This window comes from Pholcus phalangioides, unplaced genomic scaffold, assembly GCF_987345545.1.
Source record: "Pholcus phalangioides strain wild (caught in Gottingen) unplaced genomic scaffold, Ppha-v1.0 ptg000040l_1, whole genome shotgun sequence".
Taxonomy (NCBI): Eukaryota; Metazoa; Arthropoda; class Arachnida; order Araneae; family Pholcidae; genus Pholcus; species Pholcus phalangioides.
Genome location: NW_028301626.1, coordinates 5374329 through 5630250, shown reverse-complemented (window position 1 = coordinate 5630250; position 255922 = coordinate 5374329). Strand labels below are relative to the sequence as shown.

The 255922-nt window shown below is 37.2% G+C and overlaps 2 protein-coding genes, 2 long non-coding RNA genes, 1 other non-coding gene and 1 pseudogene across 7 annotated transcripts; 4 read left to right on the top strand and 2 right to left on the bottom strand.

Annotated features, from left to right (window-relative positions):
• Positions 1–44813: 44813 nt before the first annotated feature.
• LOC149065315 (uncharacterized) lies at positions 44814–242093 on the top strand. The gene is made up of 5 exons (XM_089254189.1): positions 44814–45085; positions 45719–45800; positions 239934–240022; positions 241420–241512; positions 241657–242093. Exons 1-5 carry the CDS (start codon positions 44942–44944, stop codon positions 241774–241776), a joined length of 528 nt encoding a protein of 175 aa, XP_089110315.1. The 5' UTR covers positions 44814–44941; the 3' UTR covers positions 241777–242093.
• Positions 48678–49512, top strand: LOC149065320 (proteasome subunit beta type-1 pseudogene; annotated as a pseudogene).
• Positions 159263–182079, top strand: LOC149065319 (uncharacterized). Of its 3 annotated transcripts, XM_089254175.1 has the most exons (12): positions 159263–159402; positions 160540–160588; positions 162715–162786; positions 163236–163343; positions 166478–166508; positions 177558–177583; positions 177701–177760; positions 178066–178134; positions 179109–179139; positions 179258–179303; positions 179656–179724; positions 180902–182079. In XM_089254175.1, exons 4-12 carry the CDS (start codon positions 163324–163326, stop codon positions 180937–180939), a joined length of 390 nt encoding a protein of 129 aa, XP_089110301.1. In that variant the 5' UTR covers positions 159263–159402; positions 160540–160588; positions 162715–162786; positions 163236–163323; the 3' UTR covers positions 180940–182079. The 3 variants fall into 3 exon arrangements, with proteins under 3 accessions (XP_089110301.1, XP_089110303.1, XP_089110302.1); XM_089254177.1 differs by lacking the exon at positions 179258–179303; XM_089254176.1 differs by lacking the exons at positions 166478–166508; positions 177558–177583.
• TRNAK-CUU (transfer RNA lysine (anticodon CUU)) lies at positions 184412–184484 on the bottom strand. The gene has a single exon. It is a non-coding gene; the product is annotated as a tRNA-Lys (tRNA).
• On the bottom strand, positions 189725–201845 carry LOC149065316 (uncharacterized). Its single transcript, XR_016195645.1, has 3 exons — positions 201710–201845; positions 193776–194043; positions 189725–190147 (listed from the first exon to the last, which is right to left on the bottom strand). It is a non-coding gene; the product is annotated as an uncharacterized LOC149065316 (long non-coding RNA).
• Positions 195278–197642, top strand: LOC149065317 (uncharacterized). The gene is made up of 2 exons (XR_016195646.1): positions 195278–195490; positions 197444–197642. It is a non-coding gene; the product is annotated as an uncharacterized LOC149065317 (long non-coding RNA).
• Positions 242094–255922: the final 13829 nt, after the last annotated feature.

Sequence of the window (255922 nt, the reverse complement as noted above, 5' to 3'; positions counted from 1 at the left end):
ACCCCCTTCCAGTAAATGCAAAGTAACCAAAAAATGCATACTGAACTCTGAGGGTGAGTATTGGGGGGAAATGATAAATGATCGAGTTGCACTGTTTGTTGTATGAGACGACAGTGAGTTTCGAATCATTCTGAATTTTTTTGACATTCGTTAAACGTTCACCGATAGATAAGAGTTTTTCCTATTGGAAGAAAATTCCATTACAATTCTCCCAATATATTCATCATTTATAACTATAGCATGTTGAATTGCACTGTAGAAAATTCACAAAGATTTTTGACAATATATATCATCAGGTATGTCAGACCGTAATGGTTCCATCTTTAATATCATAAAACTAATAATATTTTGTTCTTTAAATTATGCCATTGGAGAATCTAAGACGTTTCATTTTTCGTAATGCCGTGACATGTATTGTTAGAGAAACACTATGGATGTGATGTTCAGAATCCACAATATTTTTAAGCATTTTGGCAGTAGATCTGAGTTTCTTAAGTGTCTTAGAAGAAATCATTATAAACTGCAACTAGGGAGGAGCAGCTGGGCCTGGCACTTCGGTCGCCGGAACATAGGAAGCTAAACCGCACCCTTTAACATTTCAATCAACCAAAATGCGTGACTTACCCGTCTGACCAAACAACGAGAATGGAGCAGTTGGGTCTGGGCCACTGTCGCTAGACCAGACAGGGTAGGTATTTCACCCTTTAGCCTCGCCTCCAACAAAGGAGGCACCAGAATCCGTGTTTGACACAGCTGACCAAATAACTAGGTGAGAGTAGGCAGGATATGGTGCCCCGGGCGGCAGACAGACCAGAGGAGAAATGCATAATTTTTTAACCAATTTAACCTCTCCTTCAACAGCATATGCGTCGTTGCCCAGCTAACCGAGCATTAGGCTGTTGCTCTGTGTTTCTATACAAGTACGAGAAATCACGCATATTACCATCAAACGAAAAAACGTCTAACCAAATTTAGAAATTTTGTGGGGATTAAAATTTCTATCAGATTGATCTTGAACCTCGTGAAAATGCTTTGAGACAACCAAATTCATTTTGGGAAAATATTTTCTACCAAAATGTCCTACACTAGGGGACTAAATGACGCCCTAATACATCCACCAGCAATGTATATATATTCTTAATTTACGAAGAACGTTACACGTGCCTCGAATTTCGAATTCTCGGGACATATCAATTTCAAAACTGTCATTTTAGCCACATGTCTCCTCTAAAAGTTGCATTGCTGTCTTAGAGTTATGTTCAGGTCACTTTTGGCATCAAATTATTAGAAAGACTAAGATGAAATCATACACGTGACCCCCACAGTTACCTCGAATGTAACATAACATACCGTATTTATGAGAAACCCATCAACGTATGGTCATGCGGAGAAGAAAAACAAACTTTGTGTCTGAAAACACGATCAAAAAAAATATGAAACATTCAAAATGACTAAGAAAAACTCAGAAAATAAAATAAAACTCCACAAAAAATGACATTACGATGACACAGACACTGTGACCCCAAGGGACTGAAAGTCCTTCCAGTGGGTCAATATAAATGAAATTAAAGATTTCATTGGGTTATGCAACAGCGTTGTTGCAGTACTAATTGACGAATATTTTATAAAACCACATATTTAGATACATTTTAGATATTTTTTAACTGAACAAAGAAAACATACGTATGTATAATATGTTTATATATGTAAATATAAAACTATTGAATATTAACATGTATACACAGAATTCCCTTACAATAATACATTCACATTCATTTTCAAGTTGATTACAGGAATGGTTATATTTTTGAAGTTTTCATAATGAATCATTTAAATTGTATTGTTTTATGACCTACTAGCTGTTACCCGCGGCTTCGCTTGCTTGGATTTGGTAATCTGAAAATTACTCGGCGATGATTCTCCCCCCCCCCCATATAATATTTGAACCCCTTCATACCCCACTCCCCCTTGGGGCATGAATTTTCAGAAATCCCGTCTTAGTAGGTATCTACTTTATAAATTATAGTACTGACTAAATTTCATATTTATGAATTCAGCTATTTCGGTTCAGTGATGATTGCTCCATTATAACCTTTGAAAAATCCATTCTCAGCGAGTCCCTACATTACAATACAAAAATTTAGCCAGACCATGGACAAAAATTTGACCAGATTTCATATTTAAAGCTTCAGCGGTTTCTGCTCGGCGTGATCACCCCGTATGACCCCACCCCTTTATGACCATTTAAGGGTCGAATTAAAAAAAAAAATCCTTTTATTTAGTCTTTACATCATGAAATAAAACCACTGACCAAATTTCATGAATCATAACTTTCAACCCCTCCTATGACCACCACCCCCCACAAGGGTCGAATTACGAAAAACCTCTTCTTAGTTAGTCTGTACATCATGATATAAAGCTTCTAATAAGTTTCATGAATATTAGCTGCTGTGGTTTCGGCTCGCCGTGATATATTTTTCGCCTTTGAACACTCTTATGACCCCTCCCCTAAGGGATCGAATTTCGAAAAACCCTTTCTAAGTTAGTCTTTAGGTCATTAAAGACCTCTTATAACAAGCCAGATATTTTGAAAAGCTGATTTTTCAATGAAAAACTTTTCCCTGTAGTCCCCCCCCCCTACTTTGCATACACTGAAAATTGAAAAAGCCTACTTCATTGAAAAAGATATGACATTTCAAATAGGTTTAGTAATTTCTGATGTGCCTGTTCAAGGGGTTAATAGCCGATGACATACGGTAAATAATCAATAACATCATTTCTTTAATGAAAATTTCGTAACTAAAATCTTCTTGAGCCAGTCTTATTCATTTAAAGACGGAGATTTTCCGCTTAATTAGTCCTTTAGCTGCGGTAATATAAATGCTTCTCACACTGCGGGAGCATAAAAACAAATTCTCCCTTTTTTAATTTTTATTTTACGAGATGACAATGAAACTCACACATTGAAAATTCAAATACAATCGGAAAGAGGGGTAATGCAAACGCAAAATCTGGGTTTGAATCCAAAATCACGTACACGCATGTGATTGGAGCCAGAAACTTTACCACTACTCAGTATCATGTACTTCCGCCCATATGGTACGAGCAAACCTTTCAGAAAATTGAAAAAAAAAACTAAAAAACAACAACAACTAAAATGCCTATACAATGTACACGCGATTTGAAGATGTGAATCTAAAAAATATCATTTTTAATCATAATTTTATGCTTATCATCTTTTATGGTGATGGAAGCGCTTGAAGAGTGTCAATATTCCGGCCAGGATGGAACGGGGATGGTGCGGGACCCAACCCGCAAGGGTAAAAGGCTTATATCCCGGGAGGGACAGAGCCTGGGTCGTGTCTGGTCTGTCGGATGGAAATATTAATACAAAATAGAAAAATATTATGAAACAATCTAATTTTACAGTAAAATCAGTGTAATTGTAAAAAATATGATTTACAGTAGAACTTCGGTTAACGAACTTAATCAGTTCCACCACCGTGCTCGTTATTCGAATCAAACTCTCCTATAGGAAATAATGAAAACTCGGATAATTCGTTCCACAATTATTCACGAAGTCATTATTTATTTGGCTCACAAAGTTGTAACAAAGGCATACCCTTCGAAGACGATGATAAAGTCGAGGACCACGCCAAGTCATTTCGATTAAGAGTTCTCCCGCCACTTTGACCCACTGCAGCACTTCAAAGGAATGCTGCCTCAATGTTGTGTGCGTCTATAGCCAGTCACGATGAAAATAAGCACGTAAAATCATGAGACACACACAATTGGTTTATATTATTGCATGTATTGCCAATCTGTGCACAGAAGAGAAAGATCATTGAACTTAAAATGCGAATTAGAGAGAGTGTTGCTGAGAAACACGAAATTGTAGCGTTCAATTTAGAAACGTCGCTGACGGGAGAGCCCGTGACGGGATCAGATCCCGACTTTTTCCCGTAATGATGTACTGGACAGAGGTGCCGAGACAAACAAAAATTTTTGAGGTACCTAGGGTTTTAGGAGGTCGCGTGTGTATGGATTAATGTAACTACATGCCAGTGAGGAGAACCCATTATAAGGATCGTTGAATTATTGAGGGAGCGGGAAGGTATCTGGATGCTTCAGCCTCCACGTTTAGGTTCTCGTGGCGCACACCAAAACAGTTGTAGGGACCCAATGACAATAGTGGAAAATTTTAAAATCGTCACAATCAGCCTGAGTTTGAAACTAATTTCACAAACCCGCGTATATGAAATTCAAGGCGTGTCCATTGAACGAACTACGTTTCCGTACTGAAAACTCTCTCTGTTTCTGGATTACGTCATTTCAAAGCTACGCAGTCGTTTCTGAAACTCTCTGTATATTTCGCCTCGAAAAGAAAAATTTCCAACAATCGCCGTCAGTACAAAAAATTGCCGTAGAATAAATTCCTTTGAAGTGAATTGACATTGAATTGAATTCATGAATTTATTTCAGTTTCTTTCATTTTCAGATAAACTCACGTATTGGCTTGATGTCAAAATCCTCTTTTATTAATGTGTATTTAAAGAAAACAACTTCTATTAAAGAGAAATTTTACGCACTCCCTGGAGACTTGCCATTCTATAATTTCAAAATAGCGATGATTTTCTTTCTTTTCATTTCATATTTTTGCTCGTCCACGTTTTTAGACACACTTCCAGGAATTTTCAAGGGACCAATAGAAAACACTGTTACGATAACGGGAAATGAAAATACGGGAGGAGAAGGAAAAAGGGAATAAAAGAAGATATTTTCTTCTCCTTTTTCCCAGTTTCCATCTTTTTATCCTCTCAAAAGTTACAAAATAGCATATTCGAAATTCCGGGAGCGCACAATTCCCATTACTTTTTCAACGTGCAAACTTGATTTTCATTTAATAGCAACACTTACACCAAAGTTTTCCTTAACCTTCGAGGAAATTCTTTTTCAATACACGCAGATGCATATAGCCATTTATTAATTGATTATTTAAAAAGAACATTTTTCTTTTATGGATCGAAATTGTTATTATGTGGGCTAGGACTTTTACGCTCTAAAAATTTCTATAAAATATGCATTTATGCTCTTTAAAAACTGTAAATATACCCTACAAAACGAGAAACATGTCCTAAAAAGTTTTTCATTCCTATCCCAAATAACATTAGTTTTAGCAAAATAATATGACAATCATGCAGTTTAAACTACAGGGTGGACAAAAAGTCCGCGTAGAAACTTAAAAAATTCATAAAAGCCGGAAAAATAACCGAAATAGAGAACTGCTTGCAAGGTTAGCATCGCTAGGTCACGGGAATTGTTTTAATACAGGGGGAAAAAAATCTTCATAAACAACCGATAGGTGGCACTGACGTACCCAAGTCAAAGAAAGGATACGCAAATAATGAACAGAATGCCACCAAATCGTTTACTACAGCAGTGTATGTGTCCCACATCACCACCACCACAGGGTATAACACATGGCAGGCGAGTCACAAATCCAGCAATGGCAGGGTGTAGCAGGTCTGAATGTACACGACACTTCTCGGCGGATCGTATCTTTCAGTTCCGACGGACTAGATGGACCGAATCGATACATAACCAGAAGTCTGCCGGTGTCAAATCTAGAGACCGAGGAGGCCATGGGAACCTACAACGCATGCTAATGATTTTGTCTTCCCCGAACGTCTGTAGCAAGAGTGCCTTTACCGTAGTGCTAGTGTGACTAGTGGCTCCTTCTTGCATAAACGTGACGGTAGAAAGCTCATGTCTTTCACGTAAACATGGCACGACCTTCTCGCGCAGAAGCGTTAAATAACGCTGCGCATTCACCGTAGTCGTTCTCCACTCATTTACTGGGCACCGTTTCAAAGAAGAAAGGTCCTATGATAAACGAGCCGGTGAACCCACACCACACTGTCACTTTTAGGGGAATGCGATGGTTTCTGCGTGTACTCACGGGGATTAGACGTCACCCAGATGCGACAGCTATGGGTATTAACGTCACCATGAAACGAAAAATGAGCTTCATCTGTCCACAAGATGTTAAAGACCCAGGTGGGTTTCTGTTCGATTTTGGAGAAAGTCCACCTCGTAAATGCTTCCCTCTGTACGGTATCTGCTGGTAAAAGTTCATGGCACGACTGCAATCTATATAGGTACAGATCAAGGAATCTATGAAAAATATTGCGTACCGAGGATGGTGGTATGCCCAAGCGTCTTGCAGCTTCACGAGTAGGATTGAACAATGGAAGTTTTAAGTGATGGACGTGTTTGCAAGATGCTCTGATTGAATTGCTGATTTCGGCGCGGCACCACATGGTACAGCGAGGACGTTAGCGACGCCTAATATATCTTTGTTCGAGCTATACGTGGATGTCAAGATTAAGATTGTATGACGTGTGGAAGCTGAATTATCATCGCTCTCTAGATCGCGAAATGTCCAATGTGACATGGTGGCCTTCTTCAAGTTGGCCCATTGTGAACTTTTTCGATTGTGCTTAGGCAATTACCGATTGGACTATAATTACTGTGATTTTTATAGTGATCGTCGCTCCACATTTTTTATATATATATTTTTTGTGTATAATTATATTTACGCAAATTGCGTTGATTAATCTTATATCTGTGTGAAATTCTGCCATCATTCGAATTTCGATTTATTTGGTGCTAATCAGGGACTTCCTCGTCTTTGGAGCCATATTATTATTAATCAAAAAGCCTCATCTTATTCTTCGCGTTCTAATTAATGGATTTCAAGGCTCGAGCTAGGAAACATCGAGTATTACTTACAGTCTCTTCACAAAAGTGCCTCAGCCTCGGAACAATTAACCAAGAATAAGATATCATTGTATTGGCTTGATACGTAAGAGCCTATTGAAATATTGTTAATTATTGAATCGATTTTCTTAAATCAATGTCAACTCCGATCATATATTCAGAAATTTGCTGCAAGGGACCAGCGGAGTCAAATTAGTCATTTCAATATACAGTGCTGGACTAAAGTATTCGTGAAATGTGTGGTACCAGTGATGCGTTTTAGAAAACTGCGTAAAATGATGCAAGGCAAAACGATTAGGACAGCAGACAAAATATCAATTTATGATCACACCTCTAGCTGCCGAGTTAATGCAATCGACCTATCCCGGCCACTAGAAGACACCAGGGACTTCTCCAAGCCATCAACACCAGCAAATCTATGCAGCATACGATACTGGCCGGAGATTCAAGAAACGATTTGATCCTCTCAATAATGCTTTATTCTGCTCCGTTGCGCATCCTACAGCAAAACATGGATAGATCTAAAGAGTGTACTGTGCACTTAATAACATATACGGTGAAAATTAACGTCGATTTACTAGTAGTACAGGAACCATGGAAATATAAAGACAAAATACGTGGTTTCGCTTACCACGCTCCCCGAAGCAGACAATGTACCTCTTATATATTGACACTAGGGTTGAATAGGATACGCAATCAATCTTCCAGAGCATGATGTGCAGTCAGCCTGATTGTAGAGACGAATCAGAAAAAAGACTTCGTATCTTGCAGATTAACACTGACCGCTCCAAGGAGTGCACACTGCATTTGGCAAAGATCGCAATAAATCATTCAGTGGACGTAATAGCTCTTCAGGAGCCATGGATAAATAGAGGTGCACTGTGCGGTCTTCCACGGAACTGGCAGACGTGGCAGTCACTCGATTGTAAGAGCGTGATCCTGGTTCCGGCGAGTTCAATTCGACCTGCAACCTATCATCTGGGCCGACATCTGGTGGCAGTGCAGATCAGTCTACCGGATCATGAAATTATTGTAGCAGGCGTCTACATATCTCCTTATGAGGACGTCGAAGGGGCTATAGATGAGATGGATGAGCTTTGTCAATCAGCGGGCGGCATCAATATCGTCTTCTGCGCTGATGTGAATTGCCATTCCTCGCTTTGGGGATATAAGGATACGAATCCCAGAGGCCGTAGACTACAGGATTTTCTTTCGGGCAGAAACTTGTTCCTGTTTAACCCGCGGAAATCAAAACCAACATATGTTGCTGACTCTGAACGCGCGAAGGGATGGCCTGATCTCACGTTTACCACTTCGGAAGGAATCCTCTCCAGTACTGATTGGCCCATCGGAGATGAAGATTCTCACAGCTGTCACAAATACATACACTTGCTACTCCGTGCCGCACCAATACGCCAGACAACCTCTTACTTTCGTACTTCATCAAGAAGACTGGCCAAAATTCGATGCGTCTCAGGACCCATCTTTCAGAATCTCCGAGACCAGTTGCACATGACTACCACCGAGGAGGAGGTTGATGAATGTGTCGATGCAGCCATGCAGGAGATACATCATCGATGCACGGAAGTGCTAGGATATGTACAAAAAAGAACTAAACAACTCCCCAATTGGTGGACTGATGAACTTGCAGCTCGAAGAAGACAGGTACGTGCACTGGAACGGAAGTTTATAACAGCCAAAGGGGAACTCAAAATCACGGCAGGACTTGCATTCAGGAAGAACCGCGCTCAATACATTAAAATGGTCAGGAGGACCAGAAACAAATGCTGGACCAAGTTCTGTGAAGACGAAAGCAGACCATACGGAATTGCTTATAAGTCCTTCTTCAAGGCAAAGCAACTGCCTACACAGGTTATGATGACCAGTAAACCCCACATAGGAGCTACGGTGCTGGAAACTGCGTTGGCAACAGCTGTCGGCTATCTTTCCAGATCCCACTGATGAAATTGGGCTGACTCCACTCCGGCCGCTTATTCAAGGAACGGACTTGCCGGTCTCTGTTCAGGAAGTCCGACACATTATTAAAAAGCTGAACAATAAAAAAGCACCTGGCTTAGATAACATCAGTATCCCGTTATTGAGGGCGCTTTTTGAGGCACATGACAAAACTGTGACGTGCATCTTCAACAGGCTACTGGAGCTATCAATTTTCCCTGGACATTTTAAAAGAGGCAAGATTCTCCTGTTTCTGAAAAAGGACAGGGACCCAGCGCTGCTGCAGTCATATCGACCTATCTGTCTTTTATCCACTTTGGGTAAAGTTTTCGAGAAGATTATCGTCCAACGTATTACATACTATCTCGAGCAACAGCAATGGGTCCGTCCGTTACAATTTGGATTTAGAGCAGGAGGATCTGCGGAGAAGGCAGTGGCCACACTTCTTAATGAAGTTAGACGTAGACAGCCGTCTGACAGCCCTTCGGTGGACATCAGAGGAGCCTTTGATTCAGTTAGAAACGAAATCATAATCAATAGAATGCGACGACTTCCGATACCGGGAAACCTCGTACGAATGGTTGAAAGCATGTTGCGGGATCGCTATGTCACAATTGTTACAGACGCCGGTCCGGCTACAACGTGCCCGAGTGGCGCAGTGGTAAAGATGCTCGTCTTCCACTATGAAGGTTACCGTCAAGGTCCATGGGTTCAAATCCGGGCATAGAACATTAGAAGCAAGTTCTTTGCCTAGGGCGACCACCGATGGATGGAGCCTTCATTTCCCACCCAACTCCACTGGTTGGAAATTGCCGTATGGCGACATATGACCGGAGTTGGTGTGCGGTGTAGTAGGTCCGGCTACAAAGCGGCAGCTATCCGGATGCCCACAGGGTTTCTGCAGCGGACCTCTGTTGTGGTCCATAGTTCTAGATTCGCTACTGAAAACTGACTGGGGCCCCGAAGTTTATATGCAGGCGTTTGCAGATGACCTTGTTTTTATCATAGCGGCGAAGAAATACAAGGACATCGGACCGCTGGCGAACGCAACATTCAACAGACTCACCAATTGGCTTCATTCTAATCATCTCCAGTTGGAAGTGAACAAGACAAAGCTACTGTGGCCTCATCCGAAGGTTACGCGTCCCTGCATCGAGATCGACGGCATCAGGCTCAAGCCGTCTCCGTCTATACGGTATCTAGGGATACATATTGACAACAATCTCAGCTTCATCACATATATAACTAAGCAGGTCAACAGGACGCAAGAGACGTTACAATTGATGCGCAGGCTCGCTGGACCCACATGGGGTCTACGTCGACAATTTCGCAATATACTGTATAGAACTGTCGCACAGAGGCAGCTCTCATATGGATGTGCTGTGTGGTGTAGAAATCCAACGCAGCAGATGCGAAATACATTGGATGTGGCGCAGAGACCGTTACTCTTATATATAACGGGGGCATACGTTACCACGGCTAACGACATGCTATACGTTGCTACGGGGAACCCACCGCTCAGCTTATTCATGGAGTATGAAGCACGTCGGACAGCAGTTCTGCATCTTGGGGAGGACATCCAGATCAATGATCACCCGATCAGTTCAACCCAATATGAGCAGAAGCACATGGAGTGGCTACATCATCCAAGTGTTGACATCGCGCCTCTACAGGTTACGTGGTTCAACTCTACCGGTTCCTCGAAGGGATCTTTGGTCACCGACGAGACAGTACGGATATTCACTGACGGCTCTCGGATCGGGGAGGTAACGGCATGTGCATACGTAGTCCTCGATTCATTGGATGTAGTTAAAGAGACTTGGAGTAGTCGTCTGACGCAGGGCGCAAGTGTATTCCAAGCGGAGGCGTATGCAATCTTGAATGCGGTCATCTGGGTCTCGCAACAAAGCTCCCCGGTGGTCATACATTCAGATAGCGCTTCTTGTCTTCAAGCTATCTGCGATCCCCGCTCAACACATCAGGATATTCGTAGGATTCGACAGCTACTTTGCTCCCATCATTCGATCCGTATAATATGGGTTAAAGCTCACACAGGAATTACAGGTAATGAGATGGCTGATCGTCTGGCCAAGGATGCCACTAGTTCGACCACAAAGGAACAACATTTACTGCCACGCAGCCAGGTCAAATACCAATTAAAGAGTGAGCTGTTGAGAAAGTGGCAAGCACAGTGGGATCATAACGTCCCGAAAGACGCATACAGAATCTAACGGCATGTTCACTGGCATCCTTTCATTTGGTCGCGCGAAAAGATTATTATGGTTACAGAGCATGGTCCGTTACCAGTATATTTAGAACGTTTTAAAAAGTCAAACAATGACAAGTGTCGTTGTGGTCAAGTCGGGACATTACAGCATTATCTGTGTTCCTGCCCGCACACTAAACAGTTCCATTTCGGCCACATTCCGGATAATGGAAAGCTTTGCTGGAAGCGACGCGTACTTCAGAGCCCCATCAGTTTCGACCGACTTCGCCAGCTGATCCAATTCCTGGACAAAAATCTTCATCATATCCATACCAAATGGGTTGGCACGAAGCGTAAACGAGGTGCTGATGACGACTATGTACCAGCTAGGTCCTTTCGCCCGGATCCTACTAGAATATACGATCTGCGACCTCGTCGCTGAAACTCATCTACTGAGAGCCAAGCGACGTTGCGCCTATCGACATTTTGTACTGACGAATGTCTAATCAAATTGTAAATTGAGATTATATTCCAGAGACAATCAATCTTAATTAGTCTTGGCGATACTACGATTTCAAATCAACTCTTTACTATAAGATGAGCGTGATCTGGTGGTTATACCTTTCGGAGTTCTTTAATTTCTTCCTCCGTATATTATGATACATCCATTGACGAACATTGATTATAAGTGAATTTATATGTGCAATCTATATGTAATATTTTATTCATTATTCTGAAGATATTTAATAAAATTTCCAGACACACCCATCCTCCAGGAACGCTTCGATATCTCAATGAGATGGGAAGCGGGGTGTGTCTGGTTTTCAAAGGGCAAAGCTTCACGAGCACTACTGGTCCCTGCAGCTGATTCGGACGCTAACGCTTCCATTTCGGCTGCAACACGCAGCGGACGTGCCTTCTTTAAACGTAGTCGTCCAGCTCTTACACGATCCTTCAGCATTCCAGTTTCCTCAAACCACTGAACAAGCTTAATGGGACCTGTCGCTGTTAAAGACCTCCCATTCTTCTGAACTCAAAATTTACGCTAGGCAATGGTCGCTGATTTCTGTGGTTCAAGTAAAACGACTTCACCAACAAATCTTTATCCTTGGCATTCATCATCCTTGTTCACATACACGGTTTACAACGGTGAACTGGGTGTGAATTACGAGCGCGAGTTCTTATAACCGTCTCATTTGCGTAGTTCCACCGAAGTCGCTCGCACCAGCGCCACCTACCCCCTGTTTTTTTTTAGTTATTTTTTTTTCCTGCCTACTTTTATAATTGTGTACCTGGAAAATTCTAGAGCATTCTGATACAGATTCCCCACTGGACTGTGTGATTGTTCTATTTAAGGATTCAATAATCATCATGCACGTGTATGCAAAATCTTTATCGCCATTTTGTTTTGTAGTTAATAAGTTTTATGACCAGTGGTCAGCAACTCAATGACAATCTTCATTCTGTCGATACAGAGATCATTTTTCCACTTTTATTTTATTTTTTTAATTCTTGCAATAGAAAGCTAACAGACCGTAAATTACAGCATTTAATATGTACTTTCATAACACGATATAAAGAATTGGAGGTCGGTTAAAATCACGTTTAAATCTACAGGGGTGGACAAAATAATATTAAGACTTGTGAAATGAGACAAAATCTTTATTAATAGGCTGTTGGCTCTCCTTTTTCATTAATTACAGCTTGTATCCGTCTTGGGATGGACAAATACAAGTCATGCACAACAGTCACAGGGATACGTAGCCACTCCTCCTGCAGAAAGGCCACTAATTCAGAGCGTGTCTTTGGAGCTGGAAACCTACTGTAAATTTTGGTCTGCAAAATACCCCACAAAGGTTCAGTTATATTAAGATAAGGGGACCGAGCGGGCCACACGAGGTGTTGCAGTTCATCATGGTGTTCATCAAGCCAGACAATTCCAGCAGTGTGAGCGGACGAATTATCTTCTTGGAACACAGGTCGCGAATCAGGGAACAAATATTGCACCATTGGATGGAGATGGTCGGCCAGAATACTGGCATAAACAGATGCATTAACCCGCCCATCCAGGACAACAAGTGTGCCGAGACCACGGTGAGACATCGCGCCTCACAGCATCACTGATCCCCCTCCATGCTTAACAGTAGGAAGGAGACAATCAACGTCATAGGCTTGTGCTGGCGTTCTCCAAACTTAAACACGTCCGTTAGTCTGGAATAATGTGAACGACGATTCGTCTATGTTCGTGACACCATGCTTGTCGTTTCAAGGCATTGCGTGTTGTAACCAATGATTTTGGAATAGTCGCTCTACCTTGTATGTTTGCTGCATGCAGTTTACGGCGGATAGATTTTTTCGATACACCTTCCTGTAGATGTGTGTTCATCTCAGATGTTATCTGGGATGCTGTTGTCATGTGCTTTCTGGCCACACACAATCCGCTTCAAAACCCATGAAAATCAGTGTAATTTTGTTGCTGCCATCTATATAATCGGGAATGAATCATCCTGTGAACGGTTCAACGTTATCTAAAGTTATTACTTTGACTGAAAAATTATTCAGGACATTTAATATTAAATTTTATTTGCATTTAAAAAAACACAACCTCCCTCAAGATGTTTGATAACACACACTTCATAAATTGCGTGAAATCATGTCCTCACTCTATGCTTACTGTTTGAGTTGTTAAAGCTACACCCATGAATATACAGGGTGGGCAAAAAGTCCGTAGAAACTTTAAAAATCCATAAATACCGGAGAAGTAACCGAAATAAAAAACGGTTTGCAGGGTTAGCGTCGCTATTCTCAATTTCACAAAAACCAACAAATAAATCACTTTGAGAGAGAGAGTTTCTTGAATTCATTACTAGAATTTCCTTTAGAATTTATCATAACGCCCTGTCCATATACTAAACTGGTCGCCGTAAAAACACCCTGAAGGGCATCCCAAAAAAAAGCCTCTTGTCAACTTCGTTATTCTTGGTGAATTTTAATATGTTCCCACAATGTGTTCTTCACATGCAACCACTTCATTAGAAACCTGAGCCTCCCCGAGTCAGAACTTCGGTAGTCCGGAGAAAAGTCCTTTCGATTCTCCACACTCCTGTGTTGTCCAAGCGTACGATCAAAACAAACCTCTCCTGGATTCAGTCTGTCGGTAGCCAGCCACGCCGGAGTCTCTAGCACCAGGAAGAATCCGAACGTCGTTGATTTCGCTTCCAGCCACCACCGCTATTCCCTTGAAACAGCGTTTGTGGCGATGAGTAGCAATCTTCATTGTTGACTTTGCAGCGTGACACAAGTTGATGCTTTACCTGGGTCTTGTCCATTTGATTCCATCAAATTTATCTCCGTTAATTCTCTAATAAAACGCGACTTTTCCCACGTAAAAACCACTTTGCAGGAGCGCTCCGCAGGAGGCTTATCATTAAGGGAAACCACGTGCTATTTTCACGAATCTTTTAGCGACCGTAAAGCCGGGTTTTCCTAGGAGTGGAACTTTTACGCTGCGTGCGCAGTAGAAACCTGCTCCTAGGAAAACCGGGCTTAACTTACGAACTCACTCACCGTAACTTCCTATGCATTCAACTTACATTCCTGGAACGCGGACATGTCACGCGTCACTTAATAATCACTAGAAAATATTTAAAAATTTATTTTATTTACTGTGGAGTATTACAAACACACATGCCGACGGTTCCAGTGACTGGAGTGCTGTTGATTTGATCAATCCTTGATGATAAAAAACTTCAAATGATTTGTAAGTTTTACAAAATATGGCACCATCTTTGTGCAATACTTGTATTTTCGTTTTCATTGAGGGAAAGCTGAAATATAGGGCGAATTTATTCCATTGCATTTTAAATGAGAAATTGTTGAAAGATCCAACTTTGGATACCAAGCTCGAATTAGCTGCTTGGTCCCTCTTTCAAAGTGATAGTCCCTTGCTTTCTTGGCAACACAAAAAGACGATAACCATGTTTCCATAGTGTGCGATTCGTTGGGTAAGAACATGGATGCAGGATGTCACTAACAATTCCTTTTGCATTGATTTATACCAAAAAAAGTTTTGGATGCTTTTAGAGATGAATAACGCGAACTCTCTCATTCTCAGAAATTCCCAGTATGGAGCATGTTATCAAGGAAATTAGAACCGTTTAGTGATGAGCGATTAATACTGGTTTTTAATGAGGGATACACTGATGATGCACTTCACAATAGAAAAAGCAGTGTCATTCAAATTTGAAAAATCAAAAGCACACCAAACTTTTCAAATACAGTAAAACGTCTTTTTTGCGGTCACCGGCGGGAAAAAAGAATTTATCCGTAAAAGAGAGGTGACCATTAATCAGGGGTTTGGTATCCCTTATTTATTATACAAAGATAAATTATTATTCGGTCGTAAAAGAGGAGTGACCGCATCGGAGCGGTGTCCGTTAAGAGGGCTTTTACTGTATATTGTTAACTTGAATGAGAGCTTTTGCATTTACATTAATAGGAAAACATTAAACATTTGCAATCTTTCTGGTGTCTTTTTGTTTTTTTAACCAGTCGATATCATGTCGACTATTGTCCCTTCATAGGACGATTCCATAGTTTCCTAACCTTTTTTGTCCCATCGCCCCCCCCCCCCTACAACAGAAATGTCTTTCTCCCATCGCCCCCAATGAAATCTAACCCATAGGACCCTATGTTATACCCGTAGCTCCTATAGCCCCCCTGTAACATTCCATCGCCCCCCAGGGAGCGTTAACACCCACGTTGGGAATCACTGGACTATGCAATGGAAACGAACTACAAGTTCATGAAAATAAAAAATAAGGTAAGCAGACATCCGAATACATACCCTACTGGCCAAAAACTCGGGGGCAATATGGAATTCGAACAATTGAGCCAATACGTTGCTCAGACAAGTGCGACGCCACAGCAGGATCATAGCGGAGCCCCAGATGCCCCCAGTGAAAGCGTTTCAAAACTTATAGACGCAAAAGATTGATTCCATTGGCTCAATCTTAAATAAAATCGAATTTAGACATTTAAAATTTAATTTTAATTATTTAAAATTTAATTTTAATTATTTAAAATTTAATTTTAATTATTTAAAATTTAATTTTAATTATTTAAAATTTAATTCTGAAATTTTAAATTTAATTTTAGATAATATTGATCTTGTTGACCCCCTATCATTCTTAAACCTTCCACTTCCTCAAACTCAACCCCACTTGATTTAAACAACCGCTTAAACCCCAATACACCATCCACCCCATAGAGTTCTAACGAGTTCGGCGTCACGCGGAATCGTAATTGAACCCGCTGTAAATTCCATGTGTGGCAGATTTGCTCACTAAAAATTTCTGGCGATAATCGGGGTTATCTCAGACGGGGCGGGGACTTTTTATCGGGACTGTAACGTTTATATGATAATAAGCGTCTATAAAAGAATGTTACACACAAAGAAAATTGAAATTTTCGATTACACAAGCAACAAAATAATAGTTTAATAAACAAATATCAAATTACATGCTTTTATTCGGTTACGTTGTTCTTATTGACAGAATAATTTTGTCAAGGCACAGATCCATGAAGACAGCAAAAGTAATCATCACAGTCTTCCTAAGCACACTACAACTGCTTTTCTATCAATTGAAATGGTATTCATTAACAATCAGCTATTAAAAACAATCAATTATATGCACAGTGATGCAAGTCTAGTACAGGGATCTAATATGGGAGTGAAGAGTAACAAAAGAAAAAAAGGAAAAGAAAAAACTTAAATGTTCTGGATGCATTTTATTTTTTTCAAATCGAGCACAACTCAGGTCTATTGCCATAGGCAATTTACTACCTAGTGAGTTGTGCCGGAAGTATAAGTGCGCGTACCTAACAGTCTGAGTTCGTATCTAGTATTGTGTATGATTTTTCAGTGCTGCCATCTATATCTCAGAAGTGAAGTGAGTGATGTGTAGTGACTGAATATTTGTACTGTTTGTAGGACTGTTGCTCTCTGTGGCGAGACTTTTTAACACGGAGATCGGCTCGCATTTGCGCCTCGAAGTTGGGAACCACAGAAAACCAACTTCAGCCGACCACTCGACCACCACAGCGGCTCTGGATGCACTATGCGTTATAACAGCACAGCCAATTAGGAGCTGGCACTGTGACGTCACAAAGCTTGCGTTCGCGTGTGAAGTATACTCTCGTGTGGCCAGGGAAACGGCGTCATGGGGTGTAGGGAAAGGTAATAAACTGTCTTCCTCCGACATAGACCGTCCAAATCAACCTCACCCAACTTTAATTTCATACACGGCGGAATCTCTATTCGCATCACAACCACCACGACAACCCATCTGCTTCTTGGAATTTCATCACAGAATCAATTATTCTACGGAATGGGTTTTGAGGAGAAAGAAAGCGTTTCACTTTCTGCGATGCTTTCTTATGCAAGGGGAGTGAACTAAATTCATCCCCTTGATGCCAGTCGATTAAATTCAATCGAGCTGACGGTTTCTTCAACCTCTTTTTCCCCCATCGCGAAGCTTTATTAAAACTCTATGAAACGAAGATGTGTGTGTGTTCCCCCACTCCGCTCTCCTTAACATATCATTATAAATTATACATATATTATTATATGTATCTTCTTCAAAACTAACCTTTCATTATGTAAGGGAAAAACCTGTACCATTTTTATTAAGCTCCTCAATTGTTCGGAGTGTTTCGTACACCCTCAAATGCGCATTTATACCGGCCAAGTTCGAACATAAGCGGCGACGTTCGAACTTGGAGAGTATACATTACCAAATTCCACAAAGGAATTCACGGCTAAGTAGCAGTAATATAGTAAGTCTACACCACCACATATGTTAACTCTCGAATCATAATTTGTCTCGCAGATATGTACGTATATCTTTTCCGCTCCACCATCGAATTAATAGAGCCGCTGTCACAAAAAAATATGTAAGGCTACGAAGATGGTACGAGAAGCACCAGACGACGTGGGTATGCGCTACGGTTCCGATTCACGATCAAGACTGTAGTGCCCTTATGAATCCGCCAATCATACATACGAGGGGTTCAATAGTTCAAGAACCGAAACTCGTTCACGGTGCGTGTCATAACGATCAACACCGCTCCGTGCGACACTCGCAAGGATAAAATGAAAGGACGAACAAACACTCTGTAATCATTAAAATTGAAATAACGCTTATATAGTTTTCGTTTCCCTCTTATTCCAGAACCATTGTTGCGAAACCAGCATCCATCTGTTGGTCCCTTCTGTACATTGTTGCGAAACCAGCATCCATCTGTTGGTCCCCTCTGTAGATTGTTGTAAAACTACGATCTGTTGGTTCCCTCTGTACATTGTTCCGAAAGCGTTCCTTCAGGACATGTGCTCTTTTACAAATACATGCATAGGCACATGCACATAAGCGCGCACGCATTTTTCAAAATTCAGGCTCATATTTTGTATGGAGGATGTTTTTAGGCGTTAGATGTTGCATAAACTCGCGAGCATCATAATTGGACATGTCTCTTAGATGTTGGTAACACGACCTTTCTTGTTTTTCGAAGTAGTTTCCAGATAGTTTCTTGATGTGGGAATACACGGACGACACCTTCAAACATTTTTGCAGATCGAACTGAAAATGCAATTTTTGTTCTTCATTCATGAATTCAAGGTATAAACCTATCCAAAGACTACTACGTCACGAACACCAACTCTGGTCATATCGCAATATTGCAATTCACTGTCAGTGACGAGTTCTATTCGAAATGAAAGCACCATCTATCGGTTGTCGCCTCAAATACCTTAGGGAAAATACCTTGTTGCGTACATTAAAGTTTCACAGTTACAAGATTTATAGAAATAACTGGGGGGGGGGGGGGGCAAACAATATATCTTGCTTATTTCGTCCCACTTCATCAACATGCTATGGAAAGGGACGTGTGAAAGCAACAGCTTACTGAAGAAGAGAATTTTACAATAATAAAGCAACCAAAAACAAATGAGATTCATCAAGTACATCCAGAAAAATTCCCCATGGGGGTCCCCAGATTCAACAGATTCAATTCGCTGAATTTTAGTGGGGGCCCCAGACTGGATGTATCTCGGGCTACCGATGTGTTGCAAATTTTACAATGTTAAACAACAAAACTCAATGAGATAAATCCAAGGACCCCCAATTAGAACCTGTCAACATTTCCATGGGGGCCCTGACCTGGAAGCTTGTCGGACACAACCCTGTGAGGGGACACGAAAATTTTCATTTTTATCAATTTTACAACGGATGAAATCCAGTGCCCCACATTCAGTAGTGGGGACAAAATACGCAGATTTTTAGAGGGGATCCAGAAGACTGGATTTTTCTGTCTTCCGCTGTTGCAAATTCTACTATGTTAAACACCAACAAAAAAATGAAATTCATGCAGGGTCCCAAAATGAAACCTGTAAACATGGGGCCCCCGACTTGGAAGCTTGACGGTCATCGCCCGCTGCGAGTGCCATGAAAAATTTTCATTTGTATTCGTTTCACCAACGAATAAAATCCAGGGCCCCCAACCAATTACCCGGGACACCAATTCGCATAGTTTTAGTGGGGCCCCAGACTGGCTTTATCTCGGGCTTCCGCTGTTGCAAATTCTACAACAGAAAAGAATGAGATTCATCCAGGGCCCCCAAAATGAAACCTGTAAACATGGGGCCCCGGACTTAGAAGCTTGTCGGTCATCCACCGCTGCCAGTGCCATGAGAAATTTTCATTTGCTTTCGTTTTACCAACAAATAAAATCCAGGGCCCCCAACCAATTACCCGGGACACCAATTCGCATAGTTTTAGTGGAGCCCCAGACGGGATTTATCTCGGACTTCCGCTATCGCAAATTTTTCAACTTTAAAGCAACAAGAAAACAATGAGATCCATATCAAGGGCCCCTGGAAATGAAAACTTTTAACTTCCCTATGAAGGTATACGTGTAATCCTCCACCCGGGTACCCCGACCCTGTGTGTTGGGAGCCCTGATGTTATGTGTATATTATACATATACATACCTCTCGGCATGACCCCACACAAGTTCAGGGCTGACAGGGGCCGGAACGATTCTTATTACTTTTTGATTTTTCAGCAGGCGAGCCCCCAAGCAGGCTTGGGGGCTCGCCAACTAAATTCCAGCCTAGGGGGCCTGCTGTAGGATGTGGGAGCCTCGCGGTACATGCACATAACATGGTCCCAATGGGTCAAATGGGTCCCGATATATGCTAGAGTTAAATGAATACTTGACCCAAAAACGTAACCGACTTCCGTCACTCATTTCCGTAACATAAAATCGTCACTAATTTCGGTTGCTTAGAAACAGGCCCTTTTAGAGTTTGTGATTTTATATTATAGAGTAGATAAAGGGAAAAAAATCAATTTTTTTTTGTATTCCCAAATTTCTGAAAGAAATTATTTCTAATTAACTTCTGGGAAGCTTTTCAGAACCAATGAGAGATGAAATTGCAGTTTCGATAAGAAATACTTTCGTAATTATTGGAAGAAACAACTTTAGAATTCATTAAAAAATAAATATTTTATTATAGAAATAAATTTCAGAATTAGTATAAATTTATATTTAACGGTTGAAGGCCATTGCTCAAACGAAAAATAACATTCCAGACATTATTTGCGCCCGATCTTCTCATGCATATTCATTTTTTTCCTTCATAATTTTCGTTATCTATAATAATTATTTTTCGTTTTCGAACAATAGCATATAGGCGTTCTTGTAATTCCTAGTTTTCACAAAAATTGTTCCCGAATTATTTTCTTTTATCAACTCAAGAATTTATCGTTTTCAATATTTTCTACTAATTTCTAAAATTATTTCTTTCAGTTATTCTGAACTTTCATCAATTGTGGAATTTTTCTTTTATAAATTCAATAATTAATACAAGATAAACAGAAGACTGGATGTTGTGAAGATATTTATTATTTCAGATGTTAATTTTTTAAGGAAGGAAAAAACTCATCTCTGCCTCTACCGGGAGTCGAAGTCTCTGCCTCTATCGAGGGACCCGGGTTCGACTCCCGGTAGAGGCAGAGATGAGTTTTTTCCTTCCTTAAAAAATTAACATCTGAAATAATAAATATCTTCACAACATCCAGTCTTCTGTTTATCTTGTATTAACAAGTGGAGAGCGACATTCATGTCATATATATAGCCCTCTGGTGGCTCGTCGTCCATGAGCTATTAGCTGATCGGTTCACCGTCCATTGCACGGTTCCGTTCGGCACATATACGCTCTAGCGAAGGAAAATCTCTATCTCCTCTGTAGCTTAGTGGTCAGAGCACTCGTCCGGCAATCGAGGGACCCGGGTTCGACTCCCGGTAGAGGCAGAGATGAGTTTTTTCCTTCCTTAAAAAATTAACATCTGAAATAATAAATATCTTCCCAACATCCAGTCTTCTGTTTATCTTGTGTTAACAAGTGGAGAGCGACATTCATGTCATACAATAATTAATAGTTTTATACCACTCTCTGAAAATGATAGGTGGCCCCCGGGCCATGCGTTGAAGACACCTGCCCAAAACAACATGGTCTTACATTAGCCATGACGATCGCATAAGATTGCCGTAATTGATGAAAGAACCATCTGTTTCTTATAACAGGATATCTGAAATAATGTATCTTTGATATAAATTAACTTAAAATTAATCAAAAATTTGATAAATCGAAGTGTGGTTTATGGCAAAATGATAATGATCGAGAATTTGATGTTAAAAAAATATGAGAAATAGTTTGAAATTTGAAGAATAAGAAAGCGCTGTTTCATCTTTATGTTTGGTGAACACCAAAGACGTGAAAATACAAATCCCACATGTAATTGTATCGCGGCACCTTGTAATCGATATTATAAAATACTGAAATTGAGTGTCGTTTAGATCAGTATTCTTCAACCACTGGTCCGCAAAAATAGTTCACCCACTTCATGTCGCCTCAACATAACTTTGAATTTAATGAAGGAATTTCCTACGTCTTTCTAGATGATGATGATAGTTCCGCACGCCGTTGAAGCTCGCCTATGCAATAAATATGCATATGAAGTTATTAAAATATATTTATTCATTTTTTCACAGTTGTAAAGATTCAAACAAATATCCCTCATATGAAACTGTGGCAGTCTTCTTCAAAGCATATACAACATATTGTGCCACTTCATTTTTGAGCATAAAACTTTCGAATTATCATTGGATGTCCGAATATGTCCTCCTCCCAATCAGATCATTGCGCACCGCTCCGTCTCTCTCAATGAAGAGATTTTAGCAGGAGGTCGAAGAAGACCTGGGCTATGCCGGAAGCTACGTATGTATGAGTTGCGAACCTTCCGCGAAGTCAGTTTCCGTGTTACTTGCAGTGCTACCATCTGCCATCAATTTTTCCTAACTATGATTGCACCCAAGTACGAAGTTATGTACGAAGTTATAATTTTAATTGGACCCATATATATATGAAAATATTACTGATGAATAGAAAAACGGATGAATAATTGTATCAAGTCTGCCTGTGGACCGCCTATGCCATCGTTGCGGACCACAGGTCGAGAAACGCTGCAGAAGAGAAATACTACGGCTACTAAACCCCTCACGCATCTCGCCCAAATTCCTCTGCTCTAACGAATAGTTAGTTCTTTCTAGCATATGCTGGAAATGTGCGTGTATATTTGTTGTGAATCTAACGTGAAGTTTGTTACTGTGTAATGCTTGTTATGTTTGTGGTGATTGAGCAGTTTTTGTAGCCACATTTTGAGAGACTATTAACATTAGACGGCTGGATCTCTTCTTTTTTGTGACAATACACTCTCAAACCGCGGGCCAAATATGGCCTTCTCCGACTCATTTGGTGCGGGTACGATCTCGATTCTGATTTTCCGACAATAAACTGAGCGCGAAACATTTACAAATCCCTTGAGTGCGCGACAACATAGTTCCAGATCACCCAAGCGCTCCGCGGCATATCTAGAGATCACTAAAGTTACCCGTGGCACAGTTCCAGATCACTCAAGTGTCTTACAGCATGTTTACGGATCACGTAAGTGATATTGTGTGTGGCACATTTAAGGATCACGCAAGTGCTCCACGGCACATAACTGAATACCATGGTATGGTTTGAGATCGCTCAAGTGACTCGCAGCACATTTACTGATCACGTAAGTCGAGTTATGCCGTACGTTGAAAAATGAGCTTCATTGCTGTAAATTTCCGGAGTACCGCGTTTTCCTGCGCGTAGTCCGCAGATGCCATTTTCACTAATTTGATTAAAATATCATTGTATAGTCCACAGTTGCGTATAAATTCACAAATTTTATTCATCAATAATGAAATCTTAAGGAATAAAAGAGGTTTTTCTCACATTTTTGAAGAAAATATTGCAGAATTTCTTCTTCCTCTTCACATCTATACGCGACATAACTATAAACCCTTGAAAAATTCGTTTTTGCAAATTAATTTGGAAAATATTTATTTATATTCCACCCCCTCAGTTTTTTTCCGAGGGTGTGGAATAAAAAACTCAGATGTGTATATAGTCAACACTCAGAAATGCCAATTTTTGCTGCTTTTTTTTTGCATATTATACGCAGGAAAATACGGTGACACTTGTCCTGGATCAGAGTCATAATGGATAGCGCTGTTGTTGTGGGTGAAAGATGAACATTTTTAGTCCCATGTCATTGCTCAAATTAAGGTATCCGACTACCTTTCTTGTCACTTTTCTTTTAAATGGTACTGGAGTGACCTTTAATAACATTTTTTGATAGAAAGTGTCTCGAAATGGTGAAAACAGTGACAAATTTTGGTCTATCTATTATATTTTCTATGAAAAAGTCGTTTTTATGTCAAATTTTAGGCAAAAATCATGTGATATTCGAAGCACGATTGCGAAAAATATTGTTAATGAAATACTTTGTGATTTTCACAGTGCATTTAGGTAGTAATGTTACAGGTTATGAACCAAAATTCAGGGATTGCATGATAAGCTCATAAGTTACACCAAAATATGTTTATGTACGTGTGAATTTCTTGAAATTTCATCCTACATTTTGTCTATAAAACACTATAATTCAAACAATATATGTGATAGACCTTAAATTTTGGTTCATAACCTCAACAGTGTATAGCAAAGTATAACATTAAAATTTTGTAAGGATGCAATGAATCAATTTTTACAAATCATGTCACAAACTCAAGTAAAATGGAAAAATGTATAAAAAAACAACTTCTAAATTTCTTAAATCATCAAAAATTTTTTGCCACCAACCAATACGGATTCCAAAAGAAAAAAAATACAGAAATGGCTATAATTGATTTATGTAATCGTTTAAACAATGGATATAACTTAATCAAATACTCAATAACCGTATTCCTAGATCTTAAACGAGCCTTTGATTACGTTGACCTTAATATCCTAACTAACAAACTTTACTCAGCTGGCATACGTGGCAATATATTGAAATGGTTTGAATCATATTATTACAATAGAAAACAAGCAGTTAAAATAAATGAAAAAATTAGTACATTCTTGGAAGTAAAAAAAGGCGTACCTCTGGGACCTGTACTGTTCCTCATATATATAAACGAATTTTGTAAACTAGAACTAAATGGAAACTTAATATATTTTGCCGATGATACAGTACTGTATGAGGAAGAGATGGAAATGGAAAATTTATTAAAATAAGTAGAAGAAGACCTTTTCAAAATAAATAGTTGGCTAAGTAAAAACAGAATAGATAGATATAACAGCAGATAAATATTCAAAAAACTAAATATTTTTGCTTAAAGACAAAAAACATAAATAATTTTAATAATATACATATAAAAATTCATAGCCATTCCCCTAGTCATAGCATATCATACTGTAACTGCCAAGAAATAAAAAGAGTTTTCGACTACAATTATCTGGGCATAATAATACAGGACGATCTAAAATGGAATTTGCATTGAGGAAAAATAACTAAAAGAATTCGAACTTTTGCAACGGTATTGTATAGACTTAAAAATGCAATAATGAAAATTTTTTTAAAGATATATTTTACGCATGGATATATTCAATTGTAACGTATGGAATCTGTGCCTGGGGAGGTGCATAATATACTAACATAAATAAATTAGATAATATATATAATAAAATCAGATTCACAATAAAAACTAATCCCACTAACCAAAACAAAACTGAGTGCCATGCATTATCCATAAGACAGAACTATATATACGGAATAATAAAATTTGTTATAGCAAATGAAGAATGGTTAATAAAGAATCGAAACAGATCTTCAAGTAGATTAAGTATGGAATATCAAGTGCCAAAAACAAATAAAACTCTATTCAAAAAAAGTTTTAGTTACACTGCTCCAAAGGTATTAAATAAATACCAAACTGCTAATTATACTAATAAAAGATTGAATTATAATATTTTTGATTTTGCAAAGAGCATTGTGTTTGAAACACTAATACAATAGAAATATTTACTAATACAAAAAAAAAAATATATATACTTTTTTTTCTAACTTTTACAACACACGTGTTTAATTTTTGTGCATATCTATCATAAATATCTATATTTTCAACAATTTTCATGAACACTAACCGAAATTTGAAGAGATAATAATATGAACAAGATGTATTTTTTGTTTAAATTTTAAATATTTTCAACATATTTTTGTGATGTTATAAAAATCCAATCATGTGCGTGCACACGATCATAAATTATTAATGTTTTTTGTTTTGTTTATGGTAATAGAACAATAAGGTTGCCGAACAATAAGATAACCGAAGGTTGCTTGAAAAATGCAAATATAGTATTACAAATTATTCGACCTTCTGGAAGGACAAGTAGTCCCTTGAGGGTCACAGAGTGGGTGTATATGTATGTCCATTTGTCCATTTTTGTTTATTTATTATGTATTTTGTTTTGTCATCTGTCTTTCTTATGTATTTTGTAACGTGTTCTGTTTTGTGCAATTAAAAAAAAAAAAAATGTCAAAAATAACATTCTTCGTAAAACACGTTTAAAGTCTTTATTCGCGTATTACTTGTATGTAAGAACGCAACACTAAAGTGGATGTAACTTTGATTCTAAGTGTCATATAAACAAAACAAGGCCTGTTTTGGAATCAAAACAAATAGGGCTTTTATAAAAAATAAAAAAAATGAAAATCTATATTTTCTTCCAAAATGACGTTTTCAACGTAGTCGGATACCTTAAGATGACCGAGAATTATCAAAATTGGTGTGGTTTTGGGAGGGGTGATGAATATCACAAGAGGCCACGCATGGGCCGGCATGCAGTAAAACTTGAGGGATAAGTTGGCTTGATAACTTTTTGAATGTTGGGGGAATCTGGTCCGCTTTCGGCATACTGGAAAAATCCAAGTTAAAATGGATGACAGAATGCATTCAGCCGATTCAATTGATTTTTTGAATAAATGTCTTACTTTTTATAAAACACTCATTTATAAAAATCAGTTTTCTTCAAATAATTATTTTTTTTCTCGCTCTTCCTCCAAAATTAATTCAATCTTTGCATTACCATCCCGTACAACACAAAATGGCGAAAGGTTTTTCTCGTTTTTAACGCACGAATGAATGAATGAACGCCAGAGGCTCTGCCACCGGACTTATCCCGTTGCCGAGATCTTGTCCAGTCCAGCTTCGTGGCAGAGTCTGGGACAAAGTGAGTACTTCTAACAGTCTGAGTATGTAGCTAGTGTTGTTTGATATTTCAGTGCTGCCATCTGTACTTCAAATTGTGAGTGAAGTGTAATGATTCAATATTTGTAACGTTGTAGGCCTGTTGCTCTCTGTGGCGAGACTTTTAACGGGGAGACAGGCTCGCATTCGCGCCTTGAAGTTGGAAACCACAGAAAACCAACTTCAGCCGACCACCACTGTGGCGCCGGTGGGGTGTTTTTAACGCACCGAGTAAGATGTCATTAAGAATATTTCATATTTTTATAGTGTTAGCAATTTCAAAAAAAAAAGTCTCAATTTTTAAATTGTAAATAAATTTATTTGGTATATTTTGATGCCGCAGTTTGAATAGTCTGAAGGCTTAAATCAGCGGCTCCCGACCGGTGCTCCGTGTACCCTCAGGGATCCACGGTCACTCGACACAATACATGAAACCAGTAAGTTTGACGATTAAAAAGAAGGAGACCTACGGTGACACCACAGAAATTATTTACTAAAAAAGGTCCCACGAGCCAATAAAGGTTGAGAACCGCTGCCTTAAATAAAACATTGGGGGTCCTCAAATCATTCAAAATTGGATATATTTTCAATTTTAGAAATAAATTGGGTTGGATAATAAATAATTTACGAAAATTAACCCTTTCCGCTATTTTATAAATTTCACTGATCGGTATTAAAACTGGCACCGTGGGAATAACTAAACCCTCTGTAAACGGTCTCATTTCTTCCAAAGGACTTTGTGTAAGATTTTTGCAGGTGATAGATATAGGGCCTTCCTTTTCCCCAACTCCGAGAACAATGAAAATAAGACGAATGTCGTCAAAGCAGAATAGCGATGCACTACAACACGTAATGCATAACAATACAGCTCAATACGCAATAAAGCATTATACATCGCAATCAGCACCACAATACGCCATAACCACTGAAACACAATAAGCAAGCGATACACTATAATCAGCGATGCACACCTATTTGCAGTACACCACAATAAGCAATACAACCCAATACGCACTGCGCCACAATACGCAATAAGCATTGCATTGCAATGAGAAATACAGTACGCGATACACTATAATGCATAACAATTAGTAACGCACCACAATAAGCAATACAGCATGCGATGCCCCACAATACATATAACTATATGCAATACAATACAATACGCGATGCATCACATAAGCAAAGCACCATAATAAGCAATGCATTAGAATAAGCAATACACTTTATTACACAAGTGTTATTCTGCTTTGCTTGATGCGATACATCGCGTTTGCGTATTGTGGTGGATTGCATATTATACTGTATTGCTTATTGTGCACTGCAAATGGTGGTGCATTACTGATTGTAATGCATTGCTTATTGTAGTGCATCGCGTGATGTATTGCTTATTTTAATGAGTGCTTATTGCATATTGGGGTGTATTGCTTATTGCGGCGTACTGCAAATAGTGGTGCATTCCATATTGTAGTGCATCGCGTGCTGTATTTCTTATTGCAACGCAGTGCTTATTACGTATTGTGGTGCATTGCGTATTATTGTGTTTTGTTCAATGCGATACATCGCGTGCTGTGGTACATTGCATATTGTGCTGTATTGCTTATTGTAATGCAGTGCTTACGGTGTATTGTGGTACATATTATGGTACTTTGCCTATTGCGATGCATCGCGTATTGCGCTGTATTGCGGATTGTGGTGCATTCCTTATCATGGTACACTACTTATTTAGCAGTATTGCTGATGTTGGTGCATTGCATATAGTGGTGCATTGCCGATGGTGGTACATTGCGTTTTGTGCTGTATTGTGGTGCACTGCATATAGTGGTGGATTGAGTATTGTGCTTTATTGCCGATAGTGGTGCTTTGCATGTTGTAATACACCGTATATCGTGAATCACTGCTTAAGTTGATGTATTGCTGATATGGTGGTGCATTACTTATTGTGCTGTATCGCTTATCGTGGTGTATCACGTATGTATTGCGGTGCATTGAGTATTCTGTTGTATTTATGATGGCAGTACATTGCTTATAGAAATCAGAATGGGAAACTGGCAATGAATAACTATTTCGCAAGCATTTACAGTGCCTGAGGAATATTTCGCTTTAGAATTGAAGAAGATGTGACAAGTAGTTAGCTCCATTGGAGGAGAGGAGTTGGGGGGGGGGGGTTTGGACGCCTACCCCCCTAGTAATATATCAAGTCATGTATGTACAATGGGGTGAACCATGCTAAGCAGGGCGCAATTGTTCAATGATTCGGGTTCTTCGTTGACGGCATAAATCAAACAGTCTCTGTACCAAATATTACCTATTTCGTAACAAAAAAACCTGTCATGTTAAAACAAAAGTCCATTTACGATTCAGAATTCGTAAAATAAGAATAGGAATCCTTCTATTTCTCATACTCGAGAAATTAACAAACCAATTGCTCAATTTTAGAAACAAAAGGGATATGTTACAATAGTACATCCCAGCAATAATACGCTTTATAAAAATATCGTATATAAAAATTCACATAATGCAATTATTAAGGTCCTCATTTAACTCTAATGTTTTTTACCGAGCGTTCTAAACGGTTAAATTTATTAATATTCTAACAATTTCTCCAGGGAGCTTTTCATTACTTCTATGCAGAATTCGAATGATTCTTTATTTCTCAATAGGGATAATATGTCTAAGTGCATTTTCTCTCGAGGAATTGCCCTACTTCTCTCCTCTCTCCAATAGCAACACTCATATATATAATGTCTTCTTCTTGCTTCACGTTCGCCACAAAATATGCAAGAATTGTCTTTGTGATGGTACCGCCCTTGGTAATAACCAAGGGCGCCATGTTTAGTGAAAATCTGGTTCAAATAGAAAGTCCCCTTAATCCTTCTAGTCGTGACTTTCGGGAACAAGGCGTATGTTACTCTTCCGTTTGTCGAGCTGTCCCAAATCCTTCGTAAAACTCTGATGCTTTTCTGTTTCAATAATGTTTTTATTTGAAGCAATGAGTAGTGCACTGGAACGTCTACTTGAGTTTTTGTGGTAGCTCTCTTTGCCATTTTGTCCACCTGTTCGTTTCTTATATTGCCTACGTGGGCCTTAACCCAATGAAGCTTCAATTGAATCTCATTTGTGGATTCTCTAATTTCTTTTACCATCTGGTCCTTGTATTTGGATGAACTTAGTGCTTGAAGAGCCGACATGCAATTACTATACAAGTCCAGTTCCAAAATGTTCATTGTTTTCGCTCTGTTGATGGCATACATTATTGTAGTCAGTTCTGCCATATAAACTGTGGCGTTGTCACTTAATTTTAGTTCTTCGCTGTGTAATCTTTAATGGAAATTATTTCCATTAAAGATTACATATGCTGATCCTATGCCAGCATCCGTCTTTGATGCATCGGTGTATATATGCACCACTTTTTTCCATCAGTTTCTTTCTTGTCGCAGGATAGTGCCTTTCTCTCCCAAGGGTTAGGGAAGTCCTCTATCTCTCTGTATAGATTATCCGCTTCAATCTGTAATTGTCCAATGGTAATATTTCTTCTCAGTACTTTCAGATCGAATATTTTCTTCTGGATGTTCGCTTTCAAGTACAGAGGAATACACCCCGATAATACTTGGATTGCGTGATTAGATACCGACTTGTAACATTTCATCACGATTTTAAGGGCCACTCTAGTTGAATCTGTTCTAGTTGATATTTAATATATTGTAGTTGGTTATTATACCATATTTCTGATCCTATTTTTATCTAACATCAGCACCAACATCAGCAATACTGCAAAATAAGTAGTGTACCATGATAAGGAATGCACCACAATACGCAATACAGCGCAATACGCGATGCATCGCAATAGGCAAAGTACCATAATATGTACCACAATACACCGTAAGCACTGCATTACAATAAGCAATACAGCACAATATGCAATGTACCACAGTACGCAATGTATCGCATTGAACAAAACACAATAACACGCAATGCACCACAATACGCAATAAGCACTGCGTTGCAATAAGAAATACAGCACGCGATGCACTACAATCTGATCCTACTTTTGCTCTGTGCATCCAAGATACTCTTTCACAATGGAGTCACAATCACGATGGAGTCAGTCCCCAAGTTGCCCTTGTTATTCTGCTAAGTTTTTGCATGAAATTGAAGATTACATATTGACCTCATTTAGATGGCCAGTAAAGCATGCATGCTGGCATTAAGCCTAATTCCTAAATATTTAATATTTTTCGAGTGTGGAATTGAGTGTCCATTAATTCTGATCGGTGGATATCGATCTACTTCCTTGCCATGTTTAAAGATCATATATTGGCATTTGTGGTAACTCAGCGTTAAACCATATTTCTCCGTCCAAGAGTTGACTTGTTCCAGAATGTTGGAAGAGTAATATTCAAGATTAGTATAGTTGGTTGACTGCAGTGTGATGACAATATCATCTGCAAAAGCTTGGATATTTTCTCGCTGGTGTAGAGGAATTTCCAATGGCTCATTTATTATGAGCTATTGGGGACAAGGCATGTCATTAATATATAGTAGAAACAGTTGTGGCCCCAACACACTGCCCTGAAGCATGAATTTGTTTGATAGAAGAAAGTTCATTTTGGATTTTTACTCGAAAAGTTCGTCCTAGCAGGTAGTGATAGAAAAATATGACCATGTGTGGTGACATGTATATGTCAATAAGCTTTGAAAGTAATGTGGCACAATCACAACGATCGAAAGCTTTAGCTATGTCTAAAAATGATGCAGCCACAAAGTCAAAGTTATTAAAAGCATCGTTTATAAACTCAAAGACTCTAACTAGCTGAGCCACAGAAGCGAGCTCTGGTCTAAACCGATGTTGTAAGGGTCTGAGCAACATGGCGAGTTTTTACTGAAATGGACGACTTTAGTAACATCAAAGCTTCGCACGGAGGCTTTCTGCTATGGAAAGTATTAGCGATATTGCAGTAATATGTCCGAAAACCATAATTGGTGAGACAGGGTTCCAATGAGTAGTTATAACCCACAATAATTAATATTATTACTATTTAGTGCTTGTTATGTTAATTAATAATGAAAATATATTTCCACGCATAAAAATAAGTCACAGTTCGAAAGCAAATAATAATATGAGAAGAATTACAAAAATTTTCATTAAAAAATACGAAAAAAATCTTTTTTTCGTTTATAGAATCCAAAATTGATGATTCTATTTAAAAACTTACAGTAAATGTTTTATACTGAAGAGGGCAGCACGTTCTTATCGACAGAAACAGTTTTTTACGCAGTATTAAATTCACATTATCGAAGTAGGATTTGAAGGATCAAGCGCGCCCCTTTCAAAAAATTTTAGGGATATTTTAGGGATTCGTAGATTTCTATAATGTAACACGAGAGCTTCCCACCTACGATTACTATCGTATTAATAACACCATTCAACAGTGATTTTGTTCTAAAAGACATTTCAGTGATTTTAGGATATATTAGAGCTGTTGATTACGATGTGATGGTGGGAAGTATCACGGCACTAACGTTCTGGTGCATGTTTTGATTCACCACTCTTAATTTTAAAATGAAATTCACTTTTTGAAAGAAAACATCAATTACGTTGTGGTGAAAAGTTACTGAGTACTATTTAAATTGACAGTACCCCAAGAAAGAAAACTTTTGGCCTGGTGATCATATTAGTTGGGAGTACAATTTTGAGCTGTTACCGCGCCCGCAACAACCCTTTGTGTGTCGGTGAGTAATTCTCCTGAATGAATATGCACTAGTGGTTCTCAACCTTTTTTTTCCCATGGCCCCCTTTCAACCATTTCTCATTCCCGTGGCCCCCTTGCGACCATGATTAATTTCCTGCCCCCGTTTTCCCCTTGAAAAACAATTATTCAAATATTGTTTGAAGTATAAATGTATGTTTGAATTTAATTAATTTTTAATTTATGAAAATAACGAAGAAACAAAATAAACATAATACAACACATTAATAAAAATACATAATAAATTGTTTTCAATCAATGTAAACTTTGCGCTTGAAGACGGCATAATGTTATCAGGTTGCTATACACATATGGTGACCATACGTCCCGTATTTCTCGGGACAGTCCCGGTATTTTCTGTTTTTTTGGCTGTCCCGACTTTTTAGCAAATGTGTCCCGGTTTTTCCCGTATTTTGCACGAAGCCTACTTGAATTTTTTATTCCTTATTGAAGTCAAAGATTGAAATTATTTTCAACGTATAAATTATATTATGATAACTACAACTATAAATGAGTATATGAATCCCCAAATTTGTCTTAGTGAAAATTTTTTTTCGTGGAATTCATTTTAATCCACTGCAATTAGCAGTAATGCTGCATTTCCCGGCATTGTGATTTCTCCGTTATTTCAACAATATTTGGCGACTTTGTTCGGTTTTGGCGTCATTTTTGGCAATAATTGGCGATGTCCTGTATTTTCCCGTATTTAGAATCCCAATGTCCCGTATTTCTGTCGAGGAAATATGGTCAGCCTATATACACAGGATGAAGTTTGATTTATTTAAAAAATTAGTTTTTCTTTGGTAAGTTTGAATTTGAGAAAATCAGAATTTCAAACTAATTATGTATTATAAATAATCATATTTTGAATAAGAAAATTATTGGTTTATTGATTATAATTTCGATACGGTGAGATTTATATTCATCGTGAAAATCTGATGTCTCGTTGGATGACAAGCTATCTCCAAATGGCTTTTTGGTTCGTAACGTGGCTTCTGTCTCGCGGGCAAACGAAGCACCGTGTGTGAGTTTTCGGCTTACACAATATTTCACATAACAGACACTACTACATGTAATGTACAGGGTGCATAGGTAACAAGACGTATGGTATTTCACTGGCAAACCGCGTTCACCCTACAGGAATATTTTCAATTAGAAAAATTATCCAAATAACGTATAGTACTCAGACATACCATTCATGTTGCGAGGGGGTTGTGAAGTTATTAAAATAAAAATGTTAACTTTTTATACGTACACCCGTGTACTCAAAAACCCAATTAGAAAGTTGTTGTCCGGTCTCTCCGGATACCAACAAAATCGTTTTATCTGCATTTAACGTTGTTTTTTTGGTTGTCTTCAAATAAATGTTACTGTCAATAAAGTGGCACTGTATATATAAATACGTCCATCTCCAAACCTTATAATTATTGATAACACAAGCTTATGACTAAGACTGATTTTTATTACCTAAAGAAGAAACTTAGCACGTCTTCAAACTGGGTTTAGTGAGACTTTAAGTGTATTTGGAATATTGGAAACTACTGATTTCCGTAAGTGTTCAGGAGAAGTAGCGAGGTTGATGATTCCGGGATTCGAATCGTTGCTAATAACTTATTAGCAACGATGTTTTATCTTTAGGCCATAAAAATCAGAGCCCTACTTATGAGAAATTGAATGAACACACACACACACACAAAAAATCATTGTGCTTGTTTTCGTGAAACTCTTAAAATTTTTGATAATTCAAGTGCAAAATTTCATCTTTCAACTATTCATCAGATCCTTAGCTTGGTGTTGAAAAATCCTGCCAACCAATCAAAAATCAATCAAATCTTTATATTAACGACAGTTCCCTTTAACTTGAACACTCAGTACGGACAGTTCGTTTTCTTATAAGTCATCCGTTGACGGGCGAATCTGCTTGGCCACCAGACACTTGAAAGGCTAATGTCCTCTGTACTTGCTGGGACGACGGTCCGTGCACGTACTTTGCAAAGTCGGAGCACCACCAAAAATTCTCCAGTTTCTGCTACCACTCGGGGTAGTGTGGTCATGGACGAAGTAGCAGCATCCTTGGACTGGACTGCAAGAAACTGCTGCTGGGCTTCATCTTTCTGGCATGACGGCTGACCTCTCTTCCTCGTTTACTACCACTCGGGACAGCATGGACCTAGACCGCTGACCTGGAAACGAGTCTGACATGACGGTAAACCTTCCTTCCTGGATCAGTTGGGAGCAACTGATATGACGAGGCGATTCTTCATACTTTTTCATACTTCTTCATTTTTTATAGCTGTTTTTCCTGAACTTACATCTTCAAGTAATCCTTCCTACGTTACGACTTTTGGCAGTTCTAAATTAAATGGGGTTTGGGTGACTTGGGACTATAAGTTTCGGGGATCTTCAAGTTCCGTGGGGGGGGGGGGGACTTTTATTCGCTAGGGTCCTGCACTTTACCGTGCAACTGATCCCGATGAACTGCACGCCTCCAAAGTTTTTCTGTGTTAATATGAAAATTGATTGATGGGAGGGGCTTGAGAAAGCGCACCCTCTAATTCGTCACGGAAATTGCGTCATCTAAACTTTTATCCAATTGTATCACAACCAAAACTAAAAAACATGAAACCAAAAAAAAAACACCACGGGGTCGATCTGAATAAAACGAAAGGGCTAAAACAAAGATTTTAACGACAACAATAATTTTCAATATAAGATTTCCGGATTAAATGCATAAATATTCATCAAAATCAAAAAAAAAATTAACATCATTGTGTGGGGGAAAAAAATTAGCTTTCCAACGATATGCGACATTATATATATACAGTCAAACCTCGTTAATGAGTCACTCTTGGGAGAGCAAAAATATGACTTGATAAGCGGAGTGACTCGTTAAACGGAGTAAGCCATAGCTGTGCCAATTCCTGCCTAACGATAATTGGGACTTCCAAACAGTGATCCGGTAAGCGGAGTGGCGTGTTAACCGGGTGACGCACTAACGAGGTTTGACTGTATATTCTTGTTTCGTGACATGCCGAAAAATTTAAATCTAGACAAAGGAAAATTCTTAAAAAAATTCAAATTCAACACTTTCTCGATGACAGAGAATAATTTCAATCATATAACATTATTTCAAAGTTTCTCTCCCTCACAATATTTTACAACACAAGTTTCTTCTTTTATTTAAGCATTGGAAACAGTGGAGAGAAAAAGGGGAAAAAATTAAATTTTAAAATTGAAAGACACACGGTCTCAAAATTATTTAACTCTTGATTAACAAAAATATTTGCTTCCCTAAATTTTTTATTTTCTTAAAAACAGACTCAGAATATGCTGAAGGCGAAAAATCGGCTTTTCAAGAATAAAAAATTCAACATGAAGGGACCGTTCAAGTATTACGTCATCATCGATTGGGGGGGGGGATTCCGATTTGCTGACTTTTGATGACAAGGGGGGAGGGGGGGGGTTTGGATAATGCTTACGTCATCAACCACCCTTTATGAAAATGAGTTAGGATTCAGAGGGGCAGAGCTGATGACGAAATTTTGCTGACAAGGGAAGGGGGGAGGGGGTCAGCGTTTTGCTGACTTTTACTGACAAGGGGGGGGGGGTCAAAAATAGCTGAAAACTTGCTCACGTAATACTTGAACGGTCCCTTACGAACAGTGAGAGAGAAAGAAAAGAAATCTTATCTTCCTTTTACACGTACCGAAAGCGTTCGCGCGGGAACAAGGAAACTGACTCATCAATATGGCGATATCTCCGATTATCTGTGAATCATTAGGTGTCTCTCTCTCACAAAGGAAAGAATATATTATTCAAAAGAACACACATTTTCTCGTCCAATTTAACTCGGAATTTCCCAAAATTTTACAGGAAGAAGAATCAGAAAAATGCAAGGAATTTGTTGTTGAGCTCAAAAGAAAAGCAAAGCATTCAATATTTAGGATTTTCCGACAAACACATAAAGTGTGATGCATAAAGAGTGTGTGTCCACTCTACACAAGCGATCTGTGGTTCAGATCTTGGACGTTTTAGAATATCGGACGGAATGATAACACGAGAAAAAAAAAATATAGACAATAACAAGACTCATCTCTGCCTTCCACAATAAAATAAAGACAGAAGCTCTATAATTATTCACACGACAAACACAATTAAATCTACGTTTAGCAAATTTCACTTATTAGACATGACTCTTCTAGGTTAAAAATATGTCAATCTTATTTGTCAAAGGAGGGGGGGGGGGGAAGTGTCTCACGACTTTTCCCACCTTGACACCGAATCCGGTGTTTGTTTTGTCAGATTGACTCCAATTTTTGAGATGAAGCGAAAATTAAATTTAATGGTTATAATAAGCAGCATAAACATCACATTGAAACTGTGTTTTATAAATAAATACAATAAATCATTGGCAAAGACATTTCAGTGATTTTAGAGTAATTTTTTTTGGGGGGTGGGGCTCTAGTTCTGAATTCGGAAGTTGCTTTGCCGAGTTGGCTCTAGTTTTTGAGGTAATGCACTCTCAACAATGTGATTTGTATGATGCTTATGTATTACGATTGAAATATAATTTTTACTTTGTCTCAAAAACTAAAGAAAATCTGACAAAAACCAATGCTAGATTCGGAATCGCCACCCCAAAATGAATTTTTGAGGCTGGAGTGCTGTAATTCCAGTCAGTCTTTCGTTTAAAACATTTTGGAGATTAGTGCCTTATTAGTATCATAGTTCATTTGTTTTGGAATAATGAATCTAGCTCAGCAACATCATGTCCAAACGAAGTTCATGCGCTTGTTCAACGCTATAAAAGTAAAATTGTGGTTCACTAATGGATGCGGGTAAAAAAGTAGGAAAATAAAGACCCGTTGAATCTCTTAAAAATGATGAAAACCAATCTAAGGAAGCAACAGAAGTAGTTATGAATTACAGCAGCTACGGACATGTTAGAAAGAAAAATCGACTGTTGAAGTTCAAACATTACATTGTTTATCCTGCAAATGAACCTTGAGATTTCGCACAATATTCAAGAGCATCCACAAGAAACAAATGGAAATTGTAAGTTTGCAAATGGACTCACTTATGTTTTATATAAACACTTGGGGTGCGACAACGACGAAGTTGGCACGGTAAGTGATACCAGATAACATTCAATACATTTATTTATAATTATTAAGCGTTTTTGTCCCTTAGATTAAGTAAGGGACTTTTTTCACTATTAATGTAATTTATACAAAAATTGCCACGTTTTTAAGACAAATAAATTCAATTGGTCGAATGGTCGACGCGTTTCGGCTCTTCAATGGAGAGCCGTCATCAGGACCTCGTGGTCAGAACTCACACGAATGAAGAGTGATGTTTACGTCTGGTCGTCCGAAGAGTTCGCCTTTGTATTTGCTGCGTCCGAGTGGTCTTTGGATGCGAATTGGGGAGCCATCTGTTGTAAAGTGTTGAAAGTTTTTTCACGACTGAGGTTAATAAAGCCTGTCCAAGCTGACGAAATAAGTGGTGTGTTTCTTCCATCATTAACGAGGAAATTCTGGCATGTTCTGATGAAGTATCCCTCGAGAAAATTCAATTCCGAATTGTGTGTTGCTTTTTTAAAAACAAATGCTTTGTCAAAATCAAAATGATGTGAATGTTGCCAATAGTGTTGGGCAATAGCCGAATTATCCGTCCGTCCCTTCTCAACATGCTTTCGGTGTTCGAGAACTCGAATATTTAGATTTCTTCTAGTTTGGCCAATATATCCATTTTCACAATTCTTGCATGGGATGAAGTAGATACCAGATTCTTTGGAGGGTGAGATAGGATCTTTCAGATGGGAAAAGGTGAGTATATTTGTTGGCTGGAATATTGTATGGAAGTCAAATTTCTTGAAGATAGAAGAGATCATGAAACTTGAAGAAACGAATGGAAGAACAACGGTATTAGAAAACTGTTTTGAGTCAGCTGGAAGCAGGTTCGTGGTGCATGTCTGGGTCATTTTTCTGAGGACCTTGTCGATGATAAAAGGTGAAAAACCCCGATTAGAAGCGATGTCACGAAGGATATTGAGTTCATTCTGGAGGGAGGCTGAATCACTGCAAAGTTTTAGTGCTCGATGAACAAAAGAAGAAAATGCAGAAAGTTTCTGATTGGGAGGATGAAAGGATTTTGCATGAGGTGGCATGGAGATAGCGAATGGCTTACGGTACACAGATGTATGAAATTTAGTGTCTGTCTTTTTAATGAGCACGTCGAGAAAAGGCAGTATATTATTTTTTTCCATTTCATAGGTGAATTCAATATGTGGGTCAATAGAATTCATAAAATTGAATAACTCAGTGACATTAACATCAGTCTCATCAACTAAAGTGAATGTGTCATCAACATACCTGATCCAAAGTTTGAAGTGGTGGGTTTCCAAAAGTTTTGTTTCGAAAAAATCCATATATATGTCACAGAGGATGGGCGAGAGTGGGTTGCCCATGGCAAGACCTTCTGTTTGGCGGTAGAACTTTCCAAACACTGAAAAATAATTGTGCGATACACAAAGTTGGGTGAGTTGACATATTTCTTCGATTTCAATCGAGGAGAAGTGGAATTCTTGCAGACGTTGTTTCAGGAAAGAAATTGCACCGCTGATGGGAATGTTAGTAAACATGGATTTGACGGCTCTCCATTGAAGAGCCGAAACGCGTCGACCATTCGACCAATTGAATTTATTTGTCTTAAAAACGTGGCAATTTTTGTATAAATTAAAACCAGGCAAAGTTACTCATTTTTTGTGATATTAATGTAATTATTAAGAGTTCAGCTCTTCATAGTTACGTAGTTTACTTACGGTTTCAACGCTGCTCTTGATGTTAACCAAGTACTCTACTGTATATTTATTTGTTAACATCTCATAAATAATTTCATTCTACGCGCAAATCGGAAGTGATGTATACATGTTACAGCCAAAGCCTTGAATCGGGTAGTTCGCGAACTCGCAATGTCCGAATTTCGGCCTTTCGTCTTGCTTTAGCTGACCACTATATATCGATCTTTACATATATCCCTATACCTACTGATCCCTAAGATATTGGTACTCCGATTCCTTTGATCGTTTGGGATGCGGCCAGATTTTTGCCTGCCCCGACTAATTTATATACTTGTCCCGTTTTTTCTAAAAAAAAATTGTATTTCAAGATGTAATTGTGACTAAACTCGTGAATGATGATAATATTTCATAGCTTATAAACCCTATCACGATAGTTATGGCTACATTTAAATTAGCAGCGACTTCCAGCACTCCTTCATTCGCTAAGCATTTGTAATTTTTCAGCAATCATAGAAACTATTGTTAATTTTGCTGACTTATGGCAACGTTTTTGGTGGAAATCGACGCTGTCCCGTCAGTGCACGCGAGCTCCAGGGAAAGATTGAGAGATTCGTTGCATCTGTAGTCTGGGGCGTTCAAGCGAAAGGACGTGGGTTCGCTTCCCCGCTGGGGCAGTTGTATTTTCCCTCTTTCCAAAAATATATCTTAGCATCAGCCAGCTGTAAAAAGTCTTAGTTAGTTTAATTTTGCCCGCAGTGTCTGAAAGGTTGAAAACCTCTGCTATATAGTTATTAAATAAAATAAATAAATTAACTTTTTATTTTGGTCCCTGTCCAAAAATCACCAAGTTCTTGCCCCCTTTTCTCCAGAGTCCCGCCCCCCACTCCTAAAAAACTAGTAGGTAATACTGGGTAACCGGTTTGAGTATTCTCCGGCACGTCCACGGTCTCACGATCAATGAGCTTATGTCGCAACAGCGACAGAGCCTGGGCGTGCTCGGTTTGTTCAGTTCCATGTAGGTATGGTAAGGCTATGACAAAAAAAAAAAGATCGCTGGTCAGTATGAGTTGCCATAAAAACATATTATTCGAACACCACACCCATCGTGTCAGTAGTGGTTAGGGTTCGTGGTTTTCTTCGTCATTGTCCTTCATGGTGTATTTTTTCTCATTTGTCATCGTCTCTAGAGAGAGAATTTTGAGTTATGGCTTTTCAGTATAAACGCGAAAAATTACTATCATCGAATCTCTTTAAATATCATGTGACCAAGGGTGAGAACAGGTTCTGGATCGCAAATTAGGCCAGCTGGAAAGACTGTTGTAGGATAAGATGCTCTTTTTTCCCATCCCTTTTAATGAGATAAAATTTGAAGGAAAATAAAAACTACTGCCGGTGAATGAGAGCGACAATTATAACGCGATAATCCAGATAGGACTTCAAGTACCTTAATTGTTACGATGGATGACAGGTGTCTGCAAAACTGGGCGGTATTGCAGACCCAGTCTTTGAATGGTGGGAGAACGTCTCCGCGCTTAGTCAGGTAGTGGCAGAGTATGGAGACCCGTCTTTAAATAACCTCAACCAGTATAAATGAATTTAGGAAATGAAACGCAGCCGTTGATAAGGCGATAAGGGAATTCTATAATAAGTCGAAAAGTCGATTAGATCTCTGGTATTTATTGATAAACATCACGAAAAGTGTTGTATACAAAAGCACTTACGCCTAAATAACTGTTGGTGAAAGGAATTCGATTAATCATCTTCTACCAGGTAACGAAATTAAAAAGTAAGCATATTCTATTCTTACGACGGAATTCGTATTTAATCAGAGGTCACATTCACATGCAGTTTTGACCGTGAATACGTCTTTTGAATCATCTGACGGTTCATTCGCAAAAAGGTTCCGTGACGCGATTCTTGAAACGTACCCAAAGTACCCAATGTAAATTAAAAGCAATGAAATCGCGTCAGATGCACATTGCAAAGGTGCATTGAATTATATGGCTGTGATTTCAATATATTTTCCCATCTGGGCACCAGGCCATGATTTGTAGCAATAATTTTTTCCGCTATAACTCGAGCAGTTCAGGGGCGTGGTAACCCAGGTCGATAAGATACCCACCTAAATTACTAAAGGTGGTGTTGCGAATTCTTGTCAGAAACTTTCCCGACGAAGGGGTACAACAGAAACGGCGACATGACCACAGAAAAAGATTGCTATCGCAGGGAGTCCCATGCCGAGGGGTTAGAGAACCAGCCTCTCGGTGATTATAAAATACTGCCGTTCGCGATCGGTAATAAATTTTAGTTCCCGGTCTAATTAGCATCGTGTGCTGGAAATCACCGTTGTGTGTAAAAAACGATTGTGCATTTCACAACGAAAATGAACGACATTAGTATCGTTTGTTAGCTATTCCAAAGACAAAGCCGATGATAACTGCATAATATTTCATTTTGTCAGTACTTGCCGCACCATCCAATGCACAAAAAGCATATTCACGTCGAAACTTGCGGCCGTGTCTATGACACAGCCTACCCCAATTTTATTATTCAAAAAATATTTTTAGGTACACGATCTACCCCGTCTACGTATTTCAATATGTAATTGATACCTCGGCTCATGAATTCTTCGGGTAGCGAATATGTTTCTCGTGATTTTTTGGCCTCGGATAACGAATGTGAATTCAGCGAACGAACTACGGAACGCTTTAGTAAAAAATGAATGCACGGGCTTAGGCGCGTCGTGAGCTGAATTCTAGTGCCGATCACATCATCATCAGAATTACTGTTACTCGAACCCGAAAAAGTCATGTCGACCTCGGAATCTTCTTCCAGACTCATTTTTTTAAAAAACTGAATGACAGTGTACCCACGCGTTATACCTGTGCCTAAAAAATGCCGAACAATCACAGAAACAGAAAGATTCATGCATTTATTCTATTTTCGGTCAAATTTTTTAGATGCTTTATATATTATCTTTTCATTTATTTTTATTTTTTTTTATGCTTGTAATTTTTCTAATAAAACTAGGAATTACCATATCGCCTATGGAGCTAATTTTGTTTTTTTGATACATCAATTTATCAATGACAAAATAAGTACAAATTTTCATAGAATGTAAATATTCAACTTAGGGATGAATGCTGAGAGTTGCCCAAGGGTACTGCAGGGGTTCCCGTTGGCTCCTTGGCAGAAATTTTGTGGTGACGATCGATCTAAAATTGTAGATTTGTATAGAGAACATACACACACACACAGAAAATCAATTTTAGATATATAGATTACACGGTGCCGATAGAATTACGTGTGATTTGTATCTTCACGTCGTTAGTGTTAACCAAATATAGAAATAAAACAGCGCTATCTATTTGTTGAATTTCAAATTATTTCTCTTTTTTTAAGATGAAATTCATGAATAATATATAAAATTTTATACATAAAATTTTTAATAAAAATTAATAATTTTGTGCTGACTTTATTTTTGTTTTTTTGTAAATTAATTTATATAAAAGGTAAATTGCTTAATATATTTTATCAAATATTCAATATAAGGGTTTGCTTACTTCTTTCACAAAATTAAGACCGTGTTGATTACAACTGGTTGCAGATGCCTTCTGCGTATGGTCAGAGAACCACCTGAGCTTTTTCAGAAAGTGGTAGAAAATTCCACAATTGACGAATGTTCAGAATTATTGAAAGAAATAATTTTTTGAGAGTGGTAGAAAATATTGAAAACGATAAATTCATTAAATAAATAATTCGGGAACAATTTGTGTGTGTGTGCTGAAAACTATATATAAGAATTAATGGAGGAAATAATTCCAGTATCGATTAATTTCAGAATTATAATTTTTGAAACAAACAATTTTTCAGAATTTTTATTAGAACTTTTCTCAGAATATAGTTATTTAAAAAAAAAAAGAAGCTTGAATCAATGAGAGAAAAAATTTCGCAATAAATAAAATTATACTATTTACTGAAAGTATAAAATCAATAATTATTGGAAGAAATGATATTTCAAGTACCGCTTCTCTCTCTCTATTAAGATGACACTAAATTATATGAGTTGGTGGCCCGCTGGCTTCGTGGAAAGTTCCAGTTTGGCCCGCCTTATCTGAAACATTGAAGACCACTGGCTAAAGGCAAGATGCTCAATCTACAGGAGAGTGCTGGCCACTTAAATGATCGTAAATCTGCCGCAGATCACTCAAATACAAATACAAATACAAATACAACGCCACAACAGGCAAAATGCAAATGATCTAGGATAGTACTGCGGGCCACCAAGTGATCTAGAACAGCACCGCAGGTCACTTGAGTGATTTGAGGTGTCAGTTCTGGAAGCATTCACACTGAAAATAGGGAGGTACGATACAACTAAATTATGACAATTAAAATACTTGCAGTTTTCAACGTTGAAATTTCCTGAGTGATTCAACTGAGGAGGGAGAAGGGGGGTATACAGCTGACATCTGAGCATTCAAATGATCCGAACCCACAAGAAGCTTCATGAAGGGGCTACCCCTCCCCCCAAATATCAATATGCAACATATTCGTATGTACTTTCAGTCTTGGAATTCTACGGATAAAGAGTCTAACGAAATTATAACTTGCGAAATTTCTTTCATTGGCTAATTATAGGTAAAATAAATTCAAATTTATACAGAAAATGTAATAACACAAATATAATAGCATAAGCGCCAATAGCAGGCGTTTACATCATTTTCAGAAATTTTAAGATTTTCAATATATTGACCTTCATACTTAGGGTAACCCCCTTATTTATTTATTTATTTATTTATTCAATATTGGTTGGCCGAGGCCTATACAAGGGAATGCCGTGATGAAGTTCGACAGAGATGATTGATATGACAAAGAAAATCGGAAATTGTTCATTTGTTCGAGAAAAGAAACTAAATTTGTGAAACAATCTGTGGATGCAAAGATGGGTTTCAATATTTGTGAATGGTTAATTCTTTTTGAAAAGTATGAAGCCGGAGTTAGAAGGTTCGAGGTGTCGATATGAAAATGACCGTGGAGAATTTTAAAAAGGAAGGATAACCGAGAGATATATCTACGATTTAAAAGCGGTTGCATATTGAGTTGGCGCTTGAGCTCAGTGACGGAGGCAGAGGATGACCAACAGTTAAGAATGAAGCGGGCGGATTTATTTTGAATAGATTCTAATTTGTCGATATTGGAGAGAGTATAGGAATCACAGATTTCACAGGCATATGAGAGTAGAGGAAGGATGTAGGTCTGGAAGCAGAGATGTCTGAGGTGACGGGGGTGGAGTTTTTGAGGTTCCGACGAAGAAAAAACAGTTTTTGAAGACACTTATGAAAGAGGTAATCGACATGGAGATTCCAACGGAGGTCGGCAGAAATGATTATACCCAGATATTTATAACTAGAAATTTCGGTGATCAAGGAGTTATCTATAGTGTAAGAAGAAACGAGGGGAAGTCTTTTGCGAGTAATTCTTTTAAAAACTGTTTTTGAAGAATTAATGGGTAATTGCCTCCGTCGTTCTAGTCACTTTACGTTTTACATTTTCTATATTTCCCATGTATATAGGTCATAAAAGAGCTGTTCAATGCAACCGCAAGGAAGTTTGAGTTGCTGAAATCAAGCTTCAGTGATTCCGGTAAGCTGTGATAGTGGATTTGTAAACTGCTATCCGTCAACATATCGTTTGAAATAGTCCTTTGATTCTCGTTGACATTGGATGGGCAAATTGATTCTCTTGATACTAAAGGAACGGCTTTTTTATCATTCTGTCATAGGTAAGGATTCCCAGGATGACCCGAGGCAAAATCCAAAGAGGATCAGGATTGACGGTCCGTTTCCTTCCGTCAATCTGAGAGCTGAGGTTAGTTTCATTTATTTTTTCTAATATTTTTTTCCTTGTTCATGATCAGTTTTTTAATTCGATTCTCGTATGAATCCACCTTTTTGCGCGCAGCTCGGCCAACACCATCCACAGCTCGTGACGTCAGTGAAGAAGATCATCTCACCATTGGACATACTACAATAAAGGGTAAAGATGGAGCATGCGTAAGCCTGCTATATCGAATGGCTATAGGTGAAATGACCTTCACCGACGTCACGAGCCTTGCGCGGAGGCCTTCTGCTAGAGATGGTGTAGGCATTACCTCAAAAAATAAGAGAAAACGTTGAATGTTCCTTTACATCTACAATATTTTTTTTGTCTGTGTGTATCATTTGTTTGGTTTGTTTGGAATGAACTTTAATTTACACTCGACAATGATTTCGTCTCAACCGTTCGACCTTAAGAAATGTACGATATGTTTTTTTTTTCTTTTTTCACATTTGTCTATCGGAACTGCCGACTACGCCATTTTTTCTCTTTTATGTGTTGATTTATTTGTTTGAACGATTGGCATCACTGATTGATTGTCGATATTATTATCCTGACTTATTTGTTTTTACTTTAAATACTCTTTCATCCATTTGTCTAATCTAATCTATCTATTTTTCACAGTGTCTGTACGTCGTAGTCGACACAAACGTCTTTCATCACTCAGTTCCAGAATACAGAAATCTGGTCAAACTTGCAATCCAGAGTGAGTATTTATAAGTTTACCAGGGAGGGAAAAAATCCAATCTTTATAGTTTGACCACGGAAAGAGATAGATTCTGACCTTCATCATGAAAAGGGAGTATTCATTCTTCAGTGGGGAGAAATGAGAGAAAAGGAACTCCAGCAGCTACTCCGGAGGAGATGTTTGTTAGCATATCAACATCTTATGTGTATATTCATTGTCTCCCCTTTTCTTCTATGTGAATGTATCAAGCATAATGTGCTTGTATAGTTTCATATGTATGTATTTATAAAATATGCTAGCGGGATCCAAAAGTTCGAGAACTTTTATTAAACGTTCCCGGGAATGATTTTTAACCTAAAAAATTACCTTGAAAAATATCGAATGGCCACTTACTGCAATCTTCACTGTACTACACTGCCTGGCGCAAAAATAAATAAACAAATTGTAACCTATTTTATTGCGCCTAGTGTGGAAGTTTCAGGAGGAAAAGCTGTGAAGTGAGGTTTTTTTTTGTTGTTCAGGACCAAAGCCAGCAGTAAAATGTAGTCTGCTGAGTAATTTATCATGTTTTGGCCATATTTACCCTTCAAAGAAGAAAATATCCACTGACGCGTAACTTGGCCATTAAGCATGCTAAATTACTCAGTAGATCCTAGTAGAGAACAGCAGAAACACCCTCGTATCATAATAGTTCCTTCTGAGGCCTGCACAGTAGGTGCGACAAAATAGGTTACGACTCTTTTTTTCGAGTCATACAGTGTGTATTTCCTTTAGAATGACTGTACACTTCCGCGCGTACATTATTAGGAAGCCACCTGATGGGAACTCCTTCAATGTCTCCTGCAATGCAGCTGATCTGATGCAATCATCTGATGGCACAAGCCCCATCCATGCTAATTTGATCAGCGAAACGAGAAAAACCATGAAGTGTCATTTAGAGGCTTGAGTATCATAACGTGACACCGTTTATGGAGTAATGGATTCCGTAAATGCGGTGAATTTATTCAGGAGAAAAGTAAACAAAAAGCGCTATCTATTACGTGACATATTACGTCGTTTGCGGGAATCTATTTGTCATGGAATGGCCCATGATTTTACAAAATATTCAAGGGCCTACATATTCATAATGGTACATCGATATGTTAATTTAATTAATATGGTACTTAATTAATCTATGATAAACTTGTTCACACAACGATTAAACAAAATTAACAGGGGCGTCGTTTCGTGAAATCAGATGAGACATAGGCAGCCTCGCAAAAAAACTTTGCGGGCATTGGCTAAAAAGATGGCTTCCGGCAATGTCACCAGAATTCACACGGGTGAGAAATATGTCTCGTTGAAAAGAAAATTATTTTGGATGTAGCTATGCAATGCCAATTGAAATTATTCGAAATGAAGAAGCCAAACATTTTGAATCATACTCCGTGAATCATTCAATTTATCTCATTTTTCGACCTTTCTGATTTGAGTTTTGTACAATGTACAGAAAAAGTGCTCAAATAGAACTTATGAATATCGTCGAGGACATGAGGAAGAATCCTGAGTGTTTTGTGCGACAGTCCGGACAACAGGGCAGAAAATTGGTTCTTTAAATTAATCCTCAACTGTTATCATATCTTTTCCGTTAGTGTTATTCAACATGTGTTAAATACAGGGCGATCAGCGAATAAGCCCTTATTTCAAAATTAAATATCTCTACAACAAAGATCAATAGAATTATGCGGTAAACGGTACGTTTATTAGCAAAACTGTAAGAATGTTGTACAGAAATTTCGAAAATTTAGTTTTTTTTCAATTTTTTAAAATTTAAAAAAACAAAACAAAACTGGAGATTTTGGGGTTCCGAAAATCCTCATTTGTGTGAAGAGAAACCACTGCATTCGCCTAAAGTTACTGCATGGGCTGCGCCATGTGTGCTGACAAATTGTTCCAAAATTGTAACGTAACGTTCAGTAGTAATCGTTTCTCGCACGAAGAAGGGGCCGATAATGCCTCTGGCGCATACCGCAGCCCATGCACTAACTTTAGGCGAATGCAGTGGTTTCTCTTCACACAAATGAGGATTTTCGGAACCCCAAAATCTCCAGTTTTGTTTGTTTTTTTTAAATTTTGAAAAATTAAAAAAAAAACAAAATTTTCGAAATTTCTGTACAACATTCTTACAGTTTTGCTAATAAACGTACCGTTTACCGCATGATTCTATTGATCTTTGTTGTAGAGATATTTAATTTTGAAATAAGGGCTTATTCGCTGATCACCTTGTATATAAAACGTGTATTTATTTAGTAAATTTAATGGTAACGCACTTTTTTCTTCCAATTTGCAGAACGAGGATGCCATCAGCGATTACTGCCGATGTCCACGATGTGATGCCGACCTGAATGTGGCGCATTTTTGCGAGTCACTGCAAAAGGACGGTACGTGGATTTACACACGTTATCCTTTTTATTGCTAGTTCCATTACACAACCTTTCTTTTCGCGATTTGCGCTACTGATTATTTTCAGATTTTTTTTGTGTGTCACTAATTATTCAATTTGCATTCTAACTTAAATATCACGTTCGTTTTCACAGTCGGCCTGAGGAAAGTCGTATTGGCGACAAGTGATAACCCGTTTAACGCAATAGCAGACGCCTTATACATCCGAACAATGACAATACGAAATTTTTGGAACAAGATAACAACCATCCCCCTCAATAGACTAAATGGTTTGCATTTTTTTAACATCAGTTCCTTTTGTTTTTCGAGCATGTATATATCCATTTTGTTTTTTTCTTTATCATAATAATGCTGATCTCCGCGAAAATAAGACAGTTTATCGGAGGAATCTTACAGCAACTTTCGTTAATATCCGTTAATATTTGGCACTTTTTAGTTGGTCAAGGCATTAACATGTCTCTGCACGAACTCATGAGTCGGCCTAAGCAAGTTCCAAGGTTCAATCCATACGAGGATAATCATGGAACCGTGGTATCCATTGCTGGATCTGATTTTGTCGTTATTGCCTGAGATAGACGACTCTGTTGCGGATATAATATCTATTCCAGGGACCAGCCGAAATTGTTCGGCTATCAGACAAGACTGTTTTGGGCTGCATAGGCTATTGGTGCGATGCCCTGACATTTAGTAGAATTTTAAAAGCGGGAATTAAGATGTACCAGCATGAACACAACAAAGTTATGAGTACTACTGCTGTGGCTCAGCTGGTGTCATGCATGTTGTGTTACAAGAGGTTTTTCCCTTATAATATCGGTCCTATGATTGCTGGTGGTGATGAAAATGGAGAAGGATATACAAGATTCATTGAGAGACTGGTTATTTGTGGAGATGAAGATTACAAGGAAGAAAAGTCATCACTGCCCCCACGGGTACTCGAATCCCGGTCTCTCGTTTGCCGCTCAATGAATCTTGTATTGACAAGTGGAGAGGACATTTCTAATTGGAGAAGGATATGTTTATAGTTATGGCTGTGTTGGTAATATGTCCAAAGCATCTGGATCTTCATGCTCAATGATTCAACTTTTGTTGGACAACCAGATTAGGGGTAAGAATATGAGTGGGTCAGAAAATCTTGCACCAATAACTCAAGAACGTGCAATCGCTGTTATCAGGGTTGTTTTCACCGCATCAGCTGAGAGAGACATTCACGCTGGAGACGGAGTTCAAATGTTATGTCATCACGAAGAAAGGAATGGAGGAAATATCTCTTCCACTTCATGAAGATTAAGCAAGTGTCTTAAAAAACCAACATTATGATGCTAATGAGGTTTTCGCTGTGATGTGATGTTCATTTTCACAAATACTTTCGTCAGTGTAATTTGGGTATTTTGCTAAATGATCCTTTTTTTCCCTCTCAAAAGATTTTCTTTCTTTTTAATGAACGATTAATGCTAAACCCTTCATTTTTTTCCTTCGATATCAGATCTCAAGAAATACCAGACGAGATTTTTCGGCGGATTTACCTATCATAATTACGTGCTTGGACCAAGAAACACAGTTGGACAACAGTTCTTATCATAATCCCTCAGGAAAAGCTTTTTGTATTACAGGATAGAATATTCAGATTAAATAAAATTATTTTATGAAGCAATCAGATGTTGTTATCATTGTGTTATCTGTTGCATTTTCGGAGACTCAAAATACAGCGATACCTCGGTTTTCGTCGAATGAATGAATGAACGCCAGAACTTTGCCACTGGACTTATCCCGTTGCCGAGATCTCTTCCAGCCCAGCTTCGTGGCAGAGTCTTGAACACTTTATTTTGTGTCAAAAAAAACATACAAACTTTTTTACAACATATTTTCCCCGGACAATTGAGTATTGCTGTCGCGATTAACAAATTTTGTGGTGATTACAGACGAGATGGGATTAGCAGGTGGAGAAGTTTCGGGGTTTAGTTGAGATGAATGTACACATATTAGGATGGAGGTATGTTTTAAAAGCAATTGAGTGCCCCTCCATGCCATTTCATCTGTTATCTTACACTTGCCATATTATATACACAGGATACAAAAAGAAAAAGAAATGAGAATCTTATTGTGAAGTAATATATATATCCATCGGGGAGAGCGAGTCAAGTCTCGCTTAACACCTTATTGGTGAGCAAATGGGTTTGATAAGTTGCGACTAGAAGCCAGCATCAGTTTTATTGGGTTGAGTTCACTCGCTCCGGTGGATTTAATGAAAATATACAAAATAGAAGTATTGTGTGGGGGAATATATACAATTAGGGAGCACCCGTGGCATCTCGCTTATCACCTTATTCGGTGAGCAACATGAATACGACAATATGAGTACGCACGTGTGTTGTGGACATTAAATGCATGAAGAACTTGAATAGAGGAAAGAGAAATACACACATATATATAACTGCCAGGTCGAGTCGTCTCGCCCTAAACCTATTTTGGTGAGCAATGTGGACTTGGTTTAAATGGGGGATTGTCTGGGGAGAGCCTTAGCTAAGGATCAGCTTCGGTCTTGGTGTTTTGGTTGACTCGATCTAGCTGGTTATATTTATATTTAAAAAAAATAAATGAATATATATATATATAATATAAACTACATGTAATGGTTATTATGAAACCATTCGTGTCGTCCCGCTTAGCACCCTAGCTAGAATAGCGGCATGAAGGACACTTGTGGTTATCACATTTACATCATTGTAACGGGAATGTCATAAAAATTCTTGTTCGGGTCCCGTTAGTACATGCTATGTCATGTATTAGTAGTGGCAGTCTCATGTGGATATGATTTCTGTTTTTTCTCCCACTTATTTTTGTAAAACATTTAAAACATTATTTTATAAATCTGGTGGACAGATTTCTTGTTTTTCGTTGGCGTGTATAAATCTGACAAGGCTTGTAATCCTTGCTGCTGTGTTTTTGTTTTTGATTATTTGAGTGAACAATTGTTTTCTATTGTTTTCGGAATATCTGCACACGTGTAGATATTCAGTAAATTTGCACTCTGTTGCATAGTGAACAGGAGTACCCACCATACCGCAGGCACATTTGTCTGTTCGGCGGCGTTTCCGTTCGTGTAGATATATAGGGAATGGGCCGTGTCCTGTTATGAAGATAGTCACCTCCCTATTCCAGTTTAGTGTGTTGTACGTGACTCGAGGGACAATTTCGTGCACTTTCCTAGCTGTTGTTCCTTGGTCCCAAATTTGCTGCCATTTCTGGAGGGTTGCTTGTTTAAGTTGTCGCTTCAGGAGCGTTAGTGGGAAAGGGTTATCAAGTTTATTGTCACAGTTGATTGCAGCTTTGGCTAGAGAGTCCGCTATCTCGTTTCCAAGATTACCTACATGGGCCTTGGTCCAACCTAGGAAAATTTTTGGGTTATTTAATAGACGCCTCGGTCGATAATCCGTTCAAAATAATCGGTGAAATCAATCCAAAACTAGAGAAAATCGAGGCAATCAATTATTTATCTCCATATGAATCAATGTAAATCTATCAATTCGTTTCAGACTACAAAATAATACAAAAAACACATTTTTCTATTATTAGATAATATTCTCTGTATTATTAGTAAATAGGGAATAAATACAGTGTTAAATATTAAAAAGTAATACAAAAAAATGAATATGAGAAGGACTAATGTAGAGAATAAATGAAAATTTAACATGGAATTTACATTTTTGTAACTTTCTGAAGACTCGTCTAGGCGTATAGAAGACGACGAGGGGGGGAAGGTGCAGATATTGTTGTTTGGAAGAAAGAATCCTTCTCCATAAGGACCTTGGGTATCAAGACAGTAGGCCTAGGGTAGCTTCCTGGGGTTCACATGCGAGTTCACTTGAATTTTGTACAAAATTTTCGGCTTCAGACTTTGTTATGTTGAATTGTCAAAATTCATCATAACATTAGATTAACATTAAAATAGTTTTAATTTTAAAAAAAACAAAAGGTTATTCTATTGAATAGATTGGCTTCGTAGGAATTTGGATTTTAAATTTGTGAAACGTAAATATTGCATAATTAAGCACATGCTTATATACTTTTAATTGTAATACATCATATGATATAATAATGACAGTAGTTGGAAAGCCAATCTATTCTTTAGAAAGTATAGGCCTGAGATACAGTATTTCACAGGGTACTGCTGTCTAGAGGCCCCAGATGAGAGGCAGTGATCGAGTTACAAAGGGTTGTAAGAGAGTGAAGGAGATGGTCATCGAGCCATATAAGGTAATGTTTGTTTTTCAGGGGGTTGTGATTAAGGGTTCTTGGCGAGCAAAATTCTCCGAAGGTCTTGGCGTCCACTTAAGATTTCCCCTTTTTCTGTTGTAACTCAATAACCCCACTCTGTCTTCTCCGCCAACTTTAAATTAAAACGCCGAATAATTTACTTCAGCACCTGTACCCAGTACATTTAATATAGTTTTGTCTCGCCAAGGGGCCTTTTTAGCATTCCCTCTGGGAAAATTCGGTCTCTTGATTTTTTTACGCTGCTGGCGTGTTAGAGGTTTCCGGCTCGCTTGTATTTGGAATGTGAGTCGATGATGTAGACTTTTGATATTTTTCATTCTGTGAGCGAGTTGTATTTTTGCTCGCTGGTGATTTGAATTTGATTTTTGTAAGTTCCTTAAAAATGTTCACGCTACCGGCAATGTAGTTTACGCAACCCCTGCGATTTTGAGTGCATCAAGTGCGCCTACCACTATATGAAAGGATTAAATAACTCAAATGTGTTGGTTGTACAATAAGAAATGAAACTGTACGGAAGGAGGGTCCGTGGATCAACGGCCTAATCCTCCGCTAATTACTAAACTGACAGTGGAAATGACGGGAACGGCTTCAGCTTCCAAGAGGCCTATGGTAGCCCAGTTACAGCTACTGCTTCTGCAAAGTGCTCCTACCAAGAGCACCTAGCCGCCAACGACCATCAATGTACGTGTAAGGTACAAAATTATTCTCCAACTTCTGTCTTCTTATGTGTATTCATCTCGCCGAGGTTCAGCTGGGGTCCCCATCAATTTACACTGAATTCGTTTCTTTCTGCGAGTCGTCATCTTCGGACATTCGAACATGCAATAGACTTGGATTTTTGGGCAGAAACAATAATATGTAAGCCTTTCATTTCAACCTTGCAACAATTTTTTTGTTTTGGAAAATTTAAATTTTCATTCGGTAGCTACCTATATATTGTCTCATTAATATCTTTAACTGTTAAAATCAAATATTTTTCAACTTAAAACTTTGATTATTTTTTCAATGAAATTATTACTCCCTCGTCCTATGGAAGGTTAACCTGGTCTTGGTCCTGTAATTTTTTTATTCGAATTTAGGTGAGGGAATTGCAGTTTAAAATCGAAATTACAAATAAATTAAAAATGAGGAAAAGGACCAAGACAACTTTTCCAAACTCGCACCTGCGCCGTGCCTAGTAACACTGTGCATGCCAGTGCATCTTTCGAATTTTTCGAACCACACTCTGCTGGCCTTAAAATAAGTAAGTGCACTAGCACTCGTACGAGGCATTTTCTTAATGAGATCGGCATGCAATAGTTTAGCCTTTTCACATACGATGGCTTCCGAAACACAATTGCCATCTAACAGTTTTTGATTGATCCGACCTAATAATAACTGTTCGACATCTTCAATTGCTTGCGATCTATATTTCGTTAGCGCATTCAAACTTTTCGCTATACGTGAACCTCCTTTATTTCTTCTTTTTTCGCCATAATGGGACCTGTCGTGGATGGCAACATCTCATACATGCCTCCGATTACAGCAATATTAATGCCACTCTCGTATTTTTCACTGATTTCCTTCTTCAACTCGATCGCGTCCTCGACATTCTTCTTTGAAGGGCAGCTGGCTCTGGAAAGTTTGGTTGAAAAAAATCGGTTTCATGGAATTGTTTGGCTAAATGCACAAGGTGATGCTCACACAACGAGAAACAACGCCATACTGAGCAGGATAACGAGAACAAGTGGGCACATCGACGAAATCCGAGGCAACCGACGAAAACCGAGACAAATTTTTCGCGGAAAAAATCGACAAGAACCGGAACCGACGATAACCGAAATCAACGAAAATCGAGGTATTACTATAGCAATGGTAGCATTTACCAGGCAGTTTACGAGCATCTTGGTTTACGAACGACAAAGAATGATTCGACTTACGGACTAGTAGAAATGTCCATAATAGAGGAATAGCAGGTCTGCACATAGAGTGTTCGGGAAAAAAATCCCCTTATAACCCCTTACGAACATGCACAGTGATGAGATTGGAGTTCGCTAAAAACATTTTACAGTCAACACTCGATTAACGAACTTAACTCGTTCTTTACATTACAATTACATTACCGAGCAATTGAAATTTTTCGAAATAATTTTTTCCCATAGGAATCAATGTAAAATGAATTAATCGTTCGTGGTTTCGAAAATATGTGTCATCTATAATATCAGTGTCGAAGCCCTCAAAATCTCCGCCTGCAACACTATGTGTCCACAAAATGTATTCTAAGCCAAATTCATGGTTCTGTAAGACACTTACTGTCAAGGTTTTTAAATAAGAACTATGCGATCTTAAGATGATAGAAAAATTTTTCCAGAAGTAATACTGACTGTTATTTTTATGTCAGATATTATGGCGAAACATCTTTGAAAAAAAGAGGGATTTAATGCAATTAAATCATTCCTTAAAAAGAATATTTTTAAGAGAGCAATGCGCCTGCTCAATGCACATTGCAATAAAACTCATAATAATTGCGTTTTCACTATTCTGTTGTTTGTTATTTACTATGGATATATCAGTTCTAAAATTCTTTCACAGTCAAAATGATAACTTGAGAAATCTCAAACTTTCAAAAGAACGCGTTAATTTCAAAAATGGATGGCAGCAACCACAAAACCTTATGTTTTAATGGGAAGACTAAACACTGTGTTTTACTAAGTTATATTGACATCTGTAGAAGCATGGGTGGCAACTCGGTCGCACGGGGTGCTGTTATAGAGAGGTGACAAGTCAGATAAAGATAAAAGAAGATGTTTCAGCAATTTAAACAGAAAATGCGAATAATTTTATAAAATGGGGGAAAATATTTACAGAATTACCGAAAGGTATTAGTTTGAAATTAATGAAAGCAATATTTTCAGAAATAATGAAAGAAATTATTTCAGGATACATTGAAGATAATAATTTCAAAGTTAACAGAGAATCACTTAAAATAAATGCAGAGTAATTAAAAGAAATAATTAATCCGGGGCACGTTAGTAGCGGAAGAAATTATCTCAGAGCTAATCAATAACTAGAAATAACGCTAAATGATATAATTTCAGAATAATCGAAGGTTCATTCGTTTTGGGACCCTGCATAACTTCGAAGTTCCGTTAGTCCTTCTGTTAAGATGTCATTGTGACATTGCAAATCTGGAGTCCATCTTATAATTCTAAATATCTCACAAATGAGTTTGGTGGCCCGTGGGCTTCGTAGGAAGTTTCAATTTCACATGCGATGTCTGAAACGTTAAAGGCCTTTGCCCTATGGGCTAGACAGACTGCAGCCAAGGGCCCGAGAACTATTATTTTATAGGCTGCAGACAGAACTGTTATTTTTTTGAGAAATCGATCAAAGATCATATCCATAAATTGCTACGTATGGATAGTAATTATGGATTATTAAATATCCATATATTAAACAAAGAAAAAAAACAGTGACAATTGGTCATTCACAAAGGATAGCTGAAGTTTGAAATATAACGGGCCCTATAACCTTCAATAGCCCAGGGCCCTATCAAACTTTACAGCTGACCTAAACCTGAGCTAAATGTAAAAATGTGTTTCTTTTTTCACTTTGACGGACACAAGATAGTTATTTCATGAAATGACTGGTTAAAGTATAGAATACAAGAGAGTTTCGCTCTGTATTTGACTCGATCAGTTTATTTCATGAAATAACTAGGTATTCTATAGAATAACCGATTTTATATAATTTAACACTGAAATCCTCTAAAGATGTCTTTGTTGAATGCTGGCGACAATCTTGACCCACCAGCTGAATGGACAATTTATGCAGACAAGTCCGAGATATCTGAGGCTATTGTTGGAATTCCGCAATGGAGCGTGACATCCTGGGGGTGTTATTACACTGCAGACGGAGAGCCCATCTGAATAGCAATGTGACCAATCTGCCATCTTTGGGAAAAATCATTGCGCTAGCAGTATCGCTATAGAATAGACAGTCGTTGTGTTCATTACCTTCCATTTCTATAACTATATTCTCGACATCACTTGGAGAGGCAAACCTGATTTCTATTGAAACTTTGGCGACGAGTCCGCTCTCCCTTATAGATGTCTTATCTAAATCCATGTCTCGCTGCCATATGACCTACTAAACCAGACATGAACCTCTTCCATATTCCTCTGCGGAACGTCTAACGAATTGGTACATATTGGAATGTATGTGTTGTATAGTGAACCTTCCGTGAATTTTAGCAGCCATTTAGTTATTCTGCCATAGGACATGATTCCACGCATATGAATCATTACGTAGCAGTGCGCAGAGCTTAGGTTGTCGTTCGGTTTCAATCCTGCTGACTCGTATAGAATGGCCATAAATATTTGATGATTTTCTCGTAAACCCCCATACAGCGCTTATGAGACCGGGACATGCTTGGAAAACGTTCGTTACTTCCTGTGACCCTGTTCGAATCCTTTCACGAATATTTTTCACGTTAAGGGATCCTGACCATCTATTATTTTATTATAGGCATGGGTCGAGGTTGACGAGCCTTTTTATCCAGCAAAGTTGATGACACTCCAATGAGTATTTGTTTGCGGCTGATATTCATCTTCATATGGTTGTTTATTTGATTTTTTATTCCCCATTTACCTGCGAATGTTTTGTTAATTTTTCCTCACGACCTGTGCGAGTAACAACGTAAAATAATGAAAACAGTTTCAATAAAGGGTTTTTGCTTTTGCAAATCTTGTGGGCATAAGCCTATTTTTGTTAATAAAATTATTTAATTTTACAAAACTAGACATGCATCTCAAATGTGTGATTACAAATAATACCATATACAATATCTACTCTTTTCACATGTTCATGCTCTTCTTCTTCACATCGAATACAAATACAACGCCACAACAGGCAAAATGTCCAACGAGGTGGCTGATAAAAAGATGCCCATAAAAATATGGATGTCATATGTTTCAAAAATACAGCAACCCAGTTAAAAACTAAAATTGTAAACAATATATACACATGATAAAATATTATACAATGCCCATAATGAATACTTATGGTTGTCTAATTCTAAGTATGGATCGAGCTTCTCGATTTATCCCAACATGTTTATCGTATTTGTTTTTAAACGTGTCAATTGTGATACAATTTACTACCTCCGGGGGTAAGCTATTCCATTTATTAACAACCCTATCAGAGAAAAATTCCCGGACACACCATAACCTTGCATTGTCCCTCACCAATCGATACTGGTGTCCCCTTGTAAAAGCAGTCGATTGGCGGTGTACTAAAAGTTCATGGTCCATCCTATCCATCCCATTGAAAATTTTGAACACTTCGATCATATCTCCTCGACACCTGCGTTCATCCAATGTAAACATATTCAAAAAATGAAGTCTCTCTTCACAACTCAAGCCCCGTGTGCCAATAAGGACACGCGTAGCTCTTCTCTGCACCCCTTCAATCAAGTCTATGTCCCTCTGCAGGTATTTCAATAACAAATAGCTGTTTTTATTTTTAGTACAGAAAACTCATCATACTTTATTTGTCCTCTTATTGCCTTTAACTTTAGCGACATCTCTTGCAGAAATTCAGCATCAACATTATTGAGTATTTTTTTCCAACTGAGTTCTCTGATTTATTATTTATTGTCTGAGCCACGAGGAAATGACATTGTTCTTGAAATAATTGATTTTTACATATCAACGGTTACATCCAAAAAATTCTTGAATTTTATAGAAAGTAATCAAAAATAAAATTTGAGTTCATTTTAACATTTATATAAAACGACTGAATTATATAACTCTCTTTTAAATGTAGAAATTGTTTTGTACAACAGATTTCTTCCTGTCCAACCGACCACGCCCCCCCCCCCACCACCACCACCACCACCACCACCTTCTATAGTAGAAAGCCTCCGCGCGAAGCTTTGACGTATGCGAAATGTTTACCTTTTTCTGCAGTATATCCAGCCAGCGACGTCATGAGCTTCGCTCGGAGGCTTTCTGTTATAGAAGGTGTTGACACCGCCCAGGCTCTGTCGAACTTACCCAATTTTAGCCTTTGCCAATTTGGTTGCAGTTGATCCGGCTGATAACGTTTCCACTCACAACGTTTTCCCGCATAGTACGATTTAATTTTCGTGATCCCACCTCTAACTAATTTTTATTAATATTTCTCGTTTAAAGCGAAATCCCGCTTACAACTTTTTTTCACGACGGTCTTGTTTTGCAAAACGTTATAAGCGAGACCCACTGTATTCAACAACTAAATGTACACAAATAGAATTTTATACGCACGTTTATACAAAATATTATAGCTCATGAACAATACAAAAATAGGTAAACAACTGTGTATATGTGCCTATTGATCTATGTTGGTATCTAGTGCCGCGTGTAAAATTTGTGTTGGCATCCATAGTCCAAATTGTGGGGAAGTGTAACGTGTTACATCTGATAATATCCGTACTATCCGTACTAAACTACGGATGTACTATCCGTACTAAACATTTTTATTGTGCGCTACTGTTTATTGCAACGACTTGCTTTATCACGATAAATCCTTTTATAACGGTATTTTTGAAGAGATTTTCAAACCATTAGAGCGATATTTTACTCACATCGTTCGAAATTGGTGCGTGAGCTCCTCCTTACAAGTTTTGTGGTGAATGAAGTGTGAGTGGCATTTCATCTCATCAAATTAAGCATAAGAGAAGCCATGACAGGTGTGCAAGAGGGCCATGGCAGTTGTAAATTAAGTTTAGAGATGCGTAGAAATAAAACTTTTAATTGAAATACGTTGGTAAAAAGTGTAACTATTTTTGAATCAAGATGAACCGCAAATTGAACCAAGACGATCTTAACGGATGGGAACATCCGGGCCTATCGAAAAGACGTACATAATGTTAATCCTTTTATAAAGCAGGTTAAAGAGTTCAAAACATATTTATAATTTATTTCGTAGGAAGTAAAGACGAAAAATATAAATAAAATTTATTGCTTAGAGACAAAAAAGGTGTTTTTGTTTTGATTGGAATCCTTTCATGGGTAATAACGATGGTTCGAGGTGAATTGGCGTAGGTGGTCCGTGTGGCAACATCAAAATCAAGATTTTGTTCTTGGACAGACTGGAATCAAATTTTTACCCCTATGGCCAGCCGGAAGGATTACAAACGGGCTAGTAAAGCGTAGGAAGGCGTATTTAATTCAAGTTAGTAAAAGGTGTGTGTTGTGCATGGGAAAGTTAAATTTTAGGTAAAATCAGGATGAATATATTTCATCCTTGAACTGCTCCCATCGGTTCTAGATGATGATCTCAGTTGCTTGCTCAGTCATACAGAGATTATTTGTATTGCTTTCACTTCCGTTTCCAGCAATTCATTCCAATGAAACTAATACAGTATCTGTGTAATTTTTTATTCCCATGGGTCTAAAAATTTTGTTCTATTAATTCCGTTTGCTTGATTTAATGGTATTCGATAAACTTGATTTTTTCTATCGCCTTGGTATCCTCGCCTCATTATCAAATAATTTTTCTCCAGAGATTGCACATCAAAATATGCCAATGATACTCTCCATGTGTTTTTCAAAATGAACAAATTATTTCAACATTTGATCTTTGTTTCAGTTGATGTGCGATTGAATTAATTTTGATTACAATTTATTAAATTCGTCGTTACATCTAGTGGAAAAGAAATCAATGTTGTGTACCGGGAATTCCTAGTTAACATTTTGGAACAATACCTTTTAACTTCTGAAATCGAAGATGTCATCATACGCTCAATACTTCGACCCAACGGCACATTCAAATTGAACTTCAGATCCATGCTGTGGATACTAAGAAACCCGGTGAATTTGTATACTGTAACGGTTCACTAACAGCTACATATGACAAATTCAGCATTAAGTCAGATTTTCTCAATTTGCCAAAGATGACAACATGAGACATCAATCAACTCATATTTACATACGGTCTAACGAAGTGAAAATTTTCTAGTTGTGCGGAAATTTGTGAGAAAACAATGTTCTTATATGTTTGCTTGAATGCATACCTCCTTCATTTAAAAGAAATTTGCAATTTAATTTTCAATCTTAATGAAGAAAATAATTTAAAAAAAATTACATAATATGCCCAATTTTTGTTATGTTCTTATTACTTGCAGAATAGCAGTTCAAACAGGTGATGTTGAAATGGTGTGTGTGATGCTTTAACTATTGTTGCCATATTAGTGGAAATTAGCGCTTTTTAAAAATTTCATTTCTGAAATTGAGATATGATCCTGAATTTCCAAAAATTATTAGAATTCTTCTTGATTCTGGGATGAAGTTTGTCATAGAATTTTCTGCTCTGGAATAAATTATTTCATACATTTATTGATCTGAAATGAAACTATACCAGAATTACCCGGGCTACTTTACGGCACACCACCTTCGGTCATATCTCGCCGTACAATAATTTTCAACTACTGGAGTTTTGAGTGGGAAATGAAGACGCCAACTATCGGTGGTCACCCCAGGTTCGGTATTTAAAGAACTTGTTTCTCATGTTCTTGCCCGAATTCGAACCCGTTGACTTTGACGATAACCTTCATAGTGGAAGGCGAGCATCTTACCACTGCACCACTCGGGCGCCGAAACCCGGGCTGGTAACTCTTGATGTTCAAAAACGTGAAAATATGTGCAGTAAATGTTTCCTTGTACAGTGAAGTATATACTTAAGACGAGATTTCTAATCAATTTTGGGAAAATTCGTTTTTCTTTCAAAATACAAACACAAAGGTGGCAGCAGGCAAACTGTCCAACAAAGTGACTAAAATAATATGCCCATAAAAAATATGGATACCTAAATACAGCAAACACAATATATATAGGGGCATATATTACCAAAAATAATAGTAATTAATAATAATCATATAATATATATATATAATAATGCAGTGCTCATAGAAAAAGAATATGGTTCTTTTATGTAAGTATGGATAGCTTCTCGATTTATCCCACCATGTCTATCGTATTTGAAATTCCATTTGCTTCATACCAAAGTTTCGCTATAACTGGGTACAGCATGATGGAATCCGACTTTTCACAGTATAATGTTCTTAATCACGAGTTGGGCACCTTTTTGCAGCGAATATATATTCATATTTACTTACTCTTCTGAAGAGCGCCTCTATATAGTGGGCGCTGGAGACGAAATTCGCAGCCTTTACTTCGGCACCTTTCCGCCTAACAAGTGAAGCGACTCAGAAACTTACGGCCTTGTTCCCAACTGGATGAAATGCGGCAAAAATTACTTTTCTCATCGAATCACTGCATCCAATAGATTGATAGCTTGGAATTTCATTAACATTTTCTTTCTAAATTTTCTGCAATCATTTCCCATCTCCACACCTGATTCGGCGCACCTTCTATAACAGCACCCTTCATAACCGGGTCTCGTCATCCTGATAGTGCTGCCTCTTCCTTTGTAGACGAGTCAGTGTGAAAATCGGAGTGTTGATGTAGTTACTTCCATCTATTGTGAAAAAGTGAACGCATCACGTAAAAGTCGTGAACTATTTAGTTCACATTTTGACTGAAAAATGATCCAGAACCTAAAATGTTTATTTTTGATCACAAATGAAAAAAAAGTAATCAAAGCACAGATTCACTGCAATTAGTGAAGAAGACTAACTGATTTGAAACAAAAGTAATCATTTATTTAAAAAACAAATTGGTAGTAAATGTAACTAAATTTTTTTTAAATCTAAATACATTTCTTCAGAGTTCGCAACGGAGTACAGGCATCCCAATGAACGGATCGCATTCTGAAATCAAATGAATTTTTCACTATAACGATTCACACTGAATATTATTCTGGGAAGGGGATTGTGAAACGAGAAATAATGAAAGAAATATCCTGTCTATGGAATTTCCAATCAATTGTTAAATTATGGTATGTGATGTGTGGCTCTCTGACATTTTTGTTGAAGAGCATCTAAATCAAAGAAAGATAAATGCGCATGTTTTGTTCTGCACAAATCTATAAAAATATATCTCTGAACACCTAAAATTTTTCAGCAACGCCCGCAAAAAAACACCGACTAGGAATCAAGTTATTCTAGAAAAATAACGTATGCTACTTACGCAGCCGTATTTTGTACTGAAATGACACTAAGAAATGTACTTTCTAAAACACGGTATAATGGAGTTTAATGTATGTACACTCGAATATATTTTACATATTATATATATATTATATATATGCAAGTACATTGTACCATACAGAGTTCAGTCAAGATTTTTTTTCTCAAAATGTTGTAATCAGAACAGAATAGACCGAGCACAACCAGGTTCTATCGCTTAAGAAATTTTAGCTCATTGCCTCGGATGGCGTGGTCGTGCCGGAGAAAATTCTGAAAGACAAGCATAAATATTGGGTGGCCCGTTTCGTAGGGTGCAATAAGGTATACATTCGTTAGATGCTGTTGCAGTAAGGCAAGTGCTGGTTTCAAGTTCAAAAATCAGTGGGACAAAATGGTTTTCTCGTTTTAGACAGAACATTTTACTTGGTTAGTGGGCTCCCCATGAGGCATGCAGACCCCTCCCCCCCCCCCCACGAGTTGTTCATTCATTCATGCAGCAGCCATCTATGTAATTCCCAATGTACGGACTAGGATGTTTTAGATTTCCCTAGCCAGAACTGCATTCATACTATATTACTATAGTCTTAGGTCAGGTTTTTTACTCCCAGATTACGTAGTCGGGAACGCGGGTAAGTTAATATTAATCACAACAGTACTGACGGGGAATTACCCACCTCTGACTTGGATGGCTTCTCGATTGGCACTAAATCACCGGGCAAATTAAAATGTGTGTTAATAAATGCCAGGAGCTTGGGTAATAAGAAAGATTTTTTAGAAACTATGATAGTTGTGGAGGGCTTGGATCTTATAGCCATTACAGAATCTTGGGCAAACGATGGGGATGAATCTTTCTTACACATCTCAGGATACGATACTTTTTTGAGAAATAGATCTGATAGGAAAGGGGGTGGAGTGTTGATATACGTGAAATCCTGTTTGAAGGCTAGAGAGTGTAACGTGCAGAGAAGTGATATTGAAACCATATGGGTTGAACTTGAGAGCAAAAGACGTCATAAGCTTATTGTAGGGGTTTGTTACAATCCACCGAATAGGGATCAAAACTACATTGCCAAAATGCATGATGAAATTTCCTACATGTGTAAGCGAAAGAGGGTTCTCATACTAGGGGATTTCAATTACCCATCTATTGATTGGGAGAACCTTTCATCTTGAAATCAGAATGAAAGAGACTTTCTTAAGTTGGCGCTCGAAAATTTTTTGTATCAGCATGTATCAGAAGCCACTAGGGGTACTGCTATTTTGGATTTAGTTCTTACTAGTTCTGAGGATCTAGTTGAACATGTTTCGGTGGGGGAAGAGTTTTCTTCCAGTGATCATCATATCGTCAGATTTCACTGTAAATTTTCCTCGGGTAAGGCTGATAACAAAAGACTGGTTCCTTGTTTTCGGAGAACTAACTTTGATGTTTTGAGAAGAAGGTTAGCGGAAGTTTTCAAAGACCAGTTCTAATCAGTTGGGGTGGTAAGTCAATGGGAAGAATTTAGTACGAAGCTGTCCTCTGTTTTGCACGACGCCATACCCTTTGTTCGAAAAAAGCCCCTCTACGGTTCACGGATAGCGTGCGGAACCTTTATCTTGAAAAGAAAAGAGCATTCAGAGAGTATAAAAGTGGACGAGGTGACCTATCATTGTTTACTGATAAAAGAAGACTGTTGAAGAAAGCGATAAGGGATAGTAAAAAGGAAGTTGAATCTAGGTTGGCAGATAACATTGGCTCTGATCCAAGATCATTTTTTCGATACGTCAATAATGGATGTAAGGGGACAGTTGGCCCCCTCTCGATAGGAGGCTCTAGGGTAGAGAGCAATGTAGGCATGTGTAGCGCTTTCAATGACTTTTTCGGGTCGGTTTTTAATGGAGATAATGATATTCGATATACGGGTGTTGCGTGGGGTAATAAAACCCTCAACGATATTCAAGTAGAAGACGTGGAGGTCCTAAATCTTCTAAGAAATGTATGTGCAAGCAAAGCACCAGGACCAGATGATATCTATCCCAGGGTTCTCAGGGAATGTGCTAATGAATTGTTGGGGCCAGTCACACAGATATACAGAAGGAGTGTTGCTGAGGGTATCGTCCCAAGAGATTGGAAACTGTTGTTCCGATATTTAAGAAGAGTAGTAGAGAAGTGGTGTCAAATTATCGTCCAGTGAGTTTGACGAGCTCCCTCTCGAAAATTTTGGAAATTATCATCGAAAGGCAGTTTCTGAAATGGATAGACGAGAATAATGTATTGTCGGATAATCAGCATGGGTTCAGGAAGGGGAAGTCATGTGTAACTAACCTCTTTTGCTTCTATGATTACGTGACTAAGGCTTTGGGTATGAGCAAAAATGTCGACGTTGTTTACCTTGATTTCCAGAAGGCATTCGATCGGGTCCAACATGGCAAACTCTTGAAGCGTTAACACGAGTTTGGAATAGGGGGCAACTTGCTGAATTGGATAGAATCGTGGTTAAGAGATAGGTCGCAACGAGTTATAGTGAACGGGGAATTCTCTATTTGGACAGACGTCACAAGTGGAGTTCCTCAAGGAAGTGTCCTTGGCCCCATACTTTTTTCACTTTTTATCGATAAACTCGATCAGGGTATTGATGGGATTACTAGCAAATTCGCAGATGATGTGAAGCTAATGGGGGTAATCGGGAATGAAAGCGATAGGGAGTTGCTCCAGACCAACTTAAACAGGATTGCAGCATGGGCAAATAAATGGAGCATGACGTTTAGTGTTGATAAGTGCATGGTCGCTCATTTTGGTTCGAACAACCCACGCTTCTCTTACGAGTTGAATGGTGTCTCTATCCCGGATGCAAATAGGGTCACTGATTTGGGAATTTTCATTCACGAGTGGCTTAGGTTTTCTGAACATTGTTCAGCAGTGGTCAAAAAAGAAGCAAATACAATGCTCGGTTTCATTTTCAAAAAAAAGGTCTCTTCGCGTTCTCCTAAAGTCATTCTTCCGCTTTTTCAAGGCTTAGTTCGTTCGGGACTGGAGTATGCTGTAAGGTTTTGGAGACCATGCCTACAGAGGGACATAGACTTGGTTGAAGGGGTGCAGAGAAGAGCTACGCGTGTCCTTATTGGCACACAGGGCTTGAGTTATGAAGAGAGACTTCATTTTTTGAATATGTTAACAGTGGATGAACGCAGGTGTCGAGGAGATATGATCGAAGTGTTCAAAATTTTCAATGGGATGGATAGGATGGACCATGAACTTTTAGTTCACCTCCAATCGACTGCTTTTAGAAGGGGACACCGGTATCGATTGGTGAGGGACAATGCAAGGTTATGGTGTCGCAGGGAATTTTTCTCTAATAGGGTTGTTAATAAATGGAATAGCTTACCCCCGGAGGTAGTAAATTGTAACACAATTGACACATTTAAAAAGGAATACGATAAACATGTTGGGGTAAATCGAGAAGCTCGATTCATTCTTAGAATAAGACAACCATAAGTATTCTTTATGGGCATTGTATAATATTTTATCATGTGTATATATTGTTTATAATATTTCTAATTACATTTTTAATTGGGTTGCTGTATTTTTGAAATATATGATATCCATATTTTTATGGGCATCTTTTTATCAGCCACCTCGTTGGCCATTTTGTCTGTTGTGGCGTTGCATTTGTATTTGTATTATATGTGATTTATAAATATTACTGAGTTTTTGGAAATTTTGATTGAAAACCGTACTAAATCTGTATCACATGTTATTGCACGTATTGTATTTTATCACCAATGCAGATCATTCTAATTATCATGTCAATGTATATTACTTAGCTAAACTCTCTTTTGAGTCTATCTTATGGAATCCCTCATTCATGTCACTGCCACTGCGGGAAACATCGCTATAATCAATACAACCAGTTCCTCAGTGAATCGCTGAGTGGGAGGGACGCCCCGGCAAGCGGCCGAGTGGGAGCCCACCTGTGATTATGACCAATTTCCCTGCGATGGTAGAATTCATCATGTTAATATAGGACAGAACAAGAGGATGAAGAAAAAAAGATTTTTTATTTTTTGTTAGATTTTTGTTTACTGCAAAACACTGTGGGTGCTGAAGCAGCAGCAGCAGCACCACCCCCTCGGTTCTGGTGACACACCAAAACATATGCATCTGGATACCCTTCATCCCTTAGGGAAAAGGGACACAAGCAGAAATGTGCGAGAGCGGGGTGGCGGAGGGGAGCACTACAGTAGAATGTTTGCTGTATCGGCGCCTAAAGGCTCTATCAATTGTGATGGCAGGAGAGGAAACGGGCAGTTTTTCCTTCAATTTTTTTTTTTCGTATTCGATATTTACGGGGAAAAAAAAATCAGAAATCTATATAGGAGGTTTTTATTCCTGAATCAATTCTGTGGGTGCTCTGCCCCGTTCTACAAGAGAGTGTGGGTGCTCGAGCACCCACAGCACCCATGGCTACGACGCCACTGCATGATTGTTTGTTTATTTTATATTTACTCATGATTGCTCTTCGTTTGGAGTCTCTGATGACGAAATATAGCATTTTTCTTCTTGAGTATCTAAACTTTCCAGTAGATGGCAGCAGCTGTTGAAAAATATGTAATTTATTTTATAGGTGAGAAATGCAGATTGAAATTAAATTTTTTTTTTTGGTAGATGTTGTTAATCATTTACGTTTTCCGCATATTGATTTGATTAGAAAATCTTTGTGTTTAACCAAGAAAACTCCAAGATTCATTGATTCTATCTCCCCGTTGTGGAAGTGAGCATCAGTTTGTCTAAAATATTTCGTCGATCGATTCCATACTGAGGTAACAATCTCTTTTCCCCGTCCTATCTTGTAATGTATCCGTCCCCGAATACTAAAGCCTCACAGGCTATAATGCAGCCTAATAATTGTCCATAATAGCAATTACGTTAGCCTCAACGTTAACGATGACGAAGCCGAATGAGTAGCGAAAAGCGTCTTCGAAGACTCCAACCAAATTTACTTTAGGAACCCTTACATTATCACCTTTAAGACAATACATGGTGTCAAAGTGTGAAGTGCAACAGCAGAGGTGTTAGTCATTTTTACCTTGTCTTTTGGTTCGTCCATCACCAGACCAAAAATTAACTGTGCTGCGTGTACCCACGGAGCTCCACGGTCACTCGACAAAATGAAATAAACCAGTAAGTTTGATGATTAAAAAAAGAGACCTACGGTGCTCCACCACAGAAATTAACCAAAGGTTGAGAACCGCTGCCTTAAATAAAACATTGGGGTCCGTCCCCAAATCATTCAAGATTGAATAAAGTTTTATTTTATTTTGTTATTAAACATCCATTGCAGTGTTTCCCACTTTTACAAAATTCACGTTAAGTTTACAACACGTACACGCACACTCAAACGTGTACCAATTCGTTATAAATTTGGCTGAGGAATGTGGACGAGGTACGCGTGCGGTATAGTAGTAGTGGTGGTGGTGTTTCACCATCAGAAGACAGAAGATGTAACAAGTGAAAAGACCCTTCCCCCAAAAAAATATTGGGCCCAGGCCACCGTCTGTTTTCAGCATATTTGTTGTCGAAGACATTTATTTGTTCGCATGTCGGTTTATTGCTATTCTCCGCTACGGTCAATTAAAGAAGACTGTCTAATCCGACTTTATAACGCAGAATAAAACTCGCCCTTGTACCACCTTCGAGATTGGAACTTCGTGGAAAACAACCAGTTCGAATTGTTTTCCAGAAATGATGCCTAGACAAAAGAATATGCCAATAAAAGTAAATGATGCGCGTAAAGGGGAGTTTCCTTGTAGGTTTTTTTCCCGATTGCACTGCAATGATGTATAATCGAAAAAAATATATTCATAAAAGGGTATTGCGAATTTTCGAATATCTTTTTTCCTAGTAAACATTTTTCATCGTATTCGTATGTTTGAAAAAATTTTGGAAAAATTCTTGCGATTATTATATATATATATATATATACAGAGTCGAATCCCGTTTTAACGAATACCGTTATAGCGAAAATCTCGTTAAAACGAACACTTTTCTAATCCCCCAGATAAGTTTACATAGGAACTATGCAAATACCTGGAATTCCTTTATAACGAAATTTCGCTATAACGAAGCGATTTCTCCGGTCTCCTGGAGTTCGTTATAACGGGATTCGACTGTATATATACATGTATATATATATATTTATACAGTCGAATCCCGTATGTATATATATATATATATTATACATATATATTATTATTGTTGTTTTGTCATTTTTCACTAGGCCCGATAAATTCACCCGTCACTGTATACTTTAAGTCCTCGAAAATGCATCAGATAACGCAATGAAAACAACAGCCCAATAGCTTCATAAAACAATTTTATTTTATTTGAATGATTTATCCCAAAATTTCAATATTTTTTAAAGAGTGATTGTGATCCGTGCATTTATCCAGTTGTTCCTTGGTTCAAGAACGTAGTTGTGATAGCTGAATCCACACTGAAAATTATTGTCTGATGTTTCGCGAGATCTGATATCGAAGAAACAAATGAAGGGTTTAGCATTTATCGTTCGTTAAAAAACGACAATCTTTTGAGAGGGGAAGAAAAGGATCATATTATAATAAAAGAAAAAAAGAATGAATGACGGTCGAAAAACAAAAGGAACTGATGTTAAAAAATGCAAACCATCCATGCTATTGAGCGGGATGGCTCTTATTTTATTCCAAAAATTTCGTATTGTCATTGTTCGGATGTATAAGGTGTCGGCTATTGCGTTGAACGGGTTGTCGCTGGTCTCCAGTACGACTTTCCTCAGGCCGACTGTGAAAACGAACGTGATATTTCAAGTTAGAATGCAAATTAAATAATTAGTGACACACAAAGAAAATCTGAAAATAATCAGTAGCGCAAATCACGAAAAGAAAGGTTGTGTAATAGAACTAGCAATAAAAAGGATAAATGTGTGTAAATGTGTTCTCCACGTACCGTCGTTTTGCAGTGCCCCGCAGAAATGCACCACTTTCAGGTCGGCATCGCATTGAGGACATCGGCAGTAATCGTTTACAGCGTCCTCGTTCTGCAAATCGGAAGAAGAAAGTGCGTTACCATTAAATTTACTAAATACACATGTTTTATATATTTAACACGTGTTGAATAGCGAAGGGAATTCTCTATCTCCTCTGTAGCTTAGTGGTCAGAGCACTCGTCCGGCAATCGAGGGACCCGGGTTCGACTCCCGGTAGAGGCAGAGATGATTTTTTTCCTTCTTTAAAAAATTAACATCTCAAATAATAAATATCTTCACAACATCCAGTCTTCTGTATATCTTGTACTAACGGAAAAGGTATGATAACACAGTTGAGGAGTAATTTAATGAACAAATTTTCTCACTACCTGCCCGGACTGTCACACAAAACGTTCGGGATTCTTCCTCCTGTCTTCGACAAAGTTCGCAAGTGCTATTTGTGCGTTATCATTTATTAATCACAACGATCCTGATGCTAATTAAAACTGTAATTAATTAACTAATTAAGCATTGATATTCGTAAAAATTTATAAAATTGCAAATTTTCTAATTTTGAAAGCAGGAGTTCCTGATCTGGAATGGATTATTTCATTCATTTATTGCTCTGAAATGAAATTACACCAGAATAGCCCGGGATACTTTCCGGCACACCACCTGCGGTCATATCTCGCCATACGGCAATTTCAAACCATTGGAGTTGGGGGGGAGATGACAGTGCCATCTATCGGTGGTCACCCAGGTTCGGTATTTAAAGAACTTATTTGTCATGGTCTTGCCCGAATTCGAACCCGTGGACCTTGACGGTAACCTTCATAGAGAAAGACGAGTATCTGACCACTGCACCACTCGGGCGCCGGAACCCGGGCTGGTAACTATTAATGTTCGAAAAAAGAGAAAAAAATGGCAGTAAATGTTTTCTTGTACAGTGAAGTATTAACTGAAGACGAGGTTCCTGACGGATTTATGAAAATGGACAAATTCGTTTTTTTAATACCAATACAACACCACAACAGGCAAAATGCCCATAACCAATATGGATGTCATATATTTCAAAAATACGGCAACCCAATTAAAAATGCAACTAACAAAAATTATAAACAATATATACACATGATAAAATATTATACAATGCCCATAAAGAATACTTATGGTTGTCTTCTAAGTATGGATAGCTTCTCGATTTACCCCAACACGTCTATCGTAATACATGTGTATATCGTAATACATAAATATAACATGTCTAATACAAATCCAAACGCGAAGGTGACAACAGGCAAATTGCCCAACGAAGTGACTGAAATAATATGCCCATGAAAATATGGATGCCAGATGTAACCAAAATACAGCAAATCCAATATAAAAGCATATATTACCAAAAAAATTATAATAATCGATAAATACTGTGTATAATGCACTGCTCGTAGAAAAAGAATATGGTTGACTTATGTGAGTGTGTGATATAATGTTCTATAATGTTCTATAATGTCTTATAATGTTATATAATCTTCTTAATCACGAGTTGGACACCTTTTTGCAGCGAATATATATTCATATTTACTTACTCTTCTGTAGAACTCTATATAGTGGTGGCTGTAGACGAAATTCTCAGCCGTGAAAGTCAAAGGACTTCTACAATACAACGATGTTACACTACTCCAATCAAAGCATTCCAGATACAGACGTTCGGGGAAGACAAAATCATTAGCAGGCATTGCAGGTTCCCATGGCCCCCAGATTTGACACCGGCAGAATTTTGGTTAGGGGCCATTCAAGTATTACGTAAGCAGATTTTTAGACATTTTTGACACTTCCCCCCCCCCCCTTTGTCAGCGAAATTTCGTCAGCAGTTTAGAATATTTCATATTTTCAAAAAGGGTGGTTGATGACGTAAGCAACCTTCAAACCCCCCTCCCTCCCTTGTCATCAAAAGTCAGCAAATCCGAAACCCCTTCCCCCCGGTACTGACGTTATACCCGAATGACCCCTTATGGGAATATTTGAAATCCCGGGTGTAACGATCCTGTTCCATCCAATCTGTCGGAACTGGAAGATCCGATCCACCGAGAGGTGTAATGTATACATCCGGACCTGCTGCACTCTGCTGTTGTGGATTTGTGACTCGCCTGCAATGAGTTACCCCGTGTGGTGGTGCTCATGTGGAACACATACTGCTGTAATAAAAGATTTGCAAGACTCGTTATTTCTCTTTCCCCCCCCCCATCTGATTTGTGCACGTCAGCGCCATCTATCGGTGATTTTTTTATTTTCCCCCCGTCTTAAAACAATTCCCGTGACCAAGCGATGCTGATCCTGCGAACCATTTTTTATTTCGGTTATTTTTCCGGTTTTTATGAATTTTTAAAGTTTCTACGGGATTTTTGCCCACTCGGTACAAGAAAATATTTCTCTTCCTAAAAAGCCACAACACACGGCAAGTGTTTTTGTGTCATAGTCAGGGAAATAAAAGCAATGGTCAGAGTAAATTTTCTTGTTGGGGGAACGAAACAATTATCTGCTCGCAATCGGGGGAAATCTTAAAATACGTGGGAAGGACTCGCAATTTCAAAAGTGTCTGTTGTACTGCTGAAAGGGTTACAATTCAACATTTTATTAAAGCTTTTTGTTTGGAGCAGTCTTTAATTTTTATGTAAAGCAATAATATATGTAAAATATTAACTCAAATATATGTCAGCGTGAAAAAGACATTAAAACTTGCATGAAATAAAACTTTTCTGTGAGATATCTAGTACGGTACACAGGAAGTTTTGTTGCTGATTGATTCTTTCTGTGTCACACATAAAAAGTATATCCAATGGATTAGTGGTTTAGTACAAACTTATGCTGATAGATGACACTGTTTCTTTTCCGATGACCATGATTCAGGTGAACGGATAATTTGTTTGGAATTTGGATACCTAAGAATTGTTAACTTTGTGTATGTTGCTTTGGAACCTCTGCTCTTCAACCTGGGGAAAATAATTTTGTGTCGTTGATATAGAAGGGCCCCGATTGTACATTTCTTTTGTCTCGGAAATTCGAATTCTGAGGTATAGCTTGTGTATGCTGGCGAAAAAGTTATGGTTTATAACCGGGTTTGTGATGACAATTGCCTCGGGATAGAGTCATAATGAATCGCTGTTGATGTGTGAGTGGGTAAAAGATAGGCGGTTTTTCTACCATTTCATCGCTCAAATTAAAATAATCGTGAATTTTCAGAATCTTGTGTGATTTTGGGAAGGGGTGAGGATTGTCACGGAAGTTTGTGTGCTCTGAAACGGGCCAGCACCGGCCCACAATGTGGGGTTGTTAAAATGCAGAAGAAAAACAGAGTTGCTGCAATTATTTTACTGTGAAAGTGAAGAAGATGAAGACATTGGTATTTTTTATTTTTATTTTTATCTTTTTTTTATACAAATACAAATACAACGCCACAACAGGCAAAATGCCCAACGAGGTGGCTGATAACAGACAGACAGAATTTAATTTTTCTCGTCGCTGCCCAGCCCAAAGGGGCTGCCTGGCGACTTACAGACTGCTCTTGCTAGCTATGAAGAGGGTTATAGACAAGTTTGTGCGTGTTTGTGTAGATGTGAAGTGCTTGTAAGTTAATAGAGAGAGAAAAAAAACAAAAACACATACAGTCCGATAAATGCTACCATCAGAATAGTAAAATACACAAAGATCAGCCAAACTTCACCAAAATGCCACTCTATGCAATAGAGCAGTTGATCAGTAAAATCAATAGTAGTAAAAAAAAAAATATATATATATATATATACACATACATATACACACATACACACACATATATATACACATACGTATTATGCGATAAATGTATATTATAATGGACACAAAAATGAAATTACTTATGTACAATTCACCAAAACGCTACATAATGCACTAATGAGAAAATAATAATAAAAAATAAATCTAACATACAAAAGAAGTCATAGAAAAACAAGTGTGTTAGCCGAAATTATACAAATTGATGCAGTGCAAGATCAGTCATGTACATCAAACCACAATGCCACTCTATGCAATAGAGTTGATCGATTATTTCGATAGCAAGTTAAAAGTACAAAAATATTATGATAGATCGACAAAGATTATACAGCTCAGTAGTTCAGACCCTAACGCACCGACCATGGCACGTGCAGCACGTTTTGAGGCCTAAGAAATTTTAGTGTTTCACGTGGGTTGTAATCGACCAGCTCTCTCAGATGCTCGCATTCTGAGTTCCTCATCCTTTCAAAGTGATCCTCTGAGATTTGTTGGATGTAGCTGAGGATGGTTGGAATCTTCAGGTCTTTTCTAATGTCAGCCCCTCTGATGTACTTTGGGGCACGCACAAGAGTTCTCAGTATGTTATTCTGTTGACTTTGCAGACACTGCATGTTGGTTTTTGAAACATGAGCCCATACTGGGGCGGCGTAGGTCATGATAGGTCTAATGATTGATTTAAACAATATGACTTTGTTTTTAAGAGTTAGTCTTGCACTTGGAAATGTAATGCGTGACATCATTCCCATGGTTTGGGTAGCCTTAGTTCTTACGTGATTTATTTGCGGAACGAAGGATAATGATTGGTTTAGAATACATCCCAAATATTTCACTTCCTTCACAGGTCTTATGGCTTCTCTGCCCAGGTAGATTGGTGCTCTAGTGAATTTGGTTCTTCTTGTTAACCAGATGAACTGACACTTGGCATGATTAAGCTCGACAGCATTATCCTCACATCAGTCTTCAACCTCCTCTAGAGTCTCCTGAAGATTTTCTCTGCATTTATCAGATTTTCTGTTGTTGGTGATAATAATTGCATCATCCGCAAAGAGTCCCAGTATGCCCATTTGGGGGGCAGGGAAGTCATTGATGTAGATGGAGAATAGCTGAGGTCCAAGAACTGTAGGTGGCTGATAAAAAGATGCCCATAAAAATATGGATGTCATATATTTCCAAAATACAGCAACCGATACGATATATATATATAATACGACATATATGTACAAATACGAAATATATAATACGATATATTATATATTTAACAGAATCCGGTTTGCTTTTTCTCTTGGAGTATTTGATATGTCGAATCTTGTCAACCCTTATTATTATTTGTTGTGTTTGAATTCACTATAGTTCTTACCATTCTAAGCAGTGTTGGAACATTTGTAATTTTATTTCTTGTTGAAACCTTTTCTTCTTCACTACAAGTAAGTTGTTCAGATGATTCTTTTGATGAATTCTCCTCACTTGCTTCAACCATTGGCAGAGGTGATTGTGCAGCTCTACTATCTTCTTTTTTTGCAATCTCTTCCCTTTGTTTCTGCTTAGTTCTTTTTTTAATTTTCTTCGTTTTTTCATTATCCTTGCTTGTTCGTGATTGTGTACACAGCGATGATCTTAATTCAGTAGCATTTTTTATTCCTTCGGCGCTGTATTGCTGCACTTCTTATTTTTCCTTTTCCACGTTTTCTTTCTCATTTTGAAAATAATTTTTTGTTGCTATCTCTGCCCAAAATCGTCCAAGTCTTATCTCCACGTCTTCATCGTGTTCTTCACTTTTAGAAATTTTGTTACCTTTGACTTGATCTTGTATTCGGTCTTTTTCTTCCACCTCTGCCCAGACGCCCCAGTTTTTCTTTTTTCCGTGTCTTCTCCTTCATCTTCAGAATTTTCTGATGAATCTGTGTCATAGAAGAATCTGAAACGGCCAAGTCGTAGCTGTTCATTACAAAGTGTCTGTGTTCTTTTTGTCTTAAAATTATTCAAGTTTAGAGTATTCGGGGAGATGGTTGGTGAACACTCTATGGACTCCATCATCTGTATTCTCAGTCGAAGTCTTGTGCTCCTTCTTATCTCTGCACTCGGTGGGGTCTTGTTATTTGTTTTCTCAACTATAAATTTTGTATCCTGAAAGTTTGACCTCTCTGTTGTTCTATTTGAAGTGTCTTTATTGGTGTTTATTTTGCCCTTTCTTTTTTGCTTTCTTTCCCTTCCTTTTCCATTTTACATTTGAAGCTTTTGTCATTGCATTATGCATTACCACACTATCATTACACGTTTCCTCGTCGTTTTCCTCCCTTGGCTATCGTCTTCATCACTATCCTTTTCGTTCAATATTGGATTCGATTTTTCTTATTTTGCTATTCTTCTTACACTTTTTAGTCTTTGATATATTTTCACTAACTACCAGGTCACTGTCTGTCTCAACGGAGTGTTCATTTTGTGGTTCCACGTCGTCAATTCCCTTGTCATACATCCTCTCATTCTTTGAGCGATGTAACATTTTTACTGAAGTTCAAGTTAAATTCGTCTTATTTTTGGGGATAAAAAATTCACTAATCGGAACACAGGTAGTTATAACCCCTCTTTTTAATGTTGAGAACAATCTGCAGCCTTTTCCACAAAAATTTTTGAAATCCGTTATTTAGTTCCAGAGATACGTTACTACCTTCTCCCTGTGGCAACACTAAACCCGCCAAAACTTGAAGTTCTTGTGGAAAATCTCACACACAAAAATATTTAATCAATACGTAGCTGTGAACCCGAAGTAAGCGGTGGACAACCAGGAAAAATAACTTCTTTGGAATTCACTCACCAGGATCTCAATTCGCCGTTCCCGCTGACCATCCATACACTTAGCATTAGCAGCGCCACGTGCTGCCATACTTACAAATCTTCTAGTGGCCATAACTTGTGAACCACCCGCTCAATTCACACGTTGTTACGTCCTATGTGTTCAGCTTGCACTCAGAAGTACGCGGACGTACCGCACAACGCCTATCAATCACTGGAACATATAAAAAAAAATCTATTTACTACGGAGTAACACCGACGTATATGTTGATAGTTCCAGGCCGAAGCATACGAAAGGCGTCTTAATATCATCCGAACAAACAAAGGAAAAATAAGAATTGGAGATCATAAAGAGATTAGCAAATATAGAGGTCAGATTTCTGCTAAATAAATGTGTGTATAGATATGAAGTATTCTATTTAAGTGACATCTCTCGATGTTTCATAGGTAGTATTAGCTGAAATTTAGAATTTAGGGCGTTTTCGAACGATTCGGCCATAATATAAGGATAAGAAAAGACTACAATTTTTGGAGTGAAAATCACGCGAAGTGATGGATAAAACGTTTTGAGGCAATATGGGGATAGCTTGGTACCTGCTGGTAATTATTTTCCGCAAAGTTAAGTTGTAATTAAATAGGGCTGCAACTCTATCCAAGTTTATATGAACACTAAAAGAATACGGTATGCCTTGGCAGTGAGATTTGGTTAAAGGCCGATTTAAGGAGTTCTAATTGGAATTTTCTATTGGTGTTAATTTTGATAGATTGCTTACATCGTGTTGATTTATTTGAGACCAAATTTTCATCTTTCAGATTTATACTTCAGGAGTTATTTGAAGTTGAGTGATTTTCAGATTTTTAAGTAATAAAGATTGTCAAAGCTTTTATAATGGCTAATATCTAGATTGAGATTGAGTGGTATATTAGTGAATTCCAGGCTGAGACGTAAGAAGTTCAACATAATTAAGATTGGAAAAGCAGTAATAAGATTAAAATTACTTTTTTTTTTAACGGCTGGTACCCATGATTTAGGCATACTTTATGATATAGGAGGATTTTAAGCAGAAATTTAGTTTAAAATTTAGACTTTTAATTGTGTTTGGCTCTGGCGACGCAAACACGCTACATGACACAGCTAATTGAGAAGTATAGTTATATATTTAAATTTAACCCTTATCCCACCCGTAAGGAAACTCACTATTATTACAGTTTATAAAAGATGAAAACCGGTAATCTCTCAGAACTTTTTGGTAATGTGAACAAGCACCGTTCCCAATTAGTTTGGATTATTGTGGTTTAAGCTTATTTCTATATGGTCTATATAAGTATTGAGTCTACTTACGTGCCTGCTTGATTATATTCTATAGATTTCTTGAAATTAAAACGTCTTTGAATTCACAGCAAATCAACAAACGAGAATCATCATCTTATCAAATGATCTGCTCTGTAAAATATTGTCCTACTCCTTCGAAATCTCAACACTGGATATGTTTTGTATCCTGAAGGGCTACCTGATAAACAAGTATTGATTGAAACGCTGCGACTGGGTGAGGAAAAGTTTTTATACTACGTTATTTTTAAATTATTATATCAATCAGTACATATCAATAAATCCCAATTAGAGGACTGACATAAATTCATGCATGAGCTTGATTCCTCCTTTCCCCCTTCAGAATAGAAAGTATTCAAATTAAGCAACAGCAACCGGGGCTGTAGCCAAAAAACATCGAGTTTTTTTATAACTACCCACTAGGCAATCTTCCGTTTGGTAATCCGCTATAACCCTGGTCTGAGAAATGCTCCTTTAATGAGCCTACTGTAAATATTGGCGTATACAAAGAAAGAGGGTTGGGGTTAATCCCCTTCCATGCTTCAACCTAGATTACCATGTATATTCGCAAATTAAGAAATCACATACTAAAGAACCTACTGCACCCATTCTTCAACTTTTTTCGTACATGGTAAAATATATATTTATGCGCTGTATTCCCCCATTTCAGCCTGGAATTCCATAAAACTTGGGGAACAGCAGATTTTTGAATATTGAACTCAATTCCTGGTCTGCAGAGGAAAGTGAGGTTCTGTGAGGATCACAGAATGTATCAAAAAATACGGAACATTTGCTGCATAAAATCAGAAATGAACCTAATAGATAAACATGTTTTGTCCAGAAATTCTTGTGGCATAGTTTTAGGGCACTTAAGCGACCCCAGAGCGGTTCTACATCACTCAAGTTAACCGCGGCACATTCTCAGATTATTTAAGTGATCCGCGGCATATAATTACGGATAAATGGAGTGATGCGTGGAACAGTTCCAGACCACTTAAGCGGCCCGGACACACTTCCTGATCACTTGGATTCGTGAAACATTAAGAGATCACTAAAGTGGCTCTGCAGGGGACTTGTCAATAGGAAGAATGTTAGTTCAGGTGCCCAATAACTATCGAAAGGTTTTTTCCCGTTTTTGGCACACCGAGTAAGATGCCATTAAGAATATTTCATATTACTATAAAGAATGGTTGATGACGTAAGCATCGTAAACGTAATGACGTAATGCATGTCATAAGGAATGAAACAACGTGTCCCTGGTGTATTAGCTAATACACTTGCCCTGCATGCAAAAGGTTCGATTCCTGGAGGAGACAAATAGCCTACCTTTTATAATATTTTTTTCCCGATTTATTTTCACTCCTAGAGAGCTATTTGGTATTGAACAAGAACTTTTACTTCAAACAAGTTGATCAAATAAATAAAAGACTGCATTTTTTTCTGATGTAAATTAATTTAGAGATTATTTATACTATTTTATTACGGAAAACTCTATTGCGGTGTTATTTTTTCTAAAACAGCTATTTTCATAGAAAAGAAAATGTATATTTTCAAAGAATTCAGACAAACTCCTTAATGGGATTCTTCATTTCGACACAAGTCTCAATCAATTTAAACACAATGAACAATAATCGATTACTTAAAAATGTAAACCATTGATACTACGCATAAAAATCCGCATAATCCTGCGAAAGAAGAAACGCAAAACAACTGTTGGTTTCTTTTCGTTTGGATGCAAGCGAGTGAAAATATCGTGGGAAAACCTTGGGAATATTATCTAATTGTTTGTTCGTAATTTGCAACATCTACTGAGAGGAAATGATTTAGTAATGAATATTGAAGAAATCGACCTATTTTGAAACTATAAAAAGAGACTCCGTTTCTATTGCAAAAGACTCCTACGCTCCCTTCACTTCTAGCTAACACGCATATTTTTCCGATAACTGCTTGCCATGGGAGCCACGATTTTGATTTTATTGGTGTTGGTCGTTAATGGGTATTTCTACCGTCGTGAGTAACATTTATAAAAGATTTGTTTTGCATTTATATGTAGAATTATCGTTTTTTTTTTTTCTTCTGCGTATAACCAGCGGATGTAAATTCCGCTATTGCAAGAGAGAGAGAGAGAAAAAAAAATGTAATTTTATGATCTCCGTATGCAAATTTCGTTCACCACTAATGAAATCTTGAGAAATACAAAGTGTTGGTCACTTTCTTTGTAGGGAAAAGAAAAGTCGACGTTTCTATGAGAAATGCCCAATTTTTCAACGAAGCTTATTCGAAATTGTTGTATTTACTTAAAATGGGGAATAAAGATCACTTTTTCAGAACATATTAGTCAGACTAAAAAAAAGGGGGAAATAATTTGGGGACCGGCAAATGTAAATAGTGCAAACAGAAGAAAGAGATTGAGAACCAAAAATAAATAAATAAATAAAAAGTAAATCAGAGAAACAATTTGCGGACGGACAAAAGAGTAAATAACAATTATAAATAATACAATAATGTAATTAATTCCTTACAAAGAGTAAGGAAAACAATTTCCGAAGTCGGTTAATAATAAATAGAAATAATTCGCACAGAAATAATACAAAAACTATAGAAACAGTTCGCAGAACAACTGACGGCGTAGACGGAAATAGAACCGATTGAGAGAAAAAAACGGTACAATATCTAATAAATCTGAAATTATGAAGCGTTTTTACGAATTGCTCAAATTGTTCCTGGAATCGGCGGGGAATTCCTACGGACTGGCACCGGTTAGGCCGGGATTGCACTATGAAAGTTCTTTTACAAAACTTGAAAAAACCAATAACCTGTAAGCCTATTGGTTACATTCGCTCAAATGTAACTGATACACTTATTGGTTGAATTTTTTAAGTTTTATAAAAGGACTTTCATCAAACTTTCATAGTGTAATCCTTGCCTTAAGCACACAGGTTCAAATCATGATTCGGCTTTTTTTTAAAAGCAAATTTCAAGAATTTTAGATGCTTAATTTTTGAACTGTTGGCAACACATCATTCATCATAACAACCTAATTTCTTTTTGTAATCTAGTTTTTGTTCCATCTGTTGAACATCAGTTGCACTAAATCAGGGCCACCCTCGTCACACACGGAGCTATGGGTGAAAATAATTTCGGGCTATGTAGCCCCGATTTAATATATTTAATATATTTTGTGTGGGAATCGGCATCCAAAGATTCATGAATATACCAGGAATGATGAAAAATATGTCCTCACCGATGAAAATCCAGAATTAATCAGAGAAAACAATCCCATAATTGATGCGAAGAAAAATTCCAGAACTGATGAAACTCAGGAATTAACGAGAAAAAGAAAAGCCCCCAGAGATAAAAATACCAGAATTAATGAGAGACAGTCTCAAAAATGAGGAAAATTCAAAATTGATGAGATAAAATATTTCCAGAATTGATCAGAGAATGAATCCCGGAATCGCTGAAACCGGAATAAATGAGAGAAAAAATTCCAAAATTGAAAAATATATATATTGAATTATTTGTATTCCCCCTTTTTTTTCATTTCTACTACCGTCAGTGCAGGTCCCACAAACCAAGGGGCCTGGTGTGACGTGCGAACGAACACCCCCCGAGGGCAGCTCTGCACTAAATGCTACGGAGTGATATTTTAGAACCTCTCACCTAATATTTACATTTCGTTATTTACGTTTATCTGTCGTGAGAAAGGAATGTTGCAGGTTTGAATGGAAGCTGTTATTTCATTGTTATTTAATGTAATAAATGTTTTTGTGGGGCAAAAAAGAAACTACAAGACCAATAAAAATTGATTTCGGAAATTATTTTACACAGACCATGAAAATTAAGAACGATCCATTTTATAAATAGTTATATTAATTATATTAGCGTTGAATATTTTAAGTGTTAAAATAATTTTTTGCATCGATTATGTACCTCGCTATAACGACACTCGATACAATGTTGAATCCGGTATGATCCGGTTGAATCCAATGTTGCACAACGTTATTTTTTCAAGTCAAATTTAGATTCAATATGTCTAAATTTTTCTGATCCATTCTTTTTCTCAGCCACCTCGTTGGACATTTTGCCTGTTGTGGCGTTGTATTTGTATTTGTAAATGTCTTTATTCACATAGTCATTTTCTGATCATGTTAAACTGACGCTCCTCGAAATAAAGATAATCCCTACGCAGCGATATTTTTTCTTGGTCCGTAGAGTGTTGCTATTTGGAGGTTTCACTGTAGTTCAATGGAAACGGTTTACTTGACCCTTTCCGACCCACCTTGTGCCACAAATGTGTGGGTTGCTTTTCCTCGATGTCGATTTTTTTTCTTTTGACCTCAAGGAGTTAAGTCCTGCAAATGCTGAGTTAGAAATATGGTTAATGTGAACTTTGAGGGTTTTTGTCAGAGATCAGCACTTAAAGTAGAAATTTCAGGGGAGCTTATAAGATGACTTTTAAGAGAAAGTGCCTACGGGAAAAAATTGATTTATTACATAAATTTTAGGAAAATATGTTATATTGTGGAAAAAATTGTGCGTGAAGATGAATAAACTCTGCATCAAATTATTTTTTTTACAAAAAAATTGAGAAGCAAAGATTTCTGCTGAAATTTATGTTTTTAGTGTATTTTTTGTGTGAGTATCGAAAATGCAAAAAACATTTTGAAGAATTCAAAAAATGAAGGCTCGATTCTCAAAGGGTTATAGAAAAATGATTAGTTTCAATTTAAAAATTATTGAAAACATTTTTTTCATGAATGTTTTTTGTAATAAAATGACATGATGTTTGTATTCCTTCAAATCCATAGCACGGGTGGCTGCCGAAGAAGATGAGCCAAGTTGTTCTGAAAATGAAGATTTCTCCTACTGTGGTCAAAAGCGGGATTGCGAAGAAGCCTGTGACTATGTACCAACAGCATTTGTATGTTCGCTATTAAAGTGCGAACTTGGCACCTGCCAGTGCAAGACAGGATACGTCAGAAAAACACGTCAAGATAGCACATGCGTACCAAGTGAATCTTGCCCCCGATCAGATTGAAAATGTAAAATAGAATTCTAATGAGATGAATTCTAGAAGTTGTTGTTTCTTTAACAATTACATATATAAAAAGATACCAAAGTATATCAGCGTCAACTTATTTTTTTTATATACGACGAGCAGGGCCACAATCGGGAGGGGGGGGGAGGAATTCAGTTGCCCTGTGTCTGAAAACTGTTATAGAAATTTAAGTTTTCTCGGTTGTACAATATTTATTAACATACATCATTTACCCTTACAGTTGCATTGACGAGATACATCGTCCAACTTGAAGCCATTCGTTCTGGCCATCCCGAGAGAGACATATATTGAGACCTTTCTCAGTTCGGCAATCACGAGCCCAGCCTGTACGGAGAGCTTTGCCTGAAAACATGTTTCGCTTTTCCCCGGCCTGTCAATGAATTGCCAGTGGAAGTTGGATAACAGAACTGAGAGACGGTTCCCCCCCCCCGCCCCCCTTCTTTTTGGAGTAGCACAGGAATATGCGTACAGACTAAATGATAACAAATACAGTATTTAGCTTCCTTGCTATTTTATTAATCTTGATTTCGGTGGTGGGGTGGAGCATTTATCTCTGTGCAAGATCGAAAGAAATATTGTTCTTGAAAACAGGTGGCAATTTCAAGAAGGTTTAGTGACTCCCGCTGTGGCAGTTGTAATATGGGATCACACACTCGGGTAAATTTTACAAACCGCCTAAAGCTTTAAATGCTCTCTGACATACACGTGATCATACAGTATCTACCACTTCCAAAACAGTCAAATGCGGTCACTATTATTCACAACCAATCACTAACAATAATTCTGTGCTCAGATGGCAAAATGTTGTGTCACTTTTCCTAAAACATAGATTTGCTCGCATTCCGGAGTCTCGTTCGTAAAAGTTTTGGAAGGGGCCGAAATTTCGTCTTTCTCTTTCAGTTCATGAGGAAACGACGAAGGCAAATTGCAATAAGTCAAAAAATAAATCCACGGTATCGCATTTTGGAAAAAATACTATTCACAAATTTTTCATCGTGAAATTTTGAAAATGTGACATTTAACATTTTGATATCTGAGCACAGAATTGCCAATAATGAAATTCAATGGCTGACAAAAAAATCAGTGATAATAAACGGCAATAAATTATTTTACTCTCGTCTTATCTCGGCGATCCATCTTGCGTGAGGACGCTTTCTCGGACATTTAACACCACGCGGTACCAACCCAGAATACTTGTAGTTAGTCCATCTGTTGTCATGTCTTCTTGCAATATGTCCAGCCCATTTCCATTTTAGACGGTTAATCCTTTCCATGATGTCATATACCTTTGTGTGGTTCCTTATCCAAGTAATTCGTTTTCTGTCTCCCCTTGTGATGCCTAGCATACACCTTTCCATGCTCCTTTGTGTTGTCTGTAGCCTTTGTATCGTATTACTTGTGAGTGTCCATGTTTCAGCTCTATACGTCAGTGCTGGTAGCACACAATGGTCAAACACTTTTCTTTTCAGGCATAATGGCATGTGACTCTTCAGAATTACACAGTTTTTGCCAAAAGTGCTCCATCCAATCCGGATTCTTCTGTTTATTTCATTAATGATTTCGTTGTCAATGGTAATTTCTTGTCCTAGGCATACATAACTTCCTACTTCTATCTCTGTGTTGTTGAGCGAGATTGTCCTCTTCAACGCCGAGTAGTTGAACAAAACTTTTGAATTTTGCCGATTCATTTTCAAACCCACCTGAATACTTGCTTCGCAAGCTCTTGTATCATTCATTTCTTCTAGTTCGTCTGGATTACTGCTGATAATAGCAATGTCGTCTGAAAACGCAAATAGTTGAGAAATTCTCCATTTATTTTTAATTCCTCCCTCATCCCAATTAATTTTAATTCCTCTTGATATATATATATATATATATATATATTTTCATACAATTTCAGCCCGGTACAATAAAACATAACTTTACTATTTATATAATATTCAATGACTAATACCTTAACTGAGCAACCTAAAATTATGAGGAGTGAAAGCGGATTCTCCGTCAAGCATATACTTTATTTAAACGCCAATAAACATCGACATCAAAAACACATGCAACATTTCTCTCTTTCTCCCACATATATTCTTCAATGTAGTACAAAGTTACTCTTCTTCGCTGTAAAGGGATTTTTAGTGAACTTCAATCTCATTACTGTGTGTGCTTGTAAGGGGTGGTATAAGGAATATTTTTTCCAAACACACTATGTAGACCTGCTATTCATTTATAATGGTCATTTCTACTAGTTCGTAAGCCGAATCATTCTTGTTGGTCACAAACAAAGACGTTCGTACTGAGGGTTGAGACTGTATTTTAAAAGGAGTGAACGGTAGTTTGAGATTAAAACTCATGCAAAGACTATATAAAATATCAAATGTTTATACCCTTTAAAATGAAATCCTATTTAGCGAAATCCAATCTCATCAATGTGTGCTCGTAAGGGGGTGATCAGAAGATGCCTTTTTTTCGGACACTTTGTATGCGGACATCTTCTTCTATTACGCCCATTCTTAATTTTCTCCGAAGACATTCATTTGTTCGCATGTCGGCTTATTGCTATTCTCTGCTACGATCAATTAGAGAAAACGGGTCTAATCCCACTTCATAACGCAGAATAAACTCGCTATTATAGAGATTATTACCTTGTCTCACCCTCAAGAAATAGAACTTCGCGAAAAACAACCACAACCAGGTCGAATTGTTCCAGAAGCTCCCAGAAACTATGCCGAGGCGAACGGAATAAAGCAAATGATGCGCGTAAAGGTGAGTAGCCTTGTAGGGTTTTTTTTCCAATTGCACTACAATCATAATCGAAAAAATATATTCATAAAAAGGTATTGCGAATTTTCGGATATCTTTTCACGTAAAAAATTTTCATTGTTTTCGTATCTCTGGAAAATGGAAAAATTCTTGCGATCATTATAATTTTTTTGTCATTTTCCACTTGGCCCGATAAATTCACCTATCACTGTATTCTTCAAAAATACAACATATAACACAATGAAAAGAACAGATAAATAGCTTCATAAAAAATGTGATTTTATTGGAATGTTTTATCCCGAAATGTAAATATTTTTTCCAGAGTAATTGGGATGTGTATACTTATCCAGTTGTGTTCTTTGGTCCAAGAACGTAGTTAGCGTAGTTGAATCCACTAAAAATTCTTGCCTGATATTCTGTGAGATCTGATATCGAAGAACCAAATGAAGGGCTTAGCATTAATTGTTCATTAAAAAAAAGACAATCTTTTGAGATCATATTATAAAATATGAAGTAAATAAAAGAATGAATGACGCTCGAAATACCAAAGGAACGGATGTTAGAATGAAAGAAGCATAAACGAGGAAAAAATGTTAACCATTCAGTTTGCTGAGCGGAATGTTTCCGATTCTATCCCAAAGAGTTCCTGTTTTCATTGTTCGTATGTATGAGGCTTAGGCTATTGCATTGAAGGGGTTGTTTGTCTGGTTGCCAATACGACTTTCTTCAAACTGACTGTGAAAACGAACGTGATACTCGAAGTTAGAATGTAAATTCAATAATTAGTGACACACAAAGAAAATTTGAAAATAATCGGGAGCACAAATCAGGAAAGGTTCTGTAACGCAACTAGAAATAAAAAGGATAAATGTATGTAAATCTCTGTTCTCCAAGTACCGTCATTTTGTACTACCTCAATGAATGAATGAACGCCAGAACTTTGCCACTGGACTTATCCCGTTGCCGAGATCTCTTCCAGCCCAGCTTCGTGGCAGAGTCTGGAACACTTTATTTTGTGTCAAAAAAAAGAAAAAGAAAAAAAAACATACAAACTTTTTTACAACATATTTTCCCCGGACAATTGTCACGATGAACAAATTTTGTGGTGATTACAGACGAGATGGGATTAGGAGTTGGAGAAGTTTCGGGGTTTAGTTAAGATGAATGTACACATATTAGGCTGGAGGTATGTCTTAAAAGCGATTGAGCCCCCACCCCCCCCCCCCCATGCCATCTCATCTGTTATCTCACACTTGCCATATTATATACACAGGATACAAAAAGAAAGAGAAATGAGAATCTTATTGTGAAATAATATATATATATCCATCGGAGCGAGTCATCACGCTTAATACCTCATTGGTGAGCAAATGGGTTTCATAACTTGCGTACTAGAAGCCAGCATCAGTTTTATTGGGTTCCAGTGCTCACTCGCTCCGGTGGATTTAATGAAAATATACAAAATAGAATTATTGTGTGGGGGGAATATATACAATTAGGGGGATCACTCGTGGCAGGTGCGTAGCCAGAAATTTCGTTCGGGGGGGGGGACCACTTTCATTTCGGGGGAGGACCAAAGTGACAGAACAATGGATTTGGCCATCTTTTTCCCTTTTTTCGGTCATTTTCTCACATTTCGGGGAGGGGACCAGACCCCCCAAGTCCCCCTCCCTCGCTACGCCCTTGACTCGCCTTTGACTACATGGACAGCATCAACAATCAACTAATAGCTCGTGAATTCGTACGATACCTTTCAACATATATATACGCTCCAAGGTTGAAACATCCTATCTGCTTCCGTAGCTTAGAGGGTAGAGCACTCGTCCGGCAAGCGAAAGACCGGGGTTCGAGTCCCCGTGGGGGCAGTGATGAATTTTCTTCCTTGTAATCTTCATCTCCACAAATAACCAGTCTCTCAATGAATCGTGTATCAGTGGGCTTGCCCGCTATACAAGAGGTCCCGAGTTCAGCTACTGGTGGGGAGAACGAAGCGCTTTCCCAAGTTCACCTCGGCGTAACATCCAGATAGTCGATTTATTTCATGTATCTTTGGGCGAACAAAAAATGCATCCATCTCTAATTCGATTCACGTTAGTATGAGGTGGTATAGCGTGACCACGGAAAGATGAAGAGAAAGGGGAGGGGGGCTGTGGGGAGAGAAAACAAAAATGCTGGAGATCCATTTCTTCCCACTGAAGAATGATTACTCCCTTTTCATGATGAAGGTCGAACAAGGTCAGATGCTATCTTTCCGTGGTCACCCTATGAAGATTGGATTTTTTCCCCCTCCCTAGTAAACTTGTAAATACTCACTCTGAATGGCAAGTTTCACCAGATTTCTGTAACTGATTGGTGAAAAACGTTGGTGCCCACTACGACGTAGACACTGTGAAAAATAGATATTAAATTCACACTCACCAGTGATGCCAATCGTTCAAATAAATCCACACATAAAAGAGATAGTCGGGAGTTTGGATAGACAAATGTGAGAAAAGAAAGAAAAACATATCGTACATTTCTTAAGGTCAAGCGGTTGAGGCGAAATCATAGTCGAATTAAAGTTCATTTCAATCAAATGATACCCACAGAGAAAAAAAAATATTTTGAATTTTCCCGACATTTAACTGGAAATTTGATCTAAGCTGCATTATATCTGACAACCAAATTATGAAAAATCAGAATTGATATTTCCTGCTTATGTGCGAAATCAAAAATCATTTAACTTAAAATATTCGTATCTCATCGGTATTGAGTTTTTAAATTCTTTGATGTGTGTTTCATGTTTAGCGTCAACATTTTTGTAAGTTTCGTAAATCTTGGTTGAAAGCTTTCCATGTTAAACCCCCTTTCAGACCCGAGTATGCATTTTTTTTGGAATTTTCCAAATTTATTTCCATTTTTTGCGTACCAAAAAATGAAATAATGCATTAAAAATATAAATGTCAGCAAAACTTTCTTTTGCATTTTTTTTTAAATTTTCAAAGGCTTTTTTTTTTATTAAATACTTGTGATTAACTTCGTTCAAAATTTGTTTCAACCATGACGATGCAGGATATATTCATCTTCACATTCCTTTTTTTCAGAACAGTAGTGCTAAAGTTTATGTAATGCATCACACTTTTCCCAGAGGCACTTCTCCATGAAGCTATCCCAAAAACCCCCTGGAAGTTTAACTCTAAGTCTAGGAAAGCCTTTAAAGTTCATATTCACCATATTTCCAACTGAAAACTTACACATTTCGGGGCTTATCTCCATGAGGTCGTAAGAAAAAATCCTACAGCGATGACAAACCAGCCACGCATTTGGGACACCAGGGTTTAAAAAGGTTAAGCAAAAAACATGCGTTGAAAAATTGGAATTTTTGCCAAGAACCGATGAAAAACATTCAATTTTTTGTCAGTCCCTTAAAAACACTCGCGACTGAATCAGCATTGGGAAATGCGAGTTCAAGAATTATGTCCATATGTCAGAAATTTCAGAATAATTCGTCCGGCAATTTACTAGAAATTGGAAAAATGTGATTCATGGCTATTCAGGATGTTCCAAATTGTTTTTATAATACTGTCAAAGGTTTTGAAATGTCTTGCAGTTACATGAAATATCAATATTTGTTTAAACGGTTGTACACATTAAAAAAAATGAAGATATTAACTTTTTATACAGTTTCTCATGCGCTGAAACTTCCAGTTATTGAAATGTTGGTCACACTCTGTAAAGTCATCGGCCAAAAAATATGATTATAAATGCAATATTTATAGAGATATTGAATATATGAAATCACTATATGATTCGGCAACTTATCACTGTGTTGTCAAGTTTTCACTGGATCAAAATGTTTCCATTTTTAAGCAAATATGTAGATTTGACTCAACTATTTCAGATTGTTACGAACTATCGACAATAGATGGTGCGATTCGTTCGATGGCTCCCAGAAATATCGAAATCGGTTGATACCGGTTTCGGTTTGGCGGAAATGACTGTGATTGGTGGAGAACTGGCAGGGCGTGTAGAGAAAAATCTAGAAAGTCCCGCCCCTCCACGCAGTCCGTATGGTGGCGCCGTCGACTAGGAAACTGTAAAATAGAATTTTGTGGAATGTTCCTTTTCTCGAAGTTTCTCCGGGGTTATAAATAGTGCGGCGCTCACAATATGGCAGGCTAGACAGGCTCAGAGAGGCTCAAAGGAGACTCGAATAAGAGAGAGACTGGATGAAAAGTCAGTCGTGTTTAAACGTTGAGAGAAAGTTGTTAGCTCCCTGATTAGCTTCTAAATACGTGTAAATTGCTGTTCCGTAAATAAATCTGTGTTTGTCCGTCGAACCGTTTCTTGTTTTGCAATCCCGAAGTCTTGTGGAAAATTATCCGGAACATTATGTTTACAGTAAATAGCAATTGCATTTTTTGAAAATCACAGAATTTTCACAATTTTTAATTGAGTTTACGATTTGCAATTTGGGAAACACAAATGTCAATGATTGGCTTGCAAATGCTGAAAAACTTCAAATTCAAGCATCAACTTCGTTAAGATTACATTACAAAAATACGCAATTTATTGTACCTGACTTTTCGAAGCTGCATTTAGGTTTCGCTAATTGGAAGTTTTGGCACTACGGTCTTCATAAAAATTTAATTTCTCTATTTATTTAATTTATACGACCCCTTGGAAAATTCAACACATTTCTGGTGACCACACGTGATTTGAAATTTTTTTGTGTTCAAAAGTGCGTTTCTCCGTTGCAGGGATATGCTGTGCAAACAATTAGTGACAGCCTGTACAGAATCTACTCACTACTACTTTGCAAATTTAGAAACTGGAAGAGAGACAGAAAATATAAGCATACCTTCCTTTTTCTGGACAAACCGCCATTCGCTCCTGCAATTTGAAGAAGAAAACAAAAATGTGCTCAATTAGTAAACACAACACGTTTGCGTACATATCACATTACTTATAAATACAAAATAAAAAGGCCACAACAGATAAAATGCCCAACGAGGGGATTGAAAATAGATAAAAATTACGGTTGCCTCTCATCTAAGTATAAATAGCTTCCCGATTTTTACACTAATATTTTATTGTATTTCTCTTTCTAAACGTGTCAATCGTGTTGGCCCGTGCATTCATTTTTAACTAAAGCGTTCCATAGTTCGTTCGCTGAATCCGTATTCGTTATCCGAGGCCAAAAAATCACAAGAGAAATATTCTTTAGCCGAAGAATTCGTGAGCAGAGGTATCAATTACATATTGAAATGCGTAGACGGGGTATATTTTGTGCCTAAAAATATTCAGTTTCGACGTGAATATGTTTTTTGTGCGTTGAATGGCGCGGCAGGTACTGGAATAATGAAATTATGTCGTGATCATCGGCTTTGTGTTTGGAACAGCTATCGAACGATACCAATGTCGTTCATTTTCGTTGTGAGCTGCACAATCGTTTTTTACACACCACGGTGATTTCCCGCACACGATGTCAATTAGACCGGGGACTAAAATTTATTACCGATCGCGAACGGCATAATTTTATACTCACCGAGAGGCTGGTGCTCTAACCCCTCGGCATGGGATTCCCTGCAATAGCAATCTTTTTCTTGGTCACTTCGCCGTTTCTATTGTACCACCCCTGCGTCAGGAAAGTTTCTGACAAGAACGAACCGGATATCAAACTCGCAACACCACCTTTAGTTCTTTAGGCGGGTATCTTATCGATCCGTGAACTGCTCGAGATACAGCGGTAAAAAATATTGCTACAAATCATGGCAGCGGACCTGGTGCCCAGACGGGAAAATATATTGAAATCACAGCCATATCATTCAATGCACCTTCGCAATGTGCATCTGACGTTATCATTGCTTTTAATTTACATTGGGTACTTCTTGAAATATGAACGTTTGAAGAATAACGTCACGCAACTTTTTGAGAATGAACCGTCAGATGATTCATAGACGTATTCACGTCAAAACTGCATGAATATGACCACCGATTATTTCGAATTACGAATGATTATTACACTGATTATTACGAATTTCGTCGTAAGAATAGAACGATTACTCTTTTACCTGGTAGAAGATGAATAATCGAACTCCCCTTTCACCAAAACTTATTTGGACGTGGGAGCTCTTGTCAGGGGCGTAGCCAGAAATTTCGTTCGGGGGGGGGGACCAAAGTGACAGAACAATGGATTTGGCCATCTTTTTCCCTTTTTTCGGTCATTTTCTCACATTTCGGGGGGGGACCAGACCCCCAAGTACCCCCCCCCCCCCTGGCTACGCCCTTGGCTCTTGTATATAATTCTTTTCTTGATGTTTATCAATAAATACCGGAGATCTAATCGACTTTTCGACTTATTATAGAATTCACTTATCACCTTATCAACGGCTGCGTTTCATTTCCTAAATTCATTTGTACTGATTGAGATTATTTAAAGACGGATCTCTATGCACGGTCACTCTATTTTTGAGCGTGGAAGGTTCTCGCAACATTCAATAATTGGGTCTGCGATACGGCCCAGTTTCGTGGACCCCCTGTCATCCATCATAACAATTAAGGTACTTGAAGTCCTATCTGGATTATCGCGTTATAATTGTCGCTCTCATTCACCGGCAGTAGTTTTTTCCCCTTCAAATGTTATCTTATTAAAAGGGATGGGAAAAAAGAGCATCTCTTATCCTACAACAGTCTTGATCTCAGGACCGTGGACGTGCCGGAGAATACTCAAACCAGTTAACCAGTTTTACCAACCACTTTTTTTAGGGTGGGGGACTTTGGAGAAACAGGGGCAAGAACTTTCTAATTGCGTTTTTTTGGACAGGGACCAAAATAAAAAGTTAATTCATTTTATTTTAACAACTATAGCAGGGGTTTGCAACCTTTCAGACACTGCGCGCAAAATTAAATTTACGAACTTTTTTAACAGGTGGCTAATGCAAAGATATGCTTTTGGAAAGAGAAAATTTAACTGCCCCTGCGGGTGGAATCGAACTCCCGCCCTTTCACTTTCCTGGTGAACGCACTAGACTAGACTACAGGGGAAACGAATGTCTCGATCTTTCTCCGTGTGCACTGAACGGGACCGTACACGGACGGTCGGACCTAACTCGTGTCAGAGCTCACAATTGATGGCAATGCCAGCAGATGGCGATTCTACTTTGGGAAAAATTAAAGTTTCCACGAATCCCGTGGGTCACCAAGTCATTCAGTAGTATCTCCGGTTAATCAACAGGGTTCTCCAAATTTATTAAACACTTTTATATTTACTCTGAATATAATTCTTTCATAAAATTTGAATTAACGTCCTCGCAGTTAGTCAGCTAATTAATTAATTAGATTACTCTTTTTGGTAAATTATTTCTATTATTAAATCTGAAATTTTTCCCGATAATTCTGAAATTATTTTTTCATTAATTTTGAAATCATTTTTTCATTAATTTTGAAATCATTTTTTCATTAATTTTGAAATCATTCTTTCATTAATTTTGAAATTATTTCGTGACAAAATTCTTAATTTTTTTTCATGAATTATTACTCTTACTTGTTGATAGACTTGAAACCGAATATGGAAGAACAATTACGACTGAGCTGAGACCAGTTTTTGGTCCAGGATGATACATAATACCCTTACCAACCCAGATAAATTCATTTCGTGTCGAGCAGCTAAAGTGGTCACATCATGGAAGGGGGTCTTGTCATAGACTTTGAAGGTTTCCAATGTGGTTCGAGAGGATTTATAGTTAAGGAACTGGCTTACTTTTCGTTAGTCGGCAGTAGTTACGAGACCTATACTTTCCAGCCACCTTATGACTAATCCGAACTGAGCGGTAAAGAAAGAGGGTCAGCTGTATGGGTAATAGCTAAGCTGCATCCTATTTCTTGGAGAGACTGCGACATACTTTATGACAAACTTGCCGGTATTCTTTCATTGTTATTTGATTTGTATTCTGTTATTTACTGCAAAGGTCACGATAAGTGCAAGTTCATAAATCGGATGATAGGGGAGTATTGTTACGATTGCCATTCCAATGAGGTCGACTGGCGAATGGGAATGTGCGCTTTCGGAGATTGTTTATTCTCACACGTGGTTCAACATAACCGAAAAAATAACCTGTTAGGATTCGATTTGGGTGATGGCAAACTACATGGAAGAAACGTTCCAGTAGGATATTACGAGACAGTTCCTGATCTCTTGAACGGTATGAAGATACCGGCTTTAAGAAACAAAATATTGTTCAATTACAATGAAAACACCAGGAAAGTGAAAATAACTCTAAAAGATGGAGCAAAACATCTGCTAGAAACTGGCATCGCGGAGCTACTGAGATTTGTACCATTGCTGATCGAAGAAACTACCGAAAGTCCTTACGTTGCTGACACAAATGTGTTTTTCCCAGCTTTGTACGTCTATTCAGATATCGTACAGCCTCAGGTTGTGGGAGATGTGCAAGCTACACTACTGAGAGTCGTTCGCGTGAAAGGAAAACATAACGAAGTTATAAGCTCACATTATGATAGACTTCACTATCTCCCTATAACTCGAAAATAATTACAGGCTATATTATTTCAAGATAGTTCGGGAAATCACATACCTTTCAGTAGAGGGAAATCGATTCTTCACTTCCGCATGAGACAACTCATAAAAACACTGGTCTTATCTAGTTCGTAAATGACAATAGGTCGATACGAAAAATGAATGTTCCATACCATTGTTGCACTAAACAGTTTGAAGATTATTATTTCCAACAAACCGACCAAGGCCTGCCGTATAATTCGGGCGTTTTAATGCAGAGAGGATAGTGACTACTACTACTAAACCAGACATGCACCTCGTCCATATTCCTCTGCGGAACTTCTAACGAATTGGTACATGTTGGAATGTGTGTGTACGTATAGTGAACCTTCCGTGAAGTTCGTTTTTGTGAAATGCTTGCTATGTATAGTGCTGCCATCTGCAATCAGTTTTTTAACTATGAGTTTTTCTCAACACATAGTGAATGAAGTGTAATGAATGAATAATTATACCCTTGTGTGGTCCTATTGCTCTCTGCGGCGAGATTTTTTAACAGCTCGCATTCGCGCCTCGAAGTTGGGAACCGCAGAAAACCAACTTCAGCCTTGGTCCATATATGGAGTAAGACATAAAAAGAAACGTAAGAAGGTAAAACACATCATTTTAGCCAAACGACCCAATGTGAACACCCACGATATTTTCGATCTGTGATTGCTTTTGTCTTGAAGGATTTTCCTCAATTGGCAAAATCTGAACTCAATCTTTTCACTCTAGTTGGAAATTTCAAACGTCTCCGATGGGGGCCCACTGGAATTTAACATTGGCGGAAGTGGTGACGAAGTATCTGGATCTCTCTCAAACGTTAATCCATGTCAGAGTTAAGGTCGTGAAAGGCGATGGAACTTTTCTGGATAAAGAGAGTAAAGTCGCCCTTGTGAACCTATTCTTGCAATCCATGTTTTCCCAAGTTGATGTTTCCCTGAATGACCGTTTGAATTCATCTTCCAATAACACGTACCCCTACCTTGCTATGATAGAAACTCCTGAAACGAAAGCAAAACCAGCCAACTGACTACAGAACTCTTTTATAAAGACATTGCCGGAGAAATAAGTGATGTGGACCCAAAGTCAGAGGATCCTAACGAAAGTCTAATATAGCGAGCAACATTCATCGAAGAAAGTAAGACCGTCGACATGATTGGCTCTATTCACGGAGACATTTTGTCAAAACAGCGACTTTTACTGAATCTTGTCCAAGAATAAAAATGATACGGAGCAAGTCAGAATTCTGTCTGCTTTTACCAGACAAAGGTGCAAACTTCAAAGTTGTTCTCCGTGACGCATGTTTATACATAAGACACATCAAAGTGTCTCCGGGTGTGCTTGTAGAACATGCGAAACTCTGAGCCATACTCGCTACATCAGGGTAGCATGTCGTCGGTTCAAGACAGTGTCATCGTTGGACAATTACCCAAGAGAGTGGTAGTCGCTTTAGTAGATAACGACGCTTTTTCGGGATCGTACATCAAATCGAGTTTGAACATTACGATCTTAACCTCATAGCCGCGTATACTGAAAGACAGCCAGTACCTTTCAAGCCTCTATAGCCCCAGTATGATCAAGGCGGGCCTTTGAATGGCGTGGTGGTAAGATCCTCGTCTACCACCGTGAAGGTTGTTGTCACGGTCTTGGGTTCAAACTCGAGGGAGAATATCGATAAGATATTTTCCCTAGCGAAACTTGAGGTGACCTCCAATCGACAGCGTCTTCATTTCCAACCCATCTCATTAATGGCAGTAAATTTAAATATAGCGATATGGCCAGAGTTGGTGTTTGGTGAAGTACTAGTATGATTAAGGCTTATATGTCAGAGCGTATCATAGTTTGTTTTTAGGTACTGAAAAAGCATGTCAAGACAGGGGTATAGACATCTCTCGAAGTGAGTTCCCATTGGGTACGCTATCAAGGCTTTTGCGCTGAACACCGATCTCTGCCAAGGGGGTAATTTCAATCTGATTAGACACGGTAACCTACGACTGGAAACAAAGTTTAAAGCTCCGCTTGTCCAACCAGTTTCTGTCATTGTCTACCTGGAGTTCGACAACGTCGTAGAAATAAATTGGGCACGAAACATTCTCCATGATTTCAGCAGTTAAATGTGTACTCGTCTCAAATAAAAACTATTTTAGAGCGAAAAACGCCACATTTCATCAGTGTGTTTCCATGTGACCTGTGCATATTCAAACTTATCCGGCGCCTTTAGTTTTGAACGCAGATAAGCATACAGAACCTGGTTCTCACTGGATGGCAATCAAAATTCTAGATAAGAATACCTTGGAATTTTTCAATTCATACGGACAGAAACCAGAGACCTATGGGAAAAGAAATTGCATCATTTACAAGAAGATATAAAAACATTTTTTGGAACTGGACTCCGCTACAATTACGTACCTCCAATAAATGTGGACATTATGCTGTGTTCTTCGTTATACAGAGAAGTAGAAATGTAAGTTTAGAAAGTATTGTTAAGACACTAAACAGTTTAAATGATTTTGCTGTTTAATCAATATGTGAAAAAACATTTTGCTGTACGAATGTTTTCAAAAAGTAATAAAGAGATTTCGCCGATACATATTGTATGGTCTTTTATTTCTTTTTTTCGTTTGAAATTTTTTTTTATTGAAATGTTATGCGAATACCTCACGCGTAGTAAGAATGAGACAGATTACAAGCTCATTCAGTTCAAATACTTATACGTATCAAGATATCGATATATTGTCTACAACAGAGAGTAACTCCCGCTCTAAGGAGTATATTTTTTCGATATTTTTCTTTGTTTCTGCTACTGGAGAAGGAACTTCATATACTTCATATAGTTCCGAAACGCGTATAGCCGTGGTTCTTTTGCAATTTTGGGTTCAACTACGTCGGCCGTTCAATTGTATTATCTAACCCGAAAGGTAATTCATTTCTAAGCTGTATGTTGTTGAAGTTAACTTCAAGAAAAAAGTAACCAACAAGTAAAATCCTAAATGCTTTCGTCAAATTTTATAAAATATCCACATTATTCAAGAAAAAAAATTGAGTGTCTAAATTGAATAGAAAATTTTTAAATGTTCCGTAAAGGCAGGAGATTTTTCCCATAGGAAAGCATGGGAAGCCAAGATCGTGAAACAAACCTCCTTAACGAAGAGTTCGTAATTCAGTCATATGTTTAAAAAAAATAAATTTTCATTGCTTTTTTTTTTTTTTTTGCGTTATTTCTACTGTCATTGTGGTTCTCTTGACACTCCGTGTTGGTCATATTGCCCTAACTCTACTCACAGCCCTCACAGCTTTGGTATACACAGAAATCAGGTTATGGACAAAGTCATCCGGCATAATAGGGGCACTTTACCCACATTGACTTTATTTTTTTCATAGAAACGAGGGGATGACCCATCAAAACAAACGCATCTACAAATCATGAACCAAACATAAAATAAATTACTTTCGAATTTCGACCAATGGGTTGAATGACAAATTTTAATTAAAACTTTTAAACTAAGCAAAGTCACCACAGTTGACGGTAGTGAAAGCGAAAAAAATGTATTTTTCCTTGATTTAAATAAAGTTTGTCTATATATCTGCAAAATTTCAAATATCTCAATGGGGAAAATGGCGATCACGACATAAATACTGTACTTTGGGGTCTACATACTCTCAGAGCACACACTCCGGCACATACTAATTCGTTAGAAATTATGTAGAGGAATGTGTACGAGGTGCATGTACGGTGTATGCAGTAGCAATAGTGGTATAACGCACTCCAGAGCTCTCTGAATTGGGGAACTTATTTCCCGCTAACCCCGTATTTTAAAGAATGGCTTCGAAAATTATTTCATCAAATCGAGAATAAAATACAAAAAACCTCGTGTCAATTGGTTTATTTGTTTTTTCATAATGAAAGAAAGAAATAATGAACAATATAGTGTAAACATGAACAATGCAAGAGCACTCTGAACGCGATTTTCTCAGATTGCAGTTTTTGAGCTCATTTGACCGACCAATGTTTGATCTTTGCTTGACTTCGTTCTTTGGACAGCAAGTTCAGGAAACCCCATTCATTCACCTCGTTCATATTCCTCTCAAGAACTTCGAACGAAATGGTTCGTTAGAAGCTCCTGAGAGGAATATGAACGAGGTGAATGTATGGTTTAGTAGTAAGTCTGAGTGTGTTGATTTTCAGTACTGCGATCTATAACCTCAAAAAAAATGTGTTTTGTGTCATAACAATGAACAACAAGCTGTGTTGAGATGTGACCATAAATAACAATAGCTACATCGGTAATAATGATTCATTGTTGTAACTAATGTATTGTCGGACTCTACAACAATTGCCAGAATTTATTATAAATTGCAGGAAGAGATGTACCTGCAGTACATATCAACCATTCGCATTTGGCTGCTTGAGTAACTTGGTGCTGTTGGTTATAGTGTAGTCAGATCTCCTTCTGGCGGCGGATAGGCTTCCAAGGACGTCTTGCAACGGTAATGGGTGTTCTATTAAGCACCATCTAGCGGTAACAACGGTTGGGAAAGAGGAAGCCTAGGATTTATAGCGTCGAACCAGGCTGGAAAATGATGTCGCTCTTGGAACACGAGCATGCTCTTGCATGACAGCGAGTTCTAAGGATGTCATATTCCAGTTATAGCTCAAAGAGCTTCAGGATCACGTGATTTTTGGGGATGATTGCCACATCGTTAAAAAAAAAACAACAGTATCATTTGAAAAAAAATCACGTGGAAATTCCCGGCAGTGGAGTTCACTAAACGGGACCTTTGGTTTTCTGGTTTGAATGTTCTTTAACGAGTTCTAGAAAATGGGTTTGATATTGATGTGGCAAAATATCGAAACCAATGTGGTTGCTTTGCAAGCTTGTTGGAGCAGCCATACTGGTTTGGATACACTGTGATGAATTCATGAAAAATTTTATTTGATAATACAATAATCGAGAAAAACAAACTACGATTTTAAATATCTTTCAGTACATTCACAAAAATTGAACGCGAAGAAATAATTCTTTGATAGTTTTTCTTACCAGCTGAAATAAAATACAGATTTCTGCAAATCAAGCTTTAAGAAATATTCCCACCCACCCCCACCTCTTCCTCCGTCTGGCAAAACATAATTCGCCTTAAGGGGGTTTCCCAGAGGAAGCATTTATTTTCTTCGAAAGGAAAAGAAAAAAGAAAAATTTTACTTTACGTCATACACCATGGAGCAGCACCATTAACATCTCGCGAGCAAATATCCATAATAGACCCAAGAGATCTATATATGATCTGTCCAGGGTCAAACCACAAATAATTTTATCGATTGGCAAACGTAAATATACATTGTTATAAATATACATAAATAATACAAGTTGATCAAACAGTAGGCCGCAGTACGAGGTATGGTTATTATTTTCACCAGTAATGTTTCATTTCACAAAATAAAATACAGTTAAACACATGGCAGATATTGGTGTTTCTTTAGATTGAGCTAACAGGATTTGAGTTAACAATGTAGTCTACAAGCAATTTTTTGAAGCGGTTTATGTTTCTTTCGAATTTTATATCATTACTTAATGTGTTATAAGATCTTGGTGCTAAATATAAAAATTGCTTCTGAATAAGTGTTTTTTTAGGTTTTATGACCTCATATAGATATCCATATTGTCTTGTTTGTATAGGAGTGTGTCGCAATGTGAACCATGTTTGGTTTTTTTGTAGAAACAGTAAAACTCGATATAAATAAAGTTTATGTGCATCAAATCTATAATCAGAACTGTAATCAATATTTGATGAATAAGAATATTGACTAGATATTACATTGATGGTTTTTCTTAGATTATTTTTTATTAGTTCCAAATTAGATCTGTAGTCACCGCCCCAGATACATATACCGTATTGTAAAATAGGGAAAACCCATGCAAAATAAAGCGTATGGAAAAATTCACTTGAAATTATGTTTTTAGATGGTAAAATCTTATATTGGTATATTTTAGTTTATTACTGATTGTAATAGTGTGAGATTTCTATTTAACGTTATTCCCAGATATTTCATTTCATCAACCTCAGAAATCGTGGGGCATACACAACGATGAAAAGGACAGCCTGATTTGTGACACTGCAATTTCAATTGTTCTATATTATCATTATAAAGTTGATATACGTAGTTTTATTAAGATTCAGGACTAGTTTATTACTATTCAGCCAAATATTTATTTTACACAGATCTGCTTCTGCATGGTTTTTCAGAATATCATAATTTTCTGCTGCTATGGTTATGGCTGTGTCATCAGCATAGCTAATTAAATGTCCATTTAGTTGAAGATACGTTAAATAATTAACAAAAATTAAAAACAATATGAGCCCAAGAACTGATTCTTGAGGAACACCCGTGTTAATATATTAATAACCGCTAATCCCATTCCCAATTTTCACAGCTTGCATTCTATTTACAAGATAACTTTCTAGCCAATTATACATAGCGCCTCTCAAACCAGCACGATAAATTTTATTCAGAAGAATTTTATGATCAACGCTATCGAAAGCTTTCTTTGAATCTAAGAATATGGTCAGTGTTTTATTATCTTCATTTATATTTTTATGGATATTTTCCATTAGTTCTAAAATTGCCATTTCCGTATTTTTATCTCGTAGAAAACCAAACTGAGAGTCCGAAAAATACCAATTTGTATTTAAGAAATCCATTATTTTCATTTTAATCACACTTTCAACAACTTTAGACATTATGGGAAGAATTGAAATCGGGCGATAATTATTTAATTCATTTTTGTTTCCATTTTTATAAACAGGGATAATAAGAGCTTTTTTTAGTTTCTCAAAAAAAAACACCTTCTGTAAGAGATCTATTGATAAGATATGTAATAAAACGAGCATGATATTTGCGAACAATTTTGAGCATTTTGGAGGAGATACCGTCATATCCAAACTGCTTTGTTGTATTTTTATCCAAATATTATTCGTTTTACTGTAGATTCTTCAACGGGAATTATAGCCATAGAATTTTGTCAGTTAGGTATATATTGCTGTTCAGGAGGTATCTCAGTATTATGGTAATTACAAACATTTATAAAGAAAAAGGTTAAAATCATCTACAAGGCTATGAGTATCATTATTTGTTGTAATAACAAAATTCTTGGTTTTTATATTTTATAGTATTTACGACTGATCGAAATTCATTTAAAAATTCAAAGACAATAAAATCAAAAGATCGATATAAAAGAATTACACAAACATCAAAATGATCATGATATAAATATAATGCTTCTGCAGTAATCATATTAATTTGTAATTTTCGAAATGCACTCAAATGGTCCTTTATGAATGCTATAACACCTCCCGATCTATTTCGGGAACGACATTGGTAAAAGCTATAGTAACCGGGGATATTATAAAGGTCTATTTCATTATTTTTTACCCAAATTTCTGATAATAATGTCAGGTCAAACGAAAGGGCCAATCTATTTAAATATACTAATAATTGATCGAAATTTTCTCGCATACTTCTTATGTTTAAATGAAATATGTTCAGATTACCTGAAAGTTCCATGAATTGCGATATCGCAGAGAGAGAGGAAATATCTATTTGTATATCGTCTTGAAAATCCAGCATTTTCTCTAGGTAAGTATTTTGTCCAAGTCCAGTGGCGTCTTAAGGCATGGGCTCACCCGGGCACGGCCCAGGGGCCTCACAAAAATGAGATCTTGTTCAGATTTTCGAGAATTTGCCTAATAGGGCATCAGAAAAATCATTTGGCCCGGGGTCCATGATGCTCTTAAGACGGCCCTGTCCAAGTCATCTAAACAACGAATGCGATGAGCATTTTCACCCTCCTCTTTACGAAGCAATATTTTACCGTTCTTGATCCAGGCAAATTTGAAATTTAGAAGAGTTGATCCACTTTGCCCAAGAATATTTAGAAGACACCAACGAATAAGGCAAATACACAAAAAATAATAAAAGTCCTAATGCTTTTCAACACCAATGGGTGCCGTCTTCAGAGGAAAAATTTAACCACTAGTTTCGCTGACCGAGTTTCCCATTTGGGTTGAATACCAAATCCTCGGTTGCTCAGCGGAAGAAGTACGTCTGTTCACTTCAAACGTCGTGGTCAGAATGACACACAAGGAGACCCATAAAAGCAAGATTAAATGAACACGCTCGCTGTGTTAAGAATCAGGAATGTGAAAAATCGACCATCGCCGCCCACTGTTGGCAAGAAGGCCATAAATTCAAATTTCAAGAAGCGAGAGTTTTTCACAAAGTCAAGTCCACAGTTGATCTAGATTTCTACGAAGGCACATATATTCGGGCCTTCAAAAATATACTAGTGAACGATAATAAATCTACACCCCCGATCGCAACACCATGGCTTAGATTCATTTCGAGCGGGAATTACAAGAAAATTCGAATGGACCAATCGGATAGCACTATTCCGCAAATGTCCAATCAGGACGCTGCATTAGTATCTCACGCAGGCTCACAGCTTCATTCTGACCACGACGTTTGAAGTGAACAGACGTACTTCTTCCGCTGAGCAACCGAGGATTTGGTATTCAACCCAAATGGGAAACTCGGTCAGCGAAACTAGTGGTTAAATTTTTCCTCTGAAGACGGCACCCATTGGTGTTGAAAAGCATTAGGACTTTTATTATTTTTTGTGTATTTGCCTTATTCGTTGGTGTCTTCTAAAAATTTGAAATTGTTCGTTTTTTTAAACTGACGAATTTTTTAAACTAGTTTAACTAGTTTAAGAACTAGTTGAATTTTGAATTAATTGTAAGTTACTCCTGAAACATTTCTGATTGCTCAAGTTTTTTATTCCTAGTTTGGCGAGTTATCGCTACTTAGTAACGACCTATCGCTGTTTCAGAGAAAGATTTGTAAGTTATTTTATTATGCGTTTTAAGCAAATGACATGCTTGAATCATAAATAGTTTATAAATTTTGAGATTTTTAATTAACAAAACAAGTCTAATTCAAATTAATTGGACGTCAGCCCCGGAATCTTGCTTGATCACTCTAGTGAGCTTTTCTGATTTGGCGACTTATCGCTTGTACATTGAGAGTATTCCGTGAAATTAAAAATAAATGTAATATATAGTAATAAACTTTTTCAATTTATTTTCATTTCTGTCCCTATTATTTTGTTACAATAAGCAACAAAATTATGTGTTTGTTGGTAATCGTTAATTAGTGTTACAGTATTGGGCAAATTTAAGGGACCATTTATCAAGATATTTCAAGGGGCTCTAAGGGACACAAAAACATTCTTTCCGAGAAATTTTGAGTTACCACCCTTCAAAATCCATTTAAGTTAACAGCAATAGGTTAATATAGAATATAATGAGTATTTTCTTTCAATATTTGAATTTTTTTTCCTCTTTAATTTTGTTAGGATTGTGGGGGGGGGGGGGGGGCACTGGTTCTCCAGCACTCTCATATGCTTCTGAATGCTATACAATAATATTTTTTACCCATTGACCTCTGGTTAATTGGCGACCGTATGAAAATTCGAATGCCTCACGAACAATTTTCATTTAACCTGGTTGAGAATATAACAACTGAATTTTCGATGGTAATTTTTATTATTTACGTCCATCTGGAATTATAACGTTGAATTTTGATCCCCATAGCAAGAAATACAATGTGCACATTGCAACCTTTTCCCCTTCCCGAACAGGCAGACATGAGTGAGTGTTATTCATTGTCATACGCAACGGTTAGTAGTATACGCGGCGGTATACCGCGCTTTTTTGGCACGCTCCAACTCCGGGGACCCTCCTCCCTATATATAGTCTTCTATATATATCAAAAATCCTTTCAGAAATATGCGTATTTAAAGTAAGAAACGGCGATTTAGAGTTTTTCAATATCTTCAACATATGTCAATAAAATAATATAGATGAAACAGCGCCATCGATCTCGTATAGATGGCGCTGTTTCATACGAATACGTAGGTCAAAAAACCATACGAATTACATGAACAGTCCCGTAAGAAAAACCTTCGGTTCAACGCGGACCAGGTTACGTTTACTGCTCGAATAAAGACCGAACATTTGGCAGATCCATCAACCCTGATAATAGTAGCAGTGGATTTTTTTGCGAGCCTTATTATCGCAGCTGATAGACGAAACAACACGTGGTCTACATTCAGATGACAGAATTCGGTAAATATTTATTAAAGTATTCAGAATAATTTAAGGAATTATTTTTTATTTGAATAGTTGATTTTACTTTTGAAAAATTGATTATTTTTGATTTGAATATATTTTTTTTTCCAGAATTATAATGCTTTCCGATAATTTTGAAAAGCCTATATCAACAGGTCTTGTTCCTAAGGCCTCGCTCACGATAGAATCATTTCTGGCAGTTATAATGAAAGTGTTGCAAAGTAAGAATTCCATCCCACTAAACGATCCTTCCCTGAGATTTGACGTCATCACTGTGCGGTTACCGCGAGGAGGTGGAATTCCAAGAAGAAAGATCACTAACATCACAACAGATAGATTAGCAAAGAAATCAGTCATATGTATTCCTGAAGACGGGTTGTGCTGCGCACACGCGATCATCGTAGGAAACGCCATAGTTGAGAAACATCCTAAACTTTCTAGCATAAAAGACGCAAGAAGAAGCATACAGAAAAATATGGCCCTGGACCTGTATCAAAAAGCCGACGTTCTTATAGATCCCTGTGGGTTTGATGCAATCGAAAAGTTTGCCACAGTTCTAGACGTTCAGATAATTGTCAAGTCCTTGGAGGAATTTTATAAGGTATTGGTTTTAACTATCGAATGACTATAATTTTTTTTACTTATGTTTAAGCCAAAACTACGTAAAGCGAATATACCGATACTATTATATATTTTTACAGGTTGTATTCAAGATAGCCAGGAAGGACAAAAAAATATTTTTGTTGCTGCACAATGGACATTATGATCTGATTACATCTCCCAAGGGTTTTCACGGCTCCAAATACTACTGTTCAGATTGTGACAAAGCTTACGATCACGTGCAGTTTCATAAGTGTGCTACGAGATGTAACACCTGCTTCGACGAGTCTTGCCTCACCACTCACGCTCAACACTGCAAAGACTGCCATAGAATTTGTAGATCAGATGGTTGTTTTGCTAGGCATAAGAACCTTGGGGGTAAGAATGCCAGTTACTGTCAGCAATTTTATGAATGTCAATCTTGCAAAAAATTTCTCGTAGAAAAAGAGCGACCCCGTGGTGATCACGTCTGTGGGGAAAAATATTGCAATAATTGTCAAGTTTTCCATCTCGATGAAAGTCATCTGTGCTCACTGAAGCAAAAGAATCCAAAGTCTCCATCGAAAAAACTCATCTTCTTCGATTTTGAAACAGACCAATCGTCCGGCGAACATATTATCAACTTTGCTATGGCACAATATTCAGATGGAACGGAGTTCGTTTTTCGTGGCTACAACGCCATCGTTGATTTCTGCATCTGGCTCTTTTGCAAGGAACATAAGGGCTTTACAGCCATCGCACACAACATGAAGGGGTTCGATGGTCAATTTTTGCTCAAGTAAGTTTTTTTGTCAAACCTCTAATTTTTAGACATATCATTCTCATATATGTATACACACACACACTATACATATATTTAATTCAATGTTTATATACATGCATGCATTTTATGTGGTTTTTTTAATGTTACATTTTTTTTACATGCTTTTTTTTATAGATATCTATTGGAGCAAGGAGTCAAGCCATCTGTTGTACCTTGCGGCTCCAAGATCATGGCTTTGCGTCTGGACAGTCTAAATATTCGAATTATGGACAGTCTCAACTTTCTCCCCATGGCCTTATCCAAATTTCCAAAGACTTTAGGTTTTGAAGAGTTGAAAAAAGTGTTCTTCCCCCCCATCTCTTCAACCGACCAGAAAAATCAGGACTATGATGACGCGCTTCCAGACAAAAGGTTCTATAATCCTGAAGGTTACGCTGTCGACATCAAAGCAAAATTTGATGTCTGGTATGAAAAGAGAAAATGTGAAAAATTCGTCTTCCGAGACGAAATGTACGAAAGTTTTTTTTGTGCTGTATATGATTTATTTCTTTATCGTTTTAAAAGCTATAATGAATATTTTTATTTTTCTAATTTCTTTTTAGGTCGGACGTTGATATTCTTCGACGATGTTGTTTGAAGTTTCGAGATGAGTTTTTGGAATTAACGGGTGTTGACCCCTTCCAATATCTGACCATTGCCTCGGCCTGTATGGCGACCTATAGGTCTAAATACATTGATGAGGGGTCAATTGGAATGGTGCCTGTATCAGGCTATGTCAACCAAACGAACAGCAGCAGACTAGGCGTTGAATGGTTATCATATCTCAATCACAAAAATGACATGAAAATAAATCATTCAAGAAACGGAACAGGAGAAAAACGAATTCTCGGACTCAGCGTGGACGGATTCTGTGTCGAAACAAACACTATATTTTTGTTTCATGGTAAGCGACATTTAAGTTACTTTTTGTTTTACTACATTTCTTAGTTTATTTTCTGAACTATTTTCACTAATTATTGTTTTTTATATCTTTTAAGGTTGCTATTGGCATGGGTGTCCTCAATGTTTCGAGAAAGACATGATGAATCCTACCACACAAAATTATATGTGGGAATTCCACAAAAAGACCATAGAGAAAAAAAAAAGTTACGACAAGGGGGTTTCAATCTTGAAATTATATGGGAGCACGATTTCAGTGCCCAGAAAAAAACGGACACAGATTTGAAAAATTTCTTGACGGACTTCAACTTTGTTGGTAGGCTAGAACCCAGAGACGCATTCTATGGTGGAAGGACCAATGCTACCAAGATCGTCTATCAAGGCACTGCAAAATATATTGACTTCACGTCTTTGTACCCATGGGTCAATAAGTACTGCAAGTAAGTACTTTAACTTTTTTTTTTTATAAATAAATTTTAATGTATTGATTAAAAAAAAAAAGATTATCGATGATTTTTTTTTCCATTCCAGATATCCGGTCGGACATCCACGGATTGTCACAGAAGGTTTCGATGACCTATCATCATATTTCGGTATAGTAAAGTGCAAGGTTTTAGCCCCAGAGGTTTATACCTACCCGTTCTCCCTAAGAGGTAAGTAGAGCGTGTTTTTCCCCTCTAAATTATTATTTGAGTGTTTTTTCTAAATATTTACTCATTTATTAAAAAATGTTTTTTTTATAGGTCTAATGGAAAACTGACTTTTCCCCTATGTCATTCGTGTGTTGAAACATTATCTAAAGAATGTCAGCACAATGATGAAGAGAGGAGTCTCACAGGTACATGGGTTTCTGAAGAGATCAACGTAGCCGGTCAATTTGTCGCACTCAACTTGTCACGCTCAACTCGTCACGCCTCAATTTGTCGCACTCAACTTGTCGCGCCTCAATTTGTCGCGGTACAAATTCGTCGCGGTACAAGTTTGTCGCAGTGTCAATTCGTCGTGACGTCAATTTATATATTACAGCGCAGAATCAATTCATCGAACCGTCGATTCTTCACTGCACATGTTCCACGCGAGCTTGTATGTAGGTTTTTGTCTTACACGTGAAATAAAAACATGAACAAAAGTGTACACGCAGTTAACTGAAAATAATTAATTTTTGTCAATGCAGAAAGGTCATCGAAATTAAAATTACAATATCAATTACATTTAAAAATTTAACTGCATATAAAAGTTTAATTATATTTGAAAATTCGGTTATAAAAATTTGAAATGTTAAATAATTGATTTTTGCTGTGATAAAATTTCAATATCATGAAAAATTTCGACTTGTATGATATTCCCCAAATTACAGTGAGCCTATCTTTAACGATTAATTTTAATTTCGAGTGTCATGTACACGAAGTTACATACAATGGGCTAATTGAAAGTCTGATTTCATTCTTTTCACTCGAGAGTTGTTACTTTAGAGTTGAAAAAAAAAATATCAAAAATCGATTGACATTTGCAGTGGTGTCAGAGACAGAGATGCTGTTGGTGCCCAGGGTACTTTATGGAATGGGTATGAGCACCCAGAGAAATGATTCAGAAACCGAAATTTCCTACTTCAAGATCAAGACAAGAACCCACAAGTTTCAAACACTTCTGGCATCCTTGGCCAGTCAAAGGTGCTGACATGAAGGAAACATTGAAGGGGGGGGGGCTGAAAACCGCCATTCATTCCGTTTATAAGGGACTCAAACCCGTACTCAGGGACTCAAATCCCGACAAAAAGTGGGAAATGCGGCTTATACGGTGGAAATTAAAATTTAAAAATTTATTTGATCTCAATTTTTTATTTGGGTGAGCTCTTCAACATCCCTCACTGCGAGAAATGGAAATCCAGAGATATATGGTAAAAATTAAATTTTAAAAATTTAATGACTTCAATGAATACTTTCCTTCATTTGTTAAAAATTAAAATAGATGGGCAGAGGGAACATTTCCAATAAATGAGGAAAAAAAAATTAGTTCCATTTTTTACGCCTAAAGCACCTACCCTATTTATAAGATCACAACAAACATATGAATTTTAAAGCGATTCAAATTTGTCACGATGAAATGAGTCCGCGACAAATTTGTACTGCGACGAAATGAGCCTGCGACAAATTTGTACCGCGACGAAATAAGCCTGCGACAAATTTGTACCGCGACGAAATGAGCCTGCGACAAGTTTGTACCGCGACGAAATGAGCCTGCGACAAGTTTGTACCGCGACGAAATGAGTCTGCGCCAAATTTGTACCGCGACGAGTTTGTATCACGACGAATTGACGCTGCGACAAATTGAATGCGACGAATTGTCCCGCGACGAATTGACCTAGACCCAGAGATCAAGAAGGCCATTGAAAAAGGCTACATTGTGAAGATACACGAGGTAATTGTTTTATTCATCACTTTTTTTTGTAGTTTTTAACGTTAATCCATATAATGTGATATTGTTTTCAACCCGTAAATTGTTTTTTCCAGGTTTACCATTTTGAGCAATCGCGGGAGGGTCTATTCGCCCCCTACATCAATGCTTTCCTCAAGATCAAACAGGAATCCTCTGGTTGAATGACTAACTGTGTGACAAACGAGGAGAAAACCGCATACATTAACCAGTATAAGCAAGTCGAGGACATAGAACTAGATCCCAAAATCATCCAGGTTAATCCAGGTCGACGCCAGGTGGCGAAATTATGTCTAAATAGGTAACTTTATCATACATGGTTTGATAAAAATCATGATATTTTTCTCTTTTTTTTTCATGATCATATAGAATCACTGGTAAACTAACGGTTTTTTTCTTAGCTTCTGGGGTCGCTGGGGAATGCAAGAAAACAAGACCCAATTGACGTATGTTACCAAAACATCCGATTTTTATAAGTTGATGAATGATACTGCGATAGAGGTAAATATGTTTTTTAGATTATTCTTCATAGTTTTATAAAACATTCAGAGTTATAATTTTAACTAGTTAAAAAATTCAAATACTCATTCATTAAACCAAAAACTTTTGCAGGTTAAGGACCTGTATCTACCAACCGAAAACATAGCAGCTGTTCATTCTCTTTCATCTGAGACGACTTCCTACCTAATGAAATGTGTATGGAGATGGATATCTGGTGTCCTGAGTGGACTTTAGTGCTGCTATCTATTTTTCAAGCTATGAGTGAAGATTAATACAAATACAAATACAACGCCACAACAGGCAAATTGCCCAACGAGGTGGCTGACTTAAGAACATCATGGATCCCCGAGCCATTTTTTGGAGGCCCTACCTACTACTGCTACACCACACATGGAACCCCCCCCCCCCAACGAACCCCTAACGAATCGGTACATGCGGGAATGTGCGTGTACATGTAGTGCAACCTGACGTAAAGTTTTGTTTCTGTGTAATGCTTGTTATGTGTAGTGCTACCATCTGCCCCCAGTTTTTCTAACTATGAGTGAAGTGTTATGGCTGAATGATTTACCGTTGTAGGACTGTTGCTCTCTGTGGCGAGACTTTTTAACGGGGAGATCGGCTCGCATTTGCGCCTTGAAGTTGGGAACCACAGAAAACCAACTTCAGCCGACCACCACTGTGGGGTTCGAACCCGGATCCTCGCATCACGAGTCCGGCAATGAATATTTTTCGGTCTATTTTTCGGAATATTTTTATGAATATATATTATACGGTCATTGAATATTTTTATCGTTTTATGGTTGTTCCTCTCTGTTGGTGAGACTGTTGAACGGGGAGATTGGCTCGCATTCACGCCTGGAAACAGGGAACCTTGGAGATAGAAATGGGCTTCGTCTGTCCAGAAGACGAAGCCCATTCCCAAATATGCGGGTTTTTTTTTTAATTTATCTATTGTCTTCCTCCGCTGCAGCGCAGGAAGACAATAGATAAATTATAAAAAAACCTTCCTTTGCGTATATATTTAATCAGAAATCAATATTCAATCTCCACAATGGCAAAATGCATCAAAAATAAGATTTGTTAATTTGCCAATCGGTGTCACTTTCCAATTTAAAAACAAAAAAGAATTTCAAGAGTAAAAAATTTTTCTCCTTGTCTAAGTATCTTGCCGCCATCTGGTAGTCAAAATAACAAAATACGTTGTTAACATCTGATATTGCGGAGCTCCCGATCATCGAGCCATTCGGCTATATTTCCGTAATCGGGTGTCATGCCAACTTGGCGAATTTTTTTTCTCGCCAATGTGTGATACTTGCTTATATGTGGTAGCTGTGTTGGATTAGCTCTATGTGACGTCATAGCATCTTGTGACGTCACGAAAATGCAGCAAAAGTCGACAGCAAATGCAGCAAAAGTATGCAGTTCACGATTTAATGAGAACTAATGAATTGAAATTGATTATAAATGCCAGATAATTAATAATAATTTATATTTATTATAAATATTATTAACAATTGTAATTAATAATTTATACTATAATAATAAGAAATACAAATTAATATAATAATACAAAGTAATATTATAATAATAATTATTAGTTTGATGTACAATGCTAAAAACAATTAGGGGAGCACATGGTTTTAACAAAATTACGCAAAGATGTATACCCATAAGTAGGGTGACCATACGTCCCGTATTTCCCGGGACAGTCCCGGTATTTTCTGTTTTTTTGGCCGTCCCGACTTTTTGGCAAAAGTGTCCCGGTTTTTCCCGTATTTTACACGAAGCCAACTTGAATTTTTATTCTTTATTGAAGTCAAAGATTGACATTATTTTTCAACTCATAAATTATTTTGCGATAATTACAACTATATATGAGAATATCCTCCCACATTTGCCTTGAACGTTTGTCTTTCGTGGAATACATTGTAATTCACTGCAATTTGCATCATTTCCCGCCATTGTGATTTTTCCGTAATTTCAACAATATTTGGCAACTTTGTTTGAATTTGGCGTTGTTTTTGGTGAAAATTGGCGATGTCCCGTATTTTCCCGTATTAGGAAACGCAATGTCCCGTATTTCTCTCGAGGAAATATGGTCAGCCTACCCATAAGTAACATAAAATGATCCATAATTTAAAGCCTAGCGGGAAACGGAAGAAGAAAACTTCATATGCAAATCAAAGTTCATGACGTCAAAAACCAGAAAAAGGAGATAAGGGCAGAAATCGGGATGTTGCAGAAACGTCTGTTTTACTGCCGTAACTGTGAAATTCGATTGCGCAGTATTTTGTTTTGCGACAAGGTGACTCGAGGATGTCTCAACAACGTGATTTACCGGAATCCATGGCATGGCGTGTTATAGGCAGACTGGAATCCGGGCAAACACAACGTAGTGTCGCGGACGCTGTTGGAGTCACCAGAAGTGTTGTTGCAAGGCTGTGGAATCGATTCCAAGAAACAGGAAATGTTAGACGTCGACCAGGGCAATGTCGACCACGCGCCACTACAGCAACTGATGACCGGTATATACGGTTAACAGCCCATCGAAACAGAACAGAGAATGCTAGGCAACTGCAAAGACGGTTGCTCTTGGCAACAGGACGAAGGGTGTCCAGCCAAACAGTACGTAATCGGCTTCATGAGGGAGGGATCTATGCACGTAGGCCATTGGTCTGCATTCCCCACGCCACCGTGCGGCCCGAAGAAGATGGGCTGCTGAACATCGAGATTGGGAGCAACATCATTGGAGCCAAGTGCTGTTTACAGACGAGTCCCGATTCAGTCTGGAGTGTGACACCCGACGTGTTCTGTTCTGGTATGGAGGGACAGGGGCACTCGAAATAACCCCGCATTCGTTCGTGAAAGGTCATAATACAGACGAGCTGGTTGGATGGTATGGGGTGGAATCAGCATAGGCGGACGTACGGACCTGCATATCATTCGGAATGGCACTTTGACGGCCCGAAGGTATGCAGACGCGATACTGTGACCTCATGTCATCCCTTACGCTGGAGCCATTGGAGATTCCTTTGTTTTCCAGGATGATAATGCCCAACCGCATAGAGCTCGTCTGGTGGAGAACATGCTTGAATGAAACAATACAGCGTATGGAATGGCCAGCGTGCTCTCCTGACCTGAATCCAATCGAGCATGTTTGGGACATGCTCGGACGATGCATTGCTGCGCGACCAAGGCCGCCTGTTACTGTCCAAGACTTGCAGATTGCACTTCTTGAGGAGTGGAACAGTATTCCCCAAAGTCTGATCGATAACCTCATCGCATCCATGGCAAACAGGTGTGCAGCAGTCTTAGCTGTTCGAGGAGACCACACGCCCTATTAAAACTCATGCATCATGTCTAAACAGTACTTTTTTTTATCGTTTACATGTAACCAAATTGTTTCCCTAAATCATCTTTTCATGTTTTTTCCATATTTTCAAAGAATTAAAGCTTAATTCCAAATTTTTTTTACGTCTTTTTTCTGTATTGCGCATTGATACGCGTGTACTATCCATTGTATGCCAATACGTGGCTGTCTCGCTCGGTTTTCTTCACTTTTTTGCTTGCTCCCCTAATTGTTTTGAGCAGTGTATATAACCTATGTTACAGGGGCGTAGCCAGAAATTTCGTTCGGGGGGGGCACTTTCATTTTGGGGGTGGGACCAAAGTGACAGAACAATGGATTTGGCCATCTTTTTCCCTTTTTTCGGTCTTTTCCTCACATTTCGGGAGGGGGGGACCAGACCCCCCAAGTCCCCCCCCCTCGCTACGCCCTAGCTATGTTATATTTATATTCAGTAATTATAAGTTATTGTAATTATTAATTACTTCATTGGACTGTCGGTACATTCCTTTCGTCGGGTTTTATCTTTACTGAATTACAGATCTCTTGGTGCTGTTGGAACAAAGTCAATATTTACCCAGGGCGACCGAGCGTAGCGAGGGAGCTGTGCCCAGCGACCCCCACGCGGCGGGCGTAGCGAGCGGGAAGCGGAAATATCCACGGCGCAAGCGAAGCGCGCTGCGTTACTTTTGGTCGATTTTCTTGCTACAGGGGTTTTCTACAGGTATAGTGGTCGTTTTATCAAGAATGACCATGAATGACCATCTTGCTTGAACCAATCAAGCAAGAAAATCGATCAACAAGTAACGCGGCGCGCTTCGCTTGCGCCGTGGATATATCCGCTTCCCGCTCGCTCCCTCGCTACGCTCGGTCGCCCTGGGTAAATATTGACTTTGTTCCAACAGCACCAAGAGATCTGTAATTCAGTAATGATAAAACTCAACGAAAGGAGAAAATAATCTTTAAAAATTCTTTACGGATCGGTGCGACCCTTTTCGTGGGCCATACGAAGTACATCCTACAGGTGCCAGAGCATGCAATATTATTTGTACTTAAAGATATAGGTATAGATGCATTTATTAATGACCTTTATACTGTTTTTTTAGAATATTTATTTCATTAAATAATATATAATGTTATTATGTAATAAATTAATGTTATTCATAGGCTGACCATATTTCTTCGAGAGAAATACGGGACATTGGGATTCAAAATACGGGAAAATACGGGACACCGCCAATTATCGCCAAAAACAACGCCAAAACCAAACAAAGTTGCCAAATATTGTTGAAATTACGGAAAAATCACAATGGCGGGAAATGATGCATCGCTGCAAATTGCAGTAGATTAAAATGTATTCCACGAAAAACAAACGTTCAAGACAAATGTGGGAGATTAATATTCTCATATATAGTTGCAATTATCGTAAAATAATTTATGAGTTGAAAAATAATGTCACTCTTTGACTTCAATAAAGAATAAAAATTCAAGTAGGCTTCGTGTAAAATACGGGAAAAACCGGGACACTTTTGCCAAAAAGTCGGGACGGCCAAAAAAACAGAAAATACCGGGACTGTCCCGGGAAATACGGGACGTATGGTCACCCTATTCATATTAATCAAGTGACGTCACAGTCTGGCCAATCGCTGCCGTGGTTATAAATACCATCAAATACAGCGAAATTCAATTATTTGATTCGTCAAAACCGCACAGGTGGTCCAGGGCGTCCGAATTCCAGATGTCAACAAAAAAACAAACATGGCGCCCCGGTGGAAGACTATATAGCCAGATTAAAACGCTCATATTACCTTTAATTTAAATTCATCGCTTCAATAAAAGATTATTTATCATAAAATTGATGAAAGGTAGTTATATGTAACAATTAAAGTTAGTTTCTGTGTGTGGCATGATCAAAAATTAATAATTTAGAGAATATCATGGCTCCACGTCTTATTAGGGTTACCATAGCTATAATTCTTGAGGAATTATGGGTAATATAAAACTCGCCAAACTTGTTGCAGAGATTTCGCTAAGTTTGCAGGAAACCCAATTACGGAAATATAGCCATCGATTCGTATTTTTGGACGGTCAGCACCGATGTTAGATTGTCGTCCGTGAAGGTGTATATTACGCTGTTATAACTGACTGTCCTAGAAAGTGGGGGGTAACATCTTTAGTCATCGCACTGCATGCTAGTGCAACCGCCATTGGGTAGCAGCATAGAAGCGGAAGTGATAAAGAGAGTGGCAAATATAGAGGTCAGATATTTCTGTTAAATAAATGTGTGTATAGATATGAAGTATTCTATTTAAGTGACATCTCTCAATGTTTCATAGGTAATATTAGCTGAAATTTAGAATTTAGAGCGTTTTCGAACGATTCGGCCATAATACAAGGATAAGAAAAGACTTTACAATTTTTGGAGTGGAAATCACGCGAAGCGAAAGATAAAATATTTTGAGGCAATATTAGGGATAGCTTGGTACCTGCTAGTAATCATTTTCTGCAAAGATAAGGTTGAATTAAATAGGGCTGCCAACTAGTCAGGTTTATATAAACACAAAAAAGAATACGGCATACCTTGGCAATGAGATTTGGTTAAAGGGCGATTTAAGGAGTTCTGATTGAAATTATCTTATTAGAGTTAATTTTGATAGATTGCTTACATCGTGCTGATTTATTTGAGACCAAATTTATCTCTCTCAGATCAATACTTCAGGAGTTATTTGAAATTGAGTGATTTTCAGATTTTGAAGTAATAAAGATTGTCGAAGCCTTTATAATGGTTAATATATATATATTGAGTGGTATATCAGTGAATTCCAGGCTGAGAAATAAGACGTTCAACATGCTTTAATAACAATTACGTAAAATAATATAAATAAAGTGAGGATCTCGGTCAAAACCAGAGGAGAGGAGCTACCTTCGATACCAGGGGCCCTACCATCCCTCCATGCTCACAAAACCATATCCGAGAGAAACTGACGTCTAACCCCACTAGCGATTATCCTTATACAGTCGCCTTACTATAGGTGTCCATTCTGAGAGAGCATGCGTATTAGAGACAAATAGATGTCCGCGAACTGATATGTTACTGAACAAATTGATATTCTGAGTAACTGTTGAGCAGTGGGTGCGACGACGTAGAGTCGAGGGCAGCCGAAAGGGGTTTATGGCTCGAATCCCAATAGTAACGCTATTTATTTCCCGTTTTGTCTTACAACTTAAATTTTTTGAATGATTATTTTTTTATTTTTCATTGCACTCAAAGCTGTTATTAAACGTCCCGTCATTGCAGGAGGTGTGTGGGGTCACGATGCGCTTGCTGCGGGGATGGCTTATAAGCCAGCCGCCCCAAACTCGTTTTATTACTTTTCGAATAGTAAAATGAAAGTATTTGAGGTTTTGTGATTATATTCTAAACGTTTTTCTCAAAAATAAAGAAAAAATTTAATTTTTCACAAACGCAATGCCATCGTGAGTGTAAAATACCGTAATCCGAATATCACAGTCAGTGGTTCCCTCCAATTCTTGAACAAGCGTCGTTTTCCCTCTGTGTATTTGGAGCAAAACCCAAAACATCGTCCGAAGAAGAAAAGTAAAGGGGGAAATAGAGTTTCGGGTGGGATTCAAACCATAAACCTTTCGGTTGTGAGCTGTTGGCCTATCAACTTCTCCGATATTCTTTTATAAGCATGTGGGGATGGTAGGGTCCAAGAAACCTTGTTTAATAAGGACAATCCTTGAATATTTGAAGAAAAAAATTAAAACAAAAACTAAGCAGTTGTCATTATGTACTGCGGACACACAATTATAGCCCCTTACCAGTAACGGGTCGCACTGAGCTTGCGAAAAATGTATGTGGCTGCTCAAACTTAAAATGGCTATCAGGAAAAAAAAGGCTGAACTTATGCAGCGCAGCTTTTGCCTCTCACATGCAGGTTCCACAAAACAGTTTCGGTTTCAGTATATTCCATGATAGATTTGTTATCTATTCAGATTTTGCGTGCCACCTCTGGGACCGCCCAAATGAGCTACGTTTACATCAGTGAGGGACCCCCCAGGTGGGCCACTCTGATTGTCTCATTTGGTATCGCATTTATTTGAAGGCCGATTTGTGAGGAACCACCAAACTTATATCCTGTCTTCAACTGGAAGGAAACTCTACTGTAAAAACACCAAGCTTTTGCTTAAGCTAATATAGCCCACCTAATAGTCTACCTTTTAACTTCCTCATTTAATAGAAATATAATTTAATAGCTTATAATAGAAATTTCATTAAAATTTTCCAGCTTTGAACACCCGATTTATGAAAATGTTTGCGTCAGAAACCCATACTCTTTGCTTGCAAATAAAGCATCTTATACTACTATGTATAGAGATAGACTCTCAATAATCCCTTCAGTAATCCGGTATTTTTAGGCCGGTTTTCTTCGAACATGGAAGAGGAAAACATCAGTACAGTACATGTCTATGAGCAGAAGTTTATATTATTTTGGGTTTCTTCAGTTCGACGATTTCGGTATCCCAGACCACCTTGGTGTGATATGTCCCAGATTAGCGAGTCTAATGTTCTAATGATTCATATCTCTATTAGTTCCAGAAATATTAAACTCGATTCACGTTTTTTTTTTTTTGCTGTTTTTTTAGTTTTGTTCTCAATATTTTTTTCCACAACGCTCAGATTTTGAACTTGCATGTCCACCACTGAAGGGAGTGTGGTATTTACGGGGGTTGGGGCTCAGAGGACTATAGCCCAGAGCTGCACGTTCCGAAGGGCCAAAAAAATTATTAGAATGGGAAAAGGGAGGTGAAATTTGTATAACTCTCAATAAATCCACCTCTGCCCAGACAGTAGGTGACTAGGTCAGTGAGTAAACAAAAAAGTAACCTAGAGAGTTCGCAAGCAGGTGAGTGAATAAAAGTTTCTTAGAGCGAGAGTAAACGTGTGAATGACTAAATGAGTGACCTACAGAGCAAAAGACCAGTTCAGTGAGTGGCCTAGAGTCAACCGTCTTAAGCACATCCTGGGTTCTCGGGAAAAGAGATTTGTCTGAGGCCCCCCTACCTGGCGATACATGTTCACTTTCAAAAATTTTAACCAGATATCATTTTCACGGAGCCTCCCCTCTCTGCAATTGAGATCCCTGCCCATGGAGGAGGGGGGGGGGAAGGCATACGTTAAGACAGCATTGTCTAGAGCATGTACAAGGGACCATAACATTTTCAAACACTTGAGTGACCAAAACAGTGCGCAAGCATGTGAATGACTAAAAGAGTGACTTTAACGTATAGTTTCCCAACCTTCTTTGTCCCATCGCCCCCTTCTTCAGAAATTTTTTTTTCCCCAACGCCTCCCAACGCAATTTAACCCATAGGATCCTATGTTATAACGTAGCATCTACCGCCCCCCTGGAACATTCCATCGCCCCCAGGGGGCGTTAACGCCCACGTTGGGAATCACTGCTTTAACGCATCTGTACTTGCAGGTGTGGGGGGGGGGGGAGCAAGTGGGTTATAACTAGAGCCCGGATTATATGTATGTACATACGCATTTGCATTTTTGGCCTTTTTTAGCATTAATGCATATAAAGCGTAAAATCAACGAATTTTCAGCCGAAGACCGAGAAAGCCAGAAGCCAACCGGCTAAATCTTCAATCGCCAAAAACAGCGTGCCAAGGAATGAGGGCAGGAAAATGTCATCTTTCGCTTACGCCAGTGGTGACCGCCACCCAATGAACTCTTGGATGAACAATCGTTATTTGCCGTTCAAGGGTGGTATGGCCGCCGCCGCCACAGTAGCTGCTGCTGCACGATACAACACTCGCCTACCCGATAGTGCCATGCGTTGGCCCGGGGGACCCGAAAGGATGATATGCAAGGTAATGCCGACGCCATGTCACAGCAGCCGTTTAGGATCTCAGTTACGCTCTTGAAGCATCGTCATAATTTAAAAAATTATGGATGTGCTTTTCGATGATGGGACGTGTAAGGTTCAGGAGAAAATAGGTTGGAAAAAGGCCGAGGAGAGACAGAAGTCGCAAGAAAAGGAAAGGGAACGAATTGAGACATTTGAAAAAAAAGAGACACACAGTGTGAAAGTTTGTACCAAAGAGACATGACGGGTTCGTTGGGAATGTTGGATAATAAATGAAATAAAGTGTTGTTTTCTTCTTCTGGGGGTCTAGAACCCAGTTATTTCGTCCTGAAATCGTAGAAGTAAGACGAGGACCTACGACCGAAAAGTAGTAGTCGGGGGAAAGTTTACTGGCACTATGGATATGTATGGGCAAGTTGCACCGGAAAGGCAATGTGACGGTCGAATCGCATGGAATCCTTACAGAACTTTGGGTATCTTTGGCGGTAATACATCTGAATTGACCCTCCTCCAGCCATGGCTTCTTTATTCTTTCGACTTTACCAGCAGAACAAGAAAGCTCAAGGTCGAACTTCATCAAGTGCACAAATTTTAGCTGAAGGATATTTGAGAAAAAAAATGAAGGGTTAGTAAAGAGAAAAGTGAGGTGACTGGAGTTATTTTTGCTTGAAGGCTCTTGAGGGAGGGGCGATCGCCCTGCCTGGATCCGTCACTGCATCTGTGAGACAATAATAGTCAATGGAAATCAGGTTTTCACTTTCGAAAAGCAAATGTGATCCAATTTCTATTAAAAAAAGTCTCGCCACTAAGAGCAATAGACTTACAATGGTATTAAATCATTACATTCACACACAATTCGAAATATAGATAGCAGCTCTAAACGTACACAAACAATAAGTGTGTATCACCCACTTGGAGCAGTGGGTTCGACCCCCCTCCCACCTGTCCTCAGGGCCCTTTAGAATTTTCCTGCAAAAAATTTCATTTGCATACGGTATACAGTTACCTATATCTTTTCTTGTACTCAAGTTAATTATCAAAATTTTCAGTAACAGATATCAAATACATATTCAGGGCTCCCACTCATAAAATGAGAAAAAGTAGGAAAACGCAGGAATAAAAAGTAGGATGGGGGAGGGTAACCCCCTTAGACAACATAATCATAGCATAATGGAAAAAAAATCCCTATAAAAATTTTCTTGCAAAAAAAAAAATTAATTTTGAATAAACTTTTTTTTCATAGCACTATTTCAGTTTCCTATAAGATTGACTCAAGCCAAAGCAAAATGATAAATGACTTGGTTACAAAACCAATTTTTGGCCAAAACAGTGCACTAGCAACCACACATAATTCTTTGCTGTCTCTCCCCTCATATATATTACATTCTTTTTTTGGAGTCTTCCAAAGTGCAGAGCTTGTCAATTCTCTTCGACAAGGCACATCATATTTTGAAGACGTACGTTTTTTAAGAATGATGCTCCTTCGAGACCACTTTCAAAAGCACAGTGCAAAATGTGTAGATTACAAGATCTGATGTAAATAAGGCAAGGTGAACCTGTTTTACTGCATTGTCCATCATTTTTTAAAGGGATTTGTTCACATTTTACTGTTCAATGCCAGTGTAATCATTTTTGACAAATGAAGCACTCCAATTTCTAGCTCTTTGTTGAGCATTGTAAATATTGTTCATGCCTTTTCATGCCTTAAAAATACAGAAGACAACTGAATGCTATTGGGTAGCATCAGAATCACAAAACCTAGAATAGGCCTATGCATCCAACTGCTTTGAAATTCAAACTGTTGTTTCACCTATTTGCACCGTAATTTTGAATGATGAATGTTAGTTACTGTCCAAGACCACGAAGTAATAAATACAAAATTATTTTTCCCACCCAGACAGAAGTTTTTAATGACTACTATACTTGTTGAACCTCAAACTAAGCAAATGAAAAATTAATCGAGCAAATGGTCCACATACACCCTCCCCCTCTTCCAAATCACCTTAAAAATTATACAATTTCTGCTTTGGCAGAATCATTAATTGCATTCTCCAACATTTGTAATGTTTGGCAATATATCAATGATTTTCTGCTCAATTAAAATCAGTTACACAAATTTTGTCGATAGGATTTGGTAAAAAAAGTAGGGCAAAAGTAGGACATTTTACCAAAAAGTAAGAAAAGTAGGACGAGTGGGAGCGCTGCATATTGCATGCATTTCAAGGTATACTAGAAAGAATGAAAGTCTTTAAACTTATGGAGTTTGAGAGATATTATATAGTATAACAAACAATTACAACAATTATTTTGTACATATTCTGTATCTATTTAATTTTTTCCTTCTCATTCAGCATTACTGATGATGAATATCTCGACACCTGTTGGAGTGACTCTTCATGCAACTGATGCAATGAACAATCATGAAGTAAGATAAAATTTCATACCATTCAAAATCTATACACTGCTTACACTAGTGATGGGCAAACTAGGCCTGCTTAGAGGTTCTGTCTAGCTTGCCGCAGATTTCAAAATAATAGTATATAAATTTTCATTTGCAGTGTTTTTAAAAAATCCTTCAAGGGGCGTTTCATTTTTTACATATGCAAAATATAGTTATGAGAATCTCAGGGCCGTAGCCAGAAATTTCGTTCGGGGGGGGGGGACCAAAGTGACAGAACAATGGATTTGGCCATCTTTTTCCCTTTTTTCTGTCATTTTCTCACATTTCGGGGGGGGGGGGGGGACCAGACCCCCAAGTCCCCCCCCTCGCTACGCCCATGGAGAATCTAAATAGAAATTGATTTAAAAACCTTTGCATATGTATAAATTTCAATAGGCCCTAATAAATACATATTAAGTTTTTAAAATATGCATATTTCCATTCATATTTCAGCCCAAAATGTCTATTAAAACGTACAAAGCTGATTTGGAATGTGCTGTTTTTCCAATTATTAATGGATCTGAAAATACTTTTTCACGGTTATAAAGGAGAGAAAGATTGAAAGAAAGAAATACTGTATTGTTGTTCACGGGTCTTACAACAATACAGAATTTACAGTGTGGAAAAAAAAAATTAAGAATTATCCAAAGCCCCAGAGTTCAAGCCTTGCCAGTCTCACCCTTTGGGGGATGGGGGGGGGGGGGGTTGGAAGGCTGAAATACACAAAAGATGAATTTGAACTTGGTTTAAATCTACACTAGAACCCTGTTAATCCAAATTAATTGGGACCAGGATCTGTTTGGATTAATGGAAAGTTCAGATTTCTGGCGTTCATCTTTCAAACGTGGATTTTTAAAAACTGTAATATTAAACTGTACTGAGCATTCCTACGAGTGGGATAAGAGTTACAGATCAGATAGTTGACTAATGATCGCAAGTTGATAAGGTACTGTTGAGGCAAAAAAAAACATACTGGAATTTTCAATGACCTGCTCCTCGTTTTGTGGAGCTACATGAATTTTAATTCTGAAAAACCATTGAACCCCCCCCCCCCCCCAAAAAAAAAGAAAAGAAAATCTTTCTTTTGTACAGCGGCTGTATTGATACAATATAGGAGTGTTAGGTAGCAGAACTATGAAAACAGTAATAAGACTATGAAACAGTAAAAGTCAGCCAACAACATTCTGAAGAACCAGAGTTTTAATTTTTTCCTGTTTCACCACTAGCATTTGTTGAAATTTTCTGGCTTATAAATTTATTTGCTTCACCTTTCTTTTTTTTGGAAATATTTTTACCTTGAAAACTGGTCTGTGAACAGAAAATCAAATTCTGACCATTTTGGCGGCCACTTTTCTCAAAGAGGGCAAGTGGGTATGGCTTTCTTATTCAGTGGATTTGGAAGAGTGATATGTCAGCTACTCATTAAAGTTTGCCTTTAGCTATTGATTGCATATTATATATAATATGATTACGGCTTTCACACATATTCAAAAAATGTGATTTTGAAAGCCATTTTTCTCAAAGAGGGCAAGCCGATAGAGTTTTCCATTTCAGTTGATTTTAACAAAGAATATGACGGTCGCCATCATTGATTTTGGGATAGATAGGTTCTACTGTATGCTATTTAAATGCATGAAATTTGTAGCAAATATCACACATTTACACTAAATTAATTTCTATTCAAGCAAACTTCATCAACATGAGAAAGGAGTTTTATTTAATGAATCATTATAGGTCTATAATAAAATCAATATTTATTCTTGGCATGTATCCGAGAATATATACCAACTATTTGATACTTCAATTCCTTGGAAACTAAATTTTTTAAGTAATTTCAGTTTTTTCTTTGTGTAATTTAATTAAATCCAAATTGAAATTTATTTAACACAAACACATTACAGTTAATACAGATTAAAAACGCATATTATATTACAAATATTACACCTATGGGATCACACGATCTGTCCAGGGTTCCATGATTTGTATGTACGTAGCAACAGACCATTTTTTTTATATTTGACATAAAACTTCCAATTTTCATTTCGACTGTTTTTCAAAAATCTACGCAAAATCAAGATTTATTCCTTTCAGACCCTGGTGCTACAAATGTGTGGGTTGCTTTTTCTCATGGTATAAATTTTCTTTTAACCTCAGGGAGTTAAGTCCTGACTTGAAGGATTGTGTAAGTTTTGAGTTAGAAACATGATGAGTGTGAAGCTTGGAGGCTTTCATCAGAAGGCAGCACTTAAATTTGAACCTCCAGAGTTTTTTCTAAGATGGCTTCCCGCAAAAGAGCCTCAGGGAAAAGTGTAATTTATTACATAAAATTTAGCAATAAAATTCTTTAAAAAATTGTATGTTAAGATGAAATAGCCTGCATTATTTTGGCTGAAAAAAAATTTGAACGAAGTGAATTTTTTCTTCATGAAAAAATTAAAAATTTTAAAAGAAAAAAAACTGAAAAAATAAAGATTTGATGTCATTAATGATTTTGGAAATTCCGAAAAAATGAATGCTCGAGTCTGAAGGGTTATGCTGATATTTGAACACTGCACTAACTCACAACTGCGTGAAAGTAAAATGGCAATTTTGAAGGGACCAGGAGTACAACTAAAATATTTATAAGCACAGGTGACAAAGTTGATTGTCTCAGTAGTCAATGTTTATTTTGAAAAACTAGAGGAGGAGGCAAAGAGAAGAAAAAAAAAATGCCTTGAATTATGTGTGTACGCTTCAATTTTAATTCCTAACTAGGATGGTAAAAAAAAATATGCTATTTTTTTATAAATTCATCTCATGCTCAAAAACTTCGACTTTAAAGAAGAAAACTAGCAGCTCCAATAGTAAAAACTTTACTAAGTAAAACTTTCAGGGCAAAAATAAAATTAAAGGTTTTCGGACCATGTAACAACTGACTCAAACAACTATTTAACTCATCAGAATTCAATACTGTAAAATGTAATATTTTAATCTCATAAATAATAATATTTACCAGTTCTTGGAAATGTTTTGTTAAACAGGTTTTCAGTAACCTGATATCTATTTATTTCGTCTTTTTCATGTTGTGTGTGTTTTTTCTTTGCTTTTATAATTATTGTTTTTATTTTGGCATTCCTAATTCTTTCTTGTCTATGTTGTACCAGGGTATGCCATTTAAATCTGCTTGATTTTAATTATGATTTAACAATGAGCAACATCATGCAAGTCAGAAACACATCCACTAATTGTGCAAGAAACAATCTTATCAATAGAATTTGTTTTTTATTCAGTTGATGCTTGAATGGCCGTGGTTGTACATTGAGTGAATTGAGAAACCTGCACCATATGTGTGATACTTAGTTGCCACCAGCATTCACTCTTTAATGGGGGGGGGGGGGTTATGAACAAAAGCACTTTTCTCACCAAGAACAATTTTAATTCATAAAGTTAGTTTGGGCTCAACGACCTTTCATGTTACATAAACACATATTTTAGATTTTTGGTATTCATATTTTTTGCTAGTAGTTTGTTTGTGGTTTATTCATTAATACTGAATTTGGTTTGAGAGATTAGGAGAAAAAAGCAGTTAGGTGATATGAAAATATGCATTCTTAATGATTAACAAGATTTGTTTTAAAGCAGTCAGTTAATTAAAATAAAAAATTGGATTTTTAAAAAAAAATCATGATTATTTCATACTTAATGTTTCTGTTCATGTCATATTTGTTATTCTATTCCTTAATTATCAGGTAAGTTTTCTATCATCTGCACAGGCATCATAGCCTCTGGATGGTAAATATGTTTTATATAAATAACTTTCAAATCTTTCTGTATGTATGGAAATAAATAAATTTGATTTTCTTACTGGTGATTTCTTTTATTTGAAACAAAAAATATTTTTTTCCTTTCAAAGATTGATTATGTCTTTGTACCTGACACCTGCGTTCTGCTGAGTCGAAAAGGGGAGAGCATTGTTGACTGAACTGGAAAAAAGAGCCCAAAATGGTAAGTTTTATTTTTTCTCCTGTTTTAGTATAGATTAGCAGTTCCCAACTTCTTTGGGCCAAGAAGCACTTTTCAGGTTCAGGCAAAAATTTCATCCTCAAGCACTAATTATCACTTAGAGCTTTTATGATCTTTATATATACTGTCACGGTGGGAAAAGTAGGACACTTTCCCCCCCTTTGACAAAGAAGCCTGACATATTTTTAATCCAGAATTGTCATGTCAAATAAGTGAAATTTGCTAAATGTAAATATAATTGTGTTTGTCGCGTGGAAAATATTTGAGCTTCTGTCTTCATATTATTGTGGAAAGCTGAGCCGAATCTCGTGGTTGTCTAGTTCCTTTCCTCTTGTGTTATCATTCCGTCTGATATTCATAAAATGCCCGAGATCTGAACCACAGATCGTTCGTATAGAGTGGACACACACTCTTTATGCATCACACTGTATGTGTTTGTCGGAAAATCCTAAATATTGAATGCTTTGCTTTGACATCTCAATCATTTGAGCTCAACAACAAATTCCTTGAATTTTTCTGATTCTTCCTGTGAAATTTTGAGAAATTCCGAGTTAAATTGAACGAGAAAATGTGTGTTCTTTTGAATAATATATTCTTTCTTTTGTGAGAGAGACACACCTAATGATCCACTGATAATCATAGATATTATCGCCATCTTGATGAGTCAGTTTTCTTGTTCCCACACGAACGCGTTCGGTACGTGTAAAAGGAAGATAAGATTCCTTTTTCTTTTTTCTCTCTCACTTGTTCGTAATGTGTTGTATATTTTTTTTTATACTTGAAAAGCCGATTTTTCGCTTTTTGCATATTCCAAGTCGATGGTTTTTTTTTTAAATAAGGGAAACAAACATTTTTGTTAGCCAAGAGTCAAATAATTTTGAGACCGTGTGAGTTTTTCAATTTTAAAAATTTATATTTTTTTTCCCTTTTTCTCTCCACTGTTTCCAATGCTTTGAAGGAAAAAAAAAAAGGCTTGTGTTGTAAAATATTTTGAGGGAGAGAAACTATAATGTTATATGTGCTTGAAATTATTCTCTGTCATCGAAAAAGTGTTGAATTTGAATTTTTCTAAGAATTTCCTTTGTCTTGGATTTAAATTTTTCGGCATGTCGCGAAACAAGAATATTTATATATGATGTCGCATATCGTTGGAAAGCTAATTTTTTTCCCCACACAATGATGTTAATTTTTTTGATTTTGATGAATATTTATGCATTTAATCGGGAAATCTTATACTGAAAATTATTGTTGTAATTATAAACTTTGCTGAAAGCCGTTCATTTTCTTAAATCGACCCCGTATTGAGAGAAGATGTTTTTCTTTTGGTTTCATGTTTGTGTTCGCGCCTCGTGATACAATTGGGTAAAATTTTGGATGATGCAGTTTGCGCGACGAATTAGAGGGTGCGCTTTCTCAAGCCCCGCCCATCACTCAATTTACATATTATCCCTGAGAAACTTTGAAGGCGTGCAGTTCATCGGGACCAGTTGCACGAGAAAGCGTGGTCCCGCCGTTGAAGAATCCCCCCCCCCCCCACGTAACTTGAAGAGCCCCTGAAACTCAAATCCCAAGTCAAGTCACTCAAAACCCCTATGTAGTTCTGAACTGCCAAAAAGTCGTAACATTTTACTTGAAGATGTAAGCTCGAGAAAAACAGTATGAAGCATCGTCTCGTCATATCAGTTGCTCCCAACTGATCCAGGAAGGAAGATTTACTGTCATGCCAGAAAGATGAAGCCCAGCAGCAGACTCTTGCAGTCCAGTCTAAGGATGCTACTTCGTCCATGTCCACACTACCCCGAGTGGTAGTACTGATGGAGAACTTTGATGCTCCGACATCGTAAAGTATGTGCACGGACCGTCGCTTCAGCAGATACAGAGAACATTAATCGTTCAATTCGCCAAGCAGATTCGCCAGTCAAAGGATGACTTATGAGAAAACGAACTGTCCGTACTAAGTGTTCTAGTAAAAGGGAACTGTTCATCGAAATCCGGTTGTCAAGAATGAAGTGACCTTAATATGGGAGATAGTGAGTAAATTTTCTCTTACAAATTTTGTTGAGTGGTTGGGCAAAAACCAAACTGCAGCGATATTTTAATTTTTCGATAAGTAAAGTAAGGTATTTCAGCATCGTTTTTTTTTTTTTGGTATTTTGTTTTTGGTTATATGAATTAAGAATTAAAGAACCTAATGTGCATTTAGACCTCTGTGTGTTGACATATTATTTTTTCTTTGTGACTTAATTGTTTCGGTTAAAATGCTCTAGTACATATTTATTCAGGAGAATTACTCACCGACACACAAAGGGTTATTGCGGACACGGTAACAACTCAAAAATGGTACCCCACTAATATGATCACCAGGCCAAAAGTTTTCTTTCTTGGAGTACTGTCAACTTAAATAGTACTCAACAATTTAGCACCACAACAATACACCTAAGTGAAACAGAATTGCAGATAGGCTTTGACTATGGCTTTTGTCTCCCCCCCCCCCCCTGGTGTCCATAGGCACAATGAAATGGCACTCATGAAAGATTGACTAATTCCTATGCAGGGACCACTCCAGAGCCCAAAACTGGTTACTCTTTAACCCCAGATTTGCTCCAGACAAAACTCTCCCCTATGTGAGACATCTTTTCAGTGATCCACTGCCATATAAGCCACACTAGTAAAATGACTGAAAACTCACAGAGGTATATATGCCATGCAAATGCATAAAAAATTAGTTCCCTCTGGAAATTATTTAACACAATACATTAATAATTTTGTGTGACTTTACAGACATTTTTTATGTTCAATTTTTTTTCTTTATACCTTTTTGGCACACCTTAGAACTGCCTCTGCCACTATGCAACAACTATATTACTGTTAATGTAGCAGCTGTTTTGAAAATAAATTTAGAGATTTGAGCTTACTGCCGTTGCAAACACTTACATGTTTTCCCATGCAGCACACTCATGTCTGTGTTGTCAGAAAAGCCAGTACGATGCTTGCTTATGTTAGGAGTCCAGGTTCCCTGTTTGCTAGTGGCACAGCTTCCTGTGATATTTGAGCTGTAAATTCAAGCAGGTCTACCTTTCAAAAAGTATCTGAAGCAAAAGCAACCAACCCTTTGTCATTCACTCTACTCATAAGAATACTCATTAAAGTAGTTTACAATTCTGAGTCAGAAGAATAGATGGCAGCACTTGAACACATAACACAAGCGTGGTCCAAATACCAAATACTGATCGATCATGGCCCACTCTCAGCCAAGCATACAGAGTGGGGGACATCTCTTGGATCGAAGGTGTTAGTGCAGCAACAAGTTAAGAGATACATTCCACTACTTTCTGAGGTGCTCATACACTAAAAATCTGGCAAGGGTCTGCTCATAGCATGCAACTTGCCACCTTTCGAGAGGCAGGTCATTTTACCACCAAATACAAATAGAAGACCACAACAGGCAAAATGCCCAGCAAGATGGCTGAATAAAAGTTGCCCATAACAAAAGTATGGATGCCATATATTTCTAAAATCTGGAACCCAATTAAAAAATGCAATTATAAAAACTATAAACAATATATGATAAAACATTATACAGGGCAGAGAAGAGGGCACTCCCTTTCATTATGCCAATTCATGCCCATTGATGAAAGATTTTCATATTCGTGAAATGTCTGAAAATACTTGGGCCTGCAAAGTCAATGTCCTCAAGAACACCAATCTTCACGTCAAAATTAAAAGATTGGTAAAATTTATCCAAGAACATGGCCCATATCCCATCAACAACAACCCCTTACCTACAGAGGGACATAGACTTGGTTGAAGGGGTGCAGAGAAGAGCTACGCGTGTCCTTATTGGCACACAGGGCTTGAGTTATGAAGAAAGACTTCATTTTTTGAATATGTTTACATTGGATGAACGCAGGTGTCGAGGAGATATGATCGAAGTGTTCAAAATTTTCAATGGGATGGATAGGATGGACCATGAACTTTTAGTACACCGCCAATCGACTGCTTGTACAAGGGGACACCAGTATCGATTGGTGAGGGACAATGCAAGGTTATGGTGTCGCAGGGAATTTTTCTCCAATAGGGTTGTTAATAAATGGAATAGCTTACCCCCGGAGGTAGTAAATTGTAACACAATTGACACGTTTAAAAAGAAATACGATAAACATGTTGGGGTAAATCGAGAAGCTATCCATTCTTAGAATAAGACAACCATAAGTATTCTTTATGGGCATTGTATAATATTTTATCATGTGTATATATTGTTTGTAATTTGTGTTAATTGCATTTTTAATTGGGTTGCTGTATTTTTGAAACATATGACAACCATATTTTTATGGGCATCTTTTTATCAGCCACCTCGTTGGGCATTTTGCCTGTTGTGGTGTTGTATTTGTATTTGTATTTGTATAACATCAAGATGAAATTATCATACCTAAAGAGGTGGACTTACAAATTACTGCCGAACAGAATTTTCTGTCGGACTCGAACTCTGATTTTGAATTATTAGTCTATCTTGCACGGAATGTTTAGCTAGGTCTATTACACTTTACAGAAACGTATATGATTCATTTCTTATATAATACTGTATTGAGAATGATATTATTTTCGAATTGTCATTTTTACTATGTCTATTGCCAACAATGTATGTTTACAATCTCCATACATATTTTTTGATATCTTGATATATTATCCTGTGAATTATAAGTAATTCCATATATATCTTGCATCATTCATATATATTCAGCTTGTTTTGTCTAGTTTCGGTCTGTGAACCAATGGAATTTCCAATATTGAACTCAGTTGCATACCGGATTGAACTTTGATTTTTTGAGAATATTATTTTTGAATTGCCATTTTTCTATGTTTATTGCCAACAATGTATGTTTATAATTCTCCATATATATTTTATTGATATCTTAACATATTATCCTGTGAATTATAATTCTATATATATCTTGCATCATTCATATGTATATATATTCAGCTCGTTATATTTTTTATAATATATATATATATATATATATATTTTTTAAACTGTGATGTTTGACAAAGTCCGTTACACTGATTGTTGTTAATTCCCACTCCTGAACCTCCCCAACAGTTATTACTCAATGTGCCGTGCTGTGCTCTTTTTATGTTATCGTTTTAGGAGGATGATGCAACTGCTCGACGCAATGACGATAATGGTTTAATATGTGCCACTGGATGAGGAACAGACATACGGTTCTTCCCCATGGATCCGATGGACGGGGAGTGACGGATGGTGCCGTCCTGCTGTAGGTCCGGCGGGACCATGGGCTGCCAGGATGTTCTTACTGGTCATTTGCGTGGGTTGGAAGTCCGGTGATGGGATGCCAGCTGGTGTTCGACCGGTGGTCTTGGTGGCTGGTGGGGCTTTTCTTTTTCCAACATGGCCCAGCCATAAGGTGACCTGCTTATATCCCACAAGAGACAGAGCAGGGCCTATGTTTGGTGTTTGTGTGTGTAGCAGGGTGCCAAGCCTGGGATCTTTGGCGGGTCCCGAGCCAGACTGATTCACATGGGCCCCTACATAGTAAATTTACAGCTTGAAAAATTTAAAAAAAAATGACAAGAATCATCCCGGGCTCCCGAGCTGGAACCCTGTCAGCCTCACCAGACCAGGAGCAGAACTAAAAACGAGCTATATCTGCAATATAAGGAGTAATTTTTCTGTGAAATGCCAAAAGTTTTGCCAAAAATGGTTGGAACAAATAATTCTAAATAAATTTCCTTCACAAATCAAAGTCCATTTAAATTTTTTCTGAAGTATCTTATCTCTGTCACAACTAAAACATGCATTACTGAAATGACGAATAAAAATTATTAGACTCTTTTCAAATTAAGCATCATGCATATTGAAAATCTAGGCAGCAAGAATTTCTGCTGCTTGAACATCAAAATCTTATTCATTCTGATATAGCAAAAAAAAAAAAAAATGTGTGCAGAATATAATAAGGATTTCCATGAAAAAAAAGTTAGCTTCTTACAGAATTTAAAAAAATAACTAAATTTAAAAGCAAAATCCAAAAAAAAAACGAGAAAAATATAAATACCTTATTTACTTAACAATTTCTCAACATAATAGCATGTTAATAGATTAAAAATGGCTTACCCCCCCCCCCCCTACTGTTTTCTCTGCCTGAAGCCTGTTACAATATTTTCTATACGAATTACGAGTCACTTTCAGAAGTTCAGCATCTCAATGACAATATTTTTTTTCAAATTTTTCATGCCCTTGAACATTTTGTGTGTCTTATTTCATTAAAGTATTCGATGGTCAGATTTTTCACTGTTCAAACAGACTTTTGTTAACACTGAACTCTCTTTCACTAAGTTACTATGTGCTAAAAATAAAAAAGCCTTCACCAAAACTGGAAAAATTTTGAATTTTGGGCTGCTGCTTTCAAGGTTACATAGTTTGAATATGTCTGCCCAATATCAAACTATATATTCTCTGGACTGATTTCACTTGTAATTCTTTGCATTGTAGTATCCATTCATCACACATAATTGATAGTTCTGTTGGTAGTACAATGTTAGCAACATCCCAGCAATACGTGAGGGAGTAATGCACTATCCCAGCAATGCACAAGAGAGCACAAAAAACAAGAGAAGGTGCAAACATTTCATTTCAACATGTTTTGGAAAAATAGGACATTTATATACAGGTATAATAGGTATCTCACAGAAGCTATGTAAAATGAGCATGCTCCTAGTACAAACTTCTTCCTTTGACTATTGTTAAGAGCGTGCCCCTCCCCCACCAACGCAGGGGCGGACCATGTGGCCATATTGAGCACCGCTCTAGAAGGGGTGCCAAATGGAGTTGAAAGGGTGAAAAAAGCTTTGCTGACCAAAAAAAAAAGTTGTCAGTAGCACAAAATAAAGATTCCGCATGGGTAGACATTTTTTTTTCCTTGAGCCGCTCCTGCTCAACAAATCCGGATTTTCGCAATGTGAAATTGTCACGATCGGCAACCGCCGACAATAACCACACGACCGCATAGTGGCTAGATGACAAAACTATCAATATTTTAGCTGGAGTTTTTACAGATCCCACTTTTTCCCAACGCAATCTTCGAAAAATGTTGGTAATTTAAACGAGTAACCCAATCCCCTTTTCGATTATTCGCAAAGGCGCGTGTGCAATCTTATGAAAAATAAAGTGAATTTACGCCGTAGATATGCTGTCTTTGAACACAGGTTGGTAGCAGCGGAATTTACGTTTATTTTCAATATGTAACCCGCAGGAGAAAAAACGTTCTCCGAAATCGGAAAATTCTGTATATTCATTCAGGGACTTTGATTGCCCGCAGGTTATACCAATAACAGTACAAGATTTTGTACTTCAAAGTAGGAGAACTACTATCCAAGGTCACGAGATAACGCGTACGAAGTGAAAAAATTGAAGTTTCCCCCTGCTTCTTTTTCTAAGTTCTGGGTATTTGACGCACTACAGTGCATTAGCAGTACCTCCGCGAACCACAAACAAGAATTGGCGCAAATACGCAGGGATTCCGCGCCTTGGCGCACCATGTAGCAAGAGAACTGTTTTGCCGCAACTCTTTCACCCCTGCATTTATATATACAATATATATTCATGCTTGCTATTTCTCCATATGGAGTAATTCCAAATTTGCAAATTTAACTGCTTAAGGTATTGGAAAATTTTGACGATTTTTCGAAAATATTTATATCTAGTATACTATTGATTATAACTTATTGATATTGTGTTCATATATTGTTAATATTATTGCACCCATTTAGTTTTGCATTTGACATTTTCTGATTAATTACTAATGAGTGAGGAGCAATTAAACTCTCTAATTGTTGTATAGATTTTTTATTGGTACCAAATAATAGAGCTTCTTATTCTTATTTTACTCCTCAACACTAAACACGACCATGTTACTCCGCTTATTTCTGGAGCAATTTAACTAATTTTTGGAGCCAATCAATACTCAATTAGCGTTTTTCTCCGGTGTTTATAGTCAAATCGGTTTAAAATTTTGTATGTGTTCAGTTCATTATTCTTCATTGATTTTATTTTGAAAGCTCTAATGCAATTTACTAATTAATTATATAATTATAGAATATATTACTCCCTTCTTTTTAATATTGTTCTATATTTTTACACCTAAAACTTTGAAATTTTTTGTCCCAGAGTGATAGTTATTGATCCCAGAACAGCATAACTAAAATATTGTCCAGCAATTACTCGTTCGCGACTAGTTCACTATCCTCCCTACTGACGATTGAGGAAGTTTCCAATATAATAGGAACGGACAGAGAACCGGAAACAAGAATTATGGATATGGCATCTAAAGAAACATCAATTTATAAGGGTACCAATATTGACAGACCTGATTACTGCAAATGTACAGGATCAACAATGGAGCTGGATATCTAGGATGCAAATATGACAAAGGATCAACCTTTACAGAAAGAAAAGACCAGGGAAAAGAAGGATATTCACCCTGTTTTCAGTAAAAAATCTAGGAAAAGTATCGGATGTAAATAACATTGGAGACAGAAAGAAAGAGTCTTGGAGTTTCAACTGGGATTCACAATTGGAGCCCTTGGTATGGTGAAATCTCTAGCCCTCCAGGATGGGATTCATATTAACAGCGCTAAAAATAAAGTTGTAAGAGTTAAAAAGAATGGTAAATAGATGAAACAGACAGAAGACAAGTCAAAAAACAAGAAGAAAAGACAAACTGATGGCTCAGCCGAGAAAACACGCATAAAAAACACCCGATTAAGAAAGAGGTTTTTAATAAATCAAGATAGGCTGAATCATAGTCTTAGAATGGAGTCTATTGAGGAAAGCAACCATATTTCAGCAGATACTTTCCAAAATGTAAATTCTGTAGACATGTCTATTTCCAAAAACTGAATCATGTCCTGGATAAATCTTTGGAAGCAGACGAGGTCAATACAGATCAGTGTACCAAGGACCCAGTGGAGAAGGTCATCGAAAAGCTTTATGAAACCACAAATGTCCAACAAAAACAAGATGCATCAGGACATATGAATCAAGATAATAAAACCGAGGACAATCTTGAGTATATGGGAACACCTCATATACCAAAAAAGAGGTTAACCAAAAATCTATATACTTCAGGAGCCCTGACTCAAGCGATTCTTCACAAGAGGACGATGCTGCTTTGATGGAAGAGGTCAATACAAGAAGAAAAAGTTTCAAGAAAACAAAACAAAAACATCAAAGCTTATCTTCAACTAAGAAGGGAAAAAAACTTGAAAGTTCAGAATATCAGAGATAAGAATACACCCAACAATCCTCAACATGAAAACAGTACAAAACAAATCAATTGAATTGTATCATGGAAAAATTTAATCTCCTGGATAGTAATCCACAAAATACTACAGACTCAGAAATCTAGATGATTATCGAACTAGTTTATGGACACTAAGACATCTTTTAGAAATTTAGCAACTAAAAAACTATTGGAGAGACTAGAAGGTCCATATTGTACTGAAGAAATCAGAAATTTGGAGGAGTACTGTGAAAACAGAGTCAGAGAAACAGAAGACTTGGCATTCTGACTTCAACCTGATCATAAAAAAATCCAATTCAAGGAATATGGACAATTTGATAAATGCACAAATATTCTGCAAATGATGGCCTGTATATCACAGACATTGTACATTCTTCTACAATTGTAGAGAAGAAGATTAGACGCAACATTCCCTGAGCCGCACGCAAAATGAGCAGATAAATTAATCAAACTGGCGGAAGATTGGATAGAGAAAAATTGTAGAGAAAATGAGAAATTGTCCAAGACAGCACAAGAGAAACAGGTAGTTGGAGGTAATACAATTTTGAAAAATCCTTCAGTTGTAAAGGATGGTGCAAAGGTGACGAAGGGAAATTCTACTAAGATTCTCGAGCTTCCCCTCCCCTTCCACAGAGGAAGAAAAAGGTGAAGAAGGCGAGTTTCAGAAATCCCTCTTCTTCACAGACCCAGTAAAACAATATGGAGGATAAAGAGAAGACAGAGATTGATGATATAACTATTCCGCCTCCAATAGAATTTGCTTCTGAAAAAGCAATGGTGTCAGAGGAATTGGAACAATTTGAGATTGTAGATGAGCTGATTGTAGAACAAGAAGAAAAAACAATACAAGAACAATTTCAAGAGGTGCGCAAGAGGAAGAAAAAGAATAAGCAAGAGGTACAGGAAAGAGGAATCTCACAGGAACGAAGAAATCAAGATGAATTTTTTACCATTCCTCTTTTTAAAAAAACAATAACTCTACAAAAAAAAAATTTAATGCGTTTCGAATAATCTTAAATCAATTCCATAATGACATAGAAAGAATCAGGAAAATAAGCAGAGGATATGCACTTGATTGCTACCAAAAAAAAAAAAATTTCATGAAATAAAAACAGCTGTCCTCTCTAGAAAAGTGACAAGAGACAATATCTATGCCATCCCCACGAACAACTCACAAATGGGGGATAGACATATTAGCCAAAAATCTTCGAAAATTCATTGAGTGCTTGGGAATATACTATCATCTAGTAAAAATACTGAATCTTGATCAAATATTTACCTAGAGCGGGATAAGGCACCACAGATGGGAACGGTTTTAATTTACAGGAGAAGAGAGTCAACAGGTCAAGAAACAATCAGCCTCATTAAATTTCTTGATGAATGACTCAGAAATTATTCATACTCATCTAGTTAAAAATGGGTTGACTGTTCAATGTATATAAATACATGGAAATTTGCTGCAATATCAAGTGTTCCCTGGAGAATAATGGCTATCTAAATCATCATGTTCTTGCCTTTATCAAATCTCAAACACCTAGTAAAATGAGTGACCAATGGAACCAAACACAATCTTTAAACTCCTCCAATAACAGGCAATATCAGGGACAGGAGAAATTTTCAATTCACGTGACCTACTGTAGCAGTAGAAATCCAACTCTCACAAGGAAAAACCTGGAGGAACAGCTCAAATATGCCGGATTCCAACATCTAGTTCGGGGTATTTCTCAAAGCCTGAATGGTCTCTTTATAGATTGTTCATCCTTGTATGGACAAGCAGCAATCAGGAGAGAGATCAGTAACAATTTTCGACTCATATTTAACAACTCAAACATCACCTATGCATCATCTAATCCTCAGGCTTATTCTGAGATCGGAAGACTTCTTTTCCTTTCGTGGTTGAACTGAAATGGTCCTCTCTAAATAAAAAAGCAGTGATAGTCCTTGCTAGCCAACATCTCTCCAGTGCCACATTTTGCATCATGACAAATTGTGTGGCAATTAAAATTTGCACTATTGCTGGAGAAATAATTTTAGTCTCAGCATATTCATCCCCATACCAGAAAATTGAAAATACCATTCAAGAACTGAACCTTATTTGTGGGAAAGCTGTGGTAACTCTCCAATTTTAATATCTCAAATATGAACACCCATCACCAAAGCTGGGGATATAAGGATAACAACGGAGGATGGTCGCTGCTAGATTTCACTAATGCCAATCATCTGATATTTCACAATGATGGCTCAAACACATACGAATACTTCAGGGCCACAGCTGCTCCAGACGTTACATTGTCAAATTTTGTTCCACCGCTTGATAAACTAACTTGCAAGGTCAGGCATCTTGATGTTACACATAGCCCACATTCTGATATAGAAATTTCTATTTGTGATCAACCATCAATCATTAAGACGGTCAAATTCACCAACTCAAGATGCCAAATTGAGAAGTTTACGAGATCATTGGTTGATCAATTACCTCTTCCATGTATGAAATATCAACTTATCCACTGAACAATTGGAAAAATACACGAATGATCTTTTCAATCTCTTGAAAACACAGGGTAACAAGTATCTCTTTATATCAAAGCAAAAGACACGATATTTCGATGGGTGGTGGACCAAATATTTAGAAGTAGCTAGAAGGGCCCTTAAGAGAAGGTGTCAAGCGGTAAACCCAGATAATAAAGAGATATTGAGAATCATTTTCCACAGTAACAGGGCCTTATATTCAAAATTAATCAGGAAAACAAAAAGAAAAACTCCTGGAGGGAATTGTGTAACTCAGCTACAAATCCGTAAGGTATATTTCACAAAGCAACGGTAAAACAATCTTCTCTGTCCCCACAACTTTTTTTCCAAACTGATACAGACGAGAATTTGACTGTCCTAGAACAAGCCCAAAGGCAACTTCAAGAATTTTTCCCTGAGGCTAACTATCCAACCAATCATCAAATAAACTTATCAATGACTAGTTTGGTGTCTCATGAATCAGATAATAAGAAAATCTCATGCCAAGAACTGTGGCACATGGCAAGTCATTTAAATTAAAAAAAAGCTCCTGTCAAAGACAAAATTAATAATGTAACCCTTCAAGCTCTACTGCAAAGCTTTACAGAGGTGTTCTCCGCATTATTTCATAAACGCCTTCAACTTGAACACATTTTCCACGACATTTCAAGATTAGCAATGTCCTCTTCTTCCTCAAAAAAACAAAGATCGAACATCAACTAAATCATATAGATCCATTCATTTCTTATCAACATTACGTAAATTGTTCGAAAAAGTCATTTGCCAGAGAGTTATCTTCTTCTTGGAAAAATCTAATGTCATCAGCCCCCTTCAATATGGATTTCGGCATGGGAGTTTGGCAGAAAAAGCTCTTATGGACATTGTAACAGAGATCAAAAATCAAATAATTAAAAAACATAACGTCATAATTATCCTGGACATCCAGGGGGCTTTCGATCATATCATAATATCATCAAGGAAAAATTGCTTAATCTGCCTATACTATCTAATCTAGCCAATATTCTGATAAGCATGCTCCAACACAGGGTGGTACAGATCCAGACACCATTAGGAATAGTTTGACATAGAATGACAAGGGGATGTCCTCAGAGATCGTGTTCCGGACCACTACTTTGGAACTTATTCCTTAATGATCTCCTCCTTAAGAGGTGGCCGAAGAATGTTAGGGTCCAGGCCTACACCAATGACATTATGGTAATGGCCTAGGGCCCTACGGTATAGAAGGCACAGGTACACTGGCCACATATGTGCTGAATGAAATCCATCATTGGTTAGACCAACACAGACTCAGCATTACTATGGATAAAACCAACTTTTTGTGGCTCTCTTCCAAAAGACCATCATCGTTAAAAATTGGTGACAAATTCGGCAAAAAACGATCTAATATCAAGATTCTCGGGGGTGACATTTCATGACCAAATGAACTGGTAGCTATATCGCTACAATTTTGGCCAAAATTAATGCCCTTATGCCAAGATTATGGTGCTCTACCGGAAAGGAATGGAGCATCACCACGTCAATGCGAAGAATCCTATATATGACAGTGGCTGAGAGGATCATCGCATATGGTACCCCAGCCTGGGGTATCACATTAACGGAGGAACAGGGCAGACGTCTTGATTCTATCCAACGTTGTTGCTTATTGTACATCCTCAAAGCTTACTCAACGTCACCAACGAACGCCCAGCAAATCTTGGCTGGTCTGCCTCCACTAAGATATATTGTGGAGTACGAAGCTAAAATAGGGGCACTTTGAAATAAACGTAATATTCAGCTACAAGATGCAACTTACATTAGTCACACTCAATTCCAAAGGAAAATCACCGGATGGAAGAGACACCCGGCAGAATATCCTGATGATAGACAAATATCTACAGACCCAACTGACATGGAACTATGTAAAAAATCCTATTTCAACATCTATATCGATGGTTCAAAGACCGAAGATGGAGTTGTGGCAGCTTTTATCCCTCAGAAAGATGACATCTTCTACAGATGGTCTTGTAAATTGAATACCAATAACACGGTATTCCAAGCCGAACTTTTTGCTTTACTTATGGTTATTAAGAAAGCGGAGGAACTCCAGAAGAGAACATCTATCTTCACAGATTCACTTTTATCACTCCATTCAATCAGGGATCCCGTCTCGACACCTCATCGCTAGGCAAATCAGAAAGGTTCTGTGTGCCAATCCACAAATCAGTCACAATTGGGTGAAAGCTCATGCAGGAACATATGGGAAAGAACAGGCAGACCAACTTGTAAAAGCTGCCACTGCAAGGGTGACGTCTGACTTTTCGCTGCTCTTCCCTAAGTCATGGGCAAAGAACATCTTATCTGAGGAAATGACGCATAAATGGCAAAATCGATGGCAGACAGAACGCAAAGTTGGCAGGAAAATATATGCCCTCCTCCCCACAGCTGGATACAAATATAGGAAATGGTTATATTCTTTTCCGAACATGGTCCTTTCTCAGCATATCTGGCGAGATTTAATCGACAGACTGAGAGATGCAAATGTGGCGGGGAGGGCACGGTCATTCATTAAACTACAGCCTGCCCGTTGACCAAAGACTTCCACTTACAAATCCCTGTTTTGCCGATACACAGTCTTGGAAGTTGAAGGTCTTTCAAAAAATCCTGGTAATTATAATAAGATTAAAAATCGTATTAACTTTATGGAAAACAATCAAGAATTATACATCTTCCCGAGACCAATGGCATATCAAGACATAGAAAATCTCTTGGACTCTGATTCAGACTATGTACCTTAATTGTGACGTCTTTCCTAACCCCATATGCTATAAAATATATAGCAATATTTTGATGAAATTTATCATTGTCAGTGATGCCAATATTGTATTCTTTCCATGTTCATATGTGATATATTATTTACCTAAAACATATACTTCAGATTCAATGTTTAATAATATCTTGTTCGAATTTTTCTACTCTGCTTTAATGGGCCGAGCGCAATTGTTGATTGAATTTTTATTATTGATTGCATTTTTATTGAATTATGCATAGTTTGCGGATGTTGTCCATGTTCTACTGTACAGAGTAAATGAATACGAATACTTAGGGGTAACAATACAGGATGACTTGAAATGGAATATTCATTGCGATAAAATAACAAAAAAAATTCGATTTTATACAGCTCTTTTATACATGCTCAAGTATTTGATAGGGGAGAATTTTTTGAAAGATGTCTTTTGCGGGTGGGTTTTCTCAATTCTAACTTATGGTTTGTGTGTGTGGGGTGGAGCGTACCATTGTAATATCATGCAACTAAATAACACATATAACAAGGTAAGAAATATGCTAACACAAGCCTATACTGAAAACAATAGAAAAATTAATTGTCACACACTAGACATCAGACAATTATATATTTACCGAACGATAAACTTTGCGACGGAAAATAAAAATTGGCTTTAGAGAAAAACAAATAGAACAGCAGCGACATTCAAACATGATTTTGAACTACAGAAAAAGAAAAAAAACATATCTTTCGAAAGTATTTCTCATTTACTGCTCCTAAACTTATGAATTCATTTCAGTCAAAAAACCAACTACTTATAATATAAACCACAAATATTAAATTTACATATATGCAAAAAGTATTCAAAATTATGATATATTTTGAAACAGTTCAAAAAAAAGCAAGATAAATATAAAATTAACAATTTTTTTTTACATATTACTGCTTAAAATTTTTATGTGTATTAATGTTGTACCCAGAATATACTTGCATCATCTTGTTTAAATTTCACTAAATATGGATTGTCATTTTACATTGAACTGTTATACATCATGTCTTAAATTTCTTATGGTTTTTTTCTATAATTATACTGCATACTTGGCGGCTCACAATGGCAGCAAAAAAATGTAATACAATTTCTTTTTGGCTTCCTGGAAGGACTTACTTCACCAAACACCAACTCTGGTCATATCGCTATATTGCAATTTACTGCCATTAGTGAGATGGGTTGGAAGTGAAGGCGCTGTCTATCGGTGGTCGCCTCGAGTTCGTTAGGGAAAATATCTTATCGATATCCTCCCTTGGGTTCGAACCTGGGACCCTGACGACAACCTTCACGATGGTAGACGAGCATCTTACCACCATGCCACTCGGGCACGGAAGGATTTACTGTCCCTTGGGGCCACATAGTGTACATTTGTTATATGTTATTATGTGTATGCCTTTTTTTCTTTTGTAATTCTTTTTTCATGTCTTATTGTCCAGTATTTGTTTACAATAATGAAAAAAAAAATTTACATCGTATTATCATGTATGTACCCTCTATATCTTAAGTCTCGTGGCATCACTTTATGTTTAGATCATTCTCAGAGCCCAACTGTTACAAAAACTGACGTTTTACCCAGACACCTGCTTTTAATCAAATTATATATCATACTTTCTCTGAACTGCTAAACAAAACGCCATAATTTTTCTTATTCATCAATATATTCGTGTGCTCGAATGTATACCACCAGTGAATCCACTGTTGCACAACTGAACTTTATATATTCAAGTGAACGTTGAAATTTCTCCATACTTGATCATCATTAGGACTATAACATCCAAATCTAAATGTGTCTCTAACTGGCAATGAAAAGTCTTGTGATATTATTAACACCAGTATAATTGGTCAATATCAGTAATTCCCATTTACATATTTATACTTCGTTGGACCTGAATTTGTGCATGGATCCTGTTTTTCTTTTCATGGTATATTTTCAGATTCCGGCCCTCTTCCCTCAGAGAGGAACCCTTCAAAATGAAAAAACCCTTCCCTCAGAGGACAAGATGAGGAGTTGGTGTTGAAAATCAGCTGATGGTTGGGGGTAGAGTACGGTGATTAAGGCAGATGGCTTGGGATGATTTCATCTTGCAGGTGATCCGCCCGGGCTCCTTGGCGGGGACTTTGGGGGGGGGGAGTATGATTACAGCGAGTCGGAGGCAATGGGGGGCCTCGGTGGGGTTGAGGCCTGTGGCTTACGGGCCGGGGATGCCTGCTGTGCCCAGACATCAGGAGAGTTTTTCTATCATGGCCCAGCAGCTAGGTAATCTGCTTCAGAGCGAGAGCCATGTTTGGTGTTAGTGTTTGTAGTCCTTTGCGTGGGTCGGACGTCCGGTGACGCAATGCCGGCCCGCGTTCAGCACGTGATCTTGGTGGCTGTGTGTGTGTGTGGTGGGGCTTTTTTTTCCCCAGCATGGCCCAGCTGCAAGGTAGCCTGCTTATATCCCACAAGGGACGGAGCGGGGGCCATGTTTGGTGTTTCTAATGCACCCATACACTTTGGAAAATTTGCCCTTCTTTTCAGGTTTGCTGAATTATTCTTTTTTTTTTAATACTTACGAATTTTTTCCCCCCACTTTTAAAAATCTTTTCATTAACATAACTGTTTTTGTGGTTTTTTACCATTCACCAACAGCCATCAAAACTCAAAGGATTTTTCTGTTTTTGAGGTTCTGGTTTAGAGTTGGGAAAAATTATTGTTGTGGCTGGTTTTATTGATCAGAATAATGGGCTAACTGTTGGGAAAACTGACATCACTGTGGGTGCTCATGCAGGTGCACTCCTCTGTTTTTGAATCTGGTAACCCTAAATACATGGGTCTACCAGACATGACCCGGGGTCTGAGGTGCAGAGGGAACTTCAGGAAAATTAGATCAGTTTAAAATTTTTAAGAGTAAGTTTGTAAATTGGTAGGCGGGCATTTCTAGTCAGGTAAGGGCCTCAGAAAAATCACTTTGCCGGGGGGTCACAATGCTCTTCAGATGGTCCCATTCATCATTCTACATGGGAACAGATTCTTGAAGTCATAACCAAGAAGGCTGTGTGTATAATTACTTCAGCTGTCAATAAGTGACATTATGCTGTGGGTAAGTGGTGGGCCATTATGCTGTGGGTAAGTGGTGGGCCATTATGCTGTGGGTAAGTGGTGGGCCATTATGCTGTGGGTAAGTGGTGGGCCATTATGCTGTTTTTACAAGTATATGTGCTGGGTAAGCATAGTCATTGGTGCTGCACCTATTCCTCCCGAAGTGCAAGTTCTATTTGGCATGCACCTACCTGGTCTACAAACAATGGAGGTAGTGTGCTTAAGAGGGCATGTGGTCAAGACCACAGAGTCCTCCTGTGGGGGAAATGCACTGGTGAAGTTAGGCCGGAGAGTGCGGGTGTTGCATTTGGATGGCTAAAGCAGGCAGTTGATGGCCCAAAAGATAACCAATATGATGCTATTTACCTAATTTACCAACTTACCTCCTGCTTTGATGGTTACCGACATATCATTCATAGCAGCAGAAAATTATCCCAAAACATGATTATTTTTATTTGTTTGATCTTTCAATCTCTTCATGAAGTATCCAGAACCACATTGCAGGGGCACAGTTTGAGAACCACTGGAATAGATTATTCAACATATGAAAAGCTTATACATTCATTTTATTAGGTTATTGTATTATGGAAACACTGCAGTATACATAGTATGTTATGTATGATGAAATAGTGTTCTATTTTTTTAAGAACAAAAAACGGTGCGTTTCGTCTTCCCATTCTTGGCAATCGATGAGATTCAGGTGTTCAAAGACTACAAAAAGAGGCTGGAATCTCCAGATGTTGTGGAACTACGGGTATATATATATTTTAAAAGTGCTTTAAATATGTAATACATTAATTAAGGAAATGTAATATAATAAGATGTGGTGGTCGAGTGGTTATAGTGACAGACTCGCGATGCGAGGATCTGGGTTCGAACCCCACAGTGGTGGTCGGCTGAAGTTGGTTTTCTGTGGTTCCCAACTTCAAGGCGCAAATGCGAGCCGATCTCCCCGTTAAAAAGTCTCGCCACAGAGAGCAACAGTCCTACAACGATAAATCATTCAATCATAACGCTTCACTCATAGTTAGAAAAACTGGTGGCAGATGGCAGCACTACACATAACAAGCATTACAGAGAAACAAAAAAAAACTTCACGTCAGGTTTCACTACAGGTACATGCACATTCTCACATGTACCGATTCGTTGGGGGTTCCGCGAGGGGGGGGGTGCATGTGTGGTGTAGCAGCAGTAGTAGGTAGGGCCTCCAAAAAAAATGGCTCGGGGATCCATAATGTTCTTAAGTCAGCCACCTCGTTGGGCAATTTGCCTGTTGTGGCGTTGTATTTGTACTTGTACTTGTACAATCAATTGACCATCAACTAAATAAACAAATTCTATTGACAAAAGTGTTTCTTGCGCAATTGGTGGATGTGTTTCTGACTTGCATGATGTTAATAGTTTACACATTTTAATTTTTACACAGATTTAATGAGTTCTGATAAAAATACTGAAAATTTTAATACGAGAAGTCAAAAGACCAATGATATTTATACATCTATTATTTTGAATCAGCAATTAGGGCATAAAATTTACGGCTTTATACAAAAAATAATTCCTCTGTTTTTTAACCTGGGGAACCCTAGGGCCACATTGTAATGCATTGGAAATACTTAGTGCAGTTTAGCTAAGTACCAAATTCAACTCCCTGTATTTTTCTGTAATTTTTTCCATGCACAAAATCTAGAAATAGATTTTTTTCTTTCCGCACTGAATCTAGGGATTAAGTTCAAAGATCTTCAATATTACTTTTAATCTCAAACTTTACCACATATCAATGTCATGCATAATCATACCAGGTTACTTTTATGTCAATATCTTTGAAGTTATATGAAGAAAAAACAAAATTTAATTTTTTCATTTAAAAATCACTGAAAATTTTTTTCCTAAATCAAGCTAGTTTAAATCAGCATACCCTGCATTTACCTTTTAAATAATGAAAAAGAATTACTACTTTTGTTTGTTATAAAACACTGTTCAGTCTTCATTGCCTGAAACATTTAATACAAAACAATTTTTGACAAATTCTTATCATAATGACAATATTTGGTTTAAGAATATTCTTGTAATATCTCTCATCAATGGTGAGCGGTTTCATAAGTTTTTTTGTTTTAAAGATTTTGGAAACTTTTAAAGATCAAAACCTTAAAAAATTCTTTTAGAATGAGATACATTTTTCAGAAATAAGTTCAAAGCAAAAAATAAAACCAAAGTTGATTGACAAAGGAAGCTGTTCTTATAATTACTAATTTTCTCAAAAGCAATAGAATTATTTTCTTCAATGAATGTACACTAAAATTCTGTATCGCTCGTAATTCTTTGCAAATTGTTCAGGTGAGACATGCTGGTTTTATTTTCCTACATTCTTTTACATACGGCTATCAAGAATAATTGTCTTTTCACGAGTGAAGTTAATGAAAGCTTCTCTCAAGCTTTTGTTCATTTTTAAAAAATGCATCGGCAATCATACTGGTTGTAGCTTGCTAGATTTTAATATTCAAATTGATTTCACAATAAGACTTAGCAAATAATGCCTTTTTTAGACATATAACTAAAATATGTCTTAATCTAGAATGCAAGAATTAATTGCTATTGTGAATAAATACAAATACAAGACTACAAGAGACAAAATGCCTAACGAGGTGGCTGAAAAAAGATGCTTATAAAAAATATGGATGTCCAATTTATATAAAAACTATCAAAAATAAAGCAACCCAATAAGAGCAATAAAAAACAAATAATTATGTTAAAATATGAATATACATACTGTCTATAAAAAATTATTGTTGTTTCATATAAGTATGGATAGCTTCTCGATCCATCCCAAGATGTTTATCGTATTTCTTTTTAAACATGTCAATCGTGTTAGAATTTACTACCCCGGGGAGAGCTATTCCATTTATTCACAAAACTATTGGGGAGAAAACCCCTGAGACACCACAACTTAGAATTGTCCCTTACCATTTGATACTGGTGTCCCCTTGTCAAAACAGTTGATTGACGATGTATGGTCAATTTTATCCATTCCATTGAAAATCTTGAACACTTCGATCATATCCCCCCTGACACTTGTGTTCTTCCAATGTAAAAATATTCAAGAAACAGGGGCTTTATTTATATCTCAAAACTTGTGTGACAACAAGAGCATGCATGGCTCTTCTCTGCACACCCTTGACCAAGTCAATCTTCCTTTGTAAGTATGGTCTCCAAAACCAATCAGCATACTCCAGTCCGGGATGAATTAAGCCCAGGAAAAGTGGAAGACTCACTTTAAGAGAATGCCAAGTTATTTTTTTTAGAATGAAACTGAGCATTCTGTATGCTTTTTTAACTATTGCTGAGCAATGTTCAAAAAACCTAAGCCACTCGTCAATAGGGATTCTCAAATCGGTGATCCCAGTTGTATCAGGAACGACACCACCAATCAACTCGTACGTGAAATGTGGGTTGTTCGAACCAAAATAAGCGACCATACACTTGTCAACAATAAAGGTCATGCTTCAATCATATTAGCCTATGCTGCAATCATATTCAAGTTCATCTGGACTTGCATAGTTAGAGTCAAAGTGCTCATTGAGAACAGTTCTATCTCGTTTGAGAATGGCGATGTTCACCTTAATTGTCTTGAATAGTCACTTTGTTTACTAATGCAAATCAGATTACTATTAACTTCTATTTTTTAAATTTATTCCTATAAACATTCAAAACTTAAATCCTTTAGATAATTTATTCTTTTGGCCCTTCCAGAGAATATTCTCCTCAATGAGAATATTTCTTAAGAATACTCTCCAAAAGATCTAGCAGACATTTGAAGATGGGTGTTTTGGATCCATTGTAATGTGATTTGAAGCATGTTTGTAAAGGACAATTTTACCCATTATAAAAAGGGCATTGCATTGAAATCGCAGTGCCATCTATTAGCAATGTTATGACTAATTTTACATACCAGTGTGTATCGAAAATTCCAGGCCAGTCCATTAAACATAATACTTGTTTCGTTTCAATTGTTCCAAAGTTGTGTCGTTTATAAGTTGGGTAGTCCTCTCTAAAACACTCAAAGCATTTTTCCAAAACTTTTGGAAACTTGTATGTTTCATAAAACATTGAAAAATAAGATTACGCCATATAATTAACATAAAATATCAGTTCCATTGAAAAAGAAATGGCTGCTTGAAAAGTCAGTTCATTCATGATTTTTTTCCCATATTTCAGTCACAGCAAAGCAATGTATCTGCAGTATACATATACAACAGCCTCCACGAAGGAACCACATTTTTTATTCAGTCTTATGGAATGGTATGTTTGTTCTTTATTAACTTTTATAAAAACAAACTGATAAAATTTGTAAGATGCTTAAAAAAATTAACATAATCAATTACAATGAATCATCAGTTTACAAGCATAATTTATTCTACAAACATGCTTGTAATCCAAAACCCTTGTATACTGAATCAAACTTCCCCATAAAAAATAATGGAAACTCAAATGATTTGTTTAACAACCATCTTGAGATTATTACAATTATTTTCAAAGATAAAAAATGCAGGTTAATTCATTTTATATTATTTTATGTTGTATTTTGTTTTGGGAGAACATGGAGTTTTTGTAATGATACAAAGAAAAGGGGCTTCAATTCAAAATCCTCACTTGCATTAACACACAACAAGAGGGTGAGACAGTCTTTCATGGGCATGTCCTATGAATTCCACTCCTTTAGTCAATGATATCTTAACGTCTCAATCAAAAAAAGGGAATGAATATTTATGGTCATAAAACATCTCAATCCCTCGATAATATTTGCATACAGTATTTAATTTTTTAATTTGGTCTTTAACCCTAGAACACTAACTCTACATCTCAGAGACATAGCCTAGAGGTATATAGGCAGTTAACATGTAGCTTTATCAGCTTTTTTTTCAGTTAGTATTCTAAGGTTAATCAAAATAATAATTAAAAAAAAAAAAAAAGAATTCCTGCTTAGGCCCGGCCCCCAAACTCGTTGAGGCAACCTTGCCCACAGTGGGAGAAAAAATATTGGTACTTGTGACACTTGGCAGAAAACACAAAGCTTCTTATAGACTGGTCTTCATATAGGATGCTATGGTATGTGTACTACTGATATTGCAAGAAATATCTCGTTTATAAAGTGGACAATCTGTCAGAGTTTGTAAAATTTTTACTCGTAATGTGAATCGTTGCTCATAGCTGAATTCAAAGTTTGTAAAAAATTTACAAACTTTGTGTCTTGAGACACAATCGTAAGCCAAGTAACTCGTAATCTGAACTTTTATAATACAGAAAAAAAAAGTAAAGCTACAATGTTCTTTATTGTATCTTTTTCATAAGATTTTCAAAGATATGGTACATGCTTCTACTAGTGTTGTGGAGGGTTAAGCCCTCCATTATAGAGGGGGGATTTGTGGTCATATAGGTTAAAATACACTCAAAACACCATTAAATCAAGTTGAGAATGAGTCGTGAGAGAGAGAGAGAAAATAGTTTTTAAGTAATTATCAAATTGCATTTAGGCACATATAATCATTCATACATTTTTACTGCATTTCAGACAGATTAGACGGCAATTATAACTTCTTAGTGAGATCTAGATTATCATTAAAAACGCATGTACCAGGGCTGGATTAGAAAAAGAATGTTCACTACATTATAATTTTATTGCGGATCTGTCGCTGGTCGTCGAGTAAGTAGCCGCTGCGAAGTAGTCACAAGTGCCGAAGATCACCAGACCAGATTCCATACACATCGTCCTGTGACGCAGAGTCCAAGCAAGTTGCCTAGATCTTCAGAAAATTAGATCGGCTTTATATCAGATCGGTTCATCTCGTCTCCTGGAACTCTGGGGTGATGGCGTCCCTGAAATTGATGTGGGCCCATCCAAGTCAACATCCGCTTCCATCTTGGAGCCCTGTGGTTCTGATTCCTAGCAGTTGTACACTCTAAATATGGGGCGCGTGCTAAGTTAATTTCAGGCATTATTTTTAGATTCAATATTCAGAGAATCAGAGTATTGCTGGTTTGTATATTGTGGCATTTAGCTGGAGCACGAGGTCAAGCCAACCTCTCTTGGTGACGGCACAAAACAGAAGACAAAAATAGAGAAAGAGCATCGCTCCAAGAAGGCTGCTCCAAACAGGTTTCTCTCTCGCTGAAGAGTTTGGCTTATGTTGGCAACGGTCACTAGGCACGAACAACGATTTGACGATATGCTTTACAACACTCAGAGTGTTGTAAGCCAAACTCGTCTGTCACCGACCGACAGGATCCTTCTCTTTTCTTGACCAGTAATACAGGGGCCGAATAGGAGCTGTTGCAAGGTTGGATGAGATATCAGCTTCCAATAATTCCTTGATTTGTCGATCCAACTCATCTCTTAACTATTTGAGGCACACAATTTTAAAAGAAAATAACAACCCTAGTAGCACAGAATTTTTTTCATTATAAAAAACACAGCAGCACACACAATTTACTGATGCGTTTTGATTTGTATAATTTTGTTTCACTTATTTACACATTTACTGTGGGTGCATAGCATTGCCAACTGAATGGAAAACTTTAAATAAAATATTAAGCTGTATGACATGAGTAACTTCAACTTTCCGAGGTGGGTTAAACTATATATCAACATGCATAAAAAGCTAAGCAAAAGGTGGGACAGTTTTTAACCCACCTAGCCCCAAAGAGTTAAGTGAAATGGCACCCTGTATGGTTTTTGGCAGATGGGGACATCTTCCCTAAGGTATAACTGTGAGTAATGGTATCGCAACCCTCTAAATCTGCCACAGACTTGGCAAAAAGATGCAAATATGAAGACAGCAGGTTGTTCAATACTAATCTCTGATCTTTTGGGAGATGGTCCAGCTTGAAATCCCCACCCCAGGCAACCCAATCTTTAGAGATCTCAGGTTCATCATCAACTTCTGGGGTGTTCACTTTAACAAGGGGACGGCCTCTGGTGTTGATGAGATGCACGCTATCTTCATGCCCTTATTTAAAATTATGGGTGTATCCCTGAAGTTGGCCACTTTTACAAAAATCTCACCCAAGCGCAAAACATTAACGGAGATAGACAGAAGTGCCAACAAATTACCCGTAGGAGGTATCTCAATGAGCACAACTTTGCCTGCTTGAAATACATTCTTTTTCAACTTGGCTTTTATGAGGTTCGGCGGGGTCCTGTGCTTAGTTAATTTTGGGCATTATTTTTAGATTCAAGATTCAAAGAATCAGAGTATTACTGGTTTGTATATTGTGGCATTTAGCTGGAGCCAGAGGTCAGACCAACCTCTCTTAGCGAAGGCACGAACCTGAAGACAAAAAATAGAGAAACAGGTTTCTTTCTCACTAAGTGAGTTTGGCTTATGTTGGTAACAGCCACTAGGTGCCAACTGCCATTTGGGGATACACACTACAACACTAGTCATCAAGAGACAAAGTATTTCATACTTTAAACATAAATAAATAAAATTAAAGATTACACGTTGGAAAGATCTACACCTGTAGATATATATATATATTTCCCCAAGTATGTAATATCTCCCCCTGGAGTGGGGGGGGGGGGGGGCTTTAAACTTAGTATAGGGATTCCCTTCAAAAATTTTTTGTGTGTCGCAATATAAACCTTTCATCATTTACTTAAATATTCCACACAATCAGGATTCTGTTTTTGATGTCAATAAGCATCAAAAACTGGTTTAACACTAGAACTATGGAGTGGGTCAATTTGACCCAAATCAAACTTTGTTTCCATTTACTCAAAAAGTTAAGCGCAGATGATAAAAAAAATCTTTTGACTGATATTATTTGAATATCAATTTCCGAAAATTTTATTCTCTTTGCTTTTCGCATTTCAGAGTTATAAGTACTCATACCTAGAAACGCGGTTTGGGTCGTTTTGACCCAATGTACTATTCTATGACAAAAAAAGGGTGTACAATTTTCTTGGAATCGGTTTACCCTCTCTAAACTGTATTTCTAAATGAAGATAGTGAAGAATAAAAGTCTTTCAATGTCAAACACAATAAATTGTATGAGGAGATTACTTGCCATTCCTTCATTGAAAAAAAGGTAGAGTTAAATATTTTTCCCTTTGTAAACTTGAATTACCTGGTGTTCTGATGGGACTCAAGAAAGGTTTTGGGAAAGTCAAAACTCAACTATAGAAAAAACTTGTCATTGATATTTCTGTATGCAAATGATGTCACAAAAAAGGAATAAAATTGTGACTTGCAGTTGAGGTGGGCACCAAATACGTTTTGCGATTTCCAAACCTTGGGAAGGATCAACATCGAACGAATCTCTTTCAGAGCACATGGTGATGCAACTGATCAAACCATTTGAGAACAAGGGCAGAAATATCACAACAGAAAACTTTTATCACTACACTGAAGCTGGCTCAAATGCTAAAAGCCAAAAAACACAAGCTTATAAGAGACGGTGAGACAAAATCAAAGAGAAGTGTCTGATGTAATAAAAAGAGTGAAACTACAATTGTATGAAGCATCACTACTGGAAAACAATGATGCCTCAAGGAAAAAATAGAATAAAAATGTTTTATTGCTCAACATGCTTCATTTAACAGTCGATATTGACAGTAATAGCCCAAAAAGCTTCCTGAAACTATTTCATACTACAATTCAACAAAATTTGCCATAGGTGTAGCCGAGATAATAAATTCCTGGATTTTGTTTAGAACGGTACAGAATGGCAAAACTATTTTCCAGTTCCTCTAAAATCTTATTGAAGAGCAACGTTCATCATATGTATCACCCTTGCACAAGAGGATCATTACTCGTGCGCTCTTGCCCATGTAACTGTTTGTGAGCCATCAAAAAGGAAAAAAAGAATGAAATGCGTCTGACGTCAGGTAACATTAAAATGTGGAAACAAAACTCAAATTTTGAATGGGTTGCACAACTTCAACACTTGTATAAGAACCAAGAAAAACATTTGCCCCAAACTGCCCATCACAAATTTCATTTATTGGTAAGAAATCAATACTTATTTGACTTAATAATAGTATAAACTTTCTCAAACTTATTTTAACAATTTGACATGCTTATTGTACTACTTTGTCATATTATGGGTTTACTGAAAAAAGATTTTGTATTGAACAGTGTAAATAATGTATAAAAAACCCTATTTTCACTGAATTACATTATTTTTTAGCTAATTTTAAAGCCCATTTTATATTAATACATGAATATAGATATCTCCTGGTATGGACTGGGACCCTTGGTCCCCATTCATGGTAAGCTCAACGCCGATGCCTACCGCACTATTTTGGATGACAATGTGCTTCCTACGTTGTGGCAGTTTTACGGGGTGGACCCCTGTTACTTCCAGGACGACAATGCCAGCTGTCATACTGCGAGGTTAACCAAGGCTTGGTATGGTGCCAATGGGGTTCATCGAATGGACTGGCCTGCCCAGAGCCCAGACCTGAACCCTATCGAGAACCTCTGGGACGAGTCGGATCGCCGAATTAAGGGGTGCCCTACCCGTCCAAAATCGGTGAAGGAACTGACATGTCTTCTCCAAGCCGAGTGGAAGAAAATACCACTAGCCGTCACACAAGGACTTGTGGAAAGTATGCCCCGGAGGGTTCACGCTGTAATTGCCTCTCGTGGAGGCTCTACCAACTATTGATTTTGAATAAAGTTAGTTTTTCTTTTCTATCACAGGTGTCCAAATACTTATTGGTAGATAGTGTATATTACATTCTTTTTTGGAGGACAGGCTGTCTACTTTCTTCAACAATGCACAGCAAATTATGCACAATGTATGCACAAGTTATGTACACATTTTTAAGAGAATGACACTCTTTTAAAACCACACCGCAAAATTTATAGATCACAAGGTCAGATGTAAATAAGTCATGATGAACCAGATGGTTTTACGTGGTTGTCCATCCTTTTTTTAAAAGGGATTAGTTTAAATTTTACTGTTTGATGCCAGTGAAGTCATTTTTGACAAATGAAGCACTTTCATTTCTAGCTCTTTGCTGAGGATTGTAAATATTGTTTATGCCTGTGCATACATTAAAAATACAGAAGACAACTGAATGCTATTAGGTAGCATCAGAATCACCACATATAGAATAGTCTTATGCATCTAACTGCTTTGTTATGCAAACTGTTGTTTCACCTATACACACAAAATGCATACCATAAATTTTGAGTGATGAATGTTACTGCCCAAGACCATGAAGTAGCAAATACAAAACTATTTTTTCCATCCACACAAAGTTTTTTAATGATGACTACTCTACCTGTTGAATCCTCAAACTAAGCAAGCGAAAAATAAACCAAATAGCCCCCATACATTCCCCCAAATAATCTTAAAAACGATACAATTTCTGCTTTTTTCAGAATCATTAATTGCTATCTACTACAGTTGTATTATTTGGCAATATATCAATGATTCCCTCAATTAAAATCAATTATACAAATTTTGTTGATAGGATTTGATGGAAAAGTAGGACAAGCAAGAACCATGTATTCTACATTTTTCTATTAATTTTTAAAACAAAGATAACTTTAATAAACAACTGTCCAACTGATCCTAACACACAAAAGACACACCACAGAGTGGCATTATCAAGAACCACACCTGAACATATTTTATATTCAGGGACGCCTATTGGATTAAAGATAATCATGTGGTGGTTCTCTTCTGGAATTTGTCTAGGTTACTCAGACCCAATTTGTTGCGGCTGTAGTCAAATCCAGGAAAACACAATAGTGATACAGAATACTTCAAGAAGCTTACGCCGAAGATAAGGAGATTCAGACAGGGAGAAGAGAGCAAAGGAAAAAGAATTGTTAGATTCCATGATAACCAGTCATATATTCTATCTCATAATTAGTAACATACAAGGAAAAAATATATAAGATTTACGTGTCATTTTATAAATTTCAATACATCATTTTTAACCTGAATCACTGGGAAATATTTTCCTGCATCCATTTAGCACTTGCACAACCCATGCTGTCATTGCATTTAATTAAGAATTCCACATTTCATTTTAGAAAACTAATTAGTTTTACTAATTAACTTTTATTATGATTTCAAATATACAACAAGGAACATTGGTTTTAATGTTTTTTTATAAAAAATTCAATAAAAAAATATATTTTAATAACTTCAAACTTCATAAAAAAAAGGGAAAAATTGTGCACATCTTCATAGAAAGGGGCACTACGGTTAGCACATGGAGAAATTAATTAGCCGGATGACTGGTTGAAAGTTAGAAGTTCTTATAGAAAGATGCTCTCATGACAGCTGCGTCAGGCAACAACATTCCTATAGCTTTCTTCAACGACATTTATGCCAAATTCAAATAAAATCACAGCAGCCTCTTTTGTTAGCGTTTCCTCTCCTTAAGTAGGCTATGTCTTGATTTTTTTATATTTTTTATATATCTTGACCCAATAATTTAGATCTTTGAAAATCTTGTAAACACATACATCCTTCATTGAATACAAATACAAGGTCACAACAGGCAAATTACCCAATGAGGTGGCTGAAAAAAAAAATGTTCATAAACAATATGAATGTCAAATATATCTAATAGTGAAACATTACTTTCAGTATTTTTCGGACTTTTGGACATGAAGTTTTTCACTTAGTGTATTTGAATAATGGTAATAGGTAAAAATAAAATAATCAGATATGAGAAATAAGAGATGAATATGTGTTTTGCGTATGTGTGTTTTTGAAATAAGAGATGAATCATGTTTAGGCCTCCGCCAACATTATTGTATAAATAAATATAAATAAATAAAATATTTGACAGCTACAAGAGGAAGAGAAGAGATGGTTACGGCGCTGTTTAACTAAAGATGAGTACATCATCAGGTCTGCAATTCAACAGGCCAGAATAGGTATGTTTTCTGTCTCTCTCTCTTTATATATATTAAATTTAAAAAAATGTGGGAGGTTGAATAGTCTTTACTTGTTAACTAGGAGAAGACTCAATTACTTCATTATGAGGACATGAAGTAATCGACTAGTAGTAGAGGCTATTACTAAACCAGACATGCACCTTGTTCATATTCCTCTGTGGAACTTCCAACGAATTGGTACATGTTGGAAGGTGTGTGTATGTACACCACCTATCAGCTGTTTTTGAGGTTTTTTCCCAGTCTTAAAAAAATTCCTGTGACCTAGTGATGCTAACCGCTCTTTATTTTGGCAATTTTTCCGGTTTTTATTCATTTTTACAGACTTTTTACCCACTCATATATATATATATATATATCTCTCTCAAACCTGTAGACTAGGAAAAAAAAAAACCATCAACAGGTAATCAAATGGATTACAAAAGAGATAATATATATATATTATTATTATCTCTTCTGTAATTATTCAGGTAATTCTCCATCAACAGGTAATCAAATGGATTACAAAAGAGATAATATATATATATATTATTATCTCTTTTGTAATCCATTTGATTACCTGTTGATGGTTTTTTTTTCCTAGTCTACAGGTTTGAGAGAGAGTTGTGTTATATCTAAAAAAGTTTATATTTTTGATGGATTTCCTTCTCATCACACACGTTTTTAAATGAGATATTTAATATAAAGTTTTCCCAATTTATTATAATCAATTATGGTTTTAGTACATTTAATATTTTTTACCTTCTTTGAATTTTAAAAATCAATATACCCTCATAATTGATAGTGGTCTGTTAATTGAGTTTTGAGCACATTAAAAATTTTTGTGTAGTATTTTTTTTTCCATTAAATAAAAAACATGATCTATACATGTGCCACCTACTTTAGTTTCACCAGTAAATAGATTCCTGTAGACACAAAACCATAAACAGCAATTATATCAAAGAAATCCGAAATTGTTATTGTTGTCAAGCATATTTAGAGTAAAACCTCGTTAAGTCGTCATCCTTATAAGTCGTCATTTTTCTTCAGACCCTTTCAGCTCTCATAGACCACAATGTTATTAAACCCTTGTTTACTCGTCGCTAATTTCAGTTAAGTGGTCACTATGAAAAAGTTTGAGAAAGAGGAACAGACTATTTTTATGGCTCCCATTAAAAAAAGCTTGTTAACAGCATTGCCATATGCTTAAATTCTATATACCCAAACAGAACAGTTTAAGTAACGAAAGTTAATTTGCCGAATATAAGGTTTTTGGAACATTCAGGCTAGATCTCATTTCTGCCTGGGCTCCATTGGAGAAACTGGACAAACCGTGAGACACCCAAGCTCTGTCGCAAGAAGCAACGTAAGCAGGGCATCTCCGGCAAAACCAAAATTTATTGATATGTCAAAAATTACATGTAGTGCAAGGAAATCAAAAATTATGTAAATCAAAGAATCAAATTAATCAAGTCAAAGTGCAACGCGGGCACGGATAATAAATTATCATAGAAAACATGGACTCTACTAATTTAGGGTTTAAAATTTAAACAAACTATCTTCGTTAAAAAAATTAGATATTCTTTCCCAAGTTGAGGTCTTCTGTTTACTTTTCCCTGCCCAGGGACTTTCCACCAAGTCAAAAGTGTTCGAGATTACTTTGTAGTTGTATCATGAACTATTGAAGAATTCAAACACTAGAATTAAATTTGATGTATATGTAAAATTAATGAACAATAGAGAGTTCTGTTATGAAGAAAAGCTACTTATTCAAACAGTTGCTCTGTTAGTCTAAATTAAAAATTACTAGTATAAATCAAAGTGTACAGTACATTTAATCACAATAATTTAAGTAATAAGAGATAAAAAAGATAAAAAATTGTTATTTTATTTTTTTCTTTCACAATTTATAAATGCTATTAATATTGTTATTTTTTGCACAATAAATCTGACGGAACTCCGCTTAAGCCGTCATAATTTTTTGATAACTTGAGGTGACGATTTATCGAGGTTTTACTGTATATCATGAACAATCAACATATTTAGCCTTGTGTTTTGGATAAACATCTTAAGCTCATCAATAAATTGGGATATTGAGTTTGTCCATATGTTTTGGCAGTTTTTAATTCACTAGTTTTTTTTAATACTTTTAAATTCAGGACGGTGTTTTCTGAAAAAAAACATGTTTGGCTCCAAATAAATTTCGCCAGTGCCTAATTTTTTGTTTAATTCATTGAGCCATGCAGTATTGATGTCTGGAATCAGGTCAGTGAAGTTGACCAATTTGTGCATCGACCAAGTCTAGCCAGAGTATGAAATATAAGAGGCTGGACAGACTTAGCTGAAAATGATTTTTATAGACAATGAATTGATTGACAATGATTAATTTGTGCAATAACTACTGATTTTGATTTATTTATAGGTGACTCTTAATGATTTATATCATATGGTTCTTGGTGTGATTTATGATTCTTATACTTTTTATGTTATTGCAAATTATTCAACTCATTCTTTTCCCCCATTTTTTTGCTGCTTTCATGTACTTTTGAATTTAATACAGGTGCATTGGATATTCAGATGCACTCATTCCTTGGGAAATGCTTCGGAATCTCCTGTTAGAGATGTGGAGATTCCATTCCATGTGCTCCATATCTTGTGTTTCCAGTCCATCAATATCAAAGTGTATATCACAGGGTACTACTACCACTTTACCACACACCAACTCTGGTCACATTGCCATACAACAATTTACTATTGATCGAGTTGAGTAGATAATCTTTCTCTCAAAAGAAAGTCATGCATGACATCTATATCCTGAGGCAGAACCCCACAGGCTGGGATCTTTTGTGGGTCCCTGGACCAGACTTTCACAGGACCCCTTTATCATAAATTTATAATAACGTGAAAAAAAAATGAGAATCACCCCAAGCCCCCAGCCCCCCCCCCCCACGGGGGGCATGAATTTCATGTTAAACTTTCTGTACTTGCCTTGATAGTGGTACTTTGCAAGAGCATATTGAGAAGGTGTCATCTATTATCTATTGGCAGTCACCTCAGGTCTAGTAGGGAAAGACCTTATACATGTCCTTCCCTGGGATTGAACGTAACAGTAACATTCATGATGATCGACAAGTATATTACCACTACGCTGCTCATAATGATGAATTACATAGCTGAATAGAAGAAAAATCTATCTTCATTTGAGAAAGTACCATATACCAAGCAAACAATGCAGTTCGTAGCCATCATTTCAGAAATATGATGTATGCACTGGGTTGTATTATCATGCTGGTCCATATATTGTAGGCCAATTTCAAAAGCAACCACAGCTTCTGAATGACTCTTTGGCAAAGCGTCTTTAATACGCTTTGCTCTTTGGTGGTGTAGAATCATACTATAACCCATCGCTTGAAAATGAGTGGTTGCCAGTTGAAACTATGGAGATGATTTCTGTATCCATGAGAATTCTATGATTGTTCGAGTCTAGTGATAACATTTTGCCCACATTCCTTTTCTCTGCTTCCTCACAATCAGGGATTTCTTTTGAAAGCTAAAGGATTTTGTCACATTCCTTTATTGTTTTTTGATTATCATCAAAAGCAAAATGCTAAAGTCTACGTGAAACATTATCAGAGAAAAGAGAAGTTGTAATAGGGAAAAACTACGCATCTCGTCTGTGAGAGTATGTGACAAAGCGTATCAATAATTCCAATAGACCAAAGCGTCTTTAATACTGTCTAAACACATACCAAAGCGTCTTTAATACGCTTTGGTATGTGTTTTATTGCAGACAATATTGTTGTCATCTGCTTTTTGTCAGTGTGCGTGTGTAAGACAGAGATAGACGTGTCTTGAGAAGCTGCGAGTTCATAGTTTATTATTATTTTTAAAATTGAGTTTGACTAGCTGTTTTATATCCTTCACAAGCCTTGGGCATAATTTCTGCCAGATTGTTTTAGCGAGGCCCATCTCATTTTCCCATTTTTCTGCAGCCTAGTGAATGACCTCTCTCACCGAAAGTTTCGGGAGAATGGAAAGGGACTCATTCCAATCTCCTATAAGATATGGAAGCAATATTTTTATATGCCTCTTTGAAATTCTGTAACTCCTCTTGGTGTCTATTGGTGAAGACCAGAAATTTATTTTGGAGGGACAACTGGCATTTCGAGAAGGGGATCAAAGTGATAGAACAATAGACTCAAGATGTTATTCCACATATATGTATTTTCCAACATTTCCGGAGACACCAGGCTGCTGTGCCTGACACCTCCCCCCCCCCCCCCCACAGCCTTGTCATTGGTTGAAGCAAAGATGTAATACTGAAAAGTTTAAAAAAAATCATTGATTCGTCCTTCTCAGAAAGATGAGCATCACAGATTTTATCAACTTTTGGTAATTTTTAAACAGGAATATCTGGCATTTAACACTTATCCCACCGTAGGGGACACTATTATTACAGTTTATAAAAAAGGCATGTTTAAAAGATGAACCTCTGTAATCAGAACTTTTTGCTAATCTGAACACGCATCGTTCGTTCCCAATTAGTTTGGATTATTGTGGTTCAAGTGTATTACTATATGGAAGTATTGAGCTTACTTAGATGCCTGCTTGATTATATAGATTTCTTGAAATTAAAACATCTTCAATCATCATCAATTCACAGCAAATCAGTGAACCAGAATAATCATCATATCTAACGACCTGCTGTGCAAAATATTATCTTATTCATTCGAAATCTCAGCAGTGGATATGTTTTCCATCTTGAAAAGGCTTCCAGATGAACAGCTATCGATTGAAACTGTATTACTTGGTGAGGAAATTTTTTTTACTATGTTATTTCAATTATTATATGAATCAGTATATATCAATAAATCACAATTAGGGGGACTGACTTGAGTTCATACATGAGCTTGATTCCTCTTCTTCCCCCCCCCCTCCTTCAGAATAGGAAGCATTCAGACTAAACAAAAGCAACTGGGGCTGTAGCCAAAAAATATTGGATTTTTTTATAACTACCTTCTAGGCAATCTTCCGTTTGGCAATCAGCTAAAACCTTGGCCTGAGAAATGCACCTTTAATGAGTCTACTGTAAACATTGGCATACACAAAGGAAGAGGACCTACTACACCCACTCTTCAACTTTTTTTGTACATGGTAAAATACATATTTATGCCCTGTATTCCCCCACTTCAGCCTGGAATTCCGTAAAAATTGGGAGACAACAGATTTTTGAATATTTAACTCTCATCAATTCTTGGCATGCAGAGGAAAGTGAGGATCACAGCATGTATCAAAAAATACAGAATGTACTGCATAAAATCAGAAACAAATCAAATCAATAAAATAATGGTTTTTCCACTGGAGCGAACATGTTTTGTCCACCAATAATAAAACTGGGCATTTTTATTAATGGTGTCACTTTTTACTCTAATTTAATTAGCTGTAATTTAACTTTTTGACATGAATACGTCTTTAAATGTTGTGGCTTCGTATTTGTATTTAAATCATCTGACGATGCTGGAAGCATTCACAAAAAGTTATGTGACAAAATTCTTTAAAGGCTAATTATCTTAGGAAGTAACCAACACAAGTCAAAAACAATGGTATCGTCAGATACACATCATACAGGGGGTAGATCGAATTTTTTTTTTCTTATTTAATTTTTTGTTGGTCCCCTAAATGAACTCTTGACTAAAATGTGAGCAGGAGTATAGGGCTCGGATCAGAGATTTCATAACGATTCACAGAGTATTTTTCTATAAATTTGAGAAAATGTCTAAACTTCAAAATAGACGCAAGCTTTTGAAAACATAGTGTGTGACATGCATTTTCTTCATCAGGACAACATTGTGTCATACTTTCATATTGAAAGTATTTTTTTTCAATATCGCTAAAAAGTATTTTAAATCTTTCTAGTCACAATCTTTGTTTTACTTTTCATTCGAAGGTGAATCTGGCACTATTACGTTACCTGTTCATGATGTGGAAGATATCATGTAAGTATACTTCTAATGTCAGTTCTATTGAAGTTAATAATCTATTCTAAACTTAAATTATCACAAAATCCCCATAAAATAGTAGTTAATAGTTATTTGACATAATTATCAATACCATCCTTTTGTAGAGTTAATTAATACTGGAACAATATGAATTTCAAGGTATCTAGAATAAAAAAAAGTAATCATGAGAAAAATTTATCATAGTACTCCCCTCCCCCCACACTGAAATATCTTATGAACCACATTCATTCAGTTTTTTGTGTCAATTTTTTTCACGAACCTTTTTCACATAGGGGGTCATTCAAGACAGCATCGATGAAGGTTTCGGATTTGCTGACTTAATGGCAGGGGGGGGGGGGTTTGGACCCTTTATAAAATATTCTCAATGGCATCTTATTTGGTGCGTCAGAAATGTAAAAAACGTTTCGATAGTTATTGGGCGCCTGAACTAACTTTCTACCTAACCTAACCTATTGCCCCTACAAAGCCACTTTAATGATCTCTAAATGTTTCACAGATCCTTCAAGTGTTCTGGAAATGTTTCTGGGTCACTTGAGTGCTCTGGGGAAATGTGCTACGCATCACTCAAGTGATCCATAATTATGCCACAGATCACTTAAGTAATCCGGAAAATGTTCCGCAGGTAACTTGAGTGATGTAGAACCGCAAGGATGCCGCTCAAGTGCTCTAAAACAGTGCCACATGTCACACAAGGTATTTCTAAATGTGCCATGGATCGTTTAAGTTTTCTGTAACTGTCGCGGGTTACTTAGGTGATCGATGAATGTGATCTTTGAGGCTTACTTCAGTGATCTGAAAATGTGCCATGGGTCACTTGAATGCTCTGGAATTGCACCACGGGTCATTTAAGCAATTTGTGACTGTGCCGCTTAGTTCATTTTTACAAAATCAGGTTTGGGGGAGGGGGGGAAGCCACATCAGATAACCTTTGGGGCACATTTGGTTTGCGGGTCAAGGGTTTACTTAAAGTGTGGGTGCAATGAATTTTTCAAAGATGAATTTTGAGTTCTTACCATTCAAATAGCATTGAAATTAACAGAAATCGATTATAATCTATATATATAAAAGTGAATGTATGTCTGTTTGTCCTTTATGCATTACTACACCATTCACCCAATCGACATGAAACTTTGGGAAGTTGTTGAGTACACTCCCGCGAAGGTTTCTGGTAGTTTTGTTTTTAATTTTATTTTTCCTTTCCTTCATTTCCTTGAATTTCCTTTCTTCTGAGATCGCAGCAATGTGCGACGGGTAAGCTAGTGATATATATAAAGCTATTTTCTTTTGAAATTTCAATTTATTTAAAAATATTCTTTACATTAAAATTTTTTTTTCTTCAGCGGGGGGGAGGGAGCATAACCCTTATACATTTCTGATCCCAACAATATGCGTAAGGAGGTAGGGGGCAGTGATGACGAAACTTTGCTGAGAAGGTGGGGGGGTTATAGTTTTGCTGACGGGGTGGGTGGGGGGTCAAAAATGGCTAAAAATTTGCTTATGTAATACTTGAACGGTCCCATGCCATTTTTCGCATTTTGAATGCAATAGTGAACAAACTTCAATCTTGAGTTTTGCTATTACAAAAGGGTTTTGGATTGCGATTCTTTGAGGTCTTTAAATTTTGTAGCTTTATTTTCAGTTGACAGTTCATTGACAAGCTTTAAAGCAGATACGATTATTCAGAAATGAGAAAAATAATTATATATGTGTAACAAAAACAGTGTGAATGCCACAAAATTCAGAGCATAGTATATGTAACAGACACACAGCTTTTTCTTATGCCACTGTACCATGCAGTTTTCAGTTGTTTAAAAATGTCTATGGCTTACTAGGTGGAATTGCAAAACTCCATCATTTCTGGGAGTAATTTTTAGCCATGTCTGTGATTTCAACTTGCTGAGTACTAGAGTGTATAATATATATGGATACAGATTTTCTCTGCTTTGGATTGTGGCTGGTACCAAAATTTTTTCTGATTTCGTGTTTCACATTAATTGCTATTCAATTCTTGTCTGACTCCAATATTCAAATTGAAAAATATATTTTTACTGATAAAATGAATTTTTTTGTTATGATTTATATCCATAGTTTTTCCTTCCTAGCATCAAGAGAACAGTCATTCGTCATGTAAAAATGATGTTCGAAAGCACAAAAGGCATGGTACAAGCGTTATGGTAAATATTTGTCATTTTCTTAGCCTCCCCACTCCCTAGAAGATGGGAAGTCCTCGAGCTATTTGAATCTACTCCTCTCAAAAGAAAAAAAAAAACTCAAGGATTCTGCACATCTGACTGTGTCCCCCCCGTATTTTAGATGTAAGCAGTTTATTCAGATAGTCATGGGCCACAGTAGAAGATCTGAAGGAGGCTGAAGCCTCTGCCCAAAATAATTGTAAATAAAATGAGTAAAAAAAAAATCTACCTTTAACGGTAAATCTTTTATAACTTTTCTATTGTTACTTTGATGATATGGTGCTATATGAGATTCAATAAGATAATTAGGTTCCTTTTTGTCTATCTTTCAGGTTTCTTGAAAAAACCTAAAAATTGAACTTCTACTCATGTTTTTATAACTTGTTATGAATGTGTATGAAATACTTTTTTCTCACATTGGCTTTTTCCAGATTGTCCTTTACAATCATTTATGAAGACAGAACAATGAGAGAAGAGAGTAGCACCTTCATCCAAGTTGCATAAGCATATATTGCAAAGATGAAGATCATCCATTTGAGGTAAATTAGTACAAAATATTTCTTGATCAAATAATAAATCCAAGGGGAAAAAAAAGATGTATAAGTTAGAAAAAAATAGAAGTGAATAAGATTATTTACCAATATATTATAGACTAGGAAAGCAGAAAATAGTCTCATAATGGAGAGAAACGTATAAGTGAGAGGTCACTGTAGTTAGGATTTGCTTAAGCCAATGAAATTCTATGACAATAAATAAGGTTTTAAATCATAAGTTCTAAATGTTTTTTCAGAGGCATATGCAGGAAATAAGGGATCTGTGCCCCTAAAATGATAAAAAATTATTTTTGAAAAAAAAAAATTGAAGTTTCAAAAACAAATTTTATATCTTATGTTAATAAATTTCTGTTAATTTAAAATGCTTGTAGTAACTCAAAATTCGTTTTATAGAGATTCCTTGTGCCACTTCCCCCAAAAAGTAGGTCTTGCATATGCCCCCGGGTATGTTTGAGGTATCTTTAACAGCATGGCTTATAAAAAGAAAAAGGGACACTAAATTATGTAAAATTCTAATGTGATAAAGTAAAGGACATGCTTTAATGATTAATTTATAGCATTAATTAGGTGTAATATCAAATGTAGTATTATGGAAATAGTAGTGGGCCAAAGTTAATTATCGGTATATAGAAAAAAAATACAGTAAACTCTTATAATAAGAGTTCACAATTATTGGAAAATCGTCATTATAACTTTTGATAGATGAATTTCAATTTTTTGCTCAACTAGATTAAAAAAGTTGTAGAAGGTTCTTGCTTAGCATGCGTTATAAATTTTCTTTTAGATCTCATTTCATTTAGATATTAGCAAATGAACCGGATTCTAATTGTGATATTGTTATTTTGCTCACAGCAATTGATTCCCTCAGAAGTTTTTGCAGGGAATTTTGCATTCTCAAAATGATTTAGCTGACCGGCCAAACAATTAAAATTCTGAATCATTATCCCAATGCCTAATTACATGGGTTTATGGACTCGTTGACATTTTTCTGCAAATTGGGAGTATAAAAATGATTATAAAACAAATCTTCATATAATCAGCATCAGTTGACATCAATTGCTAAAAAATCATTCATAATAGCAAGATTCTCATTATAAGCCATACCAATTATATAAAGGACTTTTACTGTATACTAGCTGATACCCGGCGACGTTGCCCGCCCCGTAAAAAATTTATATATGTATAGCTTATTAATTACTTCTTAATCAAAAAAATTTCTGCATCAAGTAAGAGAAAATTACTTTTATATTTAAATATTTTAATTAAAATCTTCAGGCAATCGCTTGTGGATACACTATATTTTTTCTTTTTCCATCTGGTGTGTAGATGTACAAATTTTTAGGATTACCAACACGCGAACAGGTGACGAAGAGGTGTCCGCGTGAAAAATAGGGCTCAAATAGGTTGATACCTGCCACTGCTAACGACTGGCCTTGCACTTTGTTGATTGTCATGGCAAAAGCTAAACGAATCGGGAACTGTAACCGCTTGAAAGTGAATGGCATTTCTTCGGGGATGAGTGGGATACATGGAATGAAGACTTCTCTTTCTTTGTAACATCCAGTCAGAATCGTTGCTTCAATGATGCAATTGTGCAATTTCTTCACGCAGAGTCTGTTGCCATAGCAGAGTATCGGTGTCTCCAAATTTCTTAAAAGCATTACAGGTGCTCCGACTTTGAGGGTCAAATTGTGTGGTGGCACACCCGGAATATCCAAAGAGTTCAGAAATTCTGCAGGATACAGAACTGTCTGCGCTGTGTCTGTGACAGTGTCAACCGATTTGTAAGATGTGGAGTCTCCCGGAATAATTTTTAGGATTTTTCCGTTGATCTTGTTCACACTCATTTTTCGGTGCCAGAATCGCACTCTCACAAAGCCACTCATGGTTTCGGTGATTTTGTTGAATGTTTGGGAAGACTTTGTCTGGAAGTTCTTGAACTGAGTTTATATATATAATAACTGGCAAAATCCATTTGGGAACGTTATCAGTCCAGTGCTTGGGTCTACGGGAATTCTTCCATTGCCAAGTTTGATCAACTGATGTGAAAATGATAGCAGTGCTGAGTCATTTTGCAGTTGAACTCGCATGTTGGTGGATAATGATAATTTTTTAGCTTCGTGCCAGAGTGTTGATGTCCTAACAAACTCGAGGCGACCACCGATAGACAGAACCTTCACTTCCAACCCATCTCACTAATGGCAGTAAATTGCAATGTAGCGATATGGCCAGAGTTGGTGTTTGGTGAAGTAGAGTGCTGATGATTTGAGGCAAGCATTGAGTTCATCAGCTGGCGTAGAACATTTTTATTCCCTGTTTTATCGTCGTAGTTGTTGTTCTCTGTTGTTAGTGACGTCAGATATCCAGCTTCTGCAGCGAATATTATTCAAACTCCTTTTAAGCACTTTTTAAATTGAAACTATACCTCAACGATGGGTGGTTGATGAGATAAAGGCCACATTAGCACTTACAGGACACCCTGTATACATGCAAGCAAAAATATCTGGCGCTTCCAGGGTTTTCTTCAATTACTGGGAGGATTGGAAAAGTGACAAACCGTTATAAAGGAATAAACTGTTATAATGGCAGAATTAAAGGTGTGACAAACCCCATTGTAAAGGCATATATTCAAGTCTGAAACGCATTGTTGGAAACCACGGTAACCAAAGTAAACGTTCCGAAAGTAATTGTTGAGGCCCCAAAACCATTGTTGCCCGGCAGTTTTTTGCCCATTTCGGGCATTTGCCCAGCTCTGACGAACTTTTAAAGTAGCCTACTGTTCAATCCCGGACCTGTTTGGTATATATGCAAAATCTGGCGACGATCGGTCTAAAACTGTAGATTTGTATAAAGAGCATACATACATACATACTTTCACATTTATATATAAGATGCATTGAATCTGTTTATGCACGGAATCAGTGTCCTGGGATTTAAACATCAGTTAATCAAATAATAAATATATACATGTAGAATTTTAAATTATCCTGTGCAAATCTTTTTCTTTTGCGTGAAATTTAGGTAAACAAATTGTGATGTTCTTTGATTTTGAGATCCATAATTTTTCCTTTGTCATTTCTTGATTTTTTAAATGTACCCTGATCTGTGTTTTTTTACAGGTTGGTTAACATCAGCTTGAAAAAAAATATGGTAAATTTCCTACTCATATGTCTATGTTTGTGAATTTCTGTTTTCAATAAGTTTTAAACTTTCTATCTTCTAAACCCTGTAAAGAAATATAGGAATAAATTATGAAATTGCCCGGTTGAAGCAATTTAATATCCTAAACATATTTGTCAAATCCAGGAATTTCTTCACTTGAATCTTGTTGTTTAATTGTGTGTGACATTAGATACTCTCTGCTATATTAAACACCCTCCACTATGTGTGCTATGTTCCTTGCTCGCAGCTATATTCTCATCTCGCTGCTCTTCTTTCTCATTCGTCGCTTTGCTCACTGCTCCAACTATGTTCTTAGCATAGGAAATACCTAGGAGCAGTTTCAAGCTTCTAAATGGTGCTTTGCTTGTGGTGGTGGAGAAGGGGGGTTTATGATTCCAGAATAAGAAAAATTCTGCTATACTCGTACTACATGAAATCATATAAATTCATATCTAACTTTATACTTGTAAAAATTTATGCAAAGAAAAAAAATTCATAGAGAAATTTTGAAAATTCAGATTGTTTTAATTATTCAAAATTATTAAAAATATAATTTTTTCTTTCTCACATTTCAATTTCTTTTCTAACAATCAGTTTGGGGATTCCTTCCTAATAAAAACACAGAAACTGCTCTACTAACATGTACCAAATTTATCGCTGAAAATATTGATAGTTCTAAAAAAAACCATTGCAATATTTCTTGACATAAGAAAAGCTTCCGATATAGTGTGAATCATCATATATTACTAAATAAGTTGTCTTATAACGGAATCAAAGATAATGCTTTCAAGCTAATTGCTTCATATTTAACTGTTAACCCATAGAACACAGTCAGTCAAAATTCACAATAGCCTTAGCAGCTCATTGGAAATAGTCCCAAGACAGAGCCCTGAGGAACACCTTTCACTATTATTATTTTCAATATTCATAAATGATCTATGCAACTTAAACATAAATGGCAATATCATAACTTTTGCCGATGACACTGTATTACTTTACTCAGCTGACGATTTTCAATCTCGAACTAACATGATCAATACTGATTTAATTAGAATTCGAAAGTGGTTTGTTGCTAACGACCTACAGATAAATACATCAAAAACTAAGTTTATAAATTTCTCATCCCAAACTAAATTCTCTTTTACCCTAATTTAGTTTTCCATAATTACAATTGTACTATTTTTTTTTTACACAAAAATTGCCACGTTTTTAAGACAAATAAATCACACTGGTCGAATGGTCGACGCGTTTCGGCTCTTCAATGGAGAGCCGTCATCAGGACCTCGTGGTCAGAACTCACACGAATGAAGAGTGATGTTTACGTCTGGTCGTCCGAAGAGTTCGCCTTTGTATTTGCTGCGTCCGAGTGGTCTTTGGATGCGAATTGGGGAGCCATCTGTTGTAAAGTGTTGAAAGTTTTTTCACGACTGAGGTTAATAAAGCCTGTCCAAGCTGACGAAATAGGTGGTGTGTTTCTTCCATCATTAACGAGGAAATTCTGGCATGTTCTGATGAAGTATCCCTCGAGAAAATTCAATTCCGAATTGTGTGTTGCTTTTTTAAAAACAAATGCTTTGTCAAAATCAAAATGATGTGAATGTTGCCAGCAGTGTTGGGCAATAGCCGAATTATCCGTCCGTCCCTTCTCAACATGCTTTCGGTGTTCGAGAACTCGAATATTTAGATTTCTTCTAGTTTGGCCAATATATCCATTTTCACAATTCTTGCATGGGATGAAGTAGATACCAGATTCTTTGGAGGGTGAGATAGGATCTTTCAGATGGGAAAAGGTGAGTATATTTGTTGGCTGGAATATTGTATGGAAGTCAAATTTCTTGAAGATAGAAGAGATCATGAAACTTGAAGAAACGAATGGAAGAACAACGGTATTAGAAAACTGTTTTGAGTCAGCTGGGAGCAGGTTCGTGGTGCATGTCTGGGTCATTTTTCTGAGGACCTTGTCGATGATAAAAGGTGAAAAACCCCGATTAGAAGCGATGTCACGAAGGATATTGAGTTCATTCTGGAGGGAGGCTGAATCACTGCAAAGTTTTAGTGCTCGATGAACAAAAGAAGAAAATGCCGAAAGTTTCTGATTGGGAGGATGAAAGGATTTTGCATGAGGTGGCATGGAGATAGCGAATGGCTTACGGTACACAGATGTATGAAATTCAGTGTCTGTCTTTTTAATGAGCACGTCGAGAAAAGGCAGTATATTATTTTTTTCCATTTCATAGGTGAATTCAATATGTGGGTCAATAGAATTCATAAAATTGAATAACTCAGTGACATTGACATCAGTCTCATCAACTAAAGTGAATGTGTCATCAACATACCTGATCCAAAGTTTGAAGTGGTGGGTTTCCAAAAGTTTTGTTTCGAAAAAATCCATATATATGTCACAGAGGATAGGCGAGAGTGGGTTGCCCATGGCAAGACCTTCTGTTTGGCGGTAAAACTTTCCAAACACTGAAAAATAATTGTGCGATACACAAAGTTGGGTGAGTTGACATATTTCTTCGATTTCAATCGAGGAGAAGTGGAATTCTTGCAGACGTTGTTTCAGGAAAGAAATTGCACCGCTGATGGGAATGTTAGTAAACATGGATTTGATATCGAAGGAAATCATTGTAGCGTTATCTGGTTGAATGCTGCGGATGATGGAAACGAATTCTGAGGAATTCTTTACTGTGAAACGATGTTTTTTGCAGAGAGGGGACAAAAGTTCAACGAGAAATTTAGCAAGTTGATGCGTAGGTGATCCAATGCAAGAAATTATAGGTCTTACTGAAAATGAAGGTTTGTGTATTTTTGGAAGAGCATAAAGTCTCCCGCAGTTTGCGGCGGATGGAAAGATGCGTTTCTTGGTCGAAGAATGTAGAATGGGAGTCTGATTGATTTTCTTTTGAACCAGTTTTAGAAGGGTAGGAGCTGGATCCGTATTGAGACAAGTATATGGTCCATCGCTAATTAATTTTTCAACCGACTCTTGATACATGGATTTATCAAGTACAACAATTTGGCCACCTTTGTCAGCTTGAGTGATGAAAATATTGTTGTTTCTTTTTAGTTCTCGAATGGCAGAGATCTCAGATTTCTCAAATGGTGAAGAAATGGTTTTTCGATTGGCCGAAACTGAAGAGGAAACCAAGTGCCGAAGAGATTCTTTCTGATCAGGAGAAATTTTACTGTTGAGGAATGACCGTTCGATGGGCGCAAGAAGTTTTGTAGGACAAAAATGAGGCCTAGGTGATGCAAAATTAAGTCCGTATTCAAGTACTTTCAAATGGGCACCAGACAATGTTTCACTCGAAAGATTGACAACTTTTGGAGCATTCGAGAAGTCAGAAAATTTATGAGAACTTTTTTTCGAAGAACTTCTTGCAAGAAGCTGAGTGAACTTATTATCCAAAATTTCTTGATGTTGGCGATACACGTGAAGTGCCCGGTGGAACGATCTTGCGTCAAGCTGGGCGAAATCATCACGAGAATGTGCGAGAGAGAGATGCAGTTTGTACAAATCCAATTCAATTTTAGCAAGATTGCGACGGTGACCATGGATGATCGATCGCAAAATTGCAAGTCGACAATTGAAAAGGTTGCGTTTGATGCGAACGGAAACAGGCTGATTGGAAAAAACTTGTAAAAATTGTGGCATTACCTTGTGATCTCTGCAACGTTTCAGGAATGCAATCTTGTTAAGAATCCGGAGTTTCTTGATACGGAGGGCACAAAATTGGTTGATCGAGTTCATATTGGCGAAGTCCCAGGAATCAACGGACGTAGTATGAAAAAGAAAGCACACGTTGGGCTAAAATATTATCACAAAAAATGAGTAACTTTGCCTGGTTTTAATTTACACAAAAATTGCCACGTTTTTAAGACAAATAAATCACACTGGTCGAATGGTCGACGCGTTTCGGCTCTTCAATGGAGAGCCGTCATCAGGACCTCGTGGTCAGAACTCACACGAATGAAGAGTGATGTTTACGTCTGGTCGTCCGAAGAGTTCGCCTTTGTATTTGCTGCGTCCGAGTGGTCTTTGGATGCGAATTGGGGAGCCATCTGTTGTAAAGTGTTGAAAGTTTTTTCACGACTGAGGTTAATAAAGCCTGTCCAAGCTGACGAAATAGGTGGTGTGTTTCTTCCATCATTAACGAGGAAATTCTGGCATGTTCTGATGAAGTATCCCTCGAGAAAATTCAATTCCGAATTGTGTGTTGCTTTTTTAAAAACAAATGCTTTGTCAAAATCAAAATGATGTGAATGTTGCCAGCAGTGTTGGGCAATAGCCGAATTATCCGTCCGTCCCTTCTCAACATGCTTTCGGTGTTCGAGAACTCGAATATTTAGATTTCTTCTAGTTTGGCCAATATATCCATTTTCACAATTCTTGCATGGGATGAAGTAGATACCAGATTCTTTGGAGGGTGAGATAGGATCTTTCAGATGGGAAAAGGTGAGTATATTTGTTGGCTGGAATATTGTATGGAAGTCAAATTTCTTGAAGATAGAAGAGATCATGAAACTTGAAGAAACGAATGGAAGAACAACGGTATTAGAAAACTGTTTTGAGTCAGCTGGGAGCAGGTTCGTGGTGCATGTCTGGGTCATTTTTCTGAGGACCTTGTCGATGATAAAAGGTGAAAAACCCCGATTAGAAGCGATGTCACGAAGGATATTGAGTTCATTCTGGAGGGAGGCTGAATCACTGCAAAGTTTTAGTGCTCGATGAACAAAAGAAGAAAATGCCGAAAGTTTCTGATTGGGAGGATGAAAGGATTTTGCATGAGGTGGCATGGAGATAGCGAATGGCTTACGGTACACAGATGTATGAAATTCAGTGTCTGTCTTTTTAATGAGCACGTCGAGAAAAGGCAGTATATTATTTTTTTCCATTTCATAGGTGAATTCAATATGTGGGTCAATAGAATTCATAAAATTGAATAACTCAGTGACATTGACATCAGTCTCATCAACTAAAGTAGACCCACATATTGAATTCACCTATGAAATGGAAAAAAATAATATACTGCCTTTTCTCGACGTGCTCATTAAAAAGACAGACACTGAATTTCATACATCTGTGTACCGTAAGCCATTCGCTATCTCCATGCCACCTCATGCAAAATCCTTTCATCCTCCCAATCAGAAACTTTCGGCATTTTCTTCTTTTGTTCATCGAGCACTAAAACTTTGCAGTGATTCAGCCTCCCTCCAGAATGAACTCAATATCCTTCGTGACATCGCTTCTAATCGGGGTTTTTCACCTTTTATCATCGACAAGGTCCTCAGAAAAATGACCCAGACATGCACCACGAACCTGCTCCCAGCTGACTCAAAACAGTTTTCTAATACCGTTGTTCTTCCATTCGTTTCTTCAAGTTTCATGATCTCTTCTATCTTCAAGAAATTTGACTTCCATACAATATTCCAGCCAACAAATATACTCACCTTTTCCCATCTGAAAGATCCTATCTCACCCTCCAAAGAATCTGGTATCTACTTCATCCCATGCAAGAATTGTGAAAATGGATATATTGGCCAAACTAGAAGAAATCTAAATATTCGAGTTCTCGAACACCGAAAGCATGTTGAGAAGGGACGGACGGATAATTCGGCTATTGCCCAACACTGCTGGCAACATTCACATCATTTTGATTTTGACAAAGCATTTGTTTTTAAAAAAGCAACACACAATTCGGAATTGAATTTTCTCGAGGGATACTTCATCAGAACATGCCAGAATTTCCTCGTTAATGATGGAAGAAACACACCACCTATTTCGTCAGCTTGGACAGGCTTTATTAACCTCAGTCGTGAAAAAACTTTCAACACTTTACAACAGATGGCTCCCCAATTCGCATCCAAAGACCACTCGGACGCAGCAAATACAAAGGCGAACTCTTCGGACGACCAGACGTAAACATCACTCTTCATTCGTGTGAGTTCTGACCACGAGGTCCTGATGACGGCTCTCCATTGAAGAGCCGAAACGCGTCGACCATTCGACCAGTGTGATTTATTTGTCTTAAAAACGTGGCAATTTTTGTGTAAATTAAAACCAGGCAAAGTTACTCATTTTTTGTGATAATATTTTAGCCCAACGTGTGCTTTCTTTTTCATACTACGTCCGTTGATTCCTGGGACTTCGCCAATATGAACTCGATCAACCAATTTTGTGCCCTCCGTATCAAGAAACTCCGGATTCTTAACAAGATTGCATTCCTGAAACGTTGCAGAGATCACAAGGTAATGCCACAATTTTTACAAGTTTTTTCCAATCAGCCTGTTTCCGTTCGCATCAAACGCAACCTTTTCAATTGTCGACTTGCAATTTTGCGATCGATCATCCATGGTCACCGTCGCAATCTTGCTAAAATTGAATTGGATTTGTACAAACTGCATCTCTCTCTCGCACATTCTCGTGATGATTTCGCCCAGCTTGACGCAAGATCGTTCCACCGGGCACTTCACGTGTATCGCCAACATCAAGAAATTTTGGATAATAAGTTCACTCAGCTTCTTGCAAGAAGTTCTTCGAAAAAAAAGTTCTCATAAATTTTCTGACTTCTCGAATGCTCCAAAAGTTGTCAATCTTTCGAGTGAAACATTGTCTGGTGCCCATTTGAAAGTACTTGAATACGGACTTAATTTTGCATCACCTAGGCCTCATTTTTGTCCTACAAAACTTCTTGCGCCCATCGAACGGTCATTCCTCAACAGTAAAATTTCTCCTGATCAGAAAGAATCTCTTCGGCACTTGGTTTCCTCTTCAGTTTCGGCCAATCGAAAAACCATTTCTTCACCATTTGAGAAATCTGAGATCTCTGCCATTCGAGAACTAAAAAGAAACAACAATATTTTCATCACTCAAGCTGACAAAGGTGGCCAAATTGTTGTACTTGATAAATCCATGTATCAAGAGTCGGTTGAAAAATTAATTAGCGATGGACCATATACTTGTCTCAATACGGATCCAGCTCCTACCCTTCTAAAACTGGTTCAAAAGAAAATCAATCAGACTCCCATTCTACATTCTTCGACCAAGAAACGCATCTTTCCATCCGCCGCAAACTGCGGGAGACTTTATGCTCTTCCAAAAATACACAAACCTTCATTTTCAGTAAGACCTATAATTTCTTGCATTGGATCACCTACGCATCAACTTGCTAAATTTCTCGTTGAACTTTTGTCCCCTCTCTGCAAAAAACATCGTTTCACAGTAAAGAATTCCTCAGAATTCGTTTCCATCATCCGCAGCATTCAACCAGATAACGCTACAATGATTTCCTTCGATATCAAATCCATGTTTACTAACATTCCCATCAGCGGTGCAATTTCTTTCCTGAAACAACGTCTGCAAGAATTCCACTTCTCCTCGATTGAAATCGAAGAAATATGTCAACTCACCCAACTTTGTGTATCGCACAATTATTTTTCAGTGTTTGGAAAGTTTTACCGCCAAACAGAAGGTCTTGCCATGGGCAACCCACTCTCGCCTATCCTCTGTGACATATATATGGATTTTTTCGAAACAAAACTTTTGGAAACCCACCACTTCAAACTTTGGATCAGGTATGTTGATGACACATTCACTTTAGTTGATGAGACTGATGTCAATGTCACTGAGTTATTCAATTTTATGAATTCTATTGACCCACATATTGAATTCACCTATGAAATGGAAAAAAATAATATACTGCCTTTTCTCGACGTGCTCATTAAAAAGACAGACACTGAATTTCATACATCTGTGTACCGTAAGCCATTCGCTATCTCCATGCCACCTCATGCAAAATCCTTTCATCCTCCCAATCAGAAACTTTCGGCATTTTCTTCTTTTGTTCATCGAGCACTAAAACTTTGCAGTGATTCAGCCTCCCTCCAGAATGAACTCAATATCCTTCGTGACATCGCTTCTAATCGGGGTTTTTCACCTTTTATCATCGACAAGGTCCTCAGAAAAATGACCCAGACATGCACCACGAACCTGCTCCCAGCTGACTCAAAACAGTTTTCTAATACCGTTGTTCTTCCATTCGTTTCTTCAAGTTTCATGATCTCTTCTATCTTCAAGAAATTTGACTTCCATACAATATTCCAGCCAACAAATATACTCACCTTTTCCCATCTGAAAGATCCTATCTCACCCTCCAAAGAATCTGGTATCTACTTCATCCCATGCAAGAATTGTGAAAATGGATATATTGGCCAAACTAGAAGAAATCTAAATATTCGAGTTCTCGAACACCGAAAGCATGTTGAGAAGGGACGGACGGATAATTCGGCTATTGCCCAACACTGCTGGCAACATTCACATCATTTTGATTTTGACAAAGCATTTGTTTTTAAAAAAGCAACACACAATTCGGAATTGAATTTTCTCGAGGGATACTTCATCAGAACATGCCAGAATTTCCTCGTTAATGATGGAAGAAACACACCACCTATTTCGTCAGCTTGGACAGGCTTTATTAACCTCAGTCGTGAAAAAACTTTCAACACTTTACAACAGATGGCTCCCCAATTCGCATCCAAAGACCACTCGGACGCAGCAAATACAAAGGCGAACTCTTCGGACGACCAGACGTAAACATCACTCTTCATTCGTGTGAGTTCTGACCACGAGGTCCTGATGACGGCTCTCCATTGAAGAGCCGAAACGCGTCGACCATTCGACCAGTGTGATTTATTTGTCTTAAAAACGTGGCAATTTTTGTGTAAATTAAAACCAGGCAAAGTTACTCATTTTTTGTGATAATTGTACTATTTGTTCTGATTGTAATTGTTCATGTCTCGAACACGTTACTACAATCAAATACCTTGGCATATACATTGATCGCAATTTTAAATGGAACAGTCATGTCAAGTACTTGCAAAAAAGACAACAGCTAGCAATTTATAAATTTTACTATCTCAAACCTTACTTGAATCAGTCGTTTTTACTAACTCTTTATTACTCCTTGTTTCACTCACTCCTACTATATGATCTAATTGTTCGGGGTTCTGGGGCTGTACTATCTACTCATGCTTACCAGGAATCCGATCCATATCCACATGATTATGACAATATAAGCATAAAAGGGAAATTTTCATACTATCGACGCTCCCCCTCCGAAAACAAGCATCGTATTTCTCCAAATATTCGGAAGATATGGATAGGGGAGACCCCACTCTCCTTAAGCATCGGATGTTGTATTTTCTATTTTCTACTCGTGATGGCAACGGTTTAGTGAAAAATTTATTTCTTGGACTTGGAAATTTATTACGATGACTTAAGTGGTGTTTTTCCTTGAAAGAAAACTATGCAATTTAGTCAGCTTTTTACGATTGGATTTAATTAGAAATCTACTCATTACCAAGTGTAGTATACAGAGAAACTTTGCTACAACGGTACTCAATATAACAATAATTCCCTCAACATCTATATTTTTTAGAGTCTTGTTTGAAAATGCTGATACGCTAACTACTGCCTCTCGATATAACAATATAATCTCTCTAAAATAATATATTTTTTCTTGGTCTGCGGAGTATTGTATCAAGATTTTTTTTACTGGTATATTTCTCGATGATATAATTATATTATCCTAAAATTATATACATAAAATAAATGAAGAGTAGTAATAATCACTCACGTCCATCAAAATAGGCATTAAAAGACAATACATTTTTATTCCAATGTGATTTTGATAGTTCCTTATGAAGTACGGCTTAAAAATAACTTCAATATATTAATTAGAATGCCGAAATATCCTTCTGAATAATATTTACATGCTGAAAAATATATTTTAATTATAGAAATAACTCTTCATGTACTTCTTTTGTTTTCAAACATTCCTATTAAAAAAAAAAATATATATATCTAGATGATAAACACCTTCCATTTTTAACGTTAAAGAATGTGAAAAAAACAAGAAATGTTCTGCACCTGCACTAAAAATGAATTGTGTTGCCACCGTTGCTGAACAAAAAATTTAGTAAATGCATAGTAGAAGTTGTATACTGCAAGCTTAATTTTGATTGGTCAGTGCTCGATCGGCCAAAGAGAAAAAATCACCTTTCCCTGTGTGGAAAGTGATTTCTTTTGATTTCCCCTATTTCGCATCTCGTGACGTTAAGGAGTGAGCCTAAGAATAATTTCTTGGTATAGTTTTTCGGATTATTCTTAAGGTCATGCTTATGAACTGATGCTTATAATTCGGATCGGATGAGAATAAGCATCAGCAGATAGTACAGCCCCTAACTACCTTTCAACCCTTTGCCCTATAATCAGCCTCCATAAGAGAATAATAAGAATCATTACAAATGATTTTACTACACCCCATCAATGCAACTTCATCAACATCTCGGAATACTTACATTACATCAATTATATTTCTATAAATCCATTCTCCTCCTATTCAAAGTCAAAGGCCAATTGTCTTTACCTGTAGATACATCTCGATCTTCAAATAGACTAAATAATATGTATTCACTTCTGTTACCTCGTAAAACACTTTTGAAGAAACATCTCTTATCCCAAAATCCTACAATACATTACCACCAGAAATTACTTACAATACTTCATCCTATAAAAAATGTGTCGAGCAATACTTGTTCTCACTTGATATGGTACAGAAAATTTATTTTAATGATTTTCTGTTGCTCATGTAATCCTCAAACAGCATAACAGTTGAATTTATTTACATGCAGCATCTAGTTGTTTTAGCTATTTATTCCAACATCTAAAAATATATATATTTTTTAGATGCAGCATGTAGAACTGGTTTTAAATTGCACTCTTCTGTTGCCATAAATTTTTAATTTGAATTTTTAGTTGAATATTTTGTTTTCCATACAAAGTTTTACTAGCATTTACCAGAATGGGTCATTTATTTTGGTTGATTCCTTTGTAAATTTTTCTCATACTTTTTTTTGTACTTTTATGTGATAACGATTAGTTTGATTTGTGTTAAAGTAAATTGTAATTTTATTTTAAATATCAAATTTTAAGCATATGTAGATATTTATTTTGCTATGCATTTGACTTTTCAGATTGAGGGCGAAAAAGAAACACTCAAGTGAGAGAAAGCTCTGAATATAAATAGATGAATTTTTATATAATTTCCACCTGTCCTTTGTGTTTGTTTTTTTTTCCTTATTATTTGAATCTGATGGCTTCAATCTTTTTGATTCAGTGACTCTTGGAATAAAGTGCGTGACTTCTATGTGGAAATCAATGGGACTCTGGTCGCAAGGTCAGAATTCAGATATACAATATATTAATATTTTGGCTTATGATATTTTTGATGTCATTTCATTTACTTTATTCTTTTCAATAGATCACTTTATTAATTAATTTCAATAAAAGAGGAATTAGACATACCTTTCTATCAAGCAAATCTACAGAATTTTTTGAATTAATCAATTTATCATGAATATTCACAAAAAATGTGAAAACAACTCCTTTTAATAAGATTTCATTATTGGTGAATCATATTTGTATACGTGGATTATATAATGACATTTTTCCTCATTTGAATATGCCAAATTTAATTTTTAGGTTATCGTCCAACATCGAAATGGAAAAACTTGCTGAGGAATTTGATAATATGGAGATCGAGCTTATCAAGTAGGTTTTTATTTCCCTTTCTTGTTTAAATGCATAGCTTGTCATAATGAAACTGATACTGGATGTTGCTTGATTTTCTCACTGTTTACAATTTTCTTCTTTTTTATGTACCTTTGTAGTGGATAATTTCTATAACTTTATTCTTCCTTTATAACATATATATTTAAAGTTAGACTCCAGTATAAAGTTTATCCTTCAGATTTTCTCATTTGCCACATAAATTTTTAAAAGTTCTCACCAGAAAAAAAAAAAAATTTTTGCAGTGTTTAAAGTTACAAAATTTAGATATTTATATAGTGCTTAGTTCCTATGAATTAGGCCTATAAATTGTTGCGCACCAATAGAAAATCAAAGTTTTTTCTCAAAACTGACTTCATGAATCATATATTGAATTTTACATATTTTATATTTGACGATGTAACAATAGGAAATTATTAGGGGGTTCTTCCAGATGGAAAATTAAGTTATTCAAAATTATTCTGTGTATGTGCCCCCCCCCCTTCAGCAAAAAGGGGCTCAAACTTTAATTATAATTATCAGTTGTGGTTTCAATAATGATAATTTTTTTTCCCACTTGCTTCATCATGCAGGTGTGGCTGTGGATGAAGTTTTTCACTACATAACTTACATGACCAGGGGCTGGATAAATAATATAACTGTTTTTTACTTGAAATATTTCAAATGGGTGCTGAATTTGAAACTTTTTGGTCATTGGAAATTACCACTAAGACTAATGTTTTCACAAGATTAAAAAAATTATCTATTAGATAAGAGTGGACCCCGCAAACAATAAAAAAATGTTAACGAAATTCAGCATTATTGTGTGATTAGGGTCAGAGATTTAGAGATAAAAGCAATTCCATTTTCTATTTCTGCTTAAGATGCCTCGTCAGTTATCAGTCACATGTGAAACAAAATTGGATGATAAGAATGACTTGATATCTAAAATTGAATTTTTCTTTCTTTTTCTTCAGCTTGGTAAAAAATTTAGATCCTGAAACATTGGTAAGATTTGTTTTTAGTGATTTCTGAAATTTTTCTTATCTTTTTTTTACAAGGATGCAAAAGTACTTTACGTAAAATTGTCTTAATATATATGATGTTATTTCTTCCCCTCTTCTAGAACCAACTTAGAGAGTTCGACATTCATCGCATCTATAAACAAGCAGGTGTTTAATCTTTTACGCATCTTCTATTTAGTTTCAGTTCTTGTTCAAGAAAGTGTATTTCATGATAAATGTTTTTCAGGATAGAAGTAGCATTCATTAAACTTTTAATAAATATTTGAGTATAAAAAAATCTCTTTTTTTCACTCACCAAACTTTAGAACTTTTCTTTTTCTACTTCTTTTCATTTATCTCTTCAAGACGAAAGGTCATCAACATTTCAACGCAAATTTCTTCATGTAACCAGATAGATTGTATATGAAACAAGAAAATAAAAATAAAATGATTATAAAACCGACCCAACATACTTTATTAGACTGGATGAAAAAATTTGATTTTTTTATATATATTTCAGAAGAGGAGCCAGAAATCCTTGAATATGATATCAATGAGTTCCCACAATACGATCCTGAAAATGATGATCGTAAGTGTTTTTTTCCTTCTCTCTTTTTTTCCCCCTTCCCCCAGAATTTTTCACAATTTCTATTTTTTATCACTGTTTTTTGCTGATGGTTAGTGTTAGTTTATAAGACAATGAGGACTTTGTCATTGGGTGACAAAGTCCTCAACAAAATTCAAGTGGAAGATGTGGAAGTCTTGAAACTTCTAAAAAAATGTACGAACAAGCAAAGCACTAGGACCAGATGATATCTATCCCAGGGTCCTCAGGGAGTGTGTTAATGAATTGTGTTGGGGCCAGTCACACAGATTCAGAGTAATGTTACTGAGGATATCCGCCCAAGGGATTGGAAGCTTGCTGATGTTGCTCCGATATTTAAAAAGGGTAGTAGAGAAGCGGTGTCCAATTATAGTCCAGTGAGTTTGACCAGCTCCCTCTCAAAAATTTTGGAAATTATTATTAAGAGGCAATTGATGAAGTGGATAGATGAGAATAATGCACTTGTCCTTTGCTTCTATGAACATGCAACTGAGGCAGCAAAAGGGCAAAAATGTTGATGTTATTTATCTTGATTTCCAGAAGGCATTCAATCGGGTCCAACATGGTGTACTCTTGAAATGTTTACACAAGATTGGCATTAGGAGCAACTTGCTGAAAATGATAGAATCATGGTTAAGAGATAGGTCAGAACAGGTTATGGTAAACAAGGAATTCTCTGATTAGACAAGCGTCCCAAGTGTAGTCCCTCAAAGCAGTGCCCATGGCCACATACTTTTGGGCATATTTTTTTAGCCACCTCGGACATTTTGTCTGTTATAACCTCGCATTTGTATTAAAAACCCAATAAAATCTTGATCTAATGATAAACGTTTTTTGATACAACATACAGTAGTATGATAAATTCTTCTATAATGGTTATTATTTGAAAAGAGCTCTTTAGATAGTTTAAATGCTACACCTTGAAATAACCTAATTTTTTTTTTTTTTTTAAATCCACTATGTCAAATGTTCCATTCTAGTCAAATGTTTAATCCTTACAGTGTCAATCCAGAGATATCTTGATCAGGAAAAATTTAAAAACCATTTATAAAGGGTTAAGCATTCATGATTGATCACATTGGCAGTGTCATCTTTTTTGGTATTTTTGTAAATATTATGTGAGACTTTATAATCTTTACTTTTTTTCAATTTTTATAAACAGCATTGACATCTGTTGTGGCATGGGCGATGTGTCATTGACTGTGTAATTCCATGATTTATATACTGATGAAGACTGTTTATAAACAGCATTGACATGGGTGATGCGCCAATTGAGCCATTGACTGTGTTTGCCATATGGGGGTTCCCCAGAGGAAGATAATGTCATGAATAAATAAAATTCCTATAATAACATGAATATTTTCAAATATCAAAATGAAAATGAACAAAATTTTAACATGTTACTTGTCACTATTCACACAACACTTGCTATATACACATTGTTATATTCATATTGCTATATACACATTATTATATACACATTGCTATATTCATATTGCTATATACACATTGTTATATTCATATCTTCGCACTGCCAAGTCAATATACCAGAAAGAAGGGTTCTCGTTTTTTGGTTTTTAATCAATGCCTGTGAAGTTTTTCTTTTTGGCTTTCCCAATATTTGTATTGATATATAAGATGTTGGGTGGTGCCAGTATCTTTGTTGCAGAAAATGCATATCAGGGACTTCCCATGAAACCTCGCTTGAGCAATTCCTGTGGCACCATGTTGTGTGAGTAAGTGATTTATATAGAAGTCTCCCCCTTGATACTAATCTTAAGGAAGATAGCATATGTGATCCTTCCTTTGTTGCTATCATCCCAATATTCTTGCCACTCTTTGAGGATGTCTTTGATAACTTGTCGTAATTATGATTTTGTAACTTCATCCTTTTGCGTAGCTTGTTTTTTGCTCTTGCATCAATATAGTAATTTTTAATGTTTTCGTGGTGTGCTTTAACCCGATATAGTTTTATATTAAAATTTTTAAAGATCTTCTGCATTATGAGCACTCTGTTGTTTTTGTAATTTGGATTACTGATTGCACATAAACGTGATTTTGAATCTGTATAGATGTGGTCCTCATATATTTTATTTCCAAGAATATGTTTTGTCACATTATATATTGCTAATAATTCTGCCAAAAAGACTACTATTGTCTGACAATCTGTACATTTTTTCAAATGTTCTTTTGTTAATTATATTTTATTATATGAAGTGTGTATATATATATAATTATGTTACTGCCAGAGCCAGCCCAGTTGACCATAATGAATTTGTTGTGGTGTACCTTAACCCAATATAGTTTTATATTAAAATTTTTAAAAGATCTTCTGCATTATGAGCACTCTGTTGTTTTTGTAATTTGAATTACCGATTGCACATAAAGTTGATTTTGAATCTGTATAGATGTGGGCCTCATATTTCATTTGCTGTGGTGGTCGAGTGGTCATTGTGACGGACTCGCATCGCGAGGACCTGGGTTTGAACCCTATCGCCGCAACAGTGAAGGTCAAGTGAAGTTGGTTTTCTGTTTCTCCCAACTTTGAGGCGCGAATGCGAGCCAATCTCCCCTTTAAAAAGTCTTGCAATTAAGGTATCCGACAACCTTTCTTGTCACTTTTCTTTAAATGGTTCTGGAGTGAACTTTAAATACATTTTTTGATAGAAAGTGTCTCGAAATGGTCAAAACAGTGACAAATTTTTGTCTATCTATTATAGTTTCTATGGAAAAGTAATTTTTATGTCAAATTTTAGGCAAAATTCATGTGATATTCGAAACACGATTGCAAAAAATTTTATCAATGAAATGCTTTGTGATTTTTACAGTGCCTTTAGCTAGTAATGTTGCAGGTTATGAACCAAAATTTAAAGGATTCCATGATATGTTCATAAGTTACACCAAAATATGTTTAAGTATGTGTGAATTTTTTGAAATTTCATCCTATATTTTATCTATAAAACACTGTAATTCAAAAAATATATGTGATAGACCTTAGATTTTGGTTCATAACCTCAACAATATATAGCAAAATATCCCATTAAAATTTCATAAGGATGCAATGAATCAATTTTCACAAATCATGTCACAAAGTCAAGTAAAATGTCAAAAATAACATTCTTCGTAAAACACGTTTAAAGTCTTTATTCGCGTATTACTTGTATGTAAAAACGCAACACTTAAGTGGACGTAACTTTGGTTCTAAGCATCATATAAACAAAGCAAGGCCCGTTTTGGAATCACAACAAATAGAGCTTTTATAAAAAATGAAAATCCATATTTTCTACGAAAATGACGTTTTCAATGTAGTCGGATACCTTAATCTATCATTACACTTCCCTCATGGTTAGAGAAATTAATGGCAGGTGACAGCACTGCACATAACAAGCATTACACAGAAACAAACTTCATGTTAGGTTCACAACACATACACACATTTCGGCATGCACTAATTTGTTAGAAATTATGTAGAGGAATGTGTACGAGGTGCATGTATAGTTAAGTAGTAATAGTTAGTAGTAGCCACCAAAACTTACAGTACTGAAGAACATGTTTTTTTAGTGAAAAATTTGAGAGACAGTCATATATACATTAACGTTAATAAAAGCATTTACATGAATACTGTTCATACAGCTGAAGTTAAACCACATTTGACTGTCCCAACTATAGACAAATTAAGAGATGTTTTTTCGTCCTGACATACATCAAGAAATAGGATTTCTGGATAATATGTTGAAATTAATCTTTGGAAAAAAAGGTGATTTGTCTCCAGGAATCAAACCAAGATCCTTCTGCACTGTCCACTGGGCAAGTGCACTAATCAATACACCAAAGGCACTTTTCAATTCTTTATAACATGCATCATTAGCCTGAAGCACTGAGGGGAGACAATAACACGTAGAAAATCAAATTTCTCAATATATTTCGGGCTGAAAAAACATCTCAATACTATCTCCACCTAAAGCGGCCATTGCTGTAGTTAAGAGAGGCTGCAATTGCCTCCACTCAGCACTAAATGATCATGTTAGGCGCATCTCATAAGGAATTAAACAATATGTCTATGGCGTATTGGCTAATGCACTTGCCCGGTATCCAAAGGAGCCCAGGTTCGATTCCTGGAGGAGACAAATCACCTATCTTTCCCAATATTCGTTTTGGCCAAACATCCAGAAAATCCTATTTCTCCACTATAAACAAATTGTTCCGTCTAGTCACAAATAAAATAAACAGCCAAATGTGTTGGAATGTGTGACTTAATTTATTTGCAACACTTATTGCACACACAGCCAAAGTAAGCATTTTTATATATGACATGCACATCAATATCACCAAAAATAATGCAGAAAACTGTGACGTACGTCACAGAACAATCTCAAACAATTTTAAGAAAAGAACTTTTCTGTGTAGAGAATATGCTATGGAAGTTTTTACAGTAGAATATTTTCAGTCAGCCAAGGGCTTGCTGCAGGACACTGCAAAACATTGTTTTGGGGATCAATATCTACTCTCATGATGCTTTCTTGTCCCCTATGGGACAGTGTGATGAGTTGATTGAAAAGTTGATTAACTTTTGTGCCTGGGTGCCTCTCAGTTGAAGTTATGTACAATGTGGACCTACCACAATTTTATCGACAATTACAAACCACTTTCTGCCATGAGATAATACTTTTGCTGCCCAGACAGGGACTTGAACCCAGGACCGATAGGTCAAGAACCTAATGCTCTACCAACTGAGCTATCCGGGCTCGGCAAAAACAAAATCCATGGATAGAAAGTCATTTTCAAGAAGTTATTTTAGTACATATCTAATGAACATCTTTCTTAATATTTTCCCTTTCACCATTCCTTTCACATTTCTGCATCAAAATGTCATAGTAGAAATCATTAAACGCACTCAAAAATACAAAGCGTTTGTATATAAAACATCTTACCCTTTATTCGTGCAGTTATGTACAAAACAGAAAATTTTGTATTGTTCTTTTATGAGTTTCCAGTTGAATGAAAATGTTCTGCAGTTAAAATTAAGTCTTTTCTACACCAAAGAGAGTAGTTCTTTTTTTATTTTTTAAGTCTTTCTGAGATTGTTCTGCAACAGCACCTAGCAATTTTTGGGCTATTCTGCTGTGGGAAGGGCCCTACATATTTTTGCATTGTTGAAGTGTATAACAACATATTGAAAAATAAATTTGTGTTGTAAAACTAAGTTGCTGCATGAAAACCATAGAAATAATCCATATATTATAACAAAAAAATGATTTGTCCCAGGAAAAAACCCAATGATTATTTTTGCACCTGTCCCCCCTCCCCCCTTCCAATTTGGTAAATGAGTTCAGAGTTCAAATACCAAGCTGGCTGTTCTGTACGGTAACGATATGCAGGATACACATTGCATCTGAACATGCGACCGTGTTTATGACACAGCCTTCTTGATTCAAAACTAAAAAAAATATGTATAGTTTTTGAAATTCTAAAATAAAAGTTAAATAATTTTTTTTTTAATTTAAACTTTCATTACGCAAAGAAAAAACCAGGACAAACAGGCATCCCAAAAGTAATTTTTGAGATAATGGATTTATTAGTCAAAAATTGTAAAAAAAAAACTGTCTCTGAAAACCAGGATATCTGGCCATCCTACACAGGACCATAGAGGGTTCAAATAGGGTCATGTGTGTGTGTTTTGTACATATCAACCCATTATGTTACATTGTATTGACCCAGAAAATATTACTTTAATGAACATAATTCTCTACTAGAGTTGACATTGTGTCAATTGAAATTCATTTTTCTATCAATTTATACCTCTTTACCACTTTTTGCTTTGATAATTCTCATGCAGATGAATCCAGCACTAATGAAATTTGGAGACAATAGGTCTATTTAAGGATGTAAAATCAGTTGTTGTAATCAGTTGAAATACAGCAAATGTTGGAATGTATGGCACACAACATAAGCTCTCTGTGAATGTTTCAATAACAATACATTAATAATCAACCAAAAACAATAGGTTCGACACTTTTATAATGCAAGAACCACTTAAAAAAGAATAATTTCATTATTGTGTTCACAAACTATATTACAGTGAACCCTCACTGCAATGAGATACTTGATAAATCAGGGTTGGTAAAAAAAACTGGTTTTTTTTGTTTAAACCAGGTTTTTTTGGTTTAAGTAGAATTAACATTAAAAACAATAAAATTTCTGAAAAATCATTCAAACTTCTAAAATAATTAATTAAAATAAAATGTTTATTAATGTAATTAACACTTCCCATATTAAAATGTAAGAAATATTTATTGATTATGTTTTCTATTGTTATTTTCAGTATGCTTAATTAGGAAACTATTTTGCAAAAACTAATAAAAATTAGGTGAATATAATGTATTTAATGAAGCATAAATAATTGAGATTAATTGGCGATGATTTACGATATAGAGGGTGATTATAACTAAGGTTCTGATTTCAAAACACTGTAAAAAAAAAGAAAAAACAGAATAATTGTCAGAATGACTTGAAAATTGACATGAATATTCCTGAAGAAATGGAATTTTATTTGGTAAAGGGGAAAAAATGAAATTTTACTTAAAAATGTAAAATTAATGAGATCATCCAACACGTGGGAAATTTGCTTGCAGAATGGAAAATTTTGACTAATAAATGACTCAATAAGATATTTTTCAAGGAAAAAATGGTATTTAGGCCACTTTTATTTGATTTTTTGAAAAAAAAGCACTTGGTTAAATCCCCCCGTGGTTTAAACCAAACAACCCTGCTTGATATGTAACAATAAATCCCTCCACAACAATATTTTTTCTAGTCTTGTTCGGAAATACCTACAGTTAAATATTGAAAAGTTACCTCTCGATATATAATGATAATCCCTCTACAATTTTTTTTTTTTGGTCCACTGATAATCACTATATTGAGAGTTCACTGTAGTTAGTATCGAGCATGGTATGGAGATTTTTGAATAGTTCACATCAATTGTTGCTTGCACGACCAGCCATCTTTTCTGATGATTAAAGTAATCGAGTAAGCAAGAGGTGGCCAGCATGCACATGCTACAAGCAGCACACGAGAAGGCTTTTTTAAAATTCAAGAGAAATTCTACTCCATTGTTTAAACCTATATTTCGTATGGTAGGCATTGCTAACAATAATTATGTGATGACTTAATTTATTCAATGTGTTTCTGTTTGGCTTTTCATTATTGCGGCCAGAGTTGCTGGACATAAAATATGAACTTCTATTGATGCACGTACAGCCACAACCTGCACTGCGCTAACCAAAAAACTTTTACGACACAAAAATAAAAACTTTGAACTTAATAGAAATGTCCATTTGGTCACTCTAAGAAAATAAGAAGGTATCCGAAGAATATTTCATGTGAGGTGAGGCAATTGCTCATGTCTCGTAAAAATCAGATGTATGGTTTGCGTGTTAAAATTTGCAGAGTGACACAAAGTGTGAGAAAGTCTGGCCTGGGAGCCCACCAGTCTAAGGGCCCTGCTGCTGGATGTGAGGAACCACGAGCCCATACAATGTGTGCACAGATAAAAAAACTGAATTTATCACATCAAAAACAGAATATAATCAAACGAGCCGTTAAAACCCAAAACGGCTCAGTGATATGATTGGCTGATAAGGGAGTGACGTCAGTATAAACGTACTAACGTGGTTTCATTAGTTTATCATATTTGGCAAGAAATTATACTTTTCAATCTTAGAAACAAGTCGCCAAGATGACCTTATGTTGCTATCTTTCAAAACAGAACTGTATCTGGAAATCGTATGACCATATAATCTGTATTTTATGGGACAAAATTGCGTAGAACTCAGAAAATTGCAAAATTTCCCCCGTTATCACGTCATTTCTAGTAAAAATACTCATTTTGTGGATTTTTGTCTTCGAGAGAAATTTTTTTTTTTCAAACCGTGAATTTTTAATTCTAATGAAAATTTCCCATCCATGAAATTTCTCGTTTTGAGATATTGGTTGCATTCAATACAACCAATATCTCAACATGTATATATACAACCAATATCTCACAAATCCACACATACATGCTCGAACCATGGCCAACTGTGGTCCTCTGACTTATCGGATTTGGCCTGTGACCTCAAACTTAATTTTGTAAAAATTTTCAGATCACTTGAGTGACTACCGCACAGTTCCAGAGTACACTTAAACGGTCCGTGGCACATTTACAGAGAACTTGAATGGCTCTTGGAACAGTTTAACATCAATCACTCAAGTGACCCGCGACATATACACAAATCACTTACCTGCGGCATGGTCTAGAACACTTGAGTGAACCCGACACATTTCCAGATCATTTTAGTGATCCGCGGCACATTTTAGATCACTTAAGGGGCCTTTGGAACAGTTCACATCGCTCAAGTGGCCCGCGACACATTTACAAATCATTCAAGTGACCCACGACATATTTACAGATCACTTAAGTGATGTGCGGCACAGTTCCAGAGCACGTAAGCGGCCTGCGGTGCAGTTCCACATATTACTCGTTATCCGTGGCTCAGCTCCAGATCACTGAAGTGGCCCACGGTATATCTCTACATGAACTAAGTGGACCGTGACACATTTTCAAATCAACGAGGAAGTGGCCCGCGCTCTCCTAAAGATTGAGTATCCGTGCATTACAGTAATGTTGAAGCGAAGGGTCAATGGCAAGATTCCAGTTGGTCCGTGTAATCACACGGACTAAACTTTTTTCACTTCCAAGCTTATAAGCGAAAAAAGTTTCGTCATGATTCGTATCAGTATAGTGTTTTAACAATAAGAGAGCCACTAGATCAAATGGACTCCAGGACCAGGACAGCAAACAGATTTGGTGCCCCGGACCAGAGGGGGCGCAAATATAATCTATTAACCCCACCTTCAATATTAGAAGGACGAGGCACCAAAATGTGTGCTTGCATCGGCTAACTAAGCATCTATAGTTGCGGCCCCGTCCAGAAATTTATTTTTGAGGGGAGGGGACAGAGTAATAGAGAGCAAACGAATGTACCATGTTATAACATATATCTCTGTCATTTTCTTAGGTTTTGAGGGGATGGACCCCCCTCCCGGCACTGATGGACAATTGAAGGCTTTTACCGATTCTCAAAAATACAATTTTATAATTACTTGTCATAAATTTTCAATTGCGTATTTCTTTCATTCTAAATTTTCAACAATGGGGTTATAATTGGTTCAAAACCCCCAAACAGAAGCCTACGCAGGGGGTGCTCAGGGAACCAATATGCCCTCCCCAAGCTATCAGTGGTTTTTTTTTTTTTGCAGTGAAGAAAAATGAGCACCTCTCCTTAAGAAAATCTTGCGTACGCTACTGAGCAGAGACCAACGGGGAGATCAGTAATTTGGCAGATTTTTTTAACTGCTGGAAAAGTGACGTTGACACAAAATGAAATGTTGTTCGAACAACAAACTATCAAATTAAATTCTTCGGTGCCAGTCTTTCTATGCTTTGGTTTTACACTTGAAGTATTGGAAATACTGCACAAATAAATTGAGCTATTCAAAATTTCGTTTGTTTGTATGCGCTCGTGTTATCAGGTTTCACCCAAGTTTTGTGCTTTAATCACTAGAGGAATGATGGCTTGGATGGGAAAACAAGCAACCTATTGCTTCTACATTGCTTTGCACTAAATATTATGGGAAAAGAGTTAGTGGCCCCCTGCTGTAAAGACAGTGCAAGAAATACTGTGTCACTGGCGTTTTTCTCGAGCTAATTGACTTGGATCCCAGAAAGCACAAATGTGGTAAACTTTTTCTCTCTGTAGATTGTTTTTTTAACTTAGTGAGTTCAGCCCTGACTTTAAGGATTGTAGGTGTGTTATCATTGAATTCAAGGTCTGAAAGGGTAATAACATTTTTTTTGTATAGGCTACCATTATTGCCAAAAAAGCAATACCCAAATATCTTTATATTTTCAAAATTCAATGTTATTCAAAATATCTTTCCACTTCTCGAATATCAAAATTCATAAGCTGGTGAATATAAATTAATACAGTAACAAAGGATAGGAATCAGACTTGTTTAGAAAAAGTTCAAAAGCACCTCCGCTCCAAATCCTAGCAAGTCTTCAGAGTTCAATGAAAATTTCACATCATTTTTGTAAATAAATCACAAAATAAATTGAAATTGAAGTATTTATTGATGAAAAAATATCAACTAATGTTCATTTACAATACGTATGATTGCAGCCACTATGCCCATGCAAAGGACTTTCTAAACTTTCGATCATTTCTACTTTCTTAGCATATAAGTGTCAAACTCTTTTTGAATGTTGTCTTTTTGGTGATTAAATGTGGCCTTTCCAGAACTGAAACTAATGAATCTCTGATATCATCTAGTGTTTTGTGGAGAAAGACCCCAGCTTTCATTTTATCTGAAAAGAGAATGAAAACAATTGTAAAATACTAGACAAGCAGTTATGATGAAAAAACATTCATTTAACAATTAATAATACAAATACAAACTGAAAGGCCACAACAGGGAAATTTCCCAAGCGAGAACTGATGCAGGTAATAGGTTTTTAACTCAAGCAAGGACGGTGAGCAAACAGATGGTGTTCCAAAAGAGATGGGATAGTTTTAAAAAGATGGCAGAACAGGTGAAACCCCCATTTTCACCTTAGCATCATGCATGGAACAAAAAACGTGCTACAATACACCTGAGAGGGGGGGGGGGACAAGGAATTTTCTACAGAAAAACTTTAAAAGTTACCAACCTTTAAAAAAATGATTTAAATTAATTGAAAATGATTACAATAGCACGTAAAAGGTGTTTTCTTCTGTAATATTTTTTTCTGAAAATATTTGAAATCATAATTATAATATATTTAAAATTTTGCTGACAAGGGAGGTGGAGGATATCGGAGGAGGCCAAAATTCTTCTTACACAATACAGTAGACGCGGTTTATTGAAATCATGCATAATGCTATCATTTGGATATTGCTATCAATCACTAGTATAAAATATAGAATGGACCAATATTGTAACATAGGCAAAAGTTCATTGACAGTTATCAGGACTTATGGCTTTTGTTTTTTGTTTTTTTTGCATTTAGAAGCTGAGGTTTAACCATACTTTTGTAGATTAAAAAATGTAACACCCCCCCCCCCCCCCATTGACAAACATTTCTGTATTCTGGATGATGATTTTTGCTTGCACATGACATCGATAGGCTATCTGAATATTATTAGCTGCTATAATCCATGGACGTGTGAAGCTGCTTTTGTAATGAACTTCTGGCAATGCAGGCACACTAAAGGTAAGATCAAAAAAAGAAACTTCAAATTCTCAGTCAATTATCCAAATCGAGTTTTTACTTGAAAGACTGTCTCGAGGGATCTATGGAACACATACAGTACATAAATTAAACACATGACTGAATTTAAAAAAAAAAGATTTTAGCTTAAAGGGAAAAAACCCAGCATGATTTTTCCTCAAAACAGTCCTAAATAATGTTTTTCGACTTTTCAGAGACTTAATGACTCCTCCTGATGTTGAAAGACACACTGCAATAAAATCAGAAAATTTTGTGCCACCCTTAGACTCCATTTTAATAATCACACGAATTTCAGGCGACCATTTACCCATTTTATAATCACCACGTCGACTGAGATTTGTCAAACCCTGAGCTATATGTAAAATGGAGTTGCCCTGTTTTCATGTATCCTGTTTGACCAAGTAGGACTCAAGATCATCATTTGGCTTCTGGGTTTCTTTCGACTATAGTTATCAATTGGTTATTGTTATCAGAAACTATACGAGTCCTCATTTTGGAAGAAAAAATATTGGTTTGTTTTTTTTCTTCATTTTTTATGAAAGCCCCATTTTTTGTGATTCCAAACCAGGCCTTTGACGCTTAGAACCGAAGCTATGCCCACTTTAGAGTTGCATTTTTACCAGGATTGGCAAGTTTTTGACGGTTTAAACATTCACATCAAAAACCTCAAATATTGTTTTTCAATATAAAAATTCTCATTGGAAATGCACATGTTTATTACATGTAATGTTCAAAGTGACTGTTATACAAAGAATAAATACTTAATATGATTGTAAAATAACTTTCTACTCTAAAGAATTATTTTGGACAATATATGTTTTGTTTCTTACAAATACACTTTTAATAAATATACACTTTTTAATGAAGCATAGCATAAACGCTGAACGAAAAACTATGGAATGATTTAATATTCTTCAATCCAAGATGATTCTTGATCCTCCAAAATTTCTTTAACTGCTTATATATGTGTATTGATATAAATCATCTGCTGTACTCTTTTCATAACAGAGAGGTATATGATGTAAAAGAACTTTTTTAAATATGTAATGTTGTTTTCTGTTATTATTAAATTATCTAAATAATCACTGATATTCAAAGCGATACCCTTATCGTGCATAACATTAGAATATATCAAGCAATCAAAATAATAAATTGTAAGACTAAAATTTTCTCAAATTTGGCAGTGCTGGCTTGTATATGACGCTTAAGAAACTCTTGTAACTTAGTGCATGAGTAAGGATAAGTTTTTTTACTATGATATATGGTATATTTACTAGCATTTATAATGCAATGGTTTTTTTGACTGAAGCTGTATCTAAATATGCAATGGGCATCATGTCCTGCCAGTTCTTTGATTAAAAATACTTGTTAAAACTCTGGATTTATATGACCTAAGATATAAAATTTTTAGGTGAGAATAAATGAGCACAATTAGTGTATTAACAGATGCTACACGAGAAATTTTATATCTAATAAAATTTTGTGGGTAGATCAGAAAATTTAAAATATTAAAATAGATATTTTGTGCTCAGTAATTATAATTCAAAATATAAAAACATGTTAATCTACATAAAAGTGTTTTGTTATTCAACCTATCTATCAGGTTAACAAAAACTATTTGACATCAGTAAGTTTTTGACTGTTTTAATACTGAGCTAAGAAACCTATCCCTGATCTCTTATCACACATATTTTGAATAAACAGCTCCACTTTGCTAAGTAAATTGAATACAGGTAATCAGTAGTGTAGATAAAATGAAACATATGAAAGTGTTTTTCATAATGTTATACTGTATACTTATTGTGTTCAAAACATTATCCAAAAGCATTCATTTAAGATTTTGATGGTTCAAACCAATTTTTGACACTTTTTACATCAAGTAATCTGTGAATGAAAATTTTAATGGCGTTTTATGAAGAATGTTATTTCTGACATTTTACTTGGGTTTAAAACACAATTTCTAAAAATCTATTGACTGTATCATTGCAAAATTTTATTATATTTTGCCATTTATTGTTAAGCGTCATAAACCAAAACCTAAGGTGTATAAAAATCTAAGTATTTGTCCAATTGCAGTGTTTTACATACACGGTATGTTAAGTGAGATTTCAAAAAATTCCCATGCACATCAATTGAGAGAAAGGATATTTTTGCCAAAATTTGGGATTCAAATTGGAGTGAAAATGTAGTGTAGTTGAAGTTATATGATGCATAAATGAAATATAACTTTTCGTACAAAAAGTATAGAGAATAATTGAGGCCAAACCTAATCGTAATATAAATGAGAAAGTATTATAAATTAGTTATATGAACAGAGTTACACTGTAAATAAGTGATTTCCCAAATTGTCTGGAAATACAATATCCTGTTCCCGGAGGCTCAAAAATGTCAGGAATTTAGAAACCCTAATGTCAGCCTCTCTCGCAAGAGTTTTCTTTAGGGGCAGCACACAAGGCTTTGCGCCCAGGCCGCCGTTAAGCTCGAGCTGCCCCTGGTCGAGGGGGCCCATGGTACTATTTCTAATATAACATTGATTTTTAGATTGTTTCTGTAGTTTTCATGGCTATAACATTTTTGAAAAAAAAAAAAAAAAGGCACAATTGAATATAGAAAAATGTAGGTTAGTGTGTTGACTTCATTGCTACCAACATGTCATTAAATATAGAGGTAGCTCAATAACTAGAAAAGATGCATTAAGGAAGGGGGAAGAATCACAATTTCTTACCTCTCTGCTTTGGTAAGAGCCAAAGGTTTGCCCAAAGTGACTTTGCCAGTGCTGTACTTTGATTCCTGAACTTTCAAATAATATTATTTCAGCAGGACACTAGACATTCATCTTTCCGCTACCCTGACTTTTGCAACCTCTATGGCTAGTGCATCTGCTGGCGAAATTTCCTGACCTATGACAGACAAAGGTCTTCCACATTCATTTTGTATCATTCTGATGCTGCTTTTGATAGAAATATTTTGACTGCCTTTCCAAAGATCAAAATCTACAAAAAAAGAAAATCGTGTATTTCAAAAACACAACTCAGGGCCAGAACTGAAGGGGGGGGGGGGCAACAAAATTCAGAAGGGCTACTAATTTTACATGGGGAAAAAACACAGTTGCAAAATCATTAATCAAATTCTAGTGGTGGGAGCAGCAAAATCACACTTGGCCCCACAAAAATCACAGTAAACCCTTACAGCGGCAATCTTGAGATATCTTGTTAAACTTGATCTACTTTATTTTGGTCACCCCGAAATATCTCGGGTTCTTTTAGCACACTTTTATAAACGTAAGTGGCAATTGCGATGCACATCAGGAAAATTTTAAAAACGCTTAAAGGGTTAAGGTTCTGGCGTAATTTCCATTTTCAGTCATTTTAAAGTTTTCGCCACTGGCAATTTCATGATGGGGTGAACAAAAAAAAAAAAATGTTTTAGCTTTGTGTTTGCTTTACACGCAAACAAGCGTATAATTTAAGAAATATATCAGATACTAAAGATATTTGTTTACGTAGATTAAATGAATTAATGGAAATACAGTGAACAAATGTTATAACGACCACGTTCTTATCACTACCCGATTCTTCAACGTTTCCTATAGTGGAAAAACCATTATTTTATTTTAATTAGCTTATTTATTCAATATAAGTTGAAATCAATTTTTTAAATGTATCACGATATCCTCATTGAACCTTGGTTTTCCCGCATGCTGGAAATGGACTGGACTACAAATTTCAATAAGCTGGATTCTCTCCTAATTTTTAAGGCATACCATTAAGGCAGGGAATAGGCTACTGTAACTTTGATGCCAGTGTCCTCTTAATGCATGGGACCACCCCAGCGTGTGGGGTCGCCTCCCCCCCCACAGCCTGAGGGCCTCGAGAGCAGCATGACTGAGATCCGGTTTAAATTAGTAAGCATGACAATTGGTGGGCAACAATTTCTGTCCAGGTGGGGGACCCTCATTTTTTCCTAATTTTTGGTCGGTTTGGGAAGGGCCCCCCCCCCCCCCCGGCACTGCGTACGCCTCTGGGGGCCGTGATGCTCTAACGGCCGTATTCACCGTCCAGGTTCAGAACGCGATCCAGGTTCTAAACCGCGTTTCACCTCAAAATTGGTATTCACCACCCCTGAATCGAGATCCACGGACCAGCTTTTCGAGCCTGAAACTGAACCTCCGATATCGGCGATCCAGCAGGGTGGATCGAGTTTCAGCGCATGCGCAGTGAACATTATCGTCGCTGCAAACACAAACATCAACATGGTATTGGCTGTCGCGCTGAATTGTTTTTACGATGACCCGGAATGAAATAGGGAATTTAGAATAATTTATTAATTATAAGGTGATGAGTGACCGCGTTTAGGTATTAAATATATGTTAAGTAATTATCCCCGATCAATGAAAGCTTTCAACTACTACTTGAAGCCATCATCAAGTGACGAAAGAAGGTGAGTAATGATATTTTTCTATGATTTCCTTCAAATCTGAACTTCATTCGCTAACAAAATGATCATTATCAAATAATGATAGAATTGTATGAGTAATTTACTCATGTATTGATATTAATGACAAATTCGTCTTTATGGTACCTGAAACAGGGTCGTAGCGGGCAGGGCCGTCTTAAGAACACCATGGGCCCCGGGCCAAGTGGCTTTTCTGAGGACCTGCCAGGTAAATTACAGAAAATTTCAACCAAATCTCATTTTTGTGAGGGCCCCCATTCTCTCGGCCCTTGGGAAGTGCTCCGGTTGCCCCAGCTTATTTACGGTCCTGACCTAAAGGTTAAAATGGCAGGGTATAGTGTCACGCTTTTGAAGTTTTTTCCTCTCTGAAAATAATGTATCATTGGTCTGAAAAGAAGTCATGAATATCTCTCTTGAATTGCAGGAATAGTCACTTGTATACAGTGTATACAAAAAAAATTTTTTTTGTATTACTTGTAAACAAAAAAAATTTTTCCCTAACCAGGACCATCTGAAGAGCATGATGCCCCCCCCCCCCCCAGACGAGAAATTTTTCTGTGGTCCTACCTGGTAAATTCTAGAAAATTTCAACTAGATCTCATTTTTGTGGGGCCTTTTTTTCTCTTGAGGAGCCTCGTACATTAAGAACTCGCAAAATGTACTAGGCAAAAGCGATCATTACAGTAGTGCATTTTAATTCCTAAACAATACAATATTCACCAACACTCTAAAATATAGATTTGTGTATGAAATGTTTCGTCTCTAATATGAAAATATTTGTATTAATGCCAAGCAAATTATATTACCTTTTTTTAGCTTTTACCTCTTGGCAGGAATATATTTATTTGATACTTTGCTGATATTTTGCTGCTGTGTGTAAACATGGCATTTTCCTTCTATATTCAGTCGATCTCGCTTATAACATTCCCATGTATAATATTTTCCTGCTTAGTACTCGAATTAATTTTTATTAAGATTTCCTGTTTAAAGCATTTTCCCCGCTTACATTTTTCATGGTAATTTTTTGAAAAAAAAAACCTTTATAAGCAGAATCCACAGTATTTGCACAAATGAAAACACGTGCACAACAAAAAGTATTTTCTGTGATGCACTCTCATTATCCAAAATCATATAATTATCAGCTCATTTCATTCTATTTGTGCATCAGTATTTTGCGTATAAATATCAGTTCATTCGTTTATTATTTACAGTTAAACCTCACTACAATGATACTTGATATAAAAATAAATCCCTCTACATCAATATTTTGAAAGTCTTGTTTGGAAATTCCTATAGTATAATGTTAAACTGCTGCCACTCGATTACAGATGTGAATATTAATATGAGAAATAACTTGAGAATAATTATTATTTTTGATAAGAATATTCCCCAGTAATTTATAAAAGTAGTCTTTCCAAAGAATATTCTCTAGGATATTATATATAATTATATTATAAATAACTGGAGAATATTCTTGTTAAGAATAATAAGAATATTCTCAAGTTATTTACAATAGTAGTCCTTCCAGAGTCCTTCGTTACAATATTCTCAAGAATTTTACATCTCTAATCTTAATACAACAGCAATCCCTCTACAATGATATTTTTTCTTGATTTGCAGAATATCATTTTATTGAGATTTTAGTGTGTGATCATACCTTTCGTGCTCAAAACACCAATTCAAAAATTCATGAAATTACTTTTTGGAACCTTATTTATGTGCAGTTCATGCCAGCATTGGGCAATGATTGAGTGAAATTTATAATATTTAAGTAATCTATCATTACATAACTAGTACCACGTGATTGCTGATTACATGTGCTTTATTCGTATTATGCAGTATGATTTCACTGTATTTGAAATCACAACACATGAGTACGATTTGCTTCATTCTTTAGGGAAATTTTTTTTCATGAAAACTATGTTTTTAATTTTTCAGATGAAACAAGTATTTGGGAGCAAAAGTAGGGTAAAAACACATCTATGATAAAATGTGGCCACTGAAGACGAGCTGACTCTATCATGGAAGAAAATCTCAATATTTATTTACAATGTTTGTGTGTGTGTTATACGTACCATTATTTTTTTTAGCAATCTCAAATACTTCCATATAAATATGAATAAATTATTTTTGATAATTGATTTGTCGTTATTTCTTAAGTGAGGAAAATGTTAGTAACGAATTACTAGATTGTGATTATCATGTAAATACAGTATATATTTTAAAAAAAAATTCAGATTTAACTACCAATCCTGCTAGTAAAAAGAGGGATGGAAAATGATTTTGTTGATGAATAATGACGTTGGAATCTATCAATATATGTCAAGTTTTTTTTAATTTTTAGTCTTGGCTATTAGTTTACCCTTTATATGTTGAACGTGATTCAAAGGCAATGCATTTTACACATTAAAAAAAAAAAATTCTCCATACACTAATGCTTGTATTGACTGTCAGATTTGAAACATTGTTTACAGATTTTTTATTTTTAAGAATCTTTCAGCTTCAAGGACGTCCTTTCAACTTATATTTAATAATATAATGAACTGTTTTGAACTGAATCTAACTTTTTATGTAAGCTAATCAAAAAAACTAGTACACATGTTGGAACAGTTTTTTGTTGAAAAGAAAACTGTTGGTTTTAGCATTTTATACATTGAGAGGGGGCACATCTTGTGTGTAGGAAGGATTGCATGCAACTATCATACAAGTTTCAACAAATTACAAAAAATCAGTCTCAGATATTAACTTATTTGGCTAATAGGAAATATAGCTATTAATGTTCAATGTGCATCACAAGATTTCTATTAGCACTAGTGCTAATTACTATTAGCATAAAAAAAATTTTTGGAAATCAAATTCACTGAATTTTGTACTTTTTCATTTTAATATGTGTATCTAAAAATTTGATTTCAGGTACAAAACAATCATAATTTAAAAAATATTCAGATAAAATTATTTTTTGAAAAATTTCCAAATTTATTAGTATTTTTTAAAATATAAATTTTACATAATTGCGACCGATGTCCTTTTTTCCTTCATTTCATTCACGATTAATAAAATTTGTATGCTGATACATTTTATTTTCTTCAAAGCAATGAAAAGCGCATAAGCTGATTGTACGTGCGATATATAATTTATCTAATCTGAGAATATTAGCAATTCCGTAGCGAAATGAAAAACCATCATTATAGATATAGCGGAAGTAGGAAAGAAAACAGTAGCTGGAATGAAATGGAATTTACATTAAAAAGGGGATGATAAAACCATATTTTGCTTATCGAAAAAAAATTGTTGAAAAACGTAAACACAAGAATTCAACCGTTGAGTTTTCTACTTCATTAGAAGATCAAAAACCCTTCATCCAATCAGCGTCGGATCTACTTTCGCCAAGCTAATATACGCCAAATACTCGCCAACTGAACCGAGTTTCACTTGATACGCACTCGAGACTCACTGGTGAATGCCAAATTCGTTCTAAAACTGAAACGGGTTTCAACTGATCCGCGTTTCAGGACCGTGAGTGGTGAATACGGCCGTTAGAACGCCCCTGCCCAGCAATTTTAATGATGGTCGTATCAAGATTTCCTTGATTTAAGGAAGTTTCTGTGCATATATCTGCATTAATGTCACCCCCCTCCCGCAGTGGCGGATCATGATTTTGGGAGGCCCCAGGCGCAACCTGATCTGGAGGCCCCCCCTATCAGGGGCGGATTAAAGGTAGGGGCTGTCACCCCCCCCCCCCCCGAGAGCAGAAAAATTAAATGGAAAAAAAAAATATTTTCTACGTTTTTGACTGAATAACAAACCAAGAAAATAAATTTGCTTAAAAAAGGGGGAAAATTCAGAATTTTTTCCAAAAAAAATCAGAACCGTCCTGAAAAATTGAACACATTGTCACAACCACCGCCCCCACCCACAAATTTGCGTTTATCCACCACTGCACCCTTTTGGCCCTAATAAGAACGAGATGGTTCACTAAAATGAACAGTATTATGAAAATCATAACTTTTTTTTTATTTTTGCATCACCAAAACCATAAACACAAAAATAAGATAAGGAAATATAATGATATTCTCTGGTACTAGATGAAAAATAATCACACTCCCATTAAAAAAAAAAGTCACAGTAAAATTCTGCATCATATTTTTAGTAATCTAAGATGTCCGCCCTGGTGCCTTCAGCCACACGGCAAAAATGGAGATCCGTCATAGTTTTAGTAATTTAATATTACTGATTAATAAAGATTTGATAATATCTCAAATATAATATATTTGATTTGATATAAAGATACTGATAATATTTAATAGAAAAACATTTCTTCAATAGAGGGAAGAAATTATATCAGAGTAAATATAAGAATTATATTTTTAATGGAAGAAATTAGGTCAGAATGAATAAAATTTAATGAAAGAAATTATTTCATAATGAATTAAAATTATTGTCAATGAAAGAAATTATTTAAAAAAAATTTTTTAGAAATTATTATTTTTTATTTGTTTATTCTATTTTATTTTTACTATTATTATATTAATTATTATTATTTTCTCTTTCAGCCACCTCGTTGGGCACTCTGCCTGTTGTGGCCTTTGCCTTTGTATTATTTGTATTCAGAGTGAATAAAAATCTTCTATATTATGCCCCCCCCCCGTTTCGTTTAATAACGAAAAATGCCACAGTATAACATTGTGGCCCGCGTACTTTATAAAATGTTTCAATATGGCCTGCTATGCCTCAAAGGTTGAAGACCCCTGCAGTAGACTCTCGCTAATCCGGTACGTATTAGACCACGGTGTGCCAGATTTTACCGAAATTGCTGGATTAACTTTGAAGAAACCCATTGAAATAATATATGAAATTTCGTGCAAAGACATAGTCAGGACTTGATCAGCAATTAAGAAATATTAGAACGTGTTAAGGGGTTAGGGCATCAGGAGAAAAGTGACACCACACCACCTAAATATCCTGGACTACTGGACGTGCTGGATTAGAGCACGATCGAATTCTCGAGAGACTACTGTAGTTGAAATGCTCAAATAAAAATTTATCAGATAATTTATATATTTTTAGTTTTGCTTACCGTTATTTTTGAAGACTCTGCAATCTATATCCTAAAGGAAATCTTGAGGATCGGCATGGAAATTTTTTTCATTACAATAACACACATTACAATTACATTAACAATAAACACTTTTCGGTCTGACACAAAGATGTTGTCTACCCAAGCCTCCTTGACCAATCCAAAAATGTAGCTCTTTTTTTTTAGAAAGAAGGAAAAGAAACCCCCTTGATTTTTTTCAGCCGGGGAGGGAGTGTTAAAAGAGAAACAGAAAAATCACGTGATTCAGAATGCATGTCATTCAGCATTCATTTCAAACCCCACTTTTTTTTTGTCATATGGTCGTATGATTCCAGTCATAGATTGCAAATGTATATGTTGTTTGAACCAGCTTATAGTATTTCATTCAAACAAGTGGGAGACAAAATCACAATAAGAGCTCTACTACATTCATTTTAATTAGTACGAGTGTCTCTTCCTGTGGATGTCTCTGCTTGCCGATAGCCATCTTGCCATCCATTATACTGTATACAAAAGCTTACACCAAAGCTGTCGTATTATCGGCGCCCATAAAAGCATTTCATACTGTGGAATGAGACATCTGTTTATGCCTTCACTCCAATTTTCATTTCGGACAGACATTAGGACCTGCTGTTCTCACCCCTCCTCCTGCTTGTGCCCTTAGGGAAATACTGTTTGAAAATGACCCTCCCTGAATGATCGCTTTACAATGTCTCTTCTTTCTTTGTCGGGGAAGAACTGGCCCTTGAGAGCTGCGTCTTGTAAATTGTTCTTTTCTTTCAGTTCCCGTTTTTCTTCCATAACTCTTATAGGTACAGTATACATTAAAAAAAAAAAAATTGCGGTTAAAAAAAAAAAAAGGTAGAGCAGATACTGTACTTAGTTCAAGAGATTTGTTGATGCGCATGTAAATTCATATGTAGGATGAAGCACACAACTATTTGGAGGCCCCCCGCTCTGCCGAGGCCCCAGGCGCGCGCCTCATGCGCCTGTGCGGTAATCCGCCACTGCCCTCCCGATAAAACAATTTTCTCAATTTAAGGTATGGAAATGCCGGTTTTACACAATTCGTTAAATCGAAGTTCGACACTTTATTACGAATAATTTTAACAAACGAATCAACTCACCCACGATCGATGAGAATACATGCTCCTCCTATTCAATTTCATGTCAATAGCTTTCAATCATATGATTGCGAAGAATGTTGAGCCGAGTGTTTTCACATTCTGAACGCATCAACAGTAGAATGTATTGTTTGTTGGCCGTTTATTTTCGTTATAGAATGACAATTACGAATTAAAAACCCGAGGAAAAAAAAGCAAGCGCAAAACGTGAGGGAAAATGGCGGTGCGAAAAAGGAAAGCATAAACAAAATGAAATTTCGACGCCAACCATGTACTGCCACTTTCTCCACCAAATCCCTCGCAGCCGGTAACCCATTCATTTTTGTTACATCATCGGCAGCCAATCATATCACGGAGCCGTTTTGGGTTTTAACGGCTCATCAACAAACGACAGGTAAATGGTCGTAAAAAGTGAATTTTTCCACACTCCACTTTATAGTAATGTGCTGCCATCTAGTCTCAAATTTAAAAGTGACTCATGTGGTGATGATGAAGTTCAAAGTAAAAAAATTATATTCTTTATTCCGCTCAGTTCCTTATAAACAAAGCTCGTGAACTGAACTGGAAATTTAAACTATAAGTTCGGTTATTTTATTTGAGCATAAGGAGACGTCCAAAATAAAGAACCTCTTAATGAGCAGACGACAGAGAAGAAGTCGGTTCCCTACAAACTAATCTCCCAAACAGAACTGGAAGTTTGAACTTCCAGTTCAGTAATTTTTTCAGGACACAAGGAGACGTTCCAAACAAGTAACCTGGAGAGAAGCAGACGACAGAGACTGAGGCTTGCATCCAGCTTATATTACTGGAGGGAGCATCCAGCCGCCGTGACGGCAGCGACATCAAATGCAAGGAAATCACGTGACTCGGTAAAAACAGAGTTCATTTGCCCATAGGAATGTACAGTTCGGTCTCTAAATATTGGGTTTTAAAGATTAAGAAAAAAAAGATAGAAAAGAACTCATCTAAAGGTGAAAAAATATTAAATTATTTATTTCATTATTACGGGAATAATTTCTTTCATCAATTCTGGATTTTCCTTCATTATTTCTTGAATTTCCTTTCATAAATTCAGAAATATTTCCTTTATTAATTATTATTTCTTTCATTACTTCTGAATAATTGCTTTCATCAATTCTGAATTTGTTTCTTTCATCAATTCTGAATTTGTTTCTTTCATCAATTCTGAATTTGTTTCTTTCATCAATTCTGAATTTGTTTCTTTCATTAATTATGAAATTATTTCTCTTATTTATGATGGAATTATTCCTTTTATTAATGCTGGAATTATTTATTTTATTGGTTCTGAAATTATATCTCATTAATTCTGGAATTGTCTCTTTCATTAATTTTGGAATTATCTCTTTCCTTCATTCTGGAATTATTTTTCATTAATTTTATTATTATCTCTTTCATTAATACTGAAATTATTTTTCATTAATTTTATTATTATCTCTTTCATTAATGCTGAAATTATTTTTCATTAATTTTATTATTATCTCTTTCATTAATGCTGAAATTATCTCTTTCATTAATTCTAGAATATTTTCTTTCATTAATTCTAGAGTTATCTCATCGATGCTGAAATTATTTTTTCGTTTATTGTTTTAAACTCATCCTATTTATGCCATAAGGAAATAACGGGGATTGTGTTTGTTTTCTCCGAATCACGTGTGTGTTCCAACGAAAGATGTTGCGCAACGCACTCATTTCCCAGCACTGCACAGGCGAAGGCCGCTGACGTCATACAGTCGCCTTAGTAATATAAGCTCAGTGGAGGCTTGATTTATACACTGTTGCTGCTGCCACCTAATCTCGAAATTTCAGGCAACTCATGCGATGATGAAAGAGAGATAGAGCGAGTTCTTCGTCATTTTTTAGCATGAAATTTTTTTATGAGACAAAAATTTCGGAAACAAAATACGTGCATTTGCAATAATCGATTTTTTTGATGTAGAAAAAATAATTATTTCTTTGCACAAAAAAATTCGGACAATATGGATGACCGAGCAAATAAGTGAAAATACGGATTATGTGGTCTTCAGATAGGGTTACCAAATTCAAAACTGAAAAGAGGAGGATGCCTGGTGCGAACCTTAGGAAGTGCTGTCTTAACGCATGCCACCTCCCCCCGGGCCGTCCCCGAAGGTCCTAAAGAGAAGAGGTGCCTCAGAAAAAGGACACGTAGTTGAATTTTTCGAGAATTTTTCCGGTAGGGCCCCCAAAAAATCCCTTGGCTCGGGGGTCCATGATGCTATTAAGACGATCCTGCCTGTCAGCCCCACCCTTGTGGGGGTCATGAAATTCCAGTGCTTGATTCCTTTTCTTCTATTAATTTACATTAATTACACAAAAACAGCAATAAAAAATTCGGAAAATAATCAAAGTTACGAATAAATACGAATATTGCAACGAATATTTGATAAAGAAATGATGAAGCGCTTTAAAAGTATGACAAAAATTTATGTCTGTTCAATTTGAGCCACGATGAAGTGTCAGCAGGTGAACCACGCGCTAATTATTATTAATAATTTGCGCATGAATTTCGTAAAACTAATTTATATGTAATGTCCCTCTCAATGGATCGTGTTTGATTACGATCCAGACTATCAATGCGTTCCTGAAGTAATGAAAAAATGAGTAATAAAATGCGTTCTTTCTGAAAAAAAGTTTCCCCTTCAAGATTTACGTTCGTAACTCGAAAAGTTTATAAGTAGGGGAGCAACTATAGAAAAAAATTTGATAGGGGGCCACAAAATTATTTTTTTTTGCATCGCGCTACGAAATTCTCCTAAGCCCGGACCTGCCTCCGATTTTTGAATTTAAATATCCCGGGAAATAATGCAATTAAAAATATGTGATTTGTTTGTTGGGCTCAGAAGAGAAAGAGCAACAACTGTCTAATTGGAAGTTAGAAGGATAGTATAAAAATTTACATTTTTTATTTTGTTGTACACTGTATTTTCATCTTCAAAACTCGTACAGGGTGATTCCTGGTCACATTTTGGGAATTTTTAAAATTAGAGCCATAGCAGTACTCCGAACGGTTGATGACTGTAACAGCACTCCAAGGAGAAACCATTAAATGTTAGAATGGCCATAATATATTTTCCAATAGGCAGGGCCGCAGGTAGTGGGAGGGGGAGCAGGCGGATCTGGTGCCCCGGGAGCATCACAATAGGGGGCGCAAATTTCACCATTCAACCTATCCTTCAGCATTACGAGGGGGTGCGTAAGTGAGTGGTTTCCCCGGCTAACCTGCGGCCCTGCCAATAGGTATCTTATTTCTGATGAATCACCGTTATATTGGATATTTTTTCTTTTAGATACATTCTCAAGTTTGTAATTTACACCTGGTAGCATTTCTTTTACTTCTATAGATCAAACTACACAGTTGATCTAATAATGACCCACAAAAATCATGTCCTTATTCCGTAGAACTTTGTTTATTGCAAGGGCCCCATCTGTGCACTTCTGGCACCGGGCTGTCAAGTGACAATTAGATCTGGTTCCGATTTTCAAGAGTAAATATGCAAATAGGTAGGTAGGAATTTTTTGCTACGTACTATTGCCTCTCTCAGAAGAATCGCTTTGTATGTGGGCGTATGACAATGTTAAGACAGCCCTGGGCGTATTTGATGAAAATTATGAAAAGCTAATCGAAAAACTCAGCAAAATAATGTGGTCTAGTTTGCAATATTATCAGTTTCTCATCTTTTGTGACATCCTTTGTGATAATGATCCTCAACTATACAATCAAGTGTTCTTACAATTTTACGATCTTCTATCGGATGTTTCGATGTTGAAAAAAATTTTTACATAAAAAAACAACAACATTTAATAATCTTTTGTGGTGCCCCTTTAGTACTGATGCCCTAAGCACGTGCTTATTTTGCTTAATGGTTAATCCGGCTCTGGATAGCTTCTCGATTCACCCCAACACGTTTATCGTATTTCTTTTCAAACGTGCCAATTTTGTTACAATTTACTACCTCCGGGGGTAAGCTATTCCCAATAAGGACACCCGTACACCCGTAGCTCTTCTCTGCACCCCTTCACCCAAGTCTACGTCCCTCTGTAGGTATGGTCTCCAAAACCTTACAGCATACTCTAGTCCAGGATGAATTAAGCCTCGGAAAAGCGGAAGAATGACTTTAGGAGAACGCGAAGAGACCTTTTTGAAAATGAGACCAACCATTCTTTTTTTTTTGCTTTTTTTTTATCACTGCTGAAGATCATCAGAAAACCTAAGCCACTCTTCAATGAGAATTCCCAAATCAGTGACCTTAGTTGCATCCAGGATAGTGACATCATTCAACTCGTAAGAGGAAACGTGGGTTGTTCGAACCAAAATGAGCGACGATGAATTCGAAATGAAAATTCGATTCTCTGCAGCTGCTCTGGACTCCTATAAACAAAGTTGCTGTCAACAAGATTTTTTTTTCTCACTCACACGGTTTGACGTACACTGGACACGGGTGTGGGGGAAGGGGTCACTTATCGTGGTGAATATACGAATTTCCAAAGAATTCGCATTTATGCTTGAGCAGCTTGTTGGGAGGAAGTAATATTGGTTTCGTAGAAGGCGGCGAGCCGAAAAAGTCTGAGGATTATCACGAACACATGAAGGTAAAGTTTTGAAAACCTGGTTCGAAAGAGTACTGCTCATTTGTGATTCAGTTAGCCTCATTATGACAGACACTACAGATCCCGTGAGAAAGCCTGGCCTGGGGGCCCATTGGAGATCCCAGTCCAGGGGCTGCTGGATGTAGGGCTCGCAACCTACGCACGGATAAAAAACCGAAATTGTCTTGACAAAAAACAGGATATCAACAGCAGGTTGAAGTAAAGAAAAGGAAAAATGTGGACGACTCTCGCGTCAAATTGGAACTACTACAGCCCGTATATAATTACGAAATATTTAATTATGCAGACCCGCAAGAAAAATAAAAAGCGACAACACAACGGTAAGTTGTTCATAATTTGCTTCACGTTATAATTGGTAGCATATCCCCGGCCCAGGAAAATCATACGGCGTAAATTAGCTCAGAAATAAAATTGTAAAATTCTGAAGAAAAAAAAAGTAATAGAAAAAAAATGGGGATTTCTCACTATCTGCCGTAAAATAATAAACTCGCACAAGCTTTTGCAATGACCATGGTCCCCCCCCCCACATCTTGGCGCAACACCCCCAGGCTGTGATCTTTGGCGGGCCCTCAGGCCAACCTTTCAACAGTCCTTCTACATAGTAATCTTTTAGCGTGAAAAAAAAAAAAAATATTACAAGTATTGTCGCAGGTACCCGGGCTGGAGCCCTGTCGTCCCAACTCTTGAGGAGTGTCCATGATAACGACAGAATACCTTATCGAATTTTTTTTTGGGAGATATATACCTCTTTCTATTTTAATTAGTGTTATCAACAGTTTTTATTTAAACAAAATTTGGAGAAGAGTGAAAAAAAAATTTCATCCGGGAAAATTCTTCATAACGAGTTTACAATCTCATGTTTGAGGGAAAAAAGCACGTGTTCGTAATACATAATGAAGGGGCGGGTAAAATTACAATCAATAGAGATAAAGGATGCGGAGTGATATCAAAAATTTGTACAGCGGTTTATTTACATCAGCATCCAAGTTAGAATGAACAGAGTATAGCAATCTCATCGATACTCTGATCGAGTTTATCGATAAAAAGTGGAAAAAGTATGGGGGCCAAGGACACTTCTTTGAGGAACTCCACTTGTGACACCTGTCCAACCAGAGAATTCCCCGTTCAACATAACTCGTTGTGACCTATCTCTTAACTACGACTCTATTTACGATAAACATTTTGGGGTAAATCGAGAAGCTCGATCCATACTTAGAATAAGACAACCATAAGTATTCTTTATGGGCATTGTATAATATTTTATCATGTGTATATATTGTTTATAATTTGTGTTAATTGCATTTTTAATTGGGTTGCTATATTTTTGAAATATATGACATCCATATTTTTATGGGCATCTTTTTCTCAGTAACCTGGTTGGAAGCAAAGGAGGTTAGTCACACATGACTTTCCCTTCCTGAACCCTGAACCCATGCTGATTATCCAACAACACATTATTCTTGACTATCCACTTCACAATTTGCCTTTTAACGATAGTTTCCAAAATTTTCGAGAGGGAGCTCGTCAAACTTAGTGGACGATAATTGGACACAGCTTCTCTACCACCCTTCTTAAATATCGGAACAACGTTAGCAAGTTTCCAATCTCTTGGGACGATACCCTCAGCAACACTACTCCTGTATATCTGTGCGACTGCCCCCAACACTTCATTAGCACATTCCCCGAGGACCCTGGGATAGATATCATCTGGTCCTGGTGATTTGCTTGCACATACATTTCTTAGAAGATTTAGGACCTCCACGTCTTCCACTTGAATATCGTTGAGGGTTTTATTACTCCATGCAACACCTGTATATCGAATATCATTATCTCCATTAAAAACCGAAGCGAAAAATTCATTAAAAGCACTAAACATGCCTACATTTGGGAGAAAGAGGCAGTTAGCCACATTACGAAGCGAGGAAGAGTAGTTGTTTACGTCTTCGAGTTCGTGGCTGGCAAACATCTGAGTGGTGTGACGCGGGTGCTGGTGGATGTCTCGCTCACCACAGAGAGCAACAGGACTGCAACAATACAATTATTCAATCATTACGCTTCACCCACACTAAGAAAAAATTGGTGGCAGCACTATACATAACAAGCATTACACAGAAACAAACTTCAAGTCAGGTTCACTACACATTCCAACATGTACCAATTCGGTAGAAGTTCCGCATAGGAATATGGACGAGGTGCATGTCTGGTTCAGCAACAGCGGTGAATTTCTCGTTATTTTGGAAACGTACTGAGTCATGGCGCTTTATTCTTTTTTATATTATTTAATAGAAAAAATAGACGAGAGAGAGAGAGAGATTTTTAGTACATTTTCGGTCCCCAGTGGGAGTCAGAGACTGAACTTCAATACAAGAAGACACTAGGTAATGGCTAGTTAGTGGATGGCATAAAAAACATAATGAAAATATAAAAGTTGCACAAGACAAGCAGCGCCACAAATCCAATAAAATGAAAAATCAGAATTTTTTAGCAAATGATTACATACCACTGCGTATTATCAGCCGATTTTTCTTTTTGAGAAGGTTTAAAATTAGTACATGTTTTTAAAACCAATTTGTAAAATTTAATTTTTATAAAATTTATTGAAGCAATTTAAAAAAAATCCACGTTCTTTTTTTGCGTGAGCAAGACGAACAACCCCCTTCTGTTTCTTGAGATTTCAATTGTATAGTAGTATAGTATAGCATAGAACCGAGCACGCCCAGGCTCTGTCGCTTTTGCGATATAAGCTCATTGATCGTGAGATCGTGGGCGTGCCGGTAAAAAATCTCAAGCCGGCCGGGACCAATATCCACACCCCCACACCCAAAACCCCAATCCCAGGGCACATCACCGCTCGACAAGCCAGGACCGCACCGCGGCCTCAATCCCCCCTCAGCCCAGCCGACGCGGCCCACAACGCCCCAACACGCCCCGCGAAGGGAGACTCCCGACCATTCTGACGAACCTCCACCGCGGACACGAGAGAGAACCCTCCACAGGACGGGGACACCACCCCCATCAAGAAAAACACGGACGCTTCGTAACTAGGGCCCCAACTGACGCGCCACTCCGACCACGCACGAAGCCACCCAACCGCCGACACCCATTCCCGCCCCCCGCACCCCGGAACGGTCCGCCCCCCCCCCCGAGGAGCCATATGCGGGCGCGACAGTCAAAGCCGCAGTTTGAAGACATGTGCCACATCATCAAAAAAAATAAAAATACTACAGATATAATAAATTGGTCCTCTGCAGCCATTGCCGAGAGAGGTATTCCGTGAAGTGCTGTGAACTTTGACTCTTACGGGTTCTTTGACTCTTAGCAGTTGTGAACTCGGCCTGATTTACGTCCGGCCGTCCATTGCACACGAGCTCCAAGAAAAGATTGAGACATTCGTTGCCTTTTTAGTCCAGCGGCTAGGGCGTTGGTTCGATTCCCCGCAAAGGCAGTTGAATTTTCTGTCGTTTCCAAAAAATGCATCTTCGCAACAGCCAGTTGTTTAAAACCTTCGCAAAGTGAAATTATGAGCATTCCCACGAAGAATCTATTACAGTTGCTAAAACTGATATCTTTATTCTATGTTCATAATTATCACCCCAAAAGTAGGAATCTTCTTCTTTCTGCGGAGAGAAGAAATCAATCTCGATGACATAGTAACTCGTAGATTTTACATAGTTATTGAAATGAAATAATTAACTTTATATTTGGTCACCCTGTCCTAAAAACCCCAATTAGGGAAAGTTGTTGCTATGTCCTTCCAAGATATGGAAATTTCCACTACCGAAATTTCGCCACCGGAAATTTTTCCCTGACATTGCGCCTGTCCGCGTGAGTAGCCAAGTGATTGGTCGAGTGATCGTAGGAGTGAGTGAGTGTGTGTGTGTGTGATCGACTGCAGGAGTGAGGGAGTGACCGCATGAGTGGCCAGGTGAGTGACCATTTTCGTGATCAAGTTAGTGACCGTATGTGTGACCACACTCACTGGGTCCCTCATGCGGCCACATACTCTGTCACTCACTCATGCCCATCCACTCACTTGTTCACACATTCGGTCGCTCGCCCTCAATTGGTTACCCATAGAGTCATTCACTCATGTGGTCACTACTTCACCAAACACCAACTGTGGCCATATCGCTACATTGCAATGCCATTAGTGAGATGGGTTGGAAGTGAAGGCGCTGTCTATCTGTGGTCGCCTCGAGTTCGTTAGGGAAAATATCTAATCTATATCCTCCCTTGGGTTCGAACCCGGGACCCTGACAACAACCTTCACGATGGTAGACGAGCATCTTACCACCATGCCACTCGGGCACCATGTGGTCACTCACTCCGTCAGTCTTACGGTCATTCATTCACTCATACGGTCAGTCACTCACTTGGTAACTCATGCAGTCACTTATTTGATCACTCATGCAGTCACTTATTTGATCACTCATGCAGTCACTTATTTGATCACTCATGCAATAAGTTACATGGTCTCACTCACCCACTCACTTAATCGCTCACACTGTAAGGGCAGGCAAAATGACTGTGGCGGAATGTAGGAGACGGAACGTTGGAGTCGAAATATGATGGACGAAATTGCCGTAAGCCGTCCTTCTTGAGCGCAACAAAAAATGCCCATGGTGCAATATTCGCTGAGCTATTTGAATTCGAAAAGTTTCTTTATGCGGTGCTTTCCTTCATTTCCAGTGATTTTCGAATTCAAATACACTGCTGGCCACCCAAATTGCAACACCAAGAAAGACAAGAGATATCGCAACAATATTTATTTTCTAGATAACTTGTTGACCAAGCATCAAATGATTAAATTTATAGACTTCTGTGAAGTGTGGTTCCTGCCAAAATCAGTAGCCAGAGTAGCCGCCATTGTTGGAGATCACCGCTGCCACACGCCTCGGCATTGATTCAAAGAGACTTTGGATGTGTTCTTGGGGTACAGCAGACCAAGCAGCTTCCACGCGTTGCCAAAGTTGATCTGGTGTGGCAGCTGGGGATGTAATCTGGGTCAATCGTTGAGCAACCATGGACCACATGTTTTCTATCGGCGAAAGATGCGGAGAGCGAGCTGGCCAGGGAAGCAATTCAATCTGGCGATTGACGAAGAACCTTTGGACAATGCGTGCCACGTGTGGTCGCGCATTATCCTGTTGAAATATGGCTGTGGGCAAGCCCTGAAGGTAAGGAAGGACAACTGGCTCCAACACCTCGGAGATGTAGCGCTGGCTTTTTAAAGTACCGGCAATGCGTACTAGATGAGTGCGAGAGTGATATCCAATACCGCCCCATACCATAATACCCGGTGCAGGACCAGTGTGGCGGTGCATAACGCAGCTGTTCAGCATCCTCTCTCCACGGTGTCTCCAGACTCGAATCCGACCATCGTGGTGTTGCAGACAGAAGCGTGACTCGTCAGTAAAGACAATTTCATTCCATTGTGCCGTCCACATCCTTCTTTCATCGCACCATTGGCGGCGGAGACGTCTGTGGTTCTGCGTCAAGGGTAGACGAAGCAATGGACGTCTTGCGGACAGACCACTCTGCTGTAAACGGCGTCAAATGGTACGCGCAGACACTGGATGATGCGGTACAGACTGAATGTGCTGTGCTATGGTTCGTGATGTGGCTGAGCGATCCATCACTGCCATACGCACAATACGCCTGTCATCACGTGAAGTGGTGCACTGAGGTGGATGCGATCGAACACGTCGGTCCGTCGTACCCTCCTGCATCCAACGATCACATATCCGCATTACAGTTGTTTGGTTTCGTCCAACACGACTACCGATTTCCCTGAAAGATAATCCACAATCTCGGTAGGCCACTATCCTTCCTCTGTCGAACTCGGATACTTGATCAAAAAATGATCGCTGTTTTCTACGAGGCATAATTGATCGCTTTTTTGAAAAAACCACAAGAAAAACACAATTGCCGTACTTCAAATCGTCGAAATCTCCAAGCCTTAAATAGCGCTTTGAAGTGGCGCCACAGGCGCGCGTGATGTGCGTCTGCGCTGAAATTCTAATCATTTGCATATCTCACCTCCGCTAATGCATGTTGTAAATTTCATATTATTTGCATGCTTCCTTCAGGGTGTTGCATTTACGGTGGCCAGCAGTGTATATAACCCAGTGATTCTCGAAGTGTGCGTCGCGGCTCCTCCGGGTGTCGTCAACCTTCGTTATGAACGTCGCGCTGAGATGGCGATACTAATATATGTATTTTCGGTGATTAGAAGTGGTTCTCTGTTAGACTATTCTGGGGGAGCCGCGAATAAACGTTGACTTCGAGGGAGCCGCGGGGACAAAATTTTAAGAACCACTGATCAAAGCGATAATTGCGATAATAATTAAAAATATGGATTTTTTTTGTAGACTCGGGAGAGACAGGGAAACAACTTTCTCTAATTGGGTTTTCAGTACAGTGTGACGAAAAATAAAAGGTTTATTCATATTTTAATAATTATACAACCCCCTTGCAATATGAGCCAGAGGTGTCGTAATAACCCCGATGGCCCCTTCGTACCGACTTCGTATATTCTCAATGAAAATCATGCAAATTCAGGAAATGGAAAATAATGAAAATTCAGAGCAAATGAGAAATAATTTCAGAATAAATCAAGCAAATAATTTAAATAATTCAAAATTCCAGAAAATGATGGAAATTCTGAATTTATCAAAGAAAATATTGTTACAAATACAAATACAACGCCACAACAGGCGAAATGCCCAACGAGGTGGCTGAGAAAAAGATGTCCATAGACAAATATGGATGTCATATATTTCAAAAATACAACAACCCAATTAAAAATGCAATTAAATACGTAATTTACATACATAAAAATACATACAACATAAATACATTACATACATTTACCATAAGTGCGTTGCCCCCAAACCGCGGGGTCCGTTGCGACCGCACCTTTCGCACACCCCCAAGGGCGCCTCTGTCGAGGATCAACGGTTCACCAGTAATTTGGCGTCGAAAGGACTTTCCTTTGTGTATCCTGTGTAAATAAAATATTTTATTAAGAAATTTTTGAAATGTAGAAGTTGCAAGTGAACATAAATAATCTCAGTAGGTAAAATAATCTCTTCTACTAAAGGAGAAGTTTATTTATTGCAAAGCCGCCATATATGCTAAAAACAGTCGTTGGCCTAGGCCCAATATTTTTTGGGGGAGGATCTTTTCACTTGTTATGTCTTCTGATGGTGAAACACTACTACTACTATACCGCACATGCACCTCACCTCGTCCACATTCCTCTGCGAAATTTCTAACGAATTGGCACATGTTGGAATGTGTGTGTACGCGTTGTAAACATAACGCGAATTTTGCAGAATAGTGAAACACTGCAATGGATGTTTAATAAAAAAAATTAAATAAAATTTCGTTTTTTGAATGTTTTGGGGGCGGACGCCAATGTTTTATTTAAGGCAGCGGTTCTCAACCACTATTGGCTAGTGGGATCCTTTTTAGTATATAAATTTCTGTCGTGGAACACCGTAGGTCTCTTTTTTTTTTAATCACCAAACTTACTGGTTTATTTTATTGTGGCGACTGACAGTGGAGACACGAGGGTACACGGAGCACCGGTCGAGAACCGCTGATTTGGGTCCTTCGGACTATTCAAACTGCGACATCGAAATGCACCAAAGTAAAGCTACAATTGAAATTGTGTGTGTGAGGCTCTTTTTTTCTTTTTTGAATACATTCAAGTTGAATAAAACAATAAAACAAGAATAAACTTCGGTTTGAAAAGTTTTATAAATTTTTGATAAAGTTAATTTTTGGTCAGGTGATGGACGAACCAAAAGACAAGGTAAAAATGACTAACACCTCTGCTGTTGCACTTCACACTTTGACACCATGTATTGTCTTAAAGGTGATAATGTAAGGGTTCCTAAAGTAAATTTGGTTGGAGTCTTCGAAGACGCTTTTCGCTACTAATTCGACTTCGTCATCGTTAACGATGAGGCTAACGTAATTGCTATTAGACCAGACCAGATCAGCATCAGATTTTTCCCCCCATTCCCAGCGCCTATGGGCTGATAGTGGGAAATCCAAACGGACCCCAGATAGGCCTATGAAGAGGTGAAAGAGAGTTGTAAGTCAGTGGGTGAGTGCATGTAAGTGTGAAAGGAGAAAAGGTCACAATTGGGGAGCATGGCCATGGCTGTAGAAAAATTTTATGCCAGGTAAAAAGTGCGTCACAATGTCGCCACACACCAACAGATCCGAACGGAGCTACGGATGAAAGAGCCACACAAAACACAGCAATGCACTAAAATGGATTACATATGCAAAATTTTGGTTAAACACTAAGATTTTATAATCACATCAATATGTGAAAAACGTAAATGATTATCATCTATCAAAAAAAAAAAATTAAAATTTTCAATTTCTATTTCTTACCTATAAAATAAATTACATATTTTTCAACAGCTGCTGCCATCTACTGGAAAGTTTAGATACTCAAGAAGAAAAATGCTATATTTCGTCATCAGACGCCAAACGAAGAGCTATGTAAAAATCACTGAGCTATAAGTAAAGCTCTTACTTATAGCTCAGTGGTAAAAATACTAAAATCACCAGTATGTGTCTTTGTTTGGTCACTTTTTCGGAAATAGAACATGATGGGAAAACCTGGGGAGGGGAGGCTTCACAAAACACACGAATTCGAATTCCTTATTGTTTAGATTTTCAACACAATTTCACCTTGTTTTCTTATTTATAACACTTATTATGCGGCTTGCGGGACCAGAGCCGCAACTGGGGCGGAGCAGGCGGGTCTGGTGCCCTGGGTGCTGAACCAGAAGGGGCGCTAAATTCACCCTTTAAGTGATTCTTCTACATTACAAGGGACGCCAAAATTCCGGCTTGCCCCGTGTAACAAAATATCTAGTTGCGGCCGCGCGCGGGACAGTGCCTGTGAGCCACGTCTTTTTCCCCCACTTATTATGCGGGTGAATTTGAATTGTAATGGGGTAAAGTGTGCTTCTTCTGTATAGGCACAACACTGTACTATATTGCAATAGTGTAATATATTAGGATAGCAATTTCCTGCATTCTCCTCTATGATATATGGTGAACCCAAGTATGAAGTTATAATTTTATTTGAATCCATATGAATATTACTGATGAATAACAACGGATGAATAATTTTATCGAGTCTGGTTGAGAAACGCTGCAGAAGAGAAATACTACTGCTACTAAACCACACACGCACCTTGTCCAAGTTCCTCTGCGGAATTTTTAACGAAGTAGTATATGCTGGATGTGCGTGTACATTAGTGGTGAATCTAACATGCAGTTTGTTACTGTGTAATGCTTGTTATGTTTAGTGCTGCCAGCTGCCATCAGTCTAACTATGAGTGAAGTGCAACGATCCGATAATTGTACCTGTAGGCTGGTTGCTCTCTGTAGGGAGACATTTTGAAGGGAAGATCGGCTCGGATTCGCACCTCGAAATTGGGAGAATCACAGAAAACCAACTTCAGCCGACCCCCACTGTGGTGACGGTGGGGTTCGAGCCCGGGTCCTCGCGATGCGAGTCTGTTAAAATGAACGTTCGACCGCCACAGCGGCAGAAGATCAATCATCCAAGGAGAAGGAAAAGAAGGTCTAATCTGAATAGTACTCTCTTCCACCGTTTTAAGTATGGGACAAAGGATTCCGCGTTTGACAAATCTCTGCAGCTGAAGAATGACTTTGAAATTCAAGTCAGACAATAAATATTGGATTGAAGTCTCAATTCCTCAATTACGATTGTGTTCAAAAAAATATATATATATATTTATCATTCCGAGAGTAACTCGAATTCCGGTTCCCTCTGTAGCAAGAAGCTCAAAGCAGCTGCACTCCGCTAACGACGGCCGTATTCCCCAACACAGTTTAAACTACAATCGCAGGTTAAAGGATTAGAGATCGACACGGATTGGTTAAAATCCTCAATTTTACCAATCCTTTTCGATCTTCAATCCTTTCACTTGCGATTGCAGTTTAAACTGTGTTGGTGACTACGGCCGTTAGGGTGTCTGTTTTTTTTTTTCCCCATGCAATTTGCTGCGTCACACGATAACATGCACATAACATGCAAAATTCAAGCACTATCATCTTTACTTCAGAATATGAAAAACAGATGACAGCACCAGAGAGCAAGGAAACGAAACAACCGCAATTCAAACAACAATCGGTATTATGTTGCCATCTCGTAGTCAAAATAAGAGATATGTTTCTCACGAATACTTCTTTTTAAATATATTTTTGTGAGGGGGAAAAAAATATTATACGCGATAACACAGATTTATTATTATTATTATATAAATTCGAATGAAGTTTTATTTGAATTAAATAAAATTACTGATTATTTCGGCAGCAAAATAGGGATTTTTCGTCGGACCCTGTTGTGAAGTTTTTTTATTGTTGGTATTTGATGTTTAGGGTATGTAGATTCGTGAAGTGCGGGTACAAGGACCGTAGCGAGAGGAGGGGGGGGTGGAGGGGGGGGGGCATGGGAAGGTCTGCAACCCCCCCCGAAAATTTGGGAAAATCACCTGAAAAAATGGGAAACATGACCGAATCTATTCTATCACTTTGATTCCCTCCCCCACGAAATACAAGTGGTCCTTCCCCTGAACGAAATTTCTGCTTAAGTTGAATATTTGCATTCTATAAAAATTTGTACTTATTTTGTCATAAACTTCGTATTTTTATTGCTGATTTTAGTTGAAATTACCAGAGCAGACCTGAAAGTACATATCTTTGAAAGTAAGCGAATTTTACTTGATGAAGGTGGCCATTTTAAATGGATTTAGTAATTGTTTTACTAAATTTATAAGAAATTTGCAAAAATAAATTGATGATTTTTTGTTAGTTTTTATTTGATATCTCGTTACAGATATTTTATTTAATTATGTTTAAAACATACAGTTCACACAAGTATTTCACTTAATATAATCTATACATACAAAATTGATTTTGTGTGTGTTTTCTCTATACAAATCTACAATTTCAGATCGATCGTCGCCAAATTTTGCATATATTCCAAACGGGACCTCAACTTGAACGATAAGCTACTTTAAAAGTTCGTCAGAGAAGAGCAAATGCCCGAAATGGGCGAAAAACTGCCGGGCACAACAATGGTTTCTCGCCTCAACAATCACTTTCGGAATATTTACTTTGGTTACCGTGGTCCCCTAGCAATGCGTTCCAGACATATCGCCTATATGCCTTTACAATGGCTTGTCATTTCTTTGAGACATAAAAGATGAGACTTGCGATAAATCGACCGATGCATTTTAAGAGCTCAAACCTAAATTGTACAGTTTACCTTGCCCTGGCGTAAAGGATGAAAACGTACGACGGAGATAAAGAAAGAAGTAATTGCAAAATTCACTATAAATGATTACAAGCAGATCCGTTTCAATCAAAATATACGAAGAGATATTCAACACATTCCATCGCTTCCAAAAATCATAATCTTTATTCACAAGAGCAAAATCAGCAAAGTCTGAATTATTTTTGTGATAGCAAATGTATACTTGATACATTGGTATCGGTGTCACCCTTTAGGTCATTTTCGAAATAAATAATTTTAAATGTTATCTTTTCACAACAGCATTCATCTACTTCACTAACTTAAATGATAGCTACACACTCCCAAGAACTAAATATTCCCGGTCCATTGGTTGAGAGCGTGGAGTAGAACTAATCTTAAGAAACGCTTCCTGAAATGTCTTGGTACACTTTCAAATGTAAGAGAAATGTGGATACCATATGTAGAACCTGTAAATCATTTGGCATTTTTTTGATAATTGGTAACAATTTGAATAATTCTTACGAAATAATGTTGTCAACAAGATTATCATTCGGGGAGGTGCTCAATACCGTATCCAATTTAAATGTAACAAAAGTTCCCCAATCAGCTTTGTTCAGTGTAAATTTTCGGAGAATTTCACAAAAATATTTCTTTTGAATGCGGCTCATAGTGTAGCAAATGCTCATTGAAGTATCGTTTAAATTAAAAGTGTTACGAGATCATATTTTAATTTGAATATTTCATGTTAATATTCTTTTCGGCATAATTAAATCAAAAGTACAAAACGTACAATTCAGTTCACACATTGGGATTTAGTTTCTATACATGGATTAATGAGAACGTTATATACAGGGTGTCCTGAAAGTGTTAGCCCGGCCTTTATCTCACCAACCGCCTGTCGTAGAGGCATGGTTCTAATCTAAAAAAATGCTCAACAGGCGTTCAGAAATTCCCTGTACCAGTTTTGAGTGTGAAAATAAAGTGTCTAACGGACTAAACAAAAATATAATTTTTTATACTGTGCCCCTGTGCTCTAACTTCCAGTTGAAAAGTTGATGCACTGTATCTCCTGAGGTCAACAAAAAAAAATTCCATGTTTCGAAGTGCAATATTCACAGAGATATTCGAATTCGAAAAACGGAGGAAATCTGGGAAACAACAGCGTTAAATACAGAAACCCGCATTCAACACGTTGCTAGGCCTTAGAAAAGTACAGAGCTGGCAGCACTCGCTATTGCTGAAATTATAGGGGGTTTAAAGAATCGAGAGATAACTCGGAATTACCGAAGTAAAAGGCGAGAGTTAGGCGAGATATCTTGCCTGTGCCGTTGTAAATGTTAATGAAGTCTTACGCGATAAATTTAGGGCATACACTATACCAGGGGTGCACAAATTTTACGGTCCTCACTTCGAGATATGGAACACAGAAGGCAGCACTAGCAAGGACGCAAAACAAGCACAACTGTGGCAACATAAATACGTTAAGGCCATGCATATACATACTCTCACGTAACACGTTCCGACAGGCAACGATTTGTTGGAAATTCCTCTGAGGAACTTGTACGATGCGCATGTTAGGTTAAGTGGTATTTCTGCCGTTCGCTGGTGAGAAACTTGTTTATGAAGCGAGACCATATGTCTTGTATTTTATGAGAAAATCCCGAATTTTGGCAATCCCATTTTTTCATAATTTTCAAAGAGGTTTGTTGATTTTTTGACATCAAGGATTATGATTACTATCATGGCTAATAAATTATTATAATTATCATGGCCAGGGCCGGTCTTAGACCAAGTGGCACCCGGTGCAAAAGCAGTAGTCAGCGCTCCCCACCCCCCAGGCGTAAATCGTGTCGGAGGAGGAAATTTTTCCTATTCATTACTTGTCCCGTAAATTACGGGACAAATTTATTGTACCATATTATAAGACTCTTGGTGTGGTGATCGTCCCCATCACCCCCCCCCCCTTCTTGGTTGGATATTAAGGGATGAAGAAGTCGGAAAAGCTTTCTTCCTAGAATGGGATTACTGCTATTCAACTCGTAAACAAGCATAAAACCCAAATTGTTTGATTTAACTAACAGATTTAAAAACATTAAAAAAGCAAAACATCACACACATTTATGCAGGGTACTCATGACAAAGAATCTATCTTCTCCATACTCATTTTAATTGAATTTTATGGTAAAATACGCAGAGTGCACGCATCACGTACGGGCTAAGCTGCTAATAAAACTGGTTAAATTACAGTGAAATTTTTCCGTATGACCGTATGATTTCTTTCATATTCATGACTCATGAACTCATGAACTTTATTTGAAATTATCCCTTTCAGATCCAGTACTAAGAAACGGAAGGGGAGGTAAACACCAGCTAAAGCACCGGGACCTGCAGCTTGGGCAGCCCCCCCCCCCAACTATTCTGAGGCAACTTGGGCGGTACCCCGAGCCGAACGGGGGAGGAGGGCACTTGTAAATCCTCCTTTTTCTGAGCATAACTATTTCAAGGAGACTCCAAGAAAAGACTGCACCCGAGAAAGCAGGCTACGGCCCTGGAGAAGGGGCAGAGCTGTCTCAAGAGCATCATAGGTCCCCGGGCAAAGTGGTTTTTCTGAGGCCCTACCTAGTAAATTCTAGAAAATTTTAACTAGATCTCATTTTTGTGAGGCCCTCTTCTCTTGAGGCTTCCAGGCCGTGCCCGGGTGGGCTCATGCGTTAAGACGGTCTCTCTGTAGATTTTTTTTTTAACCTCGGGGTCTTCGGCTTAAATTTCAACGATAACACACAATTCTTGAAGTTCGGGCTGAACATCCCTGAGGTTAGAAAAAGAATATCTCAAGCGAAAAGAAGCAACCACACGTTTGTGCATACCGGGTGCTATAAAAGGATTATGCATAATCGCCGGTAAAAGTGATAAATATTGCGAAATTTATCGAACTTACCGAGACGATTGGTGATTATGCATTACCGATATGCTTTACCGATTCAACGCATTTACCGTAACATACATTAATGCTTACCGTAACATACATAGATACTGTCTAGGAGCCTCATAGGCGGCTTTACCGTTACTCACCGGGTTTCTGGAACAAGATCCATGAAACTCCGAAAATATGTTCAGTTGTGTATATGTACGATTTGTTAAAATTTTTCATAGGGGCAGCTCGAGACAAAATCTCCACCCGAGTGGGACAAATTTTTGGGCTCCCTGACCTCCCCAATTAAAAAAAAAAGTTTGTTTCTTTCGCTTCGTTTTGATGCATTCTAAGAAACAGCGATATTTACGTTATTGCGTCATAACGTTACGCCTTATACCTTCGATTTGGCGCACCTAGACCGGGCAGAAATAATTTTCCTATTTTTTGCCCTTTTACCTCGAATTTAACGGCCCTCATATATATATATTTTTTTTTGCGTTTCCACTTCGGATATAACGACCCTCCTAAAGCGAGCAGAAATAATTTTCTGTAATTTTTTTCACCCTTTCACGCCGGATTTGGCGCTCCTACTAGAGGGGGGGGGGCAGAAATCATTTCCCCTAACTTTTTTTTCGCCCTGTCTTCCTTAGAATTGGCGTCCCTCCTACAGCGGGCAATAATAATTTTTCCAAATTTTTCTTCGCCCTTTCACTTCGGATTTGACGCCCTTCTGGAGCACACCCAGTGCCACCGAGCTGCCCCTGGTTGAAGTAATAGGAAAGTCTGACGAGTCGGGAGACTGGCCAGTGATCGGGCTTTTCGAAGAATAACCGTACTATTATATACACTCAAACCTTTTTGTTTTGTTTTTTTTTGAAAAATGAAATCTAATTTCGGTAATTTTTCATGTATATTTTATAGATATTTTTTTATAAATACGTATCTTAAAGATATTTTTTTCTAGTAATGTATATTTAACGTGTTTCGGCGCCCCTTCTCATTTGGCGCCCGGTGCAGTTGCACCGGTCGCACTGCCCTAAGACCGCCCCTGATCATGGCTAATAACTTATTATCATAATTAATTATAGTAATATATAAGTACATGTATTCGTCTCACATATTTGTCGAAATAAATTAGTAAACGGCTTTTTTTTAAGCGAATTACACTTTGACTCATCACTTTACGTGATTAGCATTTTTTCTGCAATTTTAGCGATAATTGGCAACTTTATTTGAATTTAACATATTTTTTGTTGTTAAGTTTGAACTCTACTTGCGTTTGACAATTTTTTCGGGCAACTTTACTTGCCTTTGACTTTTTTTTTTTGCAACCAACTGGCAACATGACCAGCCTTGTGAGCGAATTTTTCGACTGCAATTGGCAACATCACTAGATTCGATAACTTTTTTTTGATGATATCTGTTTTTTATGAAGGAAATATGGTCAGCAACGTTATTTATCTTGCTGCGTCAATTTATACTTTTCTACCGGGACAACTTTCGCTGCTCAGATTGAACCTCTTGGCGGGCCTCATCTGGCCCGTGGGTCCGAGGGTCCGCACCACTACGATATAGAGAAGCATAAAATAAACATGACTAGAAAATTGGAGAAGGGAACAAAAAAGTCCTCCAAACACGGATACTTGAGGTAAGGAGTCCTTAAAAATTCGTGATTTGAAACATCGACAGGATAGTCACAAGCTAATCTATTACGGTGAGGTTTATGGAAATTTTGTCCCCGCCATTTCGCCTGCTATAACCATTGATCATATGAGTCGCAGAGTGACAGTATGAGTAACCGTACCCTAGTGGCGTGGTGGTAAGATGCTCGTCTACCACGGTTGCTGTCACGGTTCCGGTTTCAAACCCGAGGGAGGATATAGATAATATATCTTCCTTAACGAACTTGAGGTGACCTCCGATAGACATCGCCTTCATTTCCTTAATGGCAGTAAATTGCAGTACAGCGATATGGCCAGAGATGGTGTTTGGTGAAGTAGTATGAGTAACCAAATGAATGAGAAATACTCACGCGGTCGCTCACTTGTTCACTCAAACGGTCACTCACTTGATCATTTATATCACCATTTACAAGACCATACAGACCATAGACTTAAGATATAAATAGACCGCGCACGCTATTCATAAAACTTGTCGAACGTGAAGAAAAGATGAGCAGTATTGTCGGGGAAAGAACAGGTTCTGCGCTATTACATTTGGCGCGTTTTCGCAGAAGCTAGGATGTTGCTGTAACGAAATTTGACTCAATTCGATCAAGTTGATGAAAACTTTCCTTCATTTTTTCAATGAATTTCACTCATTTTTATGTGAAATATTTAGGGAGTATCAGATTTGAAAAAATAAAGTCTATAAAATAAACAAATATTGGAAAACGGAACAACGTATATGTTGTAAAGCCTAATTCATTTATATTTTTAAATATTCTCTTCATTCACTTTGTCGCTTTTAATTTCGAAAATTTATTTATACTAGGGGTTATTAAAACAAAAATATATCTTTCCAGAACATTACAATTACTCTATATACTCATAATTAATGTATAATTAATTATAATGCATCATATTATGTTATGTAATGTAACACATTCACACTCATACCATATTCAGTCATGAAATAATATTCAAACAATAAGAAAAAGTTTCATTTCTAACATTCCTGAAAAACCTTTTATAACCTCATCACACAAAACTGTAAACACTTACATAATATTTCAGGATTAAAATAGATTTTACTCAAGAAAATTACAGAATCTCATCATCAATTTCTCTAAATTATAAGAATTAAAATTCCATGTAGAGTATATATGTAATAATTTAAAGTGTGTATATATATATATATATATAATATTTTAGGATATAATATTTCATATATATAATATAATATTTACACATGTCACATATATATATATATATATATATATATATGACACATGTAATCTCTTCGCTCCAAAAGTATGCATATGTTAATCTTAATTTAAGGTATTAAATCGTTTTTAGAATGATTCTTTTTCAAGATAACATCTGAGGTACACAATATATGACTTCAGGTCTTAGTACAGATATTGACTCAAAAAATCAATTGAATAATTAATTTTCTTGTTTGAAGAGGCAATTTCACATACAACAAACATAAATTAATGAATAAAAAAAATTTCTTTTCTGTAATAGTTTTATCTCAGGTGTGAAGAGGGGTAAAAATACTATTATTTTTAGAGGTTGTTATGCACTTTTATGCCAAACTGCAATTTTTTAGGGGGGGGGGAGTTTTCCTCACATTCTATTTAAATAGAATATTTTTCATAAATTTCTCCTAATGAAAAGCATATTTTCTTCCAAGTTGAGCAAAAGTCGAATGAACTCACTAGCTCGCCAAATCTCGCCTAATCTTGCGGAGACGTATATTTCAGTTAACACTTCATAAAACTCACAATTTCAATCATTTATTGCCAAAAATCCTATTAAAACATTTAATAATGATTCATGACATTTGAATTTTACCAAAACTTGGAACTTTAATTGAATTAAATCCAAAATGGAGTCGTTAAAAACTGAGATTACGTCAGAAATCCATTGAATCGTCAATTTAATATTCCAATTTTTAATTTATAAGAAGGGGAATAAGCAAAAAAGTATTCCCTTGTGAAAGGATACTGGTCCCCCTTTCCTAAACCGCTCAGAACATCCGAAAGCTGCGCAAGTGTTGGCCATTCTAATCAAAAATAAGGCAGCGCGTGTAGATCGCCATACGAGTAGCCATAAGGAAAGCATTGCCAGCGAGATTCCCTGACCAGCCTTTCGACTGGAGTCACGTGACTCCAGATCTTTGCTTCACATTGTAACCCCTCGCGCGCACTCTATAGTATTATTACTCTGTGATACAGACAGACATGACCGCTGACCGCCCAGAGAGACCATCTTGGGCTGGTTCACGCTCTTTTCCAACACGGATATCAGAGTCGATTATGAAAAAAAGAAAACTCATTTTACCCCAGGAAGCACCATTAGCATTTCGCGAGCAGAAATTTAGTGCCCTGATGTTTACATTCTTGCATAAAATTAAAGCATACATAAAACATTCATATGCCAGCCATCTGGAAACTCTGCCATATAGTCTTTCCCACTCACTTACTCATGCGGTCACTTACTTGGTCACTTGATTGTTCATTCATACGTTCACTCACTCATACAGTCGCTCACTTGATCATTCATATGGTCATTTACTCAAAGATACAGTCACTCATAATACTACCTTAGTCATGCGACCACTCACTCACAATCCCTTACTCTACGATCACTCACTCACAATCTCCTACTCATACGGTCACTTATAAGGTCATTGACTTGGTCACTCACTTGACCATCCATACGTTCTTTCACTCAACCATACAGTCACTCCCATTCACTCATACAGTCACTAACTTGGCCACTCTCTTGGTCATTCATGCGGTCACTAACTCACGCAGGCAATCGTACGCTTACTTGATCACTTGTACTCACTCACACGGGGGGTCTAAGTCAATTCGTCGTGGTACAAACTCATCATGGTAGAAAAGTCAATGAATTGACTCTGCGATAATTTTATGCCACGACGAGTTGACCCCATGGCGAATTGATGCTGCGAAAAACTTGTATCGCTACAAATTGAGGCACGATGTGTTGAGCGCGACAAGTTCAAAGTGACAAATTGGCCAGCTACGCTCATACTGTCACTCACCTAGTCAGTCAGTCACTCACTCGGTCACTAATATGGTCAGGGCAGGCGAAACGTAAGGTGCGAAATATCCGCGTCTCGTTTTTTACGGTGTCGGTGTTAGCCGTGGTAAAGGCCATACGTATCACATCAGATCGATCTTATTCAAGAGCGGGCTTCAAGAATCATTCTCGATTACTGTATCGGAAAGATAAAAAGCTAACTTCTCACGAAAATATGGCGTTCAAGGGCCTGGAACTTCTCCATCGGGTCATAAAAGACGATCTGAAACGTAAGAGTGACTGCTTAGTCGCCGCCGTCCACGTGCTGTTGGTCAACAAGGGTCTTCGTTGCGCCAGTAACGAGGGTCGCGTTGAAACGAACGAAGAAGATGGATGGGAGAAAGCGTCCGAACTGCTTCCTGAGAAGTGGAATGACGTACAGGACGTCTACTCCTTGACATACGTTTCAAGAACAAATACGCCGTATTTGCTGAAAATCATAGACACGGGATTGTCTACGCTGATCGTGAACCTGGTCAATGTCAATTCACGCCGGTGCGATGGATTGATGGTCGACGTCGAGCAGCACGTATCCGACAACGCAATACTCGGGAAATTATTTGCAAATGGATTCGTTGCACACGCGTTTCCAAAGCGCCACCGAGGTGCCGATCGACTACCCTATCTCTTCTTTTTGAGACAATTAAAAAAAAAAAATTTCGTGTGTCAAAGCGCGATATTCGCTGACATTTGAGTTCAAAAATGTCTTAAAAAGGGGCAAAGAACAGCTCATGAATGAGGATTTCCGTTAATTTATACTCTACTATTAATTTATACTCCCATATTTCTTTCTGACATTTTCTCTAAATTGTAATTCAAATATCTCAGCGAAATATCTCATTTAGAAACACGGCTCTCTTTTATTTTTTCGTTATTTGTGGAGAATTTTTAAGTGAACATGTGAAAAACCGACTGTGTTGCAAGTGTCTAATCGACCATCATCTGTATCTACTTCAAATATAGGGAGCATTTGTCGATGAGGTTAACGGAAGCCTTGGCAAGAATCCTGACCTCTTGGGTGCACCAAGCTTTGAGGAAAATCCTGACAGCTACCATGCAGGTTCGAAAAAGTCACTATACGCCATGAGAAAGGGCTTTTTTTCGCTTTCTTGAACAAAATCTTTTAATTTTTAGCATTACATCCAATTTTCGTGTATTAGCAAGTATGAGCGGATCCACTCCGTTCATAATTATTCGTAACCATTTGAATATAAAGATAATTAGTTAAAGTGTTAATTTATTTTATTGGTTAATTGTTTAAGGTTTATTTTTATTGAAAAATTTTCACACACACAAAATGAGATTAGGTAACAGTTTTTTTTTCACTTGTTTTGCATATGTTGTAACCACCACTATACGATCGGTAACTAGCAACCTTGCTAATTAGCAACTGGGTAATTATATACAAATTACTTAAACATCAATGTTATTTCAGTAATAATTATTATTGCGTTAATTCCAATACTGCAGATGCACTTCCATAGATTTTGATATTATTTTTCTATGTAAAGTTCTCTGGCCTTACCCTTAGTTAATACCCTTAGGCCTATGTGCTCCTGTGTGTGGTGTAGTTTCTACTCTCACTTTTTTCCCAGTATTTACATTCGTATATGTAATGTCTTCTAACATTTTGTGCTCCACAGAACATACGCCTTTCTTGTGAAGCCATCCTTGATAAAACCCTATAGCCCATGTTCTGTTATATATTGGTTTAAGTAGAAGTCCTCAAATACTCTATTTACTTTCATTATTGGCAGCAATTGATACACAGGTCTTCCTTTTTCCGTAGTATTCCATCGTCTAATTGCGTTAATGTGCATCAATCATTCTCTTCACTTGTCTTTTACTCATTTTCATAATTATACCAATGCAAGTTGGGTACCCTCGTTGGCCAATTTGTCAACAGCTTCATTCCTTGGATGGCCAGCATGTGCACGTACCCAGTAAAATCTAACAATCATTTCACTGTATATTATCTTTATCTTTTTGTATTTTTCTTCTATAGATTCTGTTTTCTCTAGTGTCTGCAGTACTGACATAGAGTGCTCATAGACATCAATCTCTTCTATGTTCGTTTCCCTTACAGCTATCAGCGCTTGATGTACAGTGCATAATTCAGCTATTCAGCTCTATATACAATGTTGTCTGAATGTCTACCTGCTTTATAACCAATTGATCATCTCGGTACACTATGTACGGGCACGAAGTTCTTTTATCCATCCTTGAGCCATCGGTGAATATCTCCCAATGAATGTTTCTACTTTGTTTCTTATTCCATGGAATACTAATTAGTTTCCATGACGGTGTGAAGTACTAAATTTCTATAATATATATCATTTGATGCTATTTATTACTATTGCTATCTATTACTAATGCTATATATATATAGCATTAGACTTTGTATATATATAAATATATATACATATATATATATACATACATATATATATATATAGTATGCATCAAAGAGTATGGGTTTAAAACTTCACCCACATTTTACTAATTGCTAATTCAGGCGGCATGTTTTAAAATGTCTAACTCTCTCTTGGTATGTTTTCTTCACTCTTCAATCATAATCCTTGATGTCAAAAAATCAACAAACCTCTCTGAAAATTATGAAAAAATGGGATTGCCAAAATTCGGGATTTTTTCATAAAATACAAGACATATGGTCTCGCTTCATAAACAAGTTTCTCACCAGCGAACGGCAGAAATACCGCTTAACCTAACATGCGTATCGTACAAGTTCCTCAGAGGAATTTCCAACGAATCGTTACCTGTCGGAACGTGTCACGTGAGTGTATGTATACGCATGGCCCTAACGTATTTATGTTGCCACAGTTGTGCTTGTTTTGTGTCCTTGCTAGTGCTGCCTTCTGTGTTCCATATCTCGAAGTGAGGACCGTAAAATTTGTGCACCCCTGGTATAGTGTATGCCCTAAATTTATCGCGTAAGACTTCATTAACATTTACAACGGCACAGGCAAGATATCTCGCCTAACTCTCGCCTTTTTACTTCGGTAATTCCGAGTTATCTCTCGATTCTTTAAACCCCCTATAATTTCAGCAATAGCGAGTGCTGCCAGCATACTGTACTTTTCTAAGGCCTGGCAACGTGTTGAATGCGGGTTTCTGTATTTAACGCTGTTGTTTCCCAGATTTCCTCCGTTTTTCGAATTCGAATATCTCTGTGAATATTGCACTTCGAAACATGGAATTTTTTTTGTTGACCTCAGGAGATACAGTGCATCAACTTTTCAATTTTTAACACACTTTGTGTATATATATTTTTGTTTTCTTAACTCATTTGTTATTTCATATTTTGATTCTTATTGTATTTTGTCATTTATGCTGTTTGACTTCCAAAGCTTGCTTATCGCAAAAATGTCGGGGGAACTGATGGTAATTTTATGCCTATTAGGCTTACCATCATTAGAAACATTTTTGCAGTTTGGAGCGATAAGGGGGGGGGGGGGGTTCCCCCTTGAGAACGACCTCCTCATTGATCCATATTTTTCCTTTTTTCTCCAATTTTTCAATTACTTCTCATTTTTTCGCCTTTTCATAATATCTTTTATATACACTCATGTCCATAAATTAAGGATAATTCAGAATCACACGGAAATCGAAATCTAAAGTAAAAATTTCACCTGTAGAATTATCACACACATCTGTAAGAATGATATGCAAATTTCAGGAAGCCACCAGATGATGCCGATAGTACGTCACAATGACGAGAGTGTAAGAGGGGGTATATAAGGAATGGTGGCAAAGAAGTGAAATTGTTCGCAAGAGTTCTGTAAGGCGCTCAGTGCCATAAGCGAATAGTTATGACACAGATGACGCATGTGCATGATTTTTTACGGTGGAAGTATCCGAGGAACTTGGAATTGCCCAAAGTGTCATCTTTAGGCTTTGGCAACGATTCCAAGATAACGGAAATGTCAGTAGACGTTACAGTACAGGTCGCCCCCGAGTTATAACGCCGAATGCAGACCGGTATTTGGCAGTAACTGCCAAAAGAAGCAGACGGAGAAAACAGCATCCGACCTGTCTCGTCAGCTATCTGCAGCCACGGGTACCACAGTTTCAAGGCAAACCGTGTACAGACGTTTGGGAGATATTGGTCTATATGCTCGCAGGCCTGTCAGATGTGTTCCGCTCACGGCAACTCACTGTCGACCGCGATTAGCCCGGAGTAGAGAACATGCAATGTGGACATCGTCACAGTGGGCTTGTGTGATGTTTTCCGACGAGTCCAGGTTTAGCTTGCAGTCTGATTCACGTCGGACTTTCATATGGAGAACGCCAGGTACCCGTTACCACCAAGACAACATCACTGAACGACACCGTTACGGTGGTGCAGCATTGCTCGTTTGGGGTGGAATTATACTGGGTTCCAGAACAGACCTGCATGTTCAAACCGGAACCATGAAAGCCCAAATTTATCGGGACATCATTCTGGAACAACATGTACGTTTGTTTAGGGGTGCCATGGGCGCAGAATTTGTGTTTATGGATGACAACGCCCGTCCTCACCGAGCAAACATCGTAAACGAATGCCTTGAATCTGAGGATATAACCCGTATGGAATGGCCAGCATTCTCACCTGACTTGCATCCGATCGAGTATGTGTGGGACATGCTTGGCCGACGAGTTGCAGCCCGTCAACCACCTCCTACATGTGTACCGGAACTTCGGAGAGCATTGCTTGCTGAGTGGAGTGATCTTCCCCAAGATCAGATCGATAATTTCATACTCAGCATGCCTAGGCGTTGTACGGAGTGTATTTCATCGCATGGGAGACATACAATGTATTAACCATCATACCAACCATGTAATAGTAAGTTTTTGTAAAGGAATGGCGATATTAAAGTAAAGGCGATATTTTTTACAATTGCTCCAGGGAGCAAAAATCGTAGTTTTTACGAATGGTATCATACATACACCATCGTTTTTGTTCTTTATCTTTTGTTTAATAAATGGGCTTTATGAATAAGTAACGTTTGTTTTGTTTCTGAACCTTTATTTGCCGGAGCTGGCATCATCCTCAATTTATGGACATGAGTGTATATAAGCACTCTTCAAGTCTTTCATCAGAGACCGATTTGTAACATTTTGTAATCAGCAACAATGGGGTTCTTTGTATCTGGTCAACATGTGTTCCAATATATTGCACGTCCCTATACCAGATTTCTGCAGCATGCATGTAAAGCTGACTTTTGAATCACAGTTAAGTAAACGTTTTTACCAATTTTTCTGGTTTCAGACCCCATGTATTGCCCATCAGTGTTTTTAGTTTGTGCGTAAATAAGATTCTCAACTTTCTTCTGTATTTCTTTAAGGTAATTACTATAATTCATATTATAATCCATTCTAAGCCCCAGATTCCGAATGTAGTTACCATATGTGATTTTATTACTACTCAATCTACTAATTGGTGGTTTCCTTTTAATTTCATCTCCCGCTTTGAACACTGTATATACATTCTTTCCATAATTTATTGCCAAACCATATCTTCTCGTCCAATCATGTACTTTCTGAAGTATATTTTCACTATATTGTTCCAGATAGGTGAAATTTGTGGTCGTTATTGCAATTAGTACATCATTTGCAAATGCTCGTACAGACTTCTTTTCCTCAAAATCCATCATCAAAAGTTCATTTATATAAATTGTCCCCAATAATGGGCCCAAAGAGGATCCTTGTGGGATTCCGATGTTATAATAATGAGTCAAATCAGTTCCTTTGCTACACACTCCTCTATTTCTCAAGAAGTCCAATATCACCTTCCTAGTCCCACTGGGAAATTTCATATCCCTTAATAAGGTATCAGTTCTTGTTGTTTCAGCACTATTGAACGCATTTTGCACGTCCAAGCTAATTACATAAGATACCCAAGATAATTACATAAGATACCCAAGCTAATTACATAAGATACCCAAGCTAATTACATAAGATACGACACATATATATATACGGAATACGATAAAATATAGGTGTAAATCTCGGGAAGCTATTTATACTTATGAGGCAACCATAATTTTTATGGGCATGCATTTTATCTGTTGTGGCCTTTGTATTTTGTATTTGTAAGTAATGTGATATGTATGCAAACGTGTTGTGTTTGCTAATTGAGCACATTTTTATTTTCTTCTTCAAATTGCAGGAGGAAATGACAGTTTGTCTAACAAAAGACAGGTATGTTTATTTTTTCTGTCTCGCTCTGAGCTGATTCCGGTTTTTAAATTTGCAAAGTAGTAGTGAGTAGATTCTGTACAGGCTGCCACTAATTGTTTGCACAGCATATCTCTGCAACCGTAGATTCGAGAAACGTACTTTTGAATGCAAAAAATTTTCAAATCACGTGTGGCCACCACCAGAAATGTCTTGAATTTTCCAAGGGGTTTGTATAAATTTGAAAAAAAAAAAAATAGAGAAATTAAGTTTTTATGTAGACCGGAATGCCGATACTTCCAATTAGCGAAACCTAAATGCAGCTCCGAGAAGTCAGATACAATAAATTGCATATTTTTTAATGTAATATTAACGAAGATGATGCTTGAATTTGAAGTTTTTTCAGCATTTGTCGCCAATGATTGACACGTGTTTCTCAAATTGCAAATCGTATAAACTCAATTCAAAAATTGTAAAAATTCTGTTATTTTCAATAAATGCAACTGCTATTTACTGTAAACAAAAAAAAAATTAAATAATTGAGTTGAAATCTATTTGTCCACAGTGCCTAAAAATGGAAACATTTTGACAGAATGAAAATTTGACAACACAGTGATAAGTTGCCAAATCACAGCTATTTCACATATTTAATATCTTCATAAATATTGCATCTAAAAATATTCTTTTTTGCCGATGCGTTTACGGAGTGTGACCTACATTTGAATAATTGGAAGTTTTAGCACACACATGAGAACTGTATAAAAAATTAATATCTTCATTTTTTTAATGTATGCGACCGTTTAAACAAATATCGAGATTTCAAATAACTGCAAGACATTTGAAAGTGTTTCTCAAGTCAGGCTTACATATCCGGTGTACAAACAATTTGGAACAGCCTGAATAGTCATTAATTGCATTTTTCCAATTTCTAGTAAATTACCGGACGAATTATTCTGAAATTTCTGACATGTGAACATAATCCTCGATCTCTCATTTTCCAGTTCTGATTCAGTCGCGCGTGTTTTTAGGTGACTGACAAAAAATTGAAAAAGAAAATGTTTTTCATCGGCCCTTGCATCGTAAGGAGCTGCAAATTTGATTTGCATTTCTGCACAGAACATCCAACTAGCTTTACGCAATACGTATATGCATTTTCATGAAAATTACATGTATATTCAAGAAGATATAATTAACCAATTTTCAACGCATGTTTTTTGCTTAACCTTTTTAAACCCTGGTGCCCCAAATGCGTGGGTTGTTTTTCATCGTTGTAGGATTTTTTCTTCGGACCTCAGGGAGCTAAGCCTTGAATTAAAGGATTGCGTAAGTTTTCAGTTAGAAATATGGTGAATATGAACTTTAAAGGCTTTCACAAAGATCAGAACTTAAAGTTGAATTTTCAGGGGTTTTTTGGATGGCTTCCAGGAGAAGTGCCTCTGGGAAAAGTGTGATTTATTACATAAACTTAAGCAATACTATTCTGGAAAAAAATAAATGTGAAGATGAATATACACTGCTGGCCACCCAAATTGCAACACCAAGAAAGACAAGAGATATCGCAACAATATTTATTTTGTAGATAACATGTTGACCAAGCATCAAATGATTAAATTTATAGACTTCTGTGAAGTGTGGTTCCTGCCAAAATCAGTAGCCAGAGTAGCCGCCATTGTTGGAGATCACCGCTGCCACACGCCTCGGCATTGATTCAAAGAGACTTTGGATGTGTTCTTGGGGTACAGCAGACCAAGCAGCTTCCACGCTTTGCCAAAGTTGATCTGGCGTGGCAGCTGGGGATGTAATCTGGGTCAATCCTTGAGCAACCATGGACCACATGTTCCGTCGTACCCTCCTGCATCCAACGATCATATATCCGCATTACAGTTGTTTGGTTTCGTCCAACACGACTACCGATTTCCCTGAAAGATAATCCACAATCTCGGTAGGCCACTATCCTTCCTCTGTCGAACTCGGATACTTGATCAAAAGATGATCGTTTTTTTGAAAAAACCACAAGAAAAACACAATTGCCGTACTTCAAATCGTCGAAATCTCCAAGCCTTAGATAGCGCTTTGAAGTGGCGCCACAGGAGCGCGTGATGTGCGTCTGCGCTGAAATTCTAATCATTTGCATATCTCACCTCCGCTAATGCATGTTGTAAATTTCATATTATTTGCATGCTTCCTTCAGGGTGTTGCATTTACGGTGGCCAGCAGTGTATGTTGCATCGTCTTGGTTGAAAAAATTTGAACGAAATGAATCAAGTGTTTAATCACAAAACGAGAAACTGAAATTTGAAAAAAAAAATGCTGACATTTATGTTTTGAGTTTCAAAAAATTCTAATACCATTTGTAAAACTACAAAAAAATAATGCTCGGGTTTGAAAGGGCTTTAACGGGTGAAGTTTACAACCAAGTTTTACGAAACTTACAAAAATGTTGACACTGAACATGAGACACACATCAAAGAATTTCAAAACGTAAAATCTCAATACCGATGAGATATGAATATTTTAAGTTAAATGATTTTTGATTACGTACATGAGCAGGAAATATCAATTCTGATTTTTCATAATTTGGTTGCTCGACATATGAGAAGCTCTCTCTCTCTCTTAGATACAATTTTCAATTATTCAAAAAGATGTCGGCAATACAAATAGCTGCAAAAAATGTTTTTATGGTGTGTCTCATATAGTGTTAGGTTTCATACGAATTGGTTTAAAACTCTGCATGTTGCGGTGGAACCTCGTTTATATGATAGGCATTACGATATAACCATTGAGCTGGCTTCAGAGTTGACATTTAAATGATCTGTTTATTGCTTGTTTCTCCAAACGCCACGACGAGAGCCTCAAGGAACTGGTTTCAATTGTTTGGAAGTGGGATATATGTCCTTTCAGAACTTTTTACTCCCAAAGGTTTAAGCGTTATCTTCAGAGGTTGGGAAAGTCCTGTGTAAGCAAGCATTTGGGAGGCACAGGTCTGCCAGTAAGTGACGCGCACACACATTACTGTATCATTTCTTCGGATCATTTACCGTGGAATTTCCTCTCGTCGTGATGCTTTGCTTGCTGGCTGTGTGCAATCCACTGTCCGTAATGTCGAGAAAATGAAAAAGCGCTTTCTCTAAAAGGTAAACTAGAAATTTTATAGACATTTGATAAGGATACGAAATTTTGAAATGCGATTGCAGATTTCAATTATTTTTCGTGTTTTGTTTTTTCTCCCTCAAGTATGAAATTATTTTTTAAGCAACATATAATTGGAGATTGAATTAAACACAATCAATTTTATAATATTCTGTATATCTTTTTGGGACAGGGTGTGTTTTCAGTTGTGTGACATACGAATTTATATACGACGTTTGATCCGGCCATTCCAATGCCGCATCGTATGGACGTGGCTTCACTGTTTATAAGCATAAAGCGTGCAATGAAATTTGAATTTTTTTGAGGCACATCCATACTTTTGAGAATATTCACGCACTTTACACGGAAGTGCATACGAATATTGCTCAAAGGAAGTAAAATATTTTTTGTAACAAATCTATTTTTGCTGCTTTTTTATGAAACGGGTTTGGTGATATTATTTTCAATTTGACTTTTGGTCGAGTTTGTGCATACATGTGAAAGTTTTTCATTCAGCGAAGCATTTGAAATAAAGTCGTACCTCTTTCTAGCGAGAAACTACAGAGTTGGCAGTGAATTTTCAAGTGAATGAAATATTGAAATGTCAGGCAACTATACTCGCAGACAGTGCATTTCTCTTGACAGAAGCATTACTTGGAACTGAGAACGGTGAACCATCAAATCAAGAGGAGATGGTATATATTTTATTATACAAATGATATATGGGGTGCATAGGAAAGTCCCTTTATCCTGGAATAACCCGCAAACCGTTGATCCTACATAGAAGCATGCTTCCAATTAAAAGGGAAAGTATCCAAATAACGTGTAGACCCCAGTACGTCATTCATACAGCAAAAAGTTGTATAGTTATTATAATAAAATAAATAAACTTTTCGTTTGTTCTAGAAAATCAAATTAGAAAATTGTGACCCTGCTCCTCCTGAACCAGTCGGTTCCGTATTTTGTCCTGATTTTTAATCAGGAATTCTAGGATTTGTTTTTTTAATTTATGGTCACCCTAGGCTTGACTATGATTTTTTGGCTTCTTGGAAGTTCACTGACAAGGTTTGAAGTCTGCGAAATTTGCAAACAGATTGTATGTGCGGAATGAAAAAAGCTGTGCAGGTGATAAATCCTGAGCAGTGTAATATACGTAAAGCAGCTTTTCGATGCCGTTCGCATTGTGCACTAAATGAATTCATTTCGTTGAAAATATCAACGACGCTCATTAGTAGAGCAATAAAATTTCGTAATTTCTATCAGAAATTTCTTCTTTTCGCGATTTCAATTTTGGGTGTGCATTAGGAATTGATTGAAATAACATACGAAAGTTTCGATATTTCCCTATTTGATTTCGATTGCGAACAAATTAAAAAAATAATATTCAATCTCGGTCGGCATGGGGGTAGCATTAGTCTTCCCCGTGCCCGCCTGCTTACGCCTCTGGCAGGCAGACTTTAAAATGCAATTCTAAATGAATTATTTAGTCGTTGTAATTGATATTAGTAATGCCTTTATGACTGCACATAAAACATTTACCTTCATACTAAGGGTAACCCCTTCCTCATCGGGGAAAATGCGGGAAATTGTGAAACACTATTAAGATATCAATAATTATAGCCAAAAAATGGAATTCGTGGTAAATTTTCTAGTTATCGTTAAATTCCTAAAGGGTTGTATAAATAAAGAGTTGCTGCAAATCTCAGTAAAATAAATTGTGTTTCATTTGTTTTCATACGTTCTTGTATTAGAAAAATCATCACCACTAGATGATGTTCAGGTATATTTTCCTCAGATAAATGCGGCAAAGTGCAAAGAACAGTAGTGCCCTTACTATGTAGCCCTGCATCGTGATAGCCCAGGATCGATTCCTGCAGGCAGTGGAGTCATGCATCTGAAACCAATCATGGTTAATTTAAATACATAACTCTTTCGTGCATGCAACAGTTCATTTGAGGAATTTCTACGGTTAGCATGTGCAGTTTAGTTGCAGTAGTACGCCTGAACCATTCTAGAACTTCATTATTCTTTCGCTATCAATACCTAATACCTAAAATTTGGTTAAAAATCTGAATTTCAAATTTTGTAACCACTCTGCCTCCCTCTAAATTCTACCCAAACAATCCTCTCCAGAAAAGCGAGATAAACGTGATGTTGTAATGCTATATGAACCGTTGCTTGCTTAACTTTTGGAAGACAGTGCATAGAGAGAAACCGGGACAAATCCCAGAATTCCTGATTAAAAACTGGGAAAAAACACGGTATCAATTAATAAAAACCGGGCCATTTTAGAAACGCTCTTTCCGGGGACATGACAGTATAAAATTGCAAACTTACAATGTATTTGCGAAAATATTATCACACTGCTTCCACGCAAAGGTGCAAAAATGAGTAAAAAAATCATTATACATCGGACGTCCCGTATATACGGGATTGAAGAGCGTCGTGCATCGTGAGAAGGGGGGATTTTCTTTTCTTTTTTAATCCAAACTTTTTTAGTCTAGTGCCATAAACAGAAATCCTTTTCTCTTTGTAATTTCAAGGAATTTCATGAAGCTAATGCCACATTTGTGCAGTTTTTTTTTTGCGATTTTAACTTTTATTGAAAATGGTAGCGCCCTCTATTGACTCCACAGGGAACAAAAATAAAATAACATAAATGCGCGTACTGAAAACATCTTAGACACTTCGAGCCCTTTAGCCTAAGTTTTTAGGCTTATCTGGCGATATATTTGCCATAATTTTCAAATGATTTATCCAAAATAAAATAATATGTAAATGGAGGTTAATATACATTCGCAGTTGCCTTGTGAATCGTATAATTCGATTAAGGTATCCGACTATGTTCGAGTTCTCTTTTGTATAAAATGGTAGTGGAGGGAACTTTAAAATAGCATTTTTTGGTAGAAAGTGTCTTGAAATGGTGAAAACAGTAACAAATTTAGGTCTAACTATGTCATTTTCTATGAAAAAGACATTTTTGTGTGAAATTTTAGGTAAATTTTTTTCACCTAATATTCGAAACACGATTGCAAAAAAATTTGAAAATGATATGTTTTGTGGTTTTCACAGTACATTTAGCTAGTGATGTTGCAGGTTATGAACCAAAATTCAAAGGATCGCATGATATGTTCATAAGTTACTGTCAAATATGTTAATGGTGGAATTAATAGTGGAAAATCGAGACATCTGGCCACCCTAGTCAAGCTTCTATTTAAATTAACAAGGCACTGGTTATATATTCTTTGCAATAACGAGCACCTATATCCAGAATTCCAAAGATATTTTATATGAAGAGGGGTTTATGCGAAAATAAATAGATACTGTTTTAAGAAGTTTAAGACGGGTTTTCCTAGGAACAAATGTATTCTGCGCCGCATGCAACGTGAATCGTCCAGCGCGACGTCCACTCACCAATAGGAAAAGCCGTGCGACTGTTTCCCTACAGAGTGCAACACGGCCTCACGCTATCGCTTTACGTCGGGCGTGATTAGCCGACTGCTTCTGGAAGAGTCAAATGCGTCGTGCGCGGCGCATTTCGGAGATATTTTCTTCACCTTTGTTTTGTTTTCTTTCCCGTCATGCCAAATGGCAAAAATACGTGGATGTGCAGACGGCAAAGCAGATGATGCGCCACGCCATGAAAACACAAACGCGTAGCGTGGTAAAGTTACACGTTTCTGCTGACGCGAAATGGTCATTTTCGGTTCAAGCGGGGCGGAGAAACCTTCTCCTAGGAAAACCCAGCTTCAGGAAGAAAAAAAAAGTTACATGTTGAGCTTTTTTTCCCCTTTGTGTCAAAATGACCGATTCCGTCGTTCTAATGATAACTCGATTATACGTTTTTCATTTTCTATATTTCCCATGCATATAGGTCATAAAAGATCTGTTCAACGCAACCGCAAGAAAGTTTGAGTTGCTAAAATCAAGCTTCAGTGATTCGGGTAAGCTGTGATAGTGGATTTGTAAACTGCTATCCGTCACCATATCGCTTGAAATAAAATCCTTTGATTCTCCCTGACATTGAATGGGCAAATTGATACTGAACGAACGGCTTTTTTATCATTCTGTCATAGGTAAGGATGATCAGGATGACCCGAGGCCAAACCCAAAGAGGATCAGGATTGACGGTCCGTTCCCTCCCGCCAATCTGAGAGCTGAGGTTAGTTTCATTTATTTTTTCTAACATTTTTTTCTTTGTTCACGATCAGTTTTTTAATTCGATTCTCGTATGAATCCACCTTTTTCGCGCACAGCTCGGCCGACACCATCTACAGCTCGTGCCGTCAGTGAAGAAGATCATCTCACCATTGGACATACTACAATAAAGGGTAAAGATGGAGCATGCGTAGGTCTGCTATATCCAATGGCTATAGGTGAAATGACCTTCTTCACCGACGTCACGAGCCTTGCGCGGAGGCCTTCTGCTAGAGAGATGGTGTTGGCTCGGCACTACCTCAAAAAATAAGAGAAAACGTTGAATGTTCCTTTACATCTACAATATTTTTTTTGTCTGTGTGTATCATTTGTTTGGAATGAACTTTAATTTACACTCGACAATGATTTCGTCTCAACCCTTCGACCTTAAGAAATGTACGATATGTTTGTCTTTCTTTTTTCACATTTGTCTATCGAAACTAACTCCCGACTACGCCATTTTTTATCTCTTTTATGTGTTGATTTATTTGTTTGAACGATCGGCATCACTGATTGATTGTCGATATTATTATCCTGACTTATTTGTTTTTACTTTAAATAATCTGTCATCCATCTGTCTAATCTAATCTATCTATTTTTCACAGTGACTGTACGTCGTAGTCGACACAAACGTCTTTCATCACTCAGTTCCAGAATACAGAAATCTGGTGAAACTTGCAATCCAGAGTGAGTATTTATAAGTTTACCAGGGAGGAAAAAAAATCCAATCTTCATAGTTTGACCACGGAAAGATAGCTTCTGACCTTGTTTGACCTTCATCATGGAAAGGTAGTATTCGTTCTTCAGTGGGAAGAAATGGGAGAAAAGGAACTCCACACACAGCAGCTACCATGGAGGAGAGAGAGAGAGAGAGAGAGAGAGATGTTTGTTTTCTCCCCCCCCCCTCCTCTGGTTTCTCTCTACTGAAGAATGAGCCCTTCCTCTTCATCCTGTCCTTCATACGAGGACAGACGCATTCTTTCCGTGGTCACACTTTACCACCTCATATTAACGTGAATCGAATTAGAGATGGATGTATTTTTTTGTTCGTAATTGGTGTTTGTTCTTTTGCAGCGGGAGTAATCAAAGTATGTATCCCATTCATGGTGCTTTGGGAGCTTAGGTGCCAGAAGGACGTTACCAGTCCTGCCAGCCGCTTGCCAGTAAGCATATCAACATCTTATGTGTATGTTCATTGTTCCCCTTTTCTTCTATGTTCATGTATCAAGCATAATGTGCTTGTATAGTTTCGTATGTATGTATTTATAAAATATGCTAGCGGAATCCAAAAGTTCAAGAACTTTTATTAAACGTTCCCGGGAATGCTTATTAACGTAAAATTACCTTGAAAAATATGAAATGGCCGCTTACAACAATCTCCGCTATACTACACTGCCTGGCACAAAAATAAGTAAATAAATAGTAACCTATTTCATTGCACCCCTAATGTGGAAGTTACAAGAGGAGAAGTTGTGAAATGAGGTTTTTTTTGTTGTTCAGGACCAAAGCCAGCAGTAAAATGTAGTTTGCTGAGTAATTCAGCATGTTATAGCCATATTTACCCGTCAATGGATATTTTCTTCTTTGAAGGCGATAACACGTTCTAAAATGACGATGGGCATGTTCCCGTATAACAACGTTTTCGAAACGTGTCATCGTCTTCAAGGAAGAAAATATCCACTAACGAGTAACTTGGTCACTAAGCATGCTAAATTACTCAGTAGACCTTAGTAGGGAACAGGAGAAACACCCTCGTATCATAACACATCCTTCTGAAGCCTGCACAGTAGGTGCGGTAAAATAGGTTACGACTCCTTTTTTACGAGTCATACAGTGTCATACATTTCCTTAGAATGACTATACATTTCCGCGCGTACATTATTAGGAAGCCACTTGATGGAAACTCCTTCAATGTCTCCTGCAATGCTGCTTTTGCTTCATCTGATGGCACAAGCCCCATCCATGCTAATTTGATCAGCGAAACGAGAAAACCATGAAGTGTCATTTAGAGGCTTGAGTATCATAACGTGGCACCGTTTAGGGAGTAATGGATTCCGTAAATGTGGTGAATCTATTCAGCAGAAAAGTAAACAAAAAGCGTTATCTATTACGGCTACATATTACTTCGTTTTCGGGAGTCTATTTGTCATGGAATGGCCCATGAATTTACAAAATATTCAAGGGCCTACATATTTATAATGGTACATCGATATGTTAATTTAATTAATATCATGGTACTTAATTATCTATGATAAACTTGTTCACAACGATTAAAAAAAATTAACAGGGGCGTCGTTTCGTGAAATCAGATGAGACATAGGCAGATTCGCAAAAGAAGCTTTGCGGACATAAGGTAAAAAGATGGCTTCCGGCAATGCTACAAGAATTCGCGCGGGTGACATATTTGTCTCGTTGAAAAGAAAATTATTTTGGATATAGTTTAGTGACGCCAAATGAAATTATTCGAAATGAAGAAGCCAAACATTTTGAATCATACTACGTGAATCATTGAAATTATCTCATTTTTCGGCCTTTCTGATTTGAGTTTTGTACAATGCAGGGCATCAAAAGAAGTGCTGAAATAGCACTTGCGACCTTCCTCGACGACAGGAGGAAGAATCCTGACTGTTTTGTGCGACAGTCCGGACAGGAGGTGAGAAAAAATTTGTTCTTCAAATTAATCCTCAACTGTTATCATATCTTTTCCGTTAGTGTTATTCAACACATGTGTTAAATGTATAGAACATACGTATTTAGTAAATTTAATGGTAACGCACTTTTTTCTTCCAATTTGCAGAACGAGGACGCCATCGCCGATTACTGCCGATGCCCACGATGTGATGCCGACCTGAATGTGGCGCATTTCTGCGAGTCACTGCAAAACGACGGTACGTGGAGAACAGATTTACACGTATAATCCTTTTTATTGCTAGTTCCATTACACAACCTTTCTTTTCGTGATTTGCGCTACTGATTATTTTCAGATTTTCTTTGTGTGTCACTAATTATTTAATTTGCATTCTAACTTGAAATATCACGTTCGTTTTCACGGTCGGCCTGAGGAAAGTCGTACTGGCGACAAGTGATAACCCGTTTAACGCAATAGCAGACGCCTTATACATCCGAACAATGAGAATACGAAATTTTTGGAACAAAATAGCAACCATCCCGCTCAACAGACTAAATGGTTTGCATTTTTTAACATCAGTTCCTTTTGATTTTCGAGCATGTATATATCCATTCTGTTTTTTTCTTTATCAGAAGTTGCTCTTTATTGCTCTTTATCAGAGAGCAACAGTCCTACAACGGTAAATCATTCAACCATAAACACTTCACTCATAGTTAGTAAAACTGGGGGCAGATGACAGCGCTACACATAACAAGCATTACACAGAAACAAACTTTACGTCAGGTTGCACTACACGTACACGCACATTCCCGCATGTACCGATTCGTGGTGGGGGGGGGGGGGGGTGTAGCAGTAGTAGGTAGGGGATCCATGATGTTCTTAAGTCAGCCACCTCGTTGGGCAATTTGCCTGTTGTGGCGTTGTATTTGTATTTGTATTTGTATAATAATGCTGATCGCAGCGAAAATAAGACAGTTTACCGGAGGAATCTTACAGCAACTTTCGTTGATATACGTTATTATTTGAGGCAATTTTTAGTTGGTCAAGGCATTATCATGTCTCTGCACGAACTCATGAGTCGGCCTAGGCAAGTTCCAAGGTTCAATCCATACAAGAATAATCAAGAAACCATGGCGTCCATTGCTGGATCTGATTTTGTCGTTATTATCTCAGATGAACGACTCTGTTCCGGATATAATATGTATTCCAGGGATCAGCCGAAATTGTTCAAACTATCAGACAAGACTGTTTTGGGCTGCATAGGCTATTGGTGCGATGCCCTGACATTTAGTAGAATTTTAAAAGCAAGAATTAAGATGTACCAGCATGAACACAACAAAGTTATGAGTACTACTGCTGTGGCTCAGCTAGTGTCATGTATGTTGTATTACTAGAGGTTTTCCCCCTCATAATAATCGGTCCTACGATTGCTGGTGTTGATGAAAATGGAGAAGAATGTGTTTATAGTTATGACTGTGTTGGGGTAAATGTACAAAGCATCTGGATCTTCTTGCTCAATGATTGAACCTTTGTTGGGCAACCAGATTAGGTGTAAGAGTATAAGTGGATCAGAAAATCTTGCAGCGATAACTCAAGAACGCGCAATCGCTGTTATCAGGGTTGTTTTCACCGCACGAGCTGAGAGAGACATTCACAATGGAGTTCTAATGTATGTCATCACGAATAAAGGAATGGAGGAAATATCTGTTCCACTTCGTAAAGATTAAGCAATTGTCTTAAAAAACCAACATTATGATGCTAATGAGGTTTTCGCTGTGATGTGATGTTCATTTTCACAAATACTTTCGTCAGTGTAATTTGTGTATTTTTGATAAATGATCCTTTTTTTCCCTTTCAAAAGATTATGTCTTTTTTTTTTTTAATGAACGATTAATGCTAAACCCTTCATTTTTTTTTTCGATATCAGATCTCCATGAATACCAGACGAGATTTTTCGGCGTATTTACCTATCATAATTACGTGCTTGGACCAAGAAACACAGTTGGACAATAGTTCTTATCATAATCCCTCAGGAAAAGCTTTTTGTATTACAGGATAGAATATTCAAATTAAATCAAATTATTTTATGAAGCAATACAAATACAAATACAAATACAAATACAACGCCACAACAGGCAAAATGCCCAACGAGGTGGCTGATAAAAAGATGCCCATAAAAATATGGTTGTCATATGTTTCAAAAATACAGCAACCCAATTAAAAATGCAATTAACACAAATTACAAACAATATATACACATGATAAAATATTATACAATGCCCATAAAGAATACTTATGGTTGTCTTATTCTAAGAATGGATCGAGCTTCTCGATTTACCCCAACATGTTTATCGTATTTCTTTTTAAACGTGTCAATTGTGTTACAATTTACTACCTCCGGGGGTAAGCTATTCCATTTATTAACAACCCTATTGGAGAAAAATTCCCTGCGACACCATAACCTTGCATTGTCCCTCACCAATCGATACTGGTGTCCCCTTGTAAAAGCAGTCGATTGGCGGTGTACTAAAAGTTCATGGTCCATCCTATCCATCCCATTGAAAATTTTGAACACTTCGATCATATCTCCTCGACACCTGCGTTCATCCAATGTAAACATATTCAAAAAATGAAGTCTTTCTTCATAACTCAAGCCCTGTGTGCCAATAAGGACACGCGTAGCTCTTCTCTGCACCCCTTCAACCAAGTCTATGTCCCTCTGTAGGTATGGTCTCCAAAACCTTACAGCATACTCCAGTCCAGGACGAACTAAGCCTCGAAAAAGAGGAAGAATGACTTTAGGAGAACGCGAAGAGACCTTTTTGAAAATGAGACCAAGCATTCTATTCGATTTTTTGACAACCGCTGAACAATGTTCAGAAAACCTAAGTCGCTCGTCAATGAGAATTCCCAAATCGGTGACTCTAGTTGCATCCGGGATAGTGACACCATTCAGCTGTTGTTATCATTGTGTTACCTGTTGCATTTTCGGAGACTCAAAATACAGCGATACCTCGATTTTCGTCGATAATCTGTTCGAAAACAATCGGCGAACAAATACAAATCAAATACAAATACAGCGCCACAACAGGCACAATGCCCAACGAGGTGGCTGATAACCCCAGGTGATTTAGCATATCTATCAGGTTAAAAAACTATTTTACAACATTGACAATAAGTTTTTACTGTTTTAATACTGATTTATAGTTTCCTCAAGTCTAAAACCTAACTCTGTGATGCCCCTATCAAACATATTTCAAATAAGCAGCTATATTCACTTAGCAAATTGAACACGGGTAATCTCGTAGCTTAGATAAAATGAACAACAAAATTATATTTTATATGTTCAAAATTGCAAATTATAATTAATATCTTGTTTTAATTATTGCAATAAATTAATGTTTAAAAATAACACATTGTAATATACAAAATGAAAGTTTTTCATCATGTTATATACCTATTGTGTTCAAACATACCGAGCCTATTATTTCCATATGAATAATACAAAAAAAAAACCCCACATTTTTGTATTATTAAATTATATTTTGTATTATTAGTAAATATGTAGGAAGGAAGACGTCCTATCTTTCACGGTAAGATACGAGCGCCCTCTGACAATGTATACGGAGTTGAGAGACGCAGACGTCGACGTGTACGTGGGTGAGACCAGACGTGGCCTCCCACACTGACGTTTTTGTTGTATTATTTTGTTTCTTATTTAATGAAGATCAGTGGATTAAACCATCTTAGTATCCCTTTTAGTTGTATTAATGTGAGCATTCCCCACATTTGGGGGCTCGTCCCTTTAAACCCAACCATCCCCTAGATAAATGACGAGTGTAGTAACATTTGGTAGACGCGACGAGAAGCTGTCCAACGCGAGTGTGATACTGTGTGTGTGCATCTGGATTATTTAGCAGACTTTTTGTTTTCATCAGACGAGGTGAGTTCTTTTTCTCATAATGGAGATTTCTCTCGGAGAAATTCCATCCATCCAACTCTAAAATTTGCGAAATCATCAACCATAAAGCTCTTAAATGACATCATTTTTGCCGAACCCTTCGATCGAAGCAGCGGAAAAAAGCTTCGAGCTTTCAAGGGATTTCCTTGGAATGTTGATGTTCCCGAAAGAAAAAAAAATAGTCCTAGAATCATTTAATTTGTCCCAGTTAATTTCAGTCGGAAATGCCCTGCATTTGGAAATTCCCGAAACAAAGGAACAGATTTGCGATGAAATTTTTAATTTTTTGTCGAATGTGCAAGACTTTTACAATTATAATAGTAATAATAATTCTTCAGAGGATGACAGTGATGATGATGATGATGACGCCAAAACCTCCATATCGCAGGCTTCAGTTCATGGGAAGAAAAAAGAACACCCACTGCACACGGACGTGACGCACACCCCACCACATATCCACCCTCACACCAAGCAGAACAGAGACTCGTTCACCCCACGGAATCCCCTGCATGTAAACAAAAATGCTGTTGTGACGACGATTCCGAACCCTCCCTTCGAAAACCATCGTAGCTGTCAAGACGGAAGTTATTGGCTGGTTTTGAACGACTTGTAAGAGACGATGAGGTCTTTCTCGGGGAAAGATACATATGGTGTGAATGCTTTCATCGGGGACGTGGAGGAGAATTTTTCGCTTTTTCCTTCCCTAAACGAACAACAAAAAATCATGCTCGTAAAACGAAACCTTGTAGGCCCCGCGAAAATGTTCGTCCAGTCTCAAAGAGGGCTAACGACATGGAAAACATTAAAGGGAGCGCTACTTGAGGAATTTAGCATGAAGATAAACAGTGCCGAATTGCACAGACGACTTCAGCAACGGAAAATGCGTCCGTCAGAAACCCTTTCCGAATATTTTATAGCTATTCGAGAATTAGCTAGCCATGGCAATGGTATTATCGATGATGCGTCGATTATAGAATATTGTATAAACGGTATTTCTGATTTACCGGCAAATAAATTTCTACTCTATGGGTGCCAGACGATTGCCGAATTCAAAACGAAATTAATGATGTATGAAAAAGTCTTTAATGAAACAAGCCGTAGCCGATCCTCAACTGGATTCCATCATCCAACTAACACTCTTGACGTCAACAATCGGTTCCACATTCGCAACCCGAAATTAAGCAGTCAAAAGCCAAACCCGAATTTTGAAAACTTCCATACACCTAGGCAATCAAAGCAGATCACGTGTTTTAATTGCAATGGAAACGGCCATATTTCTAGACTATGTCCAGAGAAACATCGAGGACCAAAGTGTATTTCCTGTTCTGAATTTGGTCATAAATCTGACGCGTGTCCACAAACCATCCAAAAATCCTTGCATGATGCCACTGACGTAAATAATATCTACCAAGCTACTCCGCTAGATAAAATGTGCAAAAATGTTCGAATCATGGGTGCTAAAATAAGATGCCTGGTTGATACAGGAAGCCAAATGACTCTCATGAAAGAAAATGCATGGATCCATCTGGGATCACCAAAGCTAACAACGAATATTAGTGTTCTTACTGGATTTGGTTATTCAAAAATTCGTGTCATTGGTTCTTTTCAAACGACGCTTTTCATCGACGATCAGAACCTTACTGCTCAGATACACGTTGTGCCGAATCCCTCCATGATATTTGATATTATCCTAGGATGTGATGTCATAAACCAAGCCGAACTTACTATTACACCCGATGGTGTGATATTTTCCAATCTTCAGAAGCAGACGTCTGACGATGCACATAAACCAATCGTTTATGCGATACTTGAAGAAAACCCTAAAATTGACATTTCGCCCTTAGTCTCGAAAGAAACCCAAACTGACGGTAACCAATTATTCCCATTTGATGTGGCTACTAAAACCGAAACTACGAATGCTGAACTTTGCATCATGGTCACAGATGACAAACCGATGTGCCATTCTCCCAGAGAGCCTTTCATCGAACGTGATATTGATGAGGAACAATTCTTCGATTTGCTTGAAGGCGATATTGATGATGAGAAACAGATGATTCCTGTGTGCGATAAGCTGGTTGCGCATATGGTCAACACCGATGACGAGAAGGTGGTGAAACATTCAACAGCATCCGACGTCATGGAAGCTGAACCTGATAACAACACTGATGATGAAAGTTGTTGCTGTTTCTTCTCTCTAGTTGCCGAATTGATGCATTGGACAGATGTGAAAGAAAGTGCTATAGTGTTTGTGTTGGTGTTACTTTTGCTATTATCTCTAAAATATTTCTCATATATAAGTGTTGCAGAATACCTCTTCGTTGTAATTTTGGCCGTTGCTATATCTTTTCGGATATCCAACAGTGTTCATCAAGCTGCCCGAAAAGCTAACAGAAAGACTGCCAAACCGAATAGTTTGCATACCCATCAAAAAGACGATACCCCTTTGAACACCTACCATACCAATCACCTTGGACATCTGCCGACGTCCAGTAAAAACTTCAAACATATGTTAAAGGTTAGAAAGACGTATAACTATCGTAGAAGACCTCCAATCAAATACAAACTGAACGACGTTGTCACAATAATATGAATATTTGACTTGATTCATTTTATTTTATGTGTATACTTTTTTTTTTTCTCCTTTCTTTTTCATTTTAATGCGATTGATTTTTTTGTTCATGATCCTATTGATTTCGTATTTCCATGAATGATAGATGATTGTTATGATTATGAGCGTATCATTTCATGATTAGGGGTATTATCATTTTTCTCTAGACGTGCTATTTCGAAACTTACGTAATATTTTTTTTGTGCGTTTATGTACATATATTTTCTTCTTTCAGCGTTTTTTCTATTTTTCGATAATTTTTCTCATGGTGTGTTTTTGTCGCTGATTTTTATTTTTGCGTGTTTTAATTTTTAGTTATGAGTCAATATTTTTTTTTTTGTTTGCGGATGTGCTTAGTGATTATTATTTCTAATATGCCTTTTATTATAATTATTATTGCCGTTTAACCATATTATGCCGAATTTTTTTTAATTTTTTGATGTCCATTTTTTTCCCTGGCAAGTTTTTGTCTATTTGCTTATATGTGTGTACATTATATGTATACGTATTGCACATGCGAGGGCGCATGCTACAGATCAGAATGGCCGATGTAGGAAGGAAGACGTCCTATCTTTCACGGTAAGATACGAGCGCCCTCTGACAATGTATACGGAGTTGAGAGATGCAGACGTCGACGTGTACGTGGGTGAGACCAGACGTGGCCTCCCACACTGACGTTTTTGTTGTATTATTTTGTTTCTTATTTAATGAAGATCAGTGGATTAAACCATCTTAGTATCCCTTTTAGTTGTATTAATGTGAGCATTCCCCACAGTATTATTAGTAAATATAGAATAAATACAGTGTTTAATATTAAAAATAATAGGAAAAACTATTGTTTTTAATATTTTTTAGAAATGAATATGAAAAAGACTAATGTAAAGAATGAATGAAAATTTAAATTTTTGGTAACTTTCAGAAGGCTCGTCTAGGCGTATGGAAGATATCCAGAAGGGGGGGGGGAAAGGTGCAGATATTGTTGTTTGGAAGGGAGAATCCTCCCCCATAAATACCTTAGGTATCAAGACACTATCTAGGGTCGCAAAATTTTCGGCCTTAGACTTTATGTTGAATTGTCAAAATTCATCATAACATGACATTAACTTACCATTAAAATAGTTTTAATTATAGATAAAAGAAAAGGTTATTATATTCAATATAGAATGGTTTTTATGGGAAATCAAATTTTAAATTTGTGAAACGTAAATCTTGCATAATTAAGTACATGCTTATATATACTTTTAATTGTAATATATCATATAATATAATAATAATAGTAGTTGGAAAGCCAATCTATTCTTTACAAAGTATAGTCCTGAGATGCAGTATTGTACAGGGTGCTGCTGTCTTGAGGTCCCAGATGAGAGGCACGGATCGAGTTACAAAGAGTTGTAAGAGATTTAGGAAGATGGTCATCGAGCCAATGGTAATGTTTGTTTTTCAGGGGGTGTGATTAAGGGTCCTTGGCGAGAAAAATTCTCCCAAGGTCTTGAAGGTCCCCTTAATATTTATCTTTTTCTGTTGTACCTCAACCCTTCTCTGCTAACTTCAAATTAGAATGCCGTATAATTCCCTTCAGGACCTGTACCCAGTATATTTTAATATAGTTTTGTCTCGCCAAGGATCCTCTTCAGCATTTTCTTCTTGATAACAGTCAAGTTTGCGTAAAATCTGAATAACATCACACACATGGCGCATTTTCTTGCCTTTCCACAAAATATCGAAAAGTTCCCAGTTCTTTAATTGCTTCTGCAAACGTTGCAACTGGTGGTGACTATAGTTATCATTTAAACCAAATTGAGTTTTTCTTTTCAACCTTGCTCTGAGGCTTTTGACTCCCCAAAATTTAATGCTGTTACTGCTTCATTTTCGAAAATTTCAGAGGTCTTGAAAGTATCGTGTGGCTGTTCTGTGAATAGTTAGAATTCCAGTTGGGAAATTGTCTGAAAAGGCCGCTTTTAAATGCTACTTCATGCTGACGTCTGCTAATCAGTAAAATTGTTCATGTTTTGTGTCTATATCATTCATTCTGTTGGGACTTGATTTTGTATCAATAGATTCAGAAGTGGATGAGAAAGAGCCGCTCTCTGTTTATTCCTTTGTTATAAGCAGTCGTTTATAACAACACTATGAGAAGATTCATGTTTGGGAATCGCGATCTAATGCAGCAAATTTGAATAAGACCACGAAGAAAATAAAGGAGCATCTTCTCAGAACTTTTTCTAGTTTTCATTTGTTAGTCTTCCTTTTCGTTGACGTAACTTCGATCAAACCTTGTGTATTTGAACAGTAGTGAGGATTGAACCATTATGTTCTACCCACTATTGTTGGACAAAGTGTATGAAAAAAAGAAAAGAATGTTCAAATTATTATTGTGTCAAATCATTGAAAAAAACCCAGAAACATACTTTTCAGTCTATTCTATATGCGGGAAAATAAATGTTCCAAATAGCCATAAAAAAAAGCACCCCTCCTCTTGTTTTCACGCAATACAGTCAAACCTCGTTAATGAGTCGCTCTTGGGAGAGCAAAAATATGACTTGATATGCGGAGTGACTCATTCAACGGAGTAAGCCATAGCTGTGTGCCATTTCCTGCCTGAAGATAATAGGGACTTCCAAAAAGTGATCCGGTAAGCGGAGTGACGTGTTAACCGGGTGACGCACTAACGAGGTTTGACTGTAGTTAAGAACTAGAACACGCATAATAACCATTTTCGCTTCTTTGCATGAAAAAAAAAGTGAAAAAGTACGCTGATTTGGGGGGGGGGGGTGGAAATTCGATGTGAATTTTCCGAACCTTGTAAGCGGGAACAGTAAGAAATTAAACGTTGTATCCGGAAAAAGTTAACATTATCAATATAGGAGAAAGTAAAATTCACGAAACTTAGTCGCACTAGGCGGGAAATTATAAGCGGGATGTCGACTGCATTCATAGCCTATTATTACGTGTTAAGTGTTCACAAGTCATCTTTTATTCAGTCTTGTTTTCTAGAAAAATAATGAATCGTTCATCGCTTAGAATTATAATGAGCCAAAAATGACGCATTTGTATTTTTTCAGGTAAATTTCAGGGGACTAAAAAGACATCTGAAATTTTCGAGGAGCACAGCACGATGACAGAGTTCTAAAATTTGTTAAAAATTAACGAGGCCCACGTCACACTTTTTACGTTCGAGATGAGCCATAAATGGCACGTCAGGCGTTCTAGTGTTGAGGCACACGAGTTTTTCGGAATGATACACACACAAGAGCTGGGATTCGGCTTTGCAATCTCCTCTTGCAACGACAAGGAGCTTTATATTCAACCATGGTTACACGCATGACACCTCTCTTCATACTACCCTCAATTTATTTCCAAGTTCCGAACTTACGTACCAGATAGGATCAAAAAGGGTATTTTCTGCTATCCAGGCTATCGTTTCGTAGCAGAAAATATCCATAAGTCCTGAGATGTCAGAAGAAGTGAATAAGAAGCATGAAGAACCGTCGGAAATGTATGTTTTGTTCTTTCAAGAAATTACTGAAGTTTGTGACGCTGTGCGACACAGCATTTCATTGGAGAAATATGCAGTAATAAGTAATGAATTTCCCAGCCCCCTCTCATGAATATAGGGCAATCCGAAACGGATTCAGTTTTTTTCTTCCACAGGGAGCCCAATCAGGTCTAAAAAATTTAAAATTCTCACATAATACGATCAGCCAAAAAATATCATGTACAGCATGCGGCTTCAGGATTCGGAAGCAAGATGACAGCACTCATTTATCTACGAAACAAACCTCACGATAGGTACGCAACACATACACTGCACATTCCAATATGCAAAAATTCAAAAGAGTTTCCTCGGAGGAATGTTTACGAGGTGCATGTGCGGCTCAGTAGAAGTAAATTCAGTTCATTTGTCAGCATTTGCTAATAACAGATTTGAAAAAAAACATATATCTACTATGTATTTCAAGCAGGTCTGCAATTGCATTCTTGTCATATTGAGGAATAGTGAGCGTTGATCGACACCCGAAACGTGCAATGTCTGCAATGCAATTAAATGAGCATTACACTAACAAGCTTATATTTACCAAAAGTCGGTCTTGAGCAGAAGTTTCAAACGATGCGGCTTTAAGTTTTCGTTCGCGGGAATGGTAGACGACCTAAAACAAAACAATTGTCAATTTCTCTTTCCATCGACCTTAATACTCGGTCGCATGCCTCACCCAGTCATGGGCAACTTTACCCAGCGCCATGCCTCCGAAATTCGGTCCCTGCCGTTTTCTGTGGAAAATGCAGTGTGTAAAGGTTATTTTTGCCGAAGACATATTGCGCATATTTTTGAATTCTGATTACAATATGGCACTTTTAATTTCTTTGTTAGCAATTTTTTATTAAACGCGTGCAACAAGTACAGCCATCTACAGTCTTTAAACGTAATCAGTTAATTATGCTGAAAATTGATTTAAAATTATTGAGATAGTAACAATTTTCAGAATTATGTTTTTTTACAAATAAAATAAATAAAAATTATAAATTGTTACTCAAATTTCAACTAAAGAGTTTTGGTTAGTATAATGATAAATTGTAATAGTATAGATATTTAAATTTATAACTTACTTCGTTCGGTAATCAGCTGTGGAACTCAGCGGAATTGACGACGAACTGTATTGAAAATGCAGTAGTTGATGTGACTGAACAAATTAAAACAGCTATTCAAGCCTCTACCAGGAAGATTAAGGCAAAAGAAAACAGATTTGGCATTTCAGAAGAATTACGGGACAAAATCAGACTAAAAAACCGGGTCCGTAAACTCTGGCAAAGATTTAGAAGACGGTCTGACAAAACCACTCTAAACAGACTAGAAAAGGAAATAAGACAAGAAACAACTGAATATGTCAATGAGAGATTCACCCACTTCATTGAGGAGGCCACAGCATCCGATGGCTCACTTTGGAAGGCGTGGAAAATCTGTAAACGAAAATCTCCAGCGGTGGACAAAATTACAAACGAACAAGGTCAACTGTTGTATACAAATGAAGAGATTGTTGAAACGTTTGCTGATAACTATGAAAAGCAATTCATGCCAAACAGTCTGCAATTTCGAAGTATTGCTTCAGCTCATCATGGAAAAGTTCAAGAATTCCTGGATAGAGTTCGCTCGGATGCCTTGCGCGGAATGGGTGCTGCCGGTTTGACCAATGTTGACGAAATCAGGGGCATGATTAACAAACTCAAAACTAAAAAAGCTTCTGGTCATGATGAAATTTCAAATCTCGCTCTTAAAAATCTTCCTCTAATATATTTAATAGCATGCTTCAGACAAGCTATTTTCCTAATGTCTGGAAACTTTCTATTGTCAAACCTCTTCATAAATCTGGAACTGACCCCAAAAGAGTCTTTGAGTTTCTCTCAAAACTTCAGACCTATCAGCTTACTCAGTAACATTTCTAAAGTCTTTGAACGTATCTATATTTCACGTCTTGACGCTTTCCTGTCCTTCAACAGCATTCTTCGAAGTGAGCAGCACGGATTCAGGCGGGGGCATTCTTGCGTTACTCAGCTGCACAGAGTTACCGAGTTCGTGATGACTGCGTTCAACTACAAGGAACATGTCTGTGCTCTCTGTCTGGATATATGTAAGGCCTTCGACAAAACGAATCACACGACCTTATTATCCAAACTAATTGACCTGGGTTTGCCTGACTATTTCATCATCTTTTTAAACAGTTACCTTTCCAATCGAAGATTCCAAGTCAAAAATGGCAACTGTCTCTCAACTGTTAGACCAATAAGAGCGTCTGTCCCGCAGGGTTCTTGTTTGGGACCACTGCTCTTTGCGCTATACATCAATGACTTCCCAGCTCCTCAGCGCGGAATGCTTGGTCTATTTGCTGACGATGCCATCCTGTTGACCAATCACAAAAAAGGGAAAAAATGTATTGAAAATTTACAAGAATCAACTGAAGACGTTGAGGACTGGTGCCAAGACAACGATATAAAGTTGAATCATCAAAAATGTCAATATATTCTCTTCACAAGACGGTACAAGTTTCCAAGAACTCCCATATACATCGGCAATACGGTGTTGACAAGAAAACTCCAAGTCAAATATCTAGGTTGTATACTGGATAAGTCGCTCTCATTTTCTCCTCAGGTGATGTATGTAAGAAATAAGGCCTCACAAGCAGTTGGGATGCTATCCAGAATCACATTCCCACAGGCCAGGCTAACGTTGAGGAATAAAGTAATTCTTTTTAAAACTATTATTCGTCCTATTCTGACATATGCTGTCCCAGTGTGGGCTCATGCCAGTCTTGCAAATATGAAACGTTTACAGACACAGCAGAACATCATTCTTCGTCGGGTTACCAGAGCCCCCTGGTATGTGAGAGGAAAAAACATCCGTAAAGATCTTGGCTTACCACTAATCTTGGACTATATCAAGGAGCTTGCAAATGCTCATTTTGACAGGCTACGATCTTCTGAACACCCGCATCTTAGAGAAATTGTCTGTTATGACCCTAGAATACTCTCAGTACACTCTAGGCCAATGGAGTTGCTAAGCGTTGATTGGGTGACGAATTGATGTAACTTTCAGAACATTTCCATGGGTTTTTTTTCAAACAATTTATCAATTTAATATCAGTTTTGTTTGATATTGCGGATGCTGTGATCGCAATTCAGAGGCATTTATATGTTTTTTTTTGTTTTTTTTTCGCAATTAATAATTTTTCTCATTTGTTCATAATTTGCGCTTGCATAAAATGGTGCATTGGGTTCGTGTCGTGTTGAAACTGATGTTATTACAATACAGAGATGGATGGTATGTGTCATGTCTTCATTATAACTTTTTCTTTGACGTTCTTGATTATGGTTATATGACTGATGACGGTTCAACAGTACCTCAAACATCTCTGGTCAGTGTCTCTCGATTATGTAAATATTTATAATGTTGGGGTTTTTGGGTAGCATATCATCAGCTACTTCCCTTAAGACATTTCCCCCTTGTTCTTCGATTGTGTTGTGTTTTATCTCGATGAGCATTCATTTCGCGAAGATTTGTAAACAATACTCTCCTGGCTTATTCATTCTCTACACACACACGCATACACTACATACCTTACACACATGCACAAACTTGTCTTTTTCCTTCTCATACCACCCCTGGTGATCTGTAAGTCGCCAGACAGCCTGCAAAGGCTGGGCAGCGACGGAAACGTTCAATTCTGGTCTGGTCTGGTACTTCGTTCGGTTCGGTACTGGAAGTCCAAAAGTTCTGAAAATGATGTAAACGCTTGCTATTGGCGTTTGTTGTATAACTTGCAGATGAGAGAAATTTCGCTAGTGTCTTTATCCGTAGTATCCCAAAATTTAAAGTGCATACGAAAATAAGTTGCATATTCATTTTTTGGGGGAGGGGCAGCCCCTTCCTTCATAAAGTTTCTTGTGGGCTCGGATCTCAGCTAAATCACTCAGGAAAAATTTCAACTGTGAGAACTACAAATATATTTTAATTGTCATGATTTAGTTGTATCGTACCTTCCCGTTTTCCGTAAATGCTTCCAGAACTGACACGTTGAAAAGCAAATACGACATTCATATTATAGGGTAAATCGAGAAGCTATCCGTACTTGAACAAGACAACCGTTATTTTCTTATGTGTGGGCGCAGTATTACATATATTCTCATACTATATATTATTATTTCATAATAATCTCGTATTTTGAGTTGCTGTACTGCAGAAATATTTGACATTTTTATTTTTCTATGGGCATAAGCCCATAGAGTAAGCCCATAGCCATAGACGGCGAAATTGAAGTTTGAAAATTTATTCGATCTCAATTTATTAGTCTTATCTGCGCCCCAACGCACCTCGC

Excerpts from the sequence above, each read along its gene's own strand:
- LOC149065315 (XM_089254189.1), top strand. The coding sequence starts at position 44,942 with ATGGGCAAATTGATTCTCTTGATACTAAAGGAACGGCTTTTTTATCAT. Across the intron at positions 45,086-45,718 it reads CCGTCAATCTGAGAGCTGAG|TGTCTGTACGTCGTAGTCGA; the intron begins GTTAGTTTCATT and ends TATTTTTCACAG. Across the intron at positions 241,513-241,656 it reads TGCGACAGTCCGGACAGGAG|AACGAGGACGCCATCGCCGA; the intron begins GTGAGAAAAAAT and ends TCCAATTTGCAG.
- LOC149065319 (XM_089254175.1), top strand. The coding sequence starts at position 163,324 with ATGAAGATCATCCATTTGAG. Across the intron at positions 178,135-179,108 it reads ATGGAGATCGAGCTTATCAA|CTTGGTAAAAAATTTAGATC; the intron begins GTAGGTTTTTAT and ends CTTTTTCTTCAG. Across the intron at positions 179,725-180,901 it reads CGATCCTGAAAATGATGATC|CATTGACATCTGTTGTGGCA; the intron begins GTAAGTGTTTTT and ends TTTTATAAACAG.